Source organism: Acinonyx jubatus, chromosome D1, assembly GCF_027475565.1.
Source record: "Acinonyx jubatus isolate Ajub_Pintada_27869175 chromosome D1, VMU_Ajub_asm_v1.0, whole genome shotgun sequence".
Lineage (NCBI taxonomy): Eukaryota > Metazoa > Chordata > Mammalia > Carnivora > Felidae > Acinonyx > Acinonyx jubatus.
Window position 1 is genome coordinate 64,621,178 of NC_069390.1, and position 288,358 is coordinate 64,909,535.

Genomic DNA, 288,358 nt, shown 5'->3' on the forward strand with positions numbered 1-288,358 from the left:
TCTCCCATTTGGCCAAGACTACAAATATGGTCTTTCCCTCCTATTTCCCAGAAGTACAATCATGCGAAACAGACTGGGTCACAAAACATAAGTTTCATAGCTAAGCACATCTTTAAAAATTCGTATTTAAAAAAATATTTTTAAACTTTAAATATAGATAAGCTATAGTTTATGCTGTAGTAATTTTCTCTGCTTTGCCTTCACAACATACTTGGTATCTTTTCATCATTTATATTTTACCCTCCAAGAAAAACGTTTCAAGATTTCAGGGGTTTGTGTTGGTGATTTACAGCTAATAGGTATCTTTAATGCCCATTCTTCCCCACCCTCCCATTGATGGGTATATTTTTACATAGCTTTTTTAAAAGGCAGTAAAGCAGTTTGGGCAAAAGCATCATTAATGAAACTGAAGAGTGGTTTCAAAGTCCTTTTGATCCACACAGGAAGAACCAGACCAATATCTCTAAATTAGTGCATGATACCAATACAGACAATTTCAGTTCTGACTCAGACATACTCATGTTGATCAATCCATAACTTGAAGTTAAACAGGACTTCATGTTATAGATGAGGAAATTGAATAGCTGGGATACAAAACCTAGCCTGACGTATATTAATGTGAAACCATTTGTAGGCTTTACCTATGCTACTAGGTGTGAGCATTCTGTCTTAGACCCAGCTGGGGCCATTTCATAATTCATGGTGTATGGACCTTATTGCCATTCTAAACTACAAGGATTTCTGAATTCTGCATCAAACCTGGTCCCAATTTGTTTAGGGTAAGGGATTGTCGACCTATAGTTAATTTCCTTTCCAGAGCAGTCATCTAGGTGATCTGGTACCTAGAAAAAAGCACAGTGACAATGTGTTACGAGATTTTACAGAACAATTTTTAGTTCAAGCATTCTTTTTGACTTGTAGTTTTCTTGTGCAGGTCACATTGCAGTTTTATATTTTGAAAATAATTATAAATCAACTGCATCCTTTATTGACTTGGAAAAGGTAGAACCAGTGACTAATTGTAGGCCAATGGGGGCTTAGAAAATTATTCACAGTGTTCCTTCAAAGCTAATTACAATGTCTAGGACACAACTTGATTCTATCTTCTAACTCTCCTTCCCTTTTAGCACAAAGCTACAAAATCACTGGCTCATAGGCCAGCCAGATGTTATTGCTATCAGTAGGTAATATGCTATTTTCTTCTGCCTGGCACCTACACAGTTGGCATGCAACAATTGTTTGATGGATAAGTAAGTTGTTAAGTTATAAAACTTTGATGGATTGCTTAGTCCTGTAGGTAAACATTGACTTATATCACCATTTATCACCTGAATCTTTTGTGACCGGGTTTCTTAAATTTTTTTAATATGAAATTTATTGGCAAATTTGTTTCCATACAACATCCAGTGCTCATCCCAACAGGTGCCCTCCTCAATACCCATCACCCACCCTCCCCTCCCTCCCACCCCCCATCAACTCTCAGCTTATTCTCAGTTTTTAAGAGTCTCTTATGGTTTGCCTCCCTCCCTCTCTAACTTTTTTTTTCCCCTTCCCCTCCCCCATGGTCTTCTGTTAAGTTTCTCAGAATCCACATAAGAGTGAAAACATATGGTATCTGTCTTTCTCTGTATGGCTTATTTCACTTAGCATAACACTCTCCAGTTCCATCCACATTGCTACAAAAGGCCATATTTCATTCTTTCTTATTGCCAAGTAGTATTCCATTGTGTATATAAACCACAATTTCTTTATCCATTCATCAGTTGATGGACATTTAGGCTCTTTCCATAATTTGGCTGTTGTTGAAAGTGCCGCTATAAACATTGGGGTACAAGTGCCCCTATGCATCCCTTGGGTAAATTCCTAGCAGTGCTATTGCTGGGTCATAGGGTAGATCTATTTTTAATTTTTTGAGGAACCTCCACACTGTTTTCCAGAGTGGCTGGTCCAGTTTGCATTCCTGCCAACAGTGCAAGAGGGTTCCCGTTTCTCCACAGCCTCTCCAGCATCTATAGTCTGATCTGTTCATTTTAACCACTCTGACTGGCATGAGATGATATCTCAGTGTGGTTTTGATTTGTATTTCCCTGATGAGGAGCGACGTTGAGCATCTTTTCATGTGCCTGTTGGCCATCTGTATGTCTTCTTTAGAGAAGTGTCTATTCATGTTTTCTGCCCATTTCTTCACTGGATTATTTGGTTTTTGGGTGTGGAGTTTGGTGAGTTCTTTATAGATTTTGTATACTAGCCCTTTGTCTGATATGTCATTTGCAAATATCTTTTCCCATTCTGTCGTTTGCCTTTTAGTTTTGTTGATTGTTTCCTTTGTAGTGCAGCAGATTTTTATCTTCATGAGGTCCCAATAGTTCATTTCTTAAAAAAAATTTTTTTTAATGTTTTTGAGAGAGACAGAGTGTGAGTGGGGGAGGGGCAGAGGGAGGGAGACAGAATACGAAGCAGGCTCCAGGCTCCAAGCTGTCAGCACAGAGCCCAATGCAGGGCATGAACTCACAAACTGTGAGATCCTGACCTGAGCCAAAGTCAAACACTTAACCAACTGAGCCACCCAGGCCAGGTGCCCTGTAACATTCTTTCCTAGTGAAGTGGACTCTTTCAGACAATAAAGGAAATAGAACATTAATTGATGATTCCCAACCCTTGTCCTGGACAGGAGACTGAATTGAGCCCTTGATTTCCAGTGTGTCATAGCTAGTCTGAGAAAGGGAGAGGTAGAGAGGGCCATGATATTTGAGAATAAAATCTTTATTTATAGCTGAGCTTAATGTCATGTTTAATGCTATAACCATTAAGCCATTCCTGTAATACTTAAGTTCATTTTCTCAAGGAAGCTTGTAAAATGTCTCCAAAATGACTTGGTATGTATGTGTGTTTAAATAAGCTCTAGGCCAGGGCACCTGGGTGACTCAGTTAAGCATCCAACTTCGGCTCAGGCCATGATCTCGAGGTTTGTGGGTTGGAGCCCCGCATCAGGCTCTATGCTGACAGCTTGGAGCCTGGAACCTACTTCAGATTCTGTGTCTCTGCCCCTCCCCCACTCTGTCTCTCTCTCTCAAAAAAAGAAACATTAAATAAACTCTAGGCCCAATGTGGGGCTTGAATTCATGACCCTGAGATCAAGAGTCACATACTCTACTAACTGTACTAGCCAGGTACCCCAGAATGACTTGTTTTTTAGTGACATTAGTTATTTTCTTTTGGGACTTGATTCTAGTAACAGGTTCCTAAACGATGCAGTTTGTCAAAGACTGTTTCATCCTCAGTATCTTTAAAAAAATACAATAGTCAGGTAAAGCATTTTGAGATAGATTACATCCATCTGGGCTATTTTCCTGTTACCCAGTAATGTTTCAACATCAGCCACAGCTGTATGAAAGGACATTAAAGGGTCTCCTGTTAAACAGTATAGCACTAATGTTCATAATAGAACATTAAGATAGGTTGAAGCCTTCCATAATCAATTTTTCCCTACCTTCTGCCCTCTTATTTCCCACTTATATTTTAGTAGTAACTATATTGAGGATACATGACCACTAAATTGTCAGTTTCTTTGAGAGCAGGAGCTATAACATTTATTTTCAAATTTCCTTATGTGCATAAAACAGGACTTTTATTTCTTGAGCAAATATTCACTGAGCATCCACTAGGTGTCAGATATACTAGGTAGATTGTAGAGACACCAAGATAAATACAGACATGCCCTTGGAAATCTAACAGTTTTGTAGGGGAGAGGTAGAAAAAGGTATTTGTGAGCCCCAAACAAAACAAAACAAAAAACAAACCTGCAGTATAATATGATGTAGTGGAGTAAGAGATTTTCTGGTTTAAGAGGACTGAAAAGTCATTTCCAAAAATATCTCCCCAATAAGTCTGCTTCAGTGACTGAATTTCCACCATTAGAATGTCTTTCTTTAGGGGCGCCTGGCTGTCTCAGTTAAGCCTCCAACTTTGGCCCAGGTCATGATGTCATGGTCCATGAGTTCAAGAGTGGTGTCAGGCTCTATGCTGACAGCTCAGAGCCTGGAGTCTGCTTTGGATTCTGCGTCTCCCTCTCTCTGCCCATCCCCTGCTCACACCCTGTCTCTGTCTCTTTCTCTCTCTCAAAAATAATGAAACATTAAAAAAAATAAAACTAAAAAAAAATAATGTATGTCTTTATAAGACCATTACTGATTATGGTTGCCTCTGGGCAGAAGAGCTAAGGGACATCAATGGGCTGTGGAATTACTTTTTCCCTCTTTTAAAAATCTTTTAACTTTATATAAAGATCCAATTCTTTTTGATATATAATTTCCTGAGTTTTGACAAATGCATAGACAACCTCTAATCACTACCACAACTGAAATACGTAACAGTTCCATCATTCCACAGAGTTATTTTATGCTGCCCTGTTTATAATTTTATAATATATTTTTTATAATTTTTGGTAAAATATTTTTCAAAAAGTAAGGTTTGATTGTTCCATTGTATGTCTTTTCCTTATCAAAAAAAGTATGTTTGGGGGTTAAGACAGTACCTTTTCTACTAAGCTTCTGGAGAAATATAGATATCCAAGGAAGGGCTGAATTATCATACCATTGTAAATCATCCACACTTGGTAGATTAAACTGCCGAATAGAATGAGGATTCAAAAAAGGTAAAGGGAGGGGAGCCCGGGTGGCTCAGTTGGTTAAACATCTGACTTTGGCTCAGGTCATGATCTCACCCTTTGTGGGTTTGAGCCCCACATTGGGTTCTGTGATGATGGCTCGGAGCCTGGATCCTGCTTCAGATTCTGTGTCTCCCCTTCTGTCTGCTCCTCCCTTGCTTGCGGTCTGTCTCTCAAAAATAAACATTAAAAAAAAATTTCTTTTCTAAAAGGTAAAGGGTGAGTGTGGTGTGTATATGCTAGGTTAGAAAGAGAATAGGAGTCGGGGTGGAGGAGGAGATTAGGGCCTGACAGTGGAACACTGTGCAATAGAAGAATAGATAAGAGTAGCATGTTTTGAGTAGTATAAGGTCCCTGCATTGTCAAAGATACAGGGGACAACAAAAAAGAGATGAGTCCTAAAGAGGGGTGGCTTTCATGTGTAGATTGGTCTATAATTATCTGGAGCTATAGTCCTGGGAGTCTAGAACTGATTCTGACAGTAACTAATTCTTGAAAAGTCACTTCCCCTCTCTGGGCCTAAATTTCATCAGTTAATCAATCAATAGGGTTGGATTAAAGTATATTCAAAAATCTATTTCAGTGTTCTCCCACTAGAGGCAAAACTTGTGGATAGAGGAAATGGGCTGGTTCTGAGTTTCTGGGCTGGTTCCAATTTTAACTGGAGAGGCACATCTGTAGATAAGAATAACCCAGCTCTAGCAAGTGTTAAGGACTCTTGAAATGTGTAGTTGGATGTCAGAAGCTGCAGAGCAAAGTTAATGCTGATCTGAATTGAGCTCCAGTGATACAGCTCTCTGGCCCTCCGCGTTCGCATTTATAGAATGATTACATATACTTTAAGGTTCCTTACAGTTTCGTGTTTTATGAATGTGAAACCTATTAAAACTTACCAGTGTTATTTCTATCCTCACTTCCTCTGGGTCTATACCAATTCTGATTTTCATTTCTTAAGTTTTTATTAGTCACTATTCATTCAGTACTTTTTGTGTGCCAGAACTTTTAATGTAGGATATTTAAGAAATACCTATGTTATTTAAGAAAATTTACAGTGCTGCTGTCCTTTATAGGTGTGCAAGTATGGGAAAATCACACCATGCCTCCTACTCCTATCCTGGATAACATATTTCTACAGCAAGATATCATTTCAGTGAATATTAAAAGTAGCTCTGGAGAGGGGAAGAAGAGGAAGAAGATGTGTGTGGCTTTCAGTTGATAAGTGAAGGGAAAGGAAGTAACAGTTGAGGGCCTACCACGTGCCGTGCACCACCTTACACACACCTATCTTCTCTAGGTCATTGATATAAGCAGACAGGTAGGAGCCTGTTTATCTTGATAAGGAAAAGGAAAAAATTCTTTCATCCCTTAAATCATTAGAATTATTCAGAGTATTTTTTTTCATGTCATTCTCTCCTATGAGGGCACAAACAGCAGAGTGCTTCTGCATAGTGTTTGGTGAATGTTTATTGAATGAATAGGGATTTTTCTCCTGTCCTTAGAATAGTGGTTCTTTGGGTCCATGGACCTCTAAGAATTTTATAAAAGCTATGGACCCATCTAGGATGTCACCTCTCCCACTACACAAACACCACAAAATTAAAAAAAAACAAAACAAAACCCAGCTAACTCCCTCTCCTTGCCCTAACTACCTCCACATCTGTATTTGAGCAAAATCCATAATTTTGGAATGTTTTCTGCCTTTCTGCAATTTATTCATGTGCCCCAGGTTAAGAACCTAGCCCTGGAAACACCTCTGGATGTCTAGGCAGCCTAGAAGCATAATTCCATTAACTTGTAATGCTTATAGAGCTATCATCCTTGATTGGTCCTTTATACGTTCGAGAAAATGACACCATGCCTCCTGACTATCGGGTTTGTCTGTTTGTTTGTTTTTATGTTTCATGTTTTATGTTTTATGATGTTTTATCATATTTTTTATCTTTTTAAGGTTTTTGAAGTAGGTATTGTTTGATTTTATAGATGAAGAAATTAAGGTTTGTCCCAAAGCTTATTTTATGTGAGTAACACATTTCTGGCTTTCTATAATTTTTTTTAACTTAAAAAAAAATACACTTAAAAATACACTTATTTATAACAGGATGTAGTTTTTTTAATGTTTATTTTTGAGGGGGGGTAGGAGCAAAAAGAGAGGGAGACAGGATCTGAAGCGGTCTCCACACTGATAGCAGAGAGCCCGATGTGGGGCTTGAACCCACAAAATGTGAGATCATAACCTGAGCCAAACTCAGACAGCCAACCAACTGAGCCACCCACGTGCCCCTAATTTTTTTTTTCAATGTTTATTTATTTTTGAGAGAGAGAGAGAGAGAGAGAGAGAGAGAGACAGAATGCAAGCCAGGGAGCACAGAGAGAGAGGGAGACACAGAATCCAAAGCAGGCTCCAGGCTCTGAGCTGTTAGTAGAGTTGGACACAGGGCTTGAACCCACAAACTGTGAGATCACGACCTGAGACTAAGACGCTTAACCAACTGAGCTACCCAGGCACCCCATCTCTGGCTTTCTAAGTGGAATGATTCCTATTTGTTTCTTCTTTTTTGTACTTCTTCCCATTCGGAAACCCACTTCAAACACTGTTAGGCCAGTGTCCTCATCTGTGAAATTTTATCTGGGTAGAGAAAGAGGTTGAAAAAAAATGTCATCTCATAGTGGTGGAGAATGACATATAAAGCAAATATTCTAAATAATGCCAAATATGGTATAAGAACTACCCCATAAAGTTGTGAGGATCAAATTGGTTAAAGGAAAACTGAATGTTGTATAAACTGTATAATTTTCTAAACACAACTGGCTCTTATCTTTATATAAAATCCAAGGCCTAGTACAGTCATAACTAGGGAAATTATTTGGATGCTTATCTAATCTCCAATATCTCCTTTCTCTTTAATACTTGACAGCAAGACTGTATCTCATCCAGGCTTGTGATGGAAGAAACTTGAGTTGTTTATTATTATTATTATTATTATTATTATTATTAAAATGAAAAATAGGGGTTTGTTGATCAAATGGATCAATATTTTGAGCACTTATTATGTACGCAGAGTTTTTTAATTGACACAAACTTTCTGGGTGAAGAGTAACAGAATCTTCATTGTTCAGTTACCCCAGGCTACATAGTTACAGCTATCCTTTGAGAGCTTACTGTAAACAAAAGCATTGTTCCAAGTGCATTTACACTTATTTCATTCACATGTTTCTCAATCTTTGTAATAACTCAGTAAGATATTGTTGATACTGTCATCACTAATATATCAACAATAAATCTGAAATTTAAAGAGATTAGACAATTTGCCCAACAATATTGCAAAGCTGAGACTTTGAACCCTGGCTGAAGTCTGTACTTCATTCCGGCACATTTACAAAGCTTCCAAGGTTAATAACCACTAATCACCACTGTCATTTACAAAGTATGGCTGTAGAGGAGTCTGTAAAGGGGGGCTTAAGGAGGAGTTACTGGGCCATTTCTGAGAGAAATGGTCCCTTACCTCGCAAACAAGTTTCTTGTGGTGAAATCAGGTTGGACAGATAAAAAAGGTTGGAGAAGGTAGAGGTGGCGTGGTTGAACCTGTTCAGGAACTGATTACATCTGAGCCTCTGGCCCTTTTGCCTGCCAGCTGACTCAGAGTTGGCGGATGGGCCAAAGCCCAGGCAGGTTAATTTCATGGGCTGTATACTTCAAAGGATCTGATTCCTGGCACTGCTATGCACGTTGCTTTTCAGAGGGCACAACCTTGTGGGGGAGGGAACAGGATGGCCTCCAGGAAGTGTTTGCAAAAGGCCAAGGCACTGTTTGCTCTAAATCCCAATATATACAGCTTGTTCTAGGTTTGGCAATAAAAACCACAGGACCAGCCCTAAGCATGGCTTAAAACTGGCTATCTAAACCTTAAGTATTCCTCTGCAGTAAATGCAGCCGTTAAGAATATGAGTCCTAGGGGCGACCAGGTAGCTCAGTCGGTTAAGTGTCCAACTTCAGTTTAGGTCATGATATCACAGTTTGTGAGTTTGTGTTCTGCATCAGGCTGTCTATTGTCAGCACAAAGTCTGCTTCATATCCTCTGTCCCCCTTCTCTGCCCCTCCCCCCTCGTGCACATGCACACACACACACACACACACACATGCACGCTCTTTCTCAAAAATAAACAAACATTTTAAAAAAAGAATATGAGTCTTAGAGTTAGACCTGCATTCCAATCTTGGTTCTACCACTCAACTGTGGATTTTCTCATGTGTGAAATGGGAAATTAAGTACCTACTTCATATGATTGTTGTTAAGATTAAAGTGAGTATAAAGTATTAAGTGAATAAAAAGCAGTACCTGAGACATGGTAAAATCTCTTGAAATGTTAGTCATTATTATTCAGAGAAAACTCATATTTTATAAGAGAATCTTGGAGCTTAAACAAATCAATTGATTCATTATTCCTTCATTTAACATACATTCAAAAAACATTTATTATTGTGTTAGGTGGCAAGGATGATGAAAACTAACAACTTTTGTTGAACACTTAAAATAAGCCAACTATCCTAAAAACATATTGTCTCATTTAATGTTCACAGCAGCCCTATGAAGTATTTTACTACTTTATCAATGTGACGCTGGGCTGAGAGGGGTTTAGTAACATGCCTAAGATTGTATAGTCAGCATTCTGTAACTCCAAAACCTGTGAATACGATAGCCTTTCTCCCCACTGGAACATGCTATTTCAGCTGGCAGTCAAACACATAAACAAATTTCTACACTCAAAGTGATGTTGTTGAGGGTTACACTGGGTGATTGGGAGCACTGGGGAGGGAAGGCAAACCGGAGCATGGTGTGTCCAGGTAGAGTGAAGCTCATCTTAACAGAATAAATGCTAATAGTGGGGCTTTGGGCAGGAATGAGTAGGGGGCTTTTGCTAGTAGTAGAGGAGTTAAGAGAGATCTTTCTGGGTTTCCTCAAGTGACATTCAAAGAGGGGTTGGCACTATGACAAGCATTATAATTGCAGCGAATGTTATTATTACAGGTGAAGGAATGGTCTCCAGAGGGACAAGATTATGTTTACTTGAACAGAAATGGTGGGGGTTATGTACAAATAATGTCTATTTGCATCAGAAGTATCTGTACCTCCTTGGGCTTTGTAACTGAACTAACAATAGCAACTAACTCCTGTTGTATGACTGTTAGGCACCAGTCACTACTGTGATCACAGGCCACAACTCTTAACTAGAGAAAGGTAGAAAGGCTTTGCCTCAACCAGTAATCTCAAATTAAGTATGCTTAATTTAGGCAAATATCCCTGATATATGTGTATTACTTCCTACATACTAGGAAATGTAGAGATAGACAATAAAAAATTGTAAGGGATGAAATGAAGTTGAAACCAACTGTTTTATCCCAGGGTAAAATATATACTTGGGATTCTGTACCTTTGTATTAATAGTGGATATAAATTGATATTTCAAATAGGCTACTTAGTAATTTTTTTTGGTCAACTTGTCAGATTTGATCAGATGATCATTGTATTGAACCTCATAATACGAATGGTACCAAGTAGAAGTGTCAGTTCTACCCATTTTTTTTGTCTTCTTATGTATCATCTTCAGAGTTTTCTAAAGCAATTCTTCTTTAACCAATTGCTCATTTTGTGAGATTTAGATTAGTGAACATTAGACTTAAAAAAATCCATAAGTCCTCTTTTGGACTACAATATGTCACTAAATTCTGAAAGTGAAAGAACTTCATGTGAAATGTGAGCATTAAACATGGGGACCATGTGAAGGTGCCAAACTCAATCTGTATTAATAGAGGTTAATGTTTTTGTGAATAACAAACATATGTACAAGTAAGAAGAATTCTTGTCACACCTCAGTAGATTGTGTTGTATACCTACCTCGAGGGTGAGCACACTCCATTTTGCAGATCATTGATCTAAGCAACAGGACCTGCGGCCATGAAGTGGGAATATCCAGTCTCATCTTCAGCAATGACTGGTCCAGATTCATTTATGAATGACAGATATGAAGGGCACAATATGACTTCCCAGGAAATCTGAAGAGCTAAGCACAGCTGGACCTTTGAGAATGTGGCCTGTCTGCACAAAGGCAGAACCTACATTCATTGAGTGCCTCAAAGAAATGCATTCTAGTTTTTAAGAAAACGGACTTTGTCCTACCTACTTAGATTTAATCCCAGTTCTGCTACTTACTAGCCATGCAGTTCGGGGAAAGCAACAACCTCTTTGTCGTTTGTTTCTCATCTCTGAGAGAAGAAAGATTAATGCCAGTACCTACCTCACTGAGACATTTAATGTGATACTGTTGAACCCTCGCTATGTGTGCACAGAGATGCTGAGCTAAACTCTTTACAAGAATTCCTTTAATCTTCCTGATATCCTAGGGTGGTAAAGGCTAACTAATTTGTCACTGAGACATTTCACTAAGACACAAAAGGACTACATTTCCTGGCCTCCCTTGTGGCCACATTACTTTGTTCTGGCCAATGAAATATGAGCAGAAGTGATCAACGTCACCTTCAGGACTGACTCATGAACTTTCCCTTGTGATGCTCCATGCTCTCTTCCCTCTTCTGTCAGAAGATCCAGCAAAACCAGTAGTGCAAGGGCCTGTCTTGTCCTCTCCCTACCTCTAACCTGCATTGGATTGTGACAGGAGCCAGAAGTAAACTCTTATTGTGTTAAGTCATTGAGCTGTGGGGATAGTGTGTTACAGCAGTTAGTATAACCTGACTAATACAACATGGCCTGACAAGAACCCAGAGAAGGAAGAGATAAATTGTTTACAGTGTCTGGCATATGATGTACAATAAAAAAAGGGTGATTACCCTCATTAATTTAAGAAAGGTGAAGAAGGTTATTTCATGAGAGAGCTTATGAGCAAATATCTAAAAGTCCTTTGGGTAAAGTGAGAAAATGTCAGGAATCACAGGCATACAGTCTGGTTTCCAAAACTTTTCATAGATACCACTGGGATGCCTCAAGGAATGGATATACCACCCCTGCAGTACCTCACACTCTACAGCCTGCTAAATCAGCTCAGCACATTCCTCTAAGGTTCATAACAATATGTAACCAGTATGAATACATCTTTTGCCCTGTGCTAGGAACCGTTCCTCTTTTTCTTTTTTTTAAACATTTATTTAATTTTGAGAGACAGAGCACGAGCAGGGGAAGGGAAGGGCAGAGAGAGAGGGAGACACGGAATCCGAAACAGGCTCCAGGCTCTGAGCTGTGGGCACAGAGCCTGATGCGGGGCTCGAACTTGTGAACTGTGAAATCATGACCTGAGCTGAAGTTGGATGCTTAACCAACTGAGCCACCCAGGTGCCCCAGAACCCTTCCTCTATTTTAATGAGGTTTTCTTCATTTATTCAAATCCAAGAGCTAAAGTATATGTTTTAGATTTCTCTCTGAAGTTATTTCTCTCTCACTAGTTTCCTGTAACACATTTTCTAGACACTACAGTGCTTAGCTGGAGCCATATTTTTATCTTTAGAAATTGAATTCCTGTAATTTGGCCTTGGTCTCTGAATAATCTCATGTCACATTTTTGATGTAGCAACCGCTACTGTATTTTCCTCTTTTTCTGTCATGCTTATTTGCAGAGTTGATTGTGTGGAATTGCATAAATGGGTACTTAGACTCCTGGCTTCACATTTTGTCCTCAAAATTATTATTTCTCGATAAATTATTTCTCCTTGATTTTGGTGAATCAGAATATTAGCACAGCCTTCCAAAACTTTTTATTGCTATTACCTTTGTCATGTTCCTTCCCTCAGTCTTATATTTTCAAAACATTCATGAGCTAGGCAATTGGTTTTAAGGCCTTGATACATGCTCACAGAAGCTATGTAGCTTAAAGGAAGCAAATAGACTTTGTGTGAGGACAGACTTGATTTCCAGCCCTGACATAGCCACCAACTAGCTATATATGACATTGGTCAGTTATTCAACTTTTAAAGAGTCACAACTAAAATGGAGACGGTAAAACCCACTTGTAAGAATGATGAGAAAACCCACTTTGCAAAGGTAAGTGGGTTATATAGGCTAATTTCACTTTTGAATATGGAAACAAAAATCTTAAATAAAATACTAGCAAACTAAATCCCAAATATACATCATAACCATTTATTTATATCAAGAGTATAAGTTTGGTTTAATATTTTTAAAAATAAAAATGTAATTTATGCCTCAACTGATTGATGGGATAAGCACAAATGGTTATTACAATAGATACAGAAAATTTTTTGATAAAATTTAACATCCATTCATAAAAACAAAACTCTTGTCAAACTGGGAATAGAAGAGAAACTCTTAAATTGACAAAGGATATCTATGTTAAAGGTTGTACTTTAAAGAGGCAAAAGCTTTCCTAAATTATTGATAAATGAAAACTTTAAGAAGTATATCATACTTAATGGTTTAAAGATGAAAAATTTTCCTTTGAAGCCAGAGTAAGAGACTTCTTGGATGGCTGGCTGGCTCAGTCAGTAGAGCACGTGACTCTTCCTCTTGCGGTCATGAGTGCAAGCCCTATGTTGGGTGTGGGGATTACTTTTTATTTTTGTTTTTTTTAAGATTGTATTTTTAAGTAATCTCCACACCCAACATGGGCCCAAACTCACAACCCTGAGATCAAGAGTCATACACTCTACCAACTGAGCCAGCAAGGTGTCCTGGAGATTACTTAAAAAAAAAAAAAAAAATAGGGGCGTCTGGGTGGTTCAGTCGGTTGAGTGTCCAACTCTTGATTTTGGCTCAGGTCAGGACCTCATGATTTGTGGGTTCTAGCCCTGCATCTGGCTCTGTGCTAACAGTGCAGAGCCTGCTTGGGATTCTCTCTCTCACTCTCTCTCTCTCTCTCTGCCCCTCCCTGCTGGTGCACATGTGCTCTCTCAAAAATAAATAAACATTAAAAAAATAAATTAATATAATATAATATAATAATAAAAAAAAGAATAAGAGACTTCTTTTATTTACCATTGTCTTTAGAGGTCCTAGCCAGCTAAGGGGGAAAAATTTAGGATAGATATTCAGGAAGAATGAAAATCAAAAAACAACTACATATAAATTATTAAGACTTAAAAAGAGCTTGGAAAGTTTATTGGATACAACACTAATATGTAAAAATTAATTGCATTTTATGTACCACAAATGGTTTTTAAAAGTATCTGAAATAGACAACTTAAAATTAAGCATTGAAAATATCAAGTGCCTGAGGCACCTGGGTGGCTCAGTCTGTTAAGTGTCCAACTCTTGTTCTCAGCTCAGATCTTGATCGCAGGTCATGAGTTTAAGCTCTTTGTTGGGCTCTATGCTGGGCCTGGAGCCTACTTAAAACAAATCAAGTGACTAGGCATAATCTAACAAAAGATGCGTGTGTCTCTAAGGAGAAGACTAAAACTGTTCAGAGACATTAGAGAAGACATAAATGGAGAAGTATACCATGTTCAGACTGTTTTCTTCCCCCATTTCTTTTTTTAAATAAATCTATGCCCTTCCTTCCTTCCTTCCTCCCTTCCTTCCTCCCTCCCTTCCTTCCTTCTCTCTTTCTTTTTCTTTCTTTCTTTCTTTCTTTCTTTCTTTCTTTCTTTCTTTCTTTCTTTCTTTCTTTCCTTCCTTCCTTCCTTCCTTCCTTCCTTCCTTCCTTCCTTCCTTCCTTCCTTTTTAAATGCAAGCTCTATGCCCAACTGGAACTTGAACCCAGAACCTCAAAATCAAGAGTCACATACTCTCTCAACTGAACCAGCCAGGCACCGCTTTACTTTGCTCCTTAACATATATATAGTATTGAGTATAGTACCCTACCTGGAACCCAAGTCCTGGTGCCTCAGAGGCTTTCCTGACCCCATTTCTTTGTTACTGTAAACAAATTCCTGTATTAGAAGGAAGAACTAAAGAAACAGCACCTGATGGTCTCAGCACTGTTGTGTCCAATTTTGGACCCAAGCCCAGTGTCACCAGGTTTGATGGCAATGACTCTACTGGAGCTTCATGGTAGACCCTGATCTTTGAGAGTGTCAGGGAAGCCCAGCTCATCTCCAAACAGAAGAATAGTCAACATTTATAGATGGATTCATTCTAACCAAATTACATGCCTTCTTCTGACCTTGGGTACAAGCCCAGGAGGAGAGGATTTGCATTATCCCCATTTCATATGTGAGAAAGTTAAGGCTCTTCAATGTTAATGGCAGCCAAAGACCCACAATCATTCATGAAGCTGGAACTCAAATCCAGGGCCTTTGACATCAAATTTGATGCACTATCTTCTATAAAAACAATGCATTTGGGGGGTGTTTGGATGGCGCAGTAGGTTAAGCATCCAACTCTTGATTTTGGCTCAGGTCATGATCTCACTGACAGTGCAGAACCTGCTTGGGATTCTCTCTCTGTAACTCTCTCTCTCAAAATAAATAAATGAACTTTAAAAAAATGCATTTTTGATAGGAGCCCTGCTCTGCCTCATTTACCAGGGCAAATGCAGTGCCATGGATTCTTGAGTCTTTTGACTGAACAAATCTTTTCCGGATGCCTCTATTCTCAAACAATTGAGTTTCCATAGGCATTATACTTTTACATCTTAAGAAGGGAAGGGATAGATGGAAAGGAGAGAAAAAAGTAGGGACTTTACAGTATTTGCCTCACAAGTCAGCCGTTAATTTTTTTTTTTTTTTTTTTTTGAGAGAGAGGAAAAGAGAGAATCTTAAGCAGGCTCCACACCCACCATGGTACCCAACTCAGGGCTCAATCTCATGACCTTCAAATCATGGCCTGAGCCAAAGTCAAAAGTCAGTCACTTAACCAACTGAGCCACCCAGGCGTCTTTATTGTTTTATTTTTTTTATTCAATAGACCTTTATTGAGGAGCCAGCAATGTACCAGACACTATGCTAGTCACTGAGAATGGAGAAAACTATATCATCAGCACTGCCCCAAAGGAACTCTGGGGCAATCATCTCAGGCATGCCAGTTCTGAGGGTCCAAGACTGTTCATTTGGAGGAAGAGGAGGCAGACTAGCAAGTATGGTGACAAATGTATAAGCTTGGCATCAGAGGGATGGTGGTTTAAAGAAAGGTGCTGCTTATTTTATATATAAACTTGAACAAATCCTTTGTATCTTTAGATCTCTGTTTCTTCATCTGTTACTGGGAATTATATACTTACCATGAAGAATTATAATGAGGATTCAGTGGTGTCATTTAAGTTAAGTGCTTGGCCCTTGGTGGCTCCTTTTTCTTATGAAATTGATGGCATCTGCCCCTCTAACTTTTTCAAGTTGCACTTTTCTATTTGTGGTTTCCTGTTCCCTTCAAGCTTGACCTTAATTTGCTATAAGCCCTGCTCTTTTTTTTTAATTTTTTTATGTTTTTTATTTTATTTTAAGAGAGAGACAGAGTATAAGTGGGGAAGGGGCAGAGGGAGAGGGAGACACAGAGTCTGAAGCTGAGCCGTCAGCACAGAGCCGGACGCAGGGCTTGAACTCATAGACTGTGAGATCATGACCTGAGCCGAAGCCGGACGCCCAACCGACTGAGCCACCCAGGTGCCCCTAAGCACCTTGATCAAGTAATAATAATAAAATATATGGAGAAGTGGGTGGGACACAAGGTGTACTTTGCCTCCCACAAGGAAACCACCCTCCTGTTCCTCTTCCCACATAGCCACCATTGTTTCAAGCACAAACTACTGGATCTCAAAGGCCAGTCATTCCTTAATTGTCCATAACCAAGCATTTCAAGCCATCTCTGATAGGTACATCAAAAAGACCCCATTTTGTGCAGGTGGACTCTTTTTACTCTTTTTACTCTTTTTGTTTTTTATGCTCCAGTATCCAGTCAGACTATTCAGAGGGAGAAAAGGATCTTGTAAAGAAGTTGACTCTAGAGGAATGCTGAGTACGTCATTCTTGGACTCTTGATGCATCAGGACAAATGTCCTTTGTCCTCTGGATAGTGATGGCCCAACTCCTTTATGTCTATTTGAACCCTCTTTAAACACTGAGAAAGTTGTTTTCTTCATTTATTTATTTGTTTATTCATTCATTTACTTAATAGAACGTTTAGTGACCACCAGCTATGTGCAAGGCCTGTGCTAGATCTTGGGGATATATCAGTGAAAAAGAGACTATACCCCTATCCTCATAAAGCTTGCATTCTACCAGGGTAGACCACCATCCAAAAAAAGTCATCAAATAAATTAGGAAAATTGTGATAGATGAGTACTATGAAGGAACTAAACAGACAAATGTCTAAAAGAGTAATTGGATAGAATGGGAGGTGAAAAGTGACCAGAGTTGGCCTTTCTGAGGGGTGAGTATTTAAATTGAGACCTGAGGTGCCAATTATGTGAATAGCCAGGAAAAACTTTCTTTGCAGAGGGAACAGCAAACGCAAAGGTCTCTGAGTGGGGGAAGGGCTTGATATGTGTAGAGAAAATAAAGAGGTATGAAATGAGAGTGGAGAGGCTGTCAGATGACAAATTAAGCAGCATTTTAGAAGCTAGGATTATAGATTTTACTTTAACTGTAATTCATTAAGTATTCAGCAAATACTGATTGAGTGCCTAATGTATGTCAGGCACTGTTCCAGGCTCTGGGCATGCAGCAATAACATTGAAAGTAACTTCTTTAAATGGAAGTATAATTGACACACAATGTTATATTAGTTTTAGGTATGCCAAAAGTAATTTTTGAAAGTTACATTGTAGTGGGAAAGGCAGGCAGGAAACTAAATAAGAAAACAAAATACCATTTTTAGATAGTTCTAGGGAGAATATTTTATTTATTTACTTTTGAAGATTTTATTTTTTTAAGTTTATTTATTTATTTATTATGAGAGAATCCACGCCTGTGGGGGAAGGGAGGAGATAGGGGGAGAGAGAGAATCCCAAGCATGCTCCACACTGCCAGTGCAGAGCCTGATGCAGGGCTTAAACCCATGAACCATGAGACCATGACCTGAGCTGAAGTCGGATGCTTAACTGACTGAACTACTCAGGTGCCCCTGAAGATTTTATTTTATTTTTATGTTATGTTATGTTATGTTATGTTATGTTATGTTATGTTATTTGTATTTACTTATTTTGGGGAGAGCACAAGCAGGAAAGGGGCAGAGAGAGGGGAACAGAGGATCAGAAGCAGGCTCTGAGCTAACAGCAGTGAGCCTGAAGTGGGGCTTGAACTCACCAACCATGAGATCAGGACCTGAGCTGAAGTGGATGGATGCTCAACTGACTGAGCCACCCAGGTGCCCCAAGATTTTATTTTTTAAGTAATCTCTACATCCAACATGGGGCTTTGAACCCACAACCCCAAGATCAAGCATCACATACTTTACTGATTGAGCCAAACAGACACCCCAGGAAGAATATTTTAACAAACTAAGAAAAGGAGTTAAGAAGTGTAAGGTTGCAATTTTAGATAAAAGTGGCCAGACAAGGCCTTGCTTAAAAAAAACTTACATTTAACTAAAGATATGAAGTGTCCATATGCTATCCATGGGCAAAAAGCCCCAGGCCACTTCAATATTTAGAAGTCAGGGAAGATGAAGAAGAAGAAAGGAAAGGAGAATGACAAGAAATACCTGGAATAGTAAAAAAAAAAAAAAAGTCAGGCAAGTGTCCTGAAAGCTGGAAAATGTGTCAGGAAGGAAAGACATCAATGGTGTAAAAATGCTGCAAGTATATAAAGATGAGGACTGAGACATGATCATTGGATTTAGCAACATGGAGGTCATCGGTGACCTAGAGAAGAGTTTCCTGCTGTAGTGGAAGCAAAACCTTGGTAGAAATACGTACAAGAGACAGTTGGAGGAAAGCAACTGGAGACCCTGACCTGAGATACTTTCAAGGAGCTTTGCCATAATGTAAGGGGATGAAATGGGGCAGTGACCACAGAGCCACCTAGATTAAAAGAGATTTTCCTCCAATTGTTTTTAGTTTTTATTTTTTAATTTTTTTAATATGAAATTTATTGTCAAATTGGTTTCCATACAACACCCAGTACTCATCCCAACAGGTGCCCTCCTCAATACCCATCACCCACCCTCCCCTCCCTCCCACCCCCCATCAACCCTCAGTTTGTTTTGTTTTTAAGAGTCTCTTATGCTTTGGCTCTCTCCCTCTCTAACCTCTTTTTTTTTTTTTTCCTTCTCCTCCTCCATAGACTTAATTTTTTTAAAAGTAAGCTTCAAGCACAGCACAGAGTCCAAACTCATGACCCTGGGATCAAGGCCTGAGCCAAGAGCAAGAGTCAGACACTTAACCAACTGAGCCACCTGGGTGCCCCTGTTTTCAAATGTTCAAACCAACAGAAAAGTTGGGAGAATAGTGCAATACTCTTCACCTAGTTGCAGCAATTGTTGACATTTTGCCACATTTGCTTTCTCTCTGGAGAAAGCTTTTTAAAAACTGTATTTCAAATTGTGAAATATAATACATGTACAAAAAAGTCCACAAAGCAACATGTTTTAACTCAATGATCACAAAACAAACATCCAAGTAACCACCAGTGATGTCAAGAAAACAGAACACTGCTAGCATCCCCAAAGCCTCCTTATGCCCCTTCCCTCCCATCAAGATGTAACCACCATTCTGAATTTTCATGGTGATAACTTCTAGCTTTTCTTTATGGTTTTGTATATTGTCTTTCCTTTTTTTAGCATATATATCTCTAATGACCCAGCACTATTTATTTATTTATTTATTTAAAAAAAGTTTTATTTATTTTAAGAGAGAGTGTGCACCACTGGGGGAGGGGCAGAGAGAGGGAGACAGAGAGAGAATCCCAAGAAGGCTCTGTGTTGTTAGCACAGACAGAGCCTGATGCAGGGCTTAAACCCATGAACTATGAGATCATGACCTAAGCCAAAGTCAGACACTTAACCGATTGAGCCAGCCCCCAACTCCCCCCACCCCCACCCACCCCACCCACCCCACCCACCACCGGCTCCATTTATTAAAAAACTGTCTGTCCCAGTGTTTTCAAGTGCCACATTTGTTATAAATCAGGTGTTCATGTGGCAGTTCATTTCTGGGCTTTATGCTCTATTTTATTGGCCTATTTTCTTTCCTTGCAACATTAATACACTGGCTAATTACTATAGCTTTATAATAAGTCTTTTTTAAAAAAAATGTTTATTTAGTTTTTGAGAAACAGAGCATGAATGGAGGAGGGTCAGAGAGAGGGAGACACAGAATCTGAAACAGACTCTAGGCTCTGAGCTGTCAGCACAGAGCCCGACCCAGGGCTCGAACTTATGGACCCTGAGATCATGACCTGAGCTGAAGTGGGACACTTTACAGACTGAGCCACCCAGGCACTCCTATAATAAGTCTTGATATCTGATAGAACAATAACTCCTACCTTGTTCCTTTTCAAAAATGTCTTAGCTCTTATTGATCCTTTCCATGTCTCTCTAAATTTTAGGATCAGTTTATGGAGTTTATATAAATAAAACAAATCTTCTTGGGATTTGGATTGGAATTGAATTGAATCTACTGATAATAAGGGGCAAATTGACATCTTTAAAATCATTGAGTCTTCCAATCCATGAACATAGTAAAGCCTTCCCTTTACTTAGTCTTTAATTTCTCTCAATGAAGTTTATAGTTTTCTATGTAGAGATCTTGCAGATTTGTGTGTGTGGGTGTGTGAATTTATCCCTAAGTATCTGAAGCTTCTAAATGTTATCTTCTAAATATCTGTCTAAAAATTTCATTCCTGTTTGTTGTTGGTATATAGAAATACAGTTGATTTGTTCATTGGCTCTTTATCCAGCAAACTTCTTAAACTCATTTTTTAATTCTAGTAATCTATGTGTAGATTATTTTGGATTTTCTATGTATATAACCATTTCATGTATGAATAATGATAACTTATTTATTGCTTTTCTTCATTCTGAAATTATAAAATACATCCTCTCTCTCTTAGTAATTTTAGAATTATGATTAATTCTTTAATTTACCTGGAATTTATTTTTGGTATACAGTATGACATATACCTTAAACTAATTTTTTCCCAGATGGATATCCTGACTTTTTAGGTAACAATTATTGAATAAGCCATTTTTCTTCAATGATTTGAAATGAGACTTCACTATATATTAAATTCTTACATATATTTGGTTGTATTTTTAATAGTTTTTCCTCTCAGGGCTCCTGGGTGGCTCAGTCGGTTGGGCATCCGACTTCGGCTCAGGTCATGATCTCACAGTCTGTGAGTTCGAGCCCTGCTCTGTGCTGACAGCTCGAAGCCTGGAGCCTGCTTCGGATTCTGTGTCTCCCTCTCTCTCTCTCTGTCCTTCCCCCACTCACACCCTCTCCGTCACTCTCTGTCTCTCAAAAATGAATAAATGTTAAAAAAAAAAGTTAAAAAAAATTCACTGATTAAAAAAATCATCACTGATTTCTGTTTTAGTTATTATAACTTTAAAATGTTTTAATATCTGGTAGGAATTTACATTAATTTTTGGAATATTTATTGCCATTCTTATTTATTTTACTCATATGAATTTGAAAATCAGCTCATCTATTGCAAAAAGAAAGTTCTGTTAGAATTTTTATTAAGTGAGATTTATTTATTTATTTATTTATTTATTTATTTAAAGTAAGATCTATCAACTTGGGGCTTAAACTCACAACCCTGAGATCAAGAATCATATGTTCTACATACTAAGCCAGGTAGGTATATCAGGTGAGCTTTAAATTATGGATTCTGTTTTTGACCTTGAGTCTTTGGATCCATGAACAGGGGCTGCTTTTCTAATTGTTCAAATCTTTTGTGTTCCTTAGCATTTTAATATAGACCTTGTGCATTTCTTAACAATTTCTTCCTAGACATTTATCCTTTGTGCTGTTATTGTTAATGAAAATATTTATTCCATTGTATTTTCAAACTGGTCATTATTTGTTTGTTTGAAGGTTGTATATTAATTTTTCTATGTGTTAATTTTATAACCTGACCACCAAACTAAATTCTCTTATCTATAAAAGCTACTCAGTTGATTCTCTTGGTTTTCCACAGGTAAGCAATTATATCATCTATGAACAACATACAATTTACTTCCTCTTTTCTACTTTTTATTTCTTTTATTTTTTTCCATCAGGAGTTTTAAGCAGGAGGGCTATCTAATCAGATTACAATAATAAAGATTACATTGGTTGCAGAAGTGGAGCTAAGGAAATGTTTTAGAAGTTCAGTACAGTAGTCCAGATAGCAAAAGACGGTGCCTCAGCTAAGAGAGTTTCAACAGAGATGGGCAGAAATGGGTAGACTGGAAATATATTTTTAAGTGTGTCAGATAATCGTCTGATTATATTATGGTAATGATTTGTAAAATTCTTGGGAACCTTAGAACATAAGAATCATAGTTAGAAGGGACCATAAATATAATCAATTGTGTATCCTAATCCTACGTTTTCTCGGATTCATTCCAATTTCTTAGCCACGTCCAGTGATGGAGAACTCACGAACTCCCACGATACCCATTCCATTTGTTCATTTCTCTCCCATAAACCCTGGTCTGTGTCAGGTACTGTACGGGGCGCTAGGAAATAAGAATAATCACCCCTTCCTCCCCTCCCTGGGGAAACTCAGAGAAAGAAACAGCTGTCTTAGAAAGTCTCTTTCCAGGCAGATCTTAATCTCTAGTTTCCTGTCTGAATCCTCATAGAGAACAAGGCTGACCTCTCTTCGTAGGCTACTTACTCCTCAGGTGTTTGCAAAGATGATCATAGCTTTTGGGGGTTTCTCATCTTCTCTTCCTTGTTTTTTGTTTTTTTTTTAGTCTGATCTGATATCAAATTCCCTCTTTATCTTGGTCCAAATTTGGGAAATTTGAAACTTGTACTTTTGTGCTATTTTTCTGAAGAGTTATTATGTCATTTCTTTACCTTTATAATTCAATACCTGGGAAGTTAATGTTCATTTGTTAGATATCTTTGTTCATATTTTTGGTTTTCTCTTAGTGTTTAATTTTTTTAAAGGCTGTCTTCAGGGCACCTAGGTGGCTCAGTCGGTTAAGTGTCCAACTTTGGCTCAGGTCATGATCTCACAGTCCATGAGTTCAAGCCCGACATCAGGCTCTGTGCTGACAGCTTAGAGCTGGAGCCTGCTTTGGATTCTGTGTCTCCCTCTCTGCCCCTACCCCCCTCTGCACTCTCTCTCTCTCAAAAATAAATAAACATTAAAACAATTAAAAAAAAAAGACTGTCTTCCTTAAGAACTTAGTGCATGAAGTGTATAATTAGCTTTGGAAATGAAAAACTAAACAGCTGTACAATCATTTACCTTGCTAGGCTCAGCAAACACTAGCTGGTTACAAGTCTGAAGGCATTTATTCAATGGAAAGACTGAAAATAAACTAATAATGCATATGGAAGGAAGCTAGCAAGTTGATCAGTGTTGAGTGAAATATAAACATATGATTTCTTCAAGGCGAGCAGTAACATAGAGTCTACTTTTACAGATACTATATAACATCCAGTTCCGAACAATCAGGCTTTTTTTCCCCCCTCAGCAGCCCATTACTCTTCCAAAGTAATTATGTTAATTATGTGTTCACAATCCCCGTCCAATTTAACGGTCAATATATTTAATGAACATGTTATCTTCTTGGTGAGACATTTTTGTGTAACATTTGAATATGACTATATTTACAGTGTCAAAAGACATAATACAATTTGACAGGGTTTCCCAAATGACTTACAAAGAAATGACTGGGGGGAAGGGAAGAGGTTTTTGTTGTTTTTTTTCTCCTGTAAAGAGGGTAACCCTGGTCAATTCAGAATGGAGACAAGTATGAATTATAATGGGTTCCTCTGAGAATTGTCATATTTGTCATATTTAAACTAAACTGATGATATGGTAGCTCAGGAAATAATTCCTGGTGCTTTTCAAGTGTTGTGGGCACTTTGCTTCCCCGCATGATGCAAGATTATTTTGTCTCCCTAAATTTTGTCTTTAAGCATAGGTAACTTGGGATAGCATAAATAGCATTTGTCTTGCAGTCAGATATGTCTGCCTTTGAATTCTGATATGAATCAGGACAACCCAACAGGTTTTTTAACATTTTGCGTATGTTACTTAACTTTTCTAATTTGGTTTTTTAATATTTAAATGAGTTATAATATTTTCTCTATTAAGGGTACTGTGAAATTGAATAAATGCAATGTGTGTGTATTTTTTTTTAAGATTTTTATTTTTAGCAATCTCTACACTGTTTGTGGGGCCTGAACATACAAACCCAAGATCAAGAGTTGCATGTTTTACCAACTGAGCCAGTCAAGCACCCCCAGTGTGTATGTGTATTATTTTCATTTATTTGATACTCATGTATATATAAATGTATGTATAATTAACAAAACCTTTACTTAGTGTTTCGTAATATCAGAGGCCAAATTCTTAACCACGTACTCCCTTTCTTTGTAGTCCATTCATTTGCCTAAATGGCTTCTTTCTTTCATATGTGAAATTTACTGGGTTATCACAGTTCTTTTGATTCTGCCCCCAAAAGCCTTCTCAAATTGGTTTCATCATCTCCGTTTTTTCTGGCAATGCCTTCGTTCAGGATACTATTGTCTCTTGCTTAGATTATTGCAACAACTTTTTAATTATACCCTTTGCTCCAGTCTTGCTACTTCTAGCATATCTTCTATGCTGTCCAGAGCTCCTCAAAACACATTTCTGATTATGAGTCAACTTTTCTGGCCTAAATGCCTTTTTATTTATTTATTTATTTTTTTAATGTTTATTTATTTTTGAGACAGAGAGAGACAGAACATGAGCTGGGAAGGGGAAGAGAGAGGGAGACACAATCCGAAGCAGGGTCCAGGCTCCGAGCTGTCAGCACAGAGCCCGATGCGGGGCTCGAACCCATGCACGAACTGTGAGAACATGACCTGAGCCTAAGTCGTACGCTTAACAGACTGAGCCACCCAGGAGCTCCCTACTCCACGTGGGGCTCAGACTCTCAACTCCCAGGTCAAGAGTCACATGTTCCACCAACTGGGGCAGCCAGGTGCCCCTTGCCTAAATACTTTTAATGCCCAATCTTTATTGCACAGATTTGTCTCCTTCAACTTTTGTCTTTGATGTCAAACAGGGTTCTATGTTAACCACTGTCTTCTATTATCTTCTTCAATTTTCTGTTTTTGGATTAAGTTATGGCAAACTTTCTAAACAAAAGGATCTCTAGGTGGCTTTTAAACACATGACAAAAATATTCAACTTCACTTAAATTAAGAGATCTGAATATTAAAATTAAGTAAGATATTATTTTTCGTCAGTTGGCAAAGATGAAAAAGTTTGACAATACATTATTTTGGCTACGGTGTGGGGAAATATTCTAATACATTGTTGATAGGAATGTAAAGGAGTATAATCTTTTAATTTTTATTTTATTTTATTTTTAAAGTTTATTTATTTTAAGAGAGAGAGAGAGCACAAGCAGAGGAGGGGTAGAGAGAAAGGGAGAGACAGAATCCCAAGAAGGCTCCATGCTCCCAATGCAGAGCCTGATGAGGGGCCCAAACTCACGAAGAGTAAGATCATGACCTGAGCTGAGATGAAGAGTCAGATGCTTAACTGACTGAGCCACCAAGGTGCCCCAAGGAGTACAATCTTTTTAAACAACCAGTTTGACAGTATCTATCAAAAATGACCATAACTTTGACCCAGCATCCCATTTATCCTGCAGAAATACACATGCAAAGATATACATGAAGAATATTCCTTGCACCATTGTAACAGCAAAAGATGGAGCATAACCAAAAGATCTATCAACAGGATAATGGTTATGTAAATTGCAGCATGTCCCTAAAATGTAATTCTACAGAGACACAAAAAAGGAATGATGTAATCTATGTGCACTCATATAGAAAGATTTTGAAAATTAATAAAAAGTGAAGTGCAGAACAGTGTATATAGGATGCTATCATCTGTATGGAATTTTAAAATATATGTAGGTGCATATATGTTGTAAGTATTAAAACATCTCTGGGGTGATATAAAAAGGCTGGAAGAGAGTGGTTCCCTCTGAGGAGGTGAATTTGGGACAAGATATAGAGAGCTTACACTTTATACTCGTCAGTACTGTTTGCATTTTTTTTTTAATCAGGCACACATATTCGTTTTCAAAAATAAAAACAGAGCAGTGGTTAAGCAAATTATGGCCTATCACCTTGATAACATAGGCGACTGCTACTGTACAGCATCTCACAACAGTCCCATGAGATGTTTAGCTCTAACAGAGGAATAAGCTGCTGATTGATGAGAGTAACTGATCAAAGTCTCAGTGTCATTAGGAAGCATAGGGACGTAAGTCCAGGTTTACCCGGCACCAGCACACTTCAACCTTCCTTGAAAATACCTCAGTTGTGAAAAATACTCCATTGTATTCTGAGTATTACTCTGCATATCTATGCTTTTTCTCCACTAGACTGGAGGCTTCCTGAAAGCAGGAGCCATTCATCACTTTATCATCAGCCTGGCGCATATTAAGAACTCAATAAAAGTTTATTGACATGAAAGATTTTCTTTAAGCAATGAGATATTTATGGAGAGGTAAATTCTTTTCTGAAAGGTAGACTATCTTTTTTAAAAATATTTATTTATTTTGGGGAGACAGAGAGACAGAGTGCAAATGGGAGGGGCAGAGAGAGAGAGGGAGACACAGAATCCGAAGCATGCCTCAGGCTCTGAGCTCTGATCTGTCAGCACAGAGCCTAACGTGGGGCTTGAACCCATGAAGCGTAGGATCATGACCTGGGCTGAAGTCGGACGCTTAACCAACTGAGCCAGCCAGATGCCACAAAGGTAGACTATTTTGATTTGTGTCTTCATCATACCAAGCAATGTAAGAAGGAAAAAACAAGATGGTGATGGTCAACACTGCAGCCACAGAACTGAAGAGCAAGCTGGGTTTTTTGATGTTTGTTTTCCAGCGCGTAGGAGAATAATTCAAAATATTCTAAAAACATGTGCTTCTCCACATAGCTGACAGGGGCGAGTTTAAGACTGACCCTGTGGTTTATCTCGTGAAACATTTTTACTCACTGCCTCTTGTTTCTAGCTCCATTTGGATTGCTCAGAGCACTGCCTGGCCCCTAGCCTGTTTGTGCCTGGAGAATTCTGTCACATGTCCGTGAAGAAGCCTGTGTCCCCACCAGCTGTAGTGACCTGCCTCTGAGATGTGCATTCACTACACTCACTGCAAAACTTCCAGCCTCTGGGAAACTGAGGTATTTAGAGAATTTCCAAAGCAATCAGCAATGCCTAAACGGCATTTATTTCTTCAAAGCCAAATTCAGAGTTACTGAAAATTTTACAAAATAGTGCTTCAAGAAACGCTTAGGTTCCTGAATCCGTAAGAAAGATTTCTTACAGAGATCTTTTATTGGTCTCCCCTAATTTCCCACCTTCTCTGGAAGTATGAGTCAACCAATGGAAACCAAAGGACGGGGGAGCAATTTGAATGTATCCATTGGGACTTAAACATGGGCTTGCCAACTTAGAATCTCAAAGGATCCTTTCCCATCATCACCTGGGCAAAGCAGGAAGGTATGATGAAAATAGCACACACTGAAAGTAGTCTGACCAGAGTTTGAAACTAGGTTCTGTCAACAAGTGATCATGTGATCTTGGGCAAATTACTTCACTTTGAGGTTCTGCGACCTCATTTTGCAATGTTGTGGCGAGAACTTGATAGATCATCAGCAGCACAGTTCCAAGCAGAAGCAGATGCTCAAGAAATCTTATTGAGCAAAGTGAGTGAATTACATATTTAAGATGACCACATATAGAAGAGTTTAATAAGCATTAATTCCCTTCCCACTCTCTAACTTCTCACTTTTAGTTCAGTCTATGTGTTGCTCTTTGGTGAATTTTTCCCCTTCAGTGTTGCTCCTAAAGGTCACCAAAGCCTGTGTTTACCCAGGAAAAAATTAAGGCAAAAAGGGAGTTTGCAGTGGAAATTAGCTTCCAAGCGCTGAAAGGATGACCTTGTTTTTCTATTTGTTTGATCAAAATAAATCTGTTGAATATTGTTTAACAAAGAAAATGATAGATTTTAATTTTTAAACCTATCCATAGTGTTGCAGAATGTATTAAAGAGAACCAACAGAGAGCAGCCATTGCCAAACCGTGCATTCTAATCTTCCTGTACTTTTGTTATGAAAACACCATGGATCACTAGCCGAGTACATAGCTAGAACCTCTGACCAACCTATATTAGAATCCAAACTTTTGTCACTTATTTTTTTATGTGTAAGCTTGGGCAGGGTACTTAACCAGTCTGAGCCTCAGTGTGCTTATCTGTGAAATGTGGCCAAAACGCAAGGACCTACCTCATGGGTTTGGCAAGGGTGGAATGAAATAATTACCACACCTACCATGGTTCCTGGTATGGTGCTCACTCTCAACAAATTGTAGCTATTATTATCATCTCATTTAATATAAACCCGAGAGGTAGCTAACTTTATTGCCTCTGTTTTACAGACAAGGAAACAGAGTTTTAGATGAAGAATATATAACTAGCACATCACCCAGCAAATAGTAAAAGCTCAAAATATGTGAACTTGAAGAAAGAAAAAAAAAAACCCATGGTCTCCAACTGGCAGATCAGGATCTGTGATTAGAACTTAAAGTGGGGCACTGATCCTTTATTATAGTCTGCATGCATTTTGTGTAGGAAGAGGAAACCTGAAATGACCTATTAACTTTTCTGTTTACCCCATGTGCTGGGAGGGTATGGCCAGGGTCCCTATACAGCCAGCACATAGGCATCGTAGGTGCTCAGTATATATTTGTTAATCAACCAAGTAGAAGGGGTGAGCATGCAGGGACTCCATTCTGGATCTTTCTTATCAAGAAGGTACCAGCCCCCATTCCTGCCCCAGACCCTCTCTCTTCTTTGTGACTTCCTCTCTCATCCTGAAGCTTAGAAATCAACACAGGGACCTCCTCAATGAAAGGTAAGAAGATGTATGCCTTAAACAAAAAACCTGGGGCACCTGGGTGGCTCAGTTGGTTAAGCGTCTAACTCTTGATTTGGCTCAGGTCATGATCTCTTGGTTTGTGAGACCAAGCCCTGCCTGTGCTGACAGTGGGGAGCCTGCTTGGGATTCTCTCTCTCCCTGTCTCTCTGCCCCTCCCCTGCTCCCTCTCACATGCACACTTTCTCTGTCTTTCAAAATAAATAAATACATTAGAAAACAAACAAGCAAACAAATACTCTGACCCTTCCTTGAAATGCCAGTCCTGTAAAGTTCACCCTAAGTTTTTTTTTTTAATATTTATTTATTTTTGAGAGAGAGAAAGAGAGAGCATAAATGGGGAAAGGGCAAAGAGAGGGAGACACAGAATCTGAAGCAGGCTCCAGGCTCTGAGTTGTCAGCCTAGGGCCCAATGTGGGCTTCAACCCACAAACCGTAGGATCATGACCTGAGCTGAAGTCGGACACTTAACCTACTGAGCCACCCAGGCACCCCCACCCTAAGTTTAAAAAGTGGGTCATTCACAGGGCGCCTGGGTGGCTCAATCAGTTAAGTGTCTGGCTCTTAGTTTCAGCTCAGGTCATGATCTCACAGTTCCTCAGTTTGAGCTCCCCGAGTTGAGCCCCGCATGGGGTTCTGCACTGACTATATGGAGCCTGCTTGGGATTTTTTCTATCCCTGCCTGCCCCTCGCCTGCTCACTCTCTCTGTCTCTCTCAAAATAAATAAATAAACTTAAAAAAATTGGGCCATTCATATGTAATTGAGAAACTGTGGTAGAATCTTTATTAAAGGTAGACCCTTGAAAGACTAGAACATTGCTGGAGACAGAAGGACTCACGTTTTGGAAAAGCACATGGTTAAGCCTGAATAAGTCAATAGTTAAGCTTTGGAGATTTAAACAAATATTTTTGACTCACGGCATAAATATAAACATGACCCTAAAACTGTACTCACGAATGATTGTTCTTTACCAACTAGTAAAATAAAATCCAAATTGAGAGTCCTTTGGGAGATTACAGTTTGTTCTCTTCTTATATCTGTGACAGAATAAACATGTAGAAAAGAAATGTGAAAATTTAAAAATGAAAGCATGTTTGATTGTCACTTTGTGCATTTCAAAGATGAGAACAACAGTCTAGAAAAGGAACGGGAAAGTATATAACATAAAGTCCATGCAATAATAATAAAGTATAAAATGCTAGAATTCTGCCCCACTCAATTACTAGTATGTGAGGTTGAGCAAGTCACACACACACACACACACACAGTGTATATGAGTATACACATATGTGATGGTAGTGGAGATTAAATAAATGGAGACTGTAAACTACTTAGCATGATGAGGTATGGTACACAGAATGTGCTCAGTAAATCTTAGCTTTTATTACCAGAGAAAGAAAGGTGAGAGTTAGAGGCAAATCCCTTATAAGTTCTCATATCCAAGGGCTCAAGTCCTCAGAAGATGGGCCCCAGGAACAGGGTTTTACTGGTATGTTTACAAGGAATTGCCTAGAAGACAGGCAGCTGTGATGTGAGCAAAGTGTGAGATTTACCATTAGAAGAACCGACACCCCAAGTCCCAAGCCTAGCATTTCTCAGCAGCGCATACTTGGACTAATCACCTATTATCTCTGAGATCTGGGTTCCCCATCTGAAAACAAGTAACAAGAGAAATGCATGGATTATAGCCCTTTATAAATTGTGAAGTACTCTTAAAAATATTAGGCCCTTTGGTGCTGATCCTATACTAGTTGTGCCCTAAGAAAGGAGATGTGGTGCCATCAGTAAGGCGCCAGGTTTCCCTCTTATCTGTATCTGTATCTGTATCTGTGCCTGTGCCTGTGCCTGTGCCTGTATCAGGCTGATAGAGGAGGACATGAAGGAGAGCTCTGGCAGAAGGAAAGGCTAGTCAGTTTTTCCAGGTCTGTCAAGCAAGGAATCCCTCACCAACGTTCATCCCCATCAGGAAAACTCATCCACACTCTCAGCTTCCTCACAGAAGAAATTAGTCTCACAGAGAATCCAAGGTCTTGGGAGTAAGGAGGAGGCTGGAGAAGAATGCTCCTGCTTAGCACTTTCTTCTCAGAAGATATTCCTGTGAGGACAGACTGCTCATCTTCCTGTGGGGACAAACAACTGGCATGTTTCATGAGCTCTTCCTTATAGCAGCAGTGTTGTGTCCCGGAAAGAACTTTAGAGTGACTCAAGACTTGGCTCAGAGCCCCTGTCCTTTAATTAATATGTGACCTTCAGTTGATCGCTATATCCTTTGAACTATGGCCGCCTTTTGAAGCTAACTAAGGAAAGCCCTGAAGATAGAGACCGCACTTCTTAGCTCACCCGGTTGCTCTTAGAAGCCACACATTTAGATGTCAATTAGATTCCATCTTGAATTGGTCTCCAAATGTTTTTTCCTTATTCTAGTCTCCCTATCGTTGTAAGTTCCAACACTATCTTCCTCATCTGAGAATTTGGTGCCAAGTCCTGAACCCAGCATATAGGTTCTCAATACCTGCTTGTTAAAATGACTAACTCTAGCAACGAATTTAATGTTTATTTATTTTTGAGAGACAGAGACAGAGCACATGCACAAACATGTGAGTGTGGGAGGGGCAGAGAGAGGGAGACAGAGAATCCTAAGAGGGCTCCATGCAAACAGCAGAGAGCCAGATGTAGTGCTTGAACTCACGAACCACGAGATCAGGACCTGTGCCGGAGTTGGTCACTTAACTGACTGAGCCACCCAAGCACCCTGGGAATTAATTTGAAATTCAGGGGTGCCACAGTGGCTCAGTTGGTTGAGCCTCCGACTTTGGCTCAGGTTATGATCTCACAGTTCACGAGTTGGAGCCCCAAATCAGGCTCTCTGCTGCCAGTGCAGAGCCTGCGTCGTATTCTCTGTACTCCTCTATCTCTGCGCCTCTCCTGCTCACTCTCTCTCTCTCTCAAAAATAAATAAACATTAAAAAAATAATAATAAAATAAAATTCAGGGGCACCTAGCTGGCTCAGTTGGAGGAGCATGCTACTCTTGATCTCAGAGTTGTTGAGTTCAAGCCCCACATTGGATGTAGAGATTACTTAAAAAAAATAACATAACAAAATAAAATAAAATAAAATAAAATAAAATAAAATAAAATAAAATTCGTTGTAAGCTCCTGAGTGAAGCCCCTGTAGTACCTAGCACACTTCCAAGCAAGTACTCAAGAAACAAGAATCTATTGATTCATCAATTCAGCATTTATCATCCTTACTCCTGCTTGATTGGCATCTTCTCTTCTTTAGGCAGTTGAAATTTCCTGCCATGTTTTCCATTTCCCAGCTGCCAACAACCTCGGGTAAAAATTGCCATATTCTTGGAGGCTTCTGGAATCTCCTCTTATAGGAAGGGTTTCCAGATTTAGTCAATAAAAATACAGGACACCAAGTTAAATTTGAATTTCAGATAAACGGTAAATATTCTGTAATTTTTTTTAATGTTTATTTTTGAGAGAGAGCAAGGCAGAGTGTGAGTGGGGGAGGGGCAGAGAGAGGGGGAGACACAGAATCTGAAACAGGGTCCAGGCTCCAAGCTGTCAGCCCAGAGCCTGACACGGGGCTTGAACCCATGAACTGGAGATCATGACCTGAGCTGAAGTCAGATGCTTAACCAACTGAGTCACCCAGGCACCCCAATAATTCTGTAGATATAACCATCTCCCGTATAACCTTTGGATCATACTTGTACTAAAAAATTTTTTACTGTGTATCTGCAATTCAAATGTAACTGAGATCTGTATTTCATCTGGTAACCCTTCTTAGAAGGTCTTACCATAAGCAATGATACCAACATGGATATTGTCATTTCATAAAATTACACCTTTTAGGCTCTGTGCTCATTAATCAGTTGGGTTCCAAACATCCCTACGGAGACAGAAAGCTGCTTTATCTTCCTTTAAGCAAAGGTCTTACTCATAGTCATGTGTTGGGGAGGAGAGAACCAAACCCCTGTTTCCTGCTTGACATCAAGCCTCCTTCATTTCACCAGTAAGCCATTGGATAGGTGCTTGCGGATATGCTATCAGCACCCAGAAGTTACAGCGTCTGTCTTTTGTATGTCTCCTGATGTCCTGGTGTCCTGTTCTTGTTGCTGTTATGCATTTTTTGTTGCTTTCCCTACAGAAACATTTCTTGGACCTGCCTCTTCCAGTCCACTTCTCCAGCCGGCTGTGCCAATTTAGTATGTCATCACCTGGGGCTTGGATTGCAGCAATTGTCCCAGCCCTTCTGGCTGCCGTACTGCGCAACTTTCTGCAAATTTATCCTTATTTACTATTCTTTTCCCACTGGGATTCCCCTTTGGGAGAAGCTGGCATGAGTCGCTATTTTCTGTTTAACAAGTCAGTACCAGGCTCCACGACCTGGCCTTCAAGGCCCCAAGCCTATATAGTTTCCTCGCCTTGCCTACCTTCCATAGACTGATGCAATCCCATTTCTATTTGCCAATCCCTGGGCCTCATTCCTCCTCCTGCCTGCATCAGCCCCATCATTGCATCTGCCCTGAGTCCTTAAATCCCCTCCTCCTCCTCTGGGTCAATCCATGTCCCTTGCTTCCTTCAAAACCCAGCCCATTAGAAGATAACAAAGTCAACTGTGGGATGGAGAAAGCCTTTCCACAGGGAAGAAGGCAAAAGAGGAAAACACAAATTGTTCAATAGATTTGCTTACACAAGAATGAAAAGCTTCTTTGTGTCAAAACGTCCCACAAACAAAACAAGAGAAACTGGGAAAAATAAAGTTCATATTCTTTGCTACATAAAATAAAGTTCATATTCTTAGTATAATTTTACAAATCAGTAAGAAACAGACATTCCAAAAGAAAATGAAGAAAAGATGTTTGTGTGTCACACACAGACACAAAGCAGAAGAGGCCAGGAACATAAAAAGCCATAAAACTTCAGTAGTATTAGAGAAATTAAAATTACAGTAAGCTTTCTTTCCCTTTATCAAATGGGTATTTAAAAAAAAGAATGATAGTCAATGTTGATGTGAGTGCAAGAACAGGATCTTTCACACACGTTTTTAGCAGGATGTTTCTTATACTTCTTTTTTTATTTTTTTTAATTTTTTTTAATGTTTATTTCTGAGTCAGAGAGAGACAGAGCATGAATGAGGGAGGGGCAGAGAGAGAGACACACACACACACAGAATCCAAAAGAGGCTCCAGGCTCCGAGCTGTCAGCACAGAGCCCGACGTGGGGCTCGAACCCACAAACTGTGAGATCATGACCTGAGCTGAAGTCGGACGCTTAACCGACTGATCCACCCAGGCACCCCTTTTATACTTCTTTAAAATAGCATGGGTTTAAAAATCTTACTACCTTTCTATCATATTAACAGTGTTTTCCAGTTTTTCTATAACAAATATGTATCCTTTTTACAAGTAACAATATACACAAATGCGTTTTTAAAAATCCTATAAAAATTAAAGAAAGATGAAGAGAGAGGAGAAGGAAGGTATCTTATCTTTTTTTTAAATGTTCATTTATTTATTTGAAGAAAGGGACAGTGTGAGTGTGTGTGAGCCAGGGGGAGGGACAGAGGAGAGACAGAATCCCAAGCAGGCTCTGTACTGTTAGCACAGGGCCTAACTCAGGGCTCTGTCTCATGAATAGCCATGAGATCATGACCTGAATCTAAATCAAGAGTTGATGCTCAACTGACTGAGCTGCCCAGGCCTGGTTTAGGAATCCACGATTGCCAGTAACTAGCTGTGATTAACCGTTTAAGCCTAGAAACTTCAGCTCACAGGGCAGTTGTTAAGATTCAAACAGGAAAAAAGGGTGTAACTTGTTACCATAGTACCTGATATTTTGTAGACATTCAAAAAATGGTGGTATCTGTTATTATTCTGTTGTGTCCTCAGCAGATAGTTTCAATGTTCTGCATATAGTAGTAGGTGCTAAATTAAAATATGACTGATGGTCTGCTCTTTTTAATCTGTACTTTTAATATTCTTCTCTACTGACCCCATTCTCTTTTTCCCTTCTTCCTTTCCTCTTGCCTATTCCACATCTGTTCTCTCAATCTCCTTTCTGCTTCTCATTAAACTCCTTGTCTTACATAACAATCTTTCATAAGTAGTCTGAACAACATTTTTCAAAACCCAACTCCAAAACCCACTGTTGTGTCTGATGTGTCAGTCTTACCTGAAGGTCAGCAGCATTGACAATGGGTCCCAGTCTTCTCTTCACTCCTGCTTCTTATTTTATTAATACCTACCTTGAAACTCAGCTGTCCTTGGAATGCTTCCTATGCTTGACTGCACTTGAGTCTGTTCACATGGGTGCTTCCTGGTGGCCCGTGATATGCTTGTGTGTTGGCTTTTTCTTTCCTCCAGGCAGAGTCTAATTTTATGTTCCTTATGATCCTTCCTGCATGTTTGTGTTCATCCATCTTAGAAATTAAGTTTATAGCATTTATTAGTCAGCAAACTATCCTCCCTCCCTTCCTCTTTTGCCCCCTTTCCATCCCTTCCACTCCTTTAACACTCCCCCCCCCCCAACGGGAATATAATCATTATTCTTTTCTTTTTCTCTCACGTAAAGTTGTATTTATTTCAGGGAAGCAGGATGAATGCTTTTGTGCTTATGACCTATTGGCCCATATTGTCTATGTGTCCTTGTGTTTTTTTCAGAAACATACACTAAATGCTGTAGGGCAACTGATATGAGATAATAACAAGAGCAGAATATGATCATGACAGCAGCACAAGATCCTCCCCTCCATATCCTCGTAACTATTAAGGTGGTGAGCATGGAGTTTGTCATTAGACCAGATTTGAATCTGTTGCCAGTAATGCACTCGCTAAGCTTTAGCTTCTTTGACTGTAAAAAGATGATAACATCTGTCTCAGGAGGTTGGAATTAAATGTGTGTAAAGCATAAGATACAATCTAAGTCAGAGTAGATTTAAGGGCATTCTCTAGCACAAAGGGAAATTTGAATTTCCCCTTCTCTTTCCAAGATTTATTCATTCTGTGGGGATTTATAATTCAGTGGGGAAAAAGCCAAGACATATATAAATAAACATTACACACAATCGAAATGAATTTATCAAACACATAGTACTTACTACATGCCACATAGTCTACTAACACACTTTGTAAGCATCACTTCATTTAATCCTCCATAGCAGGGGCTATTATAACCCTAATTTTAAGATGAGAAAATTGACCAGGGTGCCTGGGTGGCTCAGTCGGCTAAGCAACCAACTTCGGCTCAGGTCATGATCTCGTGGTCCGTGAGTTCGAGCCCCATGTTAGGCTCTGTGCTGACAGCTCAGAGCCTGGAACTCCTTTGGATTCTCTGTGTCTCCCTCTCTCTCTGCCCCTCCCCTGCTCGCACTCTGTATCTCTCTCTCTCAAAAATAAATAAATGTTAAAATAAAAAATGAGGAAATTGACATCCCTACAGTCTCACAGTGATTAAGAGGTGGAGCAGGCAATCTAGTACCAGTGCTCATGCTCATTAACTGCTGCATTGTACGCTTCTCACTCATGCCTTGCACATGTTAGGAACTGGAGAAATCTCTTCACATCTTTCCTTCTAACTCCTTTGACCAAAGCAAAGAGAACCACCACACATTCCCAGGAAAGCAGCCCTTACCTACCTATTCTTTGATCAAAACAGTTGGCTACTTTGCACATAGGCTAAAATTCCAACCCAGTCTGGTGCAAAGGAGCCTTGGGAAAAATGGGGTATTTTTTATTGTCAAAGGTCTATTTCCCCCAGGGCTAGTGACTCTACAATGATAAACACCCCAGGGTGTGAAGAAGATGACATTTAGAGTAGGTCTTCAGGACATCAAGTTAGTAGCTACAACTTAAAGTCATTCATTATAAGGGCCAGGAAGCATTTTGTTCTAGCTAGTCTGTGACTCTATCAATCAAATTAATGATATGAAAATACTTTGAAGATTCAGACTCCTACAGAAAGACTACTTGTAAAAGCCCTGGACTCCAGTTGTATTTAATTCTTATTCATTAATGTTAACATTTCATCTTGCCCAGTAGGTTTTGCTGTATGTGCATTAAGACATTCAAGAGTGTGGCTAGAATATGGTTGACACCTTTTACTTTGGTATTTCTTGTTGAAATCATTATGGACACTGACTTTTCTTGAAGTAAATGATGTAACCACTAGAAGTTCCACAAATTTATATTTTCAAGCATAACCTACATTCCATTCAAAAAGAAATTTCAAAATGATTCCATTTCAAGTCGTGTTTTTAATGAGAAAGGTGTCAAGTTCCAAGGTGAAGATTGCGTGCTTAGTGTAAGAACAAATGAGTTCTGAACACTCATTAATCTAGATTTCGTCTATTTAGACTCGTGGTAATAATTTTGGCTAGGTTTAGGATAAATTTACCTTAGCTTAGCAAACACTTTTTCCCTAAGACTAACTCACAGTATGGGGTTCCTGGGTACTCAAGGGGTCTGTGAGAGTGGTAACTTTGGGTTTGTAATGGTCAACTCAGTAGGACAGATCAGCCCTGATGGGCTTAAAACTTAACTATTTAAGAAATAATGAAACAAGTAATTATTGTGAATTAATAGTTTGGTTAACAATATTTTTCAAAATTTGGGATCCATGATGGCAAGGGGTGAGGTCTATGTGTACTTAAAAAAAAAAAAAAGGCTTGATAGTGAAAAGTATTATTGTCCCAAAGTATAAATTAATAAAATCAGCAAGACCAAAGAAGATGTTCAAAATATAGTATACTTTTATGTATATAGTAAAACCTTGAATTGTAACTTCTTCTGCGAGTGTTCTGTAAGATGAGCAAACATTTCTAATAAATTTTAACTTGATAAACAAGTGATGTATTGCAATATGGTAGTACGTGACATCAAATGTCACATGATCACAACTGAGCTTATGGTTCTTCTGTCTCTCTCACTCTCCCTCCCTCTTTCTGCAGGATTGTGGGTGATCATCTCCCATGCTTAGATGCTCGGTCTTAGGCTATGGTGTTTGACAGAATCTAATTTTTCAGAACGTTGGAAGGTGCCCACAACTGGCACCTGTGTATTTTTTGTCACTTCAAAGCACCCATGGACAATCCTTTGCTTTTCCATACAAGAGTAAGCTTAGGAATGCTTTGCTTCATTTTAGGTCAGGCTGCCTGCAGATATAGACCCCTTCCTCTGCTGCCTTATTGCCAGTTACATTAAATACAGTATATGACAAGAGTTTATTAATACCATATGGTAGTCAACATTCGCATGAGTGTATACAATGGTCCCCATGCAGAAACAGGTTGAAAAGAAAGGCGGTAAGAAGAAAGAGATGATTACGGTGGAAGTTAAAAAGGAAATCATTGAGAAGTACAAACGAGGTATGCGAACGGCTGAAATTGCAAGATTTTGTAAGAAGTCTATACCTGCATGGGGCACCTGGGTGGCTCAGTTGGTTGAGCTTCTGACTTCGGCTCAGGTCATGATCCAGTGGTCTGTGAGTTCGAGCCCCGCGTCAGGGTCTCTGCTGACAGCTTGGAGCCTGGAGCCTGCTTCAGATTCTGTGTCTCCCTCTTTCTCTGACCTCCCCCATTCATGCTCTGTCTCTCTCAGTCTCAAAAACAAACATTAAAAAATTTTTTTTTAAAGAAGTCTATGCCTGCATATCGTCTGCAGAGGAGGAAGAGAAAAAGGTGGAGGAATCTCTCACTTCAAACGAGATTAGGGAGATGTGTACAATGTGGGAAACAGTGCAAAGTTTTGTAGAAAAGCACCACTCGAATAAGGCTGTAGCAGGGCGAGTGATGAATCTGTTTAATGACAATTCAATGTCACATTTCTGTGAAATGCTCAAAAGGAGGCAAAAGCAAGTGTCACTGGATAGGTTTTTTGTTAAAGTTGCACAAAAAGAAAATGATTCCATTGAGCCAATAGATAGCAGTGATTTCATTAGTGATAATGGAAGTTGTTCTACACAATAACCTTCCTCTTTCTTGTCTCCCTCACACCAGTCACAAAGGTTTTCAAAGGCAAGTGCAGGTTAATTTGTTTATTTTTCTTTATATTTTCTTTATTATTTTTTATTATATGACAGTATTGTAATAATTTTTATATGAATATTTTTGGGTTGTGGAACAAATCATCTGAGTTTCCATTATTTCTTCTGGGGAAATTCACTTTGATATACAAGTGCTATAGATTACGAGCATGTTTCTGGAACAAATTATGCTCGCAAACCAAAGTTTTACTGTATTACCAAAAACAAAAAACAAAATAAAACAAAAAGGATGGAAATGACTGAAATGTAATAGTGGTTCTTTTTGATTTGTAGTTAATGGGAAATTAATAATTTTCTTCTTTTCTGTTTTCCCAAATTGTACTTAATGAGTATGCATTAATTTATAATTGTAACTACATATAATTTTTGTAATTAAAAGGTTTGACCGTTGATTTCTAAGTAATTTTTTAATTTTTTTAATGTTTATTTATTTTTGAGAGAGAGAGAGAGCATGTGAGTGTGAGAGACAGAAAAAGGGAGACAGAGGATCAGAAGCAAGCTCCACACAGTGAGCACAGAGTCCAACACAGGACTTGATACCACGATCCACGAGACCATGACCTGAGCTGAAAACAAGAGTCAGCCACTCAGCTGACTGAACCACCCAGGCATCCCTCTAAAGCCAGTATTTTAGAAAATACTAATCTAATCTATACAGACTTATGCACTATCCTTATCTGTTTCATTTAATCAAGGCTCTTAAACCTCTACCTTTCCTCTATTTCATTTAGTTTAAACCTACATTCCTCATTTAATGCTTTAATGGTGGGCATTTATGTATCAGGAAGGACATTGGGTTTGAGGTTGGTGTTGAGCTTTGATGAAACCTCAGAGGCGAAGCTTCTTGCCAAGCATCTGCGATTACATATTGTTGGAACTTTCTCTATATAGCTGAAGGTTGCATCTTTCTATATGTTTGCTATGACCAAACAAAGCAAGAAAGAATATGCAGTCTTCTACAGAAATTATGATTCCACGAAAGATTTTGAGGAGATGAAGGAGGTTGGTATCTTTCAGAGTGCAAAGTGATGTTGGAATGTAAAGAATTTTTCTCGGTTGAGTTCCATGCAAGTTTGTCACTAACCTATGTTCCTGAACTATGACACATGAATATTGGGTTATGGAATAGTTTCTCGTGATAAATAAACAACTAACAATAACAACAAATTAACAATAGAATGAGTGACTGGGACCTAAGCCTTGTGGTATTGACTTGCAACTTTCAGAAAATGCTGTCAAATGTGTCAATTGATTGGGAGTAATCTAAAAGGGGATAGGCCAAATAGTGCACCTCAAGAAGTCTCAAGAAATAACTCAAAGTTTGCTTCAGTACCCAAGAGAATGAGTCAATTAATCCTCTAAACTCTATGCTGGGACATAGCCAAAAGCTATTTTTCCAGGACACAGCCTGGAAGATTTATTTTTTAAAAAAATAAAGTACTAGTTTTCTTTCCCTATTTAAAAAAGCAATACACAGTCAATGTAGAAAAATTAGAAAACAAAGCTATAAAGCAAAATAATTTTTTAAAAAATCACCCCAGAGAAGCTTTTTTTTCTTTTTGGGAATATCTTTTAAAATACAGATTTAAGGGGCACCTCAGTGGCTCAGTCTGTTAAGCGTCTGACGTCAGCTCAGGTTGTGATCTAGCAGTTCATGAGTTCGAGCCCTGAGTCGGGCTCTGTGCTCACAGCTCAGAGCCTGGAGTCTGTTTCAGATTCTGTGTCTTCCTCTCTCTCTGCCCCTCCCCTGCTTGTGCTCTCTCTCTCTCTCAAAAATAAATAAACATTTAAAAAAATTTTTAATGCAGATTCAAAAATATATGTACACAGATTTCAGGGTTTTATCCTCAACTACTTGAATCAGAATATCTGGAGTGGAACCTAGAAAGCTGCATTTTTAGCCAGGATGCCAGGGGAACCACTGTTCTGGTGAAGACTAGTTAACATGTAGCCCACCTTGGACAAAGCAGCTATGGGGTGTTGGACTCAAATTACTCACAAAACATACACTCAGCTTTCTGATGAATTCTCTTGCTTTATAAGGTAATTTAACTTTACCTCCCTTTGTTATGTGTGTCGTTTGGATTTATTAGCTTTTTCTTTTTTTAGATATTCTGGCTCAATATAACTATGGAAGCCATCTGAATAAAAATTTGAGACATCTGATACAGGATTCTATCATCATCGTCGTCATCATCAGCATCATTATTACTAGTACTATTATTTTGATTGGAAGCATCTTATAGTAGTAGGAAAATAGTAAAGTGACGTTTATTGAAAAGAATGAAATTGAAGCAATCCTGACAAATGTTGAACAAATGGCTTTAACACTGTAATAAATTGAAGTATCCTTAGAGGAAGTCATAGGATGAAGTTAATTGCAAAGATAAAGTAAGTATACAAATACCACTAAAATAAAATGTAAAACAACTATAAATGTCAAAAGAGAAACACAAAGCATATGGAAAGATGCTCCACATCATAAGTCCTCAGGAAAATTCAAGTTAAAGCAACGAGTTTCCAATTCACACCTATGAGAGTGGCCAAAATCCCGAACACTGACAACTCTAAATGCTGATGAGAATGTGGAGCAAGAGGGGGCACCTGGGTGGCTCATTTGGTTAAGCATCCGACTTTGACTCAGGTCATGATTTCACAGTTCGTGGGTTCGAGCCCCACATAGGGCTCTATGCTGACAGTGCAGAGCCTGCTCGGGATTCTCTCTCCCTTTCTCTCTCTCTGTCCCTCCCCCACTCTCACTCTCCCTCACTCTCCCTCTCTCTCTCTCTTTCAAAATAAATAAACATAAAAAAAAGGGGGGGGCACCTGAGTGGCTCAGTCAGTTAAGTGTGGGACTTCAGTTCCAGTCATGATCTTGTGGTTCAAGTCTCTCTTTGGGTTCTGCAGTGACAGTGCAGAGCCTGCTTGGGATTCTCACCCTCCCTCTCTGTTCCTCTCTCATTTGTGCTCTCTCTCTTTCAAAATAAATAAATAAACTTAAAAAAAAGGTATATATATATATATATATATATACACACATATGTGTGTGTATATATATATATATATATATATATATATACACACACATACACACATATGTGTGTATATATACATATACACATAAATACACATACTTACCTATGTATGATTGCTGGATTGTAAGGTAAGAGTATGTTTAGTTTCTAAGAAACTGCCAAACTATCTTCCAAAGTAGTGGCACCATTTTGCAAGAACAAGAGGAACTCCATTCCTTGCTGGTGGGAATGCAAAATGGTACCACTACTTGGAAGATAGTTTGGCAGTTTCTTAGAAACTAAACATACTCTTACCTTACAATCCAGCAATCATACTTCTTGGTATTTACTCAAAGGAGTTGAAAATTTATGTCTTCATGAAAACCTACACACATAGCAGCTCTATTCATAATTGCCAAGCCTTGGAAGCAACCAAAATGTCCTTCAGTAGGTGAATGGATAAATAATGTGTGGTATATCCAGACAAGTGGAATGTTACTCAGTGCTAAAAAGAAATGAACGATCAAGCCATGAGAAGACATGGAAGAAACTTAAATGTGTATTTCTAAGTGAAAGAAGCCCATCTGAATCCTGTATGACTCCAGCTATGATTCTGGGAAAGGCAAAACTAAAAAGATGGATTATTGCCAGGGGTTAAGGGGGAAGCAGGGATGGGTAAGCAGAGCACAGAAGATTTTTAGGCATGAAATTACTTTGTATGATACTGTAAGGTAGATGCATGTTATCATAAATTCAAACCCACAGTATGTACCACACCAAGAGTGAACCTTAATGTTTACTTTGGATGGATGGACTTTGGGCTTTGGATGACAATGATGTATCAATGTAGTTCACCAACCATAACAAATGTTCTGCTCTGGTGGAGGATGTTGATAATGGGGATAATGGGGAGGATAACGTGGGGCCAGGAGGTATATAGGAAATCTCTGTACCTTCTCAGTTTTGCCGTGAACCTAAAACTTCTCTAAAACATAAGGTATATTTTTTGGGTGCCTGGGTGGCTCAGTTGGTTAAGAATCTGACTTTGGCTCAGGTCACGATCTTGAGTTTGAGTCCCACATCAGGTTCTGTGCTGACAGCTTAGAACCTGGAGCCTGCTTCGGATTCTTTGTCTCCCTCTCTCTCTGTCCTCCTCCCCTGCTCATGCTCTCTCTCTCTCTCTCTCTGAAAACTAAATAAAACATTACAAAATTTTAAATAAAGTCTATTTTTAAAGATGAGAGAGAAACACAAACAGCATGATACAGGACTTCAAAGAAGAAAGAATTCTGTTATGTATTCATTCATTCAACATTTATTGAATACCTATTATCTGCCAGGTATTGTGTTAGTAAAGAGAAGGAATGTCTGGAAGAATTTTTTTTTTACTTGGGGTATAATTGACATATAACAGTGGAAATTTTAAACTTAATATTGTTTGCTAATAAGTTCTTCCAGAATTCAAAGGCTATCTGCCCAGACCTGGTAGGAAGTAGATGTGTTGTAATTACAGAACACATGAAGTGGTTGGCACTTTATTGAAACTAATTATACTAATTCTGTTTTGAGTACATTACTACTGAAGTTTTAAAGGGGGTTTCTCTATAGAAACAGGATAATTATGATCTAAGGATTTGTTTAAACTTTTTAATAGACTTCTCACAAAAATCAAGCACAAAAGAGGAGACTCCTGGAAATGCTTGATCTTTACTTAACATCCAAGGTTTTTCTCCAGGATTTACAGTTACTTCATACGCCTTGATGCTCCTCTCATAATCAGATATTGTGCCTGGGTTGACTGTCCTGTTTCAGGGTTTAGTTATTAAATTGGTCATCAGTATCTTCATCATAGAACATTAAAACAGTTACTGTGAAGCATGAGGAACTATTCTTTATTTCTATTATTAGCAAACACCTAGATTTAAACTAGCTCAAGCACAGAGACCAGCAGAATTGCCCAGTTAATAGCAGATTAGGAAGAAGATGGTAGGTGCAAAATTGATAACTAAAATTCTGAAATCACCATGTTTGAATTTGCATCATTATTCATGAACTGTCTAGGTTTCAGACTTTGTGTCCTACTCTCAGAACAGAAATAGATTGAAGTGGGAGCATGCCCTATGAGAGTAGTTTCTTAGTAAGAGAATGTTTAGTGCCATGTGGAGAGGTAATCTAATAAAATATGGTCTGTTGGAAAGGTAGAACCTTCATCAGGAAGAGTCCAAATAGCATGATTAGAAAAAGGCAGGGAGAAGGCCTAGGGGTCACCAGAGAAAAGAATAAAGAGGAAGAAGACCTGTGTGAGAGAAATGGGACTGAATGTAAAACTCATGGTGGAAAGGGAAGTCTGGTGTTTCCAGACTTGCCTCTGTGGCTGGAACTGCCACTGTCTCTTGGGCTTAATGTTTCCTGTTTGTCCCTAGATCTGCTCTTCACTTTCCTTCCCCATTGGCATAAGGAAGCCCTAGGACAAGAGTGTAGGGAGGGCAGCGCTTTTATTCTCTTGGCTTCCTCCCAGCGGAGCCACCTCTATCTGGCTGAGTCCCTCAACCAAGGCCACAGTTCCTCTCTAGGCCATCAGATGTATCCATCCTTATCTCCTTATGGGTTCTGAAATCCTTCACTTTGTCTCTTTGGACTTTGGGTTGGTACCAACACAGATGCTATTAGCCCCCAGGTTACTGCATTGTACCTTGTGCAGTAGACCTTGATCTTCACATCAAGAGTCTCTCTCTCTCTTTTTAAAGTTGTTTATTTTATTTTTGAGAGAGAGAGTGAGAGAGCACGAGTGGGGAAGGGGCAGAGAGAGAGGGAGACAGAATCTGAAGCAGGCTTCAGGCTCTGAGCTGTCAGCACAGAGCCCTATGTGGGGCTTGAACCCATGAACTGTGAGATCATGACCTGAGCCAAAGTAGGATGCTTAACTGACTGAGCCACCTAATAGTGCCCCTATAATAGTCTCTTTTTAGGCGAAAGACTCGTACTCTTAAAACTATAAAACACTGATGAAAAAAATTAAAGATGACACAAACAAATGGAAAAATATTCCATGCTCATGGATTAGGAGAACAGATATTGTTAACATGTCTATACCACCCAAAGCAATCTACAGATTTAATGCAATCCCTACCAAAATACCAACAGCATATTTTACAGCACTAGCACAAATAACCCTAAAATTCATATGGAACCACAAAAAACCCTGAATAGTCAAAGCAATCTTGAAAAAGAATAACAAAACTGGGGGTGTCACTCTCTCAGATTTCACGATATACTGCAAAGCTGTAGTAATCAAAACAGTATGGTACTGGCACAAAAACAGACACATAGATAAATCAATAGAACAGAACAGAGAGCCCAGAAATAAACCCATGATTATATGTCCAACTAATCTTCAACAAAGGAGGCAAGAATATGGAATGGGAAAAAGACAATCTCTTCAACAAATGGCATTGGGAAAACTGGACAGCCACATGCAAAAGAATGAAACTGGACCACTTTCTTATACCATACACAAAATAAACTCAAAATGGATTAAAGGACCTAAATGTGAGACCTGAAACCATAAAAATCCTACAATAGAGCACAGGCAGTAATTTCTCTGACGTTGGCCTTAGCAACCTTTTTCTAGATATGTCTCCTAAGGCAAGGGAAACAAAAGCAAAAATAAACTGTTGGGACTATATCAAAATTAGAAGTTTCTGCACAGCAAAGGAAGCAATCAACAAAACAAAGACAATGGGAGAAGATATTTGCAAATGATGTAGCTGATAATGGCTTAGTATCCAAAATATAGAAAGAATGTATGCAACTAAATGCCACAAAAATAAATAATACAATTAAAAACTGGGAAGAAGACATGAACAGACATTTATCTAAAGAAGACATCCAGATGGCCAAGAGACACATGAAAAGATGCTCAATATCACTCATCATCAGGAAAATGCAAATCAAAACCACAAAGAGATACCACCTCACACCTGTCAGAATGGTTAACCTCAAAAACACAGGAAACAAGTGTCGGTGAGGATGTGGAGAAAAGGGAACACTTGTGCCCTGTTGGTGGGAATGCAAACTGGTCCAGCCACTGTGAAAAACAATATGTAGATACCTCAAAAAGTTAAAAATAGAAATGCCATATGCTCCAGTAATTCCACTACTGGGTTATTTACCCAAAGAAAATGAAAACACTAATTTGAAAAGATATATGCACCCCTATGTTTATTGCAGCCTAATTACAATAGCCAAGATATGGAAGCAACCCAAGTATCCATGGATAGGTGAATGGTTAAAGAGATGTGATACACACACACACATACAGGAATATTACTCGGCTATGAAAAAGAATGAGATCTTGCTATTTTGTACAACATAGATGGATCTAGAGGGTATAATGATAAGCGAAATAAGTCAGGCAGAAAAAGACAAATACCATGTGTTTTTTTTTTTTAATGTTTAATTAGTTTTGAGAAAGAGACAGAGTGTGAACAGGGGAGGGGCAGAGAGGGAGGGAGACACAGAATCTGAAGCAGGCTCCAAGCTCTGAACTGTCAGCACAGAGCCTGACGTGGGGCTTGAACCCACAAACCATGAGATCATGACCTGAGCCAAACTCAGATGCTTAACCGACCGAGCCATCTAGGCGCCCCTCATATAATTCCACTCATGTGTGGAATTTAAGAAGCAAATGAACAAAGAAAAAGGAGAAAAACAAACAAACAAACAAGCAAACACAGAGTCTTAAATATAGAAGACAAACTGATGGTTACCACAGAGGAGGTGAATGGGGTGATGGATGAAATAGGTGATGGGGATTAAAAGAAAAGTCTCTGAAAATAAATCAGCCTTATTTTGAGATTAACTCTTCTGTTGGGAACTTGACTGTTAATACTTCCTACTATTAATTTCCCCCCTCTTCAGAAGCAGAATGTCTTTTTAACTGAGTCCATTGCTACTTAGCTAATATATATATATTTATATATATTTATATATATATTATATTTTTAGATATTTATATATATATATTTATAAAATATATATATATATATATTTCAAGGTTCCTTGTAGCTAGGTAGAACCACAAGTAAGTAGGAGTGATATATTATTATTCTGAATAATATCTTTTGAAAAGGAAGAGAGGCTTCCCTTCTCTATTCCTCCATCCTGCTGTCTGGATGATGATGTGATTCCTGGAGCTCCAGCTCATGTCTGGGAACATGAAGATTAGAGCCACACCTTAATGATGGTGGAATAGAGAGTTAGAAGGGGCCTTGATCTCTGACAACTTAATAGCTTGAAATAACTGCCATAGATTACCTTTTTTACATGAGAAATGAACTCTATATTGTGTAAGCCTCTATTATATAGGGTTTTTCTGTTATAGATAGCCAAACACATCTTAAATTATGTATTCCTGGAACTGAGAATCTATGCTGTGGTGGCTACCTGTTTACATAACCTTTATTACCCCCCAATATTTTGGTTTTTTTAATTTCCTTTTCCCTCCACTAAAATGTAGGCTCCCTAAGGGCAGATATTTTGCTTGTTTTGTTATATCTCCAGCCCCTAAAACAGACTCCACCATACAGCAGGGGCTCGTTAAATATTTGCCAAATGAATGAAAAAAATGAATGAATGTTACCTGGTGCAAAATGCAGAGATGGGCGCTGCTGATTGAAGGAGTTACACCAGAAAGTATAACTCTTATACTGAATAGCGTGGTATGATTACACTGAAGCAATATGGCTTCGCACCTCCACACTTTGGCATGAGCTGTTCATTCTGCCAGGAATGCCTTTTTTCCCTTGTCCACAAGGCACACTCCCACTTATATCTTAATTTTAGCTTAATTGTTACTTTCTCTGGGACACTGTCTTCCATTTGGAGGCCTCTGATTTCGAATGCATCCTTTCTGCTGATGTAGCCAGTCCTAGAGATGTACCCATTTCATTTAGGATTAATATTTAAGACAAGACCTTTTCTTGCCCCTACAAAATCCAGCCATAAATAGCAGCCAAAATCCGAGTCCTCCTTGTGCTTGAAACCTGGGCTACCTGGCTTCAGCCTGCCTCAGCCTCTAAAACTTGGGCCTCTTGTTAATACAGCGAGAAAGAGTGTAACTCTCATTTTATTTCTCTCTTGTCCTTTGAGTCTCACCTTGATTTGCTCCAGCAGGCTAAGGAATTTAACAACTCAGCCAATAAGAGGGAGTCATTATGAGTGGGGAGGGTGGAAGAAGGGCAGGGATGTTTTCGTGGGCCTCACCTAGAGCTGTACTTAAGGATCAAATGGAAAGATGGGATCACTAACTCAGCCCTGGAATGCAGTCTAGCAGCACTGATGAGGTGATAGCTACAGTCTGTTTCCTCTGGGCTGGCCGCATGCAGTGGGTCCGGGTTGTTGTTGGGAGATCACGAGCATTTTGCACGTTTCTCCAGTGCTCCTACTGCTTCTGTTTTCGTGATAGTTGTGACCACCTTTTCCCATTTTCCCTTAAGGTGCCTATAATCTCAGATTAGTTGTTTGGATCGAAAAACTCTTCCTTTCTAGGTCACAGATGCCCTCATGAACACTGGAACAACTATGGAATTTAGTTTCTCAGACTTCTCTCTCTGTTTCATTCAGACGACTTCTATCACTCTCGCCATATTCAATTCTACTTCCTCACCCTTGCCCCAATATCACCCCCACTTAGAGTGCTCTTCCCTTGTTACTCTTAAAAAAATTTTTTTTTAATGTTTGTTTATTTTGGGGTCTCCTGGGTGGCTCAGTCAGTTAAGTGTCCAACTTCGGCTCAGGTCATGATCTCATGGATTGTGGGTTCAAGCCCCACGTCAGGCTCTGTGCTGACAGCTCAGAGCCTGAACCCTGCTTCAGATTCTGTGTCTCCCTCTCTTTCTGCCCCTCCCCCATTCATGCTCTGTGTGTGTCTCTCTCTCAAGAATAAATAAATTTAATTTTTTAATGTTTATTTTTGAGAGAGACAGTCAGGGCATGAGCATGAGCATGTTATTTTTGTGTCACAACAAGATTCAAGCCCTTGGAATTTAAGAACTAAATTCTTTTGTATCTCACTCATGGCACATCACATTAATAGTTATTTGGCTTAATAAATTGGTTTCTTGATTTGGGGTAGAATGGGGCTGGAGAAAGAGCTTAGGTCGGAGAATCAGACCGTGCTTTGGTCTAATTTTAGCAAAGGCATTTGTTAGTGATAGACTTTGGCAAGACATTTAGCCTCTCTGAGTCTCAGTTCTTCTTCTTAAAATGGAGATGAGAACATCTTCCTCTCAAGTTGTTATGATTTAATTAGATAGCTTAAGTGAAGTGCCTGGTTTTAAAATAAAATTCTCTTCCTTCTCTTTCTGAGAGGACTATTGGGAAAGTTTATATGATCCTTTGCACCTCTTCATAGCTAAAGTGACCATGTATTTTTTTTTAATTTTTTAAAAACATTTATTCATTTTTGAGAGTGAAAGAGACAGAGCATGAGTGGGGGAAGGGCAGAGAGAGGGAGACACAGAAGCTGAAGCCGGCTCCAGGCTCTGAGCTGTCAGCACAGAGCCCCACGCAGGGTTCAAACTCACAGACCACGAGATCATGACCTGCGCTGAAGTCAGACGCTTAACTGACTGAGCCACCAAGGCACCCCTAAAGTGACCATATTTTTTTAAATGAAAAATGTAGACACAAGCCTTAAAATTTGTTTTTCTAGTTTGTGAACTTACTCATAGACAAACTTGTATAAAAGCATAAAAATTATACCCTATCTAGCGGTTCGTGTAATTACAAGGTTCTAAGCTCCACGAAGGCAAGGATCCTATCTGTCTTGTTCAATATTGTAACTTGCTTTTCTCATAATAGGTATTCAATAAAAATCTAAAGAAGGAAGGAGTAAATTGGTAATAAATTTATATGAAAAAATATAACAAGTCACAAAATCTTTGGATATTTAAAATTTGGACTGTCTCAAAAATTCTGGATCAAATATCTATACTTTTTGTTATGTTTTATTTTGAAATCTCTGTACTTCTGACCCCAATCTGACTGTGTGTGGCACAAACAATTGGCCTGGTGGAGTCTGATTCAGGATAACTGGCAGTAGGAGTCCACACTGAAGCAGTTGCTCCCGACAGATTAGTGAGGCAACTGGAAGTAGGAGAGGGGAGGAAATGGCAGTTTCACACAGAGTGAGGTCTAAAAATGCCTCTAACTATTGATTTTAAGAATATCAGGAAAAGTGACACCCACTTAGCCAACTATTCTCTGAAAATAAAAAGTGAGGCTTGTGACCAGTCAAGGGTTAGGTAGGTGACAGGTAGCACCACATTTCTACAGTATTTTCTAGTTTTCAAAACACTTTTATACACATCCTGGCACTTTGTCTCTACAACAGCTGTGTAGATTAGGTAATTCAATTCAATAAGCATTTGAGCATTTTCTAGGTCCCATGTACTGTGCTTGGTACTATAAGACATAAGTATGATTAGGTCATCATCCTTTCTTTCCAGTAATAGTAATAATTACTCTTTATTGGACTCTCACTACTCACCAGCAGTGTCCTAAATTGTTTTTTTAAATGATATCATCTCATTTAATTCTATGAAATTGGCATTATTTTTTTTGAAATTTTTGGCTTGTTTTATGTTTTTAAGTTTATTTATGTATTTTGAGAGAGAGAGAGAGGTAGAGAGAGAGAGAGAATGAGTAGGGGAGGGGCAGAGAGAGAGAAGCCTAAGCAGGCTCCATACTGTCAGCACAGAGCCTGATGTGGGGCTTGAACTCACAAACTGTGAGCTCATGACCCAAGACAAAATCAAGAGTCAGATGCTTAACCAACTGAGTCACCTGGGTGCCCCTACTTTAGACATAAAGAAAATGATGCTTAGAGATGTGAATAACTTGTCAAGGTCACATAGTTAACAAGTGAGATTAACAAGTAAGCTAATAAGTAGATCTGGGACTCCAACCTGGGCTTTCTTGACTCCAAAGCCCTTGTTCTCTTAATAAGCTACCAAAAGATCCTAGTAAATAATTCAGCAAACAGTTGCTCCCTGCTAGAAATGTGTCTCAAATTCTATATGAAATAAAATAGGATATATGTTTTAAAAAATTAAAATTTTAAATGGTCCTTGTTACATAGAAATTCCTTACACCAACTTTTTTGGAGAGCCATTGAGCATTATACATCAAAATTTAAAATGCTCACCCCTTGAGCCAGGAGCCTACCCCTTAAGCCAATCAGTTTAGTAGTTATCAAGTGAATATAAGCAAGCAAATATATGACAATATTTTGGGTTGGGTTCTTCCTGAAATAGTCCCTGAGACAAAGATTTCAGTGTAGTGGCTTCTTTGGACAGTGACCCCAGAATCACTGGTGTGGGCATAGGGAAGTGAGAGGAAAGGGATGGTCACCACACAGGGTGCAAGATTAATTAACAGATGACTACTGCAGCCAACTGGGGCTCAATCGTACTCAGGAGGACTATACAGAATTTGCCTCAGAGGTGTCTTACCCAAGAAGTTGAGGTCATTTTCCACAAATACTCATCACTGGATGGTGGGCTGCTGGGTTGTTAATGCCCTGTCCATGCATGGACAAAACTCTCTCCTCCCACTGAGAAAGCCTAAGGTGGAGGACTCACAGGCACTTGAAATAGAGAACCCCAAGTATAAGGAAACAGGGAAGGCCAAGGGAACATCTTCAGGGCACTTGATAGCATCTGTTGGAGTATACTAATAATATACAAAGGTGTTAATTGAGTCATTGCATATAATAGTTAAACACAATAAACGACCTGAATATACTTCAGAGGGGATTGGCTAAGTTTCCCTGAACAACCTTAGGACAAGGAGGTGGTTTCTATTGAGCTTTTTCAAAGGCTTACACCCAGGAGTGCTTAACCTAGTCTGGAGGTCAGAGAAGGCCTCTTTGGGAAAGTCACAATAGCCAGGCACATCCTCGGGCTAGGGAATACTGAGGGGAGTTATCCAAGCAGATGATGGCATTGTTAAAGCCCTGAGAAAAGAAGAGGCTTGGAGCCTTGTTTTAGTGGCTGGAATATACAGAACCAGGACAGACTGGCTTCCAGTAAACAAGCGCCAGGAGATTAGGGACTTGAACCTGAGGGCAATGGGAAGCTTGGAAGGGTGTAAGTTTTTGCAGCAGATGTTTAGAATGATGGCTCTGGCTGCAGAATAGAGAAAATAGGAACCTACACCATACTGCTTGGCCTCTAAATTCTTTGGCAAAGTGAAGAAGGTCAGGCTGTCAAGAATGTACTGCAAGATTTCTAACAGGCTGATTATTGTGCTATTTAAACAAAAAAATGATATATTCATTTCAAATAATCAGAGATAGTTTTAATTTTTATTACCTAACCTAGTTCGACACAGGGCTTTATTAAAGAGAATTTTTAACTGTCCAAGAGTCACTCTATATATAGAAGAGAATTTTCATCAGTATTGAAGTTTTTAAAAATTAATATTCAATATATTAAGATGGCAGTTAAAGAAATGTAGTATTCTTTATGTCTTTAGGTTAAAATAATAAATTTAATTATTTTATTTATACACCTAGAAAATGTTACAAATTGCCTGATTAATGTTCAATCAACTCCACTTGAGTAAATACATTTTCATCAGACAACTAAATCTATTTCCAACATGGTTAGTTGCATTTATTTAAACTTTTAAACTGCATTTGTGAACTCAATACATTCTATTTTCTTTTAAGCACTTTAAATGCTTGATCTCATAGGTAACCTTTCCAAGTTCTTGAGTTCTTTTAAATATTGGAGTAATTTATGAATAGTAAAATTGTTTCATAAGTCTAAAATCACTGAGTTACATATTTTGTTTGAAAATTATATGTCTGATTCTTTAAAATACTAAATTCTGTAAAATTATAAATAGTATTTTTTAAAAGTGACTTACTGAAGTGATATAATATTCAATTTATTTGGGGTGCCTGGGTGGCTCAGTTGGTTAAATGTCCGACTTCAGCTCAGGTCATGATCTCATGGTTCATGGTTTCAAGCCCTGCGTAGGGCTCTGTAATGACAGCTCAGAGCCTGGAGCCTGCTACGGATTCTGTGTCTCCCTCTCTCTCTTCCCCTCCCCTGCTTGTGCTTGCTCTCTCTCTCTCACACTCTCTCTCTCAAAGGTAAATAAACATTAAAAAAATTTTTTTTAATATTCAATTTATTTAAATAATACTATTCATCTCAAAACAATGAGAGTTCTATTGTCATATAGAGTATATTATCTGAGGCATAGTATTACAATTCTGGTTTAGAAGCAGATGTTCTTTTTTTTTTAAGATTTTATTTTTGAGTAATCTCTACACTCATGAGGGTGGAACTCAACCCTAAGATCAAGAGTCACACACTCCACTGACTGAGCCAGCCAGATGCCCCTGGATGCAGATGTTCTTACAAAAGGCTTTGGTTGTTGAGGCCTTTGATTTGTTGCAGGGAGAGTAAAAATATTTTAAGGATGGTAACAATAAAACCATGTAAAATGTCTTACAATCAGAATTTTTCTTTGATTTAAAATGAATTGAGGGGCACCTGTGTGGCTCAGACGGATGAGAGTCCGATTTCAGCTCAGGTCATGATCTCACTGTTCGTGAGTTTGAGCCCCACATCAGGCTCTTTGCTGTCAGCCTGTCAGCGCAGGGCCAGCATCAGATCTTCTGTCCCCTTCTCTCTGCCTCTCCTCTCCTGGCGCTCTCTCTCTCAAAAATGAAATAAAACATTAAAAAGAAATGAGTAAACAGACGCATGTGAAAATCCTGGCTCCTCTGAGATCGTAGGGCAGCTGAGTTTTCTGGATTAATCTATAAACATAAAAATAATTTTAAAAATAAATACATGTTATTTGTTTGTTTGTAATAGAACTCTCTCTGAAATGTTCTTGGCAGTAAATGTGTGTACGAGGTCATGAGTCCAAAACAGGGTGCATTCACAGAGTTTGGCAAAAAGTAAAATATTCGTTAACATAAAGAGAATGAAACAAATCCTCTGAAGAAATGATTTACTTTAGAGCTGACATGTTGCTGTTGAGATCAAGGTGTTTCTCAAGTCTAGATCAGCTGTCCCAAACTATTTCACAGATTGAATCATGGTGACTAGGAAACAATGGCTAGAAATTTACTGAGTAGCATTTGTAACTTCATTTTTTTTCTTTTTTGCTGTAATTTCCTTTTCTTAGAGATTCATTTCTCTGTTAAGACCTTTTATCTTTTATTTCATTCTGTTCATTTCTTACCTCTAAATTTTGTTTTACATATTTATAATAGCTATACAGGCATACCTCGGAGATATTGTGGGGTCGGGTCCAGACCACTATAATAAAGTGAATATTGCAATAAAGCCAGTAAAATGAATTTTTTGGTTTCCCAAAGTGTATAAAAGTTATGTTTACATCATACTGTAGTCCAGTAAGTGTGTGATAGCATGATGTGTAAAAAGAAGTACATACCTTAATTAAAAAAATAATTATATTGCTAAAAAATGCTAACCATCATCTGACCTTCCAGTGAGTCATAATTACTGGACACAGATCACCATAACAAGTATAATAATAACGGAAAAGTTTGAAATACCGTAAGAATTACCAAAATGTGACACAGAGACACAAAGTGAGCAAATGCTGTTAGAAAAACAAAGTTGCTCAACACAGCATTGCCACAAACTTTCAATTTGCGCAAAAGATATCTGTGAAGCACAATAAAGTGCAATAAAACAAGGTATACCTGTATTAAAATCCTTTTATTGAGGCACCTGGGTGGCTCAGTTGGTTAAGCATCCAACTTGGGCTTAGGTCATGATCTCGTGGTTTATGAGTTCAAGCCCAGGGTCGGGCTGGGCACTGACAGCTCAGAGCCTGAAGCCTGCTTCAGATTCTATGTTTCCCTCTCTCTCTGGCCCTCCCCTGCTCATGCTCTGTCTCTGTCTCTCTCTCAAAATTAAGTATACATTAAAAAAAAAAAATGAAGTGTGAACATAACTTCGGGATACAATAAAAATTACAAAAAAATCCTTTTATTTTAATTTGATGTCTGGGTCATCTGTTTCCATTGGCTTTTTTTCCCTCTTAATTTTGGGTCACATATTTCTGCTTCTTTTCAAGTCTTTTAGCTTTTAATTGATGTCAGGTAGGCATTGTTTATAAAAAACCATAGAGATTGGAGTACATATAACCTCCCCACCTTTTCTTTTGTTAGGCCTTTAGGATGAGTTGCTGATCACTTTGGTCCAGTCAATGGTTGAGCTGGTCAGGAATGGGTTACATCTTTAATTAGTTTTGTCTTGAGGGAAAAATAGATTCTGTGTATATTAGAGGACTCTCTTCTAGTAGATGTTGAGAACTTAGTACCACAACACCCTGTCTTTGCCATTTAGCCCAGCCTTCAATTTCATGCTCTGCCACACACAGCAAATATCCTGCTGCTGGACCTTCTTGTCTTTCATGACAACCCAGGTTGTGACGGCAGAGGCACCTTGAGCTGCTATTCTCAGCAAGGTTGAAAGCTGAGGAACCAGCCTGGGGCCAGAGCAAGGTGGCAGCTCATACTGGCCACAAACTCCTACTACTGCCACTATCTTGGTTCCTTCTTCCCTAAATAAATACCAAACAGGTATAGATTATTCCAAAAGCGTTTGATTTACTTCATTGTCTCTATGTTTACCACCCCAAGGAAACCTAGCTTACCAGTTCAGCAGGGTAAGACTGTTTATGGACCAGAGATGTTGTACCTTGGGCTGCATATACCTAGCCATTATTCTTGAACCATTAAGGAACATATGGAACTCTTTTAAAATGATATGATCGATTGAATCATTATTCCAAATACTTCATGACCTTCCTCTATTGGAATTCTACATTCATGTTTTTATCACATGACTTTTCAGTGTCTCCCACTTGAGATTGCAGAAGACATCTCCCCTCACCCCAACGGATGACATGTTTGGCCTTATAACTTGCTTTGGTCAGTGAGATGTGGACCAAAGAGACAAGCATGCCAGTTCCAGGCCCAAAACCTCAAGAGGCATCTTATGTTTCTGCCTACTCTCTTGGACTCCAGTAATCCCCCATGAGAAGAACACGTCCCAGGTAGCCACTGGTCCAAGGAGAATGAGGAAATATGTGGAGTGGGCTTGTACCCAACCAGCAGCCTGGAGTCAAGCCTAACTGATTCCAGTCAAGCCTAGCAAAGCTGCATCCAGCCTACAGACCTGTGAGAGAGGAAATCAACATGTGTTGCTAAAAGCCCCTGAGAGTTTATTTTTAATTAAAAAAAATTTTTTTTTTATTTGAAAGAGAGAGAACAAGAGGAGGAAGGGAAGAAAGAGAAGGGGACAGAGGATCCAAAGCATGCTCCCTCCCGATAGCAGAAAGCCGGATGTGGGGCTGGAACTCACGAACCCACAAGATCATGACCTGAGCCAAAGTCTAACGCTTAACAGACTGAGCAACCCAGGTGCCCCCAAAATTATTTATTTTTTTAAAGTGTATTTATTTATTTATTTATTTACTTATGCATTAGTAATCTCTGTACCTAATGTGTGGCTCAAACCCACGACTAAAAGCCCCAGAGTGTTTAAAATTGATTGATAAGCAGGAAAAACTGTTTCAAACCAATGGTTAGTATTAGACATTTACAAAAATTATTTTTAATGTTCATTTGTTTATTTTGAGAGAGAGAGAGAGAGTATGAGCAGGGGAGGGGCAGAGAAAGAGAGAGACAGAATCCCAAGCAGGCTTTGTGCTATCTATCAGCGCAAAACCTGACCAGGAGCTCAAACTCAAGAACCTAAGCTGAAATCAAGAGTCAGGTACTTAATCAACTGAGCCACCCAGGTGCCCCAGATATTTTTAAAAAGTTTAATGCTGATTTGTCTCTATGAAGTTTTCTAATTTGTCTAAGGTTTCTCTCTCGTAGGTCATCTATTTGCTGAATGATTGAATTGGATATTATCTTTACATACTTGTTTGCTTATCTCAATGATCATTATGATCATTTTATAACAGATTTTAAATAACCACAATTATCACGCTGTTTAGATTTTGTGTATTTATTTATTTAAATGTTTGTTTTTGAAACAAAGAGAGAGAGAGAAAGCGAAAGCGAGCTTAGCAGGGGAGGGGCAGAGAGAGGGGGGATAGAATCTGAAGCAGGTTCTAGGCTCTGAGCTGTCAGCACAGGGCCCAACATGGAGTTCAAACTTGTGAACCCTGAGATAATGCCCTGAGCTGAAGTTGGACGCTTAACAGACTGAGCCATCTGGGCGCCCCTAGATTTTGTGTATATAATCTAAGTCACTTTAATAAGAGTATGTATATTCAGAATAAAATATTTTCAGTTGTTTTATATTTTTTCCTATTGTTGAAAAGCTTTTAAAATAATTGTCTTACCTCAGGGGCGCCTGGATGGCTCAGTTGGTTAAGCGGCTGACTTCGGCTCAGGTCATGATCTTGTGGTTTGTCAGTTCAAGCCCCACGTTGGGCTCTGTGCTGACAGCTTGGAGCCTGCTTCGGATTCTGTGTCTCCCTCTCTCTGTGCCCCTCCCCTGCTCATGCTCTGTCTCTCTCTGTCTCAAAAATAAATAAAATATTAAAAAAAAAAATTTTACCTCAGAATAAAAAGGCACTATGTATAATTTATTAAGCATCTGCCAGGCACCGTGGAAAGTATATATATCATCCTTGCTTTTAAAAACAAATTTAATTTTTTGATTAGTTAATACTTTCATAAAGTAGATAGTTCAAAAGACAAATAGGGGAATGAAGAGAAAATATTCCTTCTCACCCCATTTCCCAGGTTGCAATCTAGAGACAATTAATTTATCAGATTTTTGTATATTCTTTCTGTGATATTACCTGTACATACAAACTTAATACGTATTTATATGTATATAGTTTCCCTGACTTTTTAAAATAAATTCACTGTTAATATACGATTACAGGGTTCTGTACCTTTTTTTTTTTTGAGAGAGAGAGTGAGGAAGCACAATTGTGCATGTATGCACACATGAGGTTGGGGAGGGCCAGAGGGAGAGAGAGAAAATGTATTTAAACAAAAAAAATTTTTTTTAATGTTTATTCATTCTTGAGAGAGAAAGAGCATGAGCAGGGGAGAGGCAGAGAGAGAGGGAGACACAGAATCTGAAGCAGGTTCAGACTCTGAGCTGTCAGCACAGCGCCTGATGTGGGGCTCGAACTCACAAACCGTGAGATCATGACGTGAGCTGTAGTCGATACTTAACCGACTGAGCCACCCAGGTGCCCTTCTTTTTTTTTTTTTTTTTTTTAATGTTTATTTATTTTGAGAGAGAGAGAGAGAGAGAGAGACCGCAAGCAGGGGATGGTCAGAGAGAGAGGGAGAAAGAGAATCCCAAGCAAGCTCCACACTCAGCACTGAGCGGAAATCAAGTCAGATGATTAACGAACTGAGCCACCCAGGTGCCCGAGAGAGAGAGAGAGAGAGAGAGAGAGAGAGAGAGAGAGAGAGAATCTTAGGCAAGCTTCATGCTCAGTGTGGAGCCCGATATGGGATTTGATGCAGGGCTTAATCTTGACTATGAGATCATGACCTGAGCTGAAATCAAGAGTTGGATGCTTAACTGATTGAGCCACCCAGGCACCCCTGTAACTTGCTTTTATTTATGTATATTTTCACTTAACAACATATCTTAGAGCTTGTTCTACAGCAACACATAAAGAGGTTCCTCATTCTTTTAAAAAGCCATGTAATATTCCAGTGCCATGGTTCTCAAAATGATAGGAGTGTGTTGAGGTTGACTTTATTTTTATAAGAACACTAAGATATTATTTTTCGTTTTTACTCTCTTTCACCAGAGTAGTTTTCTAGAGCCTATATGTCCTGTGTCATTGCAACAGAATGAATGCAGAAGCAGACCTAAAAATCCAGCTGTCTTCTATTAACCCAGGCATTAAAGAGATTTGCAAAAATATAAACCATACCACTTTTTAAATTGATTTTTCTTTGTGTTGGAAAATAGTTATTTTTTAAAAATATGTTGTTTAAATTCCATGTAAAGGATTTATTATCATTATTTTTAAATGAATAAATATTTTTATTACTTCTAAGTTCTAATTTCTAAAATGGTAAACAATGATAGATGTAATCCATATTAACTAAAACTATTTGGGGTTCTCAGTCATTTTTAAGAGTGTAACATGGTCCTGAGGCTAAAAGTTTTGAGAAATGCTGTTCTGTTGCCCAGATGTACCTTAATTTAACCTGTTCCCTCTGAATGGACATTTCATTTATTTTCAATTAATCGCAACTTCAATCCATGCTGAAATGAATAAACTTTTACGCATTTTATTTTTCACATATGTGACTAAATTTGTCTTGTGTTTTTCAAAGTGGAATTGCTGCATCAAATATACCTTGGTAGACTCTCACAAAAGTGTATATGGTCTCATTTCATCCTTGTAATAACCTTATGAGGTGAGAGTGGTCATTAATTCTTTTTTAGATATGAGAAAATGGGGCCTTAAAGAAGTGAGGTAACTGTCTTAGAGTCATCAGGCTAAGAAGCTGTTGCAGAGACAGGAGTGAGACCATTTTAGCAGACTGCACGCTTTGAGCCACTATTCTGAGCTATGGTTTCTCCAAGCAATACATGTACATACTCAGTTATCTGATAACAGGCTCTATTCTCCTTGGCCCGAGTTATTTCCTGGCATAGAACAGTTTTGGAATTAGATGCACTGGGCCTCTCAAAGCGAAAGTCCGTACCAGAAAACTTCTTAAGTGATAAGAAGAATAGAACTTTTTATTTTGACTCACAAGAATTTCAGCCACCACACCATCTCAGAAATAAATTTTAGAAGGCAATGCAGTTAATTAAAACTAATTCACATAATTCTGAGTAAACTTTATAAACAAACCTACATGTCAAAACAAAATATTATGATGTATATCCACTTTAACCCCCATGAAACTTATACTGTACTGTTACCTGTAATTAAGCTACATCATCTTCCATTTAAACACACAAAGAAGAAAAACCTAAGTGTTTTTAAAGAAATGTAATTTAATTTTTACCAAATCTGGCACTGCCAGAAATCTTTTTGATACAAAAATCTGGCCACTCCCCATAAAAATCCTTCAGTGGACTCCCATTCCTTGTATTATAAAGCTCATAAGAGGTTACTCATGATTGGTTCTTATCTCATAAACTCTCCTACACACATTTTGATCTTTTTCGAAATACAGATCTCAAAGATCTATTTCCTTTGAACAAGCCTCTTCAAACAGGTGGATATACAATGAAACTTCCCTCACATGAGCCATAAAATTTTATATTTATAATATTGTATTCTTTTTCCCCAAGAATATCTTCCAAATTGTACATGCTTCGAGCCCCCACAAAACCTAGATCTACTTCTGTTTTTTTTTTTTTTTTTTGGTCTGTAATACCCTTTTTTCCCTTAATCTAGGTAATCCAATTCATTCCTTTGAAACCTGCCAACTGTCAACAATTCAGGGAAGGTTTAGTTGACCACTCCAGTCTGATTTAGAGGCTTCCTTCATGCTCCCAGTCTATGCTGCTATCTTGTCACATTGTGTGTGGTCTGACTCTTGTCATCCTGTAGGGTAATTGTTGGTTTACTTGTTTATCTCACCCAGCAGACTTGAGCTCCCTGACAGCAGGGGTCATGTTGAATGAACTAATGAAAAAATGAACACTTTTTTGTGAGAAAATCTATCTATTTATACTTTGTTATGAAATAATATTTGGGAGGTTTTCTGTTAGTATTAATTCACTGCATGTCTTTCTGCTTTTTCATCCACAACTACAAGGAAATGAAACATGGTTAAGATAAATATATGGGAGCAAAACTTAAATTGAGAAATTATTTTCGCTCAGTCATATTTTTCTGAAAATATGTGAAAAGATTGCTAAGACTAGCACTGCTGGCAAAATAAAAATTTTAAGGCCCCAAACTATGAATTGGTTTTTGGAACATGGTGATTGCATCATTTGAATTGTCAGTCAGCCTCCCTCCCTGATAATCTCTATCTCTAAACTCTGTAATGTCAAGTCCAATCTTTAGTCTAGGTTCTCGGCTAATCCTGTATTTGTCTATTTGAACTAGAGGAATACAACAGGGACAGGCAAGGTGAAATTGAAATCAGAAGGTCTGGATCAGTCAACAAATATTCATTGAATGTCTACTACAGGACAGTTTTAGAGTCTCCTTTTGAGCTAACACCAGAATGGCCCTATTCTTGTGATAGCTATCTTCCTAAGCCACACACTTGAAAAAAAAAAAAAGATTGAATTATATAGTTTTAGGACTGTTCATGAAAGAATGTCCATGATACCTTGAATTTAAAAAGCAAGTAATAAACTATTATATAATGATCCTGTTTCAGTAAAGATCAAAAATAAAAAGCTATACACACCCTGTTTGTGTGTGTGTGTTCATTGAAAAAGGCACAGAAGGATGCATATTAGACTATGAACTGTAGATACCCTGTTCCCAAGGGCAGAGAGGGAGAACGTTCATTTTTTACTTATATGCTTGTACTTGAATTTTTTAGAATAAGCACGAATTATTTTGTAATTATAAAATGTGTAAACAATAAAGAATGTTTAAATAGGTAAAATGCTTGTTCATGTTTTAGTAAAAATATATATTATATATAATGTGTAAATATTTTACACATATATACATATACATACATATGTATATATATACAGTTGGCCCTTGAACAACATGGGTTTGAACTGCCTGGGTCCACTTATTGGTGGATTTTTTTTATAGTACGATGAATGTATTTTCTCTTATCCATTTCTTAACATTTTTTTCTTCTAGCTTACTTTATTGTAAGAATACAGTATAGAATACATATAACATACAAAAGTGTGTGTTGATCTACTCTATGTTTTGGGTAAGGCTTCTAGTCAATGTAGATTATTAGTTAAGTATATGGAGAGTTAAAAGTTATATGTAGATTTTCCACCATGCTACTGGTCGGTGCCCCAACCCACCATGTTGTTCATGGGTCAACTGTGTGTGTTTGCTTGTGTGTGTGTGTACACAGTATATATGTGTGTGCATAGTATAAAAATATAGTATAAATATATATCAATACATGTAAATATTATTCCTGCATATTATTTACACACATTGGATTCACATATTGAAGGGGAAATACCACCTGCTGGCAGTGCTAATTAATTATTTACATCAGAAGGGTACTTGATTGTCTAGAACAGAGGTTGTTTTGGGAGGAATTAACTCCTCTTGTTAACACTTTGTGAACCAAAGGAGGAATATAGTTATTTTCCTCAAAAAAATGGAAGACTTCACATTTTGTGGAAACACAAGAATCAGTGGGTTTGATTTTTGAAGACAGCTCTGGAAAACCCACTGTCAGATGCAGTACTTTTTCATACTACTCCATGAGATTAGACTGTAAATTTCATGAAGGTCACTCCATGGGCCTGCCATGCTCACCACTGCACCTAGCATAAAGAGGGCACATAACTGGGGGTTAAGGTTGGTACAAAGAGTGCATTAGCTGCATATTCTGATGAAAGAATTGGCGCTGAAAATCATGGGAGAAGTTTCATTCATTTGTATATTTAAAAATAGTGACGATCTAACTTGTGGTCAGTCCTAAGGATATAAAAAAAGAAAAATTCTTGGGGTATCTGACTGGTTCAGTTGGTAGAGCATGGACTCTTGGTTGTGTGTTCAAGCCCCAGGTTGGGCACAGAGCTCACTTAAAAATAAAATAAATAAGTAAAAAAAAATAATAATAAAGGTTCTTGTTGTAGTTTAGCACATGATTTGAAAGAGATTGCTACAGCACTTGAGTTTTTCATGTCTTTTGAGGGTACACAGATTTGTTGATTTAAATCCCAAGCATATATTGTTTGCTCTGCAATGTGTTAGGGATACAATAGAAGCAAAATTAGAGCTTTGAAAACTCTTTTTAAAGTGCATTTGGTTGTTAACATAACATAAAAAATAACAAAAGGTGGACAGCTTTTATAACTCAAAGTTTAGTAACTAAATTCACTTTTAAAATTACAAGGAAACCTATTGGAGGACTGCTTTACCCGGGACATTACCCTCCAGAAAGTAGGAACTTTCAAAGTTCCTTAATTTTAACTGTGCTTACTATATCTAAATATCACCACTAACAGTGGTATGAAATTACTGAAATCAATAAAACATATGCAACAATATTTCCTAGCTTCAAATGAGAAAAGACAGGCTTTACTTTACCCAGACTTTACTTCTCATTCATATGTGGTAGCACGTCAAAATAGTCTCATGTCAAAACAATCTTGTACGTTTTACGTATGTGCAGTTTACTATACACCTCAATAAAGCTGCTTTAAAAAACTCAAAAACCGAACAAAAATAAGACATGATAAGGTTACTTTATATGGGACAAATAAAGGAATTCACTTAATTCTTAAGAGCGGTTTCCACTGGAGAACAAGGTATTTCTGCAGGCCCTAGTAGCCTAAGGAGGACAATCGTGAATCAAATTTTACGTAATTAATACCTGTTTTTTTTTTTTTAACTACATTTAGGTTACCATCTCTTCAATGAAAAAAAACAAAACCAAAAAACAGTCAACCCTTTTAGTTTATTGTGTTATGATGCAGCTCTAGGGCAGAACTATTTGAATGCTTTGTGTTTCGAGAGCATCACTTCCAGCCTCCAAATAGGATTTTAGAAGTCTGGGAAAAGACGCTCGCACGAAGAGACTCTCTCCTACGTGCCCCAAATAGCGTATTCTAAGGCTGTTTCGAAGTGAAGATTGAGACAGAGGAGATATCAGGCTAGAGGCTGGGTGTGGCTTTTGAGAAACCCTTCCTAGAGATCTGAGTCGGCTCCCCAAAGATCTCCAAATCCCTACGGAAAAGCCTTTCGCACACAACTCTAAATAAAAGCCTTTTCCCGGGGATTCGACTCAAGAAAGCTGGCCTAGGTGTTTTTGTTTGTGGATGTTGGAAGCAGCGTGGAGACCACTTCCCCAGGTTCCGGGTAAATTCGGCGTCTCACTCCCTGTGTCAGTTCCAGGAGAGACAATCTGCCCCGCAGCCGGACCCGCCCAGGCTCTCGGGAGCACCTGAGTCGCCAGCGGCGAGGTGGGGTGTGGCGGGCCGAAAACCTTCGCTCCCCTCAGCCCCCACCCCCTGGCCGCGGCCGCCAGGGCAGGCGGGAGGGAGGATGATTGACGGAACCGCTCAGTGGCTAGGGGATTGCGGAGGGAGGGACGAGGGGAGGGAACGGCTGAGCTTTCTCCTTAAACTGGTTGGGTTGGGCCTCGGGAACAGGCTCCCCCAAGCCTATTGGCCTCCCTGAATGGGTTGTTATGGTAACAAATGACCGAACAGTCCCTTATGAATCAGCCAATGAGAGGGGCCGTCTTTTTCACCGCACCTCTGAACAGTAGGTGTTGCGAAAGCCCGGGTAGGGCCGGGAGAAGAAGGCGGTGCCAGGACGCCCTGCGGAAGGGCCGAAGGCGGGGCTTGTGACGTTACTGGATGAACCAATCACCCCTGGTTTTCTCAACGGCCCCGCCCTTTTACCGCACATTTCCCCTCCCCTTGCTCATTTCGCACGACGCAGCGGTTGGGAACACAGACATTTTCGGAGCTGGAGCCGCCACTGCCGCCGCCATTTTGTGTCTGTGGAGAAAGAAGCTTCTGTGGCGGCTGGAAGTGGACGGAGATCACCCTTGAGACGGCGGCGTTTCATACCCGAGGTTCCCCCTGTGTCGTCCCCTAACCCCCCTCCGCGGTCAGCATGTGGTGAAGCCGGAGCCGCGAGAGACCCGGGGAGAGGAAGAGGAGTCGGAAGGGAGGCGGGGTATCGAGAGCGGCTTCAGCTTCAGCTGCGGCGGACCTCGGAGGGGGGCCGCGGCGCAATGTCAGAGCAGACGCCGGCCGAGGCCGGTACTGCGGGGGCCCGGGAGGACGCCTGTCGGGATTATCAATCATCACTCGAAGACCTGACCTTCAATAGCAAACCGCACATCAATATGCTGACCATTCTAGCCGAGGAGAACCTGCCCTTCGCCAAGGAGATCGTCTCTCTCATCGAGGCCCAAACCGCCAAGGTTTTTATACACCCCGCAGCCTCCTATTCTTCTAATACTCCCTGATTTTAGTGTCAGCCTCATCCCAGGTCTCGCTTCCATCCAAAGGGGGACAGTGTTCCTCCTCTCCAACCCTCCACCTCCAACTCAGGCTCGGTCTCTGGCCCAGGCTTCGAGCGTGGGCCTCTCTTGGGGGGGAGGGAGTGGGGAGGATAAAGGGTGGAGTCCCACTTCCGCTTACCAACTCCCTATTTAGGCCACCGCATTGTATATCCCGACACACACGTTTTGAATAGAGCCCTTTGGGGAGGGGGGTACTTAAAAGGCAGTTTGTGGTGTGGGGAAGTAAGAGTTAAAACCATTTTAACCCCCGGGAAGGTGGGGAGTGGTGGTTCTCCCATTCCCCGCCCCCACCCCCTTACCCTTTTGGGTAATTGTGCTCTGTGGGTTGGAAGGAGGTGAAGGGGGACCTGGGAGCGAGCTGTTGGTGGGTGGGAGTAGGGAATTGGCCCCGAGTGGAGCAGCCGCCTGTTAGGAGCCCAACATGGCGCCTGAAAAGCACATGATGCGAAAGGGAAGAGAGGAGAATCCATTCCCTGCCAGCCAGGCAGCTGCTCACACCCGTCAGCCCCGTTTTGGGGTGGGGGCGGCCAGATCGAACTTTTATTCTCCTATCGGAGGGTCTAATTTGCCCCAAAATACGGGAAATTGGGGGTTCGGGCGGGGTTCGGGTGGGGGGAGGAGATCTTATCCAACCTGTAGGTGGAGAACTGGCCCAGTGGGTAACAAGTACTTGCAGTTTTTTTTTGAAAAGTTCAGTCCCTCCTCCTCTTCCTTTTCTCTTTTTTTCCTCCCTTCCCTGATAGTGAAGACGTGCTTTTCTTCACCCCTTGACAGAAGTGGTCCTCTGCCACCCTATATTTCCCTGTAGTCCTCCTCTTCTGTGGATTCATGTGGGAGCGATGTCATTTAAGTTACTGTTAAACTTAGTTATCATAATGAGTTTTAATAGCTTCCCAGTATTACGTTTTAAGTTATTTTTCAAGCTTGTACTATGGTTCAGTTTTTTCTAGTTGTTAGTGATTGAAATTAACAGGATGAGCCTCCTTTTAGCAGAGTGAACCCCTTTTAAAAGGCCACTTTAACAACAACCACCAATATATTGTTTAGAGGCGGTTTCTGTCTAGTGTACAACTGAGTGGTCTGACTCTTAATAAATGGTTTTGAAATGTGTGACTGGTATTATAAAATTTGTGAATAAAACATATAAAATATGTATTTGTCTTTTTTATTTACCTTTGTAAGGTGTAGAATCTGTTTCCAAGACTTATTTTTATCTACGTGGTTGTGTGTTTTAAACAAAAGTCTTTAAGTGACTTGGGTTCATTCTTTAGGTTCCATCCACTCTTTTGGGTAAATCTGTTCACAAGATACACGGTTTCAGGTGGTCCTTTCATACCTTAATTTAAAGAGGACAAAAAAGTAAAGATGTTTTGTTTTGTTTTTAAGGGCCCAACAAGTTTGTCATGCTCAGTCTGACAGCTAAAATACAAGTCTTCATTCACCTTTTCCTGTGAATGTCTGTGAAACAGCTATTGTTCTTTTTTTAAAGTATGAGACTTAAAAAGGAAGCATTCCTTATACTCAACATCCTTTTTATTGATATCACAAACATGTTGGACGTGAAAACTTAGTTTTTGCCTTGTTGAAGGCTTACCTTGACATTGAATGCCTTTTTTAAAAAACAAAACACTTGTGTTTCTTTCTTTCTTTCTTTTTTTTTTTAAATAACATTGATTTTTAAAATCTAATTACCTAGTAGTTTGGGGATTACTAATATTCCACAGAGTCTAATATTTAGCAGTTCAGGTTGTCACTCAACAGTTTCCTTGCTGGTTTTTAATGGATCCAGAAGACCTTCGAGAAGTGAAAACTAAATGCTGACGATAGTGACCACATTAAAATTTGTATTTGTGTATGGCGACACAGAGTGGTGAAAATAGATGGACTATTTGCTGATAAAAGCTGAAATTTTTTTGGCACACGTTTCCTGGTTATTTTTGGAAAGCCAGGTTGAGGAAAAGATGTAAAAGTCACTGGGGAAATAATCAGGGTTGGGGTTGAGGGTGAGGGGAGGGATTTTCTGTCATTTGGTAGCAAACTGGCTTGGTTTTGTGTTTCTGGAGGTGAATGTTTGTGTCCTTATTCTCTAGCGTCTCGGCATTACTAAAGGATTCACACCTAATTTGACTCTTCCCATGAGGCAGTAGTAGTGAAAAAATATTACATACAGGATTCACTTGTACAATAAAAAAATTAGCCTACTGAACAGATTTTGGTTTTAAAGAGAGCCTGTCTTCATAAGTACAACAATGACTAAAATGGTATAAAACATGACATGGTAAGATAAAGACACAGCAATAAAGCATTGGACATGTTGGTACTTACTAGTATACCCACATGCAGTGGCCTTGTGAACCCTTTTATTAGGACCCTAAAAGAAATTTTTCATACAAAGTTATTCAAAGGTTTCCTTGGCCAACTTTGGTTGTAAAGGTGTTATCAGAAGCAAGAGCACTTCCACACACTTGTATGGGCAATTGGTTTTGTGAAATATGATGGCGTTGTGTACTGCAGAACTGTGAGCCTACCCTAGCTACAGATAGCTATGGGTAAGTGTTGTTCAGGGTTAAGATTCCGATACACATGGGATGGGTAAATGGGGATAATTTTTTTTTTATTTTGTCTTTAAATCATGGGTGCTCCTGTGGAGTCGGAGTTAACACTTTTTATGGTGTGTCTTAATGCTCCTCAAGTCTGTGAACCTGCTGATGCTTTCTGGAAACTTGCTGTACATTCTAAAAGCCAGTGGTGGGTTAGGCATTGCAGTTGAACTGGGGGCAACATTTCTTTGCTTTGGAAAGGGCCACCTGTATCAGCATCACCACACTGGCTTTGCACAAATTTAGAAACACTGGTTTGTGCATGTCAGAGGAAAAATATTTCGACGGAGAGTCCATGCTGTGAAGAAAATCTTCAGGACAAATCCTGGTTTCCAGAGTCAAGTTCAACCTGATTTACATGACTCAGCAGCTGCTCCATCCAGTTTTTCTTGTATCAGTAACAACTTGCACCTTCCTGCATGTCCTTGTGCAAGTTTCAGAGTGTTTTTTGCCATTAACTTCATATGTGAAGTGTACTTAATTTCTTTGTTCATTGGATTATAGAAAAGTAATCCTAATGATTTTACAGGTAACAAAAGTGTCATAGAGTCTAACATATAAAATATGCCTATGAAAATTAGGGTTTCTGCCAGAAGTCTGGAAACTTTACTTCGTTGAATCTAGGCACACTATTCTAAGTTAATGGGAGTCACAAAGCTTACACTTGGGTTGCAGAAAATACCCTTTCCCCTTTTTGCTCACTTAAAACACAGGTCTTTTTACCGTATGAACCTGAAATTACATCGAGTGTTAAATGAATGTGCTAAAGATTACGGTTTGTCTTTCTGGTATTTCTGAGCTAATTTTATATGCTCAACTAAAGATCATTGTAAGAGATGACACCTTGATTGAACATTTAAGTTTCATAAAGGTTAATATTAATTCGAAAGTATTTAGCGTCAACAAGAATAGAAATCTGTATTGTATGTTTGAAAACTCACTTTTAAAAGTAATTCTTTGGTGACAATTCATTATACTAAACTTCTCAGTTTCTTTTTATCACTTCAGGCTCCTTCCTCAGAGAAGCTTCCTGTTATGTACCTTATGGATTCTATCGTGAAAAACGTTGGAAGAGAGTATCTCACTGCCTTTACTAAAAATCTAGTTGCAACATTTATTTGTGTGTTTGAAAAGGTATATATGCATTTAGAAACATTTGAATTTTTAAAAAATGTGTTCCTGATTAAATAAATACTTGTGTTTGTGTTGGGTTTTCTTGGGTGGTGAAATGTTTTATTCTCTTGGATATTTATCAAGTACCATGCTAAAGTTAGTGTTTTATGTTAGATCTTTAAAGCAGATTCTAGGGCTTTTCCACTATCCATTCAAGAATAGATGGGGTTTGCTTTTAGAATTTGTTTTGTTTTTAATTGAGTTCATTTGATTGAAGGTCTGTTCCATCACTAGAATATGGGCAAAAATATCTGAAGCTATCAAGAATACTTCAAATTTCATTGTTGCAGTTTTTGGTGTTAGGATGTTGACTATTCCTATCTGGAAAAGCATAATCTTCCTGTGTGTCCCAGCCTGTGATTGGTGCCTGAAACTTTTGTGATCCACCCCCCTCCCCCGCCCCCGGAAATGTTTTCCTGTTACTTTGTTCAAGTGTGTTTTCTGTGAATGTAATAGGTATGTGTGAATGGTGGACCAGTTAATTGCTTTAAGTTATTTTGGAAATACTTTTAATCCCCTCTTAGTGTTTAGAAGAAAGGCTTGTTAGTTTCTATACCGAGAGATTGCAACTTCTTCCTTCCATAACATTGTATCTGGTAGTTTGTTTAATACAGTATTAGGCTGAGGAAGACAAGGGATTTGCTGGAGTAATCCATTCTCTTCCTGTCAGACTTGATCTTTCACACTTAGCAAAAGGACATTTATAAGTAGTTTTAAATCTTGTTACCTAACATAAAAAAAATGGTAGTTCTTATCTTTTATTAGCTGAACCTGTTGTGTTTGGAGAAATCTTACGTTGTCAGACTTGGAGAATTGGAATTATTTTGAAAGAAATATCAGATTTTACTTGTTTGTTAGAACAGATTTTACTTGTTTGTTACTTGTTTGTTTTACTCAAGTAGTTGCTACTTGAGTAATTTTTTTCTTCTCAGTTCTTAGAAAAAAATACTGCTAGTAAGTATATGCAGAAGAAATTTGGAAAGCTGGGTTTCAAATTGTATTAAGGGGCTTGTTGATGAATAGTGTATTGTAGACCTTGGCTAAATACTGCTTACCTGAAGCTGTAGTCTAAGAAGCCAACTTTGCATTACAGGAGTTGGGGAGCTAAACCAGCTTCTTGGTTTCAGTTCCATTATGTTCAAATTTAGTTGGGTGTTTGGTAGAATATTACTGAATCTAACAGGGCTTTGACCCTGCAGTTGATGAAAATGACTATAATAAATATAATTCTCTAAAGACTTGAATATAGGCCAGGCTTTATTATCCTAAAGTTAAAATTCTAATTCAGTTTTCCCAAGTACTAGGTGTCTCTGCTAACTAGTTTCTGAATATCATTGTTATTGTTATTCCTGTCATAGTTAGGTAACACTGAAGCTCAACAGTGGGTAAGATACCTGTGAATTTCAATTTTTATGGTGCCTTCCATACCACAAATAACTTGTTTATAGGTGCCAACCATATTGTATTGCAGAAGATTGGTTAGGGAGACAGATTTGTCTTACAGGTTCAACTAATTTCTAGTTGTTTTAGACTTTAGTCCAGAGTAAGAGTAACATAAGGAATACTATATCAAGCCCTAAAATTTGGAAACATTTTGTACTGTTAAAAATAGAATTGCTTAGTTGTTTGCTTTCATAAAGGCCAGGGGACAATGACTTTAATTTTTCTGAATTTTTTTGAAGGAGAAATTTCTTATTAAACTTTACATTTTCAAACCAAATATACCTTTAATAAGTTAATTACTGTTGTACATATTTATGAATGAGTAGTATGTTTGCTGTATTGAGAACAGAGATTTATATAGCTTTAATTCTTAATAATTAAAACATTCTATAGTAACTTAACAAGCCATAGAATTGTTCTGTTGTTCTAGGTGGATGAAAATACTAGAAAAAGTTTATTTAAATTACGTTCCACATGGGATGAAATATTCCCTTTGAAGAAACTTTATGCCCTGGATGTCAGAGTCAATTCGTTAGATCCTGCTTGGCCTATTAAACCTCTGCCCCCCAATGTGAATACATCTAGCATCCATGTGAATCCTAAATTTTTAAATAAATCGGTAAGTTTTAATATGAATGGTATATAATACTTTATCAGATTTCGATTTACCTAAAATTTCTTGTTTGAAATCTCAAGAATACCCCGTGCTAAATTAGTTTCATTACAAAAAAACTTTTTTTTCACTCAGGTTCACAGTGCATTTAAAGTACATTCTTCTTGTTGAGGTGTTACATAATATCCTTATTTCGGTTTTTAAATTTTTGGAAGATTTTTTGTGTGCTTTAAACATGACAAGCCATTTATGATTATGGATAATATTTATTAAGAGGTCAGCTGATAATTTTTAGTTCCTCCTTAGCTTCCTTTTTAGCCGTGAAATATATATTTTTAACACATTATTTTCTCTTATAGCCCGAAGAGCCTTCAACACCTGGCACAGTGGTCAGTTCCCCTAGCATCTCCACTCCTCCAATTGTTCCTGATATACAGAAGAATCTTACTCAAGAACAACTAATAAGGCAGCAGTTACTGGCAAAACAAAAACAGTTGTTAGAACTTCAGCAGAAAAAGCTGGAGCTTGAGCTAGAGCAAGCTAAGGCACAACTGGTAAGTAGAGGAGATTTGGCATTTTAAATATTTTAAACCTGTCTTCAGATAGAGAAGTAATTATTTTGTATTTGAATTGTATTAGCATGTTATTTTTATTAGTGAGTGTATTCTTTTTCCACATTTATTTTGTAAATTATGGTACCTTTATTACACCAAATTTTTATTTCCTTACTGTAAAACTCACTTGAGTATAAACTATACACTAGTTTCTTTCAAGTACTTTTTTCTGTTAAATTGCTATCTTTTAAGATAACACCTTAGTTTAATTAACATTATATCAAGTGGACTTAAGACCTGCCCCAAGATGGTTAGGTGTGTTGTTGTGAATGTTTTTGCGTAGTCTTTAATGTTTTATGAGCTTAGGTTTCAGGAGTAGAAATCCAGTTCCTAAAGCCTATGAAAGAAAATCCATCACAAAATTAAGGAGGCCAGGAAGATTACCTACTTCCATGCATGAATGACCTTTTACTAAGTTATTTTACTTAGCACTTGAATTTGAGAGTGAGGAAGTGCAGGAAGGCAAGATTTTATCAAGTTCATTATCAGTGACATTAGGAGGAACTAAATTTTATGACCTAAAATTTAGCTGGAATGACTCTGATTCTTGTGCACCTAGGGTGCAGTGATTTATTTGGTAATTTCTTAGTAGCAGTCTGGCTCAGAATCCTGCATAATTAGGAAGAGGGAGGATGTTTTTTTCATTCTCTTAAAGATTACATTACAAAAACCCCAAAGTAAAGGACTAGTAAGAAATAACAAGCCCCATAAGTACATGAACTTTCTCTCTTCATTTTAATCTCCACTTAAACACTAGAAGTATACAATGTAACTGTAGTATTGAATGGATTTATTGAAAAAACATTACATTCTTTATTTTTTGTTTTCCTGACAGATAATCTGCATGTTTTATGTATTAACATAAACGTTTATTTTGTATTTCAGGCAGTTTCTCTTAGCGTTCAGCAGGAGACATCCAACTTAGGTCCTGGATCTGCACCATCCAAATTACATGTTCCACAAATTCCCCCTTTGGCTGTTAAACCTCCCCATCAAGTTCCTGTGCAACCAGAGAAAAGCCGTCCAGGTCCATCCTTACAAATTCAGGATTTGAAAGGAACTAATCGGGATCCCCGTCTTAATAGGATGAGTCAACATTCTTCGCATGGAAAAGATCAGAGTCACAGGAAAGAATTCCTAATGAACACATTGAACCAATCTGATATTAAGACAAGTAAAACTGTACCCTCTGAAAAACTAAATTCATCCAAGCAAGAGAAAAGCAAATCAGGTGAAAAAATAACCAAGAAAGAACTTGACCAATTAGATTCTAAATCTAAATCTAAATCTAAATCACCATCACCTTTGAAAAACAAATTATCCCACACAAAAGACTTGAAAAATCAAGAATCCGAAAGTGCAAGGGTGTCGGATATGAGCAAGAGAGATCCTAGGTTAAAAAAACATCTTCAGGATAAGACTGATAGCAAAGATGATGATGTAAAAGACAAGAGAAAAACTGCAGAAAAAAAGGACAAAGATGAGCACATGAAATCATCTGAACACCGACTCGTCGGAAGTCGAAATAAAATCATCAATGGCATCGTACAAAAGCAGGATACAATAACGGAAGAACCAGAAAAACAAGGGACAAAACCAGGGAGATCAAGTACTAGAAAGCGGTCAAGATCGCGATCACCCAAGTCTCGATCACCAATTATACATTCTCCAAAGAGAAGAGATAGGCGGTCACCCAAACGAAGGCAGAGGAGTATGTCTCCAAGTTCCACACCCAAAGCTGGAAAGATTCGCCAATCAGGAGTTAAGCAATCACATATGGAAGAGTTTACGCTACCTTCCAGGGAAGAGCGAAATGCTAAAAGGAGTAATAAACAAGATATTCGAGATCCGAGGCGAATAAAAAAGACTGAAGAGGAACGACCACAAGAAGCTGCGAATCAGCATTCTACAAAATCCGGCACTGAACCAAAGGAGAATATAGAAAATTGGCAAAGTTCCAAGTCTACCAAAAGATGGAAATCTGGTTGGGAAGAAAATAAAAGGTAGGATGTTAACGTTTTTAATTAAGTAAAATAATGTATGTTTTAAAGACAGTCTTAATTTTAAAATTGGGTAATATTTATTGGATGCTGTAATTAGTGCTTTATTTTTCCTTTTATTTTTCCGTAACTGGGTGAAATACCATTAGTATTCCTATTTTACAGATAAGGAAACAAGTTTAGAAAGGTTAACTAGTCTACCTAAAGCTGCACGTCTAGGACATGCAAGAAGTAGAATTCATGTCTGATTTTCCTGACTTCAGACCTTGTACTGTTAATCATTTAGTTAACTTTTGTAGTTACATGTATTCATTTTAACCAGATCCTTTGGAATATGGTCCTGAGTAATTGAAAAAATTTTCATGAAGTAACATGTTTTTGTGGTTTCAGCTTACAACAGGGTGATGAACATAGTAAATCTCCTCATCTAAGGCATAGGGAGAGCTGGTCAAGCACTAAAGGAATCTTGTCACCTCGAACCCCAAAGCAGCAGCATCGATTAAGTGTAGATGCCAATCTTCAGATTCCTAAAGAGTTAACTCTTGCAAGCAAAAGAGAATTACTTCAAAAGGTAGTTACTATGACCACATGTAGTCATTATTCTCTTTTGTCTAAGTTTTTTTGTAAGTGCTTTTTATACTTAAAATATTTGATTTCCTTTTATCACCCCAACACAGACGAGTGAACGTTTAGCATCTGGTGAAATTACACAGGATGAGTTCCTTGTTGTTGTGCATCAAATTCGACAGCTATTTCAGTATCAAGAAGGTAAACATAGATGCAATGTACGGGATAGTCCTACAGAAGAAAATAAAGGTGGATTAAAAAAGAAACCTCTCTTATCTGATGCTGAATTAACCTACTATGAACATAAAGCAAAACTGAAAAGGACACAGGTTCAGCATTCATTTCCAAGACTTGATCTCTTAGATCCTGATATTTTTGACTACCCTTTGACCGATGCCTTGTTGTCTGGAATAGAATGTGAGCCATCCAAAAGTAAACATGCAAGTAGGAATAGTGGAGCACAGTTTGACAGAAAAGAACAATTTAGTGAAAGAGCAAGACGTCTTTCTCCTATATCTGGGAGTCGTACTTATGCTGAGAATCTTTCACCCCATGAGGGCCGGAGAAGACATGACGAGCAAGTCTCTGCTAAAGGTAGAAAAAGTTAAATCAGATTATGCCTATTGAATCAGCAGTGAAGGGAAAATGAACAAGCTAAGTGGGGATGGATTTCTGTGACTGTTCAGACTACCTTTTGTTTATTTTGTTTCATTTTTTCCCCTCAAAGGGAAGGGAAGGGAGCTAATACTTAAGGCCACCCTATGTGTTAGGTACTTGACTTAGGTTCTTTATATATGTAATCTGATTTAATCCTCACAATAACCCAATTAAATATATTTTATCCCATTTTACAGATAGGAAGCAAGACCAGAGAGGTTAAATAACTTGCTCTCAAAGTCAAATAATTAGTTGACAAAATGGGGATTTTTTTTTTTTTTTAAACCCAGGTGTGTCTGACTGTAGAGGGCATCCTCTTTCTTGCTGCTTGATATGCTGTCTTTTCCTTCCCCTCTAATAAAGTGAGGTAGTTTTGGATATTTTTGGCTAAACATTTACATGAAAATAAAAAGATTTAAGATAATTTAATAAAAATTCAGATTCAGGGAAAATAACATCTTTTTCTTTTTAAAAGGTGTACGAGAAGAGCAGAGGTCACCATTCAATGATCGTTTTCCACTTAAGCGACCTAGATACGAAGATTCAGATAAACCATTTGTAGATAGCCCAGCATCAAGATTTGCCGGCCTTGATACAAATCAGCGACTTACAGCTTTAGCTGAAGACAGACCATTATTTGATGGACCTAGTAGGCCATCAGTAACAAGAGATGGCCCAACCAAGATGATTTTTGAAGGACCTAATAAATTAAGCCCTAGAATTGATGGACCTCCTACACCAGGTTCTCTTCGGTTTGACGGGTCACCAGGACAAATGGGGGGAGGTGGCCCTTTGAGATTTGAAGGACCACAAGGTCAGCTAGGAGGTGGGTGTCCTTTGAGATTTGAAGGTCCTCCAGGACCAGTAGGGACGCCTCTGCGGTTTGAGGGGCCGATTGGTCAGGCAGGAGGAGGTGGTTTTCGGTTTGAAGGTTCACCTGGTCTGAGGTTTGAGGGATCTGCAGGTGGTTTGCGATTTGAGGGACCAGGGGGCCAGCCTGTGGGTGGTCTCAGGTTTGAGGGACATCGGGGTCAACCTGTGGGTGGTCTACGGTTTGAGGGACCTCATGGTCAGCCTGTGGGTGGACTTAGATTTGATAATCCCCGAGGTCAGCCTGTAGGTGGACTTAGATTTGAAGGGGGTCATGGTCCATCAGGGGCTGCAATTAGGTTTGATGGACCTCATGGTCAGCCAGCAGGTGGGATCAGATTTGAGGGCCCTTTGCTACAGCAGGGAGTTGGAATGAGGTTTGAGGGTCCCCATGGTCAGTCAGTAGCTGGTTTGAGGTTTGAAGGACAACATAATCAACTTGGTGGGAACCTTAGGTTTGAGGGTCCACATGGTCAGCCAGGGGTTGGGATCAGGTTTGAAGGACCGTTAGTCCAACAAGGAGGTGGAATGAGGTTTGAGGGTCCTTCTGTACCAGGAGGTGGCCTGAGAATTGAAGGGCCTCTAGGTCAAGGTGGTCCAAGATTTGAAGGTTGTCATGCTTTAAGGTTTGATGGGCAGCCAGGTCAGCCATCACTCTTGCCAAGATTTGATGGATTACATGGGCAGCCAGGTCCTAGATTTGAAAGAACTGGTCAGCCAGGCCCACAGAGATTTGATGGACCACCTGGACAGCAGGTTCAACCAAGATTTGATGGTGTACCTCAAAGATTTGATGGCCCACAACACCAGCAAGCATCAAGGTTTGATATTCCTCTTGGTCTTCAAAGCACACGATTTGACAATCATCCTTCACAAAGGCTTGAATCAGTATCTTTCAATCAGTCTGGTCCATATAATGATCCACCTGGCAATGCTTTTAATGCCCCATCCCAAGGACTACAGTTCCAAAGACATGAACAAATGTTTGATTCACCTCAAGGACCAAATTTTAATGGACCACATGGCCCTGGAAACCAGAGTTTCTCGAATCCCCTTAACAGAGCTTCTGGACACTATTTTGATGAAAAGAATCTCCAGAGTTCCCAATTTGGAAACTTTGGCAATTTACCTGCTCCAATAACAGTAGGAAATATTCAGGCGTCTCAACAGGTAAGTCTGTTGTAGTTACTCTAAAATGATGTTCTTTGCAGATGTGGACCATTTTAATGTTTCTAGGGTTTGAAGATTTTTAGGAGATAATTTATTCTGTAGATTGACAGTTTGTAAGGTACTCCAAAAGTCCACATGCTAGGCAAGTGGGATGAGAGTCTTGAGCCTTAAATTTGCAATTTAAATCCAAAATTGATTTTAGCTCTCCCAGGATCTGTAGAAATCTCTCTGTCTCTCTCTCTCTCTCTCTCTCTCTCTCTCTCTCTCTCTCACACACACACACACACACACACACACACACTGTTTGTTTTTTAATGGACTTTATTGTTTTAGAATAGTTTTAGGTTCACAGCAAAGTTGAGCTGTGAAATACAGAGATTTCCCATATTACCCCTTACACATGCATAGCCTCCCCATTATGTTTTTTCCTTTTTGGTTTCAAAGGTAGTAAAGTATTACACAATTGTGAGTTTGTTTCATAGACTCGTGCTACATTGTAGAACTGTGGAGCCCCTTAAAGTTATAGGGAGCTGGATTTTTAGACTTTTAAGAACTTCCTTAACCTGAGTTAAATAAAATCAAACTGCCCATGCTTTTACAGCCTTTCTTTTTCTTTTCTTCCTACTTTTCACCACCTTTCCAGTGATTCCAGTTGAATACAGTTGTGTGATATTAATGTAAACACAGGAAACTTGTGACATGTCTCCCAAATACATTCAGTGCATCACCTCAACTTGTACAATCATCTGTTGGTATTCTTTTGCTTTTGTTCTGCATATATTTTAAAATGCATATTGAAATAATTATAAAGCAGTGTGCTTACATTGTGTGATTAATGACTACTTTGCTTGCCTGCTGAAATTCTCCTGGGCTAAATTCACTTTTTTCTAGGCACTGACATTTTCTTACTAGGACAGATTCATTTTATAGTAGTAATGTCTCATGGAAGAAAATGTAAAACAAAAAGATTTTAAAATGTGTTATAAGCATTATTGATAGCAAGCAGTCTGTACAGTAGTTGTTTGTCTTTTACAGTCTACTTTGCAACCCAAAGTATGATGTTCAAGCAGGATGATCAAAAAAGAGTTAAGAGATTGCTGATTAAAGCAGGCTTTTCATATCTGTGGGAAGGAGTCTGGTCAGCAGTTCTGGCCTCAGCTTTGCTGACAGCTAGCCATTATGATTGTGTACAGGTCATATCTCTAGATATCAGTTCTATTTGTAAAATAAGGGAAAGCATCAGCAAGGTAAAGTGATTTGTGTAAGGTCACACAGACTGTTGGCTATCTTATGTTTGCATGGTATCTTAAACTTCTCATATATCTTATAACCCATGAAACAGGTAAGGGAGTATTGTTTCATTTTTGTAGAAAGTCTAGAAATGAAGTGATCCAGTTAAGTTACACTTGTACATTTTTATTGTAGAAACCAGACCTTATGATATCTGTCGGTATTTTTATATGATCAGAATGTTAAAGTTTTAGTTAAAATACAGAAAAGGATGTTCTTTTTTAAAACCAAGGTTTCTCTTAAAGGTTCTTACTGGTGTTGCTCAGCCAGTAGCATTTGGCCAAGGACAACAATTTTTACCAGTTCATCCACAAAATCCTGGAGCATTTGTTCAGAATCCTTCAGGTATGTACTTTCTGAACTTAGCGTTTTTTCAAAAAACAAATACTGTTTTGTTGAGTAGCTATTTTTGTCAGTTTTAGGAAATGACAATTTTGAGAGGGGATATGCAGTTTAGAGAAATTTAATCTGGCTAGAAATTTGTGTTCCCTTTTTGAGTTTGTTTCCACTGTTTATTATGTGTATCCACTTGGATCCTGTTTATAGCTAGACATGGTCAGCCAGGGTTTTGTAGACCACAAAAAAGAAAGAAACCTGTGGAGGGTGGAGTAAAGGGTGATGTTTGTGTTGAGGTAAAATGAAATAAATGACAAACCTCAGAAATCTCAGTTATTTGATATTTTGAGTTTTTGTTTTGTGTATATGTGATGATCCAGCAAACACGAAGTGAATACTAGGGACTTTGCTTTATAAAGTTGATTCATTCATATGTCTTTATGGGCACTCAAATAATAATTGTACACAACATGTTAAAAAAGTAGAAATAGGGTGCCTGGCTGGTTTAGTTGGTAGAGAATGTGACCCTTGATCTTGGGGTTGTGAGTTCAAGCCCTGGGTTGGGTGTAGAGCCTTCTTAAAAAAAACAAAATAGTAGAAAAACCTGAGTCCCTAGCCAGGTCCCCTGAGAAGCTCTTTTGTTACTGTGAGATGAGGCATAACAGTATTGTTATGGATACAGTAACTGTATTGGATATGAGAGCTTTAAAAGCGATTTTTAGTTTTGGGGTGCCTGGGTGTCTTAGTTAAGCATCTGACTCTTGATTTTGGCTCAGGTCATGAGTTTGAGCACTCCATCAGGCTCCATGCTGCAGAGCCTGCTTGGGATTCTCTACCTCTCCATCTCCCTCTGCCCCTCTCCTGCTTGTTCTCTCGCTCTTTCTTTCTCTCTCTCTCTCCTCTCAAAATAAACAGAAAAAAAAAAGTGAATTTTAAATTTAATTTGAAAACAGTGGGAAGTATATAAATTATGGTATTTTATAAAATAACTGCAAAGCTTTAGTGTATTGAGAACTAGCCCAACCAAATTGTAGTGGTACTTGCTTTATTTTTTTAATCATTAAAATAGGCACTTTCAGAAACATGCTGTAGCGTGGCACTATTTAGTTTACAAATTTAGGGAGTTTTCCAAAACTTCTGAAGTAACTAGGGAAAGCCTAGTCAGTCAAGTTCTAGTTTATGCTTTAGTTCTTAAATTGTGTCATCACAAGTATTTCATGTAATTAATTTGAAAAACACTTGTGTTTTTAGTTCCTAGATTGACAGTTAGGATAAATTAATATTTTTTAAATGTTTTTTTGTTGTCACTGTATTGAAAAGGGAAGAAAGAACTGGGATCTAAAGTCAGAAGACCAGTGTTAGAAACTATACTTTACTACTTTATAGGTAGGCAGGGTATAAGCAAATATCCTCTTCGGGATTCAGTTGCTTCCTCTTGACAGACAATAAAGTCAGTATTTGCTTGGGAAGTTTGTTTTTTAAGAGTCAAATAAGGTAGTATATGCAAAAGTGCTTCGTAACATGTGCTGTATTAACGTATTCTTTTTAGAACTCAGTTTTTTTTTTTTGTTGAGTAGAGGATTTGTTATGTTGGGGTGAGTAGCACGAGATAGTGTGCAAAAACTGCAGATTTTCTTTTTGTTTTTACAACCTTGGGGTGCATGTGTATACACACAGGGCATAGCAATGTCACAGAGGAAATCACATCTTTTTCCTGTAGGTTGGAGGAATTGAGTGAGATGTTAAGTATGCCTTACTTCAGGTTCTGCTCACTCCTACTAAAGAGGTGTGAAAAGCATCCAGGGTTCTATATTCAGCTTCTCTTAAGGTTTCTTCTTGAAAATGAAAGTAAAAACACCTCCTAGTAGTAAATATTTAAACATATTGATCATTTGCTGTATGCTAGGTATTGTTCTAGGATGACTCTTCTTTACCTATAAAACTGAGGCACAGATATGCAACTTGGTTATGTCACACAACTAGAAAATGGGATTTCCAGTTAGAATACCAGGAGTCTGTTTCCATAGTTCATGCCCTTGATCACTCAACTCAGCTGCTCACAGACTTGTGAATAGCTGGTTACAACTCTGAGACATAAATAGCTAATCCCAGTGAAATGTAAATGTTAAACTAGGGTGTGAAATGGTGTTGTAATTGACTGTTGAGGTTAATTTATTCATTCATGTATTCAGACATTTCAACAAATATTAATTAGCCCGCAGTGTACAACGGACTGTGCTAAGGGTACAGTATGCAGTGGTTAAGAGCAGGGATTATGTATATTGTGGATGCAAACTGAATTTCCTGTCATGAAGAGAAATTTTTAGTAGTTCAGAACTTTTTTCTAGAGGTATAGTGAGATTCATAATAGATAATAGTGACATACAAATACATTAAAATACTATGTTTACAGTTGATTTAAAGAATAGTTATTGGGGCGCCTGGGTGGCTTAGTCGGTTAAGCGTCCGACTTCTGATTCTGGCTCAGGTCATGATACCCTGTCGTGGGTTTATCCCTGCTCAATAAAGTATTTATAAAGTACTTATAAAGTTTCATAAAGTATCAGTGTTTTCAGTGTTAACTTTTAATATTTGTCCTAGAATATATTTTTAAGAGATGAGGACTTGCTGACCTAAATGAAAAGTTCACTCTAGGAGCTTCTGTGATAATTACACTCATCCTGAAGAAGATTTTTTCAAATTTATTTTTATTTTTTATTTAATGTTTATTTTTGAGAGAGAGAGAAAGAGAGCATGCACACGCGCCGCGTGAGCAAGCATGAGTGGGGGAGGGGCAGGGAGAAAGGGAGACACAGAATCTGAAGCAGGCTCCAGGCTCTGAGCTGTCAGCACAGAGCCTTACATGGGACTCAAACTCACTGACCGGACCTGAGCTGAAGTCAGACGCTTAACCGACTGAGCCACCCATGCATTCCCCAAATTTATTATTGATAGGGCATCTTGAAGAAAACTTTGAAAAATGCATAGTATGATTTACATCTTTGAGTTCTACTTTCATTTTAAGAGTGCTATTTTTTTAAAGGAGCCCTTCCAAAGGCATATCCTGATAATCATCTCAGTCAGGTGGATGTAAATGAATTATTTTCAAAACTGCTAAAAACAGGAATTCTCAAATTGTCCCAGCCTGATTCAGCTACAACACGTGAGTATGGTTTTTCTATACTGCATGTACACAAAACTTTATTAAGTTTTAAAGGTGTATGTATGATTTGCTATAATGTTATAAGTTATGATAAAAGTCATTAAAATTTTGCATTTTTAATTTTTTTCTGGAAATGAAATATAATTGGCTTATAATGAAATACTTTAAAAATTTTCTAAGATGGTACTAGTAACTTTATAGTGGACATTGTTTCATTTTACGTTCGTGCAAATGCCATGTGCAGACTTTTTACTAGTTATTTTATATTGATTTAGTTTTTAAAAATAATTTGAATATTGATGAAATAAAATTTCATGAAAATTGACTTTTAAGAAATCAGACTTAATTTCAGTTATCAAAACAAAGAATTGTATTTGTTTCCTTGGTCAGTAAATACAGTGAATAGACAAGATGGGGTTCTCTGTATGTTTATGACACTTTAGTATTCCTCTATAATGAATGCTTAGAGAACGGTATTGAGAAGTTTGTTTTTTTTTTCAATTGAAGAAGTAAATGAAGTTGCTGCTCAGCCTGCCCCTGAAGAGGAGGAAGATCAAAATGAAGATCAAGATGTTCCAGATCTTACCAATTTTACAATTGAAGAACTGAAACAGTATGTAATCTAATTTTCTTTCTAATTTTCCAAGATAAATGGGACAATGACTTTAATTAAACAGTGGATGTTATTATTAGTGCTATTCATTTTACCCCTCTTTCAAGTGTTTATAAAATTTAGGAAGCATGTTTTCTTTTTCTTTAATGTAGTGAAATATACATAACATAAACTTCAAGAAGCCTTTATGTTTTTAAATTTCGTTTTAAAATATGTCTGCTGCACAAGTATTTAGGCCAAGAGACCATCCCCAGATTTCAATTTTTTAATATCTGTATTTGGTATAGGAAATATAAGGAGTTACAATAATAGGTATTAATCATGATGTATTCCTTTTATCTCCATTTCTCTTAATCATTTTTTCTGTATTTGATATTCTTGTGCTTTTGAAGATAGGAAAATGAGATATTTATAGTCTAGTATTTAAGAACTCAAAAAAAATCTATTTTCATTTCATAAGTAATGCATATTCATTGTAGGAAGTTAGAAAATTCCTACATGCTCTGTAGAGCATGTGACTTTTGATCTCAGGGTTGTGAGTTTAAGCCCCATGTTGGGCATGGAGCCTACTTAAAAAAAAAAAATTAAGGAAAAAAAAAGAAAATTAGAAAATTCAGTTAAATCAAGAAAATAAATTTAACCTACAATTCTAACTTTGCTGATAATCACTCTTTTAACATTTGGTGCATATTTTTTCCTAATATTTTATTTGTGTGTATTACTCCTATAAAAAAAGTTAAAGGTGCTTTATGGACTTATTATATCCTTATGAATACTTCATAAAAATATAGACACCTAATGGATTACACCTTTTAAAACTCAATTTTTTTAACTGTAATTCATGGAATTAAAGCTTTATAACGAAAGTCTTCTAATAAAGGTTTATAATAAAAGATAGTATCCCTTTTTCCTGGCTTTACTCTTTACCCAGAAGCATTAAAAATAATTGTTTTTAAGTTTATTTATTTATTTTGAAAGAGAGAGAGGGAGTGTGAGTGGGGAGTGGCAGAGAGAGAATCCCAAGCAGGCTCTACCCTGTCAGTGCAGAGCTGGATGCGGGTCTCGCTCTCAACGAACCCTGAGATCATGACCTGAGCCAATATCAAGAGTCAGATGCTTAACTGAACCATCCAATACCCCCACCCAGACGCTTTTTTTAAACCATTTTTAACTGTTAGTTATGGTTCCTTGGATTTCTCTATTTCTTAAAAGATACATATTTTTCTTGATTTCTTGATTTATCACATTTAGACAATCTTTTGATTTCCTGATAATGAAGATTTAGCCAGCTCTTTAACTGTCCTACCAACTCTTCCCCATATAGTTATAAAACCATTTTTATTAAATCATTATTTAGTATTAACAGTTCATAACTGCCCTATTTATTCAGTTAGTTGGTCTGTATACCTATTTCTTTCCAAATAGGAAGCTCAGAATTGTAAGAACTGATGGTGACCTCAGTTTACCATGAGTCTAATTTTTCTTTTTAGTTATGTATACTATTATTATTTCTTTTGTACTACTTTCACCATTCTTTAGATGAGGGTAGGGTAGTTGAGTCATTCAGAACTCCAAAGATCTGAAGAGGTGAAATCCATTTGTTCTGCCATACCCATCTGCCATGTCCACCTTGATGTTGACACTAATCTAAGAGCAGGCCAGCTATTGGCTTATTAGTTAGCAGATGATCATTCCATTTTTAGCTAGAAAGGAAATAACTGGGCCAGGCCTATCAATAAGAGGATAGACTCCATGTTCTAAAATTCACCAAAGTTAATTTAAAGAGGGTCAGTGACATGATATTAGAGAACAATATTGATCTTAGGGATTGTTTCAGCCAGCTTTTGGCCATTTTTCCACATTATCAGAACTAAAGATGATTTCTTTGTTTTTCAAAATAGACGTTATGATAGCGTTATAAATCGACTGTACACTGGTATTCAGTGTTACTCTTGTGGAATGAGGTTTACAACATCACAGACAGATGTATATGCAGACCACTTGGACTGGCATTATCGGCAAAACAGAACTGAAAAAGATGTTAGCAGAAAAGTCACTCATAGACGTTGGTACTACAGTTTAACAGTAAGTAATCAGTATACCTCTAAACCATCTTTTAACCCTTAAATCTTATCATTCTAAAAAGTGTTATAGTTTAAATAATTGCTGGGAGCTATCTCATCAATTTTCTAAATAGAATTTGATCCCTAGAATATAAAACGTTTTTAAAATAAATTTGAAGAGTATGTATTTGCTTTTTGTTGAGATAAGAGTAGGACGTAAGTTTCTACTAGCTGTAAAATTCCAATTTCCTATGACATTATTTTTTTTGTCAAAAATTTTATGTGAAATTTATCTTATTTAAATTAGTAGTTGTAACTCTAGAGGTAATGGAAAATGAACATTAAGAACTTAACTGTTCAGTAGTTGCTTTGTATTGTCTCTAAGTTGTGGGGTTCACAGAGAAAGTATAATTTTAAATAATATTAAAGCATATTATAGGTAAATGTACCCTTATCTTTCAATGCTATTATATTGAAGATAAGCAGTAAAAGTTTAGAAACAAATGAAAATATTCCTTTTAAATCAACTCCTTTTAAGGACTGGATAGAATTTGAGGAAATAGCTGATTTGGAAGAACGTGCAAAGAGCCAGTTTTTTGAAAAGGTGCATGAAGAAGTTGTGCTCAAAACTCAGGAGGCTGCAAAAGAAAAGGAGTTCCAAAGTGTACCTGCTGGACCAGCTGGAGCAGTTGAGGTAAGAAAAGAATATTAAATTTTCTACCTCTGGTCATCCCTGACTTCCTTATCAGTGACCAACAACAGCAAAATAAATGTTAACTATTTTTGCATGGAAGAATGCAAAATCCTTAGAACTTATTTTGTATTTATATATTGAACTTCCAGATAACACTTAAGTTTTCTTCCACTTAATAAAATGTTTATATGTTTTTACCTAAGTTGATTGAATGTGTTCTGTAAATTTCATTTTTATGATTCTATTTTAGAGTTGTGAAATCTGTCAAGAACAATTTGAACAATACTGGGATGAAGAAGAGGAGGAATGGCATTTAAAAAATGCTATTAGAGTAGATGGAAAGGTAATTTTCAATTCTTTATAAGTGTTAAGATTAGATTTTTTTTGTAGGGGCTAGCTCACCAGTTGGAAAGAAAAATTTTTGTTTTTTGATTCTTATAAAAAAGGTATAGAGTGTTTGAGTTGGAAGTTATTTTAGCTGTCAATTGGTTCTATACTTATTTTATATAAGAAGTTGCAGAATTAGTTAACGATAAACCCAGAGTAGATCTGAATCTAGTCAATCTTCTTTTTACCTAAACCACATCATTTTAATTCTGAATTTATAATTCATCATAAAAAAACTGTTACTATCTTAAAAGTATACCATGTTATCTACTTAAATGTATAAAGCAAGATTACAGAGAAACTGGATGAAATTTTTGTTTTATCCACATATGTGACTAAGTGATTTTGCCACCTTTCTAAGGTAGCTATTTTTTGGTGTAAATTAAAAAGGACAATCCTATCAGAATAGTCTATTGGAAATGAACACACATGTGAATACCTACTTACTGTTTTTCTTTTTGCTTCAGATTTATCATCCATCATGTTACGAGGATTATCAAAATGTAAGTTCTTTTTGATTACTGTTTTTTCTCATGTACATTAATAAATTCTATTTTCAGTTTTTTTTTTTTTTTTTGCATCAGCGCAATATTGTTTAACTTTATTGAGCTGTTTTGTGTTTTGATGTAGCATTTAGGTTGTTCACTAAATATTGGTGCTAGATTGATAGGATCTGATTTAGATTTTGAAATTTCTGTATTCCTTGCATTCTATTCACTTGAGTCTTGATGTTTTTTACTAAAACAGTAGGCCCAGAGAAATGTGAGGGAAACTGAAGAGGATGATCATAATGTGAACAGATTTCTCGAGTTATGGGTAGTGTTTACGGCCCTTTTTTTTTTTTTAAACTTAGCATATTATAGCATAGGAATAATTTTAAAGTGATCACATGTGAAATCTGAAAGACCTGTCTTGACTTCAGAAGTTCAAATTTTCATATTTGAGAGTAACCATTTCTTAAAACCAAACAATAAACACTAACTGGTTCAAGAGGGAGTTTGAGGGGCACCTGTGTGGCTCAGTCAGTTAAGCGTTAGACTCTTGATTTTGGCTCAGGTAATCTTGCAGTTCATAGGTTTGAGCCCCACTTCAGGCTCTGTGCTGCCAGTGCGGAGTCTGCTTGGGAAATTCTCTTCTTCTCTCTGCCCCACCCCTGCTTATTCTCTCTCAAAACAAATAAACTTAAAAAAAAAACTAAAAAAATAAATAAAAATTAAAAAGGCAGTTTGGAAGATACATTTAGGTAATCAAAAGAGAGTAGACATTCTAGGACATTTGATGGTTTGTGAGGTCAGAGTATTTGAAATTACGATAGTCACAATTCCATAGTAGATGTAGGGGTTACTATCTCTGTGGGGGTTAAATATAGAAGTATATCTAATCAACTTCTTTTGGCCTGACAGTGGTTACTGCTTTTCTTAGCTCAGATCACTGCTGAGGATGTATTAAATGCTCAGTATATTTATTTGCCTGCTTTTATAATGTATGGGGAAGCAGGTATTATTTATTTGTTATGTGTTTCTTTGTCCACACAAAGGTCTTATAAATAAAACTAATGTGGTACTTTTGAACTTGAATTAGAACTCACAGGGCTTTTCATTTTGTAGACATCTTCATTTGATTGTACACCATCTCCCAGCAAGACACCAGTTGAAAACCCTTTGAACATTATGTTGAACATTGTCAAAAATGAATTGCAGGAACCCTGTGAAAGTCCCAAAGTTAAGGAAGAACGAATTGATACCCCACCAGCTTGTACAGAGGAAAGCATAGCAACACCCACTGAAATTAAAACAGAAAGTGATACAGTCGAGTCAGTTTAAATAAAATGAGAAAGGTATGTTTTTCTTTTTAAAAAAAAGCTGCTGTTGGATCTAGAAGGTGAAGAATTTTTTATGTATATATAGACATATATCTATATAAATTGTCTAGCTGAGGCAGGGCCTTCAGCTCTCATTTGGTTAATAAATACATTTTAGTATTTGCATTTCCTACTGCCTGCACAGTTTCAGGTGCTTGTTGTGTGAAAGTTCTGTAGATGTGTGCAAATTTAACAAAATGAAATTGTATGTGTAAAAATGTACGATTTTCACTTGTGAAACTGTAAATTATAAATAAAAAATATTTTTGCTATCCATGGAGTGTAATATTTATGCACACCATCAAATAAAGACAGTGTTTCTGTACTTTTTATTGGGTGAAAATGGAATTAAACAGCAACCTCAACATAAAAGATTTTTTTTTCTAGTAGCTTCACATGATTAAAGAAGCAAATTCTGGTTAGTTTTATCCTTCAAATGAGGGTTGTGAGAGAGCACTGCAGGACTTTTCTCAAATAGAAAAGCCAGACTTGAAAAATTTTTTAAACCGAAATAGGACTTTGCATATATATCTCTCCAGCTATAGAGAACCATCCAGATGTCCATTTTTGAAAAGTATCTAATGAAGCAACTTTTATTGAACTTGGACACTGATACCATCAAGCGATTAACAAATATATTTAAGTACTAAAGGTGATTTTTTTTTTAAGTGACATTTTTCAAATTTGTCAAACAATTTAATGCAGATGAACATATTTCTATTTTAAGTTACAGGGGAATCTGTAAGAATGTTCATTTGAAACATGGTTAACCTTTTTCCTTTGTTGGTTTTGACTGAATTAGATGGATACCATGAGATGTTAATATTCATACATGTAATAAATAGAATGATGAAGAAACTTCAAGTTTGTATTTTTTTTATTTCTTCAATGGCTTTAGAATGGCTTCTTTTTCTTACGTCTTTGTTCATCACTCTGTTCTTTAAAACCTGAGCATGGCACCTGCTATATATAAGGCAGGATCTCTGAGATGCAAGATTAATCTTTCCTGTCATCTATTGGAGATGGGCATACAAAACAGTGAAAGTCAGTTTGTTGAGCACTTGCTATGTGGTAGGCATTGGCAAACTTTTTACATATATTTTCTGTGGTATTTACAGATACTACTACATAGTAGAGTGTGTCCCCCAGTGTACAGATTGAGTCACTAAAAACAGTTGAACAAGAATGTAGATCTGGCTTTGCTTCATTTTACTGCGATTACTACTTCATTTCTGCAATTAAAAAAATAAGTAGGTACACTAAACTACCTGGAAGTTGGTTAAGGAAGACTTAAAGGTGGTGGTATTTGAGTCTTGGAGGATAACTAGGAGTCCACATATCTATGGAGAATGAACAGCAAACAAAATCTTGAAAACACGTGCTTTCAAATGTTTTTTATGTGGTTAAAACCAAACAACTTTGAAAATTATGAAGTCTCCTTTGTCATGCTTAGTTGTATTACACTGGGGAGCATGGGAGCCACTAGAAATTGTAAACAGACCCTATCTGCATGTTTTTCTTTTTTTTTAAGATTCAAATGAATACAAGAGATTGTCAAATGCTATTATAGAGAGGTTCAGTCAGAAAACGTAGGTGTCCAGTGGATTTGAGAAGTAACATATTTGTGATAGCTGAACTTAGGAATATACATGAACACTGTCATGGAAGAAAGGCTGGGGTCTGCATCCAAAAACATAGGCAAAATTTTCTGTTGTACCTTCCTTCGGGGAGACCATAACTTTTATCAAAGGCTTAAAGGTATGACAATCAAAAGAAAGGTGACATTCAAACCTACCAGTGTACCAAAAGTATCCATACCAAGGAAGAAGGTCAAGGACAGGTCCCTGGGGAGCAAACATTTAGACTCCTAGGTGGGAAGGTGAGAAAGAAGCCCTATTGAAAAAATAAAACCAGTAATGGTAAAATAAAAGTTTAAAGACTGGGTAGTAAACAAGTCAAGAAAATATGGAATGACTGAGAAACAATTGACTGAAGAACAGCTAGGTATGGGTGCCAACACCAGTAGCAATGGGTTTTGTGAGAGGTAACACAATAGTAAGAGCTACTCTTATGAAATTTAACTAGAGATTTAATTGTAGTTAGAATGAGGCAAAAAAGAGATGTTAACATGTATATTAAAAGGAGTTCATTGGAGAGACATGTTGAAGACAGATGATTGACCAATCTCAGAGTTGAAAAGAGATTATCAACAGCACAAAAGGAATTAGCTTTGGAGTGGCAGATGGACAATACTTGATGAGATGATTACAGGTATTTACAGTTGGAATTGAAAATTTAGTTCCTAGTTTTTGACACAGGAGGCTGGATGTTGGATAGTGATTTAGGTGTGTGGCCCTGAAATTTCACTGCATTAGAATCAGTGAATATTAAGAACAGATTGTTTGGAGGGTCTCATTTAGTAGATTCTCATTCATTCAGGTGCCTCTACCATTTAAGAAGCTCCATAGTTATACCTGAAAATAATGTCAATTAAATCTTAATTAAAAGAAACACCATAGTTGATTTTTAATGAACAGCTAGATCTGAGAACTTACCTAGGAAGAAGCAACACTGAATTATAGGCCCCCAAAATGGAAAAGTAAGTCAACACATACCCCTGGGAACTAGAACTAGTAAGTAATCTACAATATTAAGTGTAGCAAAGAAAGCCAAAGGAAGCCTCAGGGAAGATGGAATATTGTCTTTTAAAGTAATAGTTGAAGTTTGTGAGAATAAAAGGGTTATTTCCTAAAACTTACAAATTTTTTCTTTACAATGTTCTGATTTTAACATAATTTGCTTACTTAAAACTTTGAATTTCAATGTTCTGGAAAATACTAAAATACAACCTTATTCAGCTAAAAATAAAATAAGCTTTGGCAAAAAAAAAAAAAAAAAAGACCTAATTATATAATAAAAATTCTAAGATTTCCATGTAACAGCTTAGCCTAAAATAGAACATTCTAGCTTCCAGTTTTGCTTTCCTGGCTGACTTTGTTTTTACAAACCATTTAGCAACTATTAAATGCTGTAAGAGGTTTATACAGAATATCCAGAAAAAATGTAAGAAGACATCTATCTAATCATTCCTGCAAGTGTAAAGATTTAGCAGACTAAAGAGGAATCTGGACATAGAAATGGAACGTCAGGTTACTGTCAAGGCCTGAACTTCTGTAGAAGTAGGGTTTTCTCCTAATCCTATACGGGGTCACTTTGCTGTGCAGGTTGGGAAAGAGCAAGAACCAAGGCACCCATGGAGTGTCTAGTCAGTTTGCAGGTGTGCACCAAAGGGAGAGCAAGGATGCTGGAGAAGTAAGAGACTGCCTACACAGAAGGGAGAGGATTACCTGGTGTTGGCTTTACTCCCTCCTCTGGAACTAGATGCAGTTTATCTATGGGGGATTAGGCAGACCCCTCTTTGGAAAACCTGAGAGGTGGAACCATAAGCTTCCACTTCTCTGGAATGCTGAGATGCCCACTTCAGTGTTCTGGAATTTCACTTGAGAAATTTCCTCCAGTCAGTCCCTCACTTACCTTGAAATCCTGTGCATTCTGAGTTTTTACATCTTGACTCCTAAGTATTCCCAATGACTCCTTGCCAAAACAAGTGTTTTTCTTAGTCTCTTAATCTCTCCTGGCCCATATACTCCTTAAAAGTACTTTCTTCTGCTTTATACAGCAGTGCATGTTTTCCTATCCTTTTGTACTTTTACTTAGGAAGAAATTTTTTTTAATTAAAAAAATCAAATAACAAAGTCTCCTTTCACATCTTTCTTGTTCTATAAAGTAACTACTGAATTTATCTTCTGTAGATCCTTTTTTTGAAAAAACTGAGATTGCATGTGCAGTTTGCCTTTTTTAAAATTCAGTGTATCTTTTTCCATGTTGATGTAGATCCTCATTTCTACAACTGTGTAATATTTCATATGAATGCAGCCTAATTTACCCATTCTTTCACTGATACTCAAGTGTCTATTCACAACTATAATGTGTCGCAGCGACTATCCTACTGTAACTGATTTCTGAGATTTTTACAACTGGATAAAGTTACCAAGTATGCAGTGTACATTTAGAATTTTGACAATGCCAAATTGTCCTTCTTGGGTCACACCAATTTAATCTCTCACCAGCAGGGTGTTTTGTTTAAACCTCTTCCAATACTCATTATCCATTTTTTCAGTTTTTACTAGCAATGTGCAAAGAGCATTCTTTCTTGTGCATTTGAGTATCTTTTAACTTGCTTTTTTTTCAAATTGATGTCAACTAATACAACATACATTAGTTTCAGGTGTACTTGCTCTTATTTTTAATTACGTTTTTTGTGCATTACTTCGAGTTATTTTTCAGACTTGATAATAAAGCTGGTCTACCTTTGATCTCAACTGCATGTTAACATACCTTGTAGCCTTTTATGTTTATAAATTTTTTCTCTGTGGTCTTCAGGGTTCATATTGCTTAGGAAGGCCTTCGCAATATGCATAAAACAACCGTTAATTCTTAAATTTTTGTATATGGAAATGAAGAGCCTACATTCCTGTATTTGAAATGCTACCTCTATTATGAACATACACATGGGATTACTTCTGAATTCTAGTTTGTTCCATTAATCGAATTGTCCAGTCCTATTCCAATACCTCCCTGTTCTAAATACTCTAGCTTTGTACTTGTGATGTGTATTTGGGTTATTGTATTTTTTTAAAAAACATTTTGGTTAATCTTGCACATACATTCTTCCAGAGAAACTTTAAAACCATTTTGTTGGGTGCCTGGGTAGCTCAGTCAGTTGAGCATCCTTCAGCTCAGGTCATGATCCATGGTATGTCAGGTTCTGCACTGACAGCACAGAGCCTGCTGGGATTCCTTCTATCCTCTCTCTCTGCCCCTCCCCCATTTGTGCTTTCACTCAAAATAAATGAACTTTAAAAAACCCCAAAACTTCAGATAATAAAAATCATCTTGTTGATTTCCACTAAAAATTGTTAAGTATTTTTCCTCAAAATGCAAAAAATTTATAATCTGAGGTGAATCTTATCTTTCCATTGCTGAGCCTACTCATGTAGGGGCACAGCATTCTTTCCATTTATTTTGATTTTCTGTAACATACATAAATGAAATTTTATGTTTTGATGTAGGTTTTCCTTTTTTCTTGATAGATTTCACCATTGTTGCTGCTAATGTGAATAGTTCTTTAGAAGTTGTTTATTTGGTTTATAAAAAATCTCAATGTTGCTCTGAGAGCTTACCATCTTACTTCCAATGTTTCATAGTTTTTTAGTTGTTTTAGATTTCCAGGTAAACATTATCATATACATTAATTTCTTCCCTTCCAATTTCATACCTTACCTTACTACAGTGGATCCCTAATTCTCAGAACAATGTTTAATTGTAGGAATGACAGCAGATAACCTAAACAATGCCATTAAGTGTGCTGTTTATCTTTGGTTGATACCCTTCATCCAGTTAAGCAAGCTTCCTTTTATTACTTAATATGAACTGTATTTTTAAGAAATCAGTAATTTTCAGTATCAATTAAGATTATATAGTTTTTCTTCTTCAACGTAGGAAATTTCCATTACATGTCTAATGTTGATCATCCTTGACCATAACCCAACTTGGTTATTATGTTATTTTCTAAATGCACTGGTGGCTTCTTAGTTTCCTTAATTTCTTTGCAGGTATATTCCTAAGCGGCACTGAGCTGGGTTTTTTTTTCCAGTATCCTTGTTTAGATTCTGTTACAGTTCTGCTACTTTCATATCTGGGATATACTACATTCTTCTCTATGCTTTGTTCCTGGTGACTTTTGTCAGGGGTATGCAGAGCATTCTTTTATGCTTCCTTTATTAAGGTTTTCTAACTCTTCAATTTTTTGAAATCTGTATTTTCCTAGAAAATTATCCAAGTCAATTTTCAAGATTATTAGTATATAAGGCTACGCTAGGGGTGCCTGGGTGGCTTAGTTGGTCAAGCATCTGACTTCAGTTCAGGTCATGATCTCATGGTTAGTGGGTTTGAGCCCCACGTCGGGCTCTGTGCTGACAGCTCATAGCCTGCAGCCTGCTTCAGACTGTATCTCCCTCTCTCTTTCAAAAATGAGTAAACATTATAAAAAAAAAAAAAAGGCTAGGCTAAATTCACTTCTAATTTTGGAGGTCCCTAATATCCATAATATGTTCCCTTTGTTTCCAAAATTGTTTTCTCCTTTTCTTCTTTAGATTTGCTAAGTGTCTACTCTTTTCAAACAACAGCTATTATTACTAATTTTATTTTCTATTTCATTAATATCTTTTATTTTTAATTCCTTTCATTTTGGGAGATCTTATTTTTTCTGCTTCTTTGCTGTTTCTGTTTTCTTTTCTGATCCTTCCTGCCATGTGTGTATCTTTTAAGGATGTGCTGACCCTCAGTGAGTTTATCCACACAACATAGCAACATATGAAGCCTTTACCATTAGCCTATGTAGCCTATGCAGGCTACAAAGTCTGTATTAATCTGGAGTCAGAGTGGGTTCCAATTCCCCACTTCCTACTTATGAGATCTCGGCCAAATGTGAGCAGTTTCTTCATCTGTAAAACAGAAATAATAATACACATTAAGTTTGAAACTATTTGCAAATCATTTAGCATAGAAACTTGCTCCTATTAGTAACTCAATAGGTGTTTGGTAAGATAAAACACCTCAGTTGCCCTATTTCTAAAAATAAGGGGATTGGGATGACTAATCCCAAATTCCCTCCCAAGTGCGAAAAAGTTTATTTTCAGTCTATCAGTTCATCCACCAGACAACTGATCAAGCCACCCACGAACCCCCACCACAATTACTAAGCCTTCCACTTGAACTAAGTATTCCAAATGTCAGGAACACCAAGATGAATAATGAAAAGGTCTTTACCTTCCAGAAGCTCAGAGTCCTTGGGGAGTAGGGGTGAAGATCAACTATTAAACAGTCATTATAATGTAATATGGTAAGTGGTTTAATAAAGTCTGTGGAAATTCAGACTTTGAAAAGTATGTGCAGCAAAATCAAAGACCTAGGTTGAAAACCTAATTGAGATACTTAATACTAGCTGTGAACCTTCAGGCAAGTAATGTTGATGCTTTATTTCTCTTTCTGTCCCTTTCTGTCTCTATACCGTCCTGGTAGGTTAAGGATTGAATAAGAAAACAAATACAAAGTATAAAGTGCCAGAGTCACATGAACTCAGCAAATAGCAGTTGTTAACATTACTAATATTACAAGAGGCTATGGAAGTTAAAGAAAGCCAATTCACTGTACTTCAAGAGAGGAATGATAGGGTCTGGGGAATATCCCAAACGTGTTTACGGAACAAACCTGAGGATGGGAAAAAAAAAAAAAAAGAATGAAAGGGCAATTAAGGTGGGTGATGCTCTTAAAGGGCAGAGAATTCTAATTTTTGTATTCTCTGCTGCTAGCATTATATCCAACCCACATATTCCTTCTCTGTCTCGGTTTTTTAGTAGGCTCCACGCCCAACGTGGGGCTCGAACTCAAGACCTGGAGATCAAGAGTCCCGTGCTCTACCGACTGAGGTAGCTAGGTGCCCCGTGAACCATGTATTTTCAATAAAGAGTGAATGGAAGAATACCCGTTAAATAATAAGGTTGGAGAAATAAAAGATTTGAGCGAAACTGCTGCAAGTATCATTTTACATTAAAGGGAACCTAGGAGTTAGAGTCAGGAATCATGGAGCAGTCTTTTGACTACTGACCTGTGTTTATACTGGCTCCACAACTTACCTGCTGTTTGGCTTTAGCAAATTACTGATACCTTGAATAGCCTCACATACAAAACAGGGCTAACACCTACCTTACACAATTATGCTCAGAATTAAGTACCAAGCAATTATCCAAGAGCCTGGCACTAATAAAGCATTCAATAATGAAAGCGGCTGCAGCTAACTTCTCCTTTGGGTCTTTCTCAGTACCTGTGAAATGACAGGATAAGAACAAATTTCCTCCAATGTTCCAACAAGCACTGAAAAATTATACTAGGTTTGCCAAGGACGAAGAAAGGCCCCGCCCGGCCCGCGCCACACAGGTCACCTACGCAAACTGCAGTCCTGGAGCCCGCATCTGCGTCGCTGAGCCATGGAAGGCGTGATCGATGCCAGGCCGTTAGAGAGACGGGGCCTAGACAGGCTGCATGTGAGACCCCGCGGAATCTCAGGAACACCAGTCCACACCACCATCCGATTTCTCTAGAGGCGAAGCCTCGAAAAAGGTTGAGGGGAGGCCGGAAGTGACGCAAGGTCGTGAGGAACCGGAAATGACCGCAGCACGCCGGAAGTTTACCCGTTTCCAAGGCAACGGCACCACCGCAACTACAACCAGTTAGCTGTAGTCGGGACGCTGGAAAGCACCTCGGAGGAGAGGGTAGCGGCTGACTGCGGCCGCCGCCAGAGCGACTCGCGGAGAGTAGCAATCGAAGACGGCGGCCGCCTCACTAGTCATCGCGTTTGGAGGACAAACGGCCGACATGGTCAAAGCGGCGGCCAGTTAAGGGAAAGAGTTAGCGAAGACAGGGGAAGTATCCGTGAAGGCGGCGGCCACCTCTATAGGGGCTCTAGAAGAGTACGTGAAGACATCGGCTTCTCCCGCAGTGACTCGAGAAGAGTCAATGAAGACCTTGGCAGTGTCCCTCTGGAGAGAGTTAGGGGAGATGGTGGCCGCTGTTACAGCACCTCCTGGGAGACATTAAGGGGAGACCGCGGCTTCAGCAGCAGCGACGTGAATTTAAGTGAAGTCGGTAGCCACCAAACTAGTGACTGTGAGGGACCGGTCCGAGAAGACCGCGGCCTCCGCTTCAGTGATTCTTGGGAGGGGGTCAGAGAAGTCCCCCAAACCAGCGACTCCGGGGAGAGAAGCAGTGACTACCACAGCCGCCGCCTCAGTGACTCTTGGGAGGAAGGGAGTGCCGATGGCGGCCACAGCCTCAGTAATTTCTGGGACGGAGTAAGTGAAGATCGCGGCTACGCGGCCAGCGACTCCTCTGCGGTGAGCGTCAGCATAGACGCCAGCCGCCGCCTCAGTGGATTCTGGGAGGGAGAAAGTATAGACGAGGGTTCCCGCTGCGGGAGCTCCTGGGAGAGAACCAGGGAGGACGGCGGCCCCGGTGCTAGCGACGACGAGGGCGGTAGCCGCTGCAGTGGCTCGTGGGTGACAGCAAGTGAAGATCACCGTAGCAGTAGGGGCCTGGACTCGATTCCTCCCCGAAGTCCGCGGGATCGCACCATGCCCGGGGTGTCAGATTCAGGCCCCTCCACTTCCTCTAGGGAGACTGCAACCCCAAGTGAGTCAGACTACTTCTCTTGCCCCTGTCTCTGCCTCTCTTCTCACTTCACCCACATCACCGTTGGCCCTTTCTGGTAGTTTCGTTTCTCAGCTGTTACTCCTAATTTCCCTCTGACATATTTTAAGTGGGTCCCAAGGCTGTTCACCTGTTTCTCATCCTCCCTCCAGGTTTCCTCACTTTCTTTCCACCTCCTATATTCCCGAGACTTCTACCCAGATTGACATCAACGCTTGTTAAATCTTATGGACCCTTGGCTTCTCTGCAGCATTTGACCCTGTGGAGATGACTTTAGATTTACCTAGTTTTCTTCCACTCTACTGACGCTCCCTTTCCCTTTGATGACTTTTCTACCATCCTCTCCTTAAATGTTGTCCCCCCCCCCCCCCCCCCGTGGATAGTGCCATCACTGATGCTTTTTTTTTTTCCCTGGTCGTGTACTATGACTGCAACCCCTTTGAAATCTTTATTATTCAACCATCCAGTAAATATTTACTGAGGGCTTACTATTTGCTGTGTCTTAAGGATATATCAGTGAAGACGACAGACACATTCCTTACATTTTAGGAGGAAAAATAAATACTGAGCAAATACTGACTAGTGTGATGAATATTATAAAGAAGAGTACAGTGTCCTTGGCTTCAGAATGGGGTGGGGGTAGGTATCAGAAAAAAACTATGTATGAATACTGAGAGACACCTACCACTGAGATCTGCTGCAGACAAATATATACAGCTCCCTCTGGAACTCTTTGGCACCTCAAGATCAACATGAGAAAGATAGGATTTTGTGTCCATATGCCCTCTCCGTCCTTCTTGGAATTATCCCATTATGCCTTCCTTATTTCACCCACTGTATGCATCCTATTTCCATATTTGTTGACTGTCTCCTTTTCTGTTCCTGCTGTTACTCTCAGTTGAGAGTTTCAGCCTCTCTGGTGTGGACCACTGTAGCTTCTTACAAGGTCTTCCTGAGTCTCTAGTGTTACCTTTTTGCTCCCCTTCAGCAATAGGATGGGTGTGTGTGTGTGGTTTCTTGACCACATCCTACAATTCATGCTGTCTAGGATGCCTTTCCCTTGTCCCCATTTTATCTGGCAAACTCCTGTTAATCCTTGAAGATTCATCTTAGAACTCACCTTCCCCAGAAATCCTTTTCTTTCTCATTTCCTTCTATCCTGGCTGATTTAGAAGCCTTCTGTGCTTCCATAAGTTCTTATGAATATTTGTCATTGTTCTTATTGTATTATTTTATAATTTTTTTGGTTTGTATCTCTCTGTGAGTTCTTTGAGGATAGAGACCATGTTGCCTTCATCTTTTTATCTTTATGGTAGAGACCAAATTAATGTTGAGTGGATACATGGGTGGATGAATGAATGAATTGGGATGGAATGTGGTGGGGGAGAAAAGGCTGTAAAGTTAGATGTAGCCCAGTTAGTGGAGGGCATACATTGCCATACTGAGGGTTTGGGCTTTGTTCTCTAGACTAGCAGTGGATAACCAGATGCAGTTAGTGGAATAGAGGCATGGAGTGATCAGGATAGTGTCCTTGTACATGATGGATTAGAATGTCCTGTATAAAATGGATTAGAGTGAGTAGAACATCATTTGTAGATCTTGTATTACTAGTTTAAAGGAGAATAATGAAAGTCTGACCTAGGGGATTACGTCATTAAACGTCATTAAGTGGCTTGGTTATTTTTGGTGCCCTCCTTACTCCCTTCCCCATATGCATATTTCTTAATTGTTCTTCAAGATCTTGCTCACATGTTTACTACTCCAACGTTTTAATTTCACCTATACTCACTTAGGGCAATACTGTCATTTTTTTTTATTTTATTGAATTTATCCAAATATATTTTAAAGTGTTGGTGGAAATAAAATGCATTAAATCCCTGTTCATTTGCCATCATATTATCTTAGTGCCTGGAATGTGCTAGATGCTCAGAAAGGGTTTTGAATAAAATGTTATAGCATTTTGCTAAGGGGTGGCATGAGATGCAATTCCATCCCTCAAAGAAATTAACATTTGAGTTATTGAGAAAGGACATACACATGGATAAGTAGTAGTACAAGATTGCCTAGATTTTCTACCAGAAATGTTGGTGAGTTCTTTTGAAAACAGTTTGAGGTCAGGAATCATGACTTTTTGTTTAGGAAATGCTTTGATTAAACTCTGTACTCTTCCTCCCCCAACATCTGTTCATGCTGAGATATCTGTATTGCTTCTGGCTTACAGTACACATTAAATATTTCACAGTCACAGTGCAGTTTTGTGATGTTTGGAACATTAAATTATAAAACATAAGACCCCTAGAGTGTATGAAGTAAAAATTGTGACCTGCCATTCCTTTCTTAGTGTAGTAGTATGAGAAAGATAAGAAAAGTATATTGATAGAATGTATCAGCCTATGTGAGGTGAGGCTCTTGTAAAGTCTTTATCACTGGAGAGTAGGCCTTTGTTACAGAGAATGCACTGGGTATATTTCAGAATCATTACTTTCCCCCTTCCCCTGCCGAAGACATGAAAAGAGTCTTCTTGACTTTTCACAGTGATAACCTGGTGGGATTTACCCTAGTGGGGTAAAATCTATGAAAATGTGGGGGACTTCTAAGACTGTGGCCTCAAGAGTTTCTCACTAGTAGGCTAATGCTTTCCCGACATCTAGCAATTTGTCACAGTTACCATTTCAGTGCTTCTAGGAGTTTATGGCTCCAGTGGCTTCTGCTCCAGGTAAGCTGAACTTGTTTGTGCTTCTGTATTTGTGTGTCTCTCCAGACTTGAGGAGGCAGTTGGCCTTGAGACCTCAGTTCTCTGATAAGTCCAAGAAAAGTAATTGATTTTCTGTTTGACAGCTTTTTTCCTGTATCTATGCGAGTGACAACTTCAATGCTCTTTATGTGTTAGAGCTGAAATGGAAGTCTGATTAGGATGTTAACCAGAAATATCTTTGTAATAAATTATTTGGAAAATCAAAGTGATTTTGTGCTTTCTATTGAATCATTGCTTTAGGCTTTTTTTTTTTTTTGTAATATATTTTAAGCAATTTTTCAATAGGTGCCCAGAAGAAAGTGCATTTTGGTAACATACATGATGCAGTACGGGCTGGAGATGTAAAGCAGCTTTCAGAAATAGTAGAACGTGGAGCCAGCATTAATGAAGTTGACATTCTCCATAAGTTTTCCCCTTTACATTGGGCAGCACATTCTGGAAGTTTGGAGGTAAGAAGCTGTATAAATTATTAAACTGAAGTAAGTTTACAGCTGTTAGCAATTTTGAAGATTTAGCAAATAGGACTGAGACTTTATGCTAGGTATTTGAAATATTTTTCTTTTTCCTCTTTTTTTAAAGTTTGTTTGTTTGTTTGTTTGTTTATTTATTTATTTATTTATTTATTTATTTATTTATTTTTTGAGAGAGATAGAGCGTCAGCCAGGAGGGGCAGAGAGGGAAGGAGAGAGAGAATTCCAAGCAGGCTCCGCACTGTCAGAGCAGAGCCCCAAGGGGGCTCAAACCCACGAACTGTGAGATCACGACCTGGGCTGAGATCAGGAGCTGGATGCTCAACCGACTTAGCTACCCATGCGCTCCAGAAGTATTTTTCTTTTTCAATTCATCGTAATATTTGTTGTTCTGGTTACTGTACCTTTGTAACAAATTATCCCAAAGTTAGTGGCATAAAATAAACATTGATACTCAGAAGCGAATCAGGAATCTGAATCTCATGGATAGCTCGTCTCTTTTTCATGATGTCTGGGGCTTCAGCTAGAAGATTGAAATACTGAGGCTGAAATCTTCTGAAGGCTTGTTCACGCAGATGTCTGGTGGAAGATGCAAGCTACAGCCTGGCTGCCTTAATTCCTCTCCATGTGAACTTTTATGTGAGGCCTCTCCACCTGGGCTAATTTGTGATTCCTCACAATGTGGTGGCTGAGTTCCAAAGGCAAGCCTGGAGGGTAACTTACAGAGGGTAACATATGAATACCTAATTCTATCAAATCTTAATATTTTTGCTATGGTTGCTTTAGATTTTTAGAAAATAAATGGAACCTCACAGATGTATTTGAAGTCCCTTAGCACTCCTCACGGGTGCCATTCCTCCCCTAACAACTCCAGAAGTAACTATTACCCTGCATTTGGTGTTTGATATTCCCATGTAGGGGCACCTGTGTGGCTCAGTCAGTTGAGTGTCAGACTTTTAATTTGGGCTCAGGTCATAATCCTAGAGTCATGGGATTGAGCCCCATTCACCGTGGAGCCTGCTTGGGCTTCTCTCTCTCTCTCTCTCTCTCTCTCTCTCTCTCTCCCTTCCCCCTGCCCCCTCCCTTGCCCTTGGGCATGCTCTCCCTTTCTCTCTCTCTCTCTCAAAATAAATTAAAAAAAATACTATCTATGTTTTATGTTGTTATTAAATGATTGTATCATTGTTTTTAATAACATTTTATATAAATGACATTATACTGTGTTCATCATCCTGCAGCTTTTTGTGTTCAACAATGTATTTTTGAGGCTTAACTATGATGGCATTTATGTATTCCATTTCTTTCAGGCATGTTATAATTATTCTTAAACTAATATCATCCATTTTTCAATGGCTATTTAGTTGGTTTTATTTTTTAGCTAGTACAGGCAGTGCTTACTGAATATTTTTATGCAAAAATTATTCTCAGGTTGTGTACAAGGCCAACTGCACTTTTTCCTCATGATTAGAGATTATGTGCGGAGAACTTATTTTAATTACCACATTTCCCTAGCCGGTAGGCTGCAGGAGGTCTGCTATGAAGTGTTTGTTTTTTCCCCCTACCACACAGAGACTGCTTTCTATGAAAATGGCTTCTCTGTGTGATTTCTTGTTTGTTTGGGTTTCTCTGCTTCTCAAAACTGAATCTGGCCTGGAGAATCTCTCCGCCAGTTGTGTGCCCCACTTGAACTGTTGTAAACAAGGATTTTTTGATTTGGCCTATTAGTGGCTCCCTCTCATCTAGGAAGTATGTGCCATGATGGTTCTTTCTCAGTTTGTAGCCCTGCGTGGGTATGTTCTCTGTTTCCTTCCATATCCCTATTGGATCTACACTTTGGCAGCTTTCCCATTTGTTTTGTAGCTTCAGATGTTTCTTAGTTTCATCAAGGATAGAGTTTTATTCCTGTTTTTCTTCCTTTTTTTTTTTTTTTTTTTTTTTAATGATTTCAAAGAGAGTGGGGTTTCCTCTCTTTTGTGGTATCCTTTCAGCCTTTCTGATTACTCCCAGTCTTCTTTGGTTAACCTCCTCTGACTATAAATATAAGTATTTTTTATATTTCTGCTAATAGCCTTTTCTCTCCTACTTTATGTACTCTCTCTAGACAGTCTTTTAGCATTCCTTGGTTTTATCACTACTACATAATTATTGATTTGCTTTCTCTCTTGAACTCTGCTTATGTATCAGGTGCTTGATCAATAACAGCACATATGCATCTGACTGGATCTCTAATTGGTCTGAAACTAAGCTAGTACTCTTTTCCCTCCCTTTCTTAGTTTTCCAGGCTATTGACTTGGCATCATTATTGCATTGTCTCCATTTTTTCCAGAAGTGAAACACAATATCAACATTTGTCTGAAGGTGCACTTGATAATGCAGTGAGAACTGATCATTAGGTCATTGATTTTGTTCCATCTTTGTCTCCTGAGTTTGTCCTCTCCACCCTTTTAGCCACTGCTTTAGATCTAATTGATTTTCTTCTTTTGAAACCTTTAAGTCTGTGTAGTGACTCTTTATCCCGTATAGGATAAAGTTCAAGCAACTTAATATAAGAGACTTCTCTCTGCAACCTCATCTCCCATCATACTTGTTTTATTCTGTAATACTGGTGACTACTGTCATTTCCCAAACTAGCCTGCTGTTCTTTGTTATCCTAGACTTTACACATACGGTTTTATCTGCCTGGTTTCACTTACCTCTTCCTACTGGTTACTTAGTTGAATTCCAGGTCAGGCAGCACCCACTTGGCAAAGCTTTCTGTGTCCGCCCCCCCGCCCCCCATCCCTTAGTAACCTACCTAGGAGCTACACCTAAATCTTACACATATTTTTAAAACTATATTTATTTGTATTTATCACATTGAATTGATCACTTTGAATCTCTTTTAGATTTTGAGCTCTTTGAAGGTACCATTTGGGTTTTGTTCCTCTTTTTTTCCACATTTGGCATATTGGATTCTCAATAAATGTTTGCTGTATAGCTGAATTTGCTGAACTAAATATATATACATTAAAAAAAAAAAACAAACCCCACATATATATGTGTGTGTGTGTGTGTGTGTGTGTGTGTGTGTGTTTAAGATTTATTTTTGGGACACGCCTGGGTGGCTCAGTCAGTTGCGTGTCTGACTTTGGTTCAGGTTATGATCTCATGGTTTGTGGGTTTGAGCCCCGTGTTGGGCTGTGTGCTGACAGATTCTGTGTCTCCCTCTCTCTCTGTCCTTCCCTCCACTCATGCTTTGTTTCTCTCAAAGATAAATAAATGTTAAAAAAAAAAGTAAAAGATTTATTTTTAGAGAGAGAGAGAGAGCAAACAAGTGGGGAGAGAGAGAGGGAGAGGGGGAGAGAGAGAATGAGAGAGAGAGAGAGAGAGAGAGAGAGAGAGAGAGAATCTCAAGCAGGCTCCATGCCCAGCACAGAGATGACATGGAGCTTGATCCCACAACCCTGAGATCATGACCTGAGCCAAAATCAAGAGTCAGATGCTCAACTGACTGAGCCACCCAGGCGCCCCTTAAATTTATATTTTAAGTGTTATCATAGTGCATAACAGATATTCCAGAAATGTTTGTTGAATTTTAACAAAAATAAGTTAAACCAAAACATTTTGGTTCCTGTCTACCTTTCCATTTAAAGATCATCTCCTCATTCTCTACTTGCCTACTACATTAATGCTCTCACATTTTGTTATCCTTTCTGAAATTTCTTAAGACTGTGGTACTTATGTTGGTAATACAATCACTAGATAAACAACTAGTGAAGACTATGCTTCATTAGACTTCGTTTTTTTTTTCTTCGTGAGATGAAATCAGCTCTTGAGCCCCTATGGTAAACTTTTTATTTCAGATATATTTTTTACTTCCAGAATTTCTTTTTCTTCTTTCTTGTTTTAAAAATAACTTGTCTCGGGGCGCCTGGGTGGCTCAGTCGGTTAAGCGTCCGACTTCAGCTCAGATCATGATCTCACAGTCTGTGAGTTTGAGCCCCACGTCGGGCTCTGGGCTGATGGTTCAGAGCCTGGAGCCTGTTTCAGATTCTGTGTCTCCCTCTCTCTCTGACCCTCCCCCATTCATGCTCTGTCTCTCTCTGTCTCAAAAATAAATCGTTAAAAAAAATGTTTTAAAAATAAAAATAACTTGTCTTTTTGTGTATATTTTCTTTTTTTTTCATTTTCTGCAATTGTATTACTACTTTCACATTTTAAAGTTAACTTGGAAATATAATAGTATTTCATATATTTGGATAGGAATCAATATTTTAATATTCATGGACACAAAATAATTACAATTATTTGAAATTAAAATGAATCTTAATCTATAGCTGAACAATAGTCTCAAAAACATAGATACTTATAGTTTTATTATAATTCATATAATTCATTTTTATCCACAACTTTGAAATTGAATTGTTTGCCAAACATAGCATGAATTAAGCAAAACTTTAATTCAATTAATACATTTTTATGAGTGTGTATTTATTTCTATTAAAGATTTTATTTAAAAAATTTTTAATGTTTATTTTTGAGAGAGAGAGACAGAGTGTGAGCTGGGAAGGGACAGAGAGAGGGAGACAATTTGAAGCACGCTCCAGACTCCAAGCTGTCAGGACAGAGTCTGATGTGGGGCTTGAACTCATGAACCACGAGATTATGATCTGAGCCTAACTAAGATGGATACTTAAGCAACTGGGTACACAGGTACCTCCCTCCTTTTTTTTGATAAGTGCACTCTTTTTTTTTTTTTTATATATGTTTATTTTTGAGATAGAGGCAGAGCATGAGCAGTGGAGAAGCAGAGAGAGAGGGAGACACAGAATCCAAAGCAGCCTCCAGGCTCTGAGCTGTCAGCACAGTCTGAGGTGGGGCTCTAACCCATGAACTGCAAAATCATGACCTGAGCCAAAATTGGACACTTAATGAACTGAGCCATACAGGGACCCCTTTTATGTTTTTAAGTAATCTCCATACCCAACATGGGACTTGAACTCACAACCCTCACAGGGTCAAGAGTTGTATGCTCCGCTGACTGAGCCAGCCAGGCTCCTATATGTGTGTGTGTTAAGAAAAAAATTTTATAAGTATACTCCTTAATCGCTGTTTCAGCCACTCCTCAGTCACCTCCTCTCTGGTAACTATCAGTTTGTTCTCTATAGTTATGAGTCTGTTTCTTGGTTTGTCTTCTCTCTCTTTTTTTTTTTAAACTTTGCTCATTTGTTTTGTTTCTTAAATTCCACATAAGAGAGAGATCATATGTATTTGTCTTTCTCTGACTGACTTATTTCTCTTTGATGAGTCATTGTCATCATACTTTCCTTTAATTTTTTAAAATGTTTATTTGTTTTGGGATAAAGAGAGAGCACTATTGGGGAAGGAGCAGAGAGAGAGAGAGAGAGAGAGAGAGAGAGAGAGAGAGAATCCCAAGCAGGCTCCACATTGTCAGTTCAGAGCATGACGTGGGGCTTGAGCTTATGAATTGTGATATCATGAGCTGAAATCAAGAGTCAGATGCTTAACCAGCTGAGCCACTCAGGTGCCCCTCCTTTAATTCTTTAAATATAAATTCTTTCATTTTTATTTATTTTTTAAAGTTTATTTATTTTGAGAGAAACAGAGACTGTGTGAGTGGGGGAGGGGCAGAGACAGGGAGGCAGAGAATCTCAAGCAGGCTCTGCCAGTACAGAGCCTGACATGGGGTTTGAAGTCACAAAACCTCGAGATCATGGCCTGAGATGAAACCAAGAGTCAGATGCTTAACTGACTGGGCCACTAGGCGCCCCTAAATATAAATTCTTTAAAAAAAATTCCTTTTAGTTATCCCAAACTGTTTATAATAACTGCCATATTAAGTCATATTAAGTCCAACCCTGGGCCCTTTCAGATATTGTTTCTGTTGATCATTGTATACATCTCATAATTTTTTTTGTTTGCCTAGACATTTTGAAAACAGCGCTTTTTTTTTTTTTTTTAATTGAGAGAGGTAGAGAGAGTTCGAGTGGGGCAGAGGGTGAGAGAGACTATCTCGAGCAGGTTCCACGCTAGGCCTGGAGCCTAATGTGGGGCGTGATCCCACAACCCTGGGATCAGGACCTGAGCTGAAATCAAGAGTTGGATGCTCAACTGACTGAGCCACCTAGGCGCCCCAGAAAACTGCACGTTTTAGATTATATATTGTAGCAGCTTTGAATTCTGATCTTATTCAGGTGTGCTTGTTGCTATGTGTTTGCTTGTTGACTTACCTGGACTAAGTGTATGGAATCTGTTCCCCACAGTGTGCAGTCGCTGCTTAGTTTTTTTGTTTTTGTTTTTAAAAATGCTTATTTTTTTTAAATTAAAAAAAATTTGTTTAAATGTAATTTATTGTCAAGTTAGCTAACATACAGTGTGTACAGTGTGCTCTTGGCTTTGGGGGTAGATTCCCATGATTCATTGCTTACATACAATACTCAGTGCTCATCCCAACAAGTGCCCTCCTCAATGCCCATCACCCATTTTCCCCTCTCCCCAGTCTCCCCATCAGCCCTCAGTTTATTTTCTGTATTTAACAATCTTTTAAGGTTTACCTCCCTCTTGTTTGAAACTATTTATTCCCCTTTCCTTCCCCCATGGTATTCTGTTAAGTTTCTCAAATTCCACATTTGAGTGAAAACATGTGATATCTGTCTTTCTCTATTACACTTAGCATAATACCTTCCAGTTCCATCCAGGTAGTTGCAAATGGCAAGATTTCATTCTTTCTCATTGCCAAGTAGTATTCCATTGTGTATATAAACCACATCTTCTTTATCCATTCATCAGTTGATGGACATTTGGGCTCTTTCCATAATTTGGCTATTGTTGAAATCGCTGCTATAAACATTGGGTACATGTGCCCATATGAATCAGCACTCCTGTATCCTTTGGATAAATTCCTAGTAGTGCTATTGCTGGATTGTAGGGTAATTCTATTTTTAATTTTTTGAGGAATCTCCACACTGTTTCCCAGAGTGGCTGCACCAGTTTGCATTCCCACCAACAGTGCAAGATGGTTCCTGTTTCTCCACATCCTTGCCAACATCTGTTGTTTCCTGAGTTGTTAATTTTAGTCACTCTTACTGGTGTGAGGTGGTATCTCAATGTGGTTTTGATTTGTATTTCCCTGATGATGAGTGATATTGAACATCTTTTCATAAAATATGTAGAAATAAACCTAACCAAAGATATAAAAGATCTGTATGCTGAAAACTATAGAAAACTTATGAAGGAAATTGAAGAAGACACAAAGAAATGGAAAACCATTCCATGCTTATGGATTGGAAAAACAAATATTGTTAAAATGTCAATACAACTGAAAGCAATCTACGTATTCAATGCAATCCCAGTCAAAATTGCACCAGCATTATTCTTAGAGCTAGAACATACAATCCTAATGTTTGTATGGAACCACAAAAGACCCTGAATAACCAAAGTAATGTTGAAAAAGAAAACCAAAGCAGGAGTCATCACAATCCTGGACTTTAGCCTCTACTACAAAGCTGTAATCATCAAGATAGTATGGTTTTGACACAAAGCAGACACATAGACCATTGGAAGAGACTAGAGGATGCAACCTGGGTGGCTCAGTCAGTTAAGTGTCGGATTTCAGCTCGGGTCATGATCTCATAGATCATGAGTTTGAGTCCTGCATTGTGCTGTGTGCTGATAGCTGAGCCTGGAGCCTGCTTCTGATTCTGTCTCCCTCTCTCTCTGCCCCTCTCATGCTCTGTTTGTCTCTCTCAAAAATAAATAAACATGAAAAAAAATTAAAAAAATAGAGAATGTAGAATTGGACCCACAAATGTATGGCCCACTAATCTTTGGCAAAGCAGGAAAGAATAATATCTAATGGAAAAAAGACAGTCTCTTTACCAAATGGTGCTGGGAGGACTGGACAGCAACATGCAGAAGAATGAAACTGGACCACTTTCTTATTACCATACACAAGATAAACTCAAAATGGGTGAAAGACCTAAATGTGAGACAGGAAACCATCAAAACCCAAGAGAGGAGGGGCATCTGGGTGGCTCAGTCGGTTTAGCACCGACTTCAGCTCAGGTCATGATCTTATGGTTTGTGGGTTCGATTCCTACATTGGGCTCTGTGCTGACAGCTCAGAGCCTGGAGCTTGCTTTGGATTCTGTATCTCTCTCTCTGTCCCTCCCCTGCTCGCACTCTGTCTCTGAAACATAAATAAACATTAAAAAAAAAAAACAAAACCCGAGGGGGGAAAATGCAACAACCTCTTTGACTTCAGCTGCAGCAACTTCTTACTTGACACATTTCTGAAGGCAAGGGAAATAAAAGCAAAAATGAACTATTGGGACCTCATCAAGATAAAAAGCTTCTGCACTGCAAGGGAAGCAATCAACAAAACTAAAAGGCAACCAATGGAATGGGAGAAGATATTTGCAAATGACATATCAGATAACGAGTTAGTATCCAAAGCAAACTCAACACCCAAGAAATAACCCAGTGAAGAAATGGGCAGATGACATGAATAGACACTTTTCCAAAGAAGACATCCAGATGGCCAACAGACACATGAAAATAATTCTTATTATTTTTAAAAAAAAATTTTTACTTTTTTAAATAAATTAAAAAAATGTTTTATTTTTGAGAAACAGAGACACAACGTGAGTGGGGCAGGGGCAGAAAGAGAAGGAGACGCAGATTTGGAAGCAGGCTCCAGGTTCTGAGCTGTCAACACAGCGCCTGATGCGGGGCTCGAACCTACAAACCGTGGGATCATGACCTGAGCCGGAGTCAGATGCTTAACTGACTGAGCCACCCGGGCCCCCAAACTTTTTTTTTTTTATAATTTTTTTTTTTTTTTTAAAGAAAATTCTTATTATCTTTAAGCCTGGCTTCCTAGGGGTTACTATTGCATCAGTGACTGATCAGAGGTTGTGCTTAGGTACCTTGAGCCCGTAAGGTTTCTGTCTTTCGCTGATGAGTCTGTGTGTGGCTTGGGGAATGTTTTCCAAGTCCAAGCAGTTTATTATAAGTCAGCTTGACTTTGCTTTTTTTTTTTTTAATTTAAATTTTTTAAAATAATGTGTTTAGCCAGGGATATATAGCCAACTTGGGCCCTCTTCAATCTTTCCTGAGAATAAGCAGCTTTGTATATGTAGATGGCCTTTTGGATTACAAGGGATAAGTGGAATCTTAGCAAGGCCCACTGGCTCTCTAATTTCTTGGGTGTTTCTATTAGTTTTATGGGAGGTCTTTTGTTTTTTGTCTTACCCAGTATTGTGACTTCAGGTGAGCTCTAATATTGGCTTTCCCAGATTGTTGGCCACTTGGGTTTGGAATTGTTTTTGACTATGTGCTTGGGCATGAAATTTTCAGTCCCTCCAGCAAGACAGTGAGCTGTTCAGCTGGGGAGAAATTCTGTACCCTATAGCTGTGGGGTAGGGATAGTTGTAGTCTCAGGCTAATCTGCCACAGATTCCACTTGTTGTTACTGAGATTCAGAAGATTTTCTTGAGTAAATGCTTCTTATTCTGCTATATGCCTCTGATGAATTCCCAGAGTCTTTAAATTGTTGTTTTTGAAAACTTTATCTGGTTTTATCATTGCTTCTTGGGGAGGATTTGCCAAGCTCCTCATTTAGCCATTTTTGAAATCTTATTGATTGGTCAGTTGATTTTTGGCAAAGATACAAATGCAATCCAATGGAGAACAGATGGTATTTTCATTAAATGCTGCTGGCACAATGGAACAGTCGTATGTGAGAAAATGAATCTCAACTTATATTTGGCACCTCATGTAAAAATATACTCAGAATAGATCATAAACAAAGGTAAAACTTAATATTGTAAGACTTCTGGGAGAAAACATAAGTGAAAATATTTGCAGATCATATATCTAAGAACTTGTAGCCAGAATATATGAGACTCTTATAATTTGGTAGTAAGAAAACAAAAAACCCAAATAAAAAATGAGTGCATGACTTCAATAGACACTTCAAAAGTACCAATTGAATGGCAATTGGATGGCAATTGAGCACATGACATGTTCAACATCATTAGCCATTAAGGAAATGCAAATTAAACCCACAGTCAGATGCCACTACATACTTATTAGAATGGCAAAACAAACAAAAATGATACTACCAAGTATTGACAAGAATAGGGAGCAACTGGAACTCTTGTACATTGCTAGTAGAAATGTAAAATGGTATAGCCACTTTGGAAAACAGCTTGGTAGTTTCTTATAAAGTTCAACATATGCTTTACTTATGTTCCAGCAATCCTGCTTAAACATATTATCTAGGAGAAATAAAAAACTTATACATGAATGTTTGCAATGATTTTATTCTCCTGTAACTGAATGGTGTTAGCATACAGTAGTCTGTCCCTAAATATTTGTTGATAAATTGATAACTTACTGTGATTAGTAGTGAAGTTGAGCCTTTTTTTTTGTCATCATATTTTATTGGCCTTTTATCTCTCTGACAGGCAAATGATACCTAAATGTTAAAAGCCTTTTAACAAGTGATGCAGCTATAACTGGTGTGACGGTGTATCCCAATGATACAATCAATTCATTCATTCATTCTTTCTTTTCTTTCTTTCTCTCTTTCTTTTTTAAATTTTAAGTAGGTTCCAACCCAGTGTTGTGCTTGAACTAATGACTCTAAGATGGAGAATCTCATGCTTTACCGACTGAGCCAGTCAGGTGCCCCCATACAATAAATTCTTTTTTTTTTTAATTAAAAAAATTTTTTTTAACATTTATTATTGAGAGACATAAACAGAGCATGAGCATGGGAGGGGCAGAGAGAAGGGGAGACACAGAATCCGAAGCAGGCTCCAGGCTCTGAGCTGTCAGCACAGAGCCCGATGTGGGGCTTGAAGTCACGAACTGTGAAATCATGACTTGAGCTGAAGCCGGTTGTTTAAGCGACTGAGCCACCCAAGTGCCCTGACAATAAATTCTTTAAAAAGAAACTTCTTGCAGATAGAATCTCCAAACTTGAACATGTGAAGACAGTAATACCGTATGTGGCTCAGACCTCTAGTATTGTAATCTATTGAGACTTATGTTAATTAAAATATTAAATGAGGATGCATTTGACCCTTGCCCCATTTTTCTTTTTCTTTTCCTTCCTTCCTTCCTTCCTCCCTTCCTTCCTTCCTTCCTTCCTTCCTTCCTTCCTTCCTTCCTTCCTCTTTCTTTCTTTCTTTCTTTCTTTCTTTCTTTCTTTCTTTCTTTCTTTCTCTCTCTCTCTCTCTCTCTCTCTCTCTCTCTCTCTCTTTCTTTCTTTCTTTCTTTCTTTCGAGTTTGAGAACGAGAGCCAGAGCGAATCAATTGGGGGAAGGGCAGAGAGAGGGAGAGAGAGATTTCCAAGCAGGTTCCACATTGTCAGCACAGAGCCTGATGCAGGGCTGGAACTTAGGAACCGTGAGATCATGACCTGAGCTGAAATCAAGAGTTGGATGGTTAACCTACTGAGCTATCTAGGTGCCCCAACCCTTGCCTCAGCCATTTTTTAAAGCCACTTAAAAAAAATTTCTTTTGGGGCGCCTGGGTGGCTCAGTCGGTTAAGCGGCCGACTTCAGCTTAGGTCATGATCTCACGGTCTGTGAGTTCGAGCCCCACGTTGGGCTCTGTGCTGACAGCTCAGAGCCTGGAGCCTGTTTCAGATTCTGTGTCTCCCTCTCTCTGACCCTCCCCTGTTCATGCTCTGTCTATCTCTGTCTCAAAAATAAATAAACATTAAAAAAAAAATAAAAAAAATTTTTTTAGTGTCATCAGAATAACAATGTTTGCTCTGACAGAAGCTTTTGGCCCCCCTTAAAGGTCTATGACAGAGGTTGCAAATTGGCAGCCATTGAGTGAAATTGACTCACAGATGTGTTTTGTTCGGCTTACACAGTATTGGTGAAATAAAAGATTTGGATCAGCATTTCACTTACAGCAACAACTGGCTGAGATTAAGTAGCATCTACATTTTATGGACAAGGAATGTGATCTTCACTTTGCCATAGCTCCCACCATTCCCTAATGTTTACCCCCAAAAAACCCCACAAAAAACAAAGATCTAAAGATTTAAAAAACCAGTTTTGCCTTACCACTTGTTAACATGATTATCTACTTAATTTAGTGTCTTCACTGGCTCCTCTGGCATGGAGCTGATATCACCCAAGTAACCATGAGAGGTTGGACAGCAGCTCACATAGCTGCAATCAGAGGCCAAGATGCTTGTATGCAGGTAATAATAACTTTGGTTACTTTTTTAAAAATTGGTAAGTTTGATTACTTTAGCATAGTTTGGTTGGGTTGTTGCTTTTATTCTAATAATTTGATCCATAGATTTAGTTCTTTGTCCTAAACAAGAACTTACTGAATTCTATGACTCAGATATTTTGGTACCAAATACAACTTAAACAAATTATGTGAGACTGGGGATCCTTTTATCTCTGAAGTTATTGGCTATCTGATAGATTGTTTTAAGGGCTGTCATAGACATGCCCAGATTATCTCCTTCATAGCTTGCCACGTCTAAAATTTCTTATTTAATGTATTTTTTTTTACCAGAGTTACACATTAATATATGCAGGATCTAGCTTATTAGAGTAACTAGATATAATCAGTGTACTGAAATAAACTGGAATTTGGAGGAATACAAAATTGTATAAGCAAACAGTTCCTGGGTATAAGAAGCCTGAGATTCTATTTGGGAATGGTAAGCATTTACTCAGTGAGTTATAAAACAATAAAGAGCACAGTCTATGGTTAAGATTCTAATGATTGGAAGGTGATAGAGGAATCATAAATGGAGGAAATAAAACTTCATCTAAGTCTAAAAGAACAGGTTGATTTCAGAAAGTTAAATAGTGAGGAAGCATTGTAAGTAGAGTTTATATCAGGAGCAAATAAAAATAATGATTATCACTTTTTATGTGTCAATTACAGTTTTCCATGCATCGCATCATTTAATATAACAATCTTATGTGTTCCCCTTTTTATAGATAAAGAAACAGATTCAGAGAGTTAAGTACCTTGCCTAAGTAAGTGACAAAGCCAGGACTGGAACCTAGATTTTATTCTATTAACCTCTATCTATAATTCTATGTGAAATACTGGAATTGGAAAAATAAAGGTGTTCAGGGGATAAACCATTATATGAGTTTGAATTGTAGATGTTTTGTTGTTATATACTATTATGAATTAAGTGTGCATAGCCAGGTATGTAAAATATCTTAGAAGTAGAATAAAGATTAATTTGTATAAGAGACAGAGTTTTTATATGCATACTAATATATACCTTACACATACATATAATACATGCATACTTATACATACGTACACATGCACATGAGCGTTAATAGAGGAATGAAGTAATGAAAGCAGTTTTTCAGGAGATTATTCTAACAAGATTTATCAAGGATTACCTAGGATGAGGAGATGATTTGGAGGCAAGAAGACCAGTTAGAGACTTTTGGTGTCATCACTACCCATAGAGGGGGAAATTTTATGGTGGCACTGGGAAAGAAAGAAAATGATTGAAGACATCTTGCAAAGCAGGCATTGATAGAATAGAGTGAAAATTTAAATTAGTTTAAAATTTATTTTAAAAATTAAAATTAAATTTAAATTCATTTAATTTTAAAGACAGAATGACAGATAAGTATGACACTACAGATACATAAATCTGAAAGGCAGGGGAGATATAGGAGCAAAAATGTTGAGTTCAATTTGGCACATGTTGTTTAGGGGCCCTGTAGGTAATTCACGTGCAGAAGGTCCAGGCAGCTGAAAGGGGTGCTGGAGACAAAGATTTCAGGAGTAATAAAGTATAGAGAAGAAAAGGGAGTATTGAGGATTGAATTTTGAAGAATGTTACTAGCAGTGATGGTAGGAAGTGGAGAAATGAGTAAAGAATTCAGAGGAAGAAGTGGGAGATAGGAGAGCCAGGGTTCATTAGGGCTGTGCAAATGAAGGAGGAAGTATGAGAAGTTAGGTAGAGTATCACAGTTACAGGATGAAGCTAAGGAAATGCTGTTGGACTTGAGAGCTCACTATCAGGCGAGATTGCTGTATTTCCATGTAGTGTTAGGGGTGGCACATGGTTTGCAGGGGAATTTGAAGTTGAGGCATTGAGGTATTAGTTTGAGAAGTAGGCAATGGAAGAGCAAATACCGTAGTAACTTCAGGGAACATCAGGGTCGAATGAAGCTTTACTTGTTGCTTTCCTTCCTCTAATCATTAGATGAAACCATTCCCTTTGTTCTCTTCATTCTCAGAGATTTTGTAGTACTTTTTTGGTACTATACTGTGTAGTTGTTGCTTATCAAGGACTTCTTTGTATAGTTGATGATCTTTGTCTCTATGTATGTCCTAATTCCCTAGGTTGACATGTCTTCATATTCTTTGTAGTGATTTTTAAAACACAGCAAACACTCAGAATATGGTTTGTGATGATTATTGACTAGTTTGTTAATTATGGAGACTATTCTTAAAACTTGATAAGAATTATGACTGAGTCTTTTGCTAAGATACTGGTAAATACAGACTGGTTAAAAAAGAAACAAAGTCTGAGGGAGTATAACTAGGGGCACCTGGGTGGCTCAGTTGGTTAAGCATCTGACTTCAGCTCAGGTCGTGATCTTAAGGTTTGTGGGTTTGAGCCCCTTGTTGGGCTGTCTGCTGTCAGCACAGAGCCTGCTTCAGATCCTCTGTCTCCCTCTCTCTCTGTCTCTCTTTCTCTCTCTCTGCCTCTCCCCCACTCATGTTCTCTCTAAAAAATAAACAAACATTAAAGAAATACAATATTAAAAAATATTAACTAATAATTCTTTTAAACCAATCACTTGGTATACTATATAGAGAGATGGGCTATGTATATGATATAACCCATATACAGAAACTAGGCCAATTGTAAATTCTGATGGGATTTCCTCAGATGCAGTTAGAAATTTTATTTGGAGCTAGAGCTAGTTACTTTAATAAATAATCCTTTTACAGTATTTTGAAACTCAGGTAATAAAAGATACTGCTTTTGAAATAGTGGAAGTTTACTTTTTTAGTTTATTAGCTTAGCATTAAAATATTTAATTTAGTGATTATTAATCTCTGTTCCTGAAAGCATGCCTTATAAATTATATGTACATGCTCAAATCAGAGTGTGAAATCAGTTATTATAAATATCTCTTAGACAAGGTTAAAAAGGATCTCAAGTGTTTTCTTAGTATTAGCTAAGAATTTCTCATACTTTGTGGCACATGTGTAAGAATTTATATAGTAATGTAGCTATAGATTGGTAAATTGCTTGCCTAATAATCTGAATCTGCGTTTATGATTTAGCATATATATATATATTTATGTAAACTCTTATATATCTATTTTGAGGCTCTCATAATCAATGGGGCAAATCTGGCAGCTCAAGATGATCGTGGATGCACTCCTTTACACCTTGCTGCAACACACGGACATTCTTTCACTTTACAGATAATGCTTCGAAGTGGAGTGGTAAGAGATTCTTGTTAATATGTGAGAATGTATAATCAGATATGTAGAGTAGCATTTGGTAGCCTGGTTATCTCTTCCTGACTTTTAAAATCTCTTATATGACTTTGGAGAAGTAATTTGATATATCTCTTTAACTTTTCTGTCTTTAAACATGGGAGCAATAATTTAGATAAAGCTTCAAAAAAACCCAGTTTAGGGGCGCCTGGGTGGCTCAGTCAGTTAAGCTTCTGACTCTTGATTTCGGTTCAGCTCATGATTCCAGGGTCATGGGATCAAGCCCTGCATTGGACTCTATGCTGACAACCTGGAGCCTGCTTGGGATTCTCTCTCTCTGTCACTCTCACTCTTCCCCTCTCTCCCTTACGCCCTCTCTCCCTCCTTCCCTCCCTCCCTCTCTCCTTCTCTGACTGTGCATGTGCACTTTCTCTCTCTCAAAATAAAGAAACTTTAAAAAATAGAAACCAACTCCAATTTAGCAGTGCAAAGTATTTCAGAAGCTGTGGGTTCTTCATGTCAGTTCAGAGTTTAACTGGGAAGATTCTGAAGTTTTCAAATACATCTTAACCAGTGATTGTAAATCTTTCTGAATTTCTGTGTGCTTGCCTGTTTGTTTTGTAACTTATTTCATACACTAATTTAGAAAGTGATTTTTAATGTTTGTTTATTTTTGAGAGAGAGAGACAGAATGCAAGCGGGGGAGGGGCAGAGAGAGAGGGCGACACAGAATCTGAAGCAGGCTGCAGGCTATGAGCTGTCAGCACAGAGCCCAACGCAAACCACCAAACCACGAGTTCATGATCTGAGGCAAAGTTGGCTGCTTAACCGACAGCCACCCAGGTGCCTCAGAAATTTTCTTTATTGTAATATTTACTTTAATATTTCCCAGTGGTTGTTAAAAAAAAAAACTTAAAAGAACTAACCATATTGAAGACATTGTGGTAAGAGTTGAGAAAAAGTTAAAGGACTATTAAGCATTTTTATTTTGTCATTAACTCTTTCTTTATGCTCTCAAAGATATGATTGGATCATTTGAGTACATCCCTTTCATTTTATTGGTCAAGAACACAGGTTCTTTTTAAGTCCCTTTTTAAAAACTATTTTTATGAAACTAGCTATTGTTTTTTTTAAAGACTATTTTATAAAATTTCATTAGTATTTTATTAGCTCATATGTTTAAATCAGTAGTAAATTTTTCTATTAAATTTGTTGTTTGCCTTATATTTTTAAGAACAGCCTCCAATTTTCATTTGCAGAATTAAGCTGCTTGACTTATTGTTTCTTCTAAAAATGGAAAAAAAACTGAGTTCTTGTGAATGTTACCTCTAGGATCCCAGTGTGACTGATAAGAGAGAATGGAAACCTGTGCACTATGCAGCTTTTCATGGGAGGCTCGGCTGTTTGCAGCTTCTAGTTAAATGGGGATGCGGCATAGAAGATGTGGACTACAATGGAAACCTTCCAGGTATTCTTTACAAAAGCAACTTTTAAATGATTGATTGTGTTTAGGAAATTTAAGCTTGTCATCATTCTAACAGTCCCTCAAAAACCAAAGTAGTAAATACATTGACATGAACATTTTTTTACTCTTACACCTATGTTATATACCTGTCATATGATAGATTTTTTTTTTTCTGGAACTGTATCAGCAAAAGAGAAATTGGCAAAATTAAACTTGGGTTTACTCTTCCCACCAGCTGTTTTGTTTATCTGCTGTCTAGGGTTATTATTATTATTTTTAATGTCTATTTGTGAGGGGAGACAGCAGGGAAGGGGCAGAGAGAGAGGAAGAGAGAGAGAATCCCAAGCAGACTCCACACTGTCAGCTCAGAGCCTGACGCTAGGGTTATTATTTTTTAACTTCATACAGCTTCACTTCCCAGACTACTGTTTATAAAAAAATCATAAATAGTGGATACTCATGTATTTGAGTTAATTTTCTAACTGCAGTTGGCTAGCCTGCGATTAACTGGCTATTTGAGACCTGTACCTTAAACACTCTGTCTTCCTCTAAGAGGTGCTGTAGAAATTCAGAAGAGGAATAGGTCACAGAGTGGAGTGCAGGTTACTAAAAACTATACTCGAATTATGTCTTAAAAGAATCTTAAGTAGCAAAACAAGTGAAGGGGGAAGCCCAGGCAAACTTGTTCATATCTGAATAGCTTCACTCAAATCACTTTTTGGCTTAAAAACTTCTTAGATTGCTATGGAGCTCTGATTTCTTAGCTTGGCGTGCTGTATGCTCATAATTTGACTCGTACCTTGGCCTCCTCTTCCACCCCTTTACCCTACTCTCTGGGATTGTTTTGCTTCTTTCCAAAGTACATCCTTTAGTGTTCATATAGAAAAGATCTGTTGGTATGGACTCTCAATTTTTATATATCTGGAAATTATTGTTTTGCTCTTATTCTTTTTTTTAAATAATTTTTTAAACTGAACTATAAACAGAAGTACCCAATTTCAATGCACAGCTCATTGAATTTTCACAAATGAGTAGTTTTCTGTAACCATTAGCCAGATCAGGAAATAGCCTCTTTCATGTCCTCTTTTTGGTTACCAAGGAAGAGTCTCCAATGTTACTCATCTCACTTCCAACATAAAAATTAGTACTTTTTTCTTTCTGAACTCTATGGGATAAAATAATACACTGGTATTCCTTTTTGTCTGACTTGACTTTCCAAGGTGATTGTTATCAGTTCATACACTGTTGAGTGGTATTTAAGACTTTGAGTTACTCTACTCTCTCATTAATACTTGTCGTTATTACTTTTTTTAGTTTTAATCATTCTTTTGGGTGTAATACTTTATTGTGGTTTTAATTTGCATTTTTTTTGATTAAAAATGTAGAACAGCATTTTTTTTTTCCTGGAAGTCTATACCTCTCTTTAAAATTTTTTTTTCTCATTTTTTAAATTGAAGTATGTTTGACATACATGCTGTATTAGTCAGTTGTACAACATAATGATTTGACAGTTCTATATATTACTCAGTGTTGACCATGATGAGTGTAGTCACCGTCACCATACAACATTATTAGAATATTATTGACTATATTCCTTATGCTGTACTTTTAATCTCCATCATTTATTTTGTAACTGGTAGTTTCTATCTCTTAATCTCCTTTACCTGTTTCTCCCATCCCTTCAAGCCTTCCTCATTCTGGCAGCCTTCAGTTTATTCTTTGTATTTATGAATGTCTCTCTCTCTCTCTCTCTCTACCTCTCTCCTTTTTTTTTTTTTTTGTTGGTTTGTTTGGTTTTTAGATTCCACATATAAGGGACATCATATGGTATTTGTCTTTCTGTATCTGACTTCAGTCACTTAGCATAATACTCTTTAGTTCCATCCTTGTGGAAAATTACAATATCTCATTCTTTTTATGGCTAATAATACTCCATTGTATATATATACCACTTCCTCTTTATCCATTCATCTATCTATGGACACTTAGCTTGCTTCCATATCTGGGCTCTTATAGATAAGGCTGCCATAAACATAGGGTTGCATATATCCCTTTGAATTACTTTTTTTCCATTTCCTTTGGGTAAATACCAAGTAGTAGAATTACTAGACCTATGGTATTTCTATTTTTAATTTTTTGAGGAAACTCTATACTATTTTTCACAGTAGTTGCACCAGTTTACCTTTACACCAATAGTACATGAGAGTTCCCTTTTGTTCACATCCTCTCCAAAACTTCTGGTTTTGATTTGCATTTCCCTGATGATGAGTGATGTTGAGCATCTTTTCATGTGTCTATTGGGCATCTGTATGTCTTCTTTGGGAAAATGTCTATTGAGATCCTCTGCCATTTTGAATTGGGTTATTTCTGTTTTTATTGTTGAGTTCTTTAAGTTCTTTATATATTTTGGATATTAACCCTTTGTTGGATATAATTTGCAAATATCTTCACCCATTCAGTAGGTTACTTTTTGTTTTGTTGATGGTTTCCTTTGCTGTGCAAAAGCTTTTTATTTTAGTATAGTCCCAGTAGTTTATTTTTGCTTTTGTTTTTTTTTGGCATGAGAAGATATATCCATAAATATGTTGCTAAGGCCCATGTCCAAGAGATTACTGCCTGTGTTTTCTTTTAGAAATTTTATGATTTCAGGTCTCACATTTAATTCTTTAATCCATTTTGAGTCTATTTTTGTGTATGGGGTAAGAAAGTGGTCTAATTACATAATTATGTATATAGCTGTCCAGTTTACTCAGTGCCATTTGTTGAAGAGATTGTCTTTTTTTCCATTGTGTATTCTTCTTTGTTGTAAATTAGTTGACCAAGTAATTGTGGATTTATTTCAGGACTCTCTATTCTATTTCACTGATATATGTGTCTGTTTTTGTGCTAGTACCATACTGTTTTTATTGCTGTAACTTTGTAGTTATTCTTGAAATCTGAGATTGTGATATCTGTAGCTTTGTCCTTGTTTTCCCAGATTACTTCAGCTCTTTAGAGTCTTTTATGGTTCCATTCAAATTTTAGGATTATTTGTTACAGTTTTGTGAAAAATACTCTTGGTATTTTGATAGGGATTGTGTTAAGTCTGTAGATTATTTTGGGTAGTATGGACATTTTATTAATATTAATTCTTCCAGTCTGTGAGCCTGGTGTCTGTTTTCATATGTGTCATCTTCAATTTCTTTAATGTATGGTTTTCAGAGTACAGGTCTTTCACCTCCTTGGTTAACTTTATTCTTAGGTATTCTTTTTGGTACAATTTTAGATGGAAATTAAAAAAAAATTTTTTAAATGTTTATTTTTGAGAAAATGAGAGACAGAGCGGGGGAGGTTAGAGAGGGAGGCACTGAATCTGAGGCAGGCTCCAGTCTCTGAGTTGTCAGCACAGAGCTCGATGCGGGGCTTGAACTCACGAACTATGAGATCATGACCTGAGCTGAAGTTGGCCACTTAACCAAATGAGCCACCCAGGCACCCCTGGAGTTGATCTCTTAATTTCTCTTTGTGCTGCTTCATTATTGGTATGTAGAAACACAACTGATATCTGTATATTAATTTTGTGACCTGCCACTTTACTGACTTCATTTATTACTTATAGTAGTTTTTTGGTGGAATCTTTAGGGTTTTTTTTATGCATAGTGTCATGTCATTTGCAAATAGTGATAATTTAACTTTTTCCTTACTGATTTAGATGCCTTTTATTTTTCTTGTCTAATTGCTGTGGCTAGGACTTCCAGTACTATGTTGAATTCAAGTGGTGAGAGTGGACATCCTTGTTTTATTCCTGATCTAGAGGAAAAGCTGTCAGGTTTTCAACATTGAGTATGATGTTAGCTGTAGGTTTGTCTATATGGCTTTTACTATGTTGAGGTATGTTCCCTCTACCCACTTTGTTTAGAATTTTTATCATGAATGGATGTTGTATTTTGTCAAATGCTTTTTCTGGATCTAGTGAGATTACCATATGGTTTTTATCCTTCCTCCTGTTAATGTGTTGTATCACACTGATGGATTTTTGAATATTGAACCATCTTTGCTCCCTGGACTAAGTCCCATTTTATTGTGGTGAATGATCTTTTCAGTGAATTATTGAATTCAGTTTCTAATATTTTGTTGAGAATTTTTGTATCTATGTTTATCAGAGATATGGGCCTGTAGTCATTATCACCATTATTGTCATCATCTTTTTTTTTTTGTAGTATCTTTGTCTGATTTTAGTATCAGGATAATGCTGGCCTTGAAGAACAAATTTGGAAGTTTTTCTTCCTCTCTGAATTTTTGGAATATTTTGAAAAGAATAGGTGTTAACTTTTCCTTAAATGTTTGGTAGAATTTATTTGTAAATCCTTCATATCCTGGATGTGTTTGTTGAGAGGCTTTTTTTTTTTTTTAAATGTTTATTCATTTTTGAGAGACAAAGAGCATGAGTGGGGGAGGGGCAGAGAGAGAGAGAGGGAGACACAAGATCTAAAACAGGCTCCAGGCTATGAGTTGTCAGCACAGAGCCCAATGCAGGTCTCGAACTCATGAACTGTGAGATCATGACCTGAATTGAAGTCAGATGCTTAACCAACTGAGCCACCCAGGCTCCCCTGTTGAGAGTTTTTTTTATTACCAATTCTTTTTTTTTTTTTTTTTAAACTAGTAAACAGTGTGCTCAGTTTTTTAATTTCTTCCTATTTAAGTTTTGGAAGATTTTATGTTTCTAGGAATTTATCCTTCATTTTTAGGTTGTCCAATTTGTTGGTATATGATCTTTCATAGTCTCTTATATTTCTTGGTATTTCTGTGGTGTCAGTTGTTATTTCTCCTGTTTTATTTCTGATTTTAATTTATTTGAGTTCTATTTTTTTCTTGATAACTCTGGCTAAAGATTTATCAATTTTGTTTTGTTTATTCAAAGAACCAGCCCTTGGTTTCATTAATCTTTTCTTTTACTGTTATTGTTGTTTTTGTTATTGTTTCGTCTCTGTTTCATTCATTTCCTCTTTGATCTGTATTATTTCCTTCCTTCTGCAATCTTTGGTATTCTTTTTTTCTTTTTCTAGTTCCTTTAGGTGTAAGGTTAGATTGTTTATTTGAGATTTTTCTTGTTTTTTGAGGTAGGCCTGTATCACTATAAACTTACCTCTTAGAACTGCTTTTGCTGCATCCCAAAGATTTTTGATCAATATGCTTCCATTCTCTTTTGCCTTCATGTATACTTTGATTTCCTCTTTGATTTCTTCATTGACCTGTTGGTTGGTGAGTAGTAGGTTGTTTAGCCTCCACATGTTGTGTTTTTTTCTGTTTTTTTTTCTCTTGTGCTTGATTTCTAGTTTTATATTATTGTAATTGGAAAAAATGCTTGATATGATTTCAGTCTTCTTAAATTTATTGAGATTTGTTTTGTGGCCTGACATGATCTGTCCCAGAGAATATTCCATATGCACTTGAAATGAATATTTTTCTGTTTTGGGGTGGAATATTCTGTATGTATCTGTTAAGTCCATATGGTCTAATCTGTTATTCAAAGCCACTATTTCCTTAGTGATTTTCATCCTGGATAATCTATCCATTGATGTAAGTGGAGTTTTAAAGGCCCTTACTATTATTGTATTACTATCATTTTCTCCCTTTATGTCTGTTCATATTTGCTTTTTGTATTTAGGTGCTCCAGTGTTGGATGCATAGTTATTTACAGTTGTTAAATTCTCTTTTTGCACAGATCTTTTATCATTATGTAATGTCCTTATTTGTTTGTTGTTACAGTCTTTGTTTTAAAATCATTTTGTCTGATATAAGGATTTTCACTTCAGCTTTTCTTTCTTCTGCTTCCATTTGTTTGTGAAATATCTTTTTTCATCTCTTCCTTTCAGTCTGCATGTGTCTTTAGGTCTGAAATGAGTTTCTTGTAGGCATCATATAGATGGATTGTTCTTTCTTTTCTTTTTTTTTTTAAGTTTATTTATTTTGAGAGAGAGTGAGAGTGGGGGGAGGGACAGAGAAAGAGGAGAGAGACACAATTCCAGGCAGGCTCTGTGCTGACAGCCCGGACGTGGGGCTCAATCTCAGGAAACCATGAGATCATGACCTGAGCTGAAATCAAGAGTCAGGACATTTAATTGAGCCACCCAGGTGTCTGGATGGGTCTTATTTTTTTTAATTCATATAGTCACACTGTATCTTTTGATTGGAGTATTTAATAGTTTATTTACATTTAAAATAATTATTGATTGGTATTACAGAACATCATTTCATATGTTCAATGGCCATTTGGTTGTTTTTTTTTTTAATGTTTGCTGTCCTTTTTTAATTTTAAAAATACATTTATTTTAAGTAATCTCTACACCCAACCTTGGGCTTGAACTCACAACCCCGAGATCAAGAGCTGCATGCTTTTCTGACTGAATCAGCCAGGCACCCCTCATTATTTTCTTTTGTGCAGTACCAGTTCAAATGTTTTGACTATTTTTTTTTTTGAGTTTTCTCTGTGTTTAAAAATTAACTGTATGGGTTCTCTATATAATAGATACAAGCTCTCTGTTAAGTGTTGCAAATATCTTTTATTTAAATATCTTTTCCATTCTGTCTTGCCTTTTCATTCTTTTAAGATATCTTTTGATGAATAGAAGTTTTCACTCTAATGTAGTCAAGTTTAATAAGCTCTTCATTTATGGTTATTCCTTTCTGAATCTTGTTTAAAAAAGTCTTTCCCTACACTTTGGTCATGAAAACATTCTTTTATATTCTAGAAATTTTATTATTTCACTTTCACATGTAGATCACCAGCCCACCTGGAACTGACTTTTCTGTAATACAAGGTAGGGGGTAATTTCATTTTTAGTTGGTTCTTTATTAAATGTGCCTGATCATTTGTTAAAGTCTTTTTGCCTGCTCATTAAAAAATTCCAACTTTTATTTCTTTAAGCATATAAAAACATTTATGACTATATATAGTATATTTTTTAATAGTATAATATAGAGATTAGGAATGTGGCTTTAGTATACACTGCTTGTGTTCAAATCTCTATCTTAAATTGTTATTTGTTTTTGTTTTAAGTTTTTAAAAGGTTTATTTATTTTTTGGGGGGGAGGGGCAGAGACAGAGGGAGACACAGAATATGAAGCAGGCTCTGGGGTCTGAGCTGTCAGCACAGAGCCCAGTGCAGGGCTCCAACTCATGGACCGCAAGATCATGACCTGAGCCAAAGTCAGATGCTTAACTGACTGAGCCACCCAGGCTCCTCTCTGTCTTAAATTATTAATCCAACATTTATTTCCTGAGCATCTACTATGTGTCAGTCCCTCTTGTGTGTTGGGGATATCACAGCAAACAAAACAGGCAAAAGTCTCTGCCTTCATGTGATGCTGGTCAGAGGGAGACAGGCAATAGTCAAAAGAATATAAATTATATTAAGTAGGGATATGTGTATGGATAATCAGAGAAGAGAGTAAAGACGATGAAGTTTAAAAAAGTGTGGTCAGGGAAGCCTTCACTGAGGGGGTGATAATTGGATAAACACCTGACAGAGTTGAGGTAGCAGGTCTTATGACTACCGTGGGGAAAGAATATTATAGGAAGAGGTGATAGCAAATATAAAGCTCCTGAGGCAGGAGTGTTCCTAGTGTATTTGAGTAACAGCAAGTAGTAACAGTGAGTCAGTGTGGTTGGAACAGATATCAGAGAGTGAGTAATAGATGATGAGGTCAGAGAGGTAACAGGAGCCATTGAAGAATTTTGAGCACTGCAGTGACATGATCTGAATACATTTAAGAGCATCATTTTGGCTATTTTGTTTATAACAGATTGCATTGTGGGTGTGGGGATGGCAAGGGGAGAAATAGACCACTTGTGAGACTGATATAATAATTTAATGCTGCTCTTTGGTTGGAGCAGTGTAGAGGCAGCAAAGATTGTGAGAAGTAACTGGGGTCTGTGTATTTTGTAAAGATAGAGCCAATAAGATTTGCTGATTGATTAGACATAGAGAGTGACAGAAAGAGGAGTCAAGGATGGCTTCGGGGTCTTGGGCATGAACTACATGGAAAAGAGACAGTTCCTATTAAGTGAGATGGGGAAAACTATGTAAGGAAAATGTGTGCAAGAGGGATGAGGAGTTGAGTTTTTGATGTGTTAAGTTAGAAATGCCTATAAGACATGTATGTGTATATATGATGAGTAAGCTGTTAGAGGATTCTCAAATTTTAGGGGGAGTTTTTTGGTGTTTTTCCTGGAAGGTCAGCTGAGAAAGTGTAGATGGCATGTGCCAGCAACTTCTCTTTTGGGTGTTGTTACATCTTGTTTCTCCTGCATTACACTGGTCATTTCGGTGCTGCCTTACTTCTCCAGTGGTAAGATTTGCGTATTGATTGGGCTGCTGCCCAAATACTCCCTTCTCCAGAGATGTAAAGGCGCCCTTGTTCTTCGTAGTCACTGCCCTAAGCTTGTGATCCCCCAGAACCATTCTTATTTTTTTGTGGATTTTGGGTTGTGGCTCCCCTTTAGCCTGCTTCAGTATATTTTCTTTCAGGGATTCCTTAAGAAATCCCTGTTCTTTTTTTTTGTCTGTTCTTGGAGTTCTTGTTTGTTTTTCTAGATCTTTTTGGCTTCAGAAAGTCTCTTTTCTATTGTTTTCAAGGATTTAGAGTAGAAATGGTGAGGCAGTATGTGCGCTTTGTCTGCAGTTTTGATCCAGTCTTCCTGTTTTTAATAAAAAGAATAAATGTCTATGGAAAAGTGACAAAATACATAGTGATAAAAATAACATTCGTATTTGCATAGTGACTATTTTTTTTAATGTTTGTTTATTTTTGAGTGTGCAAGCAGGGGAGGGGCAAGAAGAGGGGGACAGAGGATCCAAAGTGGGCTGTGCACTGATAGCAGCAATCACAAACCGTGAGATCATGACCTGAGTCAAAGTCACACGCTCAACAGACTGAGCCACCAGGTGCCCCCATAGTGATTATTTTGGTTTATATCTTCCGTTTTTTCCAAAACATTAAAATAAATATATCTATCATCTGTCTTACCTAGCAAGTATTTTCTCATGTAATTATAAGCTGCATAATTGGGATTTCTCTTTTCAAGAAAATGTTCTGGGGCTTGCTCTTTGGTATCTCTCATCTGGCCTCTGCACTCTCACAGTAAGTGTAACTCCACTTAGTCTGTTGCTTTAGCATGACTAGAAGGCTGAGTAAGGACTTGTGGGCTTGCAGAGAAGGTGTTACCATTGCTTACAGTATGTCCCTGTTACATGGGGAAGGGACAGTCATCTCCTGGTGAGGATTAGAGCCGATATTGTTCTTTGTTTCTTCAAGTTATCTTATTGTCAATTTAAAAATTAAATTCTTTTTCTCTCTCACCTACAGTTCACTTAGCAGCCATGGAAGGCCACCTTCACTGTTTTAAATTCCTACTCAGTAGAATGAACAGCACTACACAGGCTCTAAAAGCCTTCAATGATAATGGAGAAAATGTACTGGATCTGGCCCAGAGGTTCTTTAAACAGAACATTTTGCAGTTTATCCAAGGGGCTGAGTATGAACAAAGTGATTCAAAAGATCAGGAAAGTAAGTAATAAACCTGGAGTGTGGTAGCATTTAATAAGTAGAGTAAGTGGAAAAGGAAAATAAGTTATAAGAAAAATGTTGTATTTAAATATGTTAGTTATAATTGTCCACCCATTCATTCAGTTTGTCTTCGGTATTATAAAATATTTTAGGCAGAAATATATAGAGATTAATGTCATGAACATTCTTTATGCCACTAATTTAAGGATAAAATGTTATACATATAGTTAAAGTTTCTTGGTTCTGTCTCCTTCATATCATTCTTTTTCTTCCTTCTCAGAGGTAAATATTGTTTTCAATTTAGAATTCCATTCTACAGGTTTTAATTTTAATTTTTTTAACTAAGTTTATTTATTTTGAGAGAGAGCACAAATTGGGGAGGGGCAGAGAGAGAGAGGGAGAGAGAGAGACAGACAGATAGAATCCCAAGCAGACTCCATGCTGCCAGTGCAGAGTCTGACACAGCGCTTGAACTCATAAAACCACAATATCATGACCTGAGCTGAAACCAAGAATCGTATGCTTAACTGACTAAGCCACCCAGTGTCCCTACATGTTTTATATTTAATGTATATGTACTTACAAAAATATGCACTACTCTGTGTTTTTGGAGTAAGAGACTTAACCTGTTCTAACAAAGAAATCATAAAATTCAGCAGCTTAAGGATTTATATGACAGCCCAGATTGGTGAGTGAATCTATGCTGTGCAGTCATTCAAGAACTGGCTTTCTTTCCAACTAGCTCTCTCTGGTTGTAGCTAATTCAGTAGGAGGTGGGGAGGAGCAAGACTGTAAGGTTAGGACCAGAGATTTTAAAGGTCTAATTTGTATCCATCACTTTTGCTAACAATTCCATTGGCAAAAGTTTAGCCACGTGGGCATAATAGCTGTGAGGACGCCTGGAGAATTCAGTATTTAGCTGAGAAGACTTACTCAGCTACAACTCCCTTAATATTGAAGGAAGGGGATTTTAGTGGATGACTAGTAGTCTTTGAAACTTCTCTTAAAATCTTAAGGAAATGACATAAAACAGTATTCATTCTTCTATTCCTTGCTTTTTTCCAGAAAATACTATGTTTTGGGGTTTTTATGAAGCTGATAGATATACCTATTCTGTTTGTATAGTATTGTATTTTATGAAAAGCATTATTTATCCATTTTCCAATTTGACATTTAGATTGTTTTTCACTATTATAGTAATGTGGTTGGGAATGTTCTTGTATGTGTCTTCTTATATACACATACAAGAGATTCTGTGGAGAAGTGCTTTACTACCTTTTTAACACAGAGCCCACACAGAAAATATTTTTATGGCACACTGGGATTGTTGGATAAGGCTGCTGGTGGAACTGCCTGTCTTCTCTGAAGACTGAGAGTTAAGAGCCCTGTTTGGGTAAATAGGTGTGATATTCTACTTTAGGGTTTGCTTGGTGGGATATGCCCTTCATCAGTATAAACAGGCATTGCTACATTCTTCATCAGGTGCTTGTAGAAGTTTGCACTCTAATCAGCAACGTTTGATGGGAATTTAGAGAAATGATATTTGATATTGTCAGACTTTAAAATGTTTGCCAGCTGATTGGATATGAAAAGGTTTAATCTGTATTTTGATTTGCATTTTCTTGATTGCGAATGAGGTTGAACACCCTTCTTTAAGTTATTGGTTCTTCTAGTTTTTTTCTTCTATGAATTGCCTGCCTGTACTTTTCTCCCTTTTTAAAAACTGTATTCTTTGCCCTTTTCTAAATAATTTGAGTTCTTTATATATTCTAGATTCTAATCCTTTATTAATTTTATCAGATATAGATATTTTCTCTCATACTGTGGCTTGTTTTTTCACTTTGATGAGGATATCCTTTATTTATTTACTTATTTAATTTATTATTTATTTGTTTTTAAGGGGATATCCTTTTTCTACTAAAAAAATTTTTTTAATATTTATTTATTTTTGAGAGAGAAACAGAGTGTGAGCAGGGCAGGAGCAGAGAGAGAGGGAGACACACAATCTGAGGCAGGCTCCAGGCCCCAAGCTGTCAGCACAGAGCCCGACGTGGGGCTTGAACTCACGAACCGTGAGATCATGACCTGAGCCGAAGTTGGACTCTCAACCGACTGAGCCACCCAAGCGCCCCCTCCTTTTTTTTAAAATTAATTTTATTTAAGTATGATTTACATGTAATAAACTGTACTCATTTAGTGTGCTGTTAGGTGGGTTTGGATGTATACACTCCTGAAACCATCACAATTAAGATAGAAAACATTTCCACCACCTCTGAAGGTTTTTTTTATAATACCCCTTTATATTTCACCCCTCTTTTCACCCTGGCCCACTTAGTTGCTTTCTGTCAGTATAAATTAGTTTGAATTTTCTTTTTTTTTTTAATGTTTTATTTTTGAGAGAGAGAGAGAATGCAAGCTAGGGGAGGGAGAGAGAGAGAAGGGGACAGAGGATCCAAAGCAGGCTTTGTGCTGAGAGCAGACGGCCTGATGCCAGACTCGAACTCATGAACTGTGAGATCATGACCTGAGCCAAAGTCAGATGTTTAACCTACTGAGCGACCCACGTGCCCTAAGTTTGAATTTTCTAGTAGAACCATTTTAAGATTCATCCCTGTTATGTATATTAATAGTTCATTCCTTTTTATTGTTCAACAGTATTCAACTGTATGGATGTAGGCCCCATACAACCTTTTATTTGCTTTATGTCATTATAGATTAGTTTGAATTTTCTAATGGAACCATTTTGAGAATGATTCCTCTAATGTATATTAATAGTTCATTCTTTTTTATTGCTCAATAGTATTCTATTGTATAGATGTACCATATTTGATATATCTGGCAATACTACAGCTTGATTACTCTAGCTTTATATAGTAAGATTTAGAATCGGGTAGTGTAAGTCTCTAACTTTTTCTTTTAAGAATATTCTTTGGTTGGGGCGCCTGGGTGGCTCAGTCAGTTAAGCATATGACTTCAGCTCAGGTCATGATCTGTTTGTGAGTTCAAACCCCACGTTGCGCTGTGTGCTGACAGCTCAGATTCTGGAGCCTGCTTTGGATTCTGTGTCTCCCTCTCTCTCTGCCCCTCTATGGCTCATATTCTATCTCTCTGTCTCTCTCCAAAGTAAATAAACATTAAATTTTTTTTTTTTAATATTCTTTGGCTATTCTGTTTCCTTTTCAGATTTAAAAATGAGAATAGGGACACCTGGGTGACATAGTTGGTTAAGCATCCAACTCTTGATTTTGGCTCAGGTCCTGATCTTGGAGTTGTTATCAGTAAAAACATCTTATCGGGTATTTAATGTGTAGTTAGGAGCTAGGTCAGCCCCTTTTACACAGGCATGTGTATATGTGTATGTGTTTGTATACATACTTATGTATACTTTATCTGCTTCCACTTTATTTTGCTTTCTTCACTTCCTTGCAAACAGAGAGTGAGTGTTCTGTGCAAATGTAGGACTTTAGACCAAAAATGTCTTTATGTGAAGGGTTGAAAATGACCATCGTGTGTTTTGTGGTGGCCTGAGGGAAGAATGGAATATAGCTAAGCATAGTTCTGGTACAATATTACTTGGCATGTTTGAGGTCCTGAGGGGTGGAAGGGCTACACAGTTAATAATAATCTTACTTTATGATTGTCCTTTTTATTACTTGTTATTGCATCAATCAAACTAATTCCAATATAACATTATCATAATTGAGTTAATATTGAAATCTGAAATGTGTGACTGCTTGAGTCAAGAAAAATAGAATGAACTCATGTGTTTACTGAGATACTGAATTTCTATTCATAGCCTTAGCATTTCCAGGTCATATGGCTGCCTTTAAGGGTGATTTGGAAATGCTTAAGAAATTAATAGAAGATGGAGTAATCAATATTAATGAACGTGATAATAATGGATCAACTCCTATGCATAAAGGTGAGTTATTCCTGGTTTTGTTTTCAGTTCTGACATAATTACCTTTGAATTATTTACCTTTTAAAATAATTATACTTCAGAAACATGTGAAAATGTAAAACTTTTCCTGATACCCTAGGACATTTAAGTCTTCCTTATATGGTACACAGCTTAATTTTCAATTGAAGTGTGATATTCCTTTTATGATGTCAGAAATTGTCACATTTAGGGTAATTCCAATAGAAATTCTCTTGTGATACTGACATGTTTAGATATGAAATTGACTGCTAGAGAAATTTCTTAGGACTGACATTTTCTTTGGATTAAAAATGGTCTATTAATTCATGCTAAGGCATGAAAAAGGTATACCAGAACTTGAGAAAAAGGTGTAGCAAATTTTTCTTCTTTCTTAGACTCTGAAAAAATGTTTTTACTTCCATAGAAATATCAATGAATGTTTGATTTGAACATATCTTCAAGATGTCTACCACTTTTCTCTGCATTCTCTCCTTCCTTCTATGTGAAATTCTAACATGTTAACTAGCTTTTTGGTGTTTTAATCAGACTGTCAAATTGTCAGTCCTTATTGGGAGTATGTACTCTAGGATTTATTCTTGCCAATCTTCCTTATATTTATAAAATCAAAAACCAAATCTTTACCCCATCTGAAATTTCCATTCCGCCTCATTTGTGATTTATAAGTTCCTTCAGAATCTAACGGCAGGTAATTCTTGTAAAAGTGTTAAAGGGCCTGCCAAGTAGCTCAGTCAGTGGAGCATGCAACTCTTGATCTTGGGGTCGTGAGTTGTAGCCCCATTTTGGGTATAGAGATTTCTTAAAAAGCCCTTAAAAAATGTCAGAGTAAAAGACAGTAAGTAGTCTAGTTAATGCAGTCATGTGTTTTTTAATTTTTTAAAAAGTTGTTTATTTTTGAGAGAGACAGCATGAGTGGGGGTGAGTGTGGGGCAGGGCAGAGAGAGAGGGAGACACAGAATTCCAAGCAGGCTCCACACTGTCAGCACAGAGCCCGATGCGGGGCCCAAACTCACAAACTGTGAGATCATGAGGTGAGTTGAAACCAAGAGTCGGGTGCTTAACCAACTGAGCCACCCTGACACCCCTGCAGTCATGTGTTTGGATTAGGTTTTTATTTTTATAAATAACTTCTGCTGGTCCTGATCACAGACTATGTTCCTGTCGGTTAGGTTCTTAGTTTAATTATTAAAGTTGGTTTAATTCATAAGGAATCTCCAGTATAGAATCTAAGTACCATGTGTACCAGTAGTTTTGGAAGAGAGAGCTTAGGTGGCATAAGAAGAAGGGGAATGCAAAGAGATTTCCCCTACACACAAAGAGGTTTCCACTCTGGCAAACACTCTACCCTAGACTTGGAAAATCTCACTCCTTTGTCTCTACTGGCTGTCTAGGGGTTTAACTCTTCACCATGGGATTTGCGAATGGGGAGGAGACTTAATATGTGCTCTATAGATGGATAGTTTAAAATGTGGTGCCCTGGAGCAAAGCCCTCATTTCATATCCTAGATATAAGCACTTCTTATTACTAATATTATGATATGTGGAGTATCATTTAGACACTGTAGCAAAAGATAGGCTTGCTCATGATGCTTAATATGCATCTTTCCAGGAACAATTAAGTTTCATTGAAGGCTGGTTTTCAGCCTTTCTCAGTCACTTCTTCACCACTGGAACTAAGATGGAAATGAGAGATCTGGAAGAAGGTTCTAAAGGGACTGATGTATAACGATAGGGTGTTTGGGATGCAACCATTGTGAGATGGGAGGGTGAAAACTGAGGAGGAACCAGTAGTGTTTGCTCTTCACCCCTTCTCTTGTCAGTCTATCCACTGAGGACACCTAGGGCCAGGAGTGGATCAGGTGGTGTGGTAGAGGGGTGAGAGGTGGCTATAATGGGGAGAAGGGGCATTTTGTGTACATTTGCCTTTTCTGGCAAGCATCTGTATGTTTAGATTATAGCCAAATTGGTCAAATAAAAGTTGATGTCTCCTTATGATTTAATTCACCTTTCCCACATTTTATCAATCTTTCTGCTTCTTTTCCTTTATTTTATATATTGATTCAGTAAATAAGCTGCTGTGTTTATTATTGAGGCTTTCTTCTTAATCATTTAATGATTTTTAAATCCACCATGACTGCTCCTTCCTTTCATTTGCTAAGCCATAAGTATTGCAAATAATTTCTTAAAAATGTCTAGCCACTGCATATTTTATCTGTTCTCTTATAAAACATGGATTAAATTCTTAAACATATCCTAACCAGTATACAATAAGGATCTTGGGTAAAAATCCTCTTATTGTAATTCATTTTAGAGAAATTCTTTTGCCTCCCTTTCCCTTTTTTGTAAACAGTATTTGTGTAATAACATGGAAATGTTTGGTTAAGCTCATTCTGTCTTATAAAACTGTTATCCATGATACATAAATACTATTTTGTAAATCTTAAAAACAGAATATGTTGCCATCTTTGTCTAAAGTGGGGTTATTTCTAAAGGTCTGGGAAATCTTATAGTATTCTTTGTTAACTGGTTTTGAGTTTGCTGTAGGAGACAGGAAGAAGGCCCAGGCTTTTCAGGGGCCAACTCTGAGTTTGGTAGACGGCTCTGAGTGAAGAAGAGAATGGTGGAAGAATTTGTACAGTAGTGATGGGGTTACTCTGTCACTGTTTCTGACTTTCTGTCCTCTTTTCTCTGTTGCCAATATTGGAGGTGAATTCACTTTTTGGGACGCCAAAGATATACCAGAAGTTCCTAGTCTTTGATTTATTTTACAGAGGCATTTATATTTAGCACCAACCATATGCTTGCACTGTGTAGACTCTATGAGATCCAGACCTTCCTGTTAAGGAGCCACATACTTATAATATGAACAACTAGAAATTTGTAGAAGTTAGGATGTAATAAATGGCAAGAAGGATTTGGTTGTTAAAATACAGGCAATAAGAATTCAAGAGTAGGAACTGAGGAAAGAAGAATTTGGTACGGGTTAAATTATTAAAGGAGAGTTCATGGGAATTCAGAAATAATATCTTATATGATATTTAACGGGATACAAAACTGTCATCACATTTAATCCTTGTAATTTTATGAAGCAGCAGTGTACCCTCCTTATAAATATGAAATCATCTTTGTAAAAGATAAGGAAATTGGGGTCCAGAGGAATCTGTTTTCTTGATTGAGGTTGTACAGCTAGCTGGTAAGAGCAAAGCTGACATTTTATTAATATTGTCATTCATTTATTCACTCATCAACTTTACAGACTTTATTGAGAGTCTTTATGTGCCAGCCACTTGCTAAGTTCTGTCCTGTCCTCCAGTCTCATTGTTTAGTAGACCTAAAATCAGGTCTTTTAAGTTTATTAAGTTTTTTCTCCCAGTTTCCCAGAGTCTTGAGATGAATCTAGAAGAATGGATAGAGGTTAGATGAGCACTGGTTGGGTGCTGAGTACTAGGTGAGAAGACATGTAAACAGAGCTATGGAGGTGAAAATTAGTATTGAGAGCATGTGTTAACAAGATTTTGAAAAAGGTGGTAAATGGTTCTGATAATCAGGGGCCTGCATATTTTGAGATTTGAGAGTCGGTGGAATAACCTCTTTACATAAGATGATGCAAGATATCTGAAGTCCTTGTGGGTCCCTGTGGCTGGATTGTGCTCACGTTCTGGTCAGATACAAGATTAGTCAGGACCTATAAATAGCAGCAGGCAAACACTGGATAAGGATTGGGAACACCTAGATTATAGTTTCAAATCCATTCCTTGCTAGCTGTGTGATGTTAAATAAATAACCTCGTTGAGCTTCAGCTTTTATATATGTAGGGAAAGTCCTCTGTATAGAGACTAGCACAGTAGATATTTGATAGAATATTTGTCTAATGAATATGTAAATTAACAGAGAAAGTAACATCTGCCCAACTTACTTTTGTTGTTTATTATAAGGATCAGTATTTGTGAAAATACTCTGTAATGGGATTGTCCAAGATTTTCAGATAATTGTTACTACTAACTTTTTTTGTCTATATTTTCCGTTTGTATTTTTGAAACAGCTGCTGGGCAAGGCCACATAGAGTGTTTGCAGTGGATAATTAAAATGGGAGCAGACAGTAATATTACAAACAAAGCAGGGGAGAAACCCAGCGATGTGGCTAAGAGGTATCCCTATCTGCTTTACTACTTTCTTCTGTTTTTAAACTTTTGTATATACTCTCTTATACTCAGAAAACTCTGAGGATTTAATGGAATTTTAGGACTCTGTCAAATACTGATGGAATGACAATTTTCAAGCTGAATTGACATTGGATGAGACATCAACTGTTCTCTCTAAAGTGATGATTTTCAAGTGGGAGATAATATTGTCCCCTTTCCTGGGGGAGGGAGGGGATTTGGAAATGTGTGGAGGAGTGAGTGTCACAATGATTGGAGACCAACACTGATATATAGTGAGGTCAGGTCCAGGAATGCTAAACATTCTACAGTGCTTAAAACTGTGGTACACAATGGAGAGTTGTGTCCCACAAATGCTCATACTGAGTGAAATACTGTGTGATAAAAAGGAATAATCAATTTGGAGTCACATAGGTTTTGAAACAAATTTTGATGTTTATGTTTGAATTAAATATAACACCTAATATTGAACACCCCCTCATTCAGGTCAGGTCCTCAAGGAAAATTCAGTCAATCCATTTGTTCATTTGGTTGTTTTTCATTCAATTTCCTGCATACATAGTGTGTCCCTAGTGCTATGGTTAGTGTTAGGATTACAAAGATGAAAAAACATAGTCCTTCCCCTCAAGTCTGCAATCTTGTGAAGAGACAATGTACATAATAATAATTAACTATAATCATTATAACATATGTGTAAGATACAGTAAGAACTTAGGAGAAAAAGTACCCAGATCTTCCTATTTGAAAGTTGTGGGAGAGAAATGTTAACACAGATGATGGTAAGAGTTATGAAGGAACCTGAAGGGAGATGGAATTTATATAGAGGTCAGGGAAAAAGCTTTTTTTGGAGGAAGCAATGTTTATGCTGGTGCTTTAAGAAGGCAGAATTGTAAGATAGTACCTTGTGTGTTTGAGGAGCTGTATGTGGTTCAGAACTGCTTGAATCTAAGGTAGAAATGTGGGCTAAAAGTTGCAAATGAGGTTTGACAGGATGCCAGAATGTAATCGTTCACTGAATTGCTCTGCAATTTTTGTGAGTTCATGTTCCTTAAAATTTTGAGGGATTTCTTTGAAGTCCCGGAGCATGGTTTTGCGGTTCCACGTACCTAGGATCATAATCAACTGAGGCCCACTTTATTTTTATTTTGGAAGATGGCTTTTCCAAGATATAATTGGCATATGACAAAGTATGCATATTTGTATAGTACCAACTGATGAATTCTGATAAACGTATGTACCCGTGAAACCGTTACCACCGTCAAGAGAGTGAATATATCCATCATCCTCAAAAGTCTCTTTGTGCTCCCTTTGTATCTCTCTCCTTCCACTGCTTTCTGCTTCCCCTTCCTCCAGCAGATGCAGATCTGCTTTCTGTCACTGTAGTTTAGTTTGCATTTCCTAGAGTACAGTACAAACTCTTATAAATCTGGCGTCTTTCTCTCTGCATCATTATTTTGAGATTCTTTTATGTGTATTGGTAGTTCATTTCTTTCTTATTGCTGAGTAATACTCCATTAGATGTAGAATTCCATGGTATTCTAATAGTTCTATAATCCAGTAGCCTATAGATGGAATCTTGATTATATCCATTTGTTGTTTATTATGCATAAAGCTGCTTTAAACATTCACATACAGGTTTTTGTGTGAACATAAGTTTTTAGCTCACTTGGGTAAATACTTGGGAGTAGGATTGCTGGGTCATGTGCGAAGTTTGTGAGTATGTTTAATTTTATAAGAAGCTGCGGAAGTGCCTTCAAAAGTGATCATACCAATTTGCATTCTCACTAGCAGTGAGTTTCTTTTGTTTTCTTTTTCTTGCAAGCATTTGATACTGTTTATTCACCAGAGGAAAATGTACAAATGGCAAATATGCATTTAAAAAATGCTCAAAATCATTTACATTAGGAGAATGCAAATTAAAACCACAATGAGATTCCACTGTATACCTATTAGAATTTTGTAATTCATGCACCAAAATTTTAGGTGTATGTGTACTATTATAGAAATAACCTTGAATAAATTGTAAAAAAAAAAAAAAAAGTGGGGTGGGGGTGGTTCCTGGGTGGCTCTGTGGGTTAAGCATCTGACTCTTGATTTCAGCACAGGTCATGATCTCACAGTTTGTGAGTTTGAGCTCCACACTGACAGTGCAGAGCCTGCTTGGGATTCTCCCTCTCTCAATCTCTCTCTCTCTCTCTCTCTCTCCCCCCCTCAACCCCTCCTCTTTCCCAACTTACATGCATGCATGCACGCTCTCTCTCAAAATAAACTTAAAAAAAAAAAAAACAAATACACTTGAATCTGGCATAAAGCAAGTACTCAGTAAATGATAGCTGTTAAATTGTAACCTAGTAGTAGAGATAATGAATTCTGTTAACCTTACAACTTCCTAAAATATTTGTTAATATTTGTAGTACCTGGTGAAAGGGGAGGGCATATGTGTGCATATGGTTATGTAAGTATGTGGAAAAAAATAGGATTTGAGATTTTGTATTTAATGAGTAGTTCTCCATGTGATAAGAAGAAACATTAAGCACTTCAATTAGCATGACTGAGAAAAATATGCAGATTACATGCAATCATGTCAGCTCCAAAACCTAGGGTATATTACTGGAAGCTTCATGGAGATGTGGGCAAGATCAAAGAAAATAGAAAACATGGATAGAAAAAATCACTGTTTTTCCATTACATTTCAAAACCATGCCAAGTATTTTGGGTTGAGGAAGGATGAAAATTAAGGGGGTAGATATATAGTTACCCTAAAACTGGAAACAGAACTAGTTCTGCAATCTAAATTAGGCCATCAAAAAAGGTAGTAAATATAGGTAACAAATAAGGTGGTTCTGGGCTTTCTATACAGTTGACCAGCTGTGTCTAGGGCACACCACATATTGTCTTGATATTGGGTCTCCTCTCCCATTTGGATTTTTGCCAATACAAATTATGAAATAGCCTGTAATAGGACTGTTTGTCCTTAGTGTCCAGTAACTCTTTGAGCTGGATGTATGTCAAATTGTCACTGACCTTCAGGTACAGTTGTGTTTTTTTGTATTTTTTTTTTTAATGTTTATTTATTTTTGAGAGAGAGACAGAGACAGAGCACGAGCGGGGGAGGGGCAGAAAGAGAGGGAGACACAGAATCTAAAGCAGGCTCCAGGCTCTGAGATGTCAGCACAGAGCCTGATGCAGGGCTTGAACTCATGAATTATGAGATCATGACCTGAACTGAAGTTGGATGCTTAACTGACAGAGCCACCCAGGCACTCCCAGGTACAGTTTTGCTCCTTTACTGGTAGATGGGTTGGTGGCATAATGTACAGAGTGTAATCTGCTAAATTAAGTTCAAACTGTCATTTCAGTTTGAAGAAGATTGTGGATCTTATTAATTTCTGATTCTTTCCCACAGGTTTGCCCATTTAGCGGCTGTAAAGCTATTAGAGGGGCTACAAAAATATGACTTGGATGATGAGAATGAAATTGATGAAAATGATACAAAGTTTTTCTTAAGACATGGTGTTGAGAGAAGCACTGATGCCAAGGATGATCTATGTCTCAGTGAGTTGGATAAGACAAATGCCAGAAGTAAGTGTGCCAACTCTATGTTGATTTATTAAGAAATACCATAGCCAGTTTTTACCACAAATCTGGAAATTATTCTAATTAACCATCTGCAAACAAAAATACTTTGATATTTTTTTGGGGAAGCCAGACTAGTACAAATGTTTGTGCTATGGGTTTGTGAACACATAGAGTGTAAGAGGGGTGCCTGGGTGGCTAAGTTGGTTAAGCATCCGAATCTTGGTTTTGACTCAGGTCATGATCTCACAGTTTGTGGCTCTGTCTGCACTAACAGCATGGAGCCTGCTTGGGATTCTCTCTCTCCCTCTCTCTCTGCTGACCCCTCCCCCATTCTCTCTCTCTCTCTCTCTCTCTCTCTCAAAGTAAATAAACGTTTAAAAAAAAGTAAGACATAATCTCTGTCCCTCAGGGAGGAAAAAGTTATAAGGAGGAAAAAATACTTAAGTGGGTCATAGGAAACAGGGAAGTAAACATCTCGAGGATTTCCATGGTTAGTTGGCAAATGATTTTTACAGATTAATAATAGGAAATATTTATTGAGTGTCTACTGTGTGCCAGACACTGTTGCACATATCGATGAAACAGTGAACAGCACAAAATCCCTGCCCTGCCAGCAAATTTCATTCTACTGGTGGTGGTGGTTGAGGGAAGGTGATGACTAGCTGATAAGAAAATAAGTACACAAAGAAAATAAGGTATAGTAGTGCCAAAGATAAGATAACCAGTAGAGGAGGCCTCTCTGAGGGGGTGACATTTGAGGAGAGACCTCTGAGTGATGAGGATGAGCCATATGAAGATCTTGGAAGAACATTCTAAGCAGATGGAGCTGTGTGTGTAAAGGCTATGGGGTGGACTTGAGCTCAATAAGTGTGGCTGGAGTACAATTAGCAAGGAAGTGGTAACAGATAAAGTTGGGGATGTAAGCAGGGGCCCAGTCAGATTGTATAGGGCCTAATTAGGATTTTATAGGTTTTTAAATTTTTTAAATTTTTCTTATTTTAAATAGAAGCCACTGGTTGGGTTTGAGATGGGAATGATCTGATCTATGTTTACAAGTAGTATCACTCTAGCTGCTGGGTAGAGAGTAGACTGGGACGTAGGGGAGAGCATAGCATTTAAGGTGGGTTATGAATGGGCAGGAAGAGAACATACTCACCTGCCAGTCTAAGGTTAGATGAAGTTTTTAATATAATTTAAATTTGCTAAGGACACCAAATTAAAATTGTACAAGAGCAGATGCAGAATGTCTGCACAGATTTCCTGGGCTCCAGGGGTCTCTGATGTGGACCTGGAACTACCAGTGATGCTACAAAGAAAGCTCCATTCTGGTTTTGCAGCCTTTTTTTTTTTTTTTTAATTTTATTTTTTATTTTTTATTTTTTACATCCAAGTTAGTTAGCATATAGTGCAACAATGATTTCAGGAGTAGATTCCTTAGTGCCTCTTACCCATTTAGCCCATCCCCCTTCCCACAACCCCCCCAGTAACCTTCTGTTTGTTCTCCATATTTAAGAGTCTCTTCTGTTTTGTCTCCCTCCCTGTTTTTATATTATTTTTGTTTCCCTTCCCTTATGTTCATCTGTTTTGTCTCTTAAAGTCTTCATATGAGGGAAGTCATATGATTTTTGTCTTTCTCTGACTGACTAATTTCACTTAGCATAATACCCTCCAGTTCCATCCACGTAGTTGCAAATGGCAAATTTTCATTCTTTTTGATTGCCGAATAATACTCAATTGTGTGTGTGTGTGTGTGTATATATATATATGTATATATATAAATTGTATATATAATACATATACATATATACATACATATTATACATATATACAATATATATAAATAAATTGTATATATATATATATAAAGATGATGTGATATATATATATATATATTATCCATCGATGGACATTTGGGCTCTTTCCATACTTTGGCTATTGTTGATAGTGCTATTATAAACATGAGGGTGCATGTGTCCCTTCGAAACAGCACACCTGTATCCCATGGATAAATGCCTAGTAGTGCAATTGCTGGGTGGTAGGGTAGTTCTATTTTTAGTGTTTTGAGGAACCTCCTACTGTTTTCCAGAGTGGCTGCACCAGCTTGCATTCCCATGCAGCCTTTTTTTTTTTTAAAGAATTTTTTTCTTAAGTTTGTTTATTTTTGATAGAGCATGACCGAGGGAGGGCAGAGACAGAGGGAGACACAGAATCTAAAGCAGGCTCCAGGCTCCTTGCTGTCAGCACAGAGCCCGCTGTAGGACCCAAATCCATGAACCATGAGATCATGACCCGAGCTGAAGTCTGACGCTTAACCTACTGAGCCACCCAGGTGCTCCTTAAAGGAATTTCTTTTTTAAGTTTATTTATGTATTTTGAGAGCATGAGAATGGGGGAGGGGCAGAGAGAAAAGGAAATAGAATCCTAAGTAGGCTCTGTACCATCAGCATGGACCCCAACATGGGACTTGAACCCATGAACCATGGAGCCTGCTTGGCATATTCTCTCTCTCTCTTTCTCCGTCCCTCCTTCTCTCTCTCTCAAAAATAAATAAATTTAAAAAAAAGTGAGTAGAGCTTGGGCACTGAATTCTGACATCAGAATTTCACCACTCTTAGCCGTGTTAATCCTTGCACCTCAGTTTCCTCATCTATAAAAATGAGAATGTTATAATGTCATCCCCACAGAGTTAAAAAGATTAATACACTAGAGAATGGAATGTGCCTAGCCCTTAATAGAGGCTCAGTAAATGTCTGTTCCCTTCCTCTTCATCTGTGGAAAGTATTTTTGGTTTGTTGGGCAGGAAGAACTAGTTAGACCAAAACTACATTCTCTAAGGAAAATTTCTAACTCCCGTCTAGATTTTTAAAAATTAAAAATTAAAAAATTCTAATTGAAGTACAGTGGATGTGTAATATTAAATTAGTTTCAGGTGTACAACATAGTAAGTCAACAATTGTATATGTTATGAAATGCTCACCATGATGTGCATTACACTATTATTGACTATATTCCCTCTGCTTTACTTTTCATCCTGGTGACTTATTTACTTTAGAACTGGAACTTTGTGCTTCTTAATCCTAAACACCCATCTTCCCACCCCCCTCCCCTTTGGCCACCACTAGTTCTCTGTATTTATGAGTCTGTTTCTCTCTTTGTTGTTGTTTGTTTGCAGTTTGTGACAATGTGAATATACTTGGAGGGTATTACACTAAGTGAAAATAATCTGGACAGAGAAAGACAAATACCATCTGATTTCACTTGTAAGTGGAATCTAAGAAACAAAAGAAATGAACAAAGAAATTAAAAAAATGTTGTTAAGAATTTCCAGAGCATTGTCAGGCAGATCATTACTCTCCAGGGTATGGTGAAAGCCTCTTCCCTGGTAGATGCAAGCAAGTGAAGACCTGAAGATGCTGATATCAGGGGCTCCCAACAAACAGTCCACCTAGATCACCCTGTAGTGAGGCTCAGAGTTAATGATCCCTTCAGAATTTCAGTAGCTTTATTGAGACATAATTCACATACCATTCAATTTACCAACATCTAAGGTACCCAGCTTAATGTTATTTAGTATATTCATAGATTTGTGCAACCATCACTATAGTAAATTTTTAAACATTCCCGTCACTCCCAAAAGAAACCCCACATTTGTTAGTAATCGTTCCCCTTTACTCCTGCTTTCTTCTCCCTTCCCCCCAGACCCCATCACTAGGTAACTAGTAATCCATTTTCTGTCTGTATAGATTTGCCTATTCAGGGTATTTCATATGAGTGGAATGATACATATGTGGTCTTTTGAGACTGGCTTCTTACTCTTAGAACAATGTTTTCAAGGTTTATATATCCTGTAACGTGGATCAGTACTTCATTACTTTTCATTGCCAAATAGTGTTCTTGTATGGATACACTACATTTTATTATCCGTTCACCAGCTGATGGATGTTAGAGTTGTTTTCATATTTGGGCTATTAAGAATACTGTTGCTGTGAACATTCATGTACATGTTTTTGTGTGTACATATTTTTTCATTTCTCTTGGGTATAAACCTAGGAGTTAGTTGGGACTGCTGAGTCATTTGGTAGCTCCATGTTTAACATTCTGAGGAACTTCCAAACTGTTCTCCAAAATGGCTGCATCATTTAACATTCCCATCAACAATGTTTGAGGGTTCCATTTTCTCTACATCCTAGCCAATACTTATTATTGTTTGATTGATTAAGGCTAGTCTATGAGTGTGAAGTGGGATCTCATTGCAGTTTCTTTTTTTACATTTTGTAATTGAAGTATAATTAACATACAATGTTTTGTTACTTTCAGGGATACAATATATATACTCAACAATTTTATATATTGCTTACCATGATAAATGTAGTCACCATCTATAACTGTCAAACATTCTTATAATATCATTGATGATATTCCCTATTATACTTTTCACCTCTGTGACTTACTTATTTTATAACTTGAAGTTTGTACCTCTTGGTCCCCTTTATTTATTTCACCTACACACCCACTCGCATACCATCTGGCAAACACCAGTTTGTTCACTGTATTTAAGTATCTGTTTTTGATAGAATCGGGGGGAAGATGGCGGTGTAGGAGGATGCTGGGCTCACCGTGTCCTGCTGATCACTTAGATTCCACCCACACCTGCCTAAATAACCCAGAAAACTGCCAGAAGACGAGCAGAACGGATTCTCTGGAGCCAAGCGCAGATGAGAGGCCCACAGAAGAGGGTAGGAAGGGTGGAGAGGTGGTGCGGGCTACACAGACTGGCGGGAGGGAGCCGGGGCAGAGGGGCAGCCCACCGGCAAAGCAGAGCCCTGAAGTCTAGTTTGCAAAAGCGGAGGGGCCTGACGGAGTGTGTTCAGATAGCAAGCGGGACTTAACATCTGGAAGGTTATAAGTTAACAGCTCTGCTCGGAGAGCAGGAAGGCTGGAGGACAATGGGAGGGAGAGTTGTTGAGCCCCAGACGACAGAACTCAGCTTGGTAGGGAACAAAGGCACTCGCCAGCGCCATCTCCCTCGCTCATCCCCCAGCCAAAATCCCAAGGGGAACAAGTTCCTGCCAGGGAATTCGCTTGCACCCTGCAAACACCCAACACTGTGCTTCTGCGGATCCGTCCCTCCGGCAGCAGGTCTGATTCCTTCCCGGTGCCGCAGGGCCCCTCCCGAAGCGGATCTCTGAAGGATAAGCGAGCTGAGCCTGCCCCTCCCGTCCCTGTGCACCTTGCCGATCCACCCCAGCTAATACGCCAGATCCCCAGCACCATAAGCCTGGCAGTGTGCAAGTAGCCCAAACAGGCCACGCCACCCCACAGTGAATCCCGCCCCTAGGAGAGGGGAAGAGAAGGCACACACCAGTCTGTGGCCCCAGTGGTGGGCTGGGGGCAGACATCAGGTCTGACTGCGGCCCCGCCCACCAACACAAGTTATTCAAGACAGCGCAGGGGAAGTGCCCTGCAGTTCTGCACCACTCCAGGGACTATCCAAAATGACGAAACGGAAGAATTCCCCTCAAAAGAATTTCCAGGAACTAACAGCTAACGAACTGATCAAAAAGGATGTAAACAATATAACAGAAAGTGAATTTAGAATAATAGTCATAAAATTAATCGTTGGGCTTGAAAACAGTATAGAGGACAGCAGAGAATCTCTTGCTACAGAGATGAAGGGACTAAGGAGCAGCCAGGAGGAGCTAAAAAATGCTAAAAATGAGCTGCAGAATAAAATGGAGACAACCACAGCTCGGATTGAAGAGGCAGAGGAGAGAATAGGTAAACTAGAAGGTAAAATTATGGAAAAAGAGGAAGCTGAGAAAAAGATAAAAAAATCCAGGAATATGAGGGGAAAATTAGAGAACTAAGTGATGCACTGAAGAGAAATAATGTATGCATAATTGGTATTCCAGAGGAGGAAGAGAGAGGGAAAGGTGCTGAAGGTGTATTTGAAGAAATAATAGCTGAGAACTTCCCTGATCTGGGAAAAAGGAAAAAGGCATTGAAATCCAAGAGGCACAGAGAACTCCCTTCAGACGTAACTTGAATCCATCTGCACGACATATCATAGTGAAACTGGCAAAATACAAGGATAAAGAGAAAATTCTTAAAGCAGCTAGAGATAAACTCCCTAACATATAAAGGGAGACCGATAAGACTAGTGACGGATCTCTCTACTGAAACGTGGCAGGCCAGAAAGGAATGGCAGGAAATATTCAATGTGATGAACAGAAAAAAATATGCAGCAGAGAATCCTTTATCCAGCAAGTCTGTCATTTAGAATAGAAGGAGAGATAAAGGTCTTCCCAAACAAACAAAAGCTGAGGAATTCGTCACCACTAAACCAGCCCTACAAGAGATCCTAAGGGGGATCCTGTGAGATAAAGTACCAGAGACATCGCTACAAGCCTGAAACCTACAGACATCACAATGACTCTAAACCCATATCTTTCTATAATAACACTGAACGTAAATGGACTAAATGCACCAACCAAAAGACATAGGGTATCAGAATGGATAAAAAAACAAGACCCATCTATTTGCTGTCTACAAGAGACTCATTTTAGACCTGAGGACACTTTCAGATTGAAAGTGAGAATGGAGAACTATCTATCATGCTACTGGAAGTCAAAAGAAAGCTGGAGTAGCCATACTTATATCAAACAAACTAGACTTTAAATTAAAGGTTGTAACGAGATGAAGAAGGGCATTATATAATAATTACAGGGTGTATCCATCAGGAAGAGCTAACAATTATAAATGTCTATGCACCAAATACGGGAGCCCCCAAATATATAAAACAATTACTCACAAACATAAGGAACCTTATTGATAAGAATGTGGTAATTGCAGGGGACTTTACCCCTCCACTTACAGAAATGGATAGATCATCTAGACACACGGTCAATAAAGAAACAAGGGCCCTGAAGGATACATTGGATCAGATGGATTTGACAGATATATTTAGAACTCTGCATCCCAAAGCAACAGAATATACTTGCTTCTCAAGTGCACATGGAACATTCTCCCAGATAGATCACATACTGGGTCACAAAACAGCCCTTCATAAGTATACAAGAATTGAGATCATACCATGCATACGTTCAGACCACAATGCTATGAAGCTTGAAATCAACCACAGGAAAAAGTCTGGAAAACCTCCAAAAGCATAGAGGTTAAAGAACACCCTACTAAAGAATGAATGGGTCAACCAAGCAATTAGAGAAGAAATTAAAAAATACATGGAAACAAACGAAAATGAAAATACAACAATCCAAACACTTTGGGATGCAGCGAAGGCACTCCTGAGAGGAAAATACATTGCAATCCAGGCCTATCTCAAGAAACAAGAAAAATCCCAAATGCAAAATCTAACAGCACACCTAAAGGAAATAGAAGCAGAACAGCAAAGACAGCCTAAACCCAGCAGAAGAAGAGAAATAATAAAGATCAGAGCAGAAATAAACAATATAGAATCTAAAAAAAACTGTAGAGCAGATCAACGAAACCAAAGTTGGTTTTTTCTTTCTTTTTTTTTTTTTTTTGGGAAAATCACCATGTTATTTCTTTTTTTTTTTTTTAATTTTTTTTTCAACGTTTATTTATTTTTGGGACAGAGAGAGACAGAGCGTGAACGGGGGAGGGGCAGAGAGAGAGGGAGACCCAGAATCGGAAACAGGCTCCAAGCTCCGAGCCATCAGCCCAGAGCTCGACGCGGGGCTCGAACTCACGGGCCGCGAGATTGTGACCTGGCTGAAGTCGGACGCTTAACCGACTGCGCCACCCAGGCGCCCCAAGAGTTGGTTTTTTGAAAAAATAAACAAAATTGACAAACCTCTAGCCAGGCTTCTCGAAAAGGGAGATGACCCAAATAGATAAAATCATGAATTAAAATGGAATTATTACAACCAATCCCTCAGAAATCCAGGCAATTATCAGGGAATACTATGAAAAATTATATGCCAACAAACTGGACAACCTGGAAGAAATGGACAAATTCCTAAACACCCACACTCTTCCAAACTCAATCAGGAGGAAATAGAAATCTTGAATAGACCCACAACCAGCGAAGAAATTGAATCAGTTATCAAAAATCTCCCAACAAATAAGAGTCCAGGACCAGATGGCTTCCCAGGGGAGTTCTACCAGACGTTTAAAGCAGAGATAATACCTATCCTTCTCAAGCTATTCCAAAAAATAGAAGGGGAAGGAAAACGTCCAGACTCATTCTATGCAGCCAGTATTACTTTGATTCCTAAACCAGACAGAGACCCAGTAAAAAAAGAGAACTACAGGCCAATATCCCTGATGAATATGGATGCAAAAATTCTCAGTAAGATACTAGCAAATCGAATTCAACAGCATATAAAAAGAACTATTCACCATGATCAAGTGGGATTCATTCCTGGGATGCAGGGCTAGTTCAGCATTCGTAAATCAATCAACGTGATACATCACATTAAGAAAAGAAAAGATAAGAACCATATGATCCTGTCAATCGATGCAGAAAAGGCATTTGACAAAATTCAGCATCCTGTCTTAATAAAAACCCTCGAGAAAGTCGGGATAGAAGGAACATACTTAAAGATCATAAAAGCCATTTATGAAAAGCCCACAGCTAACATCATCCTCAATGGGGAAAAACGGAGAGCTTTTTCCCTGAGATCAGGAACACGACAGGGATGTCCACTCTCACCGCTGTTGTTTAACATAGTGTTGGAAGTTCTAGCATCAGCAATCAGACAACAAAAGGAAATCAAAGGCATCAAAATTGGCAAAGATGAAGTTAAGCTTTCACTTTTTGCAGATGACATGATATTATACATGGAAAATCCTATAGACTCCACCAAAAGTCTGCTAGAAGTGATAAATGAATTCAGCAAAGTGGCAGAATAAATATTGTCAAAATGTCAATACTACCCAAAGCTATCTACACATTCAATGCAGTCCCAATCAAAATTGCACCAGCATTCTTCTCAAAGCTAGAACAAGCAATCCTAAAATTCATATGGAACCACAAAAGGCTCCGAATAGCCAAAGTAATTTTGAAGAAGACCACCAAAGCAGGAGGCATCACAATCGCAGACTTTAGCCTCTACTACAAAGCTGTAATCATCAAGACAGCATGGTATTGGCACAAAAACAGACACGTAGACCAATGGAATAGAATAAAAACCCTAGAACTAGACCCACAAACGTATGGCCAACTAATCTTTGACAAAGCAGGAAAGAATATCCAATGGAAAAAAGACAGTCTCTTTAACAAATGGTGCTGGGAGAACTGGACAGCAACATGCAGAAGGTTGAAACTAGACCACTTTCTCACACCATTCACAAAAATATACTCAAAATGGATAAAGGACCTGAATGTGAGACAGGAAACCATAAAAACCCTAGAGGAGAAAGCAGGAAAAGACCTCTCTGACCTCAGCCGTAGCAATCTCTTACTTGACATATCCCCAAAGGCAAGGGAATTAAAAGCAAAAATGAAGTACTGGGACCTCATGAAGATAAAAAGCTTCTGCACAGCAAAGGAAACAACCAACAAAACTAAAAGGCAACCAAAGGAATGGGAAAAGATATTTGCAAATGGCATATCGGACAAAGGGCTAGTATCCAAAATCTGTAGAGAGCTCACCAAACTCCACACCCAAAAAACAAATAATCCAGTGAAGAAATGGGCAGAAAACATGAATAGACACTTCTCTAAAGAAGACATCCATATGGCCAATAGCCATATGAAAAGACGCTCAACGTCGCTCCTCATCAGGGAAATATAAATCAAAACCACACTCAGATATCACCTCACGCCAGTCAGAGTGGGCAAAATGAACTAATCAGGAGACTATAGATGCTGGAGAGGATGTGGAGAAACGGGAACCCTCTTGCACTGTTGGTGGCAATGCAAATTGGTGCAGCCACTCTGGAAAACAGTGTGGAGGTTCCTCAAAAAATTAAAAATAGACCTACCCTATGACCCAGCAATAGCACTGCTAGGAATTTACCCAAGGGATACAGGAGTACTGATGCATAGGGGCACTTGTACCCCAATGTTTATAGCAGAACTCTCAACAATAGCCAAATTAATGGAAAGAGCCTAAATGTCCATCAACTGATGAGTGGATAAAGAAATTGTGGTTTATATACACAATGGAATACTACGTGGCAATGAGAAAGAATGAAATATGGCCCTTTGTAGCAGCGTGGATGGAACTGGAGAGTGTTATACTAAGTGAAATAAGCCATACAGAGAAAGACAGATACCATATGGTTTCACTCTTATGTGGATCCTGAGAAACTTAACGGAAACCCATGGGGGAGAGGAAGGAAAAAAAAAAAAAGAGGTTAGAGAGGGAGAGAGCCAAAGCATAAGAGACTCTTAAAAACTGAGAACAAACTGAGGGTTGATGGGGGGTGGGTGATGGGTATTGAGGAGGGCACCTTTTGGGATGAGCACTGGGTGTTGTATGGAAACCAATTTGACAATAAATTTCATATATTGAAAAAAAATTATGAATGCAAAAAAATGTAAAAAAAAATCTGTTTTTTTTTCCCTCTATATTTAAGAATCTGTTTTTGTTCATTTGTTTTGGTTTTTAGATTTCAAAACTAAGTAAAATCATATGGCATTTGTCTTTCTCTGACTTATTTCACTTAGCATACTACTCTCTAGGTCCATTCATGTCACAAATGGTAAGATCTTACTCCTTTTTATGGCTGAGTAATATCTCATTGTATATGTAAATTATACCTTTATCCATTCATCAGTGGACACTTAGGCTTCCATATCTTGGCTATTTTAAATAAGGCTGCAACATACACAGTGGTGCATATATCTTTTAATTAGTGTTTTTGTTTTCTTTGGGTAAATATCCAGTAGTGGAATTACTAGATTCTATGGTATTTCTATTTTTAATGTTTTGAGGAACCTCCATACTGTTTTCCACAGTGGGTGCACCAATTCACAGTCCCACCAACAGTGCACAAAGGTTCCCTTTTCTCCACATTCTGTCAACACTTGTTATTATTTGTCTTTTAAGTACTAGTCATTTTGACAGGTATGAGCTGATATCTCATTGTGGTTTTGATTTGCATTTCTCTGATGATTATTGATTTTGAGCTTTGCCAACCATTTGTCTTCTCTTGAAAAATGCCTATTCAGATCTTCTGTGTGTTTTTAAATCAGATTTTTAATCAGAGCTTTATAAGTTCTTTATATAGTTTAGATATTAACTCTTTATTAGATATATCATTTGCAAATATCCTTTTTACTAGGTTGTCTTTTTATTTTGTTTATGGTTTACTTCACTGTGCAGAGGTTTTTATTTTGATGTAGTCATAATAGTTTATCTTTGCTTTTGTTTCCCTTGCTTTAGGAGACCTATCCATAAATATGTTGCTAAGACTGATGTCAAAGAAATTACTATGCTGCATTTTTTTTAGGAGTTTTATGGTTTTATTTAGGTATTTAATATACTTTGAGTTTTTGTATATGGTATACTAAAGTGGTCCAGTTTCATTCTGTTGCATGTAGCTATCCAGTTTTTCCCAACACCATTTATTGAAAAGAATGCCTTTTCCCTTATTGTGTATTCTTTATTTCTTTGTTTTAGATTAATTAATTGACTGTAAAAACATGGATTTATTTCTGGGCTTTCTATTGATCTCTGTGTCTATTTTTGTGCCAGTTCTGATTTCTACAGTTTAGTAGTTTATCTTGAAATCTAGGATTCTGATACCTCCAGCTTTGTTCTTGTTTCTCAAGATTGCTTTGGCTACTCAGGATCTTATGTACTTACATACAAATTTTAGGGGTATTTGTTCTAGTTCTGTGAAGAATACTATTTGTGTTTTGATAGGGATTGCTTTGAGTCTGTGGATTGCTATGGGTAGTATGGGTGTGATAGCCAGATCAATTCTTCTGCTCCATGAGCATGGTATGTCTTAACATTTGTTTGTGTCATCTCAATTTCTTTCATCACATAGTTGTCAGTCTTTTACCTCCTTGGTTAAGTTTATTCCTAGATATTTTATTCTTTTTTGGTTGTACATGGAATTGTTTTCTTAATTTCTCTTGCTGCCACTTTATTGTTAATGTATAGAAATGGAACTGATTTCTGGGAATTAATTTTGTATTCTGCAACTTTATTCCTTTTTTTTTTGAGAGAGACCAGGAGTGTGCACACATGTGGGTGCCTGTACATGTATGCAAGCAGGGAAGGGGTAGAAAGAGGAGAGAGACTCTTAAGCAGGCTCTGTATCCACTGTGGAGCTCAACCCAGGCTGGATCACAGGACTGTGAGATCATGACCTGAGCTCAAATCAAGAGTTGGATGTTTAACCAGCTGAGCCATACAGGCACCCCTGCAACTTTTCTGAATTCATTTATTAATTACAATATTTTTTGATAGTCTTTAGGATTTTCTATGTATGGTATCATGTCATCTGTAAGTAGTGACAGTTTAACTTCTCCCTTAATCAATTTGGATGCCTTTAATTATTTTGTTGTCTGATTTCTCTGGCTAGTACTATGTTGAATTAAAACAGTGAGAATGGACATCCTCATCTTATTCTTGATCTTAGAGGGAAGGCCCTGAGTTTTTCACCATTGACTGGTGAGCTAGGAGTTAGTCATATATAGCTTTTATTGTATTTAGGTTTGTTCACTCTATACCTATTTTATTGAGAGTTTTTAAAATCATGAACAGACGTTGAATTTTGTCAAATGCTTTTTCTGCATTTATTGAGATGACCATATGGTTTTTATCCCTTGTTTTGTTGATGTGGTGTGTCATGTTGCTTGATTTGCAAATATTGAACCACCCTTGCATCCCAGAATAAATCCCACTTATCATGGTGAATGATACTTTTAATGTATTGTTCAATGTGGCTTGCTAATATTTTGTTAAGAATTTTTGCATCTATGTTTATCAGAGATGTGGGCCTGTAGTTTTTGTTGTTGTTGGTGGTGGTGGTGGTGGTTTGTTTTTTGCAGTGTTTCTTTTTTGTTTTGGTGTCAGGGTAATGCTGGCTTTGTTGAATGTGCTTGGAAGTTTTTCTTCCCTCTATTTTTGGGAACAGTTGGAGGAGAATAGGCATTAACTCGTATTTAAATGTTTAGTAGATTTTAACTGTGATTCCATCTGGTACTGGCCTTTTGCTTATTGGGAGTTTTTTGATTACCATTTCAGTTTTATTACTAGTATTTGGTCTGTTCAGATTTTCTGTTTCTTCCTGATTTAGTTTTTTTTTTTTAATATTTATTTTTATTTTGAGAGAGAGATAGAGATAAAGATCTAGAGATGAGAGAAAAAGAGAGAGAGAGAGAGAGAATGAGCCTAGAAGGGGCTGAGAGAAGGAGAGAAAGAATCCCAAGTAGGCTCCATGCTGTCAGCACAGAGTCCCATGTGGGGCTCGATCTCACCAACCATGAGGTCATGACCTGAGCTGAAATTAAGAGCCGGATCCTTAGCTGACAGAGCCACCCAGGCTGTTTTCTTCCTGATTCAGTTTTGAAAGTTTATATGTTTCTATAAGTTTATCCATTTCTTCTAGGTTCTTTGCTGGCATGTAATTTTTTGTAGTATTCTATTATATTCCTTTATATTCCTGTGGTGTTACCGTTACTTCTCCCCTTTCATTTCAAATATTACTTGTGTCCTCTTTTTTTTTTTTTTTTTGATGAGTCTGGCTAAAGGTTTATCAATTTTACCTTTTCGGAGAACCAGCTCTTGGTTTCATTAATTTTTTCAATTTTTTTTTAACTTTCTGTTTCATTTATTTCTGCACCAATATTTATTATTTCCTTCTGTGTACTAACTTTGGGCTTTGTTCTTTTTCTAGTTCTTTTAGGCACATAGTTAGATTTTTTATTTGTTTTTCCAGTTTCTTGAAGTAGACTTGTTTCACCATGAATCTCCTTTTTAGAATTGCTTTTGCTGCATCCCAAAGATTTTTGACTGTTGTGTTTTCATTTTCATTTGTCTCCTTTTTTTTCTTTTTAAATTTCCTCTTTTATTTGTTGACCTGTTCGTAGTTTTGTAACATACTGTTTAGCCTCCATGTGTTTGTGTTTTTTTCCAGTTTTTTTCTTGGGATTTGTTTTTAGTTTCATAATGTTATGGTTGAAAAAGATGATGTGATTTCAGTCTTCTTAAATGTATTGAGACTTGTTTTGTGGCCTAATATGATCTATCCTGCAAAATGTTCCATGTGCACTTGAAAAGAATGTGTATTCTGTTGTTTTTGGAAAGAATGTTTTGTATAAACCTGCTAAGTCCATTTAGCCTAATGTGTCATTGAAAGACAGTGTTTTCTTACTGATTTTCATCCTGAATGATCTATCTATTGATGTAAGTGGGGTTTTAAAGTCCTCTACTCTTAGGAGTACCTGGCTGGCTCAGTTGGTAGAGTATCCAACTCTTGATCTCAGGGTCATGAGTTCAAGTCCTATGTTGGGCATGGAGGCTACTTAAAAAAATCCTCTGCTCTTACTGTATTACATCTCTCCCTTATATCTGTTAATATTTGCTTTATGTATTTAGCTGCTGAAATGTTGGGTGCCCAGATACTTACATTTATTATATCCTCTTGACCTGTATTGACCTGTGAATTATCATGTAATGCCCTTGTTTTTCTCTTGTTACAGTCTTTATTTTTTGAGAGAGAGCAAGAGAGCATGTGCATCAATGGGGGCGGGGCAGAGAGAGAGGGAGAGAGAATCCCAAGCAGGCTCTGCACTGTCAGCACAGAGCCCAACATGGATTTCATCGTGTGAACTGTGAGATCATGACCTGGGCCGAAATCAAGAGTTTGACGCTTAACTGAGCCACCAAGAAGGCCCAAGAGTCCGTTTCTTGGTTTGTCACTCTCTCTTTTTACCCCCTTTGCTTGTTTGTTTTATAAATTACACATATGAGTGAAACCATATGGTATTTGTCTTTCTCTGATTTACTTCACTTAGCAGTATACTCTAGCTCCATTTATGTTGCAGCTGGCAAGATTTCATTGATTTCAATGATTAAATAATATTCCATTGTGTGTGTGTGTGTGTGTGTGTGTATACATACATATACATACTACATCATCTTTATCCATTTATCAATTGATGGACACTTGGGCTCTTTCCGTAATTTTGCTATTGTATGTAATGCTGCTATAAACATAGGATGGCATGTATCCCTTTGAATTAGTATTTTTCTATTCTTTAGGTAGATATCCAGTAGTCTGATTGCTGGATTGTAGGGTAGTTCTGTTTTTAACTTTTTGAGGAATCACAATACTGTTTTCCACAGTGGCTGTATCAGTGTACATTCCCACTAACAGTGCACGAGGCCTCACCTTTCTCTATATCCTTGCCATCCTTGTTTCTTGTGTTGTTGATTTTAGCCATTCTGACAGGTGTGAGGTGATATCTCATTGTAGTTTTGATTTGTATTACCCTGATCAGTTTCATGTTTCTGTTGGCCATCTGTATGTCTTCTTTGGAACGATGTCTATGCATGTCTTCTGCCATTTAAAAAACAAGGTTTATTTATTTATTTTTGAGAGAGAAAGAGAGCAGAAGCCAGGGAGAGGTGGAGAGAGGAGGAGACACAGAATCTGAAGCAGGCTCCAGGCTCTGAGCTGTCAGAACAGAGGCCAATGAGGGGCTCAAACCTACGAACTATGAGATCATGACCTGAGCCGAAGTCAGACTCTTAACCAACTGAGCAGGCACCCCTCTTCTGCCCATTTTTTAAATTGGATTATTCATTTTTTGAGTGTTGAGTTTTATAAATTCTTTATATATTTTGATACTAACCCTTTATCAGATAGATATGTCGTCTACAGATATCTTCTCCCATTCTGTAGGTTGCTTTTAGTTTTGTTGATTGTTTCCTTTGCTGTGCAGAAGCTTTTTATCTTGATACAGTCCCCAAAGTTTATTTTTGCTCTGTGAACCTTGCCTCAGGAGACATATTTAGAGGGAGGTTGCTATGGCTGATGTCAAAGAGTTTACTGCCGGTGTTCTAGGATTTTTATGGTTTCAGGTCTCATATTAAGGTCTTTAATCCATTTTGAATTTATTTTTGTGCGTGGTGTTAGAAAGTGGCACAGTTTCATTCTTTTGCCTGTTGCTGTCCAGTTTTCCCAGCACCATTTGTTGAAGAGACATTCTTTTTCTCAGTGGATAGTCTTATTTTGTTGAAGATGAATTGACCGTATAGTGGGTTCATTTCTCCGTTTTCAATTCTGTTCCATTGATCTGTGTGTCTATTATTGTGCCAGTACCATACTGTTTTGATCCCTATAGCTTTGTAATATAACTTGATGTCCAGAATTATGACGCCTCCAGCTTTACTTTTCTTTTTCAAGATTACTTTGGGTATTCAGGGTCTTTTGTGGTTCCATACAAATTTTAGGATTGTTTGTTCTAGTTCTATGAAAAATACTGTTGGCATTTTGATAGAGATCACATTAAATGTGTAGATTGCTTCAGGTAGTACAGACATTTTAACATATTTTAACAATATTCCATGAACATGGAATGTCTTTTCTTTATGTCATTTTCAATTTCCTTCATTAATGTTTTGTAGTTTGCAGAGTACAGGTCTTTCATCTCTTTGGTCAGGTTTATTCCTAGGTATCTTATACTTTTTGTGTGCAATTGTAAATGGGATCCTTTCCTTAATTTCTCTTTCTGATGTTTCATTATTGGTGTAAGAGAAATGCCACAGACTTCTGTACGTTGATTTAGTAACCTGTGACTTTACTAACTTGGGGTATCATTTCTAGTAATTTTTTAGTGGAGTTTTTTGGGTTTTCTATATATATAGTATCATGCCATTTGCAAATAGTGAAAGGTTTACTTATTTCTTACCAAGTTAGATGCCATTTCTTTTTTTATTATTTTTAGGGTGTACTTATGAATTTATTCAGAATTCAGCACTTATAGACAAAGATAAATGAAAACTAATAATAGAATAACTAGTACTCTATAGCAATACTATCCAGGGTAGTAGTCACTAGACACAGGTGACCATATTGAATAACGCACATAAAGAACATTTTTACATCATCATGAAAAGGTTTTTTTGGACAACACTGCTATACAAATAATAGATGATAAAATGAGACTTTCAAATATCCATAAACCAGAATGGAAAGATTGGTGGAGAAGCAATATTTGAGCAAGTGATTCTGAGCCTTTTGTTATCCTCAGTCTTTTTTTTTTTTTTAAGTTTATTTATTTTGAGAGAGCACAAGCAGGGGAGAGGCAGAGAGAGAAGGAAAAAAGAGAGAATCCCTGGTAGGCTCTATACTGTCAGCACAGAGCTTGATGCGGGGCTCAAACTCAGTAACTGCAAGATCATGACCTGAACTGAAATCAAAAGTTAGATGCTTAACCAACTGAGCCACCCAGGTGCCCCTAAATGCTTTTTAGGTTTTGTTGTTGTTGTCTGATTGCTGTGCCTAGGCTTCCAGTACTATATTGAATAAAGGTGGTGAGAGTGGACATTCCTGCCTTGTTTTTGACTTTAGAGGAAAAGCTCTCAGTTTTTCCCCATTTAGGATGATATTAGCTGTGGGTTTTTCATATATGACCTTTATTATGTAGAGGTATGTTCTCGCTAAACGTACTTTGTTGAAAGTTTTTATCATGAATCGATGTTGTATTTTGTCAATGGTTTTTTTCTGCATCAAAATGATCTTATGGTTCTTATCCTTTCTTTTATTAATCTATCACGCTAATTGATTGTGAATATTGAACCACCTGTGTAACCCAGGAATAAATCCCATGGATTCAGTTTGCTAGTATTTTGTTGAGGTTTTCTGTATCTGTGTTCATCAAGGGTATTGGCCTGTAGTTACCTTTTTTTTGTGGTGTCTTTATCTGGTTTTGGTATCAGGCTAATGCTGGCCTCATAGAATGAATTGAGAAGTTTTCTTCCCTCTTCTGTTTTTTTGAATAGTTTGAGAAGAATAGGCATTAACTCTTCTTTAAATGTTTGGTAGAATTTGCCTCCCAAGCCATCTGGGTCCTGGACTTCGTTTTTTGGGAGTTTTTTGACTACTGATCCAATTTCTTTGCTATCAATCTGTCCAAATTATCTATTTCTTCCTGTTTCAGTTTTGATAATGTATTTATTTCTTGGAATTTATTCATTTCTTATAGGTTGTCCAGTTTGTTGGCATATAGTTTCTCATAGTATTCTTGTATAATTGTTTCTAGTTCTGTGGTGTTGGTTGTTATTTTTTTCCTCTCTCATTTGTGATTTTGTTACTTTCTTTCTCTTTTTGCTAAGTCTGGCTAGAGGTTTATCAATTAATTTTTTAAAGAAACAACTGGTTTTATTGATCTTTTCTATTGTTTTTTTTTTTAGTTTCTATATCATTTATTTCTGTTTTGATTCTTATTTCTTCCTTCTCTTGGCTTAAGGCATCATTTGTTGTTCTTTTTCTAGCTCCTTTAGGTATAAGGTTAGGTTGTTCATTTGAGATTTTTCTTCTTGAGGTAGACTTGTATTGCTATACTCCTCCCTCTTAGAACTGCTTTTGCTACATCCCAAAGATTTTGGATCATTGTGTTTTATTTTCATTTGTTTCCATGCATTTTTTAATTTATTCTTTGATGTCCTCATTGACTCATTCATTGTTGAGTAGCATGCTGTTTAGACTTTGGCTGGCTGACTGGAACTTTGGCTGAATGGAGGTCCTGGAGCACTCTGTGCTGGGGCTCTCCTGGTGTCATGGCCAGAGCAGAGGTTGGTGTAGGTGGGAGCATTCTTAGGGCTGTGCATGCAGAGGGCACCCTGCTGGACAGCTGAAGCTGAAGTGAATATGGCTCAGGGCTCTGCACATTGAAGGCACTTTGGCAGGATAGCTAGAGCTGAAATGGGTACAAGTCAGAGTGTCCCAAAGTGCTTAATTCAGAGGGTTCCCTGCTGATTGGCTAGAGCTGGGGTAGTTGCAGGCAGGTAGTTGTGCTATGCTGGGGATGCTCTGGCAAGTTATCTGGAGCCAATATGGTATGGACCTCAATGTTGCATGGCACTTTGAGCCTGTGTCACCTTGGCAAGATGGCTGCAACTATTGTGAGTGCAGACCAGAGGGTCCCAGTGTGCACCCTACTGAGGCCTGCCTTGGTGGAACTGATGGGGCTATTGTGGGCTAGGGGCCCCAGGATTACTGAGGGGATAGGCTGGCTATGGACATCAGACCCTGCATCTATCTGTGCTATCAGGGTAGAGTGGGAACATGAACTGTGCTGCTCGCCAGCCCTTCTGATTCACAGAGAGTTCCAACAGCTCCCCTGTTGTTTGGCAGGGTTCTAATGGTGGTTCCTTTATATTCTAGTTGCCCCTTTAAACTCTGGGTTTTTTTTCTGTGCCTCTGGGCAGATGAATCTGCTCATGGTCCCTTCCTACTGTAGTTTACAACATCAGGAGTGGGAATTCCCTTCATTACCATGTCTCTGTTTCTCTTGCTGTTTTCTATGTGGTCTCTCCATCCTTTGTTGTGCAGAAGCTGCTCAGTCAGCCCTCATTTCTTATTCAGAAGCAACTGCTCTATAAATATGTATAGATTTGATATGTCTGTTGGACTGAAATCTTGCAGAAGCTTTTAATTTTGATAAAGTTCAATTATCTACTTTTTATTTTCTTGTTTGTACTGAAATTAATTTTTGGTGATTCTTTTGGGAAGTAGCATGAACTTAGAGCCTCAGAGAATGAGTAGTTGATTTGTAGACTTTCAATTTACTTCTGAAATTATTTGAGTAAGAGAGATTTGTAAGGGGATCATTGTCAGTGAATCACAACATTTTGAAAAGATGTTTTAGGACAGACCAAGAATGTGACTAGAACCATTTCCTACTGTGGTGTGTTTGATACAAATGCAGTCTTAAACTCTTGCCATACAGTGAAGCTCACTGGTACCTAGCTGGCGTGCTTGTAGCTAGTGAAGTTATGAAACCATGGGCTTTTTTCTCGTCCTTATTTAATTTTATTCCAGAACAAAACCTGAAGGACAAGACGACCTCTTCTTGGGACACTGCATTTTGCCAGAGCACCTGTAGGGGACTGATTGGATTTCTTGACATAGACAATTCCTGGGACTGAGCCTCAATTTAGAGCATTCTTTAATAAATTATATTTAGGACTATGGCATCATAGAACCCTATACCCATTTAAAGTTTGGCTCTTGACTCAACATTGCTGTCACATGTCATCCAGCATCCACTGAGTCACCTTCAGTGACAAGACACTGATTGTTTTCCAGGGATCCCATTTTCATCTGACAGCATTCTTGTGAGGATTAAAATGTGTAAGGAACTTAATGTAATGTCTTGCACATCACAGGCACTCCAGAAATACATAATAGCTCTTACTGTTTTTGTTGACAAGTTTCTCCTTGTTGAGTTAAAAATCTCTCTTCCTGGAGCTAATCTCATTTAATCCTAGCTCTTAACTCTGATGACCCCACAGAACAGCTCTTTTAAAACATAGCCTTTGGATATTAAAGAATTCTTATATGAGCTAAATAGCCACAGTTCTTTTGATCTTCTTTAACCTCTCTTTTCTTAAATTCTACTTGTTGCTGCTGGTTATCGTGGTTCCCAAACCTGTCTGCCCATCAACATTGTCTGAGGGGCTTAGTACCAGTACCTGAAGTTGTAAGTCTGGTATGAGGCACAAACACATACATTTTTAAAGAGACCCTGATTCTGATGTATGTAGCTTGGAACCTGCAGCTCTATAACCTATTGAGAGAGAAATCCGCGTGTTAAGTGTTAGGGAGAATAGGCTGTGACTTGCTAACCTGGTCCCATAAAGCAGGGTTTTTCAACTTCTGCACTATTGATCTTTTGGGCCAGATGCTTATTTGTTGAGGGAGATTTTCCTGTGCATTTTAAGATTTTAGTTTCATCCCATGCCTCTAGCTGCCAACAGTCTGTTACTTTCCAAGTATGACGAGCAAAAATGGCCTTTGGAGGAGACAATCACCCAAGGTTAAGAACCACTGCCACAAGGATAGAAAACTCAGTTTGGGGGGCGTGTGAGTGGCTCAGTTGGTTACGTGTCCAACTTCGGCTCAGGTCATGGTCTTGCGGTTTGTGAGTTGGAGTCCCGCTTCGGGCTCTGTGCTGACAGCAGAGAGCTTGGAGCCTGCTTCAGATTCTGTGTCTCCCTCTCTCTCTGCCCCTCCCCTACTCACACTGTCCCTCTCTCTCTCTCTTAAAAATAAACATTAGAAAACAAAATTTAAAAAAAAGTTTTGGTAGTTGGATAATAGCTAAAAGCAGCTTTTAAAACTTCCTTCCCTCAGTATTCTCTTGCTTAAATAGATATTACAAGTGACTAATGATAAAATTAGGGGGCTGGGGCTCCTGGGTGGCTCCATCTGTTAAGTGCCTGACTCTTGATTTCAGCTCAGGTCATGATCTCATGGTTCATGGGATTGAAACCCACATGAGGCTCCTTGCTGACAGTGTGTACCCTGCTTAGGATTCTCTCTCTCCCTCTCTCTCTCTGCCCCTCCCCTGCTTGTGTGCTCTCGCTCTCTCAAAATAAAGAAATAAACTTAAAAAAAATTGGGGGGCTGGGTTAGATCTGGTTTATTTTAAATCAAGCATATTTCTGGGGCGTCTGGGTGGCTCAGTCGGTTAGGCGGCCGACTTCAGCTCAGGTCATGATCTCGCGGTCCGTGAGGGCTGTGAGTTCGAGCCCCGCGTCGGGCCCTGTGCTGACAGCTCAGAGCCTGGAGCCTGTTTCAGATTCTGTGTCTCCCTCTCTCTGGCCCTCCCCTGTTCATGCTCTGTCTCTCTCTGTCTCAAAAATAAATAAATGTTAAAAAAAAAAATTAAAAAAAAATAAATCAAGCATATTTCAGTTTTTCTAATTCTCTTACATATAGTAGATTGTGCATGGTCTTGAAATACACCACTAATCCTAAGAAACCAGGGTGTTTTTTAAGCCTTCCTGTTTGTAGTATTAATAACCATAGCAATTTGATACATCCTCCCATAGCAAGAAAAGGATCCTCAATTCAGGTATTTCACTGCTTGTTCACCCTAATCTTCTGTTACTGATATTTATCCTCTATGTGTATGCCATCTTCCCCTCACCCCCTTCCCCAGAGCGTTGAGGCACTGGCTCTCAAAGAAGCATGTTTCAGGACCAGCATCCTGTGAACACATGAACTGTTATCTGTCTAAACAAGGTTCCTATTTAACTTTGTCTTGCAGTGAGAGCTTATAAGAAAATTGTTGAATTGAGACACATGCTGGAAATTGCTGAGAGCAACTATAAACACTTGGGAGGGATAACAGAAGAAGATCTAAAGCAGAAGAAAGAACAACTTGAGTCAGAAAAGTAATGTCCTCCGAACTATTATGGTTTGCTTTTAGTTACCTTTCTAAATGCTCTGTAAGGGTTTGTTGACCACCTGTTTTTCCATCCTCACCAAAGGGTGTCAGGTTCCAGCCAGTTTTTCTCTTAAGCCCCCAGATGGAGAAGATGTTAAGATGATTTTTGGTTGTGGTAAAATACACATAACATGGAATGTATCATCTTTACCATTTCTAAGGGTACAATTCAGTGGTGTTAAGTACTTTCACAGTTTTGCACAACCGATCTGAACTCTTTTCATCTTGTAAAACTGAAACTCTATTTTTTTGAGACCACACCTACTTTGAGTTTATCAACCAACAGTCTCTACCTGTTCCTGTCAAATTGGACTGATTGCTTGTAAATCTGAGACCCGGTCCTGGGCTCCCCGACTGTCCTGCCCAATCAGAGAATGTGGTCATGTCCAGGGGCAGTGAGGGGTTCCATAGCTGCCCTCACCTGTCACTGCCTACACCCTGAATCGCCTTGCTGCACATTTGGTGTTGCTGGAAGAGAGGGTGCTTCGTGCTCACTTCCTCCCACCAGACGGGGAACAAGGGGAGACAGGACAAGGGATTCTGGCCTAATCAAAACATGGGTCTGTAAAGAGCAGCCCACATGGACTCTGCTTTCCCTTTCCTTTGCTTGAGTCCCTCACACTCTTAGGACCTGTTTCCTTTTCCTCCACTCTCTTCTCAATGTAGCCTCAGGTACTTGGGAATTTAAACTGAAGTCAAAGCCGTAAGCCAAAATACCCTCTTAGTGGGATTTTAGACACTAGGAAGCTGTGGCAGACCAAAACAAAACAAAACAAAACAAAAAGAAGAACTGCTTTTTAATTAGAGGTCTTTTTGGTATCTCAGGTGTTCACTGCCTCTACATTGATTAAAGTGTTTTGAGGTGTAGAATATTTTTAGTATTGGCCTTTGCTTAAGAGCCTGGGTGAAAACCCTTGTGGTCTGGAAAAGTTCTTCACACTGGAGCATTTTTTCCCCTAGATAATGAGCTTTAAACTTTGGTTTTCTTTGCTTTCCTTCTAAGGTAGCTTAGTACTTCTATGGCTGTTTGTATAACTTCTGAGCACTACTGTATGCTGAGCACTAGATAAGCTTCTTAGATACATTATCTCATGCAGCCTTCATGGGGCCAGGAGCTATTGTCTTACTACGTGTATGGGAAACCAAGACTTAATATAGAGGTTAAGTGAGTCTCATGAAGTCACAAAGCCAGGAGAAAGGATGGGAAGTGGAGCCAGGATTTGAGCCTGAGTCTATTTGACTCCAAACCTGTTATCTGAGATGATTATGATTTTTAACAGTCCTTAATGGAACTTTTAATGCTAATATTCACATTTCACTGTGAAATGGTTATCCTGTTGATGTGATTTTGAACAGATTCTCCCCCAAAGATTGCTTTAGCCTTTGTGCCGAGTGTAGTTTCATGTCAGCTGAGACTTCAGTGTCTTCTGAGTGAGCTTTAATTCTTCTGTAGCATTTGTTCACCACTTTGTGTTGAGTACATCTTAAGACATTTATTCTTTAGGTACAAACCCGTGCTTTTAGGTCTAATTGGAAAGAAACACTGGACAAGTGTTGGTTTGAGGGACATCCTTTTGATTTTGTTGTTATCACTTAGTTAGATCAGAGTCACAATACAGCAAAGCACCAGTGGTGTTACTCTGTCCTAGGAATGAATTTCCCTTCTTGTTTGCTGAATCTTGTTTGCTGAATCAGTTGACATTCTTCTTCCCTATTCCCAGTCTCAACCCCACTCACTTCCATGAGAGAGCTACTACTGATGCTCTTAGATCGCCCTCACAGGAACCTGACATCCCACCCAGCCTGCTTCGGAAATTCTGTTCCCCCCACCCCCCACTATCCAGCAACAAGGCAGAAAAATATCCTGGTTCAAGTGTCATCATCTCTTGTCTGGATTTATTTTAACATCTCCCTGATGCATTTCCAGCTTCCTGTCCCTGCCCCCTAATTCTCTGTCCCCAAACCCTGAAGTCTTTTTCAACACAGCATCCAGAGTAATCATGTTAAAATCTGGGTCCAGTAAATCTCACATACTGTTGACTGAAGGAAGTCAAGCACACAAAAGTATGTAATATGCAATTTCATTTATAAGCATAGGCAAAACTAATCTAACGTGATAGACATTCAGAATGTGGTTGCGTATGAGAAATGAAGATCACTTGGGAAGGACATGAGGGAACTTTCTGAGGCAATGAAAATAGTCTGTATCTTGGCAGTTGTGGTGATTACAAGGTTTACACATTAATCAAAACTCCTTGAATTGTTCAGTTAATATTTGTATTTTACTCAAATTGTAGATCATCAAAAAAATACGAAAGCAAAACAAAAGTCTAAGCTCATGCTGTTTCTCTGCCCAGACCCTCCAATGGCTTCCCCACTTCATTCAGGGTGAAAGCCTAGATTCTTGCTGTGACTTAGAAGGCCCTGCTTATTCTGGCTCTCTTTTGACTCTGTGACCTACTAGTCTTCCTTTTATACTTTACTCCAGCCACATTGGCTTCTGGTTTTCTTCCAGTTCACCAGGCATACTTCTGCCTTAGGGCCTTTGCACATGCTATTCCCTCTGGAATGCTCTTCCCCCAGATGTCTACGTTGTTACCTCTCTCATTTCCTTTAGGATTTTTTTCAGAAGCCCCCTTCTCAGGAAGGCCTTCCCTGGCCACTGTGTCTGAAGTATTAATCCCCTCCTTGGCGACATTTTATATTACTCTTTCTTGCTTAAATTTTTTCTCCCTTGGCATTCATCACCTTTCCCCATACCATATTATTTACTTGTTTCTTTACTGTCTTCTTCCATAGCTAAGATAAGCCTGAGGAAGGCAGATTTGGCCTGTTTCATTCCCCAGTGTCTAGATCAGTGCTGGCTCATACTAGACTCTCAGTACCTATTTGTTGAATAAATTATTTGTTTTATTTGCCTTAAATACAATGCATGTATGCTTTTCGCTATTGCCAAAAATAATTGGTAGCTCATATTGAAGACTGACTGAAAACAACTTTTTTTGATAGGACAATCAAGGAGCTGCAGGGCCAGCTGGAGTATGAACGGCTACGCAGAGAAAAATTAGAAGGTCAGCTGGATGAGTATCACGCAGAGGTAGATCAACTCAGGAAGACACTGGAAAAGATTCAGGTCTCCAGCTTTGCTGTGGTTGGTGTCCTTCTTAACACATTTATCTCTCTCAAGAAGTAGTATATAAGAGTAGCTAAGAGTCTAAGCTAGGGTTTGAATCTTGGTCATAACCCTTTTTAGTTTGGACAAGTCATTTAACCTCTCTGTGCCTTATTTTTAAGCCATAGTTAGTAATTTGTACTTGGTAAAGTGTTGTAAAGATTAAAGGAGTTATGTGTATAACAGTATAAAACTTTATATGTACACACACATAGTTATATATACATATATACTGGCTAGTATAGCATCCTCAGAGGTGTGCAGTGTCATTGTTTGTGACACATGAGGAAAAAATGTATTTTTTAATATTTATTTAGAGGGCTTCAGCAGGGGAGGGGCAGACAGAGAGGGAGTCACAGAACCCGAAGCAGGCTCCATGTTCTGAGCTGTCAGCACAGAGCCCAATGCAGAGCTCAAACTCATGAACTGTGAGATCATGACCTGAGCCGAAGCTGGAGGCTTAACTGACTGAGCCACCCAGGTGCCCTGAGGAAAAATATTTTTTTATAAGCAGAGTAATAATAATTCTCAGACAGCTGGAATCTGTATACTTTAACATTCTAAATAGCCAGAATAATGATTCCATGTAAGAAAGCTTCAGCTCCTCAAAAGAAATTGTTAGTATATGTGCTGCCGATGCGAGCAGTTGGATGCAAAAGCAGTTGGAAGAGTAGAAAGGAGCCAACGTGGGAGTGGTCATAGCATCCCGTTGTTCAGATTGCAGAGTAGTAAAAACTAACATCTGTAATGCTTCACCTTCACAAAGTTCTTTCATGTGTTAGCATATGTCATTTGATCTGCCCTCATTTAATGTGAGGAAACCGAGGCTCAGAGACTTTAAGTGACTTGTCTAAATTCACACAGCTAGTAATGGTGAGATCAGTAGTTAATCTCTACTTTTTGATCCCATAGTTTTAGCTCTGCTTATAATTCTCGGCTAGAATTATGAATTTGGAATTCAAAATGTAGCTCTAAAATCTAGAAAAATGCTTTAGAGTGACAAATAAAAAGGACAAATGTGTAGGAGGAAGCTGAAAAGAAATGGATATGAGTCAGATACAAAGACACAAAGAACAAAGAAAGTCAGATACAAAGAACAAATACAGAAAGCAGGTAGAGTATGGAAAATAGAGTGAAAGTGACAGCAGGTGACCCACAGTGGTGCTCATATCACGGCCCTCTGGTCTCAGAGCAGAGCAGGCAGAATGCAAACTGGGGAGACTCTGTGACCCTCACCCTCTCTTGTGAACGAAGACAGCGTGATGTAGCCCTTGTGGAAGCTCATGTGACACAGGGTAGCGATTCAGGTGCATTTCGTGTTTTCTTTCCATAGGGAAATGTTTTCTTTGGTCATCGTGGGTGAGTTAATTCTCAACTCTGATTTATAAGAAGAACTTCCTGGCTCCTTTTTATTTTGTACAAACTTATCATTAGTCTCTTTAATAACCACTTTAAAAATATTAACACATGTGCTTGTTATAAAATGTTAAAAGCAGGGCAGTCGTTCCTTCCCATACCAAGTCCAACTCTCCAGAGGAAGCTACTGGTAATGGTTTGGTGTGTCTCGTGTCAACAGCATTCTATTCATCTACAAACACATGTGTGTATTTCTCTGCATGCATGCATTCACACACTTTCTCTCAGTTTTGGTATCTTACCAGCCCTTACTTTTCCAAGAGACAGAATTAATTATAACCCATTCTCTTCATTTTTGCAGTGCTTACCTTGCACCACTCCTAGCCACTGTGGGAAGCTTTTGTGTAGAGAGGCCAGCCTGTGCGGTCACTGGGTATTGGCCGGGGACCTGAGGACACACACATTTCATAAACTACCCCCTACAGTCTGAATCCTGATGTGCCGCCTCAACCTGTGGCAGGAGATCCGCCGCCTCCGCCTCCTGGCAGCACCAGATCCTACATCTTTTGGAGATTACCCAAGCCTCACCATCTTTGAGTCATTTCAAATCGATTTGTCTACCTAGAAAATTTTTATTTTTTAGTAGCTATTTAAAATATTATTTTCTTACCCCAGAACATCTGTTCTCATGGTTGGGCTCGATTCCACATGCTACCGCACATCCCCCCTAAGGCTCTGCTCTCTACCAACCATGTGGTTTTCAGGAGAGCCGACTCAAGCTCACTGTACTCTGGGCTCACCGTCCTTTGCAGTCCTACTTTAGGTTAATCGATTTTTCATAAATGAGCAAATGTCACCAACCTTTTTTGGCAGCTGCAGTCCTGCCACTGCTTCTTTTCTGCAAAAGCTTCTGAGTCTTCAGTTCATCTTTGAAATGGGAATAACACCGGTCTCACAAAGTTGTATTGATGTTAAATGAAAGACTAAGTGGCAATACTGAGGTATTTTCTGTCTCGTAGTATTCACAGGAGTACATTCACGCTTTTTCATATCCTTTTCTTTTTCTTTCCTTTTCATTTTCCATGTTCAAGCTGCATAAACATTGTCGGTAGATAAATAAATGTGTGGAGCCCTATACTTGAGAGTAGGAAGAATTAGTTTATTTGGGAGTCTAAATACATAACGTATAAATAAAATGAACTTCCCGTTCAGTGCTCGTTTATACAGATTTAAGAAATTTTGACCAAATCTTCTGCCACCTTCTGGTCAGGACCTATGATTGCATTCAGCTGTGCCTTGAAGACTTTTCTCTGCAACAGTCTGTAATAGTATAATTTTTATCCAGGAAAAAATTCTCAGGGTAGTTTCTTAGGATCGTCTGACATCTGTAATGTACTTAAATAGTTTTTGATAATAGTAACAACAGCAGCAATTGGTTTTGATAATAGTGACCATATTTATAGTGCAAAGGTGTGGGCAGGAACACCTGGTGGAATCCTAACCCCAGCCACGAGCTCTCCCCATGGACATGTATGTGCCCTGTGTGGTTCTTGGAGCCCCTGCATTCAGCTGTGTCCTGACCAGCTGGGTGCAGAGCATTTTTGACTGGGAGAATTACTCATGGATGAGTAGCATCTGCTGAGTGTCACCTTATTTCTAGCTCTCTCTTGCTCCTTGTGGCATTAAGTGGATCTTCTGTGCTAGGTCCTGAGAATACCATGATGGATGAGAAATGTTTGGAAACAGTGGTGGCAGGCAGAGTGGAGAGTGAGACAAGGGCAGTAGAAGGATGTTGTATGAACACAGAGGAAGGAATGGAGTGGATGTGGAATGAAGGAATGGAAGGAACTAGATGTGGTTTCTACTACTACCGGGCTTGCAAAGAATCCAGGCGATGACATTCTAACACTGTGTGTGTCATTTAGCAGTATATTGAGAAGTGACAGGCTAAGAAAAAAAGCAGAAATAGGGCTGTTCTCTTTTGGGGATGTATCAGGCAGAGCCAGCACTGGTTGGTTTCTCAAGGTGTCTCCTACCTAGTCCATGAATCAGCACAGTATGATGGAATGATACTTCAGATTTGAGAATTTATTTATACAAAAGCCTAAATTTTAACCCAGAGTTGAAAATAACGGTATGGCTAAATTTCTTCTTTTGGAACAGATCATGTAGAAAGATGAAATTTTGTCTACTGCAGATCTCTCATTTGGCCTTTTTCTTTGTAGGAAGAGGACTCTACTGACTCAAGCAAAGATAAAAGGCGAGTGAAGAAAAAGGTGTCTTCTGGGGGAGTTTTTGTGAGAAGGTATTCATCAATGAAATAACTTTAAATAAACTTATTTTTCATTTTTAAATTGATATAAAACCTATATAAGTTCTCTTCAGAGTTACTCTTATATATGCTATCCCAGTTATGAAGGCAGAAATATAGACTATCAAAGGGATTGCTAAAGTTGCATGCACTTAGCTATACTCCCTCTCCCAATATACTTTTATATATTTATGTAGGCAAGACTCCACATTTATGAGTAATTAATTTTGCAAGTAATCACACAAACTTTAAACTATAAGGTGGTACAGTCAGTAATCAAAAGAAATGTAGACATTAAAAATTATTATGAAGCCATAAGAGAATTTTCTTTAACTTTCTAGAGACTATCATTTTTTAACTTTTCAAATGACTTTTAGAAAGCATGTGGATTTAGGAGAAAATGCAGCATCAGACAAGTAAATTTTAGAAAAGGACGTCTTTACAGTAACAACCAAGTATCTCAGGAAAGTTTTATGTAAACTGAAAATCTGTTCTTGTAAAAGAAAAAAAAATCATAGTATGTGTTTGCTAAGGATACGTATTTAAATAATCTGTTTTAGAATTCAACCACTGCCTTGTCTCACAAGCTTTATAAGAAAGCAACACAGAAATGAGGCAGACTGGACAGGATAAAAGACACATGGTTTTGTTATTCTTTCTTCCTCCTTTCCCCCCTGACATTGCTGACCAAAAAAGAACGCAGCATTTCATTTCAGTTCGGACTTCCTTCCCTCCCTTCCTACCTCTACCTGCTCCCTCCTTGATGTAGTCGATTTGGTCGTGGGGCAGTTGTCTATATCTTGCCTCCTCCTGAAGAGCTGATTGTTGGCTTTGGGCTTCCCAGGGAGCAGCTTTCTCACCATTCACCAAATGCTCACCCTCTGGGTCCTGGCATGTGCTTTATTTACGTGGATGCTGAAGGCCATTCTGACACAGTGTCATCAGGACCAGTTTGCCCTGACATGGGTGCATCGGAGTGCTAAGATCAGGCTGATCAAGGGTTTGTAAACAGGTGTTAAAAAATGCCTGAACTATCCTTTTGATAACCTTTATAGTCATTAGTGTTAGTTTCTCTGTGGTTTCCAATAGGCCTTCAATCTATAATAAAACATTTATTTGGTACTTACTATGTGTAAGTCCTTTCCACATATTATCTCTTAATTCTCACCACAGCAGTGGGAGACAGGTATATTTTATAGCTGTCAGATTGATTTGCTCAGAATCACACAGCAATGTGGAAGACCCTAACCTTAGTGGGGAAGGGTCAGCATCTGCATTCTTGACCACCACAGGAATTCCCAAATCCATTATTTCTCACCTTCTGGGACTACGTATAGCCTTACTTCTTCCTTCCCGCCCGGGGACCCTAAGTTAATGCTTTATACTCTAGTTTGTTATTCTTGCTCTGGTTTTCTCCAGGCCACATCTCGCGTCTCTCTCTGTAGCAGAGAGGTGGGGAAGAACTAGATGAGTGTGGTCATAGAAATGTGCACCCTTGAGGCAGAGGTTCCCTGGTTGCCCCCCAGTACCTGTTCTCCCTTTTTCCCCCAGTGTTAGGACTTACCTGGCTTGTGGCTGCTCAGGATAAGGGCTAACTTCCCAATCTCCTTTGCAGCTAAGACACCAAGTTGTGGCCAATAGAGTATGAACCAAAATGGCGTATAAAAGCTCAGGGTCTTGCCCTTAAAGGGAAAGGGCTTGCCTACATCTTGCCCTTTTCTACTTCTGGAATGTGGATATGGTGGTGAGTCACAGGACCTTGTGAATGAAGGCAACACCAGGAAGTGTAGGGTAGTAAGATGAAAAGGATCTTGTGCCCAGATACCACGGAGCTGGCATATTAGCCCTGGAATGCTTACACTTGGACTGCAGGTAAGTGAGAACTAAACCTCTTTGTTCTTTAAACAACTATTATTTTGGGTCTTAGTAGAGCAGCTAGATCAAGATTGTAATACCCTCAAATTACATGTATTTAATCATAAATCGCATACATGTATTGTCATGTGTGCGGTTTCCAGCACAACCAGTTCTTGGATTTTCTGACACTATCCAGATGTTCAACGGTCCAGTTCTGACATTACCCAGAGTTGGCATCAGACTCCACAGGTTAAGAGCTCAGTCCCACAAGAATGCCCCCACTTCAGACATCCTTTTGCAAGTCCCAGGTTGTCATTGGTACTTCTGACTAATCAGTGGTACTTTTGGAGGTTTCAGGAACCCTCTCCTCAGGTTCAACAATTTGCCGGAAGGGACTTGGAGAAACACTTTACTATTAGTTTATTAGAAAGGCTACGTCTCAGGAACCACCAAATGAAGGAGAGGCAGGGGGCAAGGTATGGAGTGAGCAGTGCATGAGGCTTCCATGCCTTCTCCCGTTGTGTCACCAGTGGCCTGATGTGTTCCTTGGGTTGGCCAGTAGTGACTGAACTCAGTCAACCTCCAGCTCCTCTCATGTCCTTCTCCCTTCCCCAAAGGTTGAGTTGAGTTGGGAGGTCAGGGAGGCTGAAAGTTTCACCCTCTAATCATGCCTTGGTCTATTTGGCAACCGGTCCCCATTCTGAAGTTATATAAGGGTTCCCAGCCACCAGTCATCTCAGCATACAAAACCCACTCTTATCATTCCAAAGATTTAAAGGATTTCAGGAGCTGTGTGCCAAGAAAACGGAAAGAAGCCTGTAATTACCTCTATCAAGAAATGGTAAGGGTTTTAGGAGATCTGTGCCAGGAACTGGGGACAAAGACCAAATATATTTTTATTATGCCAAATTATGTTAATGAAAAACAAAAATAGAAGTGAAAAAAAGATGTTAGAGATAGAAGTAGAAATATTGTTGTGTTTTTTAAAGTTTATTTACTTTTTGAGAGAGCAAGTGAGCATCTCAAGCAGGCTCTGCACTGTCAGCACAGAGCCCAGCACAGGGCTCGAACCCACACGTGAGATATGATGTGAGCTGAAATCAAGAGTTTCAACCTTTTATTTATTAGTCCATAAAATGACAATCAATTTAGTGTTGGTGACCATAGCTTTTTCCGTTGCCTCATTTTTTCTTTATATTAAAAAAAAAAATACTGCAAACTTTTATATATCTAAATTCTTAAAGACTGACAAAAGGGGAATTATAAACTTTGATTTGCTTTTTAAATACACTGAAGGGTTTTTACTGACTCTCAACTGATCCTTATAAAACTCTGCCTGATCTACTTTGTCACCGAATGGAAGTTTACGGAATTTAAGGGAATCATAAAAAAAACAAAACCCTTCATTTTATGTAGTAAGTTTAAGATGAATTCCTAAAAAGCAGGGATAAATTGGCTTTTGTGAATCAAAAAAAGTGTATGTAATACTCAGAGTTCAAGACATTGGCAACTCTTTAGATTTCATACTGTCATATAATTGCACTAGGGTACACATGATTTTAAAGGTTATTGTTTTAATCCACTACCAAAAAACCCCAAATCTCCAGTTAGATGGTAAGTTGCCTTTAAAATCCAAACAATTTTTTTATGACATTTTATTTATTTATTTATTTAATTTTTAAATTAAAAAAAATTTTTGTTTTACTGTTTATTTATTTTTGAGACAGAGAAAGAGCATGAATGGGGGAGGGTCAGAGAGAGAGGGAGACACAGAATCTGAAACAGGCTCTGGACTCGGAGCTGTCAGCACAGAGCCTGACGTGGGGCTCGAACTCATGGACTGCGAGATCATGACCTGAGCCAAAGTTGGACGCTTAACCAACTGAGCCACCCAGGTGCCCCATAAATTTTTTTTTTAAATATGAAATTTATTGTCAAATTGGTTTCCATACAACACCCAGTGCTCATCCCAACAGGTGCCCTCCTCAATACCCATCACCCACCCTCCCCTCCCTCCCTCCCACCCCCCATCAACCCTCAGTTCTCAGTTTTTTATTTTTTATTAAAAATTTTTTTAATGTTTTATTTTTGAGACAGAGACAGAGCATGAGCAGGGGAGGGTTAGAGACAGAGGGAGACACAGAATCCAAAGCAGGCTCCAGGCTCTGAGCTGTCAGCACAGAGCCCGACACAGGGCTCGAACTCACAGACAGTGAGATCGTGACCTGAGTCGAAGTCGGAAGCTCAACGGACTGAGCCACCCAGGCGCCCCTGTTCTCAGTTTTTAAGAGTCTCTTATGTTTTGGCTCCCTCCCTCTCTAACCTCTTTTTTTTTTTTCCTTCCCCTCCCCCATGGTCTTGTTAAGTTTCTCAGGATCCACGTAAGAGTGAAAACATATGGTATCTTTCTCTGTATGACTTATTTCACTTAGCATAACACTCTCCAGTTCCATCCAGGACAACATTTTATTTTACATGAAAAGGTAATGGTGCAGTAGTTACCAGGAAAGTTGAGTAAAGTAACAAGTATGTAGGCTTAGGAATAGTTTTTAAATTTGCAACAGACATCAAAGAAATCCTATATGATATACAGTTCAAGCAAACACAAGAAAGCTCAGGCTCAGCTTCTATGAACTATTAAAAGGATAAAGACAGAAGGCCTTTTATCTCAATAGGACTTTGAACAGCTTTTCAACATGATAAAGACACATATAAAATACAAACACAAAATACATCTTCCCATTCTAAAACATTTCTTTTTAGTCCATATGTGCTTTGAATAATCTTGTTTTACTAAGTACCTGCTGCAAATTTCACTCCAAGTAATCTCTCCTGGTGTAGTGTTCTAAGAAGTCAATAGCAGTGGCCAGCAGAAGAATATAGTAGTTTCTCTGCTATTTCCAGATTCTGTAAAATCCCAATGCTATTGCCAGGCATGTAAACACTGAGGCTGTGAAAAGAAACCAGGTTATGGGTCATGCATTTGTGATTATTTTACAGAGACAAACACAACAACGTCATCTTCAATTTAAATGAAGAACAAAAGACAAAGGAAATCCAATCTTTTTTCTACCTTACGTTTTTTATTCCCAGAAAATTAAGCTAAGGATAAAGGCTGTCCTTTAGGGCAGGATTAATACCAATTTTTAAAAGCTTCCTGTATTTAAAACCTCAGTAAGGATGATAGTTTACAAATTATGTCAGTTAGATTCTGTGAACAGTGTTTAAAGTCATTATAATTAGCATTAACAATGCTACTTTAATACTTTATTAAATAAAGTATTTTATTTAATGACTACTTTAAATAATTATGAAATTGAATTTTAGATCTTGTAAGTGGAAAAACTTTCTTATATATGAAAAAATGATGTAAAGCTAATAAAATAGACATCTGTATTATCCATGAAAAAATTTTAATTGCTTTTTCAGTACATTTAAAAACAATTTCATGATTAACAAATTTATAAATGAAATTTTAATGAAATTTAATGAAATCTCAGTGAGGTAGATGAAAAGGCAGAAAAGGCATCAGGCTTTTCAAGTAGTTAACATACTACCTATTCTTTGTTATATCATTCTAGATAGAAAACCTTGTTCTCCTTTAAGAAGTTAAATCTGGGTGAGGCTTTTAGTGACTCCTTAGTTTTTCTAGTGTGTTTTAACAGCCTTAACTTTTAAAATAGAGACTCTGAGATGAGTGGCAAACTTTTTTGACTAAAGATGCAAGAAACAGCCTTTCATGATAAAGCTACTGTAATTTTAATATATAATATATATCCATGTGATCCTAAGATTAACTGAAACTTGGTTAACGATAACACACAGGGAGGCTGGATATTTGAAGAGGAAGAATAACACTTAAGTTTCTTGTCTTATTGCCACTGGTCAATTCAATTATACATTCACCTACTGGATCCTGAAACTATTTGCCATGTTCCAGGCAGTGTGCTGAACAATTATAAACATTATCTTATGTAGCCACGATTAAAACCATACAAGATTGGTGGTGTCCCACTGTATAGATAAGCCAATAAGCTCCAAGTTATATTGCTGGCAAGTGGTGGACAAGGAGTCAACATTATGTGTACCTATGTCCAAAGCTGTTTAACGTTTATTTATATTTTGAGAGAGTGAGCATGAGAGAGATAGCACGAGTGGAGGAAGGGGAGAGAAGAGACAGAATCCCAAGCAGGCTCTGCATTGTCAGCGCAGAGCCTGATGTGTACAATATACAACATAATGGTTCTGTATTTAAGTTTCTCACTTCTCTTGTCAGCTGTTACTTCCCATTACTGTTACCCTGCCACCCAAATAGCTTTCACATTTGTTATTTTCTATGGCCTGTAAAGAACACATCCCTATACAGGATGCTCAGGTGACCTTGTACCTGGTACCTCTTAAATACTCTGTAAATGTTAGCTCCTGTTATTACTTGTCTGCCTAGAACAGAATCTACCACATTAACTATATAGATCAAATGGAAACTGCCACTGTCTTAACAGTTCTTATCTCCTTGGCAACAATGATCTGGGTCAAAGGTTGGTGTTTGACCCAAGATGGGCCATAGAGACTCCTCCTGGGGATTTTCTGAATTGGACATAAGGAAAGGGGTAAATTTTCTTGGTTGGTGAAACTGGTACGATAGGAGTCTGGAAGCTATTAGTAGCCATGTTTCCAACCCAGGAAGAAAGATGGATAAGAGAATCAGGCAGATATTCAGGGACAAGATAATGAGTAAACTGTGATTCTAATTATCCTGGAGTTCAAGCTATACCTCTGCCCTTCCAGAATTCAATATGTAAACTAATGAATTTCTTTCAATGCCTAAGCTAGTTCAAATTGGATGTATGATCATTGAAACTAAGAGTCTTGATTGATACATGATGGGAAACCAAATTATCCAAACTGATTACAATTTATAAGGGTTTCTTCTCTAAGGGAAATCTAAGATCTTTAATGCTGGGGCTTTATTAGTATTTTTTTCCTTTTTGTTTCCTTCTGCTCAAGACAATTCAGTATGTGAATCTCAGGTAAGTGGAGTATTACTGTTTTATGTGCAACATCTCAGGTATTCTATGTCCAACTGATCTACTCATGACATTACCTCCCCACCTGCTGAGTATGAGATTCTAATTTCCTAAAAGGCTTAACAATAACCTCAGCAATAACATATATTTGAAGGAAAAGGAGGAAAGAAAATGCCTTCAAAGAGGATGATTCCAAATCCTCAGTGAAAAGAAGGAAACGAAGGTAACTTAGATGTATTTTTGTAAACAATGACTAATTTCTTTTTTCTTTTTAATTTTTAAATATTTATCTTTGAGAGAGAGAGCGAGAGAGCGAGAGAGCATGTGAGCAGGAAAGGGGGGCAGAGAGAGAGGGAGACACAGAATCCGAAACAGGCTCCAGGCTCTGAGCTGTCAGCAGAGTCCCACGCAGGCCCAGAACTCACAAACCATGAGATCAAGACCCGAGCTGAAGTTGGATTACCAACAGACTGAGCCACCCAGGTGCCCGAATGACTGGCTAATTTCTAAACAATAACTTGTTAATTTCTTTTGTCACTGCCAATAAATCTATACAAGTCTGTCTTATATACAGCCATTACTGAAAGAAAGCTTTCTGGAGATGACCACCATCTTCAAACTGAAGGTAAAAGGGACTTTATTTTTAACTAAGATACTGATCTTTGGATAAATATTCTAGAGGAAGCTGAGCGGAATCTGAAGCTCCTCCTAACCTGGGTTGCTCGGAGATCTGTTTTGAAGGTGGAACTGAATGCTGCAAACTGGGCTATTTTGTAATTTCCCCTGAACGTCACCAATGAACTAAAGATGTCTGGTTCCAGAGACTTTGCTAGAAAAGTGGTTTTCAAAACCTGTTTTAGTCTTAGAAGTATTTTTCAAATGAATCTTCAACAGAAGCTCAGTAGTTTAAAAAGACAAAACATTGTAAAAGATTCAAGTTGAAGAGAGGAAGGGGGTATGTATCAACTGAGGGCAGGGGAGCGGGGCAGGCTCCACTTCTACTCCTGCCAGGTCAACATAATTAGTGGCTGCCCAGAAAACCACTGATGGTATAAATCAGCAATTTATTTTGGAAAATAATATAAATGATTTTAAATGTGCATTATCTCTTTGACCCCCAATTTTAGATGTTCATAAACAATTTATTACATAGAAATACTAGCATAAAGACACAAAGATGTGTGTCTGTGAATGTAATGTTTACACATACATGGCTGTTGGATGCACTATTTCTCATAATGAAAAACTGGCAGAATGTTAATAGAGGTTTGGAAAAATAAATTATGGCTTTTTCATATAATGGAATACTCTGCTTTTGAGTAAAAAGATACATATGTTTTGCCACGGAAAGATACTTAAAACATTTGGTTAAATTTGAAAAAGTTGTAGTCTGTACAATACAATCTATTGTTTTTAATAATCTGTAATGTTTATATACATAAGAAAAAGCCTAGAAAGAGATCTACTAATAGTAAATACATGTGGGGAGGGAGTGGAAGGCTTTCACTTCAACTATATTGCTTTTGGTTATAGGACACAATTTATGAAAACACATTACTTTTTATAAAAAGAAAGTACTACTAATGTAGGGCATTTTTCTCATTCCTTCGGGCCCTGTAACTGGGTCAGGTCACATGGTACCTGAGCTCAGTATGTGACAGTCTAATTTTTGGGTAGTATCTGTGCTCAGCTGGATTTAAGGTAAAAAGGTAATTTCCCCCCTATACTTGTTATCATTTTTGCCTGTATCTATTTTAGTGATCGTTCTCTGGAGGTCCACTCAAATCCTTATGGAAGAATGTAGGAATAAAAATAAAATTTCCATTTCTTTCCACTGTGGAGCAACCAATTTATCTTTTTTGCATCATTCTGTACTTGTTTTTATACATTTCTTAGACATCTATATGCTTTTTCCTATTAGTAGGTTGCAGAGTTGCCCGTTAAACTTATATACTAACTGCTGGTTAAACTTCCACTGCAAGTGATAAAGGAAACCTGTTATACTTCCTCCTTTTTTTCTTTTGTGCTCCATAGTTACCCTGGGAGATAGTAGCTAACAGATCTCAAAATCAAATGTCAGCAATTACTTTCTCTGACAAACACAGTATTAAAAAGGAAAAACCACACACCCCAAATGTCACTTAGGCTGGGTCCCCAAACTGAAGCTTATTACCTAATCTAATTGCAGTTTAAACCTGCCCCAGAAGTGTAGTCTTAACCAGTCAGTGGGAATTTTGCAGTCATCCGCAAGGGTCCCCTCCATCCCCTAAAAGAAGATGAAGTAATTTGCATGATAAAACTACCTGCACTCCCACTAAGGGAAAGGGACTTTGCCCGGAACAGTCCCTTTCTTTTGCTAATAACCTTCTTGCCCGACCCTCCTTCTACAAAAACCTTCTATTTTTTCCCCAAGTTTTATTTATTTAATCTCTATACCCAGTGTGGGGCTCAAACTCAGGGCAAGAGTCAGCATGCTTTCCCAACTGAGCTAGCCAGGTGCCCCCAAACCTTCCATTTTGTACAACTTCTGAGAGTTCGCCTCTACTTGCTAGATAAGATGCTGCCCAATTCATGAACTGTTTAATAAAGCCGATTAGATCTTCAAGTTTACTTAGTTTTGTTTTTTAACACATCCGGTGGCAGCGAACATCTGTTGGCATTTGGGGACAATGAGAAATACAGGTGTGGCACCCAGAAAACCTTAGAGTGTGCTGTCCTTGCCATTTCTGAAGACCACTGGTAAGTCCCTCTCAGTTTCAGCTCCACTTTTTGTGTTCAAGTTGCGGATCTAATTGATTCTCCAGTCCTGGGTTCAGGAGTCAGTTTAGACCTACAGCAGAGGCTCTAATGGAGTGCCCTGGTTCAATCTATAATTCCACATTGGAATCCTTCCCCCAGTTCCAGTCCACAGTCTCCTTGAATCTGCTGGAGTCCACTTTAGGAGTTGCTGGTGGTGTGCATGGCCTTCTTTTGGACAGTCTGCAGGGACATTATTTTGGTTACTACTGGTGTGCTGAGGTGCATGTATGTCTGTCTTGTGTACATAAAGGCTACTGCTAGGATCTCGGAGGCCAAAAAGCTGCAAAAATTGGTGGGCACAGATTGACATTTAAGAGCTATTAGGGTACTTGCCCACCTGACCCAAAGACTCTTGTGTTTGAAAGATGGTCATGGAAGAGGTAGACTGATACTAGGTCTAGGTCAACTGCCAACGTCAAGAAAACTGTGTAACGAGGCACACTGTAACACATGTATAACCCCCAAAACAGCAGCAAGTCCCTCTTAGGTATTAGTTTGGCTCTGAGAAACCCAAAGGCCTAGCTAAAGAAATGAGATTCTTTATGTTCAGAGAGTTGAGTGTGCCACCTTCTGGCACAGCTGCTTATTTTGTGTCTAAAAACTTAGTCCTAAAAGATGCAGATGACTAGTAAAATGAATAAATTTTACTGAGAACAATGTGGAATTACAATGGCCATTATGGGGGAGCACTCCAATTAGACAACCTCATTCATTTAAGAAGAATACTTGAAAGCAAGGGCTCTCAAATTAAACAGAGCAAATGGTCCAATTAGGAAGCAGAATCCTCTAAAAGGTTTTAAAATTCTGTAATAGTTTCATTAAAAAAGCTAATGAAAAAGAGAAAAGGTATCTAAAACAAGACTAATAAGATGTGCTGTAACTCCTACTTCTCCCCTCTATCCTTTGAGTACTCATCCCAGTGATCCTCTGTCTACACTGCCTTTCCACTCTAAAGAGACTATGGCAACAATTACCTTTTAAAATAAGACCACCTGAGGTTATAGAGGATCTTTCACCCTTTGGTCAAAGGCCAAATTAAGGGCTGTAGTTAGAGAATTTCTTAAACTCAGGGAGGATCCTTAAGAGTTTCTCTGAACACCTTACCTCCTGAGCTCACTTGAGAGAGGGTAATAAAATTTCACACTGTCACTTCCTTTCCAAATCTAGATCCACTATTATTGATCTTTTGTGGGAAGAGCTGTTTCCTTCTTGCTTGTTATTTTTATATCCTAAATATGGCTTGGTTTTCTGCCTGCCTAGGACTTGAAGGTTGTTGGTTCTTCTTTTTGCTCTCTTTGGGAGTGACTCTAGACCTTGTGAAGGTAGTAACTTTTACACCCTCTTTGAGGATGCCTCTTGGGTCCCTGAAGTTCTTTAATACTGCCAGAAATATTTACTATTTGTCCCAGATGAAACCTGACAGACTGACTCAATAACCAGGAGTTTAAACTGAAAGCTGACATTGATAGCTTGACAGAGTACTTTTAGGCCTTCTCCCCTCAGTTATATGTACCAGAGGGAAAGAAGACATTCTCATAGGTGGATGGGTTTGTCAGTCCTTTGGCATCACTGAGGTGGCAACCCAATTCTTGGAGGAATTAAAAATAGCTGTCCTATTTTATATATCTAGTCTTTACAGGATCAGAACCGTGATTCCAGAAACAATTCAAAGACCTCCAATCTTTTTTTACCACCCCCCAAACCTCCCCTATTTATCTCAAAAGTTTTTAAATGTAAAAATTCTGGCCTTAAGGAAACAAAAATTTCTTCTATGAGAAGCTTGTACTTTATTTCCCTGTGCCTTTAAAGTGTTCAACCAGGTCTTCTCCAGGAACTCTTACCTAGTCCATCTCATTGAAATGCAAATTTCAGGGAGGTAATTCTTACCAAGTAAAAACAAAAGGGAAGAATCTTGTGGAACTTGACTTGCTAAGGACAAATATAAATCTTAAGTGTCTTCTCCATTCATACTAGAAACAGCTCTAGCCATCTAGACATCTGCCAGATGTCTATTATTCCATCTACCAGAAAAACAAATTCAGACCCAAGTTTTATAACTAGCAAATTTAGTTAGTACCTATTTCATGGCAGTAATTTTAAAACAAGCTATAAGATCTCTATAAGCATTGGTATGTTTACATAAGTCTATATATGTGCATTGTAATTATGTGGTTACTTCCTACCTCTGGACAGTATTGCTAAAATTAATTTGTAATAGAGCTCTATTTAGTTGGTTTGAAGGCAAGCACTTACAAAACTGAGGACTCTGAAACTCTCAGATAAAAACGAATCCAAGTATTTTCCAAGTTCATATATTCTGGAAAAATATTTGATAGGAAAGCTAGTTTAAGGTTGATGGTTTAATTAAGACAAACATGTTTTGGGACGCCTAGGTGGCTTACTGGGTTAAGAGTCTGACTTTGGCTCAGATCACGATCTCACAGTTCATGGGTTTAAGCCCAGCATCGGGCTCTGTGCTGAAGCAGCTTGGAGCCTACTTCAGATTCTGTGTCTCCCTCTCTCTCTCTCTCTGCCCCTCCATAATCTGTGCACGTGCGCACGCTCTCTCTCTCTCAGAAAATAAGCATTAAAAAAAAGACAAACATGTCTTTAGAGTTATCAACATTATATATAAAACTTTTGAATTTACTAGCCAAGTAAGTAAGTACATGTTCTTTTATAAGATCTGTGAATAAAAAATAATAGCTTAAGATAATGGCTGACTTTGCCTAATGTTTCAATGAGGTTTTAGTAAGTAATTTAAATATGATTTTATTTTTTAAGCACTTTTAAATTAAAAAAAAATTTGTGTGTGTGAGAGAGAGACAGACAGACAACATAAGCAGAGGAGGGCAGAGAGAGAGGGAGACACAGAACCCAAAGCAGGCTCCAGGCTCTGAGCTGTCAGCCCAGAGCCCGAAACAGGCCTCAAACTCACAAACTGCAAGATTATGACCTGAGCCAAATTCAGACGCTTGACTGAGTCACTCAGGCAGACACCCCAGTAATTTAAATATAATTTTAAAGAACAAGTAGAGTAAATAGAAAGTTTTAAGGAAACTTTTAAAAAAGTTTCTCCAAATCTTTTTGGTAACTTGAAACCTTAAAGTTTTGCTAAGTTAAATGACTTAAATCTATTAAATATCTAGATTACTTCCAAATAAAACAAAATACTAAAACATTAATTTACTAAACATAGGTTTATCTACTTTTGGTTTTCTACTACAGGGAAACTAAAAGACATCTGGATGTATTAAAGCTACATTAGAAAATTTTAAATCATTTAAAATGATTCTAGAAAATTTGAAATGTATTCATGAATTTGCAAATTAAAAGCATGCTGGTAAACAGATGTTCACAAATGCTTCGTTTTCACTAGAAATTAAGGTTTCTAAGGGTTAAGAATTATTTTTAAATTTTTTTATTAACAATTTTTTTTAAAGAGTATTTTTTTATTTAGAGAGAGAGCATGGTAGAGGGAGAATCTTAAGCAGGCTCCATGCCCAGTGGGGAGCCCAATGCAGGGCTTGATCTCATAACCCTGAGATCCTGACCTGAGCCAAAATCAACAGTTGGGACGCTTAAATGACTGAGCCACCCAGGCGGCCAAAAGTTAAGAATTCTAATTAATATATGTAGTTGAAGCTACTAAAAATAATAAGGGAGGGGCGCCTGGGTGGCTCAGTCAGTTGAGTGTCTGACTTCGGCTCAGGTCATGATCTCACAGTTTGGGAGTTCAAGCCCCGTGTCAGGCTCTGTGCTGACAGCTCAGAGCCTGGAGCGTGCTTCAGATTCTGTGTCTCCCTCTCTCTCTGCTCCTCCCCTGCTCACATGCTGTCCCTCTCTCAAAAATAAATAAAGATTAAAAAAAAATTAAAAAAAATAATAAGGGAAACATCTCCATATGCCAGGAAAACAGGATGTGTTTTCAGCAAAAAAAAAAAAAAAAAAAAGGTATGAAAAACAGAGATGTATTTTGTATTTTTTGTTGAGGTAAAAGAGAGTAATTTTGTCCTAAAGTGAGCCTGGTTGTTTAAAGAGAAAAAACAGGACAAAATCAGAATGCAGGAAAAAAGAAAATGTTGGATAGAAGGTTTGTGAAAAAGCAATCTTTAAAAAGGAGTTTTATGTGTGGTCAAGGTGGTTAAGATAAAAATTATTTAAAATGTTTTAATATCAAAAATAAGCTGGTACAAAATTAGAAAGTAGTATTCCCTCTGTAAAAAAGGATGAAGTTTTCTTACACTTTTGGTCTGCTTTTGATAAGACTGTAAAAGTTTCTTTACCTTTTATATTTAAATTTCATAATGATCTGTGATCCTTCAGGCAAGTGCTTTAAAAACTTTTTTTGACAGCGCATACACCAAAGGATTTGCTAAACCAATTAGGCTTACTTGATATGCATATTACATGGAAAGCACTGGCAAACAAGTAATACAAAGTCTTGCTTATATTTGTAAGATGTGGCACATGTGGATGAAGTCCATTTGGTTGCTGCAAAAATGGCCCCTTATTGCCAGACTTCTGCCATCCTAATGTCCTTGTAACATGGCAACAATGTACTCAAATCTGAGAAAGTAAGAGGGGATAAGCAATGGCTGTAAATTACAGTTGGGGCAAAAGAAACTGAAGACAGCAGCTTGGTTCTTTCTGGCTCCCTGACAAACCCCATTTCCCATTTTTTGCACACCTTCACCTACTGTACATTTAAGAGGACTCAAATTATGAAAAGGCATTGGTGTGAGGCTTGTGTAAAATTACAAAAACGGTCTACCAAGACCTGACCTGTCTGGTCCATAATCATGGAAAAATTGTTTGTATTTGGAGGCTTCAGATCTCCTTCTGGACCCTTTTAATACCTGCAGGTGGACTTTATTCAACTATCACTTCGTATGGGTTATCAGTGTTCTTGTTATTGTATGTGTGTTTTCCAGATGTGCTGAAGCCTTTTCCTGCTGTAAGGCACATTGAAAAAAACAAACTGCTAGAAAATGTGAAATACTCTCTTGGGGTATACCTTCCATGGTCTCTAATAATCAAAGCACTACGTAAGTCACACTTCACTGGGCAAATCATATTAGCCTTAATGAAAACCTCACCAACTTCTTGGAATTCTATTAGAATTGAATACAATTCTGCACAACCTTCTGCTGAGTCTCTGTTGTCTCACACTGGCATGACCAGCTACAGTAAGTCTCTAATGTCTTATGCTTAAGCCTGTCATCAACAGGTTAGAGAAGCCTTCCTGGATCCTAATTCAAAGGAAACCTTCAGTCACAATCTGTAGCCTGGTGACTGGGTATTTTAAAAATATCACCAGAGGAAGACAACCCTTGAATCCTATTGGAAGAGACCTTCCTTCCCAAGTGCTCCTGGCACTGTTGCAAATCTAGAAGATGCTATCGACCTCAAAATCAAATTGACAAGAAAGAGAAGTAGCTGACATCATAGAATGCTTCTGCCCAAGATGACAGATCAAGACTTCATACTCTAAGTCAACATAAAACCTTCTTCCTCTTTTCCTTTCCTTTATTCTACATTGGCCTGTAAAGATAACACCCTCATCTGTAGCTCCCAGGCCACTGCTAAAGTGGGGTAACCTCTGGAATTTAAACAACCTTTTATTTCAGGGTAGGAGAAAATCTAACAACTGTGCCTTCAACTTTTCACAAGCAAAGTAAGACATTTCATTGTTTTAGCTCCCCTAAATTTAAATTGTTGAGTTAAAAAGGACCTACACTGGATGCTTTTGTGATTTGGGATTCACTCCTTTTGGCAGATCCCTGTATTTCCCTGGTTAGGGATAAAGGTAAATGAGACGGCGATCAAGAACTTCTCCTTAATTCTTAAATTATAAAATTTGCTGCTAAAGAAATAGCAGCCCAGCAAAGATCTTAGATTCTGCAGCCAAAGTTGTCCTTGATAATGGAATACCTCTTACGTTTTAGTTGAGCAAAGAGGTGTCTATGCTGTGGGGGCTATCTGCTATGCCTAGAGTAATACGGGGAAGCGGAAACTCAGTTATATAAGATCGAAGAACAGGTTGCTTAGCTTAAAAAGTGGATTCCTTCCAGAGTCTTTGAGTTATTTGCTTTTGACTGGTGCTAATGGTCTTCCTCTCCTTTGTATCCCCACACCCCTACCCCTCTCCTTAGCGTAGGATGTCACGTAACCTCACATTGCCTATCTTCGTGATTTCATATCTGTAGGGACTCCCTGTGTATATATGAAACTAAATCTGATTTCCTCCCGTTAAACTGTCTCATGTCAATTTGATTCTTAGTCCAGCTAAAAGAACCTTGAAGGGCAGAGGACATTCCTTCTTCCAGACAGCTGGCATAGTTGGTGGGATAACCTGCTGATGGCATTATCCCTGGGTGCTGCTGCAGCAGAGAGCTCCCCAGGAAATCTGAAATGCAGCCTGCAGGAGGTAAGATTTCCTATCTTGTCTGTCTCCTGGAATCTCTATCTTTGAAGTCTGAGAGAGTGACACTGGTGAGAACCCTTTTTCTAAATTTATACGAGCAGGAGAAAATATCTGTGGAATTAGTTCCTTGGCCTTAGTGACTCTTGATAAATTTGTCAGAGAACTTTTTGGTTACTGATCCATTTCATCCTGGGAGTGGTCTTTGTATTCTTGTGTCTTTTATGTCGTTTGTCATACATTAGGTAAAGGCTGTTGCTAAGGGACATCTTGGAAGCCAAAGTTGCAAAATTAGTGGGCACAGGTTGGACACTTAAAAGCTGTTAGAGTGCTTGCCACCCAGCTCAAAGACTCCCAGGTTAGGATAAGCTGGTCATGGAACAGGGGAGGCTGGCACTGGGTCACCTGTCAACTTCAAGAAAACTTCTGTGCAACAAGGTACACTGTAAAACACACACAGTCCTCAATCCTCACAATCCATAACATAAGCCTCCTATGTATTAGTGTGGCTCCAAGAGACACAGGCTTAGCGAAAAGAAAAACCAGATGGTTTTTTTCCTTTGTCTTACTGTATGTCCTAAGAGCATAGCTTTGTAACCAATGAGTATATCCTTTTTGGTCTCCAGCATCCAGGGTGCACCCTAATGCACCATTAGGTTCTGAGTCTCTCTACCCTGCCATGCCAGCTCAGCACAGGTGTCTTATGAGAGGTCCCAGGCCATAGGGACCTTTGTCATCTCAACCTCTGTTGCTTATTAGTAATTAGAAAGTTCCATTCTAGTAGGGCCTGCCTGGTGTTAAGAGATTAGTGAGTTTGTGATGGGAAGAGTCTCATTTTTGTGGGAGACCAGAGACACTGTTTTCATTGCATTATCCTCACTACCTGTGCAACAAAGGGCTTTGCTTCCTTTGATTAATTTTGGGAGTGAACCTTTGGATCACAGGGGCTACATTATCTACATGTTCTCTGGGTGCCTCCTGTGGCTTTGGCTAAGCTATTAAAAGGCTTATTGGTTTGAGTTGCTATTAATAGATATTATTTGTCAATGGCTAATTTAAATTGGCTGTATTTTAAAAATGTATATTTTATAGTGAGCTTTTCAATTATCTTATTAGTATAATGACTAGCCTTAGGGACTTCCCTTACGAGATGAACAGAAATCAAACTGAAGACAAAAATCAATGTCCACATCCAACATAATGCCCCTTCTTAAAATCTAGCCTTATCTGCCTCTTTAAACTTCCATTTCCCTATAAGATTTACAGAGAAGTCTGGCATAATCTCTAGGTTAAAAGTATACAGGTTGCTCACGTGAATGCTGAAAGCCAGAAAACGAATGTTAACTAAAATGCCCAAGACTGTCAGTAAGGCTCTCTTTGCTCCTACCTTCCAGGGCTCTGTAATCGGGCTCTACCAGCTTCAGGCCTTTCTATGCAATGTCCTTTACAAGTATATTCCAGACCACTCACCACAAAAGAAATCACATGAAAGAAATCTGGCCAGCGGAAAAGTCTTTTAAGTTATATAGCCCTTCTACCTCTCAGAGGATCCTACCAAATTTAGAGAATTGAAAAGGTTAATGACTATTCACAAACCCTCTTCAGAGAGAAACAATGACCAAAATTTCTCCTAGACCCTCCTACAAATGGGCTGTGAAGAGCCAATATTCAGGGGCTGATAGGGGATAAAGCCAAGGTTGAATTGTATACCCAGAAAACAGGCTTTTGTTATAAAGTGCTTTAGAAAGATTTTACCAAGGCATAAAGCTTTTGATTCCAATTTTTGTTAAAAATCTGATATAAAGAAGCAAATTTAGTTAAAACAGGCCAAGCCCTTGATATTCAGGCTATAATTCCATTCTTTGGGAATTGGTAACAACTGTCTTTGTCTTAAAAATCTCTAAATGGCTCAGTGGGTCATGATCTCGAGGTCTGTGAATTCGAGCTCCACATCGGGCTCACTGTTGTCAATGCAGAACCTGCTTTAGATCCTTTGTTTCCCTCTCTCTGCCCCTCCCCTGCTTGCTCTCTCTCTCTTAAAAATAAACATTAAAAAAAACTCTATAAAGCCAGAAATGCAACTACAGAAACAAATCCTATCCATTCCTCTCACAACGTCTGTAGGTGTTAGAAAAGATCAGGATATTGGAATGAAATTGTCCTGCTTAAAGAAAGAAAAAAAGCTAAATCTTAAATAGGAGTTACCCTGAAACTGAAAGAAAAAAAATAGTTTTGTATTCTTTCACTCTCTCGAAATTATAAATCTTACCATGTCTTTAAAATGGAAATATAGTCCATAATTGCCTAAGACTGAAAATTAAAAATGCAAACTTCTAAATGGGCTCTTGTGTCCAGACTCTAGGACCGTTGATAATGGAGTAGATATGTCCCATCTCCACCTTGGAGAAAACTTGGATAGTATCTCCATACCTTTGGGATATAAAATTTCTATCCCCATCATCTCTAGGATGTCAGAGCCATTCTTTGAAATACAAACATTAGGGAGAAGCTTTTTATCAGGAGAAAAAAGGGGGAAGTATTTGGAAATTGGGACTGTAATGTCCTCTCCACAAATATGAGTAAAAACAGAAGTTAAGAGTTTACTTTGCCTCTTGTCTGGATATATGGGTCTGTATATGTTGTAAGTGTGAGATATTTTCTCTACCTAGGAATGGTAACATTAAAATCTGTAATAGCTCTATTTCAGTTGGTATGAAGGCAAGTGGTTATAATTGAGTGTTCTAAAACTCAGAAAGCTAGAAACTAACCCTAATTTCAAGTTCATATGATCTGGGAAAAAATTCAGTATTAAGGCCAATTTAAAGTTATTAAAGACACATCTTTAATTAAGAGTTATCAGTATTAAAAAAAAGTCCATGTTATCTCTGTTGGAAAATTTATCAGAAAAAAAAAACTCAGAGGACAGTGGGTAACTTTATTGCCTCATGAACTTTTGTGGGTAAACATAATTGTTAAGAACAAGTAAATTTAGATGTAAGTAAGATTAAAAAAAGGTTTGTATGTAAACTTTTGATTTTTTAAAAAATTTGTTTCTTCTGAGAGAGAGGTAACACGAGCTGGGAAGGGGCAGAGAAAGGAACTGAAGCAGTTCCATGCTGTCTGCACAGAGCCTCATGTGGGGCTCGAACTCAGACACCTAGCTGACTGAGCCACCCAGACGCCCCTGCATATAAACTTTTAAATTGCTTCCAGAATCCTTGGTAACCTGAAACTTTAATGTTTTTGCTAAGCTACACATAAATTTATCTACTTTTGTTTTATTACAGAGAAACTAGAGATAAGTTTAGATGTTAGAAAACATGTTTTGGAATTCATTGTGAAAAAGCACATGTTTCTAGAAATTATGAAATGTACTCACAAAACAGTTCACAATTGTTTACTATTTAGTTTTCACTAGAAATTAAGGTTTCTACGAGTTAAGGATTCTAATAAATGGTAATAATTAAGACTCCTAGAAATAAAGGAAACAACTGTGTATGCCGGGAAAGTAAGATAGGTGTTTTGGGTGAGACAAAGTATGAGGAATAAAAATTGTGCACTAAAATTGCAGTATGCAACTGATGTCACCCTTCTCTGACTTGAGGTCTCAGGTGACCTTAAGGAGGAATCACACAGGTAGAACTGGCAAATTGGAAGCAAAATTGCAAGCACTATTTTCAAACAATCAGATATGATAGAAACAATGTATTAAGATGACCTAAGGGTCTTTCTTGTGTCTATCAGTAAACCTGAATTTTAAGGACTGTAACAGATTATACCTTGTGACACCCAAGTATTTGGAGAATGCTTACAAGCACATAAACTCCTTCCTTTTTATGTATATAATCTGTAGCTCACAAGTTTTTGAGTTCTTCAGAGCAATCTGAAAGACCGTCTCCCAGACTACAGTCCTCAGTAAGAAAAAAAAAAAAAAGCATTTATTAGCATACTTTGAAGTTGGTTTTCTTTCACTTGACAAAATACAGTTTTGCTAAGGGAAAAGAAAATAATTTTGTCCTAAAGTGAGTAAGGTTATTTAAAGACGGAAAGTTGTAGAAGGTTTATGGAACAAGAAATTTGAGAAAAGAATTCTATGTGTGGTCAGTACTGGCTAAGATTAGGATGAAGTTAAGTAAATAATTTTGTCACTTTGTTAAAAGAACAAAATTTTCCTGAACTACTGGTCTGTTCTTAACAAGTAATTGCAAACAAAGTTTCTCTTTACATTTAAAGTTACCTGCCTAGAAAACAAGGATTCTGTGTTTGGTCTTCAATGACTTAAGAAAACTGAGTCTTGATATTAAAAGGGCTAAATTTTGGGGCGCCTGCAAGTGTCTGACTTTGGCTCAGGTCATGATCTCACAGATGACATGTCAAGTTCTGTCCTTACAACTCAGAGCCTGGAACTTGCTTCAGATTCTGTCTCCCCCTCTCTCTGCCCCTCCCCCATTCACTCTCCCACTCTAAAAAATAAACAAAAAAGCGCTAAATTTTGCTCACAACTATGTAACTGTCTCTAATTGCCTTTGGAATCTTTTACTGTCACTTTGGCTAAATAATTAAATATGTTTCAAAATAATTTGTGACCCTATTTAATCAAATATACAAACCTTTTAAATATTTTTGATAAACTTCCAAAAATAAAATTCTGAAGTTTTTGGACCATGATCTTAAATGTAAAAGATTTTGTGAAAATTTGGTATATTAAATTGCATGGGAAGCACTGTCAACACTAAACCCTCTTAGATTGTTAATATAGATATGTTATTAAAATGGGTGAAACTCCTAAAAATCTATTATCTTTGAAGTGTTGTATACCACAGAAATAACTAAATTTCCTTATCAACTGTAATCAGATCTAGAACCATGGTCATATTTAAGTCTTGTCATGTTACTGTTTTAGTCTGATGCTATTGCAAATGTCTTTAGTGACTCATGTAAAGAACTCTGAGTACAGGTTTCCAATAATTTTAAGATAACTGAACCAGGTAAGAATTTTTGAACTAGTGAAAAAACAAGATCTAAGCAGAACAAGAATTATTAAATAGGACTGAATGAATGGAAATTTATTTTTAAGACTTTATTTGAAACAATGATTTTTGTTTTTCCAGATATATGGAAACTTTTTTTTTAAGCTAACTAATAGCAATTTGAAACATTTATCTTTTTCTCCCTACCTGATCCCTCCAGCATTCAGAAACCCAGTGAGTATTCTAATTTCATGACCGTATATTTGCATAAGTTAACTAAAAATCTCTTCTCCTTTTGACTAGAATGTTGTATTTTAGACAGATCTGCACAGATTCAGATATGAGCAGACAGCTTTAAGGAACTAAGATGGACTTTATGGGGCATAAAAAGCCCCTTTGGAAATATCATCCTGATTGATACCTTGCTTACAGAGTACCCAGCAGCTTTACCAGGTGAGTAAAGAAGGTCACTTCCTGGTCAGTGCAGGAACCTTGAGAAGAGAATTCACCCAAATATATAGGTATTGCAGGTGAAGTCTGACCGCAAGTATTTGGCTTGGCTTCTGGCCTTGAGATGCTGTTAAAAGTTCAATCTGGAAATCCTGATGAGTAGTTGCAGCAAAGGAGATCTTAAAGAGCCTACAGAGTCAACTGCACTTATGTAAATAATCAGGCCAAATTTTTTTGTTTTGTTTTTTGTTTTTAAATTAAACTTACTTTACAATACAATTAGTGTCAATTTGGCTATGAAGGTGATTACAGAAAGAAAGACACACCTGTGTCTAATACCTGTGTATTAGATTTTAATATTATTCATCAAACTGGAGTAGAGCCTGATTGCCTCTAGTTTCCTCCAATGACTGGCTACAACTGTCTAAACTAGTATTTTCAATTTTTCTCCTACCTTTCTGACTTGGAATCATGTTAAGAACTAAAACTTTTCTTTTCCCTGAAACCCTACAAACTAAACTTCAGAAAAATCACACTAGCTCACACCTAGAGACAACAACCTTCATGCCTGTCATTCTATGGGTCACTCAAAAGATCAGAGACAGTTGAACTATAAATGAAAATCCGTCAGACTCACTGCTTGCTCTCAGTCTGAAAATGCTTCCAGCCTGACAACTAGAAGTCATGACTACCCTTGACCCAATCATTAACCGTTGTTTTCTTTTGTTCTGACAGAACCAAAACACCCAATTACTTATTTAATACCTGATTACTTAAATCACAAGCCTAGCTTTGAGAATATCCCTACCTCATAACCTTCTGAAATGAGTTTAACTGAGCTGATCTATTGTCTGATCTATTGTACTAGGTGATCTGTTGTACAGACTGGTTCAATGAGACAGAACAATCTACCAGTGCTCAACTTTCATGTGTGAAACTTCAGGGAAGTTTCCTTCAAGTGCCAAGGGCAGACTGCCCCAAGACAGGTGATTTTGGCATGAATATTACTTTGAGTTAAAAGCAGTCAAACCTAGCAGATTAGGAAAAGCTTCGTACTCCCATTCAACTGCCTAAATTTACATTTACATAACGGACAGCCTATATACCAGGAACACAACTATTAGTGGAGATTCCTCTTTACCTAAGATATCTAGTATTTGCATAACAGCAACTTTTATTTTCCAAACATCTCCTCTCACCTTCCTGCCAATGGCCGTCCTTCTCTATGTATCCTCAGACCCCTAAACCCCTTTCCTTAGCTCAGGATGTCATATAAGCCTTATGTTGCTTGAATGTCTTTGGAATTTCATGTCTGTTTTCTCCTGTTAATCTGTCTGATGTCAACTGCAAAGGACATTCTTCCTCCCTGATAATACCGTAGAAAAGAACAACAAAATAGTGGTAACTGAGAGTAGCACTAATGCTTTAAGTTTTGATCGTATTTTTTAGTTTAACAAAGGGGGTGAACTGTTAAACTGAGATGGTGTCACTCAGGCCTAGTCTGAAAACCAGGGCTTAATGGCTAATCTAATTGTAGTTTAACTGGTCCAAACTGGTCAGTCAAGAATTTTCCCATTAGTTATAGTGGGTCTGCCACACAGCCCTCTCCCTTTCCTCAAAGTGTAATCTGTGTAAGACTTCTTGTTTTTTTACCCTTAAGAGAAAGTGACCTTGCCTGGAACAATCCTTTTCTTTCGCTAGTAACTTTCTTGTCCCACCTTCCCTCTACTTGCTAGATAAGAGGATGCTCAAATCATTCAAAAACAAAAAAAACCCCAAACAATTAGAGGGCACCTGGGTGGTTCAGTCAGTTAGAAGTATGACTTTGGCTCAGGCCATGATCTTGCAGTTTGTGAATTCAAGCCCTGCATCAGACTCTCTGTTCCTCCCCCACCTGTGCTCTCTCTTGAAATAAACTTGAAAACAATTAGATCTTCAGATGTACCCCACTGATTTTTGTTTTTTAACAAAATATGGAATTACCTTACCTGCAAGGTAACGGATAGTCTCAAGCTTGTTAGACTCCATCAGTGTTTTTAAAGAAGCAATTTCAGTGTCAATTTTATTACAGGTTTCTGAAATAATACTTCTGGTTTTGGTATCCTGCAGTAAATAAGAATGAGAAAATTCTGTCCATATGACATAAATATTTACATTAGAAACCCTTACTTACGGGCTGTGTATTGCAAAAATTTTAATGGTGATAAAAAAAAATTACATGAACATTATAAACTGACAAAAATTCCTTCTATTTTTAATATTTGGAGATTATTTATTAGGATTATCACATTTTGAGTACATTCTATTAAAAGCCTCATAGGAAGAAATTTGAGACCTAAGAGGGAAAAATTTTAGTCCTAGAACTTAAATTCCTTAGGATATCACAGTTAAAACTTTCAATTGTGTAAAAGAAAAAAACTCAACCAGATTTACAATGCGAACTGGCAGAAATGCTTGCTGGGTAAAAACAAATGCTATGTGTAGAGGGGTTAAGGGGTAGAAGAGCCCAGAAATTAGCCCTGAGAGAATTTGTTGATTTCCTTGTTCATCTCCTCTATCCTGACAAGAAGTAAGAGAATATAACAGAATACATGGAAAGGCAAATGAGACCCTCCCTTCTATTTAAGAACGAGGTCTCTTCTGTTAGAATGTAGACCCAATGGCTTTTATTAAGACGATGGCTGAGTAAAAAAGCTACATTTCACTCAAACCATAGAGATTAAGCAATGATTACCATTTAGCATTAGGAGAAAGTAAACAGTAGTGGAGTATGGAGTTTAGAATCCGGGCTCACATTCCAGCTCCACCATTTATTAGCCGTGTGACCTTAACTTCCGTGTGTCTCATTTTCCAAACTGGTAAAATGAGAAAAAAGAGGGCCTACTTCAGAGGCTGATAAGGAGAATTAATAGAAGTAAAGCAGGTAGAACTATCTGATGTATAGTAAGCACTCAATAAATATTCACTATTTTAAAATTTTAAAGATAATTTCATTGAACCTGTGCCCTCATTTAAATGTGAATCCAGGTCTTCCAAAAAATAGTTTTTTTCTATATAAAAATAAGCTGGCGGGGGGAGCGGGGTGTGCACCTGGGTGGCTTTGTCAGTTAAGCACCTGATTCTTGATTTGGGCTCAGCTCATGATCTCATGGTTTGTGGGTTTGAGCCCTATGTTGGGCTTAGTGCTTGGAATTTTTTTCTTCCTCTCTCTGCCCCTCCCCTGCAGGTGCCTTCTCTGTCTCCCTCAAAATAAATAAATGTAAAAAAAAAAAAAAAAAAAAGCTCAGATACAACACATAAAATACATGAGTGGTATAAAAGAGAAGTTTTACATACTAGCTTACATTTTTGGTAAATTCTGTGGTTGCTTCCATAAGCTTCTTTTCTTGATCTGTAAACTAAAGGATATGACAAATCAGAAGGTTAAAAAAAAAAAAAAAAGACTAGAAGGAATTAATAAGTTGCCAAGAAAGTATATTTAGAAGCATATTACCATATCAGTTACTCTGCTCCTTTCTAGGTTGATGTCCAGTTTATTGTCTGCTCTGATCTGACTGGTTTCATTCTTTACAGAAAATCAAAATATTAAAAAAGCAATCTCATAATGTTTGTTCTTAAATTAATAAAATATTTTAAAGTGAGAAAAGTAAAACTTACTATCAGTTGCTGCTTAACTTGTTCCAATTCAGTTTTCATTTTCTAGGTATAGGAAAAAATCACATGCAATTGCCATTAAGCCAAAAGCCCATAGCATGATTTATTCAACAAATCTGAAACCTTGCATTAGCAAAAACTGGATGATCTACAGATTTCTAATGAAGCACTAAAAATAGACAAAAAAGGAAAGTAGTATTTCATCATATTCAGAAAATTCTTATGAACAAAACAGTAAAAAAATGTATTCTAGTTAGTTTTAAACCATGACTGATATTTGAAATTTAAAAATATTTAAAATTAAAAAAAATTAAAACTCCAAATGAATTACAGAAGCAGTTTTCTCTTAACTCACAAAAATTACTGCAGATTCATATAAAATGGCACATTGCTTTAAATTTTGAGAACATTATATTGAGCTATATTAGAAATTTTATATATAATATGAAACATTTTATATATAAAGATTTCCCCTTACATTTGACTTTTACATGTGTAAGATACAACTCTTATTCTTTGGTCTAGACTATGATTGATACATAGAAAGATTAGTTACAGGTTAAACATCTAGCATACTTTGATCAAAAAACTTGTTGAAAGTTACTGAATGACCACATAAAATCATTACTTGGTCCTATTAGAACACATGTGAAATCAGTTATTTTATTAGTAATAAACAAACTAGTATCACCTGGTTCTCTGCTCTCAGATTTGCAAATTCACTTTTCTCTAGGATGACCATGTCTTTCCTGATGGAGTCCAAATGAGCCATTAGTTGTTGTACTGTTATTTCCTGGAAAGCAAAATTGAAATAACCTAGTGATATATGGAATGCTTTCACCTTACACAGAATTGTTTTCATGGAATGTAAAAGAATCTGTTGTTATGGTACAAGGTGTAATGTTGCTTGGCTAACTAAACAAAACCATATGAAACCTATATATAAAAATGAAAAGGAGGTTCCAGTCCAAGGTTGTGACACAGGAGGACCCTGAACTCACCTCCTCCATGGATACACCAAATCTATACCTATTTATAAAGCATTTCCTCCTGAAGGACACCTCAGGGCTAACTGGCCAGCTTCTGCACAACAAAAAATATACCACAAAGAGAAAGGCAAGAGAGACAGAAGCACAGTAATGAAGGGAATCCCTAATCCTGACACTGAGAACTGCAGACACTGAGAACTGCAGTAAGAGGGACAGTACTGAATGACCATGAGCAGATTCATCTGCCCTGGGATAAAGAAAAAATGCTGAGGTTTAAAAGGGCAACTAGAATATAAAAGATCCAGCCCTCGAACTCTTCCAGAGAGTGCTGCTGGGACTCTCTAGTTCTGAGGGGCTGGTGAGCATCACTGTTTACATTCCCCTTCCATTTTTAGAGCACAGACAGGAGTAGGGTCTGGGCACCATAGCCAGCCTACCACTTCAGCAAACACTAGGCCCCCAGCCCAAACCAGCACAGTGTCGTGGCCCCAGCGTGGAGACACCAGAATACCCCTGGTCAGTGTTCACAACAGCTCACCTTCCGAGGTGAGGCAGGTACAAAGCACCCCAGAACACTCCAGAATTCCAGCACTTAAACTCCAGATGATGTGGCATGACACCCCCAGCTCAGAGCATCCTGTTACCTTTCCAAATTAGCTCGTGGCTAATTTGACTCCAGACAACTCATCAGGGCACACTCTGTGGAGTGTGTCCAGCGATCCAGTGGTCCATACCCTGCAGCAGCTGCAGCAACCTGACCAGGGTGTGTCTTGGGCTTGCACTTACCCCTGGCTTGCGCTCATTTCAGCACCAGGTACTCTCTTATGGTGCCGTCTATGCAGAGAGCCCCCGGACCACCCTGGCTCATGCTCACTTCAGCTTAAGCTGTCCTGCCAGGGCACTAATTCCACAGAGAGTCGCAAGACCTCCCAGATTGGAACCTTTTCAGTTTCAGTTATCTTACCAGGGTATGTTCCATGGCAAGAACACTGGGCTTGCCCCCCAAATGATACCCTTTATAGCACCAGTTGTCCTGCCTGGGGGACCTCTGCACTGAGAGCCTTGGGAACCTCCAGCTTGCACCCACTTCAACTTCAGCTGTCTGGCCAGGATGCACCTCTATGTGGAAAGTCTGAAGACAGTTCTGGCCTGTACCCACTTTGGCTCTGGCCATCCCACCAAAGTGGCCCTAACATGAAGTGCCCCAACACCCATGACAGCCACATATTCAGAAAGCCAGCTAATGTCACCAGACACACATTCTCCACAGGGGATGACTTGACTATACACAAGATCATCCTACTTTGAAAAGGTAGCTGTTGTGTGTAACTCACAAAGTAAAGCAAGAGGAAGAGACAAAAGAATTTGCTTCAAACGAATGAACAAAGCCTAAACCTCAGAAACAGAACTAAATAAAATGGAAATAAGTATGCCTGATAAATACTTCAAAATTATGGACATAAAGATGCCCACTGGACTGGACAGCAGAGTGCATAAACTTGGTGAGAACTTGAACAAAGAGACAGCATATAAAAAAAGAACCAAGTTGGGGCGCCTGGGTGGCTCAGTCGGTTGAGCATCCAACTTCGGCTCAGGTCATGATCTCGTGGTCCGTGAGTTCGAGCCCCACGTCAGGCTCTGGGCTGATGGCTCAGAGCCTGGAGCCTGCTTCCGATTTTGTGTCTCCCTCTCTCTCTGCCCCTCCCCCGTTCATGCTCTGTCTCTCTCTGTCTCAAAAATAAATAAATGTTAAAAAAAAAAAATTAAAAAAAAAAAAAAGAACCAAGTTGAAGAACACAATAAATGAAAAATAAACTGGAGGGAATCAACAGATTAGAGAATGGAAAAGAACAGATTAATGATATGGAAAGGAGGGTAATGGAAAGCACCCAAGCTGAACAGTAAAAAGAAAAAAAACACAGGGATAGGTTAAGGACTCTCTTAGACAAAATCAAGCAAGAACATCTGCATTATAGAGGTCCCAGAAGGAGAAAAGACACGGGGTGCGGGGGGAGGCAGAAAACTTATTTGAAGAAATGATAGTTGAAAACCTCCCTTATCTCTGGGAAGAAAACAGGTATCTATGTTCGATAAGTGCAGAAGTACCAAACAAGATGAAGCCAAGGAGGTCCACACAGTAAGTAATAATTAAAATACCAAAGATTAAAGATAAAGAGAGAAGTTTAAAACCAGAAAGAGAGAAGCAATGAGTTACATACAAGGAAACCCCATAAGACCATGGGCTGATTTCCCTGCAGAAATTATACAGGCCAGAGGAAGCAGTTAAGATGGCAGAGAAGTATAGAGACCCTGAGCTTGTCTCATCCCTGAAACACAGCTAGATCAACACCAAACCATTTTGAACACCTAGGAAATTGATCTGAGGATTTATGCAACAATCCGTATAACCTGAGCCACAGAACTCGGCAGATACATGGTGTGCAGAGGTGAACTGGGGGAGAGAAAAGCCACAGAGGGTAGGGAGCTGTTTTTGTGGAGAGAAGACTAAGAAAAAATAAAGGGGTAGAGTGTGGTACATCAGGATTGTGCACAAGAAAAGCACTTGCCCTGAAAGTAGTTTGAGAGAGAAAGAGTGAAAATACTCGCAGGGGACTGAACAAGAAATCTGTTCCCCAAAACCATTGACAGGGAGAAAGGAAAGGGCTTCAATACCACCAGGATTCTATACACAGTGGAGCGCAGAGTCTGAAGATTCAGAGCCCCGTGCCTGGTGGTGCTCTGGTGAGGAAGTAGGTAGAATCCCCAGGAGCAGGCAGTGGGGTTTGAGGGGTCCATATGCCACATCGGGAAAAGTGGTTCCCTTGCATGGAGTGCATTTGGTAGACACCATACGGCCTCCTGGTAGGCAAAGGTCCCAGAGGACCCCAGAGAGCAGCCCTGTTTGCTGGTATTGGGACAAAGATGCCAGAGTGCTGTGAAACCTGGCGCCAACTGTGTGTTACGGACTGCCATAATCTCTGAACCTCTGCCACCGTATGACCACACAAACGTTTTCTGGGGCAAGCTGGCTTCCGGCCAATGCTCAGTGAGACCCTCCCCAGAGAGTCGGTGGGGGTTTCCAAAGTGTGGGGTTTTGAAACACAACCCCATCTGAGATAAATCTCAAGAAGGAGGTTTGTCTTGCAGGCAGACAGCTTAGACAGACAGGGTAGAGGCAGGGAGTGAACAAGACCTGAGACAAAGGAGCGGTGCTTGACTGTGGGTTGGTGAGATTGCGAAGTTCCTGAGCCAGAGATTAGGGAGCTGGGTGAAGTCAATTCCACCTCAACCGCACATGCACAGGTACACACACACACAGATCCAGCCCAGCAAGCTAAGCAGCACCATCTAGTGGAGAACGGAGCTGTTACACCAAGCCCTGCCCAACTGTGCCCTCCAAGCCATCCCCTAGAAGACCAGCACAAATCACTCCATCTGCTTAGTATACGGACTATAGAGTGCTTCATAGTTTCAGTTCTAGGGGAAAGTGGATATAAATTCTTTTGGGTTTCATTCTATTTGCTGGCTCATTTATTTGCTCATTTTCTTTACTTCGGTTTTCTTTTATCTCTTGAATACAGAGAAAAAACTTATTTATTTACACTTTTCCCCCTCTTTCCTTTTCCTTTATTTTCTACATTCTATAAAGTTTCTTTCAACAAGGAGATTGAAACAAACCTAGGATCTGGCTTCCTTTGACTTTGTTTTGTTTATAATTTTTATTTTTTATTTTATTAATTTTTATCCTTCCTCCAAAATGAAAAAAACAAAGGAATTCACCCCAAAAGAAAGAATGGGAAGAAATGACAGCCAGGGATTTAGTCAACACAGACATAAGTAAGATGTCTGTACTAGAATTTAGAACCACGATAATAAGAATACTAACTCAGGTTGAAAAAAGCAAAGACACCATAGAATACATTTCTACAGAGATAAAAAAATAAAATCTACTTAGGCCAAAATTAAAAATGCTATAACCGAGATGCAATCTTCAATGGATGCCACAACGGCAACGATGGACAAAGCAGAACAGCGAATCGGCAATATACATGGTAAAATTATGGAGAATAATGAAGTAGATAAAGAGTGAAACAAAGTAGATAAAAAAAAGAGTGAAACAAAGCAAAAGATCACAATACAAGACTTAGAGAACTCAGTGATTCATTAAAAAGGAATAACATCTAAACCATAGGAGTCCCAGAAGATGAAGAGAGAGCAAAAGGGACAGAAGGTTTATATGAGCAAATTATAGAGGAAAACTTGCCTAATCTGGGGAAGCACACAGACATCAAAACCCAGGAAGCACAGACAACTCCCATTAGATTCAACAAAAACCCATCACCAAGGCATATCATACTCAAATTCACAAAATACACAAGACAAGGAAAGAATTATGAAAACAGCAAGGGGGAAAAAACATCCTTAATCTATAAGGGAAGACAGATCAGGTTCACAGCAGACCTATCCACAGAAACTTGACAGGCCAGAAAGGAATGGCAAGATATATTCAACATGCTGAATTGGAAAAACATGCAGCCACGAATTCTTTATCCAGCAAGACTATCATTCAAAACAGCAGGAGAGAGAAATAATTTCCCAAACAAAAACTAAAGGTGTCCATGACCATTAAACCAGTCTTGCAAGAAATTTTAAGGGGGACACTTTGAGTGGAAAAAAGACAAAGAAGACCAGAAGCAACAAAGACTAGAAAGGACCAGAGAACATCACCAGAAACACCAACTCTACAGGCAACACAATAGCACTAAATGATTATCTTTCAGTACTCACTCTAAATGTTAATGCACTAAATGCTCCAATCAAAAGATGTATGAGAATGAATAAGAAAACAAGACCCATCTATATGCTGCTTACAAGAGACTCATTTTAGACATAAAGACACCTTCAGATTGAAAATAAGGGGATGGAAAACTGTCTATACTGCTAATGGTCATCAAAAAAAAGCTGCAGTAGCCATACTTCTATCAGACAATCTAGATTTTATTTTAATGTGTTTTAATGTTTACTTATTTTTAAGAGAGCGTGAGTGGGGGAGGGGCAGAAAGCGAGAGGGAGACAGAATCTGAAGCAGGCTCCAGGCTCTGAGCCGTCAGCACAGAGCCCGATGTGAGGCTCAAACTCATGAACTGCAAGATCGTGACCTGAGCTGAAGTCAGATGCTTAACCGAATGAGCCACCCAGGTGCCCCCAGGCAAACTATATTTTAAACCAAAAGAGTGTAACAAGAGATGAAGAAGGGCATTATATCATAATAAAGGGGATCTATCCACAAGAAGATATAACAATTGTATTTATTTATGCCCTCAATGTGGAGGCACCCAAATATATAAAGTAATCACAAACATACTAATTGATAATAATACTATAATCGTAGGGGACTTCAATACCCCACTGACAACAATGGACAGATCATATAGGCAGAAAATCAACAAGGAAACAATGGCTTTGAGTGACACACTGGACCAGATGAAATTAACAGATATATTCAGAACATTTCATTGTAAAACAACAGAATACACATTTTTCTGGAGTGCACATGGGACATTCTCCAGAATAGATCACATCGTGGATCATAAATCAGCCCTCAACAAGTACACAAAGATCAAGATCATACCTAGTATATTTTCAGACCACATCACTATGAAACTGGAAATCATCCACAAGAAAAAATTTGAAAAGACCATGAATACTTGGAGATTAAAGAACATCCTACTAAGGAATGAATGGGTTAACCAAGAAGTTAAAGAGGAAATTAAAAAGTAAATGGAAGTGAATGAAAATGAAAACATGACTGCCCAAAACCTCTGGGATGCAGCAAAGGCAGTCATAAAAGGGAAGTATATAGCAATCCAGGCCTTCCTAAAGAGGGAAGCAAGGTCTCAAATACACAATCTTATGCCTAAAGGAACTGGAAAAGGAACAGCAAATAAAGCCAAAAACCAGCAGAAGAGAAATAATAAAGATTAGAGCAGAAATCAAGGATATTAAAATAAAACAAAACAAAACAGAACAGGTCAACGAAACCAGGAGCTGGTTCTTTGAAACATTTAACAAAATTGTTAATCTAGCCAGATGGATCAAAAAGAAAAAGGAAAGGACCCAAATAAGTAAAATCATGAATGAAAGTAGAGAAATCACAACCAATAGCAGAGAAATATAAACAATATTAAGAGAATTTTATGAGCAATTATATGCCAACAAATTGGGCAATCTGGAAGAAATGGACAAATTCCTAAGAACATATAAATTACCAAAACTGAAACAGGAAGAAACAAAAATTTTTTAACAGATCCATACCCAGTAAAGAAATGGAATCGGCAATCAAAAATCTCCCAACAAACAGAAGTCCAGGGCCAGATGGCTTCCCAGGGGAATCTACCAAACATTTAAACAAGAGTTAACACCTATTCTTTTGAAGCTGTTCCAAAAATACAAATGGAAGGAAAATTTCCAAACTCATTCTATGAAGCCAGTTTTACCTTGATTCCAAAACCAGACAAAGATCCCACTAAGGAGAAAGACAGACCAATTTCTCTGATGAACATGTATACAAAAATTCAACAAAATACTAGCAAACAGGATCTAACAATACATTAAAAGAACTATTTACCACCATCAAGTGGAATTCATTCCTGGGATGCAGGGCTGGTTCAATATCTGCACGTGAATCAATGTGATACATCACATTGATACAAGAAAGGTTAAGAACCACATGATCTCAACAGATGCAGAAAAAGCATCTGACAAAATACAGCATCCTTTCTTGATTAAAACTCTTAAGAAAGTAGGGACAGAAGGAACATACCTCAAGATCATAAACACCATATACAAAAGACCCATTGCTAATATCATCCTCAATGGGAAAAAACTAAGAGCTTTCCCTCTATAGTCAGGAACACATCAAGGATGTCCACTCTCACCACTGTTATCCAACATACTGCTGGAAGTCCGGCCTCAGCAATCAGACAACACAAATAAATAAAAAGCATCCAACTCAGCAAGGAGGAAGTCAAACTTTTGCTCTTCACAGATGACATAATACTCTATGTGGAAAACCTGAAAGACTCCACCAAAAAACCCCAAAAATAAATAATCCAGTGAAGAGATGGGCAAAAGGCATGAACACTTTTCAAAGGAAGTCATCCAGATGACTAACAGACATATGAAAAGATGCTCAGCCTCATGTAAAACTGATACATGAATTCAGCAAAGTAACAGAAATAGGTTGTATTTCTATATACCAATAATGAAACAACAGAAATAGAAATTGAGGAATTGATCCCATTTACAACTGTAGTAAGAACCATAAGACACCTAACCAAAAAAGTGAAAGATCTATACACTGAAAACTATATAAAGCTTATGAAATGGAAAAACTTTCCATGCTCATGGATTGGAAAATCAAATATTGTTAAAATGTCTATACTACCCAAAGCAATCTACACATTCAATGCAATCCCTATCAAAGTAACACCAGCCTTATTCACAGAGCTAGAAAAAATAATCCTAAAATTTGTATGGAACCAGAAAAGACCCCGAATAGCCAAAGCAATCCTGGAAAAGAAAACCAAAGCTAGAGGCATCACAATTCCGGACATCAAGCTGTATTACAAAGCTGTAATCATCAAGACAGTATAGTACTGGCACAAGAACAGACCCACAGATCAATGGAACAGAAAAGAGAATCCAGAAATGGACCCACAAACATATGGCCAACTAATCTTTGACAAAGCAGCGAAGAATATCCACTGGAAAAAAGTCTCTTTAGCAAATGGTGCTGGGAAAACTGGACAGTGACAGGTAGAAGAATGAACCTGGACCACTCTCTTATACCATACACAAAAATAAACTCAAAATGGATGAAAAGACCTAAACATAAGACAGGAAGCCATCAAAATCCTAGAGGAGAGAACAGGCAACAACCTCTTTGACCTCAGCTGCAGCAACCTCTTACTTGACCTATCTCTAGAAGCAAAGGTAAACAAAAACAAAAATGAACTATTGGGAGCTCATCAAAATAAAAAGATTCTGCACAGTGAAGGAAACAATAAGCAAAACTAAAAAGCAACCAATGGAATGGGAGAAGACATGTGCAAGTGACACATCTGATAAAGGGCTAGTATCCAAAATCTATAAAGAACTTATCAAACTCAACACCCCAAAAATAAATAATCCAGTGAAGAGATGGGCAAAAGGCATGAACACTTTTCAAAGGAAGACATCCAGATGGCTAACAGACACATGCAAAGATGCTCAACATCACTCATCATCAGAGAAATACAAATCAAAACCACAATGAGATACCACCTCATACCCGTCAGAATGGCTAAAATTAACAGCTCAGGCAACAACAGATGTTGGCGAGGATGTGGAGAAAGGGGAACCTTTTTTTCCTTTTTTTTTTTTTTTTAACATTTATTTATTTTTGAGACAGAGAGAGACAGAGCATGAACAGGGGAGGGTCAGAGAAAGAGGGAGACACAGAATCCAAAACAGGCTCCAGGCTCTGAGCTGTCAGCACAGAGCCCAACGCGGGGCTCGAACCCACGGACCGTGAGATCATGACCTGAGCTGAAGTCAGACGCTTAACCGACTGAGCCACCCAGGCGCCCCTAGAAAGGGGAACCTTTTTGCATTGCTGGTAGGAATGCAAAGTGGTACAGTCACTCTGGAAAATAGTATAGAGGTTCCTCAAAAAATTAAAAATAGAACTAGCCCTAGACCCAGCAATTGTACTACTAGGTATTTATCCAAAGGAGACAGGAGTGGTGGTTTGAAGGGGCACAGGCACCCCAGTGTTTATAGGAGCACTATTGACAATAGCTAAATTATGGAAAGAGTCCAAATGTCCATTGACTGATAAATTGATAAAGATGTGGTATATATATATGTATATATAATTACATACATAATGGAATATTACTTGGTGATCAAGAAAAATGAAATCTTGCCATTTGCAACAATGTGGATGGAACTAGAATATATTATGCTAAGTTAAATAAGTGAGTCAGAAAAAGACAAATATTCTATGATTTCACTCATATGTGGAATTTAAGATACAAAAGAGATGAACATAGGGGAAGGGAAGCAGAAATAAGATTTTTAAAAGTAGGGGGAGCAAACCATAAGAGACTCATATATAGAGAACAAACAGGGTTGTTGGCAGGGTGTTGGGTGGGGGGAGGGAGGTTAACAAAATGCTACTAAACAACAAATTTCTTCAATGAAGAAATCAAAGAGGAAATTAAAAAAAAATATACGGAGACAAATGAAAATGAAACACAATACTCCAAAGTCTGTGGGACACAGTGAAACAGTTCTAAGGAGATGCATAGTGAAACAGGCCTACCTCAAGAAACAAGAAAAATTTCAAATAATCTCACCCTATACCTAAAGGAACTAGAAAAAACAAAACAAAACAAAATAAACCCGAAGTTGGTAGAAGGAAGAAAATAATAAAGATGAGAGTAGAAATAAAGGAAATACAGACTAAAAAACAATAGAAAAAGATTAATGAAACAAAAAACTGATTCTACGAAAAGATAAACAAAACTGATAAGCTTTTATCCAGATTCATTGCGAATAAAATAAAGGACACAAAATCAGATGAAACAGAAGTAACAACTGACACCACAGAAATAGAAAAGCGTATAACAGAATACTGCAGAAAGTTACATGCCAGCAAAGTGGACAACCTAGAAGAAATAGATAAATTCCTAGAAACTGATACAAACTTTCAAAACTAAACCAGGAAGAAACAGAAAATCTGAACTAGCAATGACACTGAAGACATAATCAAAAAAAAACTCCCAATGAACAAAAGTCCAGAACTAGACAAATTCACAGGTGAATTCTACCAAACATTTAAGGAAGAGTTAACAGCTCTTCTCAAAATATTCCAAAAAATAGATGACAGAAAACGTCCAAATTCATTCTATGAGGCTGGCATTACACTGATACCAAAACCAAACAGACTTTACAAAAAAAAAAAAAAAAAAAAAGACTACAGGCCCATCTCTGATAAACACAGATACAAAATTCTCAACAAATATTACCAAACTTTGAACTGAACAATACATTAAAAGGATCATTTACCACCATCAAGTTGGATTTATTCTAGGGATGCAAGGATGGTTCAGTGTTCATAAACCAATTGGTGTGGTACATCACATTAACAACAGGAAGGGTAAAAACCATATGGTCATCTTAATAGATGCAAAATAAGTATTTGATAAAATACAACATCCATTCGTGTAAATATTCTCAAAAGAGTGGGTGCAGAGGGAATATAACTCAACATAATAAAAGCCACATATGAGAAACCGACAGCTAATGTCATACTCAATAGTGAAAAACAGACAGCTCTTCCTCTAATATCAGGAACAAGATGAAGGTGCCCACTCTCACCAATTTTATTCAACATAGTACTAGAAGTTCTAGCCACAGCTATTAGGCAAGAAAAATAAATAAAAGGCATAGAAATTGGTAAGGAAGAAGTACAATGCTCACTGTCTACAGATGACATGATACTATACATAGAACCCTAAGCCCTAAACTCCACCAAAAAAAAAAACAAAAACAAAAAACCCTATAATTCAGTTTTTATGTGAATTCAGAATATAACTGAATTTTTGGATTGAGTGTACTTAACAGTATAGTCTTTCTGCAGTGATCAAGTACAAGGCCCTGAGCCTCAAACCCATCTTTCATGACATCTTTGGGGTGGGGGTGGGGTCAACAATTGGATTAGGCTCGATGACGGAATGAGATGTTAATTTCACACACTAATCATAAAAACACCAAAATTTAGCATTTTGAATGTAGGATTAAATGGTATTGCCAGCATAAAACTTCCTTAAGCCACAATTTTAATTCACGGGTTATAGGTAAACTTAAAAATCTAATTTAAGAATATTATAAAAAATGTCAATAGCTTGGACTTTTGAGGAAGATGGCAGAATAGGCAGCCTTTAAATTTTCCTTGTCCCATGAATACAACTTGGTGACACTCACATCAATGCAAATAACCCAGAAAATGACCCAAGATTAGCAGAACAAACTCCACAAGTAACTGTAGAGAAGAAGCCACATCAAAGAGGGTAGAAAGGCACAGAAATTGTGGGGAGCTGAACCCCATGGGTCTGGCTGCCAGAGGAAGGGAGCTGTGAGGTGCAGAGAGGGGTGAGAAACAGAATATCACATCAGGGAACCTACACAGGGAAGACGAATCTCCACAGGATTTGGCTTTGAAAATGAGAGGGGGTAGATTTGGTGATTTCTTAACCAGCAGGACTTAAAGCCTACAACTTTAAAAATCCCTGAGAGCAGCAGAACGCTGAGTCCCACACTTAAAGAGACACTTAAATAGATAGCCCCCAAAAAGCCCAGGAGATACAGCTTAGAAGCATCAGTTTGTTTAAAAAAAAAAAAAACAAAAAACCCTAAACACACACAATAAAAAAACTGGCAGCAGTTTGAAAAATGAGAGCATTTGAGAAGGAGAGTTAGTAATCTCAGAGTTCCTTAAGGGACATCTCCAGGGAAAAAGGAGCTGGCATGTACCATTTCCCTCCACCAACCCCAGCACAATCACCCTTCCACTGGTGGGAACCAGCACCTGTGGGCATTCACTGCCTAATTTGCTTACACTGCACCACCCCAACCTTCTCCAGCTAAACCTGCCTCAATCCAGCAACTAAAGGTCCTCTCCCCCAGAAGACTAGCACAAACCTTGCCAACAATGTGTTCTGACCACCTGTGGGGGATGTGTGCACCTTGTTAAAACTGCATCACCCGCCCACGTGTGCTTTGTGGAATGTCCTTAAGCCAACTCCAGTACCCACAGCAGCTGCATAAAAGAGGACCAGCCAGCTTGTTAAAAGTGAGCATCCCACCAACTACTCTCAAGAGGAGGAGATGTAGCTGAATTTCCTAACACACGAAAACAGACAGAGTTAGGTAAAGTGAAGAGACCAAACCAAATTAAAGAAAAGGACAAAATCACAGGAAGAGACTTAAGTAAAACAGAGATAAACAAATGTGCCTGATAGAGAATTTAAAGTAATGACCATAAAGATACTCATGGGATTTGAGAAGAGTGGAGGACATTCTGTGAGACCCTTAAAGACAAAAAAGAGCCACTCAGGGATGAAGAGAACAATAAATTTAAAACAAAAATACACTTGACAGGCTAAATAGCAGGCTAGAGGAATTAGAACAATGAATTCATGGCCTGGAAAACAGAGCAAGAGAGAGTAATCAGGCTGAGCAAATATAAGAGACAAAAAAAAAAAAAAAAATGCAAAATGAGAACAGACTTAGGGATCTCAGTGACTCCAACAAGTGTAATTAATGTTCACAATACAGGGATCCCAGAGGAAGAACAGAGAAAAGGGGGCAGAAAATTTATCTTAAGAAATAATAGTTCAAAACTTCCCTAATCTGGGAAGGAAACAGATATCCAGATCCAGGAGGCACAGGGAACCCCCAACAATATTAACCAAAGAAGGTGCACAAAAATACACATAGTAATTAAAACAACAAAAAGTAGTGATAACGAATTTTAGGGATGCCTGGGTGGTTCATTCAGTTAAGTGTCTGATTCTTGATTTCAGCTCAGGTCATGATCTCAGGGCTATGGGACTGAGCCCTGCATCAGGCTCTGCATGGAGTATGGAGATTGAGATTCTATCTCCCCCTCTCTCTGTTCCTCTCCTGTGCTCATGTGTGCATGATCCCTCTCTCAAAAAAATTTAAAAAGTTAAAAAAAAAAAATTTACACACAGTAAAAGACAGTTACATAAATGGGAAACCCCATAAGGCTATCAGTGCATTTTTCAGCAGAAACTTTACAGGCCAGAAGGGAGTGGCATGATATGTTCAAAGTGCTGAAAAGAAAAAAGTCTGCATCCACGAATATTCTATCCAGCAAGGCAATCATTTAGAATAGGAGACATGGTTTCTCAAAAAAAAAAAAAGAAAAAGTAAAGGAGTGAACGACCACTAACCCAGTCCTACAAGAATTATTAAAGGGGACTAACTGAAGGACTGTATAAAAAGCAGGAAACACAAAAGAAGTGAAAATCAGTGTATCAGTAAAAATCAGTCAAGGAAATCACAAAATAAAAGGATGCAAAATAGGACATCAATACATAAAATGTGGGTGGGCGGGGGTGTAAAGAATGGGTTCAAGCTTATGAGACCATCAACTTCACACGGAGATGTTATATGCAAACCTAATGGTATACAAAGAAATCAAAACCAGTAACAGATATGTAAAGACTAAAGAGAAGGGAGTTCAACTTTACCCCTAAAGAAAGCCAGCAAACTGTGAAAGAGAACAAGAAGAGGATAAGAGAAAAAGTACAAAAAACAACCACAGAAAAGTAACAAAATGTCAATAAGTACATATTTATCAATAATTACTTTAAATGTAAATGAACTAAATGCTACAATCAAAAGATATGGGGTGACAAAGTGGATAGAAAAGACCCATTTATATGTTGCCTACACAAGACTTATTTCAGATCTAAAGACACCTGCAGATTGAAAGTGAGGGACAAAGAAACATTTACCATGTAAAGGATATCAAAAGAATGCTGAAGTAGCAACATTTATACTGGACCAAATAGAATTTAAAACAAAGATGGTAATAAGAAACAAAGAAGAACACAATATTGTAATAAAAGGGACTATCCAACAAGAAAATATAACAACTGTAAATATGGACCCAACATGGTGGCACCCAAATACATAAAACAGTTAACAACAAACACATAGGAACTAATCAGTAGTAATACAATAACAGTAAGGGACTTTAACACCCCACTTCACCCCACTTACATCAATGATCAGATCATCCATACAGAAAATCAACAAGAAAACAGTGGCTTTGAATGACACAGTGGACCAGATGGATTTAACAGATATATTCAGAACATTCAACCTTAAAATAGAAGAATACACATTCTTTTCAAGTGCACATGAACATTTTCTAGAAGAGATCACATATTAGGCCACACAACAAGTCTCAACAAATTAAAAAAAAATCAAAGTCATTCTATGTATCTTTTCGGACTACAATGCCATGAAACTAGAAATCAACCACAAGAAAAAAATATGGAAAGAGCACAAATACACAGAGGTTAAATAACATGCTACTAAACAATGAATTGATAAACCTAGAAATCAAAGATGAAATAAAAAATTATATGGAAACAAATGCAAATGAAAACACAAAGGTCCAAAATCTTTGGGATGTAGGAAAAGTGGTGTTAAGAAGGTAGTTTATAGCAATATAGACCTACCTCATAAAGCAAGAAAAATCTCAAATAAGCAACCTAACCTCATACCTAATGCAGCTAAAAAAAGAACAAAACCTAAAACCAGCAGAAGGAAGGAAATAAAGATTAGAGCAGAAATAAATGACAAAGAATCTAAAAAACAAACAAACAAAACAAAACAAAACACCCCAATGAAAGAGATCAATGAAACCAAAAGTTGGTTCTTTGAAAAGATCAACAAACTGATAAGCCTCTAGCCAGACTCATTAAAATAAAAAGACTGAAATTAACAAAATCACCAAAGAAGAAAATTAACCCACAGAAATACAAACAAATGTAAGAGAATATTGTGAAAAATTATATGCCAACAAACTGGACAACCTACAAGAAATGGATAAATTCCTAGAAACAAATCATCACCCAAAACTGAAGCAGGAATAGAAAATCTGAACAGACCAATTACCAGTAATGAAATTGAATCAGTAAGCAAAAACTCCCAACAAAAATCTAGCACCAGATGGCTTCACAGGTGAATTCTACCAAACATTTAAAGGAGAATTAATATCTACTCTTCTTAAACTATTCCAAAAAACAGAAGAGGGAGGAAAACTTCCAGATTCATTCTAGGAGGCTAGCATTACACTGATAACTAAAACTAGATAAAGATATCATAAATAAAGAGAACTAGAGGCCAGTATCTCTGATGAACATAGATACAAAAACCCTCAACAAAAATATTAGCAAACTGAATCCAACAATATATTAAAAATATCACTGACCACAATCAAGTGGGATTGATTCCCAGGATGCAAGGCCGGTTCAATATTTGCAAATCAATCAACATGAAACATCACATTAATAATAAAAAAAAGGATAAAGACCATATGATCATTTTGATAGATGCAGAAAAAGCATTCAAGATGGTACAACATCCATTCATGATAAAAACCGTCAAAAAAGTAGGTTTGTTTGTTTGTTTAGAGAGTGCAAGCAGGGGAGAGGCAGAGGGAAAGAGAATCTTAAGTGGGCTCTATTGCTGACGTGGGGCTCTGTCTCACAACTGTGGGATCATGACCTTACCTGAAATCATGAGTTGGATGCTTAACTGACTGAGCCACCCAGGTGCCCCAACAAAATAGGTTTAGAGAGAACATAATAAGGGCCTTTATGACAAACCCACAGCCAACTTCATACACAATGGAGAAAAATTGAGAGCTCTTCCCCAAAGGTCAGGAACAAGACAAGAATGTCTACTCTCACCAGTTTTATTCAACACAGTACTGGAAGCTCTAGTCACAGCAATCAGACAACAAAAAGAAAAGGCATCCAAATCAGTAAGGTAGAAGGAAAACTTTCCCTATTTGTACATGACATGATACTATATATAGAAAACCCTAAAGATTCCACCAAAACCCACTAGAACTGATAAATGAATTCAGTAAAATTATAGGATACAAAATCAATGTATAGAAATCTGTTGCAGTCTATACACTAATGAAACAGTAGAAAGAGAAATTAATAATCCCACTTACAATTGCACCAAATATAATAAAATACCTAGAAATAACTTTAATCAAGAAGGTAAAAGACCTGTACTATGAAAACTCCAAAACAATGATAAAAGAAACTGAAGACAACACTAAGAAATGCAAAGATATTCCATGCTCATGGACTGGAAGAACAAATACTGTTAAAATGTCTATACTACCCAAAGCAATCTACAGATTTAATGTAACCCTATCAAAATACCAACAGCATTTTTCACAGAACTAGAACAAACCACCTTAAAATTTGTATGGAATGACAAAAGACCTCGAACGGTCATAGCAGTTTTGAAAAAGAAAAACAGAACTGGAGGTATCACAATTCTGGACTTCAAGTTATATTACAAAGCTGTAGTAATCAAAGCAGTATGGTATTGTCCCCAAAATAGAACAGAATAGAAAGCCCAGAAATAAACCCACAATTATATGGTCAATTAATCTTTCACACAAGAGGAAAAGAATATGCAGTGGGAAAAAGACAGCCTCTTCAACAAATGGTGCTGGGAAAACCGGAAAGCTACTTGCAAAATAAAGAAAGTGGACCACTTTCCTACACCATACCAAAAATAAACTCAAAATGAGTTAAACACATAAATATGAGACCTGAAACTGAAAAGTCCTGTAAAAGAGCACAGGCAGTAATTTCTCTGACATTAGCAGTAGCAACATTTTTCTAGATATGTCTTCCAAGGCAAGGGAAATAAAAAAAAAAAAAAAAAACTACTGGGAGTACATAAAAATAAAAAGCTTCTGCAGCACAAAGGAAACAATCAACAAAACTAAAAGGCAACCTATGAAATGGGAGAAGATACTTGCAAATGACACATCTGATAACAGCTTAGTTTCCAAAATATATAAAGAATTTACACAACTCAACACCAAGAAAACAAATAATCCAATTAAAAAATGGGCAGAAGACATGAACAGACATTTCTCCAAAGTAGATATACAGATGCCTAACAGACACATGAAAAGATGCTCAATCAGCATCAGTCCTTGTTAGGGAAATGCAAATTAAAACTACAATGAGATTTCACCTCACATACTTGTCAGAATGGCTAAAATCAACAACAGAAGAAACAACACATGTTGGCGAGGATGTGGAGAAAAAGAACTCTCCTGCACTGTTGGTGGGAATGCAAACTGGTGTAGCCACTATAAAAAATAGTAGGGAGGGTCCTCAAAAAATGAAAAATAGCCTATAATCTAGTAATTGCACTATTGGGTATTTAACTCAAAAGATACAAAAACACTTATTCAAGGGGCACCTGGGTGGCTCAGCTGGTTAAGCATCCAACTTTGGCTCAGATCACGGTCTCATGGTTTGTGAGTTTGACCCCACATCAGGCTCTGTGCTGACAGCTCAGAGCCCAGAGCCTGCTTTGGCTACTGTGTCTTCCTCTCTCTGCCCTTCCCCTGCTCACACTTTGTCTCTCAAAAATAAACAAACATTAAAAAACAAACAAAAACACTCAAAGGGATGCATACACCCCTATGTTTATTGCAGTATTATATACAATAGTCAAATTATGGAAGCAGCTCAAGTGCTCATCGAATGATGAATGGATATAGATGTGGTGTATATATACACAATAGAATATTATTCAGCCATAAAAAATAATGAAACCATGCCATTTGCAATAACATGGAGGGAGGCAGAGACTACAATGCTAAGTAAAATAGTTAGAGAAAGACAAATACCTTATGATTTCACTCAGATGTGGAATTTAAGAAACAAATAGGCAAAGGTAAAAAAAGAGAGACACAAACGAAGTAACAGACTCTTATAAAAAAACTGTATAGTGACAGATAGTGACTACATATATCATGGGGGAGCACTGAGTAATGTATAGAATTGGTGTATCACTACTTTGTACATTAGAAACTAATGCAACGTTGTATTAACAGTGCATCACTTGGGAGAGGAGGAATAAAAAAAGAAGGAAAATCTTAATTCCTAAGTAAAAATGAAGTATTTGTCAAGTCCAAGGGAAAGAAAATATACATGTATGTGTGTGTGTGTGTGTATAAAATTACAGAAAGTAAACATTTTTAATCATAGCGATTAATTCACGATTATGAGTTTTATCAATTATATTCCACAGTCAAGCTCATTTAGCTTATTCTATGTTTTATATAAAATTATTCTTTTTCTCCACAGCACCACAATGACAACTGTAAAAAATTAATCTGATTCTCTCCTCAGTGGCAAAGTAGAATAATTCTATCTACTTTACAAGGTTGTTAGAGGGATTACATAAGATAATATGTGAGAAATCCACAGCCCTGTGCATCTCTCACTGTAAGTTCTTAGTAAACGGCATTATCTGACTTTAAGAATTTGTGTATCCAAATTTAAAGCATCTTAATGAAATCCTTTCCAGCCATGTTTAATTAAGTCTCTTCCGTTTGTGAAAGTTAACCAGAACATACACCTGACTGCAGTTAAATGTTTTTATCTAATAGGTTAGCTTTTCTACTGTGGTAGGTATTCTGTAGGGAAGAAGTTGTTTCACTGATCACCTACCACCACCTCAAATAATTCAAATAATATATAATTATCTCACACAATGAAAGCTTTGACAAAATTTCATTCTCTGTGTGACCATAATTTTATTATGACTCTTCTAACTCCTCAATCTCTTTAGATACTAACTTTACTGAAGAGTTTTGCTTTTGTTCTTTGGTCCCTTTGTAGAGAGAAAGATGCAGGTATGTTTGGCGGGTGGGTGGGTTGACAGAGATGCCATATGAAAAAGATTGTCTAATGAAATGGTCACAATTGATAATAATGAAAATATTACCTGTTGAGCTCGAGTGACCATCTCCTTATAGATACTATCCAGGCTGACATTTGATAAAGTGGTTAATGCTGATACAATTGTTTCTGCTTGTGCTTTGTCAAATCCTGTAGAGAGCAAATACATATGTGTATATATATATATTTTATTTTTTTTAATTTTTTTTAACGTTTATTTATTTTTGAGAGAGAGACAGAGCATGAACAGGGGAGGGTCAGAGAGAGAGGGAGACACAGAATCTAAAACAGGCTCCAGGCTTGGAGCCGTCAGCACAGAGCCATCAGCACAGAGCCCGACGTGGGGCTCCAACTCACAGACTGCGAGATCACAACCTGAGCCGAAGTGGGACGTGTACCGACTGAGCCACCCAGGCGCCCAACATATGTTTATATTTTTAAAAAATGATATCCATATCAACATAGACAGCTAGAATAACTTTCCTCATCATTTAAATTTTTTACTTTTTAAAAAAATATTTATTTTTGAAAGAGGGAGAGATAGAGCATGAGTGGGGAAGGGGCAGAGAGAGAGAGAGAGAGAGAGTGAGAGAGAGGGGAGAGAGAGAGAGAGACAGAAATCTGAAGCAGACTCCAGGCTCTGAAGTGTCAGCACAGAGCCCAACGCGGGGCTCAAACTCACAAACCGTGAGATCATGACCTGATCCAAAGTCAGAGGCTTAACCGACTGAGTCACGCAGGCACCCTTAAATTTTTTACTTTTTAAAAAATGGTTACAATAAAAAATTTCAGATTATGCTAAATTACTCTCTAAAAGCATTCTGCAATTTTAATTCCCACTGATCCATTTCCCCATATTTATATCAACACTGGATACTGCTAGTTTTTTTTTTTTTTTTCAGTTTATAATTGGCATTAAAAAATGAAATGGCATAGCATTTTTATACTTAAAATTTGCATTTCCTTAGTTAAGCACCTTACATATATTTATTGCCTATTTATATTTTTCTGTGTGCTATTTATGGCCTTTACCCATTTTCCTATAAGATACTGAACATTTCCTTATTGGTTCATATGAATTTTGTGTATTAAAGCAATAGGCTCATTATTATGTCTATTCCTAATATTTTTAACTTTACAGATGACACCCTTTGATACACAGATTTAAATATTTCAGTAGTCACACGTCAGTCTTTAGTTCACTGCTTTTGAGTTTTATGTCTTGTTTCCTCAATCTAAAAGTCTTAAAGTATTCCAGCATTTTTTTAAACTTTTCCCTCATATTTTTACACTTGACTTTTTTTTAATGTTTATTTATTTTTGACAGAGAGACAGCAAGAGAGAGAGAGAGAGCATGAGTGGGGGAGTGACGGAGAGAAAGGGAGACACAGAATCCAAAGCAAGCTCCAGGCTCTGAGCTGTCAGCACACAGCCCGACATGGGGCTCCAACTCATGGACTGCGAGATCATGACCCGAGCCAAAGTCGGATGCTCAACTGACTGAGCCACCCAGGTAACCCATACATTTGACTTTTAATCAACCTGGAATTTATTTTTTCAAATGGCTAGTCATGTATCTTATCAATTTATTAAATAGCTCTTCCTTTCCCTAATTTGTAATGCCTTATTGTTAGCTAAAAATATCTATGTTTACCTATCTGAATACAACTCTATTTTATTAATCAACTTTTCTTATTTTTTATTTTTTACAGTGTATTTATTTTTGAGAGAGAGAGTGACAGCATGTGCATGAGCAGGGAAGGGGCAGAGAGAGAGGGGGACAGAAGATCCAAAGCAGGCTCTGTGCTGACAGCAGTGAGCCTGACATGGGGCTCGAACTCATGAACTGTGAGATCATGACCTGAGCTGAAGCTGGACACTTAACTGACTGAGTCACCTAGGTGCCCCATTTATCAACTTTTCTATTCCTGTATTATCACACAATTTAAATTATTGCTTTGACAACTGGTTATTTTTTGTGCTTGTTCCTTTTTCTTTTTTGCTATTCCTAAGCAGTCCTTGTACTTACACATGAACTTTAGTATCAGCCTAGAAACTCTGCAGTTTTTTTCTACATAATTGAAATCATACTGCATATGTAATGTTATATGTTAGTTCTCTATCTTATTTCTCATTATCAGTAAATATTCTTCAAGCAATACCATTTTCATGACTGTAAAATATTCCACTGTATGGATAGCACTTGTATTTCAACTGATTCTTAATTGTCCATAATAATTATACTGTCTTGACTAGGTAATTTACTATGACTGTTGTTAAATTCTTTCAAGAGTTATCCGTTTCTTACCATGAGTTTCCAAATCCTGAACCAGTGCATGGGTATCAAACGTTAATTTCCTTTGTTCTAAAGGAGTTAGGTCCACTCGCCTCATATCATATCCTTCCTTGGTTGTGGTGGTGAAAAAGTCTGAAAAGAGAAGACAGGGTTTTTTCCTTGTAGGAACTAACACAAGTGTGCCACTTTAGCTTCTCAAGCATTTCTCTCATCTTCTGCTTAGGAATTCTGTAATTTCAAGGAAGAAAACGGGTTCCTCTGAGCCTTGGACTCTTTTATCTGAAAAGTGTCTAAAAGTACTCTGTACACGGCAAACATTCAATAAATGCTTCCTTTCCTTCTTTCAGTATGATGTTTTATTTGTTAAGAGTCAGTAAAAAGTTGTAATGTAATATACATCAAAAGCTTTGGATATCACTGTCATGTCTCTCATTACTGGAAGAGTGGAAACCATCCAACTCTCCTAGGTGGTAAGATGTCTTTCACAGAGCTATGATAATTATTTATACCTACATCCTCACATAAAGTAGCTTTTTGAACTCCCACTCTCCTACATATCCAGCTTATTTCCATCACAGTCCTCAGTTCTAATCTGAACTCGTCTTGTTCGTCTCTCTGAACCAGAGTACAAGCTCTAGGACACTTTGTGTTTTTCATCACTGTATCTTCGGTACCTAGAACGGTACTCGGCAAATAATTGGGTCACAATATTTTGTTGAATCAATCAATGAATCTGATTTTAAATCCTGGAGTATTTACTAGAGGCAACACAAAAGCCCTAGCAAATTTCTTATCTTTGAAATAAATGTACCATTTCAATAAATTCCCAATTTTTAACCTAGACACAGTACGGTCCTTTTCCATATATTGCTGGTGAATTTCATTAAAAAGTATTCTCTTTCAGCAAGAACTCTGTTTACATTCAACTTCATTACTATTACTATATATTAAGTAAAATAACAGCTAATTAGTATAATTATTAATTGAACACAAGGTACTGTACTAGATGTTTTATATACTACAAAGGCAAGGTGGCATTATCCATTTTAGATAAGGTAAGTGAACCTAAGGTAAAGCATTTTACCTCCAGTCACAGAGTCATTAGTGAATTCAGACTCAGGTCTTCTGACTCCAAAGCTCAGGCTCTGTCACCCTATGCTGTCTCTCTTTTTTATCCCAAACCACTTAATATACGTAGGTACTTAAAAAGACACAGCTGCAACCTCAAGTATTGCTTTTCTGTAGGTACTGTAGGGAAAATGCAATTCTTTCCTATATCCTTCCAGCAATATTCTTCCAGCCAACAGACACTTGAGCACCAGGTACAGAGGATGATGAGAAAACCAGACATAACTGATGTCTTTGCTGACTTTGTGGACTAGTAAGTGGGCAGGAAAGATAGGTTTAAAAACAGTATCTATCTAAATATAAACTCTAAATTCAAATGATGAAAAAGTGATGGCCAGTCTTTTAGATCAATTTATTTAAATACTCAGATAAATTGTTTAGAGATAATGGGAATCAGATGTAAAAGTGGATCAATTTTGAACACATACACACACATATTAGCACAGCAGTCAGCAATCTTTTTGGCTTTGAGTGCCATCTAGAAGAATTCAGCAATGTGCCTGTGTGTCAATATTAGACCTGAGGAGGAAAAGAAAAAATTGGAGGAAAAAGAGGGGCAGGTTTCAGCAATATTTCCAGTAACAACTGTATTAGGATTGATTAGTACCTGAAGTTATCTCTCCTTGATTAGAAGTTTAGTATTTTATTCAAGGTTTACTTGGTGGGGGAGGAGAGAAGGTAATATTTATATGACATGATACTGCTTTCACACCTAATACTTATCCTTAAAATTCTCATGTTATGGATGAGGAAAACAGGCTCAGAAGTGCTAAGTAACTGCCTGAGATGTTATGGTCTCAGAGCTAGGCAGGTTAGTGCACAATTCCTCTGATTTCAGTCAACAAACATTTGAATGCCTTTCACAAAAGGCAGCTTCCTACTGAATATGGGAGAGATACCAAATACCTAACACAGCCACAATCTGCAGGGTGCAGCTGCAGTCTCCTGTCTCCCCTCTTTGGCTCTCTGCTCTTAAGGATTCTTTTAACTCCCTAATTCTCTGAAAAACTTAAGAAAGCTCTCCTTTTCTTTGCCTGCTCATGTTTATCCTTCTGAGTTCAGTTTGAATGTCTCCTCCAGAAAGCCTGCCCAGCCTCTTTTACGTCAGGTGTTGCTTGTTCACAGGATCCTAGAACACTGTTTTGCCACACCTCATGAATTACACATTTATATGACTGTTAACTGCTTACCTTTCCCACTAGGTCAGGAATCACATCAGAAAACTACAGCCTGCACGTCACCACCACCACCTGTTTTTCTAAATAGCTTTACTGCAACCCAGCCATGCTCATTGATTTACGTATTATCAACGGCGGCTTTCATGTTAACATGACAAGAGTAGTCGCAAGTGACCGTATTGCCCACAATGTCTAAAATGTAACCTGGCTCATTACAGAAAAACTTTGCTGACCCCTGCATTAGACTATGAAATCCCTATGAGCAAGAACCACACCTGTTATTGCTCATCACTGAATCCCCAATGCCTAATACAATTCTGAGTGTTCTGTAGAAAGCTGCTCATTGAAAGGGAACTGTGCTAGGTGTTATGGGTACAATGAAGATAAAGGCTGTGGTTTTAAATCATGTGCTATCAAGGTATATCCATAAGGGAATACAAGGAAGAGACATTTGGCCCTCAATGAGAATAAAGGGTTAAGAATGGCTATCTGGAAAAGATACTAATGATAGTAAATCTTAAAGAGGAGTTATCCAGGCAGGAGGAACAGGATGAGCAAAATTCACCAATGCGTGAATTACCTTTGCTGTTCCTACCTTGGGCACTATTTACTATGGGGATGAGGAGGGCAGAGAATTCAGAAGGATCTGTGGACCATTCATTCCTTTGGTGTACTCAAATAGTCATGTAATCTTTGGTTAAATCTTCACAATCCTAAGAGATGGGTGCTGACCCCCTCCTTTGCAGCAGGACTTTAGAGAGCACTCTTCTTTAGAGGCAATAAGGAAATGCAAAAGCCATTTGACATCCATAGTAGGGTGTCACAAGTACTTCAACTCATAAGCACTTTTAAGAGTAAGTCTTTGAAAGCACATTAATAGGTAGAGGAGACAACCAGAATCACTGTTCTTAGCTCAGGGTGGGATAACAGGTCCTTAATACCTTAAAAGTTCCCAAAACGTATACAATTGTACAAAACCCCAAGCCCTTCCTTTCATTCTTATTTCTTCCGATTCTTTCATATCTATCTTGTAGTTTTCTTAAGACTGAGAAAAAACTCACAGTTTAAAGACTTAACCAGCATCACAAAGCTACTAAGTTGTATATCTTGGATTAGCACTCTGGCCTACCTTGCACCAAGACTGCCAGAAAAGGCCAGATTTTACTTTTGATAACACAAGTAAAATGATGTCTCATTAAATCTAAGCTACAAGTTTTATATTAACTTACTAACATTCAGAGTTGCAACACTTCAGTGACACAGCTGGTTACTAATACATTATTTCTATATGCTGGTCAGATGACATGTGCTTTGCTAGCTACATCAGAATTACCAGAATTAAGAAGTAACACAGAGATCCCTGGGCTCCACCCCTGAAGACTGACTCAGTTATTCTGGAGTGGGACTTAAAATTATGTATTTTTAAAAAGTACCCCCAGGATTTCTGTTCTGCCTCCTTTGGGAACTAGTCATGACCTAGGAATCCAGCACTATTAAAACTTAGACAAACTGCATTACCCTCCCATGCCTTCTCTTATTCATCTTTTAAAAAGAAACTGAATAATAAAGGAGATCCCTCTGTGGGTCAAGGTCAAGGTTTTCAAATTAGTCCATCATAATGTGTATGTATGCTAAACACATTTAGTATATATAAATATATAACCAAATACCTTGTGACAGACACTGGCAGCTAAACAGCGGTCTCACAGATCCAAGATCAACCACTGCAATCTTACTGTGTGAGTAAAATGAAGCAATTAGCAAAATGGAACAAAGTATAGTGGGTACAGAGTGGCTCATTTCTCATGGCACTGAAGATTTAAGAAGGGGAACAGAGAATGCTAAGGTTAGTCCCAAGTGCCCATTCCGCGGACAACCTTAAAGAGTTCTTAAAGAGTGTGGGGAGACTCTGGACATCTTTTAACCTCTCAAGTCAGGTTGTCCTTTAGGACACAATGCTAACAGTGGTGCTAACAAGTTCAACACTTGCAGGTTCCAGTATTCACGTTTTGTTTTGCTTTGAAAGGCTACAATGTGATTGCCGAGTACTGGAAATAACAGCGAAATACAGCTGGCCTGACCTGAAATGCATGCTGTGTCTACCAAAAACCTGGGTCCGAGACAGCACCCAAATAACAGCTTAAGTCTGAACAAGCCACGAAAGAAACCAGAACTCTCAGAACACCCAAATAACAGCTTAAGTCTGAACAAGCCACGAAAGAAACCAGAACTCTCAGAACACAGATTACTCCAGACAGACCTCGGAGAGGGCGGGGATTGCCAGCCTCATTTGATAATAAAAAGGAACCAAGCGCTGAGAAAGAAAAGCCCGAGGGACTCTAGTGGTGGAGCCAGGTGGGAGCCCCAGGCTTTCACGGGCTCGCTCTCAAAAGAGGAGAAGGGGTTCTCTACTCAGTCCTGACCCCTCCCGCCCCAATCTAAGCGGGCGAGATGCAGCGGCAGGGTCGCCAGGACCAGGGGCTGGGAGGGGCGTGGCACTCTTATCTACCGCTCGCCGGAGCTGGCACAAACCACCCGCAATATCCCCAAATAGCACGCAGGCATCGACACCAAGCCGTTTCGTCTCACCTCTCCGCAGGGCCGGCGAGAAACGCCCGCCGAGGATGGAAACCCGGCGGCCGGCACGGCCGTCTGAGCACAGGAGCCGCCAAACACTGCGACTCCACATTTCCTGTTTTGAGGCTGGCGGGTGGAGGTGAGAGGCTGGCTGAATCACGCTCAGGCTTTCGGGCAACGTAGTTCTGGCACCACGAGGATTCTGGGAAGTGTAGTTTTCGGCCTGCAGCAAACGTCCTTCCCAGCGCAGATTCTAACCTCGGTACCGTTAAGACGGCCCTCTTTACAGACGGACCCACAGTTCTCGAGCATGGTTCACAGAGGCTCCGCTCCTTCCACCGCCCTTTCCCAACCGGCGCACGACGTTACCACTCTAGGAAAGCGGGACCTTGTCTGAGAACCTTCTGGCGCCCGTTTCCTAGCAATGAGGTACAGTTCAACACCGGAAGTCCCCCGGGAAAACCCCGAGGCCATTACGCCCCTGGGTGTGAGATTGCGTCACACCCCACCGCCCAGCAACCCGGGACCTGAAATCCTCATCCGCTGAGTGTTCCGGGCAATCGCGCAGAAACCTGGGAAACGTAGTCCAGCGAGGTGCTCATTCTTACTGCTCCATGGCCTACTCCTTTGCCCTCTTGTGTACAGGAGGATGAACTGCAGTTAGTTTAGTTCCGGTCTTGAGGGAAACAATTTCTCCGTTTCCAGAGCGATGCTGTTTTTCATCACTTACCCTCTGAGACCTGTTACCTCAGACTTTGTTCCACACGGAAAAAATGTTAAAAATAACAACACACAGTAATTCTGGGGTTCAAGTATGTTGATATGTTCTTCGTAAATTTTAAAGTGGTACACAATGGTTGGGTTTTAGTGGCTTAATTATTCTCACAAGGATGTAAACAGTTACTCTAGATTTTTCTAGCTATTTGTTTTCAAAGCTTTGTCAGCATCAGTTGCATAACAAGCACCATTGTAAGCACTGAGGCACATTAAAGAACAGCACTTGATTCCTGCCAGCAAGGGCTTTAACAGGCAATTTATGGAGAGGGAATATAAATGGTTATTTAAAAATTGAAAAACAAAACAAAACTCAGTTTAATCTCACCAGTTAAATGAAAAAGCAAACATAAAGATATACCAGTTTTACTGATTAAAATTAAAAAAAAAGTATCGATGCCAGCAAATATGCAATTACATCAGGTCACTTACACTGCTGGCAAGAATGTAAGTTAGTACCTTTAGAAAGCAATTTAATAATATATATGAAATTCTAATAAAAATGAATAGCCAGAGGTTCACTTCTAACAATCTGTTCTGAGAAAAAATAACCGTAACTGTAGCTAAGATTTTTAAGAATTAAAACCCTGGAATGTTATTTATAATAGTAAAACTTTAGAAATAATTTAAATATTCAAGGTGATTCAGCAACTTGCACAAATGTTCCAAATTGGAATAGTATACAGTCATATAATTGGAATTATTATACAAATGGGAATATTATAGAATCATGGAATATTCTATGAGCGTCACTATAGATGAGGGAGCATGGGGCGGGCTAAGGACAAAGTGCAAGCTAGCATCCCCCCTCCCACCCCCAAGGTGGGATGTGTGTGATATTCTTCAGGCACTTCTGGCTGACCAAGGACAAAGGAAAGGAAAGAAAACAAATGGCCAATTGATAGAGATCACAGTCATACAGACCATGGGTCTCCATCAGTTTACAAATATCTTAGTAAATTGCAAGAAAAAGGCAATCTTATCTATTCTAATCTCCAGAAGCCTGTAGACTGTTTCCTGGAGCCCCAACATCACCCGTCCATAGTGATATGGGAAACAAAGGCAAGAAGGAAATGGCAGGTAAAATTAAATTCTCAAATACAGAGTATAATATTTCTCCAGGAACCCCCTACTGTCTTAATGTTAATGCCTTACTAGAGGGACAACAATCTTAGCTTGACAATAGCAAGTTTTTGGGTATCTTAGGAGTCGTCTTTAGCATATCAAAGTCTCTCTGGAGGCCTCCCTTTTGACTTTACCTTCCCAACTCCGTAGTGTAAAACCAGCCATTCTTCACAGCACCCACGTAGCTCTTTCTGCCCACGGGTCGTGTTCTGTGCATTAATAAAATCACTTTTTTGCACCAAAGATATCTTCAAGAATTCTTTCTTGGTCACCAGCTCCCGAGCCCCCACCATCACCCCAAAACCTCATCGGTATGATATCATTATTTAAAAAAATTCTTTATATATACACACATACATCAAAGTTATGACATATACACATGCGTATATTTATACATATATGTATGTATATGTATACATATATGCACATCATGTATATATATATCCAATATGACTGTAATTCTGCCTAATGTTATGATGATTACTGTTCTGGAGGAGCTTACAGACTACTGGAGGATAAAGACCAGTAAGTGGGACCACGATATTTTTAATTACCTAAAGTAATGATTATGAAAAAAGCTATACCTCTTTATACATTAATATTTATTGGTTATTATTTACATTACTGTAAAACTCCACGACAGAAATGAAGTTTTGATTAGTCACGTGACCAAAGCTGCACCAATCATTCTCTTTCATGGAACGAGCAAGCCGAGTCAGGAATTCTTAATCATCTTCTGAAGCTGGTTGGCACTACAGCAATTGAATTTGGGAGCTGGGACAGCCATACTCTGACAGTGGGCAGGAAAAGTGCACAGAAGTAGAAGCAGGAATAGCAGATAGAGCGAGAGTCCAGACAGTTTCCAGCTAACAGATCTAGCCACTCCCTGAGACCTCCCTGATGTACCTGTGTGTGTTTCCAAACTCTCCATTGTTGCTTTCCATTTGTATGCTGAAAGCCTTAATTTATAAAAATATTTTCACATAGATTTGTTAATATTTCCTCATAAGTTTGTTGGCAGGAATAAAAGACGTAATGCATGTAAAATAATTAGCACAGTGCCTGGCGCATATCAACACCCAATAAGCAAGAGCTACTTTTATTAATAATGCCTGTTGACTTTACTCAATATTGGGAAGTAATTCTCCGTGAGTCTCTCACATTTCTGCATGTCTTGCACACAGAGGCCCTCCCTGCCTTTTGCTATGGACTCTCTTTTTAAAGAATGTTGTATAATGAGGAGCCTTGGGAAATTCAGTGTCCTTCTGGAGCAAAACGTCCCATGCTTACTGCCTATTATAAAAGATTTGGGTTTTTCTGCTCAGAGTTCCTCTCTGTGATGTAGTGCACACTCAGGTACACGCCTGGGCCTGTGTATGTCACCACCATGGGAGTGGGGGCTGGGGGAGCTGCGTAATATGCCGAGGCTCAGGCCGCTGGCCATGCCTTAAGTAATTACATCCTGTCTCTGGCCAAGGAGTCTCATGTCTTCCGTCAGCATTCATGAAATTGTGGCTGGCTAACTTGTTATTTGCAAATAGGGTAAGATCTCAGACCCTTCACAGTTCTTAACAATCACTGCCTTTCCAGACTTGAAGACAATTTTCATTTTTTCAGTTTCACTCACAGAAATCACTGAGTGCCAGCTAGCTTTAAGGCTAGATGTTGTGAGGAGTGCAAAGAAACACAGCTCAGGGGCGCCTGGGTGGCTCAGTGGGTTAAGTGACCAACTCTTGATTCCGGCTCAGGTCACAATTTCCTGGATCCTGAGTTCGAGCATCAGCCTCTGTGCTGACATTGTGGAGCCTGCTTAGGATTCTCTCTCTTTCACTCTCTCACTCCCTCTGTCTCTCCCTCTCTCTCTGCTCCTCTCTTGTCGTGTGCATACACACGCTCTCTGTCTCTCTCTCGAAATAAAGAATAAATTTAAAAAAAAACTTAAAAGAAACATAGCTTGATCAATTGTTTGTGTTCCTACTATTTGCAAAGATTTCTGCTCTCTGAGAACTTGTAACCTAGTTGGGAAAATAGAACAAGTATACCAATAACTTCCACACAATGCAGTGATGGACTAGTGCCATCTAAGTGTTATAGAGAAGAAATCCTTCAGTTCAATTGTGGATGATAGTTCTCAGTCATGGTTATCGAGGAGAGAGAAGATTTAAGCCCTGTGTTAATGGCTTTTCTTAGGCACAGATTGTAGGGATAAGATCTAGGAGAAAGGATTGGCATAAACAAGGATAATTTAGTAATCTCCACAGTCCTCACTTCGGGGCTTTTACAAATGGTGTTCCCTCAACTTGGAGCACTTTCTCCTCCTCTTTACCTGGTGAATTCTTTCCTATCATTCAGACCCTACTTTAAATGCCAGCTCTTTTGTGCCCCCAGTCACATGTAGACTTTGTGTTTTTGTTAGGAATTCCTGTTGGAACCCGTGTCCCTGCCCATGCCCCTGCACTTCCTATTTGTATTCTCCATGATGGCAGAGACACATCTGTCACTGTTTTCTCCAACACCTGGCATCATGCCTGGCTCATAACGAACCTTCGGTAAACGTGTGTTGAATGAACCAATACATGTTTGAAATATAGTCATAGTTTGGTGAGGAGATCTGATAGACTGGGGCACAGGATTCATTTGGAAGATTGGGTGGGATGGGTGGAGATAAAACTGAAAACAAGAATAAAAAGACTAAGGAAGTGAGTTTGTACAGTAGACTCTCAGGAGATTTGGAAAGTTTTTTAAAAAAATCATTTATTTTAAAAACATGCTTATTTATTTATTTTGAGAGAGAAAGAGCACATGGAAGAGCAGGAGAAGGGGAGAGGGAAAGGGGGAGGGAGAGAGAAAATCTCAGGTTCTGTGCTGTCAGCACAGAGCCCACGCAGGGCTCGATCTCACCAACTGTGAGATCATGAGCTGAGTCGAAATCAAAAGTTGTACACTTAGCTGACTGCACCGCCCAGGTACCTCTAGACCTCAGAGATGTCCAAACAAAAACAGGAAATGAAAGTCTTGAGGACAAAATGTTGATATTGAAACAGGACTCTGGAAGCGTCTCAGAGAAGTTATTACACGAAATGAGATACTCATTTTTATCACTCACAGATATTCTGCAGACCTGAGCTGAAATCAAGAGTCGGGTGCCTAACCTACTGAGCTACCCAGGTGCCCTGATTTTGAGTTTTTAAACCCAAACTGATAAAAGCCGGTTTGAGTACCTTTCCAGGAAACACTTTTTGCCATTCAGTAGTACAGGCTTATGAATCATTGCTCTTCTCAGTGTCTGAAGACGTGGCCTGGCCTAGTTTATCCACACCTCAGAGGCCAACAGTGTAGCAGGGGAGTGGGTCTTACCTTTTTCATTGTGAAGGACCACTGTTAATTATGTTTTTATTCCTATGAATCCCAAATTTAAAGCTATCTTACACTCTTTACCAACTGCATACATGAAGCCATTACTTAATTTCCTATTTTTTATCATTTTAAGACATAGATAACTACCACTTAGTGAGTGGGACATATGTAGTGCTGATCCAACACTTTGCTGATGATGTCCAACTAAAGGCGAAAATACTTGCCTATTTTTTTGGTGGTTTTCAGTTTCATCTCCAGTGATGGTACAATTTCCTCAGGCATTGTGAAATTCCAAGTCCCTCCTGAGGACCCCAATACTTTTCTTCTGAGGCCCAGAGGTCTGGGAACCCAGGCTGGACATAATTGCAAGAGATGGCCAGTAGCCTTCCATTTCTGTGAATGTAGCTCTGGTGACCTCAGGGAGAGAAGATGCAGCTTGGGCCACTCCTTGCATTATCCTTTTCTCTCAGAATAGGTGATCTGAAGGAATCCAAATGCATTTTTTAAAGCAGGTGAATGAGGATTTGAGACACAGATGGGACCCAATGGGCTCCTTTTCCTTCCCTAGTTTACTCTGAGTTTTTGACACTAGAGGGAGTATGTGGACAGAACAGAAGACCATCCTTTGTCTTTATTTCTGCAACTAATTTTACAGTTTTTGTGAATCCTTGAGTCAGAAGAGCCCATTGTCACAAAAGTTGTGTGCTATTTTATATTTCATTTCACACTTTCATGGCTTGAAAGTGACCATCCTCTATCCCCTACAAATCTGGGACCTTTTTTTCCTGATTGTACTAGGGAGCTGGCACTGACACAATGACACCCAATACAAGTTTGCTGATTACAGCAAAGAGAAAGATAAAAAGAAAAGGAAAGAAAAAGAAAACAAAAGAATTGGTAAAACATTATTATATTTTGCAATGTTACATCACACCTGACAGTGTCTCTCATTGATTATTCATTTATTCCTTCAACTAATCCGTATTGAGCACTATTTATGGTATCAGACACTGTGCTAAGCCATGAGAATCCAGACATAAGACACAGTCCTACCCTCAGATTGCTATCAGCCTAACTGTAGTCAATACTATGATGAAGGACAAGGGTGCCAAGGGGATGTGTAAGAGAGGCTTATACTACCCAAAGCAGGAAGCAAGCCCTGGGAAGTCTTTCATTTGCAAGGATGAGTAAAAAAATTAGTTAAGTGGAGTTGGTGGATAGTGGTATGAAGTGTGCAAAGAGCAACAGCACTTGCAAAAGCCCAGAAGTACACGTGGGAGGGTCTGATTCTTTTGAGAGAATGGCTGGTGGAGAGAATGGGCTGAGGATAGAGGGATTCAGAGGCTGGGGTTGGAACAGGTGGGGCTGGCCCTCAAGCTCTCTTTGACTCCTTTTGTGGCTATGGAGGATTCGCTGAAGGGTGTTAGGCTGGGGAGTGTCATTAAAAAGAAAGGGTGTTTGCCTGTTCTTTACTCAGTCCTTTAGTCTAGACTTCTGGGAATCAGGGCCATGCATTTCACCTAGGTCTCTTGTCGTAGATACCAACCTGGAGGATCTTCGAGAGCCAGGATCTTTCCTGGCCAGAGATAAACCCTTGCCTGGCAGAGTCCATAGCTCCAGCCTCAAGGTGCCTGATCAGAGAAACCTTCCTCATGGGATGGCTTGGCTGCCTTGAATCTCAAAGGAAACTGCCTGGGAAAAAAGACTTCAGGGTCTCCTCATCTTCAGGGCCAGTTTCTGCGCTGGTGTTGGCAAATCTCGCCAAAGCCTCACGTGGCTCATGTCCTCCCTTCCCTAACCATGGAGTGGGACATTCGTCTCCAAAGAACTCCTGATACGTTGCTTTATCTCTTCATGGGAGCCCATTCATATACATGAACGCATTTGAGCTCCTTAGCAACTCCATGAGTTGGGGATTATTGCTCCTATTTCACAGATGGGAAAACTGAGGTTCAGAAGACTAAAGTGACCTGTGTCTCAGGTCACAGAGCAAGTAAGGAATGGAGATCAGAACTGAACGCACTATACATGGTACAGAGAAGTCGCACCATCACTTTCCCCTCCACCATTTATTTTCATCGGGCACAGGGCACAAACTGTGAAATCATGGCTACTGTTAGGGACACATGACCTCTCATCCTCCAAGAGGCTATTTCACATCTTTTTTCATTCATTCAGTATGTAAACTCTCTAAGACAGGGGTGGCAAATAGGTTTCATCTTCATGACAACTCTTTTCGATGGACCGCTCAGAAGAAAGCATTGGATTGTACAAGGCCACATCCCGGTGCAGTAGGAAAGAACACTACTGTTGATTGGCAATGTCTGCTATGGATCTAGGAGAGGGAAGGGGCAGGATGTATGCCATTTCTAGTAGATAAAGATCATGCTTCCCTTGGGTTTCCACAATCCTGCACTAGGTCGTGACATGTCCACTGACACCCACCTTCACCCCCAATATTCATTTTGCTCACTTTCCCTTATTCCTTCCCTTCCCTGCAGGACCTGTCCCTGCCCATTTAATACTAGCTTCAATGGACTGAGCAGGTAGGGTGTGAAGCTGTGCACATATTATTGCCAGGCCTCACAACAAGCCTGCAAGGTAGGTAGAGATAAGAACAAGGTTTAGAGAGGTTACATAACTTGTTCAAGGGCACACTATGAGGAAGTTAGAGTTTGAACCCTGAACCAAAAAGTAAGCATTGTGTATTTGTGGTGGGCCACGAGTCCCTTCTTATTTACTGTTTGTTCTGACCCTCACAACAGCCCTGGGAGGTAGTTCTCTGGGTTTGCAGCTGAGGGATCCTGAGCCTCCGAGAGAAGTCAAGCTGGCTCGTAAGCTGCGGAGCCCTGACTTCAGACTCCGGGTTTAGGGCTTCACCTGCCTGCTCTGCCAGGCTCTCGAGAGGAGCCCTGGACTCCACACAGCCCTTGCGGAAGCTGATCTCACCACTGTGGTGAGAATTTGGGGGCCCTTGATTAATTTTGCCAAGTCATCCTGACCCTGTTTTCAGCTCTCATCATCAAGAAAGTCATCCTTTAACTAGTAGCTTCTTCTTCTGTAACTTAGCCTCTTTCCTTTAAAAACAATTATCTTTTTGAGGTGAGATTCACATAACATAAAATTAAGCATTTTATTTTTTAATATTTAAAAAAAATGTAAAGTTATTTATTTATTTATTTATTTATTTATTTATTTATTTTGAGAGAGAGAGAGTACATAAGTGGGAGGAAGAGCAGAGAGAGAGAGGGAGAGAGAGAATTCCAAGCAGGTCCTACACTGTCAGCATGGAGCCAATGCAGGGCTTAAACACACAAATCACGAAATCACGCCCTGAGCTGAAATCAAGAGTCAGACACAACTGACCTAGCCACCCAGGCACCCCCAAATTAAGCATTTTAAAGTGAGCAATTCAGTATCATTTAATACATTCACAATGTTTTACAACCACCGCCTCTATCTAGTTCCAAAATGTTTCCATCACTACAATGTAAAACCCTTTACCTAGTAAGCAGGGTTTCTCTGCCCCCTGCTCTTCAGCCCTTAGCTACCATCACTCTGCATTCTGTCTCTGTGGATTTGTCTATTTTGGGTGTTTCATATGAAATCGATTGAATTATACAACATGCAACCTTTTGTGTTTGGCTTCTTTCACTTAGCATAATGTTTCATTCACGTTGTAGCATGTATCAGTACTCTATTCCTTTTTATGGCTGAATAATTTTCTTTGGATATACATACCACAATTTGTTTACCCATTTATGCCCTTTCCACCTTGTGACTATAATGGATAGTGCTGCTGTGAACATGTGTGGGCATGTACTTGCTTGAGTATCTGTTTTTAATTCCTTGGTATAAATACCTAGGAGTATTGCAGGGTCATATGGTAATTCTGTTTAATATTTGGACCCAACAAGACCCATTTCTTGTTGAAGTAGATGGGGAAGTCTTTATGAAAGGGAACGTTTGCTTTTGGAAGATCCAGAGATGAAAAAGGGTATCCTCCACAGATGAACAGAACAGGTGTGGCTGGATATGACAGAACTGGAAGTGGAGAAACTATAGTACCCCAAAGTGCTATGGGCAGGAAGGGATGTTTGTGAGGCGTGAAAAGTAGCCTGGGGTAGAAAGCCTGTGGGTGGTGGGCATCTCTTGAAGATGGCCCTTCACCTGGAGGTGGTACTCTTCCCAAGGCACACTTGTGACACTGCTCAGCTCTAAGCAGCTGCAGAAAGCACAGCAGAACTGTGAACCTCTTTAAGTTTGAGCATTTTGTGGATGTTTGTATTGGCAGATTAGGAATGATGGCCATAAATGCAAACCATAAAAATAATGATGTAGTGATTCTATCAGCACTTAAGGCATGAGCTTGGAACTACAGTAAAACTTTGGTTTGCAAGCATGATTTGTTCCAGAAACACGCTTGTAATCCAAAGCACTTCTACATCAAAGTGAATTTCAAGAACCATTGGCCCTGTTGTGATCATGTGACATTCGGCCTCACAAACTACTCATATTGCAAGACATTGTTCGTTTACCAAGTTAAAGTTTGTTAGAAATGTTTGCTCGTCTTGAGGAACACTCACAGAACAAGTTACTTGCAATCTAAGGTTTCACTTGAACTACAGAAAGGGTGACTGATAATTCTCAAAACCTCAACACTAAGAGGTGGACATGAAAGGCAAGTACATGCAGAACATGGGCTGTGTGGGCCTAGAAAAGGATCGTAAGGCAGAATCAGGATGACAAATGAAGACTTTCTGGACAGGAATAGGGAAGAAATATTTCTCCAGGTATACCTGGCTCAGGATCAAATGGTTTTGCCATTCCTGAAGATAACTTCCCATCCCACTGTGGTGGTTATAATTGATTTCATATATACTTATGCTTTAAAAATTTGCATAGTAATTTCTATGTATTTTATTTGATGGGTTAGGTTTGTTTATTCCCAACTTTTTGTGGCCATGATCAAGGTTTCAAACCTTGAATCATGCAGATAAGATTCTGATGTCCAGAATGGGCAGATCATTTATGCAACTTACAGGTACAAAATGTGATCTGAATACAGTTTTTTTTCTGTATTCAAGACCTTGATAAAAATACTATTTATGGGGCGCCTGGGTGGCTCAGTCAGGTAAGCATCCAACTCAGCTGGATGCATCCATTCAGCTCTGGTCATGATCTCACGGTCCATGAGTTTGAGCTCTGCATTGGGCTCTGTGCTGACAGCTCAGAACCTGGAGCCTGCTTCACATTCTGGGTCTCCCTCTCTCTCTGCCCACCAACCCCCCCCCCCCCCACAATTGCAGTCTGTTTCTCTCTCTCAAAAATAAATAAAACGTTAAAAAACGCCACTATTTATGTTGCCACCTTGGTCAAATGGATGTTAAGATGTCAGTATGGTGTCTGACAAGACAGCTAACTCTTAAGTTGATGGGCAGATGCAAAGGGTCTAGCCTTTCTGGTTTAAATTATCCAGACAATTGCTTTGGCTCACTCCTAAAATAGCAGCACAGCACCAAAGATAAACATCAGAATTTATGTCCTTTTGGACAGGCAGGCACATTCACATCTGGATCTGAAATATGAAGCCTGTGGCCCTGAAACATAAACAGTTTCTTCACAGAAAGTTCCAACAAGGAGGAGAAAATCTTGGAACTAATCTTGCCTTTGCCTACAAAATGATCAAACTGTAATTATCACATTTAAGGGGTAATTGTTCCAATTGTACCAGAATGGGATGCTCCAGCCCTCTTTCTTCTGCTGACACAAATAGAATTGCTATGAAGATGGAATGGTACTTCCGGAACAGCTTGCTTTGAGCTTGTTCTTTTTATAGTGACTCTAGGGTCAGGGAAAGGTGCTGTGTGGGCAGGCCCTATCGAGTCTGCTGGGGTGTCAGCTTCTGAAGCTCTTCCCTCTGCACAGCTAGGCTGTTTGGTGCCCACCTGCAGCCACAGACCCAGACCCAGAGTAGCACCCACACTGACCTAAAACAATGGGATTTGAACCATTATCAGACACTAGGACTTGGACAGGAGGCCTGATAGTTCTCAGATATGCCACAGGGCAGATGAAGTGGGGAGTCTGGTCTGAGTTGCTTTCACAGGGGCAGGATGAGGACAATAGCCCTTCAATAATAGGGATCTCAGGACATGACGAGAGGAAAAATGAAGGAGCAACTACTATGTTCTAGGCACTGTGCAGGGCACTTTCTCATGTGTCATTTTAATTAGGTAGCAAAATCTCAGGCACAGTAGGCAGAAATGTTGACGGGGGGTGCCTGGGTGGTCAGTCGGTTGAGCATCCGACTTCAGCTCAGCTCACAATCTCACAGTTCATGAGTTCAATCCCCGTGTTGGGCTCTGTGCTGACAGCTCAGAGCCTGGAGCCTGCTTCAGATTCTGTGTCTCCCTCTCTCTCTGCCCCTCCTTCACTCACACTTTGTCTCTCTCTCGCTCCCTCAAAAATAAACATTAAAAGAAAGAAAATGTTGAGGGTACAGTGTTTGAGAGTCAGCCAAGGGAGCAGTCCTTTTTTGGGAGTGCAAAGGTCTTGAGCTTCTGTCTTTGGCATTCTGTCCCTGGATAAAGGAATAGTAATAGGACAGAGAGCAGACAGCAATCCTGCAAACTACTTGTGAGCAACTGAGGTGAGCTTAGATAAAATGGTGGTGGGGTTGGGAGAGGACCCGAGAGCATAGAAACTCATTTTTCTCTTTCTAGTTGTAGATCACCACAGGAAAGGGGCAAGGGCAGGGGACTGGTGAGAGGTGAAGCAGGAGCAAGACCCTGAAGGACCTTGTTTGTTACGTAGAGAACTTTTGACTTTCTTCTGGGGTACTGGAAGGCTGTTTGTAGGTTTTAAAATTATGATTTTATTTGAACTTGTAATCTCACATTGATTGTCCAGTTGAGTGGGAAGAGTAAGATTTAGAGTAAGAAGGTGGTGGACACCATGCTACATGTTGGGGAGACTCTACCTTTTTGTCAGGAATTTTTTGGTTGCTAGAGGCACCAACTCACCTTGACAGCCAATTGCATGTTGGTTGCACATGCTTCCTTCTCTACCCACACAGGGCAGAATGGTTCCAGATGCAGTCTGGAACATCGGGAACAGGGGCTTGAACATGACCAGGCCTCTTGCTATCTCTTATTTTCACTCTCTTATTTTTGCCAGTTCTGCAAGGTAGAGTCGTGGTTATGATGATGGGCTCTGGAGCCAGCTGACCTCAGGCTCTGTTACTTACTAGCTGTGTGATATGAAGCAAGTTACTTAGGCTTGCTTTACCTCAGTTTCCTCATTCATAAACAAGGATAATCATATTATTTACCTCTTGGGGTTGTTGTGAATTAATGCACATAAAGAGCCTGGCATGGTCCCTGGTACATAGAAGGTGTTTAAAAAGCGCTAGCAATTATTACTATTCTTCAACTGCAGTCTGGCTTTTCCTATATGATAGGAAAACAGCATCTGACAGCTCAGAAGTTTTACATCTGACTTTGGCCATCAGAGAGAGACTGACTGAGTTTTCTCTGGTCCCAAGTCCAAACATCCAAAGGGAAAAGATTCGCAGGACAGCTTTAATTTGATTTTGCTCCCGGACCAATCAACATAGTCAAGTGGACAACTGCCATGATTGCCCCACTTTGATCTGTGGTCTCATAGAGATCACAAAAGACCATCAAGATAAAGTCCCTGGCCAGTCTATTGAAGAAGGCTGGATCCCAACCTCCCCCAAGTAATAGGCACAGTGATGGAAGCATTCACCAAGTCCCACGGACCTTCATATTTCAGAGGGTACCAATGTCTTTGGGGTCTCTGCACTTGAGGAATCCTCGATAGCTTCATATTACACATGGAATTCAGAAAAAATATAACAGAAATATTGTGATCCTATCAGGCTCTATTTGTAGATATGATGAAGGACTACGGAAATACAATTGATGCTAGATTCCTGGGGACTTGGTCAGCTCTCTGGTCCTAAGGCCTTGAGCTTCTCCCTGACATCTGGTGCTTGAGCCCTGATTTACAATCAGCAGTGCCTCAGTTCTCCCCTTGGTCCTTGGCTATCCCCCCTACCCAGCCTTCCCCTTTTCTCTTCTTAGAGAGCCTGGCTTGTATCTCCTGATGCCTCCAGATCCATTTGTTGGGGCTCACGGACTAGATTCTAATCTCTTACCAATCCTCTTATAATTTTTTCTCTAACAGAGTGGGATAAAGGTGATGGTGGAAATAGAAAGCACCACCATTCTCTGCCCTCTTTGTCCTCCAGGGCCTTGTTTATATCAATCTTCTCAACATCCTTTTAGCTCAGTGACACCTTCCTGTACACTAGCCTTACAGCAGCTGTGATTCAAAATCTTCTTAACAAAATTTCAGAGAAGCCCATGTCTTAGACCTTTAGGGTGGTTTGAAAATGTTCAAAATGGAAAATGTTAAAACCTGTAAATGTCAAGAGTCTACAATACAGACGTGGAAAATTCTTCCTGTCTATAGGGATCGATTGAAGTCTTTTTGATGCAGGTGGCACTCAGATGAGCTATGGAGGATGGGTAGGACTTTAAGAGTTAAAGGGGAAAAGGCACAGGGGACAGGGAAGGACATGTTTTGGGGATGGTGAAAGTTGGATGTTCCCAAGCCTCAGGGTGAATGGAGAGGTGGCAGGAAATAAGGTTGAGATGGCACAATGTGGACATTGGAAGCTCCAAGACAAGCAGCATACTTTTTTCCAGCAGCCACAGGTGGGTAAAATCTTGAGTGTCCCTTGCACTGTTGTAAACAATGGGCAGGAGCTTATATTATGAAGAAACAGGGTAGAGTTGGTGGGGCACGTGTGTGTGTTGTCCTTATGGAAGTCAGCGTCACTACGGTGAGCAAGTGTTGTTTTCACATGTTAGATTTAAAAATTCTTCATCCTGTAAAACATTTCCTCATCTTTGTTTCACTTTCCAGAAGATGCTCAGAGTGGTGTGCAGTGAACACTTGTGCATTGGAGATGTGCCACCTTCCAACTGAACTTTCCAGAACATACGTATCTCCCATGTAAAACCTTCTTGGAGTCCCTATCTCTGATGATACATATGTGAATACATAATTAGCTGCCTCACTAGACTATAAACACCAGGAGGGCAGTGACTAGGTCCTTGTCATGCCCATAACTCCAGTGTCTAGCCCAGGACCCTTAGCAAAGTAAGTTGTTAATATGGCTTAGGGAAACTGAGTCATGATGAAGCATGTACGAGTCTGAATCTGAGGAATAATCATGGAAGGTGAAAGGCCAGGATCAGTCTGAGAGGGTGTATGGGTAGGTCATAGAAATAACAGACTCTGTTCACCTGGTTAGCAGAAAAGGGTTTGTGAAAAAGCACGTATGGCTCACAGAATTACTGGGAGGGTCAAAGAAACAGAATATAAAACGAGCTTCCAGAAATGACTCCCCCAATCACACTGCAGGGTTCCTCCCTTTGCCAAAATCAGGAAGCTGCTGTCCCAGCTGTGGTCTCTGAACCTAAGGAGGTTCAACAATGTTCTACTCTGAGAACTGATGCCTCATACTTTGTCTCTCTCCCCAGAATTTAATTCAAAATTAATTTCTGAATTTAAGTCTCAGGACAGGGCATCTGATTAGGGAAACTAAATCACATTCAGAACCTCAGTGAAAGGAAGTTTGGGCAATTATGTTTTCAGTTTTGAAGCCCCTGTTCAAAGACCCTTGGAGGGGCCTGCACAAACCAGTGCACCACTGTGTCTGCCCTGTGGCTGCTGGGAAGGCTGCCAGATGTGGATGAGGCATCGGGAACTACACAGTCTTATTCATTCAGCAAATATTCTCTGAGAACGCACTGTGTTTAGGGCATGCACTGGAAGAGGTACAGAGGCCTCTTTCCTTCCCCTTGGGCAAGATATTACCCTGTGCGGAGATGTTCAGGATGAAACTCTCAGACCTGCCTTTGGACAGGACCAGCTCTAGAGGCCGGGTGAGGACGGTGATGCAGGCAGGAGTCAAGGAGCACCCCTAGCGCCCATCCACTGGAGGGCCGGGGATACAGATCCTGGCAGTAAATGAGGCTGGGCCTGCTAGCATGAGATTAACCTTCCAGGCAAAAGCCACTCTTCCAAAGATTCTCAGAGCTGGAAGGGCCTTGGTGGTTAGCTGGTCCAACCGTGGTGGTTACACAGGCTTCCTCCTCTCCAGCATCCCTGAAGAGTAGTTAAAATCATTTTCAGCTTTCTCCAGACTCTTGGTTTTATCCTTTAGTTTTTAGGTTCTCATTTTATGGGTCAATATGTGGCAAGCTGCCATCCAGATGAAATATGTGAACAGGTGTAAGAAGGAAAATTAGATAACAGCAAGTTTAAAAATGTTAACGAAATCAGGACACAAAGGAATATTAAGAGCTTGCTTCCCACTGCAGCTTAGTTACTGCGGCAGATCATTGTGAATACATATGTGAGGCTGTGCTCTAGCATCCTCTCTGAAGGGTAGAGGATGGGAAAATCATGGTCACAGAAAGAGCTGGAGAGGATACTGCTTAGGTCAGAAGAGAATGTATATACATGAGCTTCCTTTTAGTAACAGGACCTAAATTGCTCCTATTTCATGTATTTTGTTTCCTTGATAACAGTATGAGGTCTCCTGGCCCAAATCTGAGTCCTCATCCTCTCTTCCTTCTGACGGGCTAAGCGCTAAGCTAATGGGGGCTGCAGCAAAGTGCTTTTCTGGCTCTAGGGGCCACCAGCAATGTGTGGAGGCCTGTCCTCCAGGCTCTTGGGCATTGAAGGTGGTGTGAGGACAAGGAAATGGGACGTTTATTGAAGAGATATGTAGTAGTGAGGAAAACAGATGTGTGAGCCCAGCACTGGAAAGTTGAAAGACAGGCCTCACCTTGTGGGAGACGAGGTATCCTTAGCACAGTCAGGCATAAGGGAGCCCAAGAGGCACAGGAGGACGCATTATCAACAGGAGGTGCATTAAGAACCCAGGGCCTCAGGAGCAGGACTGTGTAGCTCCTCACTCTATTGCTAGACCATTAGGGTGCTATTTCTTTGTTTCTCTTTGTAAGGCTTTGGATCCGTCCAGGTCCCAGAAGGAGATGGCTGGCATTCCTCAGCTGGAATTTTTGAAACAAGTGTGAAATGAAGGGATTGTTTGTAAAGGTGTAGAGATAAGGATCCCACAAGGAGTCCCTGGAAACTAGCAAGGGAAGGAAGCCATTATCACTCCTGGGCTGAGAGAAGCAAGGAGAAGAGATGGTGGTCTTGGAGGCTGGATGAGAGTTGCTGCCATTTAAAGACTGTCTCATGGGGAACTGTGGCTGCAGGGGAAGGCAGATGTCACCAGACCTGGGGTGTGCAAAGATTAAATACTGTGACCTTTCTCTCCTCCAGTCTCCAATCTCCTGCCAGTTGCCCCATTGGCTGATCTTCAGGGCCGTTGTTAGGATGGGATGCTGTGTCCAACCATCTGCCTTGCTAGGTTCTTGAAAATGCACACCTTTTCTCATTTATTCCTTATGATACAATGCCTCTGTAACTAAGTATTCTTATTCCCACTCTACAGATGAGAGAACTAAGGTTTAGAGAAGTGAAGTAACTTGCGCAAGGTCTTATTATCTGTCAGCATTGGGGTCAGAGTCCCAAGTGGGATCAGAGGGTCTCTCAGATCCTTTCCACCATAGGCAGCAAATGAAATGGGTAGAGCCAAATGTTCTCAAGGAGCTGTTTGGGAAGTTATTCATAACAAGATATTACCCTGGCTGTCCTTTTAATATTTTTATCTACTTCTGGTAAAAACAGCACAGATTTATAATTTCAACTGCAAGATCTGTTCCCAAATGAAAATAGCCATGACATTTTTTTTATACAAATATATATGCATCCCTCACGAACTGATATTTTTTTTTTTTTTTTTTTTTTACCAGCCTCCAGATACTGGAGTAAAGTGGTTTTAGGAAAATTGTTTTTGGAAACACTTGCTTTTGAAATAAATGCATTATTGTGATTTTAAAAATGCTTTTGATAAAATTTCTTAGTCAAAGCAAAGATTCACTGAACTGAATTTTCCTGAAGAGGTGTTAGATATTTTTGCTGGCTCTCAGAGTACACCAGACTACAGTCTCCGTGTATCTCCCGGCTAGAGTGTAAATAAAAAAGTAAAAATAATTCCACTATCTCAATAAAACAATTATCTACATTTTGGTGTATTTATTTAGTCTTTTTTCTTATGAGTTCTTTTCTTTAAAGCATAGTTGCAATAAATAACAGTGCATGTATAACTTTATAACTTACTTTTTAAAAAATTTAATATTAACTTTATTAACTGTTTAATATAAGTTGTATATTATTGCCATTTTCTCGTGTGGGCACAGAGACTTTTAAACCATTATATTAGACAATGTAGGTTGGATTTTTTTTAAGTTTATTTTATTTATTTTGAGAGAGAGCTTGCATGTGTATGCGCCTGAATGGTGGAAGGGCATAGAGAGAGACAGAATCCCAAGCAGCCTCCATGCTCTATCAGCACAGAGCCCAAGGAGGGGCTCGATCCCATGACCTGAGCCTAAACCAATAGTTGGATACTTAACCGACTGAGCCACTCAGGTGTCCTTGTAGATTGAATTTTTAAAACCAATCTCTTGGTTTTAAACTCTTGGACATTTGAGTCTTCTTTTATAAACAATATAAAATATTTTCAATTAAAAAAACATTTTTAATGTTTATTTATTTTTGAAAGAGAGAGACAGGGTGTTAATGGGGGAAGGGCAGAGAGAGAGGGAGACACAGAATCCGAAGCAGGCTCCAGGCTCTGAGCTGTCAGCACAGAGCCAGATGTGGGGCTTGAACTCATGAACTGTGAGATAGTGACCTGAGCTGAAGTCGGACGCTCAATCGACTGAGCCACCCAGGCGCCCCAGAATATTTTCAATTTTTAAGACTGACTTCCAGAATTGACTTTATGGGATAAGAGCATATATATTATTGCTTGTTTTATATATTGTCAAATTGTTTTATAAGCAATTGCATACATTTATCCTGGTATCTGTACTTTTGAATTCATCTGTTTCCCTGTACCCTTAATACCACTGAATGTTATTGTGACAAAAAGTTCTTTTTCTTTATTAATTTCACATATAGGATGGCACCTCATAATCATTTTTAGTCTTTATATTTTTAATTAATGAGGTTGATTATTTCTCTAGATGTTTGTTTACTAGTTGTAAATCCCCTTGTATGAGTTTTGGCCTCATATCTTTTGTCCAGGTATCAATTAGGTTCTTAAATTTTTTAAAATTATATATTGTATATATATGGTATAGAATTTTTTTGGCATTTAAATACTAGAGAAATAGTTATCCTTCCTCTAACATATGCTATGAATATTTTTTCATAATCTGTCATTTTTTTTCTATGTTGACACTTTAGTAATATGTATATTTTAAAAGAAATAAAGCAGGAAACAGATTCTTAACTATAGAGAACAAACTGATGGTTACCAGAGGGGAGGGAGTGGGGGATGGTTAAACAGGTGAGGGGATTAAGGAGGGCACGTGCTGTGATGAGCACCAGATGCTGTATGGAAGTGTTGAATCACTATATTGTCCACCTGAAGCTAATATTACACTGTATTTTAACTAACTGGAATAGAAATAAAAACTTAAAAAACTAAAAGAGAAACATTTTACAAATGGCATTTTCAACAGGATGACTGGGTTCATGAGGTTCCAAAAAATCATGTCACAAAAAAATAGGATTGAAGGGACTGTGCAGTTTAATCTGGGAAAGACTTGGGTGAAGTGCATTCTTCACTTATGTGCAAATCAAACGTAGTCTGCATGGTTCAAGAAGTCATAACCAAGGAAGTGGACAAGATGGAAGTTGCAGGTAGTTAATAATAAATGATATTTCCTGGTTATGTTATTTTTAATATTTATTTATTTATTTTGAGAGGAGAATGAGAGAGAGAGAGAGAGAGAGAGAGAGAGAGAATTCCAAGCAGACTCCATGCTAATCACAGAGTTGGACTTGGGGCTTGATCATGAGAACATGACCTGAGCTGAAATCAAGAGTTGGTCACTTAATCGACTGAGCCACCCAGATGTCCCTAAATGCTTTAAATTTTTTTTTTTAACTAAGGAAAGCTGCTTCTCTTTTCAAGTGTTCGGGTTCAGCCTTACCCCAAACTGAGATGTTTGCTTTAAAAGGGAAAGCCCTATTTAGCACCTGAAATAGTCTGAGGGAGGGGTCCAGTCTTTAGGTTCTATGAAACATTAAAATTGCCTTTCAACACAGAGAACCCAGTGCCTAAAACAGTACTGGCCTTTGTGGAGTTAAGTATATTGAATGTTTCTACTTGGAAAAGTGTGGTGCAGTTTTTGTGCACATACTTAATTAAAAATGAATGAACAAGCAAAAAACCAGCTCTAAGTGTGGGATGGGGATGGATGGGGAAATACAATCCACACAGGATGTTTCCAAGCCAGAGCACGGAAGAAACTAATAGAGGGGAAGCGGCTTAAATCTAAATAAACTTCAGTTTTCTTATCTACACCATGGGGATAATAGCATCCTTCACTGATTTGAAAAACATTTCCTTTTTTGATTTTATTGGCTCTGACATTGGGATGTATAGATGAAATGGTGGGGATTTTTCTTTCTTAGTGGTAAATAAAGAAATGGTACTTTCTATAACTGAAGGGGTCTTATAGAGGGATGCATGAATTACATGAGATAATGTAAATCTTATACATTCACACAGAGGGTAAGGTATATAATAAATATTAAATAGGCTATGTTTATTTTATAAATATAATGAATTTTGTTTCTTTTTTTGCAAAATAGTAGTCCAATGAAGAAACCTAATTGCTTATGGAAATAAAGAGAATATAAGGAAGTGGTGATTTTTTACTAAAAAAACACAGGTTTTATAAAGAAAATTACAAGTAAAGGTGATATTTGGATTGAAACGATTAAAGGCTTAAAAAGGGTTTTTAGTGTATTCCTTCCAAATTCTATTAAAAATCCAACTGAAATTATCCTTGGAAAAAGAATTATATTTATAGATCAATTTAGGGAGAATCAATATTTCATAATATCAAGTCTTCCAATTCAGAATATGGTGTGTCAAGACCGATAGTGTCATTCAGTAAGTTTTATTGTTTTTTTCATATTATTAAGCTTATTTCTAGGTATTTTATAGCTCTTTGTTGCTGTGCCTTTGATTTATTCCTAAAGGTTTGGTAGAACGCTCTAGCAAAACTGTCTGAACTAAGTGTCTTTTGAAAGGGGATATTTTGAAACCCTTCTCAGTATCTTCCTTGGTTATTGGTAGCTTATTCAGAAATTCATCTTTTTTTCTTGAATCATTTTTGGCAATTTATATTTTCTAACAGAGTAGTATTTTTCATCTAGACTTTCAAATGTATCAGAAAAGAATTATTCTCATGATTTTAATAATCTTTGAGTCTATAATATCTCCCTACATTTAGCTTAATATTCATTTTTGGGGTCTTTTCTTTGACTAAACTTGTTAGAGATGCACCGTTTTCCACCATTTAAAGCAGAGACAAGGGACACATCCAAAGAGAAAGTTTAGATTAGGCAATTTACCAAATCATGTAATTCACTCAGTGGTTGTATCCTTTTTCTGTTCAAGGAGCTGTGTCCCTGTCTTCTGCAGGCAGTGCTGGGTGGGCCAGCCTCTGTGTCTACAGAATTCTCTGCCATGGGTGACACTGCCCTGGATGTGACGGATGAGGGGTGGGGGGTGGGAGATGAAATACCTCTGAAAGTGAAGGTGGAGGATTATTTTTGCAGTTAGTTGATGTACCTGAAGTTCATTTCCTTTCTTATTCTGGTGTAGACAAGGCAGCCTTGAGGGGATAGAGAGGCAGAAGCAGCTTTTGATGTCACAGTTCTCCACCAACCTGCCTCCTGTTCAGTTCCAACCACTCTCCTTCCCTTTGCCCATCCCCCCATGTTTAAGCACAAAAAGAGGGGACTTGATTGGCAACTGGGAGGGAGCATCAGTCCCAGCTGTACCTCCTTCTTGGAGCACCTGCAGAAAAGCTTTTCTGATTTGTGAATAGCCCCAGGCTTATCTTCCAGTCCATCCAGTCTGAAAGCTGGAGAGGAAGTGGGGAGGCTTCTGCTTAAAAAACAAAAAAGGTATGGAAATCTATAGAGTTCAGAATGAAATTGTTCTAAAGATGGAAATGTCCTAAAGATAATCATTGTTCACAGTTTGGGGTATTTTTCTTTCCACGGTGCTGCAACTTGATTTCCTGTCATATCTCGGATGTCTTTCTGAATCAGTACATACAGGTCTATTTCATTCTTTTTAGTAATTGCATAGTGTTACATGGTAAAGGTTAGGCATTATCCTTTTAGCTGCTCTTTCTATTAATGGAACTTAAGTTGTATCTTTTTTTTTCTGATATCAACAAAACTCCACTGAATATTCCTGTAGGTATTTCTTAGTACATGTATGTGAGAATGTCTATAGGAAGAATTTCTAGAAGTAGAATGGCCAAGTCAGGGTTTGCACATTGAAAATGTTGAAATATATTGTTATATTGTACCCTAAAAGTCTTCACTAATTTGCATACTCTTATGAGGGCATTCCTTAACTTTCAGTAGCTCTTACCAGCCTGTAACATGTGAATTGCCTGAATCAATCGTTCCCAAGTTCTCCAGAGATGTGGGCAATCAATAACTCTTTCAGTGTAGGTCAACACACTTTTGTGTGCCTTTTATGGGTACTAAGGTAGGCATGGGGACTTCAAGGATGCCTAGAGGTTGAATAACACTCCATCTTGCAGAAGTTTACAAGCAGAGGAAGAGACGAGTAAATGAAAAGTAAAAGATAATATGCCAGGTATCAGGATATACATAAGATACTGAGAGAACATGGAGGAGAGAGAAACTGCCTCTTTCTGGGGCCCTTAGGGAAGGCTTCCCAGAAGACCTGGGTCTTGAAAGATGAGTAGGAATTCTAGTAAAGAAGTAAAGAAGGGCATTGTAGGCAGAGGGACTAGCATGAGCAAAGGCCCAGAGGTGAGGACTACATATCATGTGCTACATCTGGGGCATGGTTCCATTGATCTGTAGGATGATCAAGCAAGGAAAGAGCAGTGAGAAAATCAAGCAGGAGAGGTGAGCCTCATTGTGAAGGACCTTGAACGCCACACGAGGGAGAAATGTTGAGTCAGGTGCAGAAAGGGCAGAAGACAGAGTGCTTGGAGCCCTAGAGAGTGATTTAGAGACTGTGCATAAGTTCAGGCGGAGTGATAAAAGATGGAATCAGGATGTCTGTGCTGGGAACAGAGAGGAGAGGGCTGGAGGTGTAGACAGTATTTACACATGTTCCTTTGGGATCTCAGACTCAGCCTGGATTGAGCCTAGAGGCTGTCATCTGGGTCAAATTTATTATACTAGATGGCTAATAAAACTGTATTGATTTCATTTTGTTTTGCAGCAAGAAATCCCTCTGCTGGGGGAAATGTCAAATCTGATGTGTCTGAGAGGAATGAACAAGAACTGCTGGCTGGTTCAGCTGAAAGCTGCTGTCTCAGGACCAGGGATGCTTGCACTATTTAATAGGCTAAAAGAGCCCGGACACCACCCTGGGCTAGAGAGACTAGAGAGGAAGTGGGGAGAAAACCAAAGCTGATGGCAATGACCTTAAAATAGAAAATCCAGGAGTTATCATGGACACATTTTAATCAATCAATTAATCAATCCATTCATCAAACCTGTATAAGAATGTACTCTGTGCTTAGCAGAGTGCTGGCCAGTGGAGACATAAAGTCCCTGTTCCCCAGGAACCTGATCTAGGACCAGAGCCCGAAACGTTTGCAAATGGGTTGGTCTGGCATGGTCAGATCTTGTCTTCAATAAAATGATGGAGTTTGAGATACTGGCTCTAGTAACTCCTCTCTACACCCCCTTTCTACATCCAACCCCACTCCAGGCTTCCTTGTGATAGTAGGTTTGTGTACTATTCTTGTTCTCAGCTAACTGCCAGTTCATCTCCATTAAAGCAGCAAGTGATGATCAGAACATTTCTAACAGTAGCTTAAAGCAGGATCCATCCTGAGCTTTTTTTTTTTTTTTTTTCAATATGTGTGAGAGATAGCCTGGTTCCAGCTAGTTTCAGCCTGATTGCTCACTAGCTTTGTGATTTTGGAAAAATCATTTGGCCTTTCTGAGCCTCATTTTACTCACCTGAAAGTGTGAGGCACCATAATTCTGTTCTGCCCTCCTCATGTGATGGTCGGAAGATTCAAAGGATGTGAATGTGCTTTGAAAATTGTCAGGCGTAATACAAAAGCAAGAGTCTACAATTACTCCCTGTGCTCTCAGTTGCTCAGAGTCAGAAACCCAGATTGTGACTGCAGGGTGTTCACAATTTACAGGCTTCTCCTTTCTTTACCCTAACCCTCAAGGGAGTGAACATATCACACTTTGGTTCACCTGCTCCCATTCAAAGATGGCTGGCTCTGAGGTTAGTGGGATTGAACCACTTTTTCCCAAGAAGATATCTGTGAGAAGGGCAAGGTGAGTGAGACTTAAAAAGGAATTCCTGAAGATTTGTACGTAGGTGGCAGGATAAGATAAATTAGGCTGAGACTACAGAAGAAGAGATTAGGTCAAACACTGGGAAGAATAACCCAGCTTTATGGTTTGGGAGACCCTGGACTGTGCGACTTTGAACTTTTTAAGACCTGAGTGTTGTCCTTTCTAACAACATTGCAACTTTGCAACTTTGGGCAAGTTACCAACATGACTCAGTTACCACTTACTAAGTTATCAAAGGTCTCTGGGACTCAGTTACTTCCTAGGGGTTGTACTGAGGTAATATAGTATGTATGCCAAAATGTGAGCTGATTGAATCTCCTTTTCTGGAACTTGTTCTGATATGAAAAATGGAGGTGGCTCTTTCTATATAATTGGTGGGGCAGGAAAATAAATTAAGTAACTAGAATCCTAGTATTCTGCAAAGCCCCTGTGGAGAATCACATTGCAGATAGTATGAAAACTTGGTGAAAATATAGTAATTCCGAACTGAATGTAGCTGTGCAACACCTGAAATGCTATCATTTGTGCTCTATTGAAGGAGATAAAAACGAAGTTAGCAGGCTGCATGTAAACATCTTGAGCTTTTCTGTACACAACATTTAGAAAAAAAAATGTCCTTAGCCAGGACAAAGAGAACTAGTGAGCAGTTAGAGAAGTTTAAATATGAGAAACCTGAGTTTACTTGCCCTTGATGAGTGTATGTTTATGGAAGGAAAATGAAGATTTCAATTCATTATTCACGTCAAAGAGAGACAGGCTCCTGTCCTGAGTGTTTGTGTTGGGACCTCCCCAAGTCACAGTCCTTGGGGGACGTATTAGAAGACACGACTGAAAGATGGTGACAAAGATGATGATGACGGTGATGGTAGCTGGTTTTCTCTGGGAACATGCCATGTGCTAGGCTATGTGCCAAGTGCTTCTCGTGGATTATCTCACTGAATTCTCATCACTACATAACACATTGTTATCCTTGCTTCACAGATGCAGACACTGAAGTGAATGAAGGTAAATTCCTTGAGCCAGGTTGTCTCTCTAGGGAATGAGCCAAGACAGCAGACTCCCCCCCCCCCCCAAACCCAACAACTAAATATATTGTTTCTTAATCTGAATTATTTTCCAGCTCCTACTGTAATCATTACTATAAGCTATAAGAAATTTGAATTAAATTAAAGCAGTGTATCAAGATTTCCTTTATTGTAATGTTGCCAGGTGGCTGAACTTTAAATCTCCTTGAAAAAAATCTAAACTTTTCAATCAAGGCATCTGATGGTTTGCAAGTTACCTTATAATTTTTGGAACAATCTCACAAGGTAGTTACTATTATCCCATTTAACAGATGAAGAAATAAATAGAGGTTCAGATAATTTAAGTCCATACTTTTCTAACTTTAATGTGTATGTACATTGCCTGGAGATTTTGTTAAAATAAGATTCTGTTTCATTAGGTCTGGTGTGGGGCTTGAGATTCTGCATTTCCAACAGCCTCCCAGATATTGCTAAGGCTGCTGGTATGGGGGTCACACTCTGAGGAGCAAGGTTAATAACCTGCTCACGATTTAGGGGTGCCTGAGTGGCTCAGTCAGTTGGGCAGCTGACTTCGGCTCAGGTCACTATCTCCCACTTCATGGGTTTGAGCCTCACATCAGGCTCTGTGTTGACAGCTCTGAGCCTGGAGCCTGCTTCAGATTCTGTATCTCCCTCTCTCTCTGCCCCTTCTCTGCTCATGGCCTGTCTCTCTCTGTCTCTCAAAAATAATAAAAACGTTAAGAAAATTTATATAAAAAAAATAACCTGCTCAGGATCTCATAGCATGAAAGAAGGAAATCCTTAAAGCTTAGTGTCTTACCATTATCAGTGCTTCTAAGGGGTGGTATTGGTGGCATTGAAAATACATGGTTGCCCTTTTTCTGGTGGAACAGGTGGTTAGATAGGAATCTAGACTTGAATCTAGCTCTAACAGCTCTACTTCTGGTCATGCCCCACTGTCTCTCTGAGCATCAGTTTCTCTCTATACAAAGCTGGAGATGAATTACATGGCTTCCAAGATCTCTGAATACCAGGATAAATCATGAAGTAGTTCCTATCTTAAGGTCCCTCTGTTGGAGTGCTTAGAGTGGCCAGACCAAACCCAGACAGATGCACAGACTGATATAAAAATGGATCTGTAGACACGATCCGGTTTTCTTATTGGTTAGCTGAGAAGAGTAGATCCTTTTGTCTAAAAATTCTTATCATCCTCCTTGTTACGCATCCTCCTGATATAACACATGATTCAGTAAATTTTAGAATGCAGTTTTTCAGAAAGGCCAGATGGTACCTGATCTGAGAACAAATGGTAGTAAGCAGGGATTTTGACTCCTTTCCCTTACTGTTCATCTTTGGAATCTGGCCCCTAGAAACTGAGGAAATGAACTTCTTCTATATAGTTCCATAGTCTGTTTCATGTGATGAAAACCCAATTCAAATTAGAGTAAGCAAAAAAGAGACACTAGTCCATGTACTGGAAGACAATAGTCCATGTACTGGAAAATCTAAGATCAGAGTTAGCTTTACGTACTGCTAGATTCTGAAGTTCAGACATATTAAGATACAGTTCCTGTAAGTATTGGTTAGATTTCATCTATTGGCTTAATTCTCAGCCAGGGTCTTTCTATGTGGGAGTAAAGATGGCTATCGAGTTTGTTTTTAGAGTCTTATGTCATTCTTAGAGCTTATGATTCCAAAGAAAAGTGAGACTTAATCTCCCATCTTCCATTTCCAAACTTCATAAACATTGAGCTCATTTGTTATACCTGGGCCTTATGCCCATTTATCAATTACTGTGATCAGAAGGAAAGGGTGGGACAATTGACTGGGTCTGGTTATATGCTCATCTACCCCTACATTTGAGGACAAAGAGAGGTGAATGATGCTAATAGCTACTCTTGTTTATCTCATTTAATAAACAAAATTACCCTGCTATGGTCTGAATGTTGTGTTCCTCCAAAATTCATATGTTGAAACCTAATGGCCAATGTGATATTTGGATGCAAGACTTTAAGGATGGAGTCCTCAGGAATTGTATTAATGTCCTTATAAAAGAGACCTTAGAAAGCTCCCTAGCCCTTCCATCATGCGAGGACACAGCAAGAAGTCTCCATCTATAAACCATGAAGTAGGTTTTCACCACTGAATCTGCCAGTATCTTGATCTTAGACCCTCCAGCCTTCAGAACTACAAGAAATGTTTGCTGTTTATTAGACACTCAGTTTATGGTATTTTGTTGTAGGGGCCTGAATGGACTAAGATTATCTATGGAGTAGATATTATTAAATCTGCCTTAACCCAAAGCCCCATTCTGATATACTGTTTATCCTATAAAACCATGTTCAAGAGGGTGACATTGGAGAAGTCATATTTGTTTTTAGGCCTTTCAGGTCTGACCTTGGACCTAAAATAGAAGACACGGTCAAAAGGAATAGAGCAGAAGTGAGGAGTCAAAGTGGGAATGAGATGTGGGAGTCCAAAGTTTTAGCTGTACACGTGGCTGGGATGCCCAGAACTCTGATCAAAGACTCTTGATGTAAAGGGCTTATTACCTCCCGGGTGATGCTTGCCCAAGAGGTACCAGTGAGTTGCTTGGCTCAGGGTGAGCTGTTGCTTTTTGGTTCTAGATAAAGCCACAACTTCATAAAGCTCTGGCTTCAGTTTAGTCCCAAGGTACCTTCTGAAACTCTCTTCTTCTGCAGAGGCTTTCCTCCTTCTGACTCTCCCTGCCCTCATCATCCATTTGAGCATCAGGATGAAATATAATCCTCTTGGAGAGTATGGGTGTGTGCCTTTCTGAGATGTGTACAGGTTAATCACAAGAGATATGCACTCCATCTCTCTTGAATAGAGTGGACTTTGTTGGGTAGACTCACTCAGCCTGATTTTCAACAGTTCACTAAAACAGGTTCAGGGATAGGTTTTGGTATAGGGAAGCTCTGATTCAGAGAAAAGAATACACAAGAAAGGTGTAAAACTTATTCATCATTTGATCAGAAAGCATCAATTAAATCCGTAGCATGTATCCAACATTCTTCTAGACCTAGGATGGGTAGGGGGAAAGAGGATAAAGAACAACAAAAAAGTAGAAGACTAGTTCATACCAACAAGAGCCTTTCTACCTAGCTGAAGACTTCAGTAAAAGACAAATTGAAAGAATATTTGAGATTGAGATGATGAAATTTAATAGCAAAGGTGCTCATTCATTGGACAAATCTTTATTAGCTGTGTCCTATGCACCAGGCACTATGCCAAAAACATCAGGTAAACCAAACAGACACCATTATTTTTCTCATTTTTTAAGGAGCTTAAGTCTAAAAGGAGATGTTTACAAACAAGTAAAAAGTCCATTGCAAACATTTGTTGGGTGTTTGTGTTGGGCATTATACTGGGCATTATCTTTGTCTTTTGAACTGTGGGTACAAAGATAAAGACTAAAATCTAATCTTTTAACAAAATCACTGATGACAAGCATATAAATAGATGTATTATGTGTGTATGAAATGAGATTGATAGAAATATGAACGAAGTACCATGGGAACTCAGGGAAAGGAGAATGTAACTATGCATGGTATGAGGTGTGGGTGGCAAAGGTGGGCATGATCAAGGAAGAAGGAAAATTTGGGACATGATCATGGAGGAGTAGGCATTTGCCAGATGAACATGACATTACTAGCAGAGGGAGCAGCATGTGAACTGTCACTACAATATGAAAAATTCATGGAGTATTTGGCATCTTCAAATAGTTGTCCAGGTTTGGGTAAGATTAAGAGGTAGGAGATGAAGCAGGAGAAGTAAACAGAGGCCAGATCATGAGGGACCTGTAGGTCATAATTTAGGGAGCTTGGATTTTCTTTAGAAAACAATGAAGAATCACTGAAGCATTTTAAGAAGGGAAAGGAGTCTAATGATTTCAAAATGTAAGAAGAGGAGGACATTTGAGGCAAGAAATCCTATTAGGTGGCCATTTTAATAACTCAGGTAAGATACATGTGTTCAGTGGTAGGCATGGGGATGAGGAGGAAGAAACTAAGTCTAAAAATATTTGGGAGTTAGTCTTTTTAGAACTTGCATATGTGGGGTGAGGGAAGACAAAGGATCTAGATTTCGTGTTTCTTACTTGGGCAGTCAGGTGCATGGTGGTGCCATTTATTGAGATTTGGGATATGGGAGATGTGCTGGCTAATTTTATGTGTTGACTTGGCCAGGCTGTGGCACTCAGTTATTTGGTCAAATGCCAGTCTGGATGTTGCTGTGAAGGTATTTTTTAGTTATGATTAACATTTAAATCAGTAGCCTTTGAGTACAGAAGATTACCCTCCATAACGTGGATGGGCTTCATCAGTCTAAAGCCTTCAGAGAAAAGACAGGTCCAATGAGGAAGGAGGAATTTTGCCTCCAGATGGCCTTCAGACTCAAGACTGCAATATTAACTCTTCCCTCAGTCTCCAGCCTGCCAGCTTGTCCTGCAGATTTGGGAGTGCCAGCTCCCACAATTGTGTAAGCCAGTTCCTTAAAATAAATGTCTCTTTCTCTCGATATACATCCTATTTGTTCTGTTTCTCTGGACAACCTTGACCGTTACAGGAGGGTGTCTTTTTATGTGAATAAATGATTCAGAAATGAATCATTGTGATTCAGAAATGTTTTGCTGAAGCAAATCTTCAGAATTTTTAAAAGAGAAAGTAAAGGCTTATTTTTGTTGTTTATGCCAGGGGATATTGTGGTTCGATATCAATACTGTTTATTTATTCCCTTGAGCTGTTGGACGATGTTCTCTCTGGGATTCTGTTGTTGTACATTGGAGAAAGTGGGATATATTTGTGTAACTCTCACCAGTAATAAAATCCACTGCACACAGTAACTTCTTGATTATTTTATTGAAGCCAGCGTTACCATCTGGTGGTTTCTTTGGAACTTATACAGATTATTTTGTGCCTGTAAGGAAGTGATGGAAATGCTTCTCAAAAATGTGCATCACTTAAGATAAGAGTGTAAAAGAATACAAGTTTAAAACTATTACTTTATTCTGATTACATTTACACAAGGAGAAGTGGGTCCTTCTGTAGGTCATGGGAGGTGATAGAGTGGGTTAGATTCTCCTACACAATTACAGTTAGAGAGATCCAGAACAGCGAGAGCTTTATATGACTTCTTAAAGCTTTTTACTATTTCTTTCTTAATTCATTTCATTTTCATCAGGAGCAAAGTCTTGAGATCAAACAAAACTAGTCCTTCCCGTACTATCTCTGTGACTTTGGGCAGGTAAATTTATTGCTTTGAGCCTCAGTTGCAACGTCTATAAAGCACACCACTTGCAGTTTTTGCAAGGGCTCACTGAGATGTTATTTACAAAGTGCCCCATCTAGGGCCTGGGGGCAGAGTGGGCACTAAAGTAATAGAAACTATTTTTATTATTCTTTACACTTATTTGTTCCCACATAGGCTTTCAATTCCAGATTCCCCAGGATAGTTACGTATACTTGGTCTGTTGGACCTTCAGGAATTTTTCCTTGTCCAAATGGAATTTGCAGATTTATAACCTAAAAAATCTTTAACTTAAAATTTCTCAAAAATGAAGGGAACTGACAGGAAGTAGACTTGATATCTTCATGGTCAAATAATTCAAGCTAAAGAACAAGCCTTATTTCATGAGGAACAAAACTGTTCCTTCATGCTTCTCTCCCGTTTTCCTTCTTTCACATGGCTGGTTGCTAGTCATTCTTCAAAACTCACTATCACCTTCTAATGGAGCCTTTCTGTCCTTGCTTAGCACTTCCTTATATTTCAGCAGCACCTTTGGTCCTCTTAATGCACATCTCCAGAGAGCACAGTTAATTTTATTCCGTAAGTAAATAGCAGTCTTATTTATTCTATAGAATTGTCCAGTGGTTGGCTCTTGTGTTTATTCTGTAACAGCACTTATTATATTGCTTGTAATCATCTGTTCTCTTGTTTGTATTCATTTTTTAATGTTTAGTTATTTATTTTGAGAGAGAGAGAGAGAGACAGAGAGAGAGAGAGAGAGAGAAAGAGAGAGAGATGGGGGGCCAGAGCGAGAGGGACTCCATGCTGTGAGCCTGATGCAGTCTCAGACTCATGAACTGTGAGATCACGACCTGAGCCGTAATCAAAAGTCAGAGACTTAGCCAACTGAACCACCCAAGTGCCCCTGTATTCATTTCTAATGGGGAGCATTTTTAAGAGCATGGGCCATATTCAACTTCCCAACCTGCAGTGTCTGGCACAGTGCCTGGGACATTGTCTAAGGAGAGAATGAATGGATAAATGGATGAATGAAAATCTGCCGTAAGTTACAATGAAGGATATGTGATAAATATTATTCTCTCACATCCACTGTTCCCAATCAGGTTTACATCTTCCCCAAGAACTACTGAGGGCACTGCCATCTGACTCTAAAGTTTATAACATTTAAGAATTCTACAGTTTCATCTCAGGCTCCACTCATCAGTCAGATCCAATGAGGCAGCCTCTGTGTGCAAAAGTAGAATGAGGTAGGGGGACTGTGAGTAGAGATTGTGATTGGTTTTTAATGAGGCTAACTGTTCTAAATATCAAAATGGTTTGCATTCTCATTAGCAATTTTCATAAATTGTTTGAAATTCTCATAACATCAGGAATGCAAACTTAGAGATGAATCAATTACACCTTGGCTTCCTGTTGAGTGGAGATTATTAATTGCATACTTTCTCATCAGAGCTCCCCACACAACTGCAGCCTTTATTTTTAGCGTATCCCCCATTGCCAGCTTCTATCTGAACCAACTCCACTTTAGTCTAATCAGGGCATGTGAAGTTAAGACTAGGGCAAAGAGAAAGAAGAGCCTAGAAAAGTGAGTCACTTGTCTGGTTAGGTATGGGTTCAACACAGTAACTTTGCAAAGAAGTCATTGTAGGAGGACTATAACAGCCTCCCATTAGCAGAGCACATAACTCCACCTCACACCCCACATGGCTCTCTTCCTATACTCTCTGGCCCCAAGTGGGGACCCTGCCTGAATGCCTTCATCAAGCATTTGTGCCAGAATGCTGCCAGTGCACCAACTGCTCTATCACTTTTAAACTGAGGGCCCCTCACAGAGGAACCACCATTCACAATCTGTGTTTATGAGTCCTGTGCTTTTAGTTACAATTTTAAGTACTGGCAAAATATGCATACTCCTAAGCAATATAGTGTTAAGTTTGTTAGGATTTGAACTTTAGCAACACGTATCATACTGAATGTTTTGTTCTGTGACTTGCTTTCTTTCATTCATCATGTTTTTGTAACTCAATGATGTTATATGTGACTCATTCATTGTCATTGCTGATAGAATCCCACTCTATCAGTACACAGGTCCTCGGGCTTTAGTAAAAATCCCTGGGGCCAAATATGTTTTCACATATAGCCATTCATTCATTCATTCATTCATTCATTTATGTAAGCTATACACCCAGTGTGGGGCTTGAACTCACAACCCCAAGATCAAGAGTCACATGCCCTACCAACTAAGCCAGCCAGGAGTCCCCCAAATACAGCCTTTTTTGCTTGTTTTTATAAAGATAATAGGATATATATTCCATCAATTATATAATGTCCCCAGTAGTGTCTTGAGATGCATTTGGTAATCAAACACATGAATATTTCTGGTTAAAAGGTAGAGAATGTTCACTTTAAGAGGAATAATACAGATATTAAATAGCTTTGTGTTAGATCATATCAGGCTCTGCTGCCAAGTAAGTTATGAAGTCACTTCCAGTTTCCAAAGTTTAGGGATTATGGGTCTGTTCCATAATTGCTATTTTTTCTTGGAGACATTTGGTTGGTGTCCAGTATTTTGTTAACACAGATAATGCTACCATACCATCTGTATATGGCTGCCTCCACCCACTGGGCTATTTGAAGCCAGGAGCTATTTCATACTCATCTTCATGGCTTAACACAGGGCATCAATAAGTGAGTTTTGAATGAATGAATAAGTGCTCACTTTGCTCCTCTCGAAAACTGTACAGCTACATCAAAACTGCAAAAATGAGTCCCAAAGAAGGAGCTCAATTCACTAGTGCTATTAAACAAGGGACTGGAATAAATGAATAAAATCCTCAAGCAACTTTGGGAGTATTTCTTCTCTTGCTGGTTAGGTAGAATGCTCACATGTGATCTCTGTATTATGATATCATAATGGGTCTTTCAAAGACATTCTATTAAGTATAGTCTTAGTATAATTCACAGTGGTACATCCAATTCACCTCCCTTCTCCCCCTGAGTTCAGGGGACATATATAAGGTTTGAAGAGTCAAACTAGACCAAAGAATGAGGAAGTGGGAAAGTGGCCTCTCCGAATTTGTTGGACAAAACCCGGCACTCTATCAATTACTATCTCTACTGGTGGTTCATGTGGCATAACAGTAACAGCAATGGTAGAGAATGTGCAGGCTGTGCCTAGGGATTAGTTTGAAAGTTCTGCTTTATGTATTTCCATTTCTACTCAGGGCCCTTGAAGGAGAAGGACCATGAGAGTATACGGTCTCAGTTTTAAGGACAGCCATGACATACCCTTTCTTATCCCTGAACAGAGGCTTATTTTTCTCTTAATAGGATTTTTTACTAACATTTTTGCCTACAGGTCCAGATTTTCCATCAATTTCTAAATAGAATACTGCTACTTTATAGAGGATATTTTAAAAAATTCTATTGATAAGTCAAAAAGAAATGTGTGGGTCACATTAAACTGGATGTTTCAAGTCTCTGAGAGTTGTTTCTCTAATTATTGGACATCATTCATTCAACAAAAATCCTGTCTATTAAGACTTTCCTGGGTGCTGAGGATGTCAAAGACAAATGAGACAAAGTTCATGGGATATGTTAATTTTATGTGTCAACTTGTCTGGGCCATGGAGCCCAGATATTTGGTTAAACATTATTCTGTGAGAGTGTTTTTGGATGAGACTTACATTTAAACCAATGTGCATAGGGTAAAGCAGAGTGCCATCCCTAATATGGGTGGGCCTCATCCAATCAGTTGAAGGCCTTAATAGAACAAAAGGCTGACCTCCTCCCCTGAGCAAGGGGAATTCTCCAGCAGACTGTTAACATACTTCATCTGCAACATTGCCTCTTTCTGGTTCTATAGCAGACTGCCTTTGGACTTGAACTGCAAATCTTTCCTGAGTCTCCAGCCTGTCACCTACCCTCCTCCCCCATCAGATTTTGAACTAGCCAAGCTTGTACAGTAACATGAACCAATGTCATTGAATAAATTAATTTCTCTTTCTATACACACACACATTCTGTTGGTTCTATTTCTCTGGAGACCCTAATAGAGTCCCTATTCTCTAGCACCCAGCATCTCTTGAAACAGAGATGCAAACAAGCAATTGTATTCCAGTGTGAAGATTGCCCTAAAAGTTGCTTTCATGTATAAAATATGATGAGAGCACAAAGAAGCATCTGTACTCTTGTGGGCATACTTAGGGAAGGCTTTCCAGGAGTTGTTTTCTAGGAGGGTAGGGTCTTAGAGAGATCAATGTGAAAATGTCCAAAGGTGTGGGAAAAGTGTGTCCTGAGGACCATGTGTGCAGGACAAAGTGGTGACAAATAGAAATTCAAAATGTAGCAATTGAACAAAATACTCAAAAGTTAAGAAAAGCAATAATATGCCTGTGTACACCTCTGGACAGACAGACTCTCCTTGGGGAAAAGAGTTCATTGTACACTAGAGTCCAGTGATGGAAACCAGGCAAACAAATGCTGAGATAGCACTCATGTCACACCCAGAGAAACTGGCCTGCCTTATCCAGAGCTGGAGGGAGCTCTGAGTTCAGAGTGGTCTCCCCATAAGCACCTATGACTAGGACAGTCTTCTGTGTGTGGCACCCCCGGTTTGACCCTCATGGTGAATATGTGCTAAAAAGCACTGACATTTAATATACTTTGCTCCCTGTCTCAAATCCATTGGTGTAGGATTTAGAGAACAAATGGCTTGTGCTTATAGGTATGATTATATAATGTAAGTAAATAGGCTTAAAAACAAGAAAAAAAGCAAGAGAAACAGGAGTCCATTAAGATACAGAGTCAGCTGAGAATTCTGCCCCATTTTCTGAGAGAAGTTGAAGAGAAAAAGCTAAAAATAGAGAGGGAATGAGCAGGAAAGGACAGGAATGTGAATCAAACAATCCACACCTCTATGCTAAAAATTGATTAGGATTGAAAGTAGGTACACTTAACCTAATTGGGACGAAGTAACTGTAATTAGGTTAAGGGAAATTTGAACATTTCAAGGATACCTAGACCTCTATCAATTTTCCAAGTGGAGGTGTTGAGTGGAGAAGGAGTAGGGCTTTGAGAGTCTTATTCATCATAAAGATAGTTGGGAGGTGGGAATGGAGACTGGGAGGGGTGTTTTGATTTACTCTGGTCCCTTCTGAGCACCTTATCCACCCCTCCAGTGCCTGTTAGCCTCCCCACACCCTTATATTCATCCCCTGTTGAAAGGCTCTCCCTGTGCCCAGCTCTCCACCTTGCCCCGTTTCCATCTGTGGCCTAAAACAGTGATAGCCCATCAGCTGCAGCAACAACCAACAGGCCTTTCTCATTTCCAAGATCTGTACTCTGACAGGAGCAATTTTTAATGACATTTCAAAGTAAATTGAATGGAGCTTGTAACAGCAGCATTATGTGATTGTGCCTTGTGTGGTCATGTTTTCAGAGCCTGTGGCATATGGAAAAGGGATGTGCTTGGTAAACGACATCCTATGGAAAAGTCGAGGAGAAAATTCAATTTGCCTTCAACTGTCAGTACCAACAGTATCTGTCCTGCCTACATCACACAGATGAAAGTTCAAGCTGCACAAAAAATCCATGCTGACGTCAGACTAACTCTGTGTGTGCACATGTGTATGTATTTGTGCACGTGTGTGAACATGTGTGTTGGTGAGGATGAAAACGACTCCAGGTATATGGATATCAACTTCTCCTCAGCAAGGCATCACAGGGGAAGATGGAAGCACTGGCTGTTAAACATAACTTTATTTGGTCTGTGTGAAGATTGAGACTTAAAAGTTTTGCAACTAACTGGCTGTTTGGTCTTAAGCCACTTAATTTCTTGGAGCCTCTGTCCTCCTCTCTAAAATGGGGATACAGGAATTGCCCACCTAATGGGGTTTCTGAGAGGATGAAAAAGGCAGCATTTGTGACAGCATCTAGTCTGGCATTCAAAGTCCATCATGAGCTGGCCATTAGTGCCCAATCTCAATTTGCATTGCATTGTTCTTCTAAACAAACCCTTTGCACTCCCTTCAAACAGGAAACCTTACACACACCATGCCATTGCTCACCTGGTTTTCCCTTCCTGCAATGCTAGGTTTTTCCTTTTGTCCAAGGAATATAAAATTTTAAAAATTCAGCCTGAATCCCATTGGTTTCAGGAAGCCTTCCTGGATTATTTTTACCTTTGATGATTGTTCCCTCTTTGAACTCCTTTGAACTTTATAGCACCTTATCAAGTGTTTAACCCAACCCCCCTTGGCAGCTTAATGGTGTGTGTCTATGAAACAGAAAATATTTTCAAATAACTCCTGTTGCATTTTCCTCTCTTCTTAATTCTGTTTATTTTCCCAAAATATTTTCTCTAATAGGACTAGACCAAAAGGCCAGAATGAGGAAAGGAGTCTATGATATAAGGAATGTCCCTTCCTGGAGGGAAGATGAAATCAGAAGACCTTCTGGTGCTGGGTGAAAGAGGGGAGTCAGGAGAGGAGGCAAAGTGCAGATACAAATGATGTCCCCCCCCCCCCCCCCGGGATCAGATATTGGTGGATAAGAAGATAGAAATATAAAGATAGAAAACATGTAATCTCCTGGCCTGCTGTCCTCACACATGATCCAAAGACAGTGTAAACCCCAAAGAGAAATACAAAATTTAGCATAACATTCCTAACTATGAAGTGCTTAGATGGTAGAGTAGGAATTGCTGAAAGAAGTGCCCAAGAGTTTGGCCTTAGTTTTCTATGGTCTGTTCCCTAGGGGATCCAGAAGTTCTGTGTGGTCTTGGGGCATTGGGATACTTGGGAGATGTTGGGTGATGAACTGAGAAGGTGAAGGGGGGGTTGTCCATAGTAGTTAAAAGTGAAGAGATACCACAGCAAAGAGCAAGGCCAGCTACCTGCACTGGTGACCTCAAAGCAGTTGCAGATGTCTTAGAGGACCGGTGGTTCCAGTGAGAACCAGGGTAGGGCCATGCTAGTGAGCAAGACATCAGTCTTTAACTTCAGTGAGAGAAAGGCCTACAGGATGCTAGTCAGGGACCAAGGAATAGCAGAGGCAGCAGGAACTGGAAGGAAACAAGACGAAGAAGCACATCTTCTCTTAGGTTTTATGTTTTCCAACTGTCTCCCTCTCATGTTCTCCCCCATCACATCAGTGGGATGAGTGCTTGAGAGCAAGGTGAAATAAGTGATAGGAAATGAGAGCTACAGGCTCCTTCTCTCTCCCTCCCTCTCCTTCTCCTTCTCTCTCTCTCTCTCTCTCTCTCTCTCTCTCTCTCTCTCTCTCTCTCTCCTCCCTTCCTCCTCTTTTTCCTTTGCACATCTGATAAGTAGTGAGTAGATTCTGGCCTACTTCTGTGTATTTTATCTCCTCAAATAGATTAGAAGTTGCTGATGGGGACCACCTGGGTGGCTCAGTCGGTTGAGCCTCCGACTTCGGCTCAGGTCATGATCTCATGGTCTCTGAGTTCGAGCCCTGTGTTGGGCTCTGTGCTGACAGCTCAGAGCCTGGAGCCTGCTTCAGATTCTGTGTCTCCCTCTCTCTCTGACCTTTCCCTGTCCATGCTCTCTCTCTGTCTCAAAAATAAATAAACATTTAAAAAATTAAAAAAAAAAAGCTGCTGACGGGAGTGACAGAGTTCTAGAACTGTTCCTGACATTGTGTTCTGAACACAGTGGGCACTTGGTCAATGTTGTCAGTTTTGTGGAGTTACAACATATACATCTTCATCTGCAGAAGTGGTGGTGGTGACGATAATAAATGCTCCTGTTTGCTATAAGGGAGACATAGGGTAGCAGATGAAAAGAAGGTTCTGGATCCAGACTGTCTTGGTTTGAATCCTGGGTATGCAACTGAACTAGCTATGGGACCCTGGGGGGAAATCATTCAACTTCTCTGTAACTTAGTTTCTTTAGCTGTAAAATGATCATAGTTCCTAGGACTGTTCTGAGGATTAAAAAAATTTGTACACATATACCTAGAGTGCTTGGGTCATATAAAACACTTGAAAACATTTTTGTCTTATGTGCCAGGCAATTTAAGTGCTTCTTGGTCTCCATTTTATTTATTTACTTTTTAAAATTAATTAGTTGTTTTAGCTTATTTTTTGAGAGAGAGAGTGAGCAATCAGGGGAGGGGCAGAGAGAGAGGGAGAGAGAGAATCCCGAGCAAGCTCCTCCATTGTCAGTGCCGAGCCTGATGTGGGGCTCGAACTCATGAGCCATGAAATCACGACCGGAGCTGAAATCAAGAGTCAGATGCTTAACTGACTGAGTCATCCAGGTGCCTCTACCTATCGTCTATCTATCTTTCTATCTATCTATCTATCTATCTATCTATCTATCTATCATCTATCTATTTATCTAGTAGGCTCTACACCCAACATGAGGCTTGAACTCACAACCCTGGGATTGAGAGTTGCATGCTCTACCAACCGAGCCACCCAGGCACCCCTTGGTTTCCATTTTAGAGATGAGGTGCAGAAACGTTAAGTGACTTGCACAGGAGCACAGAGCTAGCAAGTGATAGAACCCAAATTCCAAGGCAGTCAGCCTGAGCTCACAGGCTGCACACATTCATTACCCTTCTCTGGTAGAGAAGAAGTAGGATGGAAACCATTCACTTTCGTATTAGTCCTCAAGTTCCTCACTCTGTGAGCACTTTCTCCCCTACTAGGGCCATTCTGTTAGTGATTTCTTCTCTTCCACACCCACTTAGATAGTGACAACCCACAGTTCTTAAAAACATCTTACTTGGTGTATTATGGTTAAGAAAAAGAGAAATATAAAGTTTATTTTACTGTACTTATTCTCTCCTATATTTAAAGTTTCTTAAAATTAAAAATTTAAGTTCTTATTATTCTCCCAGGCTATTAATAATTTTATTAGAGTGAAAAATTTGGGGCCATTTGGAAAATTTAGATTTAATAGATTAAGCTGAAAATATCACATTAGATGCAATTTATTAAGTGTATACTGGTGACAAACACTGTATTGTGTCTAGTCTTCACAATAATCTTGAGGGTTTAGTATTGCTATTTAATTTTAAAGGTGAGAAAGCCAAAAGTTTTTAAAATAGGAATCCTCAGGAAAAAAAAATATATATATATTTACATATAAGTTTATACACATAATACTAGAAATCCTTTGAAAAAATTATAAGCAGATTTAAAAATACTTAATAAGATGGAGCTTCTAAATTATGAAAGAATAATGCCCATGACTGTGAATATATGATGACACATTACTCATTTAATTTTCTGGAGGCCACATCAATATGCTGCCTAATTTAGCCTTGAAAAATGCATAGAGTTAACCTGGTTATTTCCTGGAAGGATTCTTTGCAGAACCTTTCTGTAAGGCAAGACAATAAAATTAGGAAGAAAAATCAAATTATACACCTTGAGTTTAGAAGATCAGGGTTCATGAACACATGGAGTAAAAGAGTAGATACCCCAGGGTAAGGGTTTGCTAGAGAAGTTCTATTTGAATTTCCTTTCCTAAAGCTTCAGATGTAGTTTCAGTATCAGATTTTAAGCAGCATTCATACTATTCTGTTAGAAGTAAATGCAGCTGACTTGAGAGCTGCTGGGACTTCCTCAGCTGGGTTAGAAAAGGGGCACAGTCTTGGGAAGATAATGATTTAAGACTGTGTTTCTCAAACTCTGCCTTGTATCAGAATCACCTGGAGGGCTTCTAAAAACAGGCTGCCAGACCTACGCCCAGAGTTTGATATAATAGGTCTGCTGTGGGGCCTAAGAATTTGCATTTCTAATAAGTTCCCAGATAATGCAGATGCTAATAAATCCAGGGACCCATCTTTAAGAACCAATGATTTGGGAGAAGCTTGATTGCCTTTATCCATTTTTGGTAAGTTTCCTTCCTTCTTCTTCTTACTCTCTGCCTGTTATTCTTTTCAGGGTCTCCTCCATGTTAGGAATGGAGAAACATCACACTGCCCTCTCTGAAATCACTTGGACTCTGGTTTTGGAGACATCATCAAGGTATACTGGAGAGATTACAAAAGATGGAGAAGGAGAGTCCTGGGTATGAGTGTAAGACTTGTCATTCACTACCTGCGTGATGCAGGACAAATCATTGAACTTCTTTGAACCTGAATTTCCTTATTCATGGAATGGGAAAAATGATGAGAGCTCCCTACCTATGTAATGACATTGCTGTGAGAGTGAATCAAAGGACAGGTATGAAAGCACTTTGTAAATCATAAAGCTGCTTGATATGGTATGGCCTCGAACAGACCTGTGTTCGAATATTGGCTTAGTCCAATGTGATGTCTTGGACAAATTTACCCTCTCTGTGCATAAAATAGAGGGATAAAATATGTATCTCCTAAGTTTATTGTGAGAATTAAATTAGATAATGTTAATAAAGTACCTAGTATATAGTCTTAATAGGGCTTAATAAAGGCTAATTGCTGCTCCTAACTGTATGAAATTGTACCACTTTCTACCCAACTGCTCAAGCTCCAAATGTAAGAATCAGTCTTGATTAACTTCTTTCCTTCATTCTCCACTTGTTTTATCTACTGGCATACCTCTAGCAAATGGTAGACACTAATACTTAATAGACAAAGGAATAAAATTCTGTTAGTTTTGACTTCCAAAATATATCCTGAATGGGTTTATTTTCTCAACAATGCCGTTGAGGCCAGTCTTGTCCAAACATCTCTTACCTGGACTACATCACAGCCTCTTAGCCATTCCTAGTTTACACTTCTGCCAACCAATTCTCATTTTCTTGTAGACTTGAATACTTTTACTTGATCTCTAATCCTCACAAATTTTACTGGACTGTATCTAGTAGTATGTTTTTGAAAAAATCTTGTTTGTCACTTGAACTTTTGAAATGAGAGCACATAGATTTATTAGATTTGGGAAAATTTTCAACCATAATATTTTTGAAGATTTCCTGTCTCCATTTATTTTAATTTCTTTTTGAATATTCTATTAGATCCATGTGAGACTTTGGTGTGTATTCTCCATGTGTTCTTATTATTTCTTTTATATTACTCATCCTTTTGCTTCTCAGTGCCACATTCTGGGAATTAAAAAATTTGGTCTTCTAGGGACACCTGGCTAGCTCACTTGGAAAAGTTTGTGACTCTTGATCTCAGTGTTTTGAGTTTGAGACCCATGTTGGGTATAGAGATTACTTAAAAAAAAAAATCTAAAAAAAAAATATTCTGTCTTCTAATTTACAAAGTCTCCTTTCATCTGTGTCTAAACTACTTGGTTTTGCTTTTTATTTTTGGTTAAAAAATTTTTTTTAATTTTAAAAATTTCCATTGGATTTTTTTCAGAGTCAGAAGTTATCACTATGCACAATTTAAGTAAAGTTCTCGTTTTCTCCAGAGCTGTGTGGTGGAGGAAAAGATCCTTGGCACTGGAGCTAAACCAACCTGGATTTTGAATGTTGGCTCTACCCCTTCCTAATTGTGTAGCCTTGGGAAATATTATGAACATTCTCTAAGTTCCTCATCTGAAAAAAGGGAAAAAGAATAGTACTTGCTTCTTTTTGGAATCAAGTGGGAGAATACATTGAATGTATTTGGGTATGCAATAAAAGGCAATTTTTTTTTTCTTGGTGGAATGATAATAGTGGTCAACATAAAATAATCTCCAATGGTTAGAATTTGACCTATCACAAATCTTGGGTCTTGAATGTATGTGGTTTTACATAGTGTTTCTTAAACCATCTCCTTGTTAGGCTCACCTGAGTGTGGAGTATTGGACAATATGATAGGAACCCAGGAGCCTATGTTTACACTAGGGACTATTTTTGCACACTCCTGAGAGTTTCTATTCATATGACTGTATTTACCTGATAAAATGCATAAATAAGGGAAAGATAAATACTAGCACCTCAAAATTCAAGTAGGGGTGGGGTAGTGTGTAAGAAAAGAAAGAAATTGACATTCTTTGGATGGGCTCTTCTAGCATAACAATGCTATAAAATTATGTTGCTTATTTATTTCGTAGATGCTCCACTCTGAAAATAAGGAAGCTCTGGGGGGCCTGGGTGGCTTAGTCGGTTAAGCATCTGGCTTCAGCTCAGGTCATGATATCACAGTCCGTGAGTTCAAGCTCCACATAAGGCTCTGTGCTGACAGCTCAGAGCCTGGAGCCTGCTTCAGATTCTGTGTCTCCCTCTCTGTCTGCCCCTCCCCCTCCCCCACTCACACTCACGCGCGTGCGCGCGCTCTCTCTCTCAAAAATAAATATTTAAAAAATTTTAAATATTTTTTTCTTTTTTTTTTTAAAATTTTTTTAAATGTTTATTCATTTTTGAAGCAGAGAGATAGAGCATGAATGGGGGAAGGTCAGAGAAAGGGAGACACAGAATCCGAAGCAGGCTCCAGGCTCTGAGCTGTCAGCACAGAGCCCGATGCGGGGCTCTAACCCACTGACTGCGAGATCATGACCTGAGCCGAAGTCGGCCACCCAACCGACTGAGCCACCCAGGCGCCCCATAAAAAATTTTAAATATTAAAAAAAAAGAAAGAAAATAAGGAAGCTCCAGGATGAAGGACACTTAGTCAGGGATTTCACATGGTGGCTGTAGCAGTGGTGAAGTGATATAGAACTTGTCCTCATAAACATAGCAGGCAGAGCAGGATGGAGCTGAAAATTTAAGGAAGGAGAGAAATAAAGGAAGGGAGGCAAAAGAGAGACTCTTTCTGACACTTTCAGGAGGGAAGATTCTGATCTTTTTTTCTCATGTGATTTGTCTTTTTCTTCTCTTTCCACCTTTAGCTCAGTCAACTCTCATTTAATTTCCCCCATACCCCTTTTATGTTCTTAAGTTTTGTGTTTCTGAACCATGGCATCTTCCATAGTCTTAAATACTTGTTTGAGAATATTACTTCAGCTTGGAGTTCTGTGTTACAGATTTCTTAAATTTTTAAATTTAAGAAAATTTAAATTTTAATTAAATTTTAATTAAATTAAAATTAAAATTTTAATTAATTTAATTTAGTAAATTAATTTTAATTGAATTGAATTAAAATTAAAATTTTAAAAATTAAAAAAATTTTTTTTTAATTTTATTTTAAAGAGAGAATCTGTGAGTGGGGGAGAGGGACAGAGGAAGGGAGGGAGAGGGAGAGAGGAGAGAGAGGGTGAGAGGGAGAGAGAAAGAGAATTCCAAGCAGGCTACACTCTCTGTACAGATTTCTTAAGTTTTGTGATTGGTTTTAGAGTGAATTTTCATCAGTAGAAAGGCTTTGATTTGCATTTTCTCATTTTCATTTTTATGTTAATTTTGTATGGATGTGTCTGCTTCTATCCCAATTAACTTCATGGACAAAGTTGATAGTGTAGGAGCACCCTCTTCTATGAATTTTATCCTCTTCTATGCAGTTTCTTTTATGGAAAATAGTGTCATCTAATGGTGCTCTGATGGGGGGATGGGCATGTCTTATATTTTGTTTCTGTAGGATCCTTAACTTTCCTCCATTATTTCTTTCCTATTACTGATGGCCTTGTCTCCAATTAGTCCACCCCTTTTCTTTGTATCTTGTACTTCTCCCCAAAGCAATGTTTCCTGGGGTTACCATATCTGGTCTCATATAGTTTCAAGCTCCTTCCCTGCAGATTTCTTGCCTCAGGGGGTAGGGGATGCAGTGGAGGGCATATGAGGAAGTTTCAAAATTAGGTAGCCACCATTGTTCTCTAAACCTTGATGATCCTGGGAGACAGATTGTTCTGGCAGAAAGTTAACCCAAGGATATCCATCCATCCATCCATCTATCTATCTATCTATCCATCCATCCAAAATATTTGCCCTATCCTCTGAGCTCTGTGTGTATGTCTGATTGGTTCTCAGTTTATTCTGATGATGGACTGAATTCAGCTGTATCAGGATGAAAAGTTAGTCTTATGTCTTCAAGTGTTATGTGTTCAATCTTCCTGTATTGCCTTTCTACCAAGCAAATAGTTCCCCACTTTGCATTTACTCTTTTTTTAGGTCCTTGTTGAGCTCTCTTCAGATCCTTCCTGCTTCCCTCCTGATGTAATACAATTATCAAAAGCAGGCTATGCTTTTAGAGCTTCGTTGTTACCTGACAACAACTCTAAGTTTTGTCAATCTCACACCCTTACTGAGGACTGTTTCATGGATGAAGTTTCTTAGTGGATTGTCAGACTAGTCCAGGGACTTAAACTTATGGTCCTGCTCTACATGTTATTAATACAGATGTGTTTGTATGTCTGACCTAGGAATGAGTTTTGGCCATTTTTGACACTTTCCCAAGGCCAAGACAAAAATGATAATTTAGAATGACCAGCTTCAAAACACTGTAGACACAAATGGTGGCTTATGACATTATTTACATTTCAATACAACTAATAATGTAGGATGTTCAGCACAATTAAGCCTCTGGGGACACAATCAGCCAGTGCATCCTTTGATTCAAGTAAATTGAATCAATATACAGTGAGTTCCTGTATTAACATGCAGCTTAGGAGGCATTTATGCTCAGCTAAAAAAAAATCTAATTAGTGGTTTCCTGTTTGGGGTATAGTGACTGTTTATTTCATTTCCAGTTCACCTGGGTCTATATTAAGTCTTCATGCTTGATTTCCATTCAGACCTTGACACGTTGCCTTTCACATTCCCAGCCTTTTCACAAAAGACCCAGGAACCCAGTGTACCAGAAACAAATGGCAGAGAGGATTAAAAATAAGGACTTTTGATTGAGTTGGTTAGGTCCTCACATCATTAATAGAAAAGAGTTAATAAAATTCATTGTATCAATCAGAAGAGGACAACTGCAACAGACTTTTCTAGAAGCTTTTCTCTTGAGATGCCTGATTTCATTTCTCACCAAGGGCTCAGCTACTTTCTGTGGCTCTGAGCGTCTCCTAAGACTATGAATAATAAACTGCTATTGTTAAATTATGCTTGGGTTCACAGAAAATTAGATGCCACAATTCTTTTGCTGCCTCAACTAAGTCCTGTTAATGTTTGTGGGTTTTAAAATTTCTTTCTTAATCTATTTATCTCTATGAGGTCATTTAAAGCTGAGCTTATCTGCCTAGGGGCAGGGTTAATGGGTATAGGAAGTTGTCCTATAAATGGCCGTGGATACCATGTGGTTACCCAATGGGGGACCCAATAGGTATGGGTTGTTACCTGTAAAGCACCTAAAGGAAGCAAATTGAGATTTCTGGTGTGCTCAAATAACTGGGCCTACAGAATATAGAATATGTATTTTTGAATTGTGTAGCTATATGCTACAGGAAAATGATTCAATGTCAATGACTACCTCTTAGGAAAATATTGATAACTCAGTACAAAATAAGCCTAATGGTCTCTCCACATGTTTAAATGCTTAAAATCATATTCTGCCATTCACAAACTGAAACTTTGTGGCACTCAAGTTTGTGTTAAAAGTTGCAGTGGTGACAATAGGATTGTATATTTCTATTTAAAAGCATGTTTGGTCCTGCATACTTCTGTATGACATTAGCAGTCATTGATGATCATTGACAACTTTTATATCAACTCAAGTTACAAAATGGTGATTTCTCATTGTATTATTTATTCTCCATCTATTTATTGGAATTCTTCTATAAAGGAACACTTCTTATCAACTCTTCAGTTACCTTTACATAAGTCACCAAAAGGTGACTAATAAAATTTTTTAATGTGTCATAACTCATGACTTTAAACATATATGAAGTATCCCAATCAATTACAGCTATCCTTTTTTTTAATTTTATTTTTTATTTTTAAAAATTTACATCCAAATTAAATTTTGGAAAAGTTAGCATATAGTGCAACAATGATTTCAGGAGTAGATTCCTTAGTGCCCCTTACCCATTTAGCCCATCCCTCCCCCACAACCCCTCCAGTAACCCTCAGTTTGTTCTCCATATTTATGAGTCTCTTCCGTTTTGTCCCCCTCCCTGTTTTTGTTTCCCTTCCCTTATGTTCATCTGTTTTGTCTCATAAAGTCCTCATATGAGTGAAGTCATATGATTTTTGTCTTTCCCTGACTGACTTTCACTTAGCATAATACCCAGTTCCATCCACGTGGTTGCAAATGGCAAGATTTCATTCTTTTTTTGATTTTGATTGCCGAGTAATACTCCACTGTATATATATATATACCACATCTTCTTTATCCATTCATCCATAGATGGACATTTGGGCACTTTCCATACTTTGGCTATTGTTGATAGTGCTGCTATAAACATGGGGGTGCATGTGCCCCTTTGAAACAGCACACCTGTATCCTGTGGATAAATGCCTAGTAGTGCAATTGCTGGGTCGTAGGGTAGTTCTAGTTTTAGTTTTTTGAGGAACCTCCATACTGTGTTCCAGAGTGGCTGTACCAGCTTGCATTCCCACCAACAATTACAGCTATTATTCTTCTTAAGCTTGAGTTGTCCCATTTTTGTCCAGTGGGGGCTGCTTCAAGTTGGCTCCTGATTCCTTTTGCCACAATTCAGAGGAATCTCTCTCATCCCAAGCTGTACAGGATTCTAAGAGCAAAGCCTGGCTGGAGGCGAGCTTAAGATAGCAAACTTTCAAATCCATAAGGAAGCAATGAGCAAAAATGAACAAAAATGAGAGAGCGCCAAGAATTTCATAACCAAATGAGAGACTATAAGTATTGTTTAGAGATAGTTAAAGAAGCACAAAAAAGAAACTGAAATTCTAAGAAAAAGGCACTGTGCAAAAAAGAGCAGGTAGATTTGAAAAGTACTAGGTAGGGTTTATAAAACTAAAACAAAAATAAACAAATCATGATTTATACCTCTAAAAAGGAAAGCTACTCCTAAAAACTGAGAACTGAGGGTTTATGGGGAGTGGGAGGGAGAGAAGGGTGGGTGATGGGTATTGAGGAGAGCACCTGTTGGGATGAGCACTGGGTACTGTATGGAAACCAATTTGACAATAAATTTTATATTTAAAAAAAGATGCAAAAAATAACAATAAAAATAAAAAGGAAAGCTATAATAATTTTAAAAAGTCAATAGATAGGTAAAGCTGATTCTTTAAATTACTTTAAAAAATATCCACTAAATCTAATTTATAGGCACAGAGAAAATGAGCACTGAGAGATAAAGATATGGCAAATTTAGTGAAATATTAATAAGTGGGGGAGGATAGGAGAAGTTTAATAGGTTTCACAGGAGCTCAAAAAAAATAGTTAATATTCAAAAATAATGACTGAGAATTTTCTAGAACTTATGTAAGACATCTTCAGATTTAAGAATCCCAATGAGTCCCAAACAGTATTAAAGATAATAATAACAATTTAAAAATAAATACTGTAGGTAGGCATTTTATAGTGAAAATGCAAAACCCCAAAGATCAAATCTTTTTAACCAAAAATCTTAAATACAGCTAGAAGGAAAAGCAGAGAATCTGCAGACTTTTCTCTGTCAACAATAAAGGCCAGTAGATGATGGAATAAGCATCTTCTAAGTGCTGAGAGATAAAGTAATCCCCAACTACAAATTCTACACTTAGTTAACTTTTCATTAGAGAGTGAAGGAAAAATGAAGACAATTTCAGATAAAGGCTGAGAAAATGTATCACTCATAGACTCTTTCTGAAAGAACCTCTATAGGTTCTGAAACCTTTAGAGCACTGAAATTGAACTCAGGGGAAGGAGTGGGGTGCAAGAAGCAATAGCTAAAAAAGAAACTGGTATGGAAACTAAAAAAAAAAACCCACATTATTAAATAATTTATGGATTAAATGAGAAACCATAATAGAAATGAACATTTATAATGAATGACTATAATTTTTTTAAGGTTCAGATAAATCAGTAATTAGAAATTTATAGAAATAACTATTATAATAAGGGAGAATTTAATGAATAAGTGCCTGATTTTAGACTCAAAAAAGTACAACAGAAAAGAAATAATTGATGTGAAAGCACTTTGGAAAATGCAGTGGAATGTATGAGGGAGCAGTTATTAGTAGATGCCAGAACTTAAAATACTGTCAAGAAATGATGTTCTATCTCTGTGAGTATGAGATAATAGAAGTTCAGTGATATGGAATAAATGATGTTTTAAGACCCCTACAATCCTCATAGAGAAGCTGAGTTTTGTTTTCTTGACCACTGTCCTTGTCAATATATATGTTTGAGAGCAGAGACGTGGTCAATCTGGAGATTTCTCCCAACTTGTCAGGACTTGAGGTGAGCAGAGCATTGATAGAAAAGTTGGCCAACTGCAGCTACTTTTGATGCACAAGGTCATGGCTGGTCATTCTTGAAACAAAGCTTCCACTCAAAAGCCAATCTGTGAATAGGAAAAAGATTCCCAGAAAGTTGAGGAGCTAAGAAGTGACAGAGTGGTTCCTATCAAGTCATCTTCATCTAAGAAGCATGAGTGTCGCAAATCAGTGGCCTAGTTGTTGGCAGATGCGACGTGAAAATGAGGCACTCTAGACACCAGGCATCACCTAGAAGTCCAGCTTTCAGAATTCTGCTCATGGGTCATTGCTAGAGCAAAACAACTGGTGGTGATAGCTGGCAGCTGTTTAAACCCATCTTTGCCATTCCCGTCTCCTGAACCAACCTGCAGAATCTTTCAGCTGGTTGAGGACAGAGGATGGGAAGACAAGGAGAAGTGGCTTGGCAGTGGAGTGAGGAGGGAAGGGAAAGAAGGGATGTAAGGATATACATTTTGTTTGTCCATTCATCAGCTGACTGGCTGTCTCCACTTGTGGCTATTTATGAATAATGCTGTTGTGAACATTCATGTACAATTTTTTATGTGAACTTGTTTTCATTTCTCTTGAGGACATATCTAGGAATGAAGGTAAATGCTAGGTCATGTGGTAACTCTATATTTAAACTTTTGAGGAAATGCCAGACTGTTTTCCAAAGCACTCACACCATTTTACATTCCCACCAGCCAGTGTATGAAAATTGCAATTTCTCAACACTCTCTGTAACACTTGTCATTTATTTATTTATTTTTTTACTATAGCCATGCTAGTGTATGTGAGGTGGTATCTCCTGATTTTGGTTCACATTTCCCTGATGAGTAATGATGTTGAGCATCTTGTGCTTATTGGCCATTTGTATATCTTTTTCTGGAGAACCACTTATTCGAGTCCTTTGCCCATTTTTTTTTGTTAAAGTTTTTATTCTTTGCAAACACTTTATAGCAACAAACATATGGAAGAAAGTCACCCACAGCCTAACCCAATGTAGCAAATGTTTTTGTGTTTCCAAGTTTCTTCTCTATACACACACTTTTCTTAACCATACTGTATTTTTAAAATTACAATTAAAATATACATAACGTAAAACATACTATTTTACCCATTTTTAAGTGTATAGGTCAGTGTCATTCAGTACATTCACAATACTGTAGAACCGTCACCACTATTCATCTGCAGAACTTCTCCTTCCCAAACTGAAACTTTACATTCACTAAAGATTAATTCCAAATTCTTTGTTTGCATCAATTAGGTCAGAACGTTGGGCAGTTATGGCCTTAGGGCCAAATCTAGCCTGTAGCCTGTTTTTGTAAAGTTTAATTGGAACACAGCCATGCTCTTTCATTTAGCTATTGTTGATGGCTACTTTTACTCTACAAAGGCAAAGTTGAATGGTTGCAGTGGAACCATATGTGACCCACAAAGCTTAAAATATTTACTATTGTCTGGTCCCCTACAGAAAAAGTGTGCCACTCCTACATTACATAAAGTTTTTTAATCACCCAGTTACCTCTTCCAGAAAGTTCAAAATGGTTACACATTTTGGGTCTTCTTACACTGGAGATGGGGTACAGAGAGGTGAGGAGGGGGCAAATAGGAACAAATGACCACAGACCATTGCAAGCTGAGAATCAGAGAAGTTTTAAAGGTTTAATAGCAAATTGTTTTTGTAGAGGATTTTATGACTGCAAGCACAAGTGTGGAAACATTGTCTTGTCTTTGAACTTCAGAATTGGAAGGATCCCTAGATATTGCTGATCAGACTCTTTGATTGAAGCTGGACTCTCAGTTCCTATTTCAACCTGCTTTTTTCTCTGGAATGCAGTGTGGGAAATAATGCAATCTGAGGCCTAGGAGACAGCAGGAGATAGTTGGAAAGTATACACAGGCTTCTTTCAAAGTTGAGCAGATCCAAGTTTGTATTCTGGCTCTACTGCTGAGCAGCTGTAGGACCTTGGGCAAGTTAATTTTAAGTTAATTTAATTCCTCCACACCTTAGTTTCCACATCTACAACATGGAGTAATGGTAACACTGTTATGACAGGGCTATTATAAGACTTAGGAGAATACAGAACACCTGGCCCATAATAGGAACCGTCACCATGATTATAATGTCCTGCAAACAGTCATCTGGCTCTGTTGTACCTTCGGAGATGAGAAACCACTTATAGATCCCAGTATCAGGAAGTTATATATGTTCTGCTAAAAGATGCCCAGGGTAATTATTTAGATGAGTTGCCACCTGGGCAATTGTTTAGATAAATTGTCCCATTTGGAGGTGGGGTATTTTTCCAGGCTCTTGTCCCTCATTGGCTGAAGACAGTCCTTGGCTGGTACTTCTGGGCTGCCCTATGGGCTGAACAAATTTTAGGTGCTCCTCCACAGGTGAGGGACTAGAGAAATGCAGAGTCAAAGCTGCAGTGTCCTGGAGATTGTATACTGTAGCTGCCGATGGACCGGACGAAGGGTGTGTGGGCTGGGTCCCAATGGTGGCTATTATAGAGCAGGACCCATATCAGAGCTGCTGTGCTGGGCTGTCTTCCTCTCACCCTTCCGAAACTTTGCAAGCTACTCCTGGCCAAAGCACTGATCATGGGTATTGTTTTCCTGGTATTGGGACAAATATCTGCTAACATGATTTATGTGAGAGGTTGGAGGATAAACTTAATTCTATCTTGTTTTTTTAAGTGAAGAGAAAAGCTGCTAAGACTCCAGAGGAGACAGTTAAACAAAGGAACCTGGTTCCTTTGGATTTAGTGTATCTCTCAGCAGCAGGACCAAAACGGTGTCTGGCACAGCTGGGCAGGTGACTTCTTGGCATCCCTACTCTTGGCACAGTTGACAGCAACACAGGCCCCATGCTGTCTGTTCTGGCCTTTTATAATCGATTCCTTGCCTGTCACTCTGTCAGCACCAGCATCCAGATCAACTGGACCAGTATCCAGATAGGCAGAGAGAGGCTCTGGATGCTGACCAGGACGATAGGTGGGGCTGAGAAGCGAGGGTCTGGGTTCAAGCCTCCATCCTGCCACTAACTAGTTCTGTCTTGATCTCCCTGCCCACAAAGCCAGGGAGTCAGACCAGAGATCTCTGTCTCCTCTCCCTCATCAGGAGGTGATATTTTCTCATTTTATTTTTCCCTAGGAAGGAAATCTGAGATTAAAGTTCTACTCTGAGTAAAGTCTTTGTCACTTACTCCAGTTGCTCCTTGGGCCTTGCTGAGGTTGCTTTCTCATCTATAAAATGGGGTCAATGAAACCTGCTTTTCCTAATTCACCATGTTTTAGGGAGAAGATCAAGTGAGATATTGACTATAAAAATGCTCTATAGGGGCACCTGGGTGGCTCACTCAGTTAAGCATTTGACTTCAGCTCAGGTCATGATCTCATGGTCCGTGGGTTCGAGCCCTGTGTCAGGCTCTGTGCTGACAGCTCAGAGCCTGATGCCTGCTTCAGATTCTGTGTCTTCCTCTCTTTGCCCTTTCCCTGCTCACTCTCTGTCTCTTTCAAAAATAAATAAACATTAATTTTTTTAATGTTATATAAACTGTCATTAATTTTTTCATTCCTTCCTTCATTCACCAAACGATTATAAGCATTTATGTCTGTGTTAGTTCCTGAGAATCTAAGGATGAAGTATATAGTCCCTGCTCCTGTGTGGTTTTCAGTTTGATGTGGAGATCAACAAGTAAGCACATAATTAAGTTACTGTGACTCATCCTAATATAGCAGTTATAGGTTACCATGCTATGAGAACACAGAAGACTTGGTGGCCCCCAACGGCAGGCTCACACACACACACACACACACACACACACACACCTAACAAGAGAGGGATATATTTATCCAGTCACCACACATTTATAGAATTCCTGCTCACTCCATGTGTATCTCTCTCCTGGTTGAAGCATGAATCTCCCTGACTTTTATGTCACCATTTGTTCTCTCTGTCCCCTGTCACTTGACATGTCCATTTTTGGCATGCTTTTCTTACCGGGCCGCAGGGACAGACCAGGTCTGCTGTCCTTTCTTGGGCAAGCATCCCATAGAGGGAATGGGGCCAACTTCCCAGGAAATACAGGCTGCTCTTGCATGCACACAGCTTCAGGGACCAGAGGTCTGCCAAGCCTAACATGCTTCTTTATGTATATATTATTTCTGAAGGCATGGCATGCCATGAAAAATGAGCACAGAGACCCCAATGCTCCCCCTTTCTCCATAAAATGCAAAACTCCCTTCTATCTGCCAGGTATATGCAGAGATGTGCTCTGGCCCAGCTCCATGGCTACCGCCACCTCCTACCAGATGGCAGGAAGCAAGCCTGCAGGAGATCAGAAGAACTGTCTCTTTAAGAACCATTGCACTTTGGGAAAGGCCAGATTGGTGGTGACAGGCAGTGGGACTGCCCACTAGTCAAAGGAGTATGTAGAAGAGAGGATCTCCCCTAGAAGCATTCTGTATCTAGCCCTGGTTACTTCTGGCAGTGCTGTGGTATCCAGTGTACCTTTCTTCCCAAAGAAATGCATCCCTGTGTCCTTGGTTTTTATAGAAGTTCTTTTAACTAACCTTCACGTTGTTACCTTCCCAAGTTAGCTGGGGCTCTCTGTTTCCTCTGTAAACGTTCTCACTGATGTCTGTGGAAGGCCGAGTTCTTGCAGGTCAGAGGTTACTCTCTTGTTTGTGTGCAGACTTTCAGTCCCACTGAGTTACTAGTTAACAGTGATTGCTTAATGAGAGTCAGTTCTATATGATCTTATTACCACTGTAGTTATTGTTACTATATAATTCACTAAAACATGGTGTAAATTGATGAGATATGAAATAGACTTATTTCCATAAAGTTGAGTTGCATTTTTTTTGGAAATTCTCAACAGAAGTGAGGAATTTATAAAAAGTGTTGTCAAAGGTGTAGGAGAGATGATTGGATGTTGTGCGATGGAAAGTGCAAAGGCCACCTCTGCTCACATGCCCCTGCCTTCGTCCACCTTTTGCCTTCCACCTAGAATGCTTTCCCCATCTTGTCCTCACACAGAGCCTCTGGCAGATAAGCCTTGCTCTGGGCATGCTTCCCCAACTCTCCCCACAGGACTAACCTACCTCCCTTGCCTTTGGGCTTCCCTAGCATTTATAGACTCCTCTAGAATACCACCTATGACTATGATGGTTACAAAACCATATTTCAAAATGCTTGCCACTCCTGTGGCCACCTTACTGGGACAGGAGTTGCTGGGCTTTGGACTGTGACTTTGCAACTGTGGTCATGACTATGAACTGACTGGGCATGAGACAGGCCAGCAGCTTCTAATGTGACCTGGCTGCAATCTGTGCCTTAGGGAAAGGGAGCCATGAGGGAGAAACTATACCAATCAAGCCCTTTCTGTTGAGGAATTTGAATGCAGGTTACTGTTGTTGAAGAGGCTTAAGGACAGCTGCAAAGTCAGTGACAGAAGCCAGGTGGCTGACAGAGGACAGAGTGGGGAGCGAGGAACAGGGACAGATTCAGAGGTTGGGGTGCTGTTGGATCTCAGGACAGTTGTGTTGTGAATGACTGTGCCTTTGATGGTTCCCTCTCTTTCTTTACTTCCCACGTGGCAGTTTAGATCATATAGGACCTCTCTGCAATTTAACAGACACTGTTCTAAGCATCTCATAATCCTTAAAATATAGGCACTGCCATTATTTCCACTCTCCAGGGGTGGAGCAGAGAAGATAAAATGACTTTGTCAAGTGCACACTAGTAATTGTCAGAGCCCGCATTCAATACTAGGCTGCCTGGATCAGAGTCCAGGGACTTAGTTCTTCTACTACAACACTTCTTACAGGCAGCAAGCAGTTTTTGAGCACGTACCACATCCCAACCCCCCACTAGGTACTTTAGTTATTAATTTCAGTTAATCCTGTGTGCATTATCTCATATAATTTTTGCAAAAAACTCTACAAAGTACATATCGATATACCTACTATACAGAAGAGAAAATAGAGGCTCAAAAAAGTTAAATGTGTTGTCCAAGACCAAACAGCTGGCTGGTGGCAGAGCCAACCATGCCTACCTGGAATGGTAAAGAAACAACTCTTGGCAGTTCTGCCCTGAATGATGGAGGCAGCTGAGCCCCCAGCCTTCGGATCTGCCACTCACAGCGACAACCTGTACAATATCTGTCATTTCAGGAACTGTGAAACATGAGACAGAGCCTCAACATGTTAAGAATTCACAGGCATTTCTAGAGGCTGCAGCTAAAGTGGGGTGTGGGGGAAGGGAAGAGGCAGCACAAAGAATATAGCTTGTTTTAGTTTGAAATGAGATATTTTTTTCTCTCTCATCTTTTGTGCTTTCTACTTAATTGCCTATGGAGATAAATAAAGCTGGGGAAAATTACATTTGGCAGCCCTCAATAGGGCTTGAATTCATGGTTCTTTTCTTTCGCTAACGGTAGATTTAACTGAGATTTCCTTCTTCTATACTTGCATTCTTTTTTTTTTTTTATTTTTGAAGACAATGATATGCAAGTGATGCCATAGCCCTGGGCAAATAAAAATGCATAAAAACATATGCACAAAAATATGCAAATAGAAAATAGACCTCTGGGCTAACTAGCCTTCTTGTCTGAAACCATTTACTTAAACTGTCTGGGCTTTCGTTGCATCATTCATAAATCGAGAGATAAGAAATCCAGCCAAAAGCAACATGGTTGCTGGAAAGATCCAGTCAGATGATAATACTAATTTGATTTTCTTTAGACTGTTGTGTTTTCAGATTTTCCTCTTAAAGTCCTCTCACTGGGTCAGGGAGGTGGACCGTTTTATCCTCATTTTACACATAAAGAAACAAAGTTCGTAATGTTAGGTGGCTAGACTCTCCCCACCAGCTAGAATATGGCAACATCAGGACTCCAAGTAAGTCCCTGCCCAGGGACAAGGAGTTATTAAAATTCTTACAAAACAATAGTATACCCAGACAAGGTCACATTACTTATCTTTTTATCTCAATTGGTTTTTTTAGTACAAAATTTTTATCAATTCATTGTTTTAAATTCAAACATGATAGAAATATAAATCTAAGAAAGTACCTTTTAATCTCACCTTTTATATATAAACACTGCTAGCAGTTCGCTGTTACCTTTTTCCAGATTTTTTTCCATAACACCACCACTATTAGCAGTAATATAGTAAGTCACATTCTGATGGCATGTTATAGTTGCAAAAAAGCTTTTACATAAATGATCTCAAGGCATGAATCTCTACCATAATTTCCTTTTCTAATGATTAGCAGGGATGTTGAGCCTATGCCTTTGAGGACAATAAAGACCAAGTGAATGAGATTTGTGTCTGCCTGAGGTCATAAGAGTAAGCATTCTAACTGAACTGATTGTTCCCTTCAGACTGGGGAATTGGCTGCCCTCCCTTCAATCAGCACTGATGAGCTGTTTGACAGAGCTCAATGGTTATTTTGACATTTCATAGACATAGCCTCAGCTGCTCCAGACAGAAAGAAATCAGCCATCTACCAAACTCTCAACAGCTGGGATCCACAGGTTTCTAATAAATTAATTTGCAAATATTTGGCTTGAACTGAGCCAAAAAGCTGAATATTCTTTATAAAGTTTATTTATTATGATAGATAGAGCAGGGGAGGGGAAGGAGATGGGGGGAGAGAGAGAGAGAGAGAGAGAGAGAGAGAGAGAGAGAGAGAGAGAGAGAGAGAGAGAATTCAAAGCAGGCTCCTCTGTAAGCACGGAACCTGATGTGGGGCTCGAACTCACCAATGCAAGATCATGACCTGAACTGAAATCAAGAGTCTGATGCTTAACTGACTGAGCCACCCAAGTGGCCCTGATTCTTCTAAGAAAGTATGCAAGGTGCATTCAGATTGTTGGCACTAGTGGACCTCAGAAATTACCTGGTCTAGTCTATACCTTTTATTTTATAGTGAAGAAAACAGAGGTCTAAAGCTGAGAAGAGCTTTAACTTCTATATATAATTCCATCTGGTTAGGAAAGTGTTTTCTGGGTACCAATTATGTGCTAGATTCATTCAAGGTGCTTGGGTTAGATCTGATTCCAGCCTCCAAAGAACTTCAAAGAATCTTGCAAGTCTATGATTCACTGTCTAAAATATCACACAAGCCAGAGGGGAAATATTCTAAACATTTTCATGAAAGAGGTGAACCCAACCTCTTTCCATAGCTTTGAAGTATATACCAGAATGAAAGAACCAGTTGAATAACTGACATCCCGATATTACCCTCTGTGACCGCCATCCCTCACAAGCCCTCTCCCTGGTGATCTCCCCCAACCTTCCACCCAGACTTTGTAACATATGAACTCGCTACCTCACATCATAGTCCCTTCCTTCACCAGACTGTGGCTAATTTCAGAGTAAAGGTTGTGTCATGCTGGTATTTTTATTCCTAGTGCCTAGCATGCCTATTGAATAAATGCTTGCCAATTAATGAATGAATTTCTGCCTCTTTAAGACACATTGCACTTTTCATGGTGTTATATCTGTCTTCCTACATATAATTATAGGAAGAATATATGTATCTGGAGTGTTAGGTCAGATAAGAATTATAGACTTGGGAATATAAATTCAATATACAGGCACACTGACCTCCACATCACATTCTCCCTTCCAGGATGTAGCCCATATGTTCATGCTCTGATTTTTGGCCATGTCCTTAGTGTTACCTACCAAGATAACACCTGGCACTCTTCTTTGTGGAGTGCCTATAGAAGCAATATTTGGTCTATGGTCTGTTGACCACTGCTAAAATGTGTAGATTAAGTCCCTGTAGTGTGTATTTATGACATTCATGCTGCCTCACATCTAAACGCCTAGAGACAAGTCCATGTGAAATCACAGGGAAAATAACCATCCACAAGCGGAGGAGAGAGGCCTCAGAAAAAACTAAGTCATCCAACACCTTGATCTTGGACTTCAATTCTTACACAACTATGAAATGATAAATTTCTGTTGCTTAAGCCACCTAGTCTGTGGTACTTGTTATGGCAGCCCTAGCCAAGGAATACAGGGATAATACATTTTATCTCATGGAGATCTTGTCAATATTCAAAGAGATAATGTATATAAAGCATTTGTCAAATAATAGGTGCTCCAAAAAAATGTTAGCTTTCCTTTTCCTTGATTTTTCACATTTTTTCTTGTTAACAACTTCCATTTCATCCAATCCCATTATATATCTATATTTTAAATGGGTGAGATTTCAAGTTAAGCAAATCTAAGAAGTGTTTTTGCTTTCAGAGATCTGGGTCTTTTCCCTAAGGAAAAGATAAGGAATGTAAGATGAAAAGCTGACCTGTTTAAAAACATTGAAAAAAATATGAAATCTTAGAGGAATATCACTAGTGTTCTGAATTTTTTGCTTTATATCTAATGTCTTACTAATGACTTCTCTCCATGTTTCTGAATGTGGAATGTTTTCTCCTGATATTGAATTTCACCCACTGAAAATGACTATTTAAGATATCTCACACTTAGTCTAAGAAGGAGCTTACCCACAGTAAATGGGTTAAAATCCTGCCCTTGAAATTTTTTTGTTGTTGATAATATTATCTCTGTGCCATGGAATATGTGTTGACTTAGAGGTGCAAATCACAGGAGTACCAGAAACATCTAAAGATAAAATGTCTTGAGGTACGTGCTGACTAAAAGTGCTCAGGAAAAACCACTGAAAATAAAAGCGTCTGGGCCTGGGTGGCTCACTTGGTTGAGCATCCGACTCTTGATTTCGGTTCAGGTCATGATCTCATATGATCCTGCACGTTTGAGCCCCGCACAGAGCTCTGCACTGACAGTGTGGAACCTGCTTGGGATTCTCTCTCCTCCCCCCACCCCTCTATGCCCCTATTGTACTGGTGCTAACTAAATAAGTGAAACTTTAAAAAATAAAAATAAAAAATAAAAGCATCTGGTCCACAGCCAACCAAAGCTCTTTGAGTAATTCCTAGAAAAATACTTTGTGATTTTTACTTATGAGATCGGCAAAAGTTTAAGTTTATTAACACTTAGTGTTGGTGAGGTAGGTTAACAACAAGAACAAAAAACCAACAGGCACTTTTATATACTGACAGCGGAATTGTAAATTGTTTCAATAATTTGAAGAGGAATTTATTAATATATATTTTTTTATGTTTATTTCTGAGACACAGAGAGACAGAGCATGAGTGGGAGAGGGGCAGAGAGAGAGGGAGACACAGAATCAGAAGCAGGCTTCAGGCTCTGAGCTGTCAGCACAGAGCCCGACACGGAGCTCAAACTCACAAACTGTGAGATCGTGACCTGAGCTGAAGTCGGTCACTCAACCGACCCAGCCATCCTGGCTCCCTGAATTTATTAATATTCATAAAACTTCAAATGTACATGCTTTTAACTACAATTTCACTGCTAAGAATGTTTCTATAGACTTACTGACATATGCAAGTCATTATAGCACTAGTTTTAAGAGTTTTAAAAAAGAAGGAAAGCAATCTAAAGGTCCAAAAGCAAGGAACTAGAAAAATTATGGTATAACCACAAAACAGACTACAAAATAACCATGAACATAGGTATGCATGGACTGGCAAAGGAAGATCTCCAGGGTGAAAGGGGTCAAAAAATTAACTAACAGTATGAATAGTTTATTTCCATATGTGTACATGGAAAAGCATGTATGTGGTATGTGTGAGAGATTTACTTCCTAGAAAGATTAAAAATGTGTTAATAGGCATTATTTCTGGAAAGTAATACTAGGACTAGCAGGAAAAATGTCTTTTGCTTTTAATTCTGCATGCTCTCTGTATTTTTAAACCGTTTACTTGTGTTACTTTTATTTAAAAATATATATGCCCTATTTATTTTAATTTTTTTTTAACATTTACTCATTTTCAAGAGACAGAGAGAGACAGAGCATGAGTGGGAGAGGGGCAGAGAGAGAGGGAGACACAGAATCCAAAGCAGGCTCCAGGCTCTGAGCTGTCAGCACAGAGGCCCATGCAGGGCTCAAATCCACAGACTGCGAGATCATGACCCAAGCTGAAGTTGGACACTTAACTGACTGAGACACCCGGGCGCCCCATATGCCTTATTTATGATGAAATCTTCTTGGACTCAAGATCTCTTTCATATGAGAATCCACCAACATCTCTTTGAGTCACCCTGATCACTAATGGGAGGATGAAAACAGGTAAAGATGTTAAAATCAACATTTGAGATACCTGTTCTAATTCAAAATTAAGTTGAAATATTTGTTTGGCTTTTTTTATATCCAAAATGGGAATAAAATATTAAGGAAGAGAAAGTTATAGGTTATCTATGGCTGCATAACAAATCACCCCAAACTTAGTATCTAAAAACAATACTTATTACTTCACAACTTCTGTGGGTCCCTGGCTCCACTGGATGGAGAGTTCCTAAGAACTTCCAGTTTGGTGCTGCCTAATTAGAATTGACTTTGCCTCAAATAACCTATTAAAATTTTCAATATGTGATGGGGTTCAAGGCAGGCAGTCCCCAAATAAGCAATTTTGGAATACTGATTATTTTGAATTAAGGTTACTTAAGAAATAACCAGTGCAAGAAGAATGCTCTGGGGGCACCTGTGTGGCTCAGTCGGTTGAGTGTCCAGCTCTTGGTTTCAGCTCAGGTCATGATCTTGCAGTTCATGGGATTGGGCCCCGCATTAGGCATTGCACTGACGGTGCAGAGCCTGCTTGGGATTCTCTCTCTCCCTCTCTTTCTGCCCTTCCCCTGATCATGCTTTCTGTCTCAAAAAATAAATAACCTTCAAAAGAAAAATTTTTAAAGAAGAATACTCTGTTCTCCTGAGACCAGGAAAAAAATTCCCCATGTGAAGGGTACCCTCCCTGCACCTGGAGGGGTAGAGGCATCCTTATTGCCAGAGAGAGAGAACTCAGGGATGAGAAGGCTGTATAAACAAACCTTCCTACTTCTTGATTAATTTGCTGCCTCAAGCCCAAACATCTTTATCTTGTCAACTCTTCACAAATTTATTGTTTTTTGTCTAAAATGTGTAAAAGTGGCCTGCTTTGATTGTTTGAGTCTCATTTTTTTTTTAAATTTATTTTTGGGAGAGAGAGTACAAGCAGGGGAGGGACAGAGAGAGAGATGGAGACACATAATCTGAAGCAGGCTCCAGGCTCTGAGCTGTCAGCACAGAGCCTGACACAGGGCTCAAACCCACAAAACGTGGGATCATGACCTGGGCCGAAGTCGGATGCTTGAACAACTGAGCCACCCAGGCGCCCCTGAGTCTCATTTTTATGAGTTCACTTACATATGAAATTAAATTTTTCTTCTGTTCATCTGTCTCAGGTCAATTTAATTATTAGGTTGGTCAAAGAATCTAGAAGGGAAGGAGGAAAAAATCTTCCTCCCCTACGTATGCCTCAGTTTATCTTTTAACAATGCTAATGGGAGATAGGAAGGATATTAATGCTTTCTGAGGGCCTTCTTTGTGCAAGAGGTACTACCTTCGTCATCAAGTCTCCCAATAACCCTGTGCAGCCTTATGGATGAAGACAGAGAGACTCACATTAGGTAATTAGAATAACTCCTCACAACTCAAAGCTACAAAGTGATGGAGCCTCGGTGTCCACTGACATCAATTCCACAGCTCTTTCTTATGGAGGTTTATATTAAATGATTTTGGCTTCCCAGCACCTACATAATCCTTTTTCCTGCTTTATTTTTCTTAACAGCCTTTATCACCATCTTATACACTTGTTTTCTGTTCATCTCCTTCTTTAGCATGTAAGCTCCCCGAGAATGAGGGTTTTGCCTATTTTGTTCATTGTTGTATTCTTAATACATAACAACAGTGCCAGGTGCTTACAGGGCACTCAGTAAGCATGTGTTAAATGAATACATTTTTTTAAAGCCTTTAAAACATTTTGTAGTTATTAAGTGAACAGAGACACATTTCCAAACTGTGTCTATATATTATTGTAACTCAGTAAGTCTACTTTCCTCTGGAGAAAATGTAGCTGCATTGGCTGCAAAATGTATTTAAAGAAATCTAGGATAATTTGCCTTTTCATTAAATTTTCTCAGGCTCAGGTTTTCAGGCCACTGTGTTTTAGCAGACCTGAACCTTGAGTCTGAGAGACCTGGGTTGAAGCACCAATTCTGTGTCTTGCTAACTCTGGATCTTCTGAGTAGGTCACAAACCTTCCCTGACCAACAGTTCCTCACTTGCAAAATGCTGATTAGAATACATCCCAGAGTTCTTGCAAGGAATTAAAAACTATAGTGCCTTAAAAACTGCAAAGTGACTTGTAAACTGTAAGGTGGCTTTGAACTGGGAGGTATACAAAGCCCTTTGGGGGCTTTGCAAACAGCCCAGACTGTTAATTCTGCATCTGAATAATTTGCCTTTTTGTCCTCTTTATATTCCCCACCAGGAATAGAAATCACCTAATAACGGATGCCTGAATGACTGACATTGAGAAATCACAGAAGTTGATAAAGGAACAATTGAGTATTCTCTGCGAAGATGGCGTCTCATTTGAAATTCTAAGTGAGGCTGAGCTGGGAACACATAATCCTTCAAGGGTTTATGAAGTTTAATTGGTTTGTCTGAGGTGACTAGAGCTATAAAGAGAAAAATCAAAAGAAAATTGAGAAAGGTTAGGTGTTGCCATATGATTCAAATGAAACGTCTAATTTAATGATTTAACAGTTTCCTGCGTATCTTCCCTCTTCTCCAACTCCCACCCAACATTTTAAGAATCTGACCTTCAGGGACAGATAGAGAGCTACAAAGAAGACGGTGGCACAATTCCTTTTAAAGAATAAATGTGTTTCTCGAACACCCTGGGTAAATTGAATTTTTATATGTTGAACACCCTAAATTAAGTCATATTTAAATGTACTTGGGGTGCTGACTCTGGCAAATTAAAATGAAAACAGTAGAATAACATAGATATCATTTATCAAGGTAACTTTTGTTTTTGAGAGAGAGAGAGAGAGAGAGAGAGAGAGAGAGCGCGCAAGAGTGAGAGCATGCATGAGTCAGTGGGGGAAGGGCAGGGAGGATCTTAAGCAGACTCCATGTCCAGCCGAGAGGCTGATTTGAGGGTCAGTCTCATGACTGTGAGATCATGACCCAAGCCAAAATTAAGAATAGGTTGCTCAACTGACTGAGCCATACAGGCACCCTTCAAGGTAACTTTTGAACATGCACTCTTTTATATACATTATCCTAATCACACAATAACTCCACAAGTTAGGAAAATTGTCATTATACAGATGATGGAATTGAGGTAGGGAGTTTCAGAAATCTGTCCACTTCCATACATATAGAAAGTGAGAAAGCCAATATTTAAACTAGATTCAAGTCTAGCCTACTAAAACACAGCTGCCTGGAAAGAGGAAGCTTTTGGAAAAGTGATTAGTTTCCCTCTAAATTTTAAAGAAAAATAACCAAAGTTTTGTTCCTTTCAGGTGACTAGAAATGTCCACAAGTTTGCATATGATTCGTTTTTATCTTCTCTCTCTCCCACTGAGGTCCATCTCTGAGTGTCAGTAGGATCTGTCAGAGAGCAAGTGGATGGATTACTTCCTCACTTACCTGCACTGGCTTCTCACTGCCTATAGGGTTAAGTCTTTTCCAATTTCATCCAAAGCCTTTAGGATCTCCTCCTGACCACCTATCTCTGGTCTTATCTCTTCTACTTCCCTATAAATCCCTAACTAACTGTGGTTTCCAAAATGCTCTAGGCTCTGTCTCACCTCTGCCTGGAATGATTTCTTCCTCTTGTCAGTCTGATAAACTCCTCTGAAGACTTACCTTCAAGATTCAGCTCTAATATCACCTTCTCTGAGAAGCCTTTGTGATCTTCCCACACAGAAGCACCTTCCCTTCCATGACATCTCTGAGTACTCATATCTTTCCTGGGACCATTCTTGTGTCTTCTCTAGACCACAAACAACTTGAAGGGGACAAGTATGGATGTCTCCAGTACCCAGTGTAGTGCTGGATTAACCAGTGACTTAGGAACCCTTTCAGAGCTCACCACCAGCCCTGTGGACTCCATTACCTCAATAAGGTATAGAGAAAAGAAACCTGTGCCTTAGGCCTCATTCTAACCCCCAAGTGTTTTCATTTTTTTCTTCCCCTCCAGAGGTCTGGCAGGTCTTTTTGTAAATAGTATATCCTCAATGTTCCTTGGATGCAAGGATGAATGACTGGGTTGACCAGATGTTCCAGAATTCTTGAGCTCCCCAGTGTAGATGGACACTTTCCTCAGTCCCTCTTCACTTATGCATTCCTTATCTTTCAAACAAATATATGAGAAAACCAAAGTACACTTTTTGTAGGTATCTCAAATTTGGTCAGTCCCTCACCGCCCTCTTGTTTGATGTTGCCCTGAGCAGCTCTTAACCTTAGAAGAGTCTCCTAACTCTCTGGCCTTTTAGTGACCTCCCAAGATAAAGGTAAAAACCAGCTATTAGGCCGCTAGGTGTTTTACACACAAAAACCTCATTTTATTGTTACCATCTTCCCAGTTTTGCAGATATGGAAACTGGAAGGTTTGGAAAGGTATTCCTGACTTATAAAGGGTTGAGCTAGAATTTGTCCTCAGGCTCCTTGATTCTCAAATTCATGCTTTCCCCCACTGCATCCATAATATTGTTCTAGTCTCAGGGGCTAATGGTGAAAACTGAGAGAGATAATGACAGTGGAATTGCTCTGGAGAGTGTAAAATGCTATAGAGATGTTAGATTAAAAACAATTCATAAAAACATCAACAATATGTACTATCTTATATAGAGTGTGAATCTTGAGTAAGATCACTCCCTCAAAGATGAAAAAATATGAAGGAAAAATGGTATCTTAGAAAAAACAAATTCAGCAGACAAAACAAATTAATAACTGACCTGGGACATTTAATGTGCCTTACTTAATCCTCTGTAAATGCCCAGAATTAATCCCAGGTTTATAAAATATGCTTTTGGCTAGAAGAGACCTAAATGGTCAGAGAGCCCAAATTTCTCATTTTATTTAGCTACAATTGAAATGCAAAGAGGGAAAGTGGCTTGTTACATAGCAGTGTCTGGAGCTAGAGATCCAGAGTTTTGATATGGAATCTGTGCCTATTCACATGAAGTACTGCACTTAGAGGACTGTAAAGGGAATCTAGTCTGCACCCCAGCCCATCAGAGCTCAGCAGGAGCGCCCTCCCGCTTCGGTTTTCAGTTACAACGGACTGAGCTTACCTCTTAAGTTTTAGAAATTTGAATGTGGGTGTGCTGAATCTTCCCTTCCCAAGGGCAATTATGTCTCAAAATTGAGTTATTGCTTATGAAAATATCTTGATTCGTAGTGAGAAAGACACTCAAATGGTTTTGTACCTGGAGCAGATGAAGTATGCGGCTTGGAATGCAAAATTTCATCTCCAAGGGAGAGCAGCTTGATGTTTTACGTAGATGCATCTGCTTTTCCTCATTACTCCTCTGCTAGTCAAAAAGGCTGCCTTGAGCTAATTTCTTTCTAAATAAAATCTTTCTAATCTGATTTTCCACCCTATATGGATTTCAGATGGAAATGATCCTTATCCTGAAAATTAAAAATACTTTTCCCTGTATTTCAATGTGCAGTGGAGCTAATAACCTAGAAGGCCTTTGAACAGAAAGACTGAGAGCTGATTTATTTGAATTTGTTACAGCAGACAATACCAGAAAGCCTATTGTGTATTAGACATGCCAGGGGTGAAAAGAGGCAGGAGACAGGGGTCGTGAACTAAGAGCTCAGGATTTGAAATCAGATTTGAGTTTATGTTTCAGAAGTACCCCCACTAGCATTGTTACTAGGCAAGATCTTTAACTTTCTGAGCCTCATTTTCCTCTTTTATAAGTAAGGATGATCAATCTCATAGGGCCATTGTGAGGAATGAAAGAGAAGAAAAGTGGCTAATATTTAATGAGCACTTACTATGCTCCTGGCATAGTGTTAAGTCCTTTACATGCATTATCTTATGAAACCATCACAATTTTATGAGGTAGGTGTAATTATGTCCTTCATTTTATAGATTACAAAATCAAGGCTTATGTTAATTAATGTACAAATTTGCACTAAAATTACAGGTAAAAATAGGACTTGAACTTGGATCTAATTGACTCCAAAGTCCATGCTTTTTCTAAACCACTCCACTACCCATTGAAAGTTTGTATTTATATCTTCATTTATAGCTACATCTAGATTATTCATATCCATACCTATATCCATTTTCATGACCCAGATATGTCTATCCTGCTATCATCCTTCTACCTTTCCTATCTAGCATGATAGCTGGCACATAAATAATACAGAAGCTAATACAGTGCATGCTAAAAGCCATATTGGTAAGTGTGATAAGGGTTCAGAGAAGGGTGAAATCACATTACGCTTCAGTGGTCAGAAGAGCTTCAAGGAAGAGATGAAACTAGTGTTGAGTTTTGTAGGATGGTCTGACTAGCACTGTTAGTTTCCACATTTCCCTTCCTCCTTAGTAACAGAATGCCCTGTTGAATGATATGGTTGCCAGCCTCCCTAGCAGATAAGTGTGGAAGCTAGGTATGACTAAGTTTGGCCAGGGATAAGTGAATGCATATGTTATATAGTAATTCCATAGAGTTTGTTAATGGAAGGCAGTACACTATTGTCCATCCCTTCCTTTATCTTATTGTTTGGAATTTGAGCACGGTGGCTGGAATTCGGACAATCCCTTGGACTCTGAGGGTGAGGAATACATCCTAAGAATGGCAGAGGAGAGAACTGGTTGGGGCATGGGTTCCTGATCATTTTGAAGTTGCCATGCCATCCCTGGGCTGCCAATCTCTGGGACTTTCTTGTGTGAAAGAAAACTAATGTCCAATCATTAAGCTATTATTATTTTGGGTCACATGCAGCGAAGACACTGATACAGACAGAGCTTGCTAAACTGAGGAATCTATCAGTGTGAGCAAGGTGGAGAGAAAGTAAATTTTTGCCAGTTCCTTACAAGTCTGGGTTCCATCTGGAGGAGACTGACTTGAAAATCACCTGCTACCAGTTACATTCTATGTGATCTTAGGTAAGTTCTTTCACAGAAAGTTCTGAGCACCCATTTGTGTGTGTGTGCTCACATGCGTTTCTCACACCAACAAGTAATTTCTTCAACACCTGCTGGGTGTTCCATAATTCCACTCAATGCTGATACTAATTTGCTGGAGATAACATCAGATTCCACAGGTTAAGGGCGCAGTCCCACAAACCACCCTCTACTTCAGATGTCAGTCACAAACCCAGGTTGTTACCTGTACTTCTGACCAACTGGCTATAAATCACAAGTTTCCATATTCCCCTCTTTGTGTTGGATTAATTTGCTAGAGTGGCTCATGGAACCCAGGAAATGTGTTTACTCACTATTGATTTATTACAAGAGGTATTAAAGGATACAAATCAAAAGCCAAATGGAAAAGATGCATAGGGCAATGTATGGGGGAAGGGTGCAGAACAACGATGCCCTCTTCAGGGGCACCATTCTCCCACAAATCTCCACACGTTTACCAACGTGTAAGCTCTCTGAACCCTGTATTTTGTTTTCTTAGAAGGCATAAATGTGATTGATTAAATCAGTGGTCACTGGTGACTGAACTCAATCTCAAGCCTCTTTTCCTTCCCCAGAGGTCAAATGGTGGGACTGAAAGTTCCAACTTCCTAATCCCTCCTGACAACCAGCCTCCATCCTTAGACATGGTCCCAAAACTCATCTCATCAATGTAATGGAAGACATCTTTATTGTTTTCATTGCTTAGGAGATTCCAAGGGCTTTAGGAGGTTTGTGCCAGAAATAAAGACTAAATAAATATTTCTTATTACAAATCACAATATTATACTTCACCTATCCTCAGTTTCCCAGTCTGTAAAGTGGGACAGTCATATCTACCCCCTGGGATTGTTGTGAGAATGGGAGAGAATATTTAACATTAGATGAGTCCCTTAACTTTCTAGCCTTTGGGACACATAGTTCTCAATAAATGGTGGCCGTTATCATTATCCTCTAGGCTGATGATGCCTTCTGTGATTAGGGATGTATAGGAGCATTGCCAGCACTGGCTGCATCTTTGGCCCTCTATCTTGTCCAGGTCTGTGTAAAGACCTCCGTCAGGGCTACATGTTCCAAGCCCCTTGGAGGTTATGCCCTGATGGGAATGCAGGAAGGCTTGTTCTGGTGTTCCCTTTGGCACACAGACGGCACCACTTTACGTGACTACTGTTTAACCTCACTACAATATCCCTCGCTCTATAAAAGCTGTAGATTAAGGTCTGGGCTTTGTGGAGAATAGCTGCATAGCACCTGGATGTCACCTGCTCCATCCCCTAATGTCAGTAAGTAACCCTGAATAAAATGACTCCTGGTATGGAGTCATTTGCTTCATTTTTCAGTCTTAAAGTGACTTCTCAGTTTGGAGGATACTTTACTGACTCTTCTCCACCTTCTAACAGAATGATTAAAATTCTAGTGCTTTGGACACTGGGATTCTAATAAGAAGATCTAGGATACACTTTCTTTCTTCCTTTCTTTCTTGCACATGCATGGTGCATATGCATGGGGAGGGGCAGAGAGAGAAGGAGAGAGAAAATCTTAAGCAGGCTGCATGCCAGGTATGGAACCTGATGTAGGGCTTGTTCTTGATCTCACAACCTTGAGATCATGACAGGAACTGAAATCAAGAGTCAGATGCTTAACCAAACGAGCCACCCAGGCACCCCTAGAATAAGCTCTTTCGGTGATTTCCTTGCTATTTAGCTTTGGACAAGTCACTTTTTGAGCTTTACTGCCTCTATCTGTAAAATGGGCACAATAACCTGCCACTCATAGATTTTTTTTGAGAGAATTAAATGAAGTAAAGGTGACACCTAGGGCGTTGGGAAGCTGTGGTTGTCCTCACAATCCTGTAACCTTGCATTCTTCCAGGGTCTGGTATATTCAAGGTTCTGCCTTATCTAGTCAATTGGACATTGAACAGCCTTAAAGTCTCTTTTATAGTTGGGAGCTTGGACTGCTGGTGAGGCCCTGATATCTCGTCAGTTCCAGGAATCCTATTTTTTGCAAGCATATAGTGCTAAGGTCTCACTGGTACCTGCTTGACTGTGAGGCAGTAACTGCCAGTGGTTAAGAACACAGGGGCACCTGGTGGCTCAGTTGGTTAAGTATTGGGTTCTTGATTTAGACTCAGGTCTTATGGTTTGTGGGTTCAAGCCCCCTATTGGCCTCTGTGCTGACAGTGCCAAAAACAAAAGAACACCAATAACAACACAAAAGAACACAGGCTTTCAAATCAGACTTGTCTTTAAATCACTCTTTCCTCAGTCTAACTTTGTGACCTTAGGAAATCCTTTTAATTCTCTGAGCTAAGCTTCGATTTCCTCATCTGTGAAATAGGGATAACAACAATCGCTTTCCCTGGTTGATGAGACTCAGCTGAGCTGGTGTAAGTGGAAAGCTCTCTACAAATGCCATATGTTATACTTAATGTGATTTCCTGGTTCCCCCCCTTTGAGTCAGCTTTTATTAGGACTCTGTCTCGCATTCAGCAGGAACTAACCTGAATATTCAGCAGTGGTGGGCACAGAGAGGGGAAAAGCTTCCTGCAGGCATGCTGTTTCTATAGCACCTATCTGCTAAATCTCTGGGGGCCTCAGAAGCAGACCCTGGATGGAAGGGTCAGCTAACAGGTGAAGACAGATCATATAATCTGCCTCTGGGTGGCCTCTGGCAGAAGGGAGGACCTCTGAAATCTCCTAGTGTCTAAGGCATTCAGGTAGAAATTCTGCAGATCTGGGCTAATGGAACCTGCAGTTGCCATAGGAACTGTTTGGCATTTGGTAGCTGTAGAGGCTTCTCCCTTCTACACTATGCAATGATGATGTCTGAGGTCTGGAAGGAACATTAAAGATCACTGAGCACAAATGGGGAAACTAAGGCCAAAAGAGGGAAAGTTTTGCCAACGACCTAAGGTTGCTCGA

General features: G+C 38.7%; 3 protein-coding genes and 2 long non-coding RNA genes across 15 annotated transcripts; 3 read left to right on the forward strand and 2 right to left on the reverse strand.

Moving 5' to 3' along the window:
* Positions 1 to 1,940: 1,940 nt before the first annotated feature.
* On the reverse strand, positions 1,941 to 47,864 carry LOC128311877 (uncharacterized). Its single transcript, XR_008290523.1, has 3 exons — positions 47,387 to 47,864; positions 34,865 to 35,111; positions 1,941 to 2,373 (listed from the first exon to the last, which is right to left on the reverse strand). It is a non-coding gene; the product is annotated as an uncharacterized LOC128311877 (long non-coding RNA).
* Positions 47,865 to 64,360: 16,496 nt separating this feature from the next.
* On the forward strand, positions 64,361 to 87,366 carry PCF11 (PCF11 cleavage and polyadenylation factor subunit). 4 transcript variants are annotated; one of them, XM_027039886.2, is made up of 16 exons: positions 64,361 to 64,876; positions 68,587 to 68,712; positions 70,625 to 70,813; positions 71,167 to 71,361; positions 72,307 to 73,424; positions 73,812 to 73,992; positions 74,099 to 74,582; positions 75,121 to 76,685; positions 78,221 to 78,320; positions 81,355 to 81,474; positions 81,982 to 82,087; positions 83,989 to 84,172; positions 84,689 to 84,844; positions 85,095 to 85,187; positions 85,699 to 85,734; positions 86,839 to 87,366. In XM_027039886.2, the coding sequence occupies exons 1-16, from the start codon at positions 64,685 to 64,687 to the stop codon at positions 87,052 to 87,054; spliced, it is 5,061 nt and encodes a 1,686-aa protein (XP_026895687.1). In that variant the 5' UTR covers positions 64,361 to 64,684; the 3' UTR covers positions 87,055 to 87,366. The 4 variants fall into 4 exon arrangements, with proteins under 4 accessions (XP_026895687.1, XP_026895688.1, XP_014930002.2 ...); XM_027039887.2 differs by having other exon boundaries at positions 81,985 to 82,087; XM_015074516.3 differs by having other exon boundaries at positions 74,099 to 74,189.
* Positions 87,367 to 89,120: 1,754 nt separating this feature from the next.
* Positions 89,121 to 167,107, forward strand: ANKRD42 (ankyrin repeat domain 42). Its single transcript, XM_027039653.2, has 14 exons — positions 89,121 to 89,136; positions 95,105 to 95,287; positions 95,370 to 96,401; positions 99,460 to 99,623; positions 111,763 to 111,870; positions 115,011 to 115,130; positions 116,457 to 116,592; positions 125,941 to 126,141; positions 129,938 to 130,063; positions 134,121 to 134,226; positions 137,645 to 137,820; positions 160,046 to 160,172; positions 163,235 to 163,376; positions 166,979 to 167,107. Exons 1-14 carry the CDS (start codon positions 89,121 to 89,123, stop codon positions 167,075 to 167,077), a joined length of 2,736 nt encoding a protein of 911 aa, XP_026895454.2. The 3' UTR covers positions 167,078 to 167,107.
* A 4,261-nt stretch (positions 167,108 to 171,368) lies between these two features.
* CCDC90B (coiled-coil domain containing 90B) lies at positions 171,369 to 219,524 on the reverse strand. 6 transcript variants are annotated; one of them, XM_027039890.2, is made up of 9 exons: positions 219,028 to 219,523; positions 214,145 to 214,264; positions 211,883 to 211,986; positions 192,937 to 193,038; positions 192,249 to 192,290; positions 192,085 to 192,156; positions 191,936 to 191,982; positions 190,580 to 190,694; positions 171,369 to 171,871 (listed from the first exon to the last, which is right to left on the reverse strand). In XM_027039890.2, exons 1-8 carry the CDS (start codon positions 219,125 to 219,127, stop codon positions 190,628 to 190,630), a joined length of 654 nt encoding a protein of 217 aa, XP_026895691.1. In that variant the 5' UTR covers positions 219,128 to 219,523; the 3' UTR covers positions 171,369 to 171,871; positions 190,580 to 190,627. The 6 variants fall into 6 exon arrangements, with proteins under 6 accessions (XP_026895691.1, XP_014929980.2, XP_053059724.1 ...); XM_015074494.3 differs by having other exon boundaries at positions 191,936 to 191,989; positions 219,028 to 219,517; XM_053203749.1 differs by lacking the exon at positions 219,028 to 219,523 and adding an exon at positions 215,217 to 215,240 and having other exon boundaries at positions 191,936 to 191,989.
* Positions 176,918 to 214,000, forward strand: LOC128311878 (uncharacterized). Of its 3 annotated transcripts, XR_008290526.1 has the most exons (5): positions 176,918 to 183,177; positions 188,362 to 188,375; positions 188,460 to 188,594; positions 213,164 to 213,349; positions 213,549 to 214,000. It is a non-coding gene; the product is annotated as an uncharacterized LOC128311878 (long non-coding RNA). The 3 variants fall into 3 exon arrangements; XR_008290524.1 differs by lacking the exon at positions 188,362 to 188,375 and having other exon boundaries at positions 188,445 to 188,594; XR_008290525.1 differs by lacking the exon at positions 188,362 to 188,375.
* Positions 219,525 to 288,358: the final 68,834 nt, after the last annotated feature.

Excerpts from the sequence above, each read along its gene's own strand:
- PCF11 (XM_027039886.2), top strand. The coding sequence starts at position 64,685 with ATGTCAGAGCAGACGCCGGCCGAGGCCGGTACTGCGGGGGCCCGGGAG. Across the intron at positions 64,877-68,586 it reads TCGAGGCCCAAACCGCCAAG|GCTCCTTCCTCAGAGAAGCT; the intron begins GTTTTTATACAC and ends TTATCACTTCAG. Across the intron at positions 85,735-86,838 it reads GTTACGAGGATTATCAAAAT|ACATCTTCATTTGATTGTAC; the intron begins GTAAGTTCTTTT and ends TTCATTTTGTAG.
- CCDC90B (XM_053203752.1), bottom strand. The coding sequence starts at position 219,127 with ATGTGGAGTCGCAGTGTTTGGCGGCTCCTGTGCTCAGACGGCCGTGCC. Across the intron at positions 191,990-192,084 it reads GGAGCAGAGTAACTGATATG|TTTACAGATCAAGAAAAGAA; the intron begins GTAATATGCTTC and ends CATATCCTTTAG. Across the intron at positions 176,928-190,579 it reads GACTATCCGTTACCTTGCAG|ACTGTCCAAAAGAAGGCCAT; the intron begins GTAAGGTAATTC and ends ATGTCCCTGCAG.
- ANKRD42 (XM_027039653.2), top strand. Across the intron at positions 96,402-99,459 it reads TAGGGAGACTGCAACCCCAA|GTGCCCAGAAGAAAGTGCAT; the intron begins GTGAGTCAGACT and ends ATTTTTCAATAG. Across the intron at positions 134,227-137,644 it reads CCCAGCGATGTGGCTAAGAG|GTTTGCCCATTTAGCGGCTG; the intron begins GTATCCCTATCT and ends TCTTTCCCACAG.